Raw genomic sequence first — 260,843 nt, 5'->3', positions numbered from 1 at the left:
GCAGCAATACTTTTCTAGTATCCTCAATTTTTCTTATGGGTTACTTTTTATTAATGGATTTATTAATTAAAACCTGAAAAATTCTACAAGTCTCAGCAGATGGGCAAATTAAATTTTACATGGACAGAAAACTTTCCCGGTGCTGTGGGGACATTACAGGCTGGCAAGAGGTGAACCCTCATTGAAGACGACATTTCATTCATGGGTGACATTTCCAGTGCTATTTTCTTGGAAAAGAGGTGCCTGTCAGGGAATGGTCTAAAACAGAAGATTGGGAAATGCATTCTCAGGCAGATCAGCTCCTCTCTGAAGAGGGAGAGACACAGAAACCGAGCAAATTATGCAAGAGTTACCTAGCTACAAGATAATGGAAAGAAAAACAGAAGGGAGGGAACAGCCAGCAAGGATGTCATAAGAGAGTGTGGGGGACCCTCCCTCCCCACAAACTAGGAGGTCCGTCCGTATTAGAGAACAAATAATGCAGTGAGACTATACATTATAAACTGCTTGTTAATTATGGTTATGAACATCTTGTTTGGACTGGCTCAAATATTTGCCCCATCCTCCCAACAAATGCAATTTTCTCTGAGATCCTCTCCTACCTTCCTAAGTGGAGATGGTCACTTCTGAGCAGTAAGCACAAATAGCAGCATGGCAGCTTCCCTTCCTGAACTTTTCTGGAATATCCAGAGAGACAACTTTCTGTGCATCTTGAACAAGGCATGGTCTAGGCATGAAGAGAAAACTGAGCAGAGAGGAAAAACACCCTTCAGTATTCACTGGCCCCACTTAGAACAAGTTGCTTTGCTTTCACTGAGCAAGGCTTTTCTTATATCCTTGAGGTTTCTGGCAATAGGTGAACGCTCCTTGAAGAGGGCATTTCATTCATAGGGTTACATTACCTGTGCTATTTTCTAGAAAAAGATATGGTGGGACTCACCATGAATGCCTCCAGTGTTCTCTTGTGTACCAATAATGTTATGTTTGCCTCAATCAATATCCGTGATCAGTGGGGCAGGGCACTTTAAAGAATGGCAAAAAGTAATATCTAAATTTATCTGGCAGGGGGGGACGGACCAAGGATAACATATAAACTGTTGGTAGACTCCAAATTAAGAGGTGGTTTCTCCCTGCCAGACTCAAAGTTATGTTATGAAGCATCCTGCCTATGCTGGCTTTGGGAATGGATACTGTTAAAGAAATACAGATATATTAGACTTAGAAGGTCGTGATAACAGGTACGGGTGGCATGCATATTTATGGTATGGAGAAACGAAAGTACATAAGGGATTCCTGAACTACTTGATAAGAAAATCAATCTACGAGGTTTGGGAGAGATATAAAAATTTACTAGAGCAGAGGCCACCATGGTGTCTCTCCCCTCTAGAAGCAATATCGGTTAAAAAATTAATATGAGGGGTGATTGGGCAATTTATAAAGAATTGCTAAGTGGAAGATAAATTAAAACTGTAAAAGTTTGAAGACATTAGAGAGCTATTAACAGATTGGTTACAGTATCATCCATTAAATGATGCCTTCAAAAAAAAAAAGGTTTTGATACATAGATGTCAAGGCTTGAAAAAGATTTATTGGAAAATAATGTGAAATTGCATTCAAAAACGTACAAATTACTCTTAGAATGGTTTGCTAAAGATGAAGAAGTTAAATCAGTAATGATTCACTGGGCAGTTCTCATCAGAAGAAAAGTTATGGAAAGAGGATTCAAAGTTTACAGCTTGCTGTTCGTTGAAAGAAAATTACATGAAAATGATGTACCGTTGGTATCGGACACCCATTAAACTTGCAAAAAATTATAGAACCATCTCAAATCTGTGCTGGAAATGTAAAAGGAAAGAGGGTACTTTTTATCATACGTGGTGGTCATGTGGGGTGGTAAAAGCCTTGATCACTGCAGATGGTGACAGCAGTCACAAAATTAAAAGACGTCTGCTTCTTGGGAGGAAAGCAATAACAAACCTAGACAGCATCTTAAAAAGCAGAGACATCACCTTGCCGACAAAGGTCCGTATAGTTAAAGCTATGGTTTTCCCAGTAGTGATGTATGGAGGTGAGAGCTGGACCATAAAGAAGGCTGATCGCCGAAGAATTGATGCTTTTGAATTATGGTGCTGGAGGAGACTCTTGAGAGTCCCATGGACTGCAAGAATAGCAAACCTCGCCATTCTGAAGGAAATCATCCCTGAGTGCTCACTGGAAGAACAGATCCTGAAGCTGAGGCTCCAATACTTTGGCCACCTCATGAGAAGAGAAGACTTCCTGGAAAAGACCCTGATGTTGGGAAAGATTGAGGGCACTAGGAGAAGGGGACGGCAGAGGACGAGATGGTTGGACAGTGTTCTTCAAGCTACGAACATGAGTTTGACCAAACTGTGGGAGGCAGTGCAAGACAGGAGTGCCTGGCGTGCCATGGTCCATGGGGTCATGAAGAGTCGGACACGGCTAAACAACTAAACAACAACAACAAAAAGCTTTATGGGAAATGATATACAATGAGTTAAAGAAAATGTTTAAGAAAACTTCTGTTAAAAATCCAGAGGCCTTTTTGTTAGTTATAACAGGTTAGGAACTACCAAAATAAAATAAAATATTGTTTATATATGCAACGATGGCAGCAAGAATGCTTCTGGCCCAGATAAGGAAAGAAGGAGAAGGAGAACCGACGACGAGAAGAGTGGCAGACAAAGCGGATGGAATATGCAGAAATAGCAAGACTGACGGGAAAGATCACAAAGCAGGAAGACAGTTGGAATAATTGACAGGAATACAATGACACTTGAAAAGGAAAATGAACTTTGGTTACCATGATTATATAACAGATGGATAACGGTAAAAGATGCAGGAAAAAAACCTTTAGAAATGGAACCTAAGGAGTTAGGCAAGCAGGTCTGAATATTCAAAATAACCTCTTTTTATTTTTTTATTTTTGAAATGGCTAGGTTTATTGTGTACAATCTTATGTTAAATTAATTTTAAAAAATTTAAAATATAAATGAATGCCTCCAGGGTTCTTTCAGAATGGCAATGGCGCCCAACTGACAGATGACGGAACAGAGTTTTGACGAGTTCCAACTGAAAAAAAAAAGAGCTGGCCATTACTAACATCTTGTTTTCACTGGCTCAAATATTTGCCCCACCCTCCCATCGAAGGACATTTTCTCTGAGATCCTCTCCTACCTTCCTGAGGGGAGATGGTCCCTTCTGAGCAGGGAGCGCAATCATAGCAGCAGGGCGGCTTCCCTTCCTGAACTTTTCTGGAATATCCTGGGAGACAGCTTTCTGTGCATCTTGAACGAGGCACCGTCTAGGCATGAAGAGAAAATTGAGCACTAAGGAGAAAATGATAGGTGCATTTATGCCTTGGGACAGAGATAATAGAATTTTCGAAGGATCCTGGAGAAGAGATATTTGTTTCTGATAACCTCAGGTGACCCCCGACCCTATTTTGAGGCAGTTTAATTTTTGTTTGTTTCTTGCAGAGATGCATGGCAGAGAAACCTTTTTCAGTGCTGCTTCTTCCCCACTCCCATTGCCTTGACATTGATATCTCACAGTTAGGAACAAACAGGAGCACGGCATAAACACCAGGCATCCCCAAACTGTGGCCCTCCAGATGTTTTGGCCTACAACTCCCATGATCCCTAGCTAACAGGACCAGTGGTCAGGGATGGTGGGAATTGTAGTCCAAAACATCTGGAGGGCCGAAGTTTGGGGATGCCTGGCATAAACCGTAATATGAACAGCAATAAAAATCCTCCATCTGTTGCCATGATATCTGCCAACAGAGACATTGGTGTTGCTTCCAAAGATTGCAACTACAGCAGAATTTCGTTTGCTTGTGTGCCATTTCTCTATGTCCAAACAGATGTGCAATACCTTACTATACTCCAGCCTTACCCAACCTGGTGCCCCTCAGATATCTTTGCACAATGCTGGCTGGGGTGCATGGGAGTTGTAGTCCACAATATTTAGAGGGCACCAAGTTGGGGAAATGTGTTCTGCTCTGCTTTGGAAATTCTATTTACTTTGAAATTTTATACATGTTTACTCAAGAGCAGGATCCATTAAACTCAGTGGAACTTAGCTTCAGGAAAGCGTCGATAAGATTGCAGTCAAAGCCTCATACGTACTATTCAAGATGTTATTAGAGCATAGCAGATGTCATAGTTAATAAAATGACAGATCCAAATTTTCCTACATTCTTGAATAACTTGGGCCATACAATTGCTTCTGGGTTAATGGTGAACTTCAGATTTGAGGACCTTAGTCTCTCTATTCTCCCAATTTTCACTCTATCATGAGAGTTATTAGGAAACAGCACCCAATTCTCAATATCGAAGTCAACGGCCAGTGCCCCATTCTCATCCAAGTACTGCCCATCATCTGAAGTATTAGAGTAGAATTGGACTTCTTTCAAGAAATGATGAAGCTAGAATGACAGAGGAAAATCCAGCAGTGAGTAAGCAGGGCTGAATTATGCAACATGGTTTCATGTTCTCCCTGCATCCTAATCTTCTCTTCTCTGAATAATAACCAGCATTATTTCATATATTAGGAAAGGTTGATTTGGAGGGATAGATCAATCGGTAGCCAATAAGATTCTTAATCTGAGGGTAATGAGTTTGAGTTCTATGTTGGGCAAAATATTCCTGCATTACAGGGGGTTGGACTAGATGACCCTCATGGTACCTCCCAACTCCACAATTTTATGATTCTAAGATGTTTGGGGAAATATGTAAAACATGATGAGCTTGGCTTTATTAAAGGAAGAACACTAAGTTCTATGAAGGATGAAGTAATTTTTCTGCAGCACGATGAAACTGTAAAGAAAGCTATTGAGTGGCACACTAAGAATCAAATAATATACAGATATATAAGAAATATAGGAATATAATATCATAGTTATAAAAACACATACGCTCCACAAACAAGTAACAACACTCCCCCAACCCCAAACACATTTAAAAGGGGTATAGGTGTATATGCTAATGTTGGTATTAAAGGGTTAAGTTATACTAGACGCTCTGAACACTGAGCAGCTGAGCATCATGGACCATCCGGGAATGTTAGACAATCTGTATAAATAGTCAGTTCCTTACATGTGCTCGCTCTCTTAGTAGCGGTTTTTCTCTTGGTTGCAGTTTGCAGTAGAAATCATGCCTCAAGCTTGTGCGCTGAGGCAAAGTTTTGTTTAAGTTTTCTTGCCCAGAGATGAAGGATGTCTGCCTTATCTCCAGGCTATGTTTTTTGTAAATAAAGTCTTTTGAGTTTGCAACGTGCTCCAGAGTTCCTGACTGATCCTTACCCTTTTGCCGTTGCACACACGCTCTGCTGAAAAGGAAGATTTATGTCCGGAAGCACGACTGGACTAATGAAATTGTTTACTTAAACATAAACTAATTACAGTTTATGTACAGTTACTCAGACAAGGGCCAGGTTGAAGAGGAACAGTTTTACATGGCACCTAAAGGTGAATAGTGAAGATGTCAGCCAAACTTGCCTGAGGAGAACATTCCACGAATGGGGAGCCACTGCAGAGAAGGCCCGCTCTTGTGTTGGCACCCTCTGGAGCTATTGAGGAGGAGGACCTCAGGGTCCGGGTAGATTTATATGGAGAGTGGTGGTCCTTGAGGTATTGTGGTCCTCAACCGTTTAAGGCTTTATAGGTCAAAGCTAGGACTTTGAATTGGGTCTTGTAACTAATTGGCAGCAAATGTCGCTGGACCAGGATCGATGGAATATGCTCAAAAGTGTGCGCAACATGACTGCTGAATTCTGAATCTTCTGAAGTTTCTGAACTGTCTACAGAGGCAGCCCTATGTATAATGCAGATGTGTGGTTTTCATTGGAAGATAAAAGCTTGCAAGAGTATTCCTGTCTAATGATAGTCTAATGCGGCAATGTCTAGTCCTACTGTGTTTATTACATTTTGTAAAAAGTCATCCCCAATATTCGTATTAGATTTAGATTCTACATGTTTAGACCTTTTGTGAATTCCCAAACTATACAGTGTAGGAGGCTGCTAAGAAGTAGGTAACTGTTGAATCACAGCATTGATTCTATGAGCTCCACATCCTTCTCTATGATTTGCTGCCATTGAAGTCAGTTTGTAAATTGTTTCCTGCAAATTATTGGAGGATACTTCTGTCTGCAGGAATATAGCCTGAATCCGTGGGCTAGACCTGCCGTACAGTGATGGGCCAATTCTGTTGTGCTCCACCTGTAACTCGTGCAGAATTCCCTTCCCCTGTGAACCTATATGGGAGAAACTCTGATGGATTTCTACCAGCAGGTGAAAACAATGTCAACAGCCAGTCAGTGGTCTGACTTGGTGCAAGACAATTTCTGATGACCATATCTTGGTGATTCAAGGGGGGGGGCACAAAACAAATTGCAGTTTGCAAAATGAAAACGACATACCTGCCATGGCTGTAGCTTTTGAAGTTCCAAACTGCCTCCACCCACAATCGACATCTTCTTTGACCTGGATGAATATGCAGCATTTAAAGCTTGAGCCACAGTTTGGATACTCAAGTAATTCACATAGCTGTCTTGGGACAGGATTCTTTCAATCTCTTCCTGGGGCAGCATCTTCACATTTTCCTTCTCTCTGCATTTTGTCATACCCCTCACAGACAAGGCATGCTTTGAATATGAACAATCAAATGCTTCTTCGGAATACCGTTGACTAGTCAAGGACATTGGCTCATAGTAGTCCTTTTTCATACTTTTTTTGGTCTTCATTACAAAGGACAAAGAGCCATGGGTATACTTAAGGCAGTCAATATCACGTAACAAAATTTTGTTCTGAAGAAGTGTGGTTATCCAGACTTTGCCCCCAGTTTGTATCCTTTCCAGTAAGGACTGTACCTCTATGATTATATAAAGCCCATTTTGAGAGTCTGCAAAGTAAACAAATACATTGACTTGCCTCCACAGGGCAGGTGCTTCATGGGGTATCCATAGCCAAGTTTCTCGTAGTACTCTTTGTGTGAAGGCAACACAGATTTCCCTTTTGATCATCAGGGGTGTCAAGGTGCTCAGGAACTTTTCTCCATTGTCATTGTCTGGAGCAAAGAGGCCGACCCACGTCCACCTGAAATGCAGGAGGAGTTGGACCATCCCCTGGTACTGCGTTTCTTGGTTTGGGGCCATTTGGTAGACAAAAGGGGACTGGAATTTATCAGAAAGAACAAAGCCATAACTGAGCTGGTGAGGAAAAGGAAAGAGATTGATGGCTTGTGTTTCAGTATTAAGATTGGATGCTTATATATGAAATATGACAATAGATTTAGTGGAAACCTCAATGGTTTTTTTAGAAATAAAGCAATATTATTTTAAGCGGTAAATTTCCATATCCCCATAACATAATAGACCGAAAAAGGGAACCTTACAAAAGAAACTATGTAAATCTGAACAAATAAATTTGGCATCAAGAAAGGGGGTAAAAAGGAAGCCCTCTTTTACTTGGTAAAACGTACACTGCCTGGACTATAGAATCATAGAGTTGGAGGAGACCACAAGGGCCATCCAGTCCAACCCCCTGCCAAGCAGGAAACACCATCAAAGCATTCCTGACATATGCCTGTCAAGCCTCTGCTTAAAGACCTCCAAATAAATAAATATAAATACAGGAGAAGCGAAGGTAAATGAAAGCTGAGGTTAAAGAATGAGTCAAAAAGTGAAAGACGGGGGGGGGGGACCCTGGAGGAACAGTTAAAATGAAACTGTATATCAAAGCAGGCTCAGCTTGACCTACATTAGGGAAAACACAAACTGTAATAAAGGTAAATAAAAAAATTCCTTCAGTAGCACCTTAAAGACCAACTAAGTTTATATTTTGGTATGAGCTTTCGTGTGCATGCACACTTCTTCAGATAACTTCTAAGTGTGCATGCACACGAAAGCTCATACCAAAATATAAACTTAGTTGGTCTTTAAGGTGCTACTGAAGGAATTTTTTTATTTTGCTTCGACTCAGACCAACACGGCTACCTACCTGTAACTGTAATAAAGGTGTGAAGCGAGGGGTAAAGAACTGAGTGGGAAAGTTCGTCCCAGAGACTCACTCCTTTGTCTTTCAAGACAGACAGATGCCAAGAACAACAACTAGCTGGCTAATGTGGCCAGGTGTGTTTCACTTGGACCCATTGATTACCTGTGGGACCTTGTAGATGCCCAACATGCTTGCAATGTGTGTGGAGATGTCAACTTCACTCTTTTCAAGAACAGCCAGCAGCCTTTTCGGTTTCCCACAGCTGTAGTTTGGAATATTGATTTTCCCACCTGCAAGCAGGTCTGTCATGCACTCAGAAGTCAGTCTCCCCTTAGAATAGGTATCATAGATGCTGTAGCCCAGGGTGATGTTGGGTAAGAGCCTGGGGTTGTGATTAATATCCCGAACAGCAAGGGAGAAGGAAATAATGTGTGAGTTCTTCTTATCCACCCAGCTGCGAAAAAAGTGTGTCACACAGTTATTCAGTGAAATGAAAGCCACATATTATTATTTTTTGTATTAATCAAAGCAACTAGGAAAAGAGGCAAGGAAGAAGAGCAAAGTGAGACAGAGGTCTACCTGTACCTGTGTCAGCAGTATTTTTTGCAAGGAGGGAGGATGGAGGGAAGACCAGAACACAAATCAGCCTCATTTCTTTCACCCCTCAGGCCTACATTGCAAGTGACTAAGGACAGCAGACATTTACAATTTGCAGTTGCATAGAATTTGTTGTGCATGAAGAAAATAATTGTGTTCACATTTTATTTACTACAGAAAACCTGCAACTCAAACACACTCCACAACACTTCCTGCCCTTTAGAAAACATGCTTTGGCAGTACATGTCAAAACTACTACTAATTACTTAAAATACATTATTAATTGCTTTGAAACGTATGATTGTGTCGCTGCCCAGCCTAGAAATAGGGTTGTCAAATTTGCAGATGACACAACCGTGATCGGGCTCATCTCTGATAAGGAGGGTGAAACTGAGTATAGAGATGAGGTGGAGCGGCTGACAGAGTGGTGCAGAGTCAACAACTTGCTCATAAACACAAAGAAAACTAAGGAGCTTGTGGTGGACTTTAGGAGACAGAAGAACGAGGTCCAGCCACTTTTGATTGACGGAATTTGTGTGGAGAGGGTAACAACGTTTAGATTTCTAGGCATTGAGTTACAGGAGGATCTGTCCTGGAGTGTTAATACAAGGGGGCTTGTGAAGAAGGCGCAGCAGAGACTGTATTTTTTTGAGAATTTTAAGGAAAAACCATCTTCCACAAAAGCTGCTGCTTGCCTTCTATCACTGTGCCATACAGAGCGTGCTCACGTACGGTTTATGTGTGTGGTACAGAAGCTGTACTTCCCAGGACAGAGCAGGGCTGTGTAGAATTATTAAAACAGCAGAGAGCATTATTGGCTGCTCACTCTCCACCTTAGAACAAATCTATACCACCAGGTGCCATAGAAAAGCACTAGATATATCAAGAGATCCAACGCACCCTGGTCACCATTTCTTTGAGCTCCTGCCATCGGGACGGAGATACAGAACAATGCAGGCAAGAACGAGCCATCTCAGGAACAGTTTCTTCTCTAGAGCGATTTTGGCCTTAAATGGAAAGCCTGGACTTTGAAGTCATCCTATTTTACTTGTTATTTTGTATTATATTTGCTGTTTTTAATTAGGTTTTGTAATTTTGTATTATGCGGAATGCTTTATCTGAGTGGATGTAGCAACCGAGTAATTTCGTTGTTCCCGCAAGGGGACAATGACAATAAAGATATCTTATCTGAAACATGGTTTCCTTCCAACAGAACAGACACAAAGAACTCTTTGAATAAATTAATGAAAAGAAATGGAAATGTTCAAGGGTATCAGAAAACAGGTGTATCATGGGAAACGGAGATTGGGTAGGAAGCAGAAATACATCAAACTTACGACTCAAGTCTGCTGAGAGGGGTGCTGGAAAAGGTGAAAGGATATTGAATATTAAAGTATCTCGGTGATGTGACTCCGCTAATGAGGTAGTCTGCTAGCTGGTAAAAATTTGAAGCCAATATTTGCTCCTTAATTGGATTCAGGGGGCATTTTGTCCTCCGCTGCATCCCATTGGTTGCTAGAGGCAGCAATAGAAGCAGTGTTATCATTCTGGTTCTACCTGGTACACTTTCCTTATAGCTGTTCCACCAAACACTAGCTGCTGGTTTTAATAAGTCCCAAATTGATTCTTGCAAATCAGAGATTGCAGTGAATTGACAAATACAGGGAGGTGTCCAGCTCTGGTCTCAGAGCTATAGGGTGATGGTTCAGAGGTGGAGCATCAAGAAGGTGATAGGGTTCAATGTCTGCTCCCTGTTCCAGGCAAGGTTGAGGACCTCCCCTTCTTGGAATGCCAGTCAGTCTAAATTTCTGATCTAGAAGGCAGCATCACACAAATGTACCTTCTCACTTCACCTGCTCTGTGTCTTGGCCCCCAGGATTTTGTGGCACAATATATATTTTATACATCCAACCTTTCAGGCACAGTGGAATAAAAAAGCGTCCTGCTGCCCTTCATTGTGATATTTACCTTATTGGTCCCAAAGGTAATAATCAATGATCAATTACTGTATCTACTCTGGAATTGCCAATAAAAATAGATCACTGTGATCCTGAGTATTGTAAAGGGAAGAAAGATCTCCCCTGATACTTTATAGGAGCAGGTGCAGAGCAGGAGAAAACATGTTTACTGATTAGGGTGCCACGGATCATTAAGGGTAAATGTGATGTTGGCAGAACCTGATTGACATGAAAAGAGCTCTGAAGTTGGATCAGGCCAATGGCCCACAAAGTCCAGCATCCTGTTCTCACAACCAAGTGACCCAAAGCGAAGCCCACAAGCTGGAGTTGGGAGCAGAACTTTCCCTACATGCTATTTTCCTACAGAGGAGGAATTGCAAGAGGAGGTCAACCAGGATGATCAAGGGTGTAGAAGTTGAGCCTTATGAGGAAGGGTTGAAGGAGATGTGAATGTCTAGCCTGGGAGAGAGGATACTGAGAGGAGATATGATAGTCATCTTCAAAGATCTGAAGGGCTATCACATGGAGGATGGAGCAAGCTTGTTTTCTCCTGGAACCAATGGCTTCAAGTTGCAGGAAAGCAGATTCCCACTAGACAGATGGGGGGGTTGGACTAGATGACCCTTGGATCGCTTCCAACTCAAAGATTCTATGAAATAGGCCTAAACAATGAATTCCAAAAACCAACAAAAGTACTGAATCTCTCAGTAAAAGACCCAGAGAAAGTGCATTGCAGCAACCCAATCTTGAATTCAAGTGTTTACTCATTTGAGTAAGTCCAATGATTGTCATGGCAGCCATTAAGTTCCAACTGGCCCCAATGGAAAGTTCTGCATGGCTATGGTCCTCTACACCATCGGCATCCCCTATAAGTCTCTCCAGCCCAACAAATACATTCCAAGAACTAGAGAAATGTTTGTAAAGGAAATAAATGCTTCTATGGACAATTGCAGCAACATTCAGCCCTTTGAAGCCCCAGAGAAGCTTTTATCCGGTATCCCAATGAGTTTGGTGAGGCTGACCCAGCTTACACACCCAAGTTGTTGTGGTTTGTATACTGTCTTTCATCCAAAGATCTCAGGGCAGCGCACAACATAAAAATCCCAGAGGGGAGTTCAAAATCAGGTGCACCGAGTTCGACCCAACATTATGGGTGCCCACTGCGCACTGGTGACGTCACATGTGCTTGTGATTTAACTCATCGTCTCCTCAAGCAGGAGGGTCCGACATCTCCAATGTTGGACCATCCTAATCTGCCCACCACATTCTTCCTCCTTTGTGCTGAGGTCATGGGTTTGTGGGAAATGCCATGTCTTATTTTTGTGTATCTGGCCTAGTAACCTGGGCCTGGATCCATTTCACATTCCTTGGAAAAATGACCACCTATTGTAAATACGGTATTTATACACTAAACACCCTGGTCCTTTAAAGGGAGGAGAGAGCCATTATCTCTCCCCTTCTCTTATTGGTGTTTGTCTCTGCATTAAGTTGCTTGTTTTGCTGCTGACCACTAGGTGCCATTTCCTCATTCTGTGCACTGTGTGTCTCTTTTGGACCCCATCCTTTAACACCTGTGTTGCTGGATAAAGCGGGTGGGCCAAGCAAGCAATAATGGCAGCTGCTACCGGTAGTTAAGATTAAATTCTCAACTCTGCCCCTATTGGCACTTTTAGACTCTCAGGGTCTCATTTGCTTTCAACTAGAAGCCCAAGCTTCTAGCTCAACCAGAGCACAGTGCAAAATGATGGCTATGGGGAGGGGCATCAAAAGGGGCATCAGATGAGCCCTGCACATGTGTTAGGATGAATGAGGCTAATGTAGTCCAGCATCTTGTTCTCACAGCAGCCAGAGATACCCCAAGGAAGCCTGTGATTTCTGCAGCACTCTCCCAATGCGTAATTCAGAACGAAGGCCAAGGATTCCTCTGAGCACAGGCTCACATCAGGAATTTATTTTTGGCACCAGAATTTGGGATGATACTGCAGTCACACAATATTACACTCTTAATCCCCCTCAATTTCTCTTCACTGAAGCAACCGGAGGATTTTAATTTAGGCTCACCCCTCCGATGGTGTGAGGATAATCAAACTGAGATGTCTGACTGCAGGTAGCAAACGTACAGATTCTAGACAGGTGATGGGCTTGTCAGTTATTAAGACCATACAGGAAGACACCAAGAATAATGTCATAAAAGGAGATTTTACTTCAAGAATTAGTGTCCGTAATACAGGGAAGAAATCTGAAGGAAACACCACAAGAGATCAACATAAACTGACACAGGCAAAGCCACAAAGGCATTTCCAGAGAGACAGATTCTGCCCGGGTGCAGCTATTTCTGAAGAGCAGACAATAACTTGACTTAAAAACTCTTGGTTCTATACTTTCAAATTGCCTTCATCAAGCACTGTTTGTGTTTCTGTTGGCATAGAAACGAGAAAATGCCTACATGAGGCCATTATCACATGCATCTTGATATTCTATAGATGACACAAAACTTTAGCTAAGTTCTCTTTATGTCCGAGACTGACAACTTTACTTTTCCTGAGACCACTCATCTCCTTTCTGACAATCTAAAATCAATATCCATGGCAAGTCAAAAACAAAAACTTCAGTCATGTCCTTCCATGTTCTTAGTTTTCTCCTGGCCTTGCATTTTTGACCCTCATCAAGAGTCATCTGCCCAAACTAGCTGCCTTCTCATAAACTATTTGTAAATGTGTATCAACTTTTTTATATACTGGCTGAGACCCTACCTGCCCGCAGAGTGTCTCCCCAGAGTGGTGCATGCCCAGGTTATCTCCCGCTTTGGCTACTACAATGTGCTTTACGTGAGGCTACCCTTGGAAACTGCAACTAATCCACATTGTACCAGCCAAACTGATGACTGGGAGTGGCCACCGAGACCTTATAACATTGGTCCTAAAGGATCTTCACTGGCTCCCAGTACGTTTCTGACCATGAATCAAAGTGTTGGTGCTGACCTTGAAAGCCCTAAACAGCCTTGACCTGAAGGAGTGTCTCCACCCCCATCGCAACACCTGGAACACCCTCCCCCTCGGATGTCAAGCAGATAAAGAACTAAATAACTTTTAGAAGACATCTGATAGCAACTTTGGGGGAGTTTCATGTTTTATAATGTTTCTATATGTACTGTAAGCTAGAGAAATAAATATTTTATTAGTAGTAGTAGTAGTAGTAGCACCAGTAGTAGCAGTATCATTCTTAAGCAGCTTATGAAATCCAGCTATGGGTAACACGCAGTTTAACTCCAGTTGAGATTCTGGCTGGGACTTCCACCTGTACAATTTTATGATATCCCTAGAGCTAAGGATCAAATGTCATGTTTAGTTTTTTCTTGTCAGGTGCTCCCTCATGTTCAACTCAGGCCTCAATATAATAATGTAGCATTTGGGAATGAAGATGCAGCCCAGAAGCCCAGCACTGGAGGCCAAGATAGAGAAGACCTGCACGGCTACCATGTATTTCCCCTTGGTGCTCAGGTAGGTGGGCACAAAGGACACCCAAACACTGCAGAAGACCAGCATGCTGAAGGTGATCAGCTTGGCTTCATTGAAGGCCCCAGGCAATTTCCTGGCCAGGAAAGCCACCGTGAAGCAGATGGCAGACAGGAAGCCCATGTAGCCAAGGGAACTGTAAAACAAGGCAACAGAGCCTTCGTTGCATTGGACAATGATCTCTCCAAGCTGGGAGCTCAGGTCAAAGTCTGGGAAAGGAGGAGAGATCCCCAGCCAGATGGTGCAGATGAAAACTTGCATACTGGAGCAGGAAATGACAATGGAGTGGGCCAAACTCTTCCCCAGCCATCTCCTCACCCTGTTCCCTGGCTTAGTAGCCAGGAAGGCCAGCACCACAGTGATGGTTTTTGCCAAGACAGAAGAGACAGCAACTGAGAAGATGATGCAGAAGGCTGTTTGTCGGAGAAGGCAGGTCACTTTCCTAGGCCTCCCAATGAAGAGGAAGGAGGACAAAAAGGAGAGCAGTAGAGAGATGAGGAGGATGTAGGAGAGGTCCCTGTTGTTGGCTTTGACTATTGGAGTTTCTTTGTATTTAAGGAAGATTCCTAACACAAAGCCTGTGGTTAAGGATAAGGAGAGAGCAAGAGAAGCCAGGAGGATCCCCAAACATTCTTCATAGGACAGGAAGGTCAATAACTTGGGGACACATTGATGTCTATCCTCATTTGGATGGTGATCGTCTGGACATTTGGTGCATTCATCAGCATCTGCAGAGAGGAAAACACACTTCAGTATCCGAACATCAGTCACACACCTAAAATTTGCTGACATCACTATTGCATTTGGTGATAAACATTTTGGCAACAGCACCCAGCTGCTGTTTTTCACCTCGAAAAGTTAAGATCCAGTGCAAAGGCCATAAAAAATTATGAACCCCTGGATTAGACAACTGCAGGTTAAAATAGGTTGACTCAGTATCAAGGCAGCTTCTTGTCATGTTTGAATATTGAGAAGCAGATGTGTTAAGCCCCACCTTTATTTATAATATATCGAAGCTAGAATAATAATTTCTAAAATTATTGTCTCCCTGCTTATTTAACTTATATGCAGAATTCATCATGCGAAAGGCTGGACTAGATGAATCCCAAGCAGGAATTAAGATTGCCGGAAGAAATATCAACAACCTCAGATATGCAGATGACACAACCTTGACGGCAGAAAGTGAGGAGGAATTAAAGAATATTTTAATGAGGGTGAAAGAAGAGAGCGCAAAATATGGTCTGAAGCTCAACATCAAAAAAACCAAGATCATGGCCACTGGTCCCATCATCTCCTGGCAAATAGAAGGGGAAGAAATGGAGGCAGTGAGGGATTTTACTTTCTTGGGCTCCTTGAACACTGCAAATGGTGACAGCAGTCACGAAATTAAAAGACGCCTGCTTCTTGGGAGAAAAGCAATGACAAACCTAGACAGCATCTTAAAAAGCAGAGATATCACCTTGCCGACAAAAGTCCGTATAGTTAAAGCTATGGTTTTCCCAGTAGTGATGTATGGAAGTGAGAGCTGGACCATAAAGAAGGCTGATCGCCGAAGAATTGATGCTTTTGAATTATGGTGCTGGAGGAGACTCTTGAGAGTCCCATGGACTGCAAGAAGATCAAACCTATCCATTCTGAAGGAAATCAGCCCTGAGTGCTCACTGGAAGGACAGATCGTGAAGCTGAGGCTCCAATACTTTGGCCACCTCATGAGAAGAGAAGACTCCCTGGAAAAGACCCTGATGTTGGGAAAGATTGAGGGCACTAGGAGGACGACAGAGGATGAGATGGTTGGACAGTGTTCTCGAAGCTACGAACATGAGTTTGACCAAACTGCGGGAGGCAGTGGAAGACAGGAGTGCCTGGCGTGCTCTGGTCCATGGAGTCATGAAGAGTCGGACACGACTAAACGACTAAACAACAAAATCACGTATTTCATTAGAATTCTATGATTCCTCCAAGCAACTCGGAGGAGTATAATTGTGTGGCACTGCCTCCATTCCTGAACTGCTAGGACCTCTCAAAAATCGTCAGGTGGTCTCTCTGGCCCTAGTGCTGACTGACTCTATGGCTGGACGACAACCCTCCTGAGACCACAGAGTTGGTGAACCCAATAAACCCTGGTTCTCTTGCCGACTTTCCCCTCACTCATCAAGATATTCCCCAGGACGAGATTACCTGACATGTACTCCCTGCAACATTGGAGGTGACCTTTGAATTCCTTTGAATATTAGTTGCTGGAGATCAAATGGGGAGTGTTCTTTCTATGCAGCAAGGCCTTTCTTATATCCTTGTGTTTTCTTTGGAGTTACTTTTTATGGATGGATGGATGGATTTGGACGACGTTCCACCTATCCATCAGTAAAACTGTACTGGTGATATAGTAGAAGGCGAAACCATAAGACAAAATTCTGTAGAGGTGCTACCATAATTAAATCCTAAAAAATTCTACAAGTCTCAGCAGACTTCCGGGTGCTGTGGGGATATTACAGGCTGGCAATAGGGGAACCCTCCTTGAAGATGGCATTTCATTCATGGGGTGGCATTTCCAGTGCTATTTTCTAGAAAAAGAGGTGCCTCTCAGGGAATGGTCTGGATCATAGGATTAGGGAATGCATTCTCAGGCAGATCAGCTCCTCTCTGAAGGGGGAGAGACACAGACAACGACGAGCAGATTATACAAGAGTTACCTAGCTATGAGATAATGGAAAGAGAAACAGAAGAGAGGGAACAGCCAGCAAGGGCGTAATCAGAGAATGTGGGGGACCCTCCCTCCCCAGATACTAGGTGGTTCATCTGTATTAGAGAACAAAGAATGCAGAGAGGAGGAGGAACTTCCCATTGGCGCCAGGATGTTGCTGGGGGTAGAAGGGGGAGAATTTAGAGTAGACAGCTGCTCTCCTTGTGGAGGAATGTGGATATTTGCTTCCAACCAGATGACTGAAAAAAGGAGTATAAATTATAAACTGCTCATTAATTATTGTCTGTGAAGTTACTAAAGGGAGGGAAGGATTGTCCATGCCTGACATTGCCAGAATTCACTGTGAATGACTCCATTGTTCTCTTAGAATGCCAATGGTGCCCACCTGATAGATGACAGAACTGGCCATTACTAACATCTTGTTTGCACTGGCTCAAATATTTGCCCCATCCTCCCATCAAAGGCCATTTTCTCTGAGATCCTCTCCTACCTTCCTGAGGGGAGATGGTCCCTTCTGAGCAGGGAGCGCAATCATAGCAGCAGGGCGGCTTCCCTTCCTGAACTTTTCTGGAATATCCAGGGAGACAGCTTTCTGTGCATCTTGAACGAGGCACCGTCTAGGCATGAAGAGAAAATTGAGCACTAAGGAGAAAGTGATAGGTGCATTTATGCCTTGGGACACAGATAATAGAATTTTGGAAGGGTACCAGAGAAGAGATATTTGCTTCTGAAAACATCAGGTGACCCCAGGCCCTATTTTGGGGCAGTTACATTTTTGGGTTTTTTTGTTTTTTGCAGAGCTGCATGGCAGAGAAACCTTTTTCAGTGCTTCTTCTTCCCCACCCCCACAATTGGAAACAAACAGGAGCATGGCATAAACCATAATATGAACAGCAATAAAAAATCCTCCATCTGTTGCCATGACATCTGCCAACAGAGACATTGGTGTTGCTTCCAAAGACTGCACCTAGCGCAGAATTTGGTGCGCAGTTTGCTTGTGTGCCATTTCTCTATGCCCAAACAGATGTGAAATACCTTACTATACTCCAGCCTTACCCAATCTAGTGCCCTTCAGATATATATGGACAATGCTGGCTGGGGTGCATGGGAGTTGTAGTCCACAATATTTAGAGGGCACTAAGTTGGGGAAATGTGTTCTACTCTGCTTTGGAAATTCTATTTACTTTGAAATAATATACATGTTTACTCAAGAGCAGGTTCCATTAAACTCAGTGGGACTTAGCTCCAGGGAAGTCATAGTTAATAAAATGACACATCCATTTTCCCCTACCTTCTTAAATAGTTTGGCCCATACAATTGCTTCTGGGTTAATGGTGAACTTCAGATTTGAGGACTTTTGTCTCTCTATTCTCCCAATTTTCACTCTATCATGAGAGTTATTAGGAAACAGCACCCAATTCACTATATCAAAGTCAACGGCCAGTGCTCCATTCTCATCCAAGTACTGCCCATCAGTTGAAGTATTAGAGTAGAACTGGACTTCTTTCAAGAAATGATGAAACTAGAATGACAGGGGAACATCTAGCAATGAGTAAGCAAAGCTGAATTATGCAACATGATTTCATGTTCTCCCTGCATCCTAATCTTCTCTGAATTGCTGTTGTTTAGTTGTGTCCAACTCTTCATGACCCCCATGGACCAGAGCACGCCAGGCACTCCTGTCTTCCACTGCCTCCCACAGTTTGGTCAGACTCATGTTCGTAGCTTCGAGAACACTGACCAACCATCTCGCCCTCTGTCGTCCCCTTCTCCTTGTGTCCTCAATCTTTCCCAACATAATAAATAATAATAATAATAATAATATATTATTATTATTATTATTATTATTATTATTATTATTATTTATACCCCGCCCATCTGGCTGGGTTTCCTCAGCCACCCTGGGCGGCTTCCAACAGAAAAATAAACACAGTAATCTATTAAACATTAAAAGTCTCCCTGAACAGGGCTGCCTTCAGATGTCTTCTAAAAGTCTGGTAGTTGTTTTCCTCTGGTAGTTGTTTTCCATCTGTTGGGAGGGTGTTCCACAGGGCAGACGCCACCACTGAGAAGGCCCTCTGCCTAGTTCCCTGTAACTTGGCTTCTCGCAACGAGGGAACCGCCAGAAAGCCCTCGGTGCTGGACCTCAGTGTCTGGGCAGAATGATGGAGGTGGAGACGCTCCTTCAGGTATACTGGACCGAGGCCATTTAGGGCTTTAAAGGTCAGCACCAACACTTTGAATTGTGCTCGGAAACGTACTGGGTCTTTTCCAGGGAATCTTCTCTTCTCATGAGGTGACCAAAGTATTGGAGCCTCAGCTTCACGATCTGTCCTTCCAGGGAGCACTCAGGGCTGATTTCCTTAAGAATGGATAGGTTTGATCTTCTTGCAGTCCATGGGACTCTCAAGTGTCTCCTCCAGCACCATAATTCAAAAGCATCAATCCTTTGGCAATAAGAACCACTTTATCTCTCACCTGGAATCATGTGAACGTGCTAGATTGTTACCCAACCTCAATCTGATTCAGCATTTTTGGGATGACCAAAATCTGCATTATTACACTTTAAGCTGTACTGTATAGTGAAGGTGTCAACCGAAATTCCCTGTGGATAACATTCCACGAATTGGAAGTCACTGCAGAGAGGACTTGCTCTTGCGTTACCACTCTCTGGAGCTCTTGAGGAGGTGGCACACAAAAACGGGTCTCAAACTATGACCTCTGGGTCTGGGTAGGTTTATATGGATAAAGGTGGTCCTTGAGGTATTGTGGTCCTCAACCATTTAAGGCTTTATAGGTCAAAGCCTATGAATTGGGTCTGGAAACTAATTGGCAGCCAGTGTGGTTGGACCAGGATCGGTGTAATATGCTCAAAGAGTGTTGTCCCAATGAACAACATGATGGTCAAAGTCTGCATCTTCGGAAGTTTCTGAACTGTCTTCAGAGGCAGCCCAATGTAAATGCAGGTGTGTGGTTTTAATTTAAAAATCTTGCAAGAGTATTGCTGTCTAATATGATAGTGTCTACTCCTAGTGTGTTTATTACAGTTTATTACAGTTTGTAAAATGTCATCCCCAATATTCATATTAGATCTAGAACATGCTTAGAACTTTCTGGATTTCCAAACTATGCAGTGTAGGAGGCTGCTAAGAAGTAGCTAACTGTTGAATCAGAGCATTGGTCCAATGAGCGCCACATCTCTCTCTATATTTTGCTGGCTTTGAAGTCAGTTTGTAAATTGTTTCCTGCATTGAATGATACTGCTGTTTGCAGGAATATAGCCTGAATCTGTGGGCTAGACCTGTCATACAGTGATGGGCCAATTCTGTTGTGCTCCATCTGTAACTCATGTAGAATTCCTTTCCCCTGGGAACCTGGATGGGAGAAACTCTGGTGGATTTCTGCCAGCAGCTGAAAACAATGTCAATGGCCAATCAGTCAATGTAGACAATACTAACCAGTGTTCTGACACAGTGCAAGACAGATTCAGGTGATCCTATCATGTTGATTCCAGAGCAGGGACAACAAATTCCAGTTTGCAAAAGGAAAAGGACATACCTGCCATGACTGTAGCTTTTGAAGTTCCAAGCTGCCTCCTCCACCCACAATCAACATCCTCTTTGACCTGGATGAATATGCAGCATTTAAAGCTTGAGCCACAGTTTGGATACTCAAGTAATTCACATAGCTGTCTTGGGACTGGATTCTTTCAATCTCTTCCTGGGGCAACATCTTCACATTATCCTTCTCTCTGCATTTTGTCATACCCCTCACAGACAAGGCATGCTTTGAATATGAACAGTCAAATGCTTCTTCTGAATACCGTTGACTAGTCAATGACATTGGCCCATAGTAGTCCTTCTTCATTCTTTTTTTGGTCTTCATGACAAAGGACAAAGAGCCATGAGCATATTGGAAGCAGTGAATATCACATAAAAACATTTTGTTCTGAGGAACTGTGGTTATCCAGACTTTCCCCCCAGCCTGTATCCTTTCCAGTAAGGTCTGTACCTCTATGATTATGTAAAGTCCACTTTGAGAGTCTGCAAAGTAAACAAAGACATTGACTTGTCTCCAGATGGCAGGTGCTTCATGGGGTATCCATAGCCAAGTTTCTCGTAGTACTCTTTGTGTGAAGGCAACACAGATTTCCCTTTTGATCATCAGGGGTGTCAAAGTACTCAGGAACTTTTCTCCATTGTCATTGTCCGGAGCAAAGAGGCCGACCCACGTCCACCTGAAATGCAGGAGGAGTTGGACCATCCCCTGGTACTGCGTTTCTTGGTTTGGGACCATCCGGTAGACAAAAGGGGACTGGACTTTATCAGAAAGAACAAAGCCATAACTGAGCTGGTGAGGAAAGGGAAAGAGAATGATGGCTTGTATTTCAGGATTAAGACTGGATACTTCTACCATATGTGAAGGATGCTGTCAGATTTAGTGCAAACCTCACCGGGATTTTTTGGAAGTAAAACAGTATTTTTTTAAAAAAAAAATAAGCAAGATTCTTTAAAAATAATAATCAAGAATGTAAAACACTATAACCAAACTTAAATGAAAATGCCTGCTGCAAGAAAAGAATTGTTTCCAGTAGATCCTAGAAAGACAGTAGGAAAGGGGCCTGTCTGTCCTCAACTGCAAGGGAGTTCCATAATCCTTCATACCCTCCAACATCTGGGAGAAGAAAAGGCTAAAGAGTGAACCCGCCACAAATCCTAAGTCAGCTGAGTGGTGCTTTCTTTGCCTCCTTCCAGCAACTCCTGCAGCCAAGCTTGTGCCAAGTGCATTGCTCTGCTTTCCTTTGGAGCACAGCAGTGAGGCTGAGAGGGAGGTCTTGTCATCTGGGCAGCCCAGGACTTCCGAATCCACTGCCTAGGCTTGTGCACTGTGGACGTCACTTTGATACGGTCAACACAGCGGTTTGACTTCATCCCAGATACTCACTCCATTATCTTTCAAGACAGACTCAGACTAATGTCAACAACATCCCTGGCTGCCAAGAAAAACAATTATGTGGCTAATGTTCCCAGGTGTGTTTCACTTGGACCCATTGATTACCTGTGGGACCTTGTAGATGCCCAACATGCTTGCAATGTGTGTGGAGATGTCAAGTTCACTCTTTTCAAGAACAGCTAGCAGCCTTTTCTGCTTCCCACAGCTGTAGTTTGGAATATTGATTTTCCCACCAGCAAGCAGGTCTGTCATGGAGTCAGAAGTCAGTCTTCCCTTAGAATAGGTATCATAGATGCTGTAGCCCAGGGTGATGTTGGGTAAGAGCCTGGGGTTGTGATTAATATCCCAAACAGCAAGGGAGAAGGAAATAACGTGTGAGTTCTTCTTATCCACCCAGCTGTGAAATAAGTGTGTCACACAGTCATCCTCTATTCAGTGAAAATGAACGTCGATTATTTTTTGTATTAATCAAAGCAACTAGGAAAAGGGGCCAGGAGGTAGAGCAAAGTGAGACAGAGGTCTACACGTACCTGACTCTGCAGACATTTTGCAACGGATGAGGATAGAGGGAAGCACAGTTGACTTTTACAATTTGCAGTTGCATAGATTTTGTTTTGTGCATGGGGAAAATAATTGTGTTCCCATTTTATTTACTACAGAACACCTGCAACACAAAAACACCCTAAAGTACTTCTTACCCTTTAGGAAAACAGGTTATGCTTTGGAGAGAAGTACATGTCAAAACGAGGGCGCAGGTGGTGCTGTGGTCTAAACCACTGAGCCAAGGGCTTGCCGATCAGAAGGTCGGCGGTTTGAATCCCCGTGATGGGGTGAGCTCAGTCCCTGCTCCTGCCAACCTAGCAGTTGGAAAGCATGTCAAGTGCAAGTCGATAAATAGGTACTGCTCCGGCGGGAAGGTAAACGGCGTTTTGGTGTGCTGCTCTGGTTCGCCAGAAGCGGCTTAGTCATGCTGGCCACATGACCTGGAAGCTGTCTGCGAACAAACGACGGCTCCCTTGGCCAGTAAACGAGATGAGTACTGCAATTCCAGAGTCGTTCGGGACTGGACCTAACAGTCCCTTTACCTTTACCTTTGCATGTCAAAACTACTACTAAAAATTAATTATAAAACGCTTTGAAAAATGGCTTTCCACCAAGTGAACAGACACAAAGAACTCTTTAAATAAATTAATGTAATGTAATGAACATTTTCAAAAAAAAAATAGGGGAAGTGAACAACTGGCTTCGCAAATGGTGCAAACAGGAACGGTTTGGATTCCTAGATCACGGTCTGCAGTTTCTTGAAGATGGACTTCTGGCAAGTGATGGACTGCACCTCACAAAAGTTGGGAGGAATGTTTTTGCCACAAAACTCAAAAACCTCATCAGGAGGGCTTTAAACTGACTTATGTGGGGGAGGGAGACAGTGGTCCTGAAGGTAGGAGTCTATCAAATGCTGAAGATGATCATCCAAATGTCAAGGACCAAATGGAGCAAGCAGCATGCAGACCTAGTGGTGGGACGAAAATATCCTTAAATAAGAGACATGGGGGAATGATCAACGGTCTTCAATGTCTGTATACTAATGCACAGAGCATGGGAAATAAACAAGATGAACTTGAGCTCTTGGTACAGCAAACTAAATATGACATAATAGGCATCACTGAAACCTGGTGGGATGAGTCTCATGACTGGAATGTAGTAATAGAGGGATACAATCTATTTAAGAGAAATAGACCAAACAGGAAAGGAGGAGGAGTAGCTTTATATGTTAGGGATATGTATACCTGTGAAGAGATCCAGGATTTAAAACTTCAAAGCCAAATTGAGAGTATCTGGGTCAAAATTAAGGGAGAGAAAAACAACAGTGATCTCATTGTGGGAGTTTACTATAGATCCCCAAGCCAAACTGAGGACACAGATGATGCCTTCCTGGAACAGATGGCCAAGCATTCCAAAGGAAGTGAGATCGTAGTAATGGGGGATTTCAACTATCCTGATATTTGTTGGATGTCAAACTCAGCCAAGAGCATAAGGTCGAACAGATTCCTCACTGGCCTTGCAGACAACTTCATTGTCCAGAAAGTGGGAGAAGCAACAAGAGGATCAGCCATTTTAGATCTGGTCCTAACCAATAGTGATGACTTGGTTAGTGGGGTAGAAGTGGCAGGATCATTAGGTGGGAGTGACCATGCTCTTCTGGAGTTTATTATCCAGCGGAAAGGAGCAACCAAGCATACTAAGGTCCAAATTCTAGACTTTAAGAAAGCCGACTTCAGAAAACTTAGGGAAACGCTGGGTGAAATCCCATGGACAGTAATACTAAAAGGGAAGGGAGTTCATGATGGTTGGGAGTTTGTTAAAAGGGAGATATTAAAAGCACAACTTCAGGCAATACCAATGAGACGGAAACATGGAAGGTGCCTAAAGAAGCCAGGCTGGCTATCTAAAGAACTTTTGACTGAGTTAAGATTTAAAAGGGATATGTACAAAAAATGGAAAAGGGGGGAAATCTCCAGAGAGGAATTCAAACATATAGCCAGCACGTGTAGAGACAAAGTCAGAAAAGCTAAAGCACAGAATGAACTCAGGCTCGCCAGAGAGGTTAAAAGCAACAAAAAGGGCTTTTATGGGTATGTCCGTAGCAAAAGGAAAAACAAGGAAACAGTGGGGTCACTCAGAGGAGAAGATGGTGAAATGCAAACAGGGGACAGAGAAAGGGCAGAACTCCTCAATGCCTTCTTTGCCTCAGTCTTCTCCAAGAAAGAAAACAACGCCCGACCTGAAGAATATGGAGCAGATGATTCAGCAGGGGAAACACAGCCCAGAATAAGTAAGGAGGTAGTACAAGAATACTTGGCTAGTTTAGATGTATTCAAGTCTCCAGGGCCAGATGAACTACATCCAAGAGTATTAAAAGAACTGGCAGAGGTGATTTCAGAACCACTGGCAATAATCTTTGAAAATTCCTGGAGAACAGGCGAAGTTCCAGCAGACTGGAGGAGGGCAAATGTTGTCCCTATTTTCAAAAAGGGGAAAAGAGAGGACCCAAACAATTACCGCCCAGTCAGCCTGACATCAATACCAGGAAAGATTCTAGAGCAGATCATTAAGCAAACAGTCTGTGAGCACCTAGAAAGAAACTCTGTGATCACTAAAAGTCAGCATGGGTTCCTGAAAAATAAGTCATGTCAGACTAATCTGATCTCATTTTTTGACAGAATTACAAGCCTGGTAGATGAAGGGAACGCTGTGGATGTAGCCTATCTTGATTTCAGCAAGGCCTTTGACAAGGTGCCCCATGATATTCTTGTAAAGAAGCTGGTAAAATGTGGGCTAGACAATGCTACCATTCAGTGGATTTGTAGCTGGATTACTGACCGAACCCAAAGGGTGCTCATCAATGGCTCCTCCTCATCCTGGAGAGTAGTGACTAGTGGGGTGCCACAGGGTTCTGTCTTGGGCCCAGTCTTGTTCAACATCTTTATCAATGACTTGGATGATGGGCTTGAGGGAATCCTGAGCAAGTTTGCAGATGACACCAAGTTGGGAGGGGTGGCTAACACCCCAGAGGACAGGATCACACTTCAGAATGACCTTAACAGATTAGACAACTGGGCCAAAGCAAACAAGATGAATTTTAACAAGGAGAAATGTAAAGTACTACACTTGGGCAAAAAAAATGAAAGGCACAGATACAGGATGGGAGACACCTGGCTTGAGAGCAGTACATGTGAAAAGGATCTAGGAGTTTTGGTTGACCACAAACTTGACATGAGTCAGCAGTGTGATGCAGCAGCTAAAAAAGCCAATGCAATTCTGGGCTGCATCAATAGGAGTATAGCATCTAGATCAAGGGAAGTAATAGTACCACTGTATTCTGCTCTGGTCAGACCTCACCTGGAGTATTGTGTCCAGTTCTGGGCACCACAGTTCAAGAAGGATACTGATAAGCTGGAACGTGTCCAGAAGAGGGCAACCAAAATGGTCAAAGGCCTGGAAACGATGCCTTATGAGGAACGGCTTAGGGAGCTGGGTATGTTTAGCCTGGAGAAGAGAAGGTTAAGGGGTGATATGATAACCATGTTCAAATATATAAAAGGATGTCATATAAAGGAGGGAGAAAGGTTGTTTTCTGCTGCTCCAGAGAAGCGGACACGGAGCAACGGATTCAAACTACAAGAAAGAAAATTCCACCTAAACATTAGGAAGAACTTCCTGACAGTAAGAGCTGTTCGGCAGTGGAATTTGCTGCCAAGGAGTGTGGTGGAGTCTCCTTCTTTGGAGGTCTTTAAGCAGAGGCTTGACAGCCATCTGTCAGGAATGCTTTGATGGTGTTTCCTGCTTGGCAGGGGGTTGGACTGGATGGCCCTTGTGGTCTCTTCCAACTCTATGATTCTATGATTCTATGATTCTAAGTTTATTAGAAAACAAGTGCATCATGGGAAATGGAAAGTAGGTTGGAAGCAGAACAACATCAATGCATCATTACTTACGTCTCAAGTCTGCTGGCAGGGGTTCTGGAAAAGGTGAAAGGAGATTGGTCATGAAAGAATATTGGATATATGACTCCACTAATGAGATAGTCTGCTCGCCAGTAAAAATTTGCAGCCAACACTTGTTCCTTGATTGGATTCAGTGGGCATTTTGCCCTCAGCTGCATCCCGTTGGTTGCAAGAGGCAGGAACACAAGCAGTGTTATCATGCTGGATCTACACCTTGTAGCTGTTCTACCCAATACTAGCTGCTGTTCATAATATGCCGCAAATTCTTGCAAATCAGAGATTGCAGTGAAGGTGTCTCAGAGCTGAAGGGTGATGGTTCAGAGGTGGAGCATCTATTTTGAACCAGGAAGGTGAGAGGGCGCAATGTCTGCTCCCTGTTCCAGGCAAGGCTGAGGACCTCCCCTTTCCTGGAAAGACAGTCAGTCAAGATTTCTGATCTAGAAGGCAGCATCACACAGATGTACCGGTAGTTTCCCACTTCAGCTGCTCTGTGTCTTGCCCCCAGGAATTTGTGGCACAATATATATTTTATACATCCAACCATTCAGGCACAGTGGAATAAAAAACTTCCTTCTGCCCTTAATTGTGATATTTACCTTATCGGTCCCAAAGGCAATATTCAAGGGGAGGGGCTACTTGGACTCAGAAATGAATAAAAATAGATCACTGTGGTTCTGATGATTGTTAAGGGAAGGAAGTTCTCCCCTGAAACTTTATAGGAGCAGGTGCAGAGCAGGAGAAAACATGTTTACTCAATAGGCTGCCACGGATCATTAAGGGTAAAGGTGATGTTGGCAAAACATGGTTGGCATCAGAAGAGCCTTGAGGTTGGATCAGGCCAAGGGCCCACAAAGTTCAGCATCCTATTCTCACAATGGCCAGCCAGGGGACCCAAAGGGAAGCCCACAAGCTGGTGATGAGAGTTGAACTTTTCCTTCATGCTATTTTCCTACCTCCAACAGAGGAACGAAGCATATCAATTGACTCAATTGCAAGAGGAGGTCAACTTTGTGTTTCTGATCCAGTAACCTGGACTTGGATCCATTTCACATTCCTTGGAAAAATTACCACCTATTGCAAATATTCATACGCTAACCACCCTGGTCCTTTAAAGGGAGGAGTGAGACACTATCTCTCCCCTTCCCTTATTGTTGTTTGGCTCTGCATTAAGCTGCTTGTTTTGCTGCTGACCACTAGGTGCCATTTCTCCATCTGTACATTGGGCGTCCCTTTTGGACTCCATCCATCAACAACTGTGCTCAGGGACGTACAAAGTGGGGACGGAGGGGGTGGGCCGCCCCGGCTGCCACACTGGGGGTGGGGGTGACAAGATGGCCCCTGCCTCCCCCCCCCAGCTGTAGAGAGGCCGAGGGCACGCGAGAGAGCGGCAGCCCGTATGGAGTGCGCACACGCAGGATGGAAACCGGGTGTGCCAAGCAAGCAAAAATGGCAGCTGCTAGTTAAGATGAAACTTAACCAGAGCACAGTGCAAAATGATGACTATGGGGAGGGGCATCAAAAGGGGCATCAGATGAGCCCTGCACATGTGTTAGGATAATTGAGGCTAATGTAGTCCACCATCTTGAATTATGGTGCTGGGGGAGACTCTTGAGAGTCCAATGGACTTCAAGAGGATCAAACCTATCCATTCTGAAGGAAATCAGCCCTGAGTGCTCACTGGAAGGACAGATCCTGAAGCTGAGGCTCCAATACTTTGGCCACCTCATGAGAAGAGAAGACTCCCTGGAAAAGACCCTGATGTTGGGAAAGATGGAGGGCACTAGGAGAAGGGGACGACAGAGGACGAGATGCCTAGACAGTGTTCTCGAAGCTACGAACATGAGTTTGACCAAACTGCGGGAGGCAGTGGAAGACAGGGGTGCCTGGCGTGCTATGGCGTGCTATGGTCCATGGGGTCACGAAGAGTCGGACACGACTAAACGACTAAACAACAACAAGACCTTTCATTGCCTACAGACAGCCACCCAATCTTAAACAACTCCTCACCCACAATAATACAACCACCAGACTTAACATGGACACTGGTACCAGAGCCTGCAATAAACCCAGATGCCAACTTTGCTGCCACATACACCCAGACAATACCATTACTGGCCCCAACAACATTCAACATACCATCTCAGGACTATTTAATTGCTCATCCTCTAACATTGTGTATGCCATCAAATGCCAACAGTGCCCTTCAGCTCTCTATATTGGACAAACAGGCCAAACCCTACGCCAAAGGATAAATGGACATAAATCTGACATCAGGAACCAGAAGACAGAAAAACCAGTAGGAGAACACTTCAATCTCCCAGGACATTCTATACAAGATCTCAAAGTAGCTGTCTTACTACAAAAGAATTTCAGAAATAGACTGGAAAGAGAAGTTGCTGAATTGCAACTTATCACCAAGCTCAAAACCATGGAGGGACCTGGTTTGAACAGAGATATCGGGTTCTTATCTCATTATACATGATAAGCGATCTTCAGCCATCTCCACCCTTGCTTTTTCATGCAAAACCATTTGCAGTCGTTTCCGGTCATCAACAGCTATCAGTCAGTCAATCACCCATTTCCACCACCCTTCTGAGTGATCCCCCCTCCCCATCCCCACCCCTCCCCACCCCTTCTCTACATAAGTGCCTGGAAACTTCCATTTCACTGTATCTGAAGAAGTGTGCATGCACACGAAAGCTCATACCAAAATAAAAACTTAGTTGGTCTTTAAGGTGCTACTGAAGGAATTTTTTTATTTTACTTCGATCCAGACCAACACGGCTACCTACCTGTAAACAACAACAGTCCACCATCTTGTTCTCACAGCAGCCAAATAGATACTCCAAGGAAGCCTGTGATTTCTGCAGCACTCTCCCAATTCGTAATTCAGAACGAAGGCCAAGGATTCCTCAGAGCACAGACTCACATCAGGAATTTATTTTTGGCACCAGAATTTGGGATTATACTGCAGTCACACAAAATTACACTCTTAATCCCCCTCAATTTCTCTTCACTGAAGCAACCGGAGGATTTTAATTTAGGCTCACCCCTCTGATGGTGTGAGGATAATCACACTGAGATGTCTGGCTGCAGGCAGCAAACGTACAGATTCTAGACAGGTGATGGGCTTGTCAGTTATTAAGACCATACAGGAAGACACCAAGAATAATGTCATAAAAGGAGATAGGTGCAGCTATTATTTCTGAAGAGCAGAAAATCGCTTGACTTAAAAACAATTGGTTCTATACTTTCAAATTGCCCTTATCAAGCAGTTTATGATATTGCTGGCATAGAAATGAGAAAATGCCTACATGAGGCCATTATCACATGCATCCTGATATTCTATAGATGACACAAAACTTTAGCCAAGTTCTCTTTATGTCCGAGTCTGACAACTTTAATTTTCCTGAGAGCACTCATCTCCTATCAGACTATCTAAAACCAAAGTCCATGTCCTTTCCAAAACTAAAACTTCAGTCATGTTGTTCCATTGTATGTTTTCTCCTAGCATTGCACAATGTACCAGTCAGTGACCACCGATGTACCAGTCACCAATGTACCAGTCAGTGACTCGGTGGGAGTGACCACCGAGACCTTATAACATTGGTCCTAAAGGTAAGTATTTCATTTTCCTGTTTTCCCACTGAACTTGGGTTTAGGATTGTTCTCCGGGTGACTACTTGCCTGGCACTCAGGTGCCAGGATGCCAGCGATTATCACCCAGGCAGTACATGGTCTCAGGATCAAGGGATTAGGGCTGCCTCTAGACGTATCCCAAGCTTCTCCTCTTGTAGGCTTTCCCCTTCTAATTGGAACAACGTTGGAATATGTGTACATCTGCCAATGGAGTGACTTTATATGAATTTCTAAATGTTTTCCCATGGAGTCAGTGCAAAGATACATTTATCAGTGAACTGTTACATTTGGGAATGTGTAGCAGAGACTCTCTGTCTTTGCCTCATTGTGTGTGTGTGGGGGGGGGGGGTCTCTCAACCCCCTTCCAATTTCCACTAACACAGTGGATTTATAAATAAAACCATAAATAAAACATGCTCTATTTACAAGCATGATATTTAAATAGCTACCTTTCTACCAGCAAAGGGGGGGGGGGGGTCGGAAAAAGGCTGAGGGACACTGGGCTCCATGAGGGGGGCGGGAATCCCTTCCCACTACACTTATAGGAATCTGCGGAGGGGATAATATCCTGCCCCTCCCCCCAACCCCTTGGGTCAATGAACTCGCTTCCTAGAGAGTCAGGAAGTGACGCAGGAGGGCTGGGGGGGGCTAGAGGCAATGTTGGAGAGGGTGGGGTCTCCATGGACATCCCCGGAAGAGAAGGAGACCTGCAAAGGAGAAGGAAAAAAGGTGCAACATTGGGGGGCTGTGATTTGGGGAGCAGGGAGAGAGAAGAATTTGCTTTCCCTCCCCCTGAATCTACAAACAGGGCAGCAGGAAAAAGGGGAGGACGGGGGGCATGAAAGCAAGGAAGGTCTCCCCCCCCTTTCCCTCTGGGAACCAGGAGAGGCAATCTGCAAGCGGCTGCAAGGGGTGTCTCCTTTCCCCCCAGAAAAGCTTTGCATTGCAGGATGAAGCCCAGAACCCTGATCTGCCGCCCCCTGCCTCAGTCGGGATCATGAAAGCATAGGAGCCAAATCAGAGCGACCCGAGGGGTCTTCCCCCCACCCCATAAGATATTTGAAAGGGCTGCCCCCAGTATTTGATTCAAGTTGGCATCCCTGCATGGGGGGAGAGGGGAATATATGGAGGGGGGAGGGAGTCTGCCTTGGTGCAGGGGAAACTGCCTTACCGGGGGGGGGGGTTGCTGTGTGGCTTTTTTTATCCCCAGAGCTGAAGAACAGAGTCCTCTGGATTGGGAGAGAGGGAGGAGATTTCGAAATGGGGTGGGGGGTGAGAGATGGACAATATCAAAGGAAATCGGCCTCCGGAGTTTCCTTAGTAAGAAATAGGCTGATATGAGAAGGAAGGGGGAGCCCCCCCAGCTCCCCTTTAAGAAATCCTAGTCTGGCAAGCTGAGGTTGCTTTGTTGGGTTTCCCAAATTTTGGGGTGCAGTTGGGGAGGTATTTTTGTCCCAATGCTGGAGGGAAGAGGCGCATTTCCAATTTCCTGAAGCATGAAAAAGTCCCTCGTCAGTTTCCCTCCTGCTTGGGAAGGGAAATGGGCCCATGGATGGCAGGATTTGAAACTGATCAATGTCTCAGGAGCCTTTTAAAAAGCTTCAAGGCAGAGACTGGAGGAATTAAATACATGCCCCCTCCCCAGCTGGACTTGGGGGAAAGGGGGGGGTGAGTTTTTCATAGAATCATAGAATCATAGAGTTGGAAGAGACCACAAGGGCCATCCAGTCCAACCCCCTGCCAAGCAGGAAACACCATCAAAGCATTCCTGACAGATGGCTGTCAAGCCTCTGCTTAAAGACCTCCAAAGAAGGAGACTCCACCACACTCCTTGGCAGCAAATTCCACTGCCGAACAGCTCTTACTGTCAGGAAGTTCTTCCTAATGTTTAGGTGGAATTTTCTTTCTTGTAGTTTGAATCCGTTGCTCCGTGTCCGCTTCTCTGGAGCCGCAGAAAACAACCTTTCTCCCTCCTTTATATGACATCCTTTTATATATTTGAACATGGTTATCATATCACCCCTTAACCTTCTCTTCTCCAGGCTAAACATACCCAGCTCCCTAAGCCGTTCCTCATAAGGCATCGTTTCCAGGCCTTTGACCATTTTGGTTGCCCTCTTCTGGACACGTTCCAGCTTATCAGTATCCTTCTTGAACTGTGGTGCCCAGAACTGGACACAATACTCCAGGTGAGGTCTGACCAGAGCAGAATACAGTGGTACTATTACTTCCCTTGATCTAGATGCTATACTCCTATTGATGCAGCCCAGAATTGCATTGGCTTTTTTAGCTGCTGCATCACACTGCTGACTCATGTCAAGTTTGTGGTCAACCAAAACTCCTAGATCCTTTTCACATGTACTGCTCTCAAGCCAGGTGTCTCCCATCCTGTATTTGTGCCTTTCATTTTTTTTGCCCAAGTGTAGTACTTTACATTTCTCCTTGTTAAAATTCATCTTGTTTGCTTTGGCCCAGTTGTCTAATCTGTTAAGGTCATTCTGAAGTGTGATCCTGTCCTCTGGGGTGTTAGCCACCCCTCCCAACTTGGTGTCATCTGCAAACTTGCTCAGGATTCCCTCAAGCCCATCATCCAAGTCATTGATAAAGATGTTGAACAAGACTGGGCCCAAGACAGAACCCTGTGGCACCCCACTAGTCACTACTCTCCAGGATGAGGAGGAGCCATTGATGAGCACCCTTTGGGTTCGGTCAGTAATCCAGCTACAAATCCACTGAATGGTAGCATTGTCTAGCCCACATTTTACCAGCTTCTTTACAAGAATATCATGGGGCACCTTGTCAAAGGCCTTGCTGAAATCAAGATAGGCTACATCCACAGCGTTCCCTTCATCTACCAGGCTTGTAATTCTGTCAAAAAATGAGATCAGATTAGTCTGACATGACTTATTTTTCAGGAACCCATGCTGACTTTTAGTGATCACAGAGTTTCTTTCTAGGTGCTCACAGACTGTTTGCTTAATGATCTGCTCTAGAATCTTTCCTAGTATTGATGTCAGGCTGACTGGGCGGTAATTGTTTGGGTCCTCTCTTTTCCCCTTTTTGAAAATAGGGACAACATTTGCCCTCCTCCAGTCTGCTGGAACTTCGCCTGTTCTCCAGGAATTTTCAAAGATTATTGCCAGTGGTTCTGAAATCACCTCTGCCAGTTCTTTTAATACTCTTGGATGTAGTTCATCTGGCCCTGGAGACTTGAATACATCTAAACTAGCCAAGTATTCTTGTACTACCTCCTTACTTATTCTGGGCTGTGTTTCCCCTGCTGAATCATCTGCTCCATATTCTTCAGGTCGGGCGTTGTTTTCTTTCTTGGAGAAGACTGAGGCAAAGAAGGCATTGAGGAGTTCTGCCCTTTCTCTGTCCCCTGTTTGCATTTCACCATCTTCTCCTCTGAGTGACCCCACTGTTTCCTTGTTTTTCCTTTTGCTACGGACATACCCATAAAAGCCCTTTTTGTTGCTTTTAACCTCTCTGGCGAGCCTGAGTTCATTCTGTGCTTTAGCTTTTCTGACTTTGTCTCTACACGTGCTGGCTATATGTTTGAATTCCTCTCTGGAGATTTCCCCCCTTTTCCATTTTTTGTACATATCCCTTTTAAATCTTAACTCAGTCAAAAGTTCTTTAGATAGCCAGCCTGGCTTCTTTAGGCACCTTCCATGTTTCCGTCTCATTGGTATTGCCTGAAGTTGTGCTTTTAATATCTCCCTTTTAACAAACTCCCAACCATCATGAACTCCCTTCCCTTTTAGTATTACTGTCCATGGGATTTCACCCAGCGTTTCCCTAAGTTTTCTGAAGTCGGCTTTCTTAAAGTCTAGAATTTGGACCTTAGTATGCTTGGTTGCTCCTTTCCGCTGGATAATAAACTCCAGAAGAGCATGGTCACTCCCACCTAATGATCCTGCCACTTCTACCCCACTAACCAAGTCATCACTATTGGTTAGGACCAGATCTAAAATGGCTGATCCTCTTGTTGCTTCTCCCACTTTCTGGACAATGAAGTTGTCTGCAAGGCCAGTGAGGAATCTGTTCGACCTTATGCTCTTGGCTGAGTTTGACATCCAACAAATATCAGGATAGTTGAAATCCCCCATTACTACGATCTCACTTCCTTTGGAATGCTTGGCCATCTGTTCCAGGAAGGCATCATCTGTGTCCTCAGTTTGGCTTGGGGATCTATAGTAAACTCCCACAATGAGATCACTGTTGTTTTTCTCTCCCTTAATTTTGACCCAGATACTCTCAATTTGGCTTTGAAGTTTTAAATCCTGGATCTCTTCACAGGTATACATATCCCTAACATATAAAGCTACTCCTCCTCCTTTCCTGTTTGGTCTATTTCTCTTAAATAGATTGTATCCCTCTATTACTACATTCCAGTCATGAGACTCATCCCACCAGGTTTCAGTGATGCCTATTATGTCATATTTAGTTTGCTGTACCAAGAGCTCAAGTTCATCTTGTTTATTTCCCATGCTCTGTGCATTAGTATACAGACATTGAAGACCGTTGATCATTCCCCCATGTCTCTTATTTAAGGATATTTTCGTCCCACCACTAGGTCTGCATGCTGCTTGCTCCATTTGGTCCTTGACATTCGGATGATCATCTTCAGCATTTGATAGACTCCTACCTTCAGGACCACTGTCTCCCTCCCCCACATAAGTCAGTTTAAAGCCCTCCTGATGATGTTTTTGAGTTTCGTGGCAAAAACATTCCTCCCAATGTTTTTTGATGCTGTTTCTTTCCAAAAAGAGGCTTCTCCAGGTGTCCTCTTGGGACTTTGTAAGAAAAGAGAATCAAAGCTCCCATGGGTGGGAGATCTGGCCTGTCTTGCAGGATTGGCCCAGCGCAGAGGTGCTAAAGGACTTTTTCTGCCCATTCTGCCACCCTCACTCTTGCCTGGCCTCATCAAACATTCAGGTTGCCAGGAGGCCATTATAATACTGTAGGTGATCTAAAGCCCACCACCCCGGCAATGCTCACACAAGAACCTTGTAAGGTAGGCCAGGTTTAGAACCAGTGTTATGGGCAAGGCCAGAGGACAGAGTTGAAGGAGCTATGGAGCTAACACTGTGCTTTGTCCAGGAGCTGCCTGCCTTCCAGGGATTTTTTCCAGCTGCACAAAAGCCCCCCAGGAGGCAGCTTAGGAAGCGTTGGAAAGAGGGTGTGGCACTGGGGAAATTCATGAGGGCCAGAGAGAGAGAGAGAGAAAGGACCTGAGGGCCAATTTAGCCCCTGGGTCTGAGATTCCCCACTCTGCAGTTTGGGTGCTGGGCTTACACCAGGGAGACCCAGTCTCTCATCCCCATGCTCAGGAGGGATGCCCTGTGGCCAATTTGGACCCCCTGGTTATTTCTCCCCCTGTCCTTCCTCACAGTGTAGGGAAGATAAAAGGGTACACACACACAGGTTCCTAAGAGGAAGGACTAGGGGGCCATAAGCCACTGAACTTCATATCTCTGTCCCCTAAACTACAATCCATGTTAGCACATAGAGTGCTCTAAATATTTCCATCTGCTCCGCTTGGATGGAGCTTCTGCAACCTGGTGTCCTCCAGATGTTGCTTTTCTTCCAATGGCATATTCTGCCCATAATTTAGAAGTTTCCCTTATTTTCTTTACTCTAAATGTATCAAAAGGTCAGAAACTGGTTTCCTGGATGGCTGTTCGGGGGAAAGAAAAAGGAGGTCTGCAGAGGTACTGACCGTAATGCTTTCTGCGAAGCTTCATTAAGAGTTTGGGATTTGATCCTAGAACTTTAGTATATTCCTTTAGAATATACTGACACACACACACACAGTTGCATACGCAAATACTTACTCCAAGATTCAATGCTTTCTGTTTCTGTTGTGAAAATCTCAAGTATTCCAGAGCTTTCCAGTTTTGAGCAATGAGTTTCTGAGCAATGAGTTTAAAACACAGATGAGTTCCTGATATCTCCAATCAGCAATTTAATCAATGAAAATGGTTAACAATCCCAAATTTGGGGTACATGGTGCATTTTTTCCCACTTACTATTTCATATATTTTTCATAATATGTGTTTGGATTTTGCATTTGTAATTAGAATTTATGAGTATTAATTTATTAGTATTGGTATTTGTAATTTGTAAAAGGTATGCTATCTGATTAAATGCCTCCCATCCTAAATAAATCCGCCTTTCTATTAACCGCTCTCAGACCTGTTGGTATAGGGTGGCATATAAATCCAATCTATTGCTATCTTTATCATTATCATTTATCCATTGTTTTCCTTAAAGAGCTGTTCCCTGCTTTGAAGTGCATCGTGGCAACAGCTAAGAGAGTCCCAGAAGTGGCCCAGTTTACGCCTCCTCCTCCTCTGTCCTTTCCACTGGCAACACAATGGCCTCCGAGACACCCTCTGAATGGTCTCTCCTTAAAGATGGTGTGGAAAGAGGAGCCAGGCAGCTTCCTCAGGTAGGGAAAGAGCAACGGGAGGAGGGAAGAGGCACAGATGGGACAACCCAGCTTCCCTCTGTGTTGAGCGAGGATGATGGGGATCTAAGAGAAGCTCTGTTTTATTCTTCCTCTTCTTCTTCCAGGCCCTCTTGACCTTTGAAGAGGTGGCTGTGTTTTTTACGGAGGAGGAGTGGACTCTGTTAGATCCAGGCCAAAGAGCTCTGCACAAGGAAGTCATGGAGGAGAATTATGAGATGGTTGCCTCTTTAGGTAAGGGCACATTTTTCTTTCTCTTGGCTGTTAGATGTTGAAGTTGTGAATCTGCTGTTTGAGCCATTTATTCATGCCGTGTCTTCTTCTTTGGCGACCTCTCATAGCCGAGTAAGATTGTCTTCCATTAACACGTTCTTAACAGTGTGTCCATAAGTGACTAAGAGTTAATCACAGTGAGGGTTTGCCAAATGTGCTTTCCTCTTAGCTTGTTTCTCCCTTTCGTCCAGAGTTTGTGCTTCTTCAAAGTCCATGACGCCTTTGGTAAAGGTTATTTTCCAGTTGGAGCGTTCACTGGCCAGTGTTTCCCAATTTTCTGTGCTTATACTGCATTTTTTAAAAAAATTGCCTTGAGACCGTCTTGAAACCTGTTTTGTTGTCCACTGGTATTTCAATTTCCATTCTTAAGTTGGCAATAGAATAGTTCCTTTGGAAGACAATAATCAGGCATCTGAACAACATGACCATTCCAACGAAGCTGATGTTGAAAATTATAGTTTATAGCAACACTTGCCAGGGACTTCCCTTCCCAGAGTGACTGTATAAACTCCAGGGAAGAAGGGGGCAGGCTAAGGAGGGTAGAGGCTTGAATCCTGCTCACATTGAGAGTTATGGAAGTCTCTCCCATCCTGGAATGCAGGCTATAAATTCCCAAGACAGCACAGGGCAGACAGAACCTGTTTCAGAGGAGCTCCCGCTGTTAGATTCGGCTCAAGAGTAGGAGGAGGGGCTGGTTGTCCCCGAATCTCCTCGGAGTAGGCTGAAGAGTAGACGTGGAACGCCAGCCTAACAGGACGTGGGTCAACTGGTGGAGGATATCATACTGGCGTCAACAATGTCATCCAGTGGGTTCAACTGTCTCATCGGGAGAGGTCTGAGCTGGGACGGCTCTGACTGAAACTACTGTGTAAATACTCAGTAAATCTAAGAGTAATAAACCTGCCTGCTTGCCGCTTCTTGGTATGAGAGGAGCATGGTAAATCCTGACAGCACTGTACTTTTGTCAGTAGGTAACTCTTCATAAGCGGATATTGTGGTATGAATTCCCCCCCAAAAAAACCTATGTAAAATCTACAAAGAGGTTTCCTGGTCGACGTCATTTACAGTATTACCTTTTAATAGGCCATCACATACTTTGCTGTCTCTGCTTCAAAAGATCATTATTTTGGATACTTTTACAGTCACATATGACATAAACAACACTTATGTTTTACCTATTTCACATAGCAAAGACTCTGGTACCCAAGTCTGAGCTCATCTCCTCGCTTGGAACAGAAAAACACAGGGATGTTGTTCTGGACCAATTGAGAGGTACATACTTCCGCTTTGCTGTGAGACTGTACCTTTGTGTGTTTCCTTTCAGTGTGTAGGAATATAAAAAGAGCCCTTTTGGATGAGAACGAGGGCCCATCTTTTCCAGCATCTTGGTGCAGTGTTAGGTAATGTGTACATTTGGTTGGAATGTATCTGCAAGATATTGCAGATCAGGGAGGAAGGAGAAAACTCAATACAGACGCAAAGCATTTTCACTTCGGGGGGAGATGGAGAATGGGCCATAGATGCCTCACCTCTACATAGAAGGCTTTTCTTGGTGCTCAGTGCTACATGGGAGTTGAAGGTAGAACAGAATACTAAGGGTTCTTCAGGTTATTTTCAGATTTCATTTCCTGAAACTGTAGTACGTAGGAGAGGGAGGGATGCTGGAAATGTTAAGATAAGAGAAGGTGCTGATTGGTCTTGCTGTGTGTTAAGCTCTCTTGTTCTCTTCCTTGAATACCTAACAATATTTTATTATCCCCCTCTTTAAACCAGGTGATGGAGAAGGCAATCAGAATATTGAAGGGCCATCTGCAAAGTACTTCCGTGTGAGTGAACACCTTAGAACACGTCTACAAACTAACACAGGAGAGAAACCCTTTAAATGCATGGAGTGCGGAAAGAGCTTCAGTAAAAATGGAAACCTTGCTGTACATAAACAAATTCACACAGGGAACAAACCATTTAGATGTATGGAGTGTGGAAAGAGCTTCAGACAATGTTCACACCTTACTATACATCTACGAACTCACACAGGGGAGAAACCTTTTAAATGTATGGAGTGCGGAAAGAGCTTCAGTGAGAGTGGAAAACTTACTATACACCAACGAATTCACACAGGGGAGAAACCCTTTAAATGTATGGATTGTGGAAAGACCTTCACCGAGAGTGGAGGGCTTAGAAATCATCAACGGACTCACACAGGGGAGAAACCATATAAATGTTTGGAGTGTGGAAAGAGCTTCATTCGTAGTGGGAAACTCACTCTACACCAACAAAGTCACACCGGGGAGAAACCATTTAAATGTATTTGTGGGAAGGGTTTCTGTCATAGTGGAGCTCTGGCAACGCATCAACGAACTCATACAGGGGAGAAACCATTTAAATGTATTGAGTGTGGAAAGAACTTCAGTGAAGCTTCAAAACTGACCATACATCTACGAACTCACACAGGGGAGAAACCCTTTAAATGTTTAGAGTGTGGACAGAGTTTCAGTCACAATGGAACACTTACTAGACACCAACGAACTCACACAGGTGAGAAACCATATAAATGTACTGTTTGTGGAAAGTGCTTCACTTCCAGTGGAAGCCTTACTCTGCATCAACGAACTCATACAGGGGAGAAACCATATAAATGTTTGGAGTGTGGAAAGAGCTTCATTTGTAGTGGGAGACTCACTGTGCACCAACAAAGTCACACTGGGAAGAAACCATTTAAATGTATTTGTGGGAAGGGTTTCAGTCAGAGTGGATCTCTTGCAACACATCAACGAACTCATACAGGAGAGAAACCATTTAAATGTATGGATTGTGGGAAGGGTTTCAGTGATAGTAGAACTCTTAGAAGACACCAAAGATCTCACACTGGAGAAACCCTTTAAATGTATGTAGTGCGGAAAGAGCTTCAGTCAAAATGGAAGACTTACCATACACCAACGAATTCACACAGGGAAAACCATTTAGATCAGGCATGTCAAACATGCGGCCCTCCAGATGTTTTGGACTACAATTCCCATCATCCCTGACCACTGGTCCTGCTAGCTAGGGATCATGGGAGTTGTAGGCCAAAACATCTGGAGGGCCGCATGTTTGACATGCCTGATTTAGATGTATGGAGTGTGGAAAGAGCGTCAGTCAATGTTCACACCTTATTAGACATCAACAAATTCACACAGGGGAGAAACTGTTCAAATGTATGGTGTGTGGAAAAACTTTTTGTGAAAGTGATTCACTGAGGAACCATCAATGGACTCACAGAGGCGGGAAACCATTTAAATGTATTGTGCGTGGGAAGAGCTTCAGTAAAAATAGGAGACTTGCTGTACATCAACAAATTCATACAGGGGAGAAACCATTTAGATCAGGAGTGTCCAAACTTTTTTCAAAGAGGGCCAGATTTGATGAACATGTGTGAGGGCCGACCAAAGTTGTTTTTTTAGGATTGAAGTTGTTGAGCTTTTGGCGGGTTTTTTCCCCATGGTTGTTGAGGTTTTTTAGGATTTCAACCCAAAGTTGTTGAGCTCTTGAGCTTTTTTTAGGATTGAAGTTGTTGACCTTTTTAGGATTTTACCCCAGGAAATAAACTTCCACGCGGGCTGGAATAAACCGACCGGCGGGCCGGATTAGGCCCCCGAAACGGACTTCGGATATGCCTGATTTAGATGTATGCTGTGTGGAAAGAGCTTCAGTCAGAGTACAAGCCTTACTACACATCAACGAACTCATACAGGGGAGAAACCATTTAAATGTATAGAGTGTGGAAAGGGCTTCAATGGAAATGGAACTCTTAGAAGACATCAAAGATCTCTCAGAGAAGCTGTTTAAATGGAAGGAGTGTGGAAAGTGTTGTTGGGATTCTGGAGTTATTATTTAACTCCTATGGACTCTCACAGGGAAGAAGCCATTTACAGTGGTACCTCGACTTACGAACAACTCGACATACGAAGTTTTCAAGTTACGAAGGGGGAAAACGGGTGCATGCTTACGAATTTCTTCAACATGCGATCGGGCCCTCACCACCGCTCCTCTGCCAGCCTTTTGCCGGCCCCGTGCTCGCCGCTGCCGCAGCGAGGCCAACCTGCTGGCCTCGTGGGATTGGGCCCTCGCCGCCTCCGCTGCTCCTGCCACTGCGAGGCCTTCTGCCGGCCTCACACGGGATCGAGCCCTCGGTGCCTCTGCTGCTGCTGCTGCTGCCGCTGCTGCCGCTGCTAGTCCCGCCTTCTGCCGGCCTCGCGCGCGATCAGGCCCTCGCCGCCGCCACTGCTGCTGCCGCCACTTAAAGTCCCGCCTTCTGCCAGCCTCGCGCGGGATCGGGCCTCCGCTGCTACCGCCACGCTCCCTACTCTGTAGTCTGGGTCTTTTTCCTAGGATCCGGAATGAATTACTGTTATCCGTTCCCAATGCATTCCTATGGGAAACCACGATTCGACTTAAGAATTTTTCTACATACGAATGTGCATTTTTTATGTTAATTTCCTATAGTTCTCTATCATTTCACTCAGAAAAGTTGACCTTTCATACTGAAATCCTTTCTTTTTATCATTCTTAAATGTTTCATTTAACTGAAAATCTGTTACTTTCACTCTATACGTAGCCCATTCCGTGTCCATATTTATTCCCCCTCCCTGATATTGCCTTTAACGGGGAGAGCCACCATGGTGTTCTTTGTTCCAATAATCCTTTATACTGTATTCTTGCCTTTTCATACCATAAGTATGCATGTCAGCCGAATATTGCCATGCCCTTCCACAGCTAATAAATCTGAATTTTTTAATTTTATCAATTCCTGAATCCAGAAAATGCATGAGGCTTCATAATATAATTTCAGGTCCGGCAGTGAGAAGCCTCCTCTCTCTTTGATGTCTGTTAATAATTTGTCTTTTATTCTTGGCTTCTTGCCCTGCCGTATAAATTTTAAAATATCCTTTTGCTAATCATTGAGACATGCCATATTACTTATTACCGGGATTGATTGGAATAAAAAACAACATTTTGGGCAGTACCTTCATCTTAATCACTGGTATTCTTCCTAACAAAGAAAAGTTCATTCCGTTCCAGATATCCAATTTCATTTTTATTTATTTCCAGGTTTTTTCATATATAGTATACAGTATATTAATATTCCTTGGTTAACCAAATTCCTAAATATTTCACTTGGTTGTGAATATTTATACCTATTTCTTGTTGAATTTTTTCTTTAATATGTTTCAGGATATGTTTAACTAATAATTTCATCTTGTTTTTATTGTGTTTGAAACCAGCAACTTGTTCTAACTTACGTATAACCTGTTTGAGTGACTCCAAGGGTCTTCTAGTCCAACTCCCTTTTAAAAGAACACATAAAACCCATTTTTATAATTGCAATAAAGGAACAATGAAAACACAGAAAGACTGGAAAGTAATCCTTAAACTATCCTACATTGTTTATAGTCTGTAAATTCATTGTTTTACAACACCTTCTCATTCATGGCTACATTAACGGCAAAGTGAATAAAATCCCTGGTGGCAGCCGGAATAAAGGAGATGCTGGGGGAACAACCAATATGGGGAGGGAAGATTTCCCTGGGGAGGGAGGAATCTTTTCTGCCCACATAACTGGCCCATCTTTCAGAAATCCGTAGAAAGAGCAGGAAGTATAGGAGGCTGAAAGCAGAGTTCATTTGGAGCTTCTCCTTCCTCTGCCAGCATTGAGCATTTGCCCAAGACATAAAGAAGCCACAGCAGGTCCTGGAAGCTGCCCACAGTTGGACTTCACTGCCAAAGCAACTCCATAGTCACCTTTGTCTGGACTTAACTGTCCAGGGGTCCTTTATCTTTTTACACATGCAAATATTTCAATGGGTTTTACACATGCAACTCTCCCAGGCAAATTTTGTTGTGTTGTGAGTTGCTTTGGAATGCCTAACAATAAATGAATTAGAAAAGAATCTTAGTGTCAGGTGTAACTTCAGCATGAACACAGCAGAGTTTGTGCAGGTTTTTCCAGAAGCTTCTGGCGGTAACTTAAATGACTAGACGTCTGGACGCAGAGTAAACTATATACGGGATTTATTAAAATAAAAGAAATCCAGAGTTTCTATGTACAACTTTAGAACTCGAAAACCAAAGTAAAATAAATCCTTTCCTCTCTGTCTCTCTCTCTCTCACACAACCGATACAGCACCTCTCCTCCTACACTGACCACACCACGTACTGTGCTAGCTTTCTCTGATAACAGGTCTCAGTGCTGATCTCAACCAATGAGAGCGCAGTTACTATGGTAGAAGTAGACTTGGCTTTCTGCCCAGTGTTAATTGCTTGTCCTAGAGTTGATTGTGTGAAGAAGCAATCTGATGGTTTCTCATGCTACTAATTTAGCAAAACCCGAACAAAGAATTCATTATTCAGCCCCCTACCCCTGCAACTTTTTGCACCGTTAATTATATGCAGTCATTAATAGGCCCATCCCCTGCCCCACTGCATCTGGAAGCACTCCCAGCCAGTGTAGACCAACCATACTAGATGAATCACTCAGCCTGCTTCCGCTTCCTGTGTCTGCATGCACTCAGAGGCCCAAGATAGGCTGAGGAGTTATGTTTGAGAAAGATTTGGCTGCAGCAGCAGACGACATCACATGGTTTAATTCAGCATTATTGCACAAAACTGACAACGCAGAGAGGTGCCGTTTTGTTTGTTTTTTTGTTTTTAGTTAAGAGGAAATGCTCTTGATACAGACTTTCAAGCCAGACACCATATATAATAATGCGTCCTAATATGGACCCTTGCTGTCCTGCAAAACCCATCTTCACCAGGCATCTACACCTCTCCTCTGTGTAGCAGGATTCGAACTCACTGGAAGTCTATTCATTATGGGTGACCTGTTATTATTATGGAGGTGGTGGACTCTCATTCGCTGGAGGTTTCTGAACATAGTTTGGAAGGCCCACCTGTCACGGATTCTTTAGTAGATATTCCTGCATTGCAGGGGGTGGACTAGATGACCCTGGGTGTCCCTTCCAGCTCTATGATTCTATGGTCCTTTTATTAAATCCAAGATGCCGGCTCTGATCGAAATTTGTTGCCCAAGCTCAGCTCCGCCAGTGATGGGACACATGTTCTGAGCATCACCGCAGTTGGTTCCTTTCATGGAAACTGGTATTTACAGTATTCCTTTAATTCAGCAATTTAGTTAATGTGGGAACAGCTGAAGTTTCTAAGAAGTGTTGTCTAGGGTTGGTCAAAGAAGGTGTTTTGACACTGGAACGGACCACCTCGGAAGGTGGTGGACTCTCCTCTCTTGGACAATGGCTTGATGACCATCTGTAGCAAATTCCTTGGCAAGGGGCTGGACTAGATGATTTCTGGGGTCCCTTCCAACTCTAAACCTCTGCTTGCCTAATTAGTTCATCTGTAGTTCTCTGGGAGGTTCAAGAACATAAATTATAGGGAGCCATGTGCTTTTCTCCCAAAATGAAGCAAGGGGTTGGGCTCAGGACTCGCAGGATCCTACCCCGTGTTGATGATCTGGTGCCGTTTAAGCTGGATGCTCTGATAGACGGGATCCTGACCCGTGTGGATGATCTGGTGCCTCTTCAACTGGATGCTCTGATTGAAGCACACCCCGCACTGGGAGCACTTGTACGGCTTCTCTCCCGTGTGGATTCTCTGATGTTTGATAAGGTTGGAGCACTGGCTGAAGCTCCTCCCGCACTCGGAGCAGCCGAAGGGCTTCTCCCCCGTGTGGATCCTCAGGTGCACTTTGAGGCTCCTGCTGTGGCTGAAGCTCTTGGGGCACACCGAGCACTTGTAGGGCTTCTCGCCTGTGTGGATTATCTGATGTGAGCTGAGGCTCCTGCCGTGGCTGAAGGTCTTCCCACACTGCAGGCACTTGTAGGGCTTCTCCCCCGTGTGGATCTTCTGGTGGGAGCTAAGGTAGGAGCTGTGGCTGAACTGCTTCCCGCACTCGGCACACCGGTAGGTTTCCTCCACCATGTGGGTCCTCTGGTGTTTGAGGAGGTGGACCTGGTGGTTGAAGCTCTTTCCGCACTCGGAGCATTTCAAGGGCTTCTCTCTGCTGTGGACGTACCGGCGTTTCCCTTCAGGACATTCCTCCAGGATCGGAATCTCATCCGCCTCTCCCCCTTCAAACACAAAGGCTTTGTTCCCCCACTTCTGCTTCTCTTCTGCCGCCTTTCTCTGCCCTTTGCCCTCTCTGCGATCCTCTTGCCCTTTACCTGAGGGAACCAAAACCAGAAATTCAATCAGGGAAGAGAGCTGATGCTTAACACTGTTTAGATCAACAGAGCAGAACATACCATATATACTGGAGTATAAGCCGACCCGAATATAAGCCGAGGCACCTAATTTTACCTCAAAAAAACCTGGGAAAACTTATTGACTCAAGTATAAGCTGAGGGTGGGAAATGCAGCAGTTACTGGTAAATTTATTTATTATTACGGTCGAGGACCAGCTCTTAGAAGTAAAATAAAATAAAAATAAAATGAATCCCTTTGAAAGAACAGTTTCCGGGAGTGTAACGTATATAAGACGCTTTGAACAAGATTTAAAAGAAAATTATTAATTATATAACAATGCTAAAAATTTAACCCTTAAAATAGTGGCTGCAGAAAGCTGAGCCTAGCTCGCTCAGGGTGCCATTGAGGAAAAATTCAGACGGGCTAGGAAGAAAGTCTGTGTCTGCATATTTGGGCACAGAATCTGGCAACCACCCTGGTTATCTTCAGGTCTTTGCCTAGCAAGAGCAGGTTGTATAATTGCTTTTCCAGGAGGCTTGCTAAGCTCACCAGTATGGGATCCAGGATCTCCCTTCGAGCTTCTTCATATAGGGGGCATCTGAAGAACAGATGCTCAGGGCTTCCTATTTCCCCTAATGGGCATACGCAGAGTTTTTGGGCGTATGGGATTTTTTTGTAAAGCCCCTCCAGCACAGGCGTGGGCAATGCCGTGCTTCTGGCAAGTGTAAAAGCCCTTCTTGTGTTTTTTGACAGGAGAAAGGAGAGGTAAGGTGCCGGGGGTTACTGGTAAATTTCAAAAATAAAAATAAATACCAATAAAATTACATTAATTGAGGCATCCGTAGGTTAAATGTTTTTGAATATTTATTTCAAAGATAAACAGTAAACAAAAACCTTAGCTCAATCAGCAACCAAGCTAAATCACAAGAGTTAAAATCTTTCAAAACTGGATTCCTCCTCCTCCTCATCCATATCACTGAACAGAGCTTCAGGTGTAGCTGGTGTGAGGTTATCAGCATAGACATTCTTATCACCGCCGAGTTTGCAGTCATCACCATCACTGCTTTTGTTCTCATACAAAGCGGTGTCTTCACTGCCGTCCATAGCATTACTAATGCCACATTTCTGGAAGGTGTGTTGCACCATGCCCTCTGGAATCTCTTCCCATGCATCACGAACCCACTTGGCTATCAATTCTATGTCGGGCTTCATCAGACTTCCAACTTTTGTCAGTCGGGCTTGACCAGACGACCTCCATTCATGCCACATCTTTCGCACACGGTCTGTGAAAGGTTTATTTAAACACGCATCCAGGGGCTGCAATACAGATGTAAGCCCACCTGGAATAACGGCCAAAGTAACTTGAGAAGACTTTGCCGATTTTATTACGTCATCGCATGTGTGGGCTCTGAACATGTCCCAAACTAGCAAGGATGGTTTTTTCTTTAAGGCTGCTCCTGGTCGTCCGTTCCAAATTTCTTCCAGCCATTTTTTTGTTCCGTCTTCATCCATCCAGCCTTTAACATGTGCGCGCACTGTAACTCGTGGTGGGAATTTGACCTTTTTAGGCAAGGTCTTTCTTTTAAAAATAACGACAGGCCGCAGCTTAGTTCCATTAGCCAAACATGACAGAACGACTGTGAAGTGGTTTTCTTCATTTCCTGTGGTTCTGAGTAAAATAGTTTTGTCTCCCAAACTTGCCACAGTTCTGTCGCTTGGAAGATCAAAGGTCATAAGTGTTTCATCCATATTCCCAATATCTCCCAGGTCATAGTTATGGATCCTTCTTTGTTTCATGATGACTGAATGGAATGACATCACTTTTTCATCAAGGTCTTTTGGCAACTTCTGGGACATCTTTGTTCTTTGCCGCAAACATAGGGCAAACCTATTCATGAAGCGGGTACACCATCCTGCAGACGCAACAAAATTTTCAATGCCTGGTGCTTTTAATTTGTCATCTTTAGCCATCTGAAGGGCACGGGAGCGAATTCCCATGCGTGTTACGCAGTAACCATTTTGACGACACTCCATAACCCATTTATACAATTCAGTCTCTAGAGCCCCATATGAAGTTGTCAAACCACGTTGAGCTTTTTTTGCCTTCGGAATCTTTTCCAAGTCAGCTTTCGTTTTCCGCCACTCCCTCACTTGCTTTTCGTCAACGCAAAATTCCCTACTTGCAATACTGTTATTGCTCTCTTCTGCTCTCGACACAACCTTAAGTTTGAAACCAGCTTCGTATGACCTGCGTTTTTGTTTTGGTCCAGGATTAGAAGTACTGGTACTGGGATCCATTTCTAACAGGACAAAAAAAAAAAGACAGTGCGTGTGTATATTATGAGCCCTAACACAGGCTGCTCTATGCAAGCATCATCAACAATGGGTCCAGATAAGGGCTACTAAGAAAATAAAAAATAAAATATAGCAGACTGAGTACCGTAAATAAACGTAACCCCTGCTAACTCTATTCCAGAGCTGTTTAGACATGCATCATCTTGCTACACAATAATTCAGTTTTACTAGTAAATAGGAGGTTAAACTAACCCCTTCCAGCCTTGGAAGGAGTGTGGGGAACGTGTGTGTGTGACACGCCTACACCATAGCTGTCAAGTTCTCCCTTTTTTAAAAAGGAAATTCCCTTACGCTGAATAGAATGAATCATAGAATCGTAGAGTTGGAAGATACCACAAGGGCCATCCAGTCCAACCCCCTGCCAAGCAGGAAACACCATCAAAGCATTCTTGACATATGCCTGTCAAGCCTCTGCATAAAGACCTCCAAAGAAGGAGACTCCACCACACTCCTTGGCAGCAAATTCCACTGCCGAACAGCTCTTACTGTCAGGAAGTTCTTCCTAATGTTTAGGTGAAATATTCTTTCTTGTAGTTTGAATCCATTGCTCCGTGTCCGCTTCTCTGGAGCAGCAGAAAACAACCTTTCTCCCTCCTCTATATGACATCCTTTTATATATTTGAACATGGCTATCATATCACCCCTTAACCTTCTCTTCTCCAGGCTAAACATACCCAGTTCCCTAAGCTGTTCCTCATAAGGCATCGTTTCCAGGCCTTTGACCATTTTGGTTGCCCTCTTCTGGACACGTTCCAGCTTGTCAGTATCCTTCTTGAACTGCGGAATAGGCTTCCTCGCGAGAAAAGGGAAAACTTGACAGCTATTTGACAGCTATAAACTGATCCATTCCTCTCTGCTTCTCCCCCCTGCTACCTCGCACAGAGCCGGCATAGGACGGGGATTATGAGAGGTGCAGCGCTTCTCCGAACCCCCAGTCCTGTGCCTTTCTCTGCTGCCGCACGCCTCACCCAAGTATAAGCCGAGGGCGGCTTTTTCAGCACATTTTTTGTGCTGAAAAAGTCGGCTTATACTCGAGAATATACGGTAAATGGGGGCTTGAAACTTGATCAGTGAATGAACTGGATCAATGAACATGGCAAAGAAAGAGACTCACCCAGAGAGACCTGATCCCCAGTGTTCTCCACGGATCCCCTGTGCAGAGACGCCTGGCCTGGTTCTGGAAAAGTCCTCTTCTCCTCCATGAAATGAACAGACATCTCCTCAAAGGGTGCCGGACCCTGATTTAAAAAGGGAGAAAGAAAGAAATTCAGAAGATAATGCAATTGCCTACAAACAGATAGCAAAGGTGGAGGGCGGCTGAACTTTCTCCTGCAGGATCTGTGGTTTCAAAGAAAGACAATGCTAAATAAATAAAGACAAGCCAGGCCTAGAGAGGTGTGAGGAGACCGAGGTGAGAGGGTGTCCTCGCCCCCCTCCCCCCCCAAATCCCGCCCCATACCTACCTGTCCTGGTAACACAGGAGCCACTTCCAGCCGGCTGCAAAGAGAAGGCGTCAGAGGAGGAACCCCCAGCGCCGTCTCCCCATCTCTGAGAACGGTTGCGCTTTCTACAAGGAAGACATTAAAACGTTAGAGCCTAAGGATGGCACCCTGATCTCACAGCAAGCGACCCTGCCTGAAACCAGGGAGAGACGCTGCCAGTCAGTGCAGACACTATTGAACTAGAATGAACTAAGTCAGGATAAGACAGCTTCTGTTTTTTTCTATTTGGAAAGGCTCAGTGGGAGAGCATCTGTTTGCATGTGGGAGGCCCAAGGTCTGGTCTCTGGCTGTGGCAAAGTTCCCTAAAAGCACCAAGAGCTGCTGCCAGTCAGAGTAGACAGTTCTGACCAGGGGGAACTGGGTAGGAGGCAGCTTTGAGCGTTCGAAAGAACCGTCTCCCATCCTATGAAAATCAAGGGGAGCATTCGTACCAGTTCATGTGAGTCAGGAACAACTGGGGGGGGTGCCTATAGGGTGGTCCTTACCCAGGGAGGGGGGTCCTCCGTCCCCTTCCTGCTTGATCCACCTGAAAAGCAGTCTCTGCGCAGCCTCTGGCGGATGCTCCTTGGCCCCTGGGAAATCTGTGGCCCCTTTGGCTAGCAACCCCTGCAGCTGAAAAGGGCAACAAGCCCAGGAAGAGAGAAGGGGCAGGGGAGGGAAGAGATTTGGAAAGGGGGGATTCATTTAGTTATTTATGATAAATACATATCTACCACCACTATTGATCAGAGCAGGTTACATGAATTGCACGTCAAACCGTAACGAAAATGCTGAAATCAGCTAACTAGAGTAGAAGTCTGCATTCCTAGCTTGCCTTCCCAGGCCTGGTGGAATAGAGGATTTTCAAGCAAATGTTTTAAGAGTTGAAATGGGAAGCAGCCTGCTGAATCTCCAGTGGCAGAGTGTTCCACAGGCACTCATCCTGTGACACTAAAGGCTCGTGTTTTTGTTGTTTTCAAATGAGCCTCGCCAACTGGAAGGACGGCTAGTGATGCTGCTGCAGATGTTGTCAGAGGTTCCCTGGACCTAAGTTTGGGCTTTGTAAATTAACACAGGGAACCTGAACCTGCCTTGGTAGTAGATGGGCAGCCAGCACACACAGAATGGTGGCGTTGGAAGGGACCTCGAGGGCCATGTAGTCTCCCCTGCAATGCAGGAATCTCAACAAATGCTTCCCCATCCAATCTGAAACCATGCCGGACCCTGCTTAGCTTTTCAAATGTACTAGCAGATTTCTTGAGGCGCCACTGAGGATTTTATTATTATTAAAAGGAATGACACACACTCTCTTTCAAATATGAAAAAAGTTAAGTATGACATTCAGGCAGGGTGAGGAGAAAAGACTTATTATTGATTATCAATTGCAATTCATATTTGTTCTTATTATATGAAAACCACCCTGAGATCTTTTGATGAAGGGTGGTATAAATAATAAATATTATATTTATATACTTTTCAAATTTATACATTTCATTAGTTTTACAATCCATTTAACATTTCAAAATTTGACTTCCTTCCACCTCTTTCCACGGTTCCCTAAATTTATTTTTAAATATTCATCTGCATATCCAAATTCATTTAACTTGTCCATTTAATTATCTACTGTAAATATATACTCTTATATAACTGCAGGTTATTGCAATAATCCTGCTAATGTTTTTATCTGTTTACAGTTTATCTGTAAATACTCAATAAACCATTTCCATTCTTTTATGAAAAAGTTTGTTATCTTGATTTTTTATTCTTCCGGCAAATTTAGCCATTTCTGCATATCCCATAAGTTTTTGTATCCATTCTTCCTTTTCTGGGACTTCTGCTTCTTTCCATTTTGGGGCAAGTAACATTCTTGTTGCTGTAGTTGCATGCATAAAAAAAATTCTGTACAATTTAGGTACCGTACTTCTGTCCCTATAATTCTCAAAAGAAAAACTTCTGTAGTTTTTTTAAAGAAAAGTTATTTTGAACATCCTTTTAAATTCATTATATATCATTTCCCCTTCCAACCACAAGCCTCACCTGCTTGTCTTCCTGCTTCCTGTCCTCTGCCTGGCTCAGGAGGAAGCCTTCTGCCAGGGCCACCGCCTGGGAACTGGTCTCGGCTCCACACTCCCTGACCCAGCTCTCCATCTCCGGAGGGAGGACAGCCAGGAACTGCTCCAGGATCACCAAGTCCAGGATCTGACTCTTGGTGTGCCTTTCTGGCTTCAGCCACTGATAGCACAGTGAGCGGAGCTGGCCGCAGATCTCTCTCGGACCCTCAGCTTCCTGGTAGCACAACTCGCGGAAGCACTTCTGCGGCAGGTCCCCCCAGATGGCCTCACCGTTCCCAATCTGGATGATGCGGGGACCTTCTCCCTCCTCAGGCCCAGCTGAGTCTAGCTCCTCCATCCTGGAGCTCCCCAGCAGCTCGGTCTCCAACACAGAACCTCCACCACCGCCTTCTTTATGGAGGGTAGGAGCGTGTGATTTTGGGGCAGGGTGAGGAAGAGATTAGGGTCTTACAAAGGTCCCCCCTCTGGGCAATTAGCATACATCCCCCCAAAACTGGAAGATGCCTTGATAGTAGCAGTGGAGGAAACTGGGTAAACACTGAGGTCTGCAGCCTGCAAGGAAAGGCAGGTGAGGTTTAGGGCACGGAAAGACACCAGGGGGAAGCGGATAAGTTGGGACTTCCTTCTCCTAGGAGGCAGAGACCCAAATCTGGACCGAGAAAAGGGGATGGAGGAGCTCTAGCTAGGGATCAACTCAAGCTCCTTCTGCCCGCTGACCAGAAAATTCATGTCTGTTCCACCCCAACCCCAACCCCCACAAAAAGAGCCCACTCTGAGATTCCTTTTCCTCTCGCTTTCCAGTCTTACAAGGGCAAACTCCTATTATGCAAAGGTGGGCTGCAGAACTTCTAACAAAATTTTGCTTTAAAAAAAGAAATAATTGTGGTGGTTCCCTCGTAAGTGAGGTTCATGGACCATAGAATCACAAAGTTGGAAGGGACCAAGTTGAACTTTCTGCAATGCAGGAATCTTTTGGCTAAGGCGGGGCTCGAACCCACAACCCTGAGAGCCTCGTGCTCTACCAACTCAGGACTCATCCCAGGACTCATCCCAGGACTCAGATAAAATTCAGCCGGTAGGATTGCACACGGTGAATCGTAGGGACGCGGGTGGTGCTGTGGTCTAAACCACTGAGCCTCCTGGGCTTGCCAATCAGAAGGTCGGCGGCCCCAGCTCCTGCCAACCTAGCAGTTCAAAAGCACACCAGTGAAAGTACCTTTTTACACTGTGAATAAGGAGCAAATGTTCTGTTTGAATATATTACCTCAAGTTATTTGGATGTTTCCAAATGCACTGAACAAGTGATACAACAACAACAACAACAACAACAACAACAACAACAACAACAACAACAATTCCCCAGCCACTTCAGGTGGCTTCCAGCAAAATATAAAAACATGATAAGACATCAAACAATAAAAACTTCCTGATCCTGCTTCTTTGAGAGAAGCTGAAAAATTAGGATATCAACTTATTATTCTATATGAACTCAACTTATTCTATATCAACTGAATGACAGGAAACTAGGGCCTGCCCTGTAGAATGCCCTCCCGTCAGATGTCAAGGAAATAAACATCTATCTGACTTTTAGAAGACATATTCTGTTGGGAGCCACCCAGAGTGGCTGGGGCAACCCAGTCTGATGGGCGGCATATAGATGATATAATCATCATCATTATTATTAAATTATTATGGAAGCCGCCTGAGGGGAGAGATGCTCTTGGGCTCCAATTCTTCTTTGCAGGCTTGGCCACCGTAAGGACACAGTGCTGAGATTCCTGCCTTGCAGAGGGGGGTTGGACTAGATGACTCTCAGGGTCCCTTTGCTGGACTAGATGGGCCCTTGGCCTAATGAAACTACAGGGCTCTTCACGTGATCTGTGTGTGCACGCAGACACACGTGTGTGAGTGAATGAGAGGGGGGGGAGGGGTGGGAGAGAGCGAGAGCGCGCACCTTCAGGGAGAAACCCCTGTCTCTTCTATGCAACGAGGATGAATCAGCTGCAACCCCCCACACACACACACACCTGACTCGCAGCTTCCCTGCCTGCTCTCTCTCCAACCCCACCCTCAATCCCACGGGTATTGCATTGCATTGCATTGGACACACACGAACACACACACCCTATCCCTAAAGCTTGCGGAACCCCAAGGCGCTTTGCACTCACCCGACTCCTTGCAGGGCGAGGGCGGCGCGCGATGGCAGAGGGGGCGGGCCAGCTGTTCCGCTTAAGCCACGCCCCCTTTCCCAAGGGAAGAGGTTGGGCGGAGGGGAAGGGGGGGTCAGTATCCAGCATCCCCTTCTCTCTCTTTTTCACTCTAGCAGCTTGCACTCTCTGGATTTAACCCTTAAGGCAACTACGCGCGGGGGGGGAGGGGAGGGGGAGGGAGGGCAAGTCCGCTCCCCGCGCCCCCCAGGTTTGCAGAAAGCTCTTCTCTCCGTTAGCACGGCTAGTCTGCGGCAGCGCTCTACATGCCTAGAAAAGGAAACAAAATGCAAAGCCTTCGCTGCTCTTCCTTTCATGTACGCGGATGTACAGGTGAAACTCGGAAAATAATCGAAAAGTGCATTTATTTCAGTAATGCAACTTTTTTATTTTTATTTTTACAAACGCTTTCTTTTGGAAATTCCACAGTAATAAAACAAATAGTTACAATAATACAAAAATAAACATCGCTATTACATTTCATTAATTACATTCCATTTATAATGGACCCACCTAACGACAAATAATTACAATTACAACAAATAAAGGTTTGACATGTCTTGCTTTGCATGTCATGCATCTATCTCATATATTGGTTTCACCTTTTAAGTTGCATTACTGAAATAAATGCACTTTTCAACGATATTCTAATTTTCCGAGTTTCACCTGTATGTACCGTGCATGCAAGTGGGGGTGGGGGTGGGGTGTCCAGATAGGAAGTGCAGCAGCGAGCTCGGCAGAGGCTTTTCAAGTGGCGAGCGGTTCCCCTGGCCAAGACACGTCTGTTGGGAGAGTCTGAAAGCTAGTAAAACGAAGACCATCTGCCCCTATGGGGAAGGGCAAAGCACATTATCTAATCAAAGATAATGTGGGTTGCGGAAGGGATGTAGAAATCCTCCTGGTTTGGGTGGGTGCTGGGGATCTGCAAGACAGTGTGATTAGGGGGCGTGCATGAATGAATGCGTAATTCTGATTGGCTAATGGCCCCCCTATTTATTCCTGGCATCTTTTGAATTTGGTCACTCGTGCTGGTTTTGAATCTCCCTCCCACCCACTGCTTGTTTTAAGGTGTTAGCCTGACATTGCTTTGCCTTTCTAGGGGTTGCCTGTATTCAGGGGCCCAGTAGGAATTTTGCCATCTGGCTCATTGGCCTTGCCATTTGGTTTTTGCCTACTGCTAAGCAAATCGTCACAACTTGTTAGGTTGGCGGTTAGGCTTTTGGTTAATTAATTTGTTGGAGGAGGGGTGTGGCATCTACATGCCAACCCTCTTCTTAACATCGCTCCATATAGAAGTATTCCGTTAAAGGAATCCTAGGGCTTTGTCTCTCGTCCTTACATCCCCGCCAAATGGCGGGGCTGGGGGGGCCTCTTTAGGGAACACTCATGGACAAGAGGGGGGAATGTCTGGGCACAGCTACCTCCTCTCCCATTGGGTGTTTACTTGACTTCCCTTTACGCGTGGGGAAGTCGGAGCTGGTCCTGTCCAAATTGGACAGATGGTGATGGTCCTGACCCAAGTGGTCAGATGGAAATGGTCCTGCCCCTACGGGCAGATGAAAATTGGTCCTGTCCCAAAGCGGGGGACAGATGGTTTAACCAAAAGCCTAAGCCAACACTCAACTAAATAATTGTAATTAAATAAAGTTGTCGCCAAAATAATGCCAAAAACCCAAACCAAAATTAAGTGTCCTGGTGTGAGTTATTTTGGGGGATTTCGGGCATCCTCGTCACGCAAATAACATTTGCTTTATAGGGGGTTGGACTGGATGACCATCCCATAGCCACAATTCCGCATAATAATCCCAGGCCGCAGGGTTGGCCTAACAAAACACACTGATCCCAAGTCCTTTTTAAAAGCACATTCTTTCCTTCAAAGAATCTTGAGAACTGTAGTTTACCCACCACAAAGCTACAGTTCCCAGCAGCCTTCACAAACTACCGTGGTCAGGATTCATTTTCTTAAGGAGGGAGAAATAATATTTAAATGTGCAACCGGACACACACAACAACCGACAGTGTCCGCCTCCGCCTCCACCACCACAAGCCTCCTGTATTACTTGGCAGCCTGTGTGGATTTTCTCCTTGCAATGTGGTAAAATTTGGTCGAAATCCACTCAGGAAATCCACTCAGGCTGCCAAGTGATACAGGAGGCTTGGGCGGTGGGCGGACAGAGATGGTTGTGTGGGGGTCGGGTTTAAGCCTGTGCAATATATCAGCACGTTGCTTGAAACCGATATTTAGAGAAAATCGTGATAACCTTATATAAAAAGCCTTATATAACCTTATATATAACCTTATATATAACCTTATATATAAACCTTATATAACCTTATATATAAACCTGTATATAAAAAGACCTGGCAATTTATCGTGCATCAAGGCCGGTATTGAAAAAGCTGTGCGAAGGCTATGCTTCCTGCTGGGAAGCCCTTGCTAACTCCGCCTAAGCTCCTCCCTGCGAATCCGAAGCGCTGGCTTCTGGCTGAAAGGATGGAGGAACCACGTGCACCGTTTCCTCCGCCTCCAGCAGCTGCAGCAGGTCGAGAGAGAGAGAGAGAGAGAGAGAGGTCGAGAGAGAGAGCTGGCAAAATTAAAAATCGGAATCTCTCTGCAGCAAATCCGGTAGGTTGCTTGCTTGAGAAGGCTGGTCAGCAGGGCTGGCTCCTTACAAGTCGTGGCTTCCGGAACCCATTTCCTCTCCCCTAAAAACATGAACAAACAAAGCCCCCCCGTTTGAACCTCTTCCTCTCCCCCCCACCATCTCTCTGTGTGTTTGTCCCCCTGTCTCTCTCTCTCTCTCCCCCCCCCCCCCCCGGGTTTTGCTTCTGCGAAGGAAGCCGCTCTCGGCCTCACCGGTTTTATTATTAACTAAGCTGACAGCAGCGTTCTCACCGTCCCTGCTGCTGGATTGTTTTTCATAGTTAAAAGGAGAGAGAGACTCGGCTCCCCCCCCCACCTGTCTCTCTCCCCTCCCACCCATTAGGCTTCCCATTTTCTCCTCTAGTCCCACTCCCTACCCTAGAACTCTTCTCAATTATCCCCACAACCATTTCGATTTCTCTTCCATTGGTTCCTGCCAACCTAGCAGTTCAAAAGCGCGCAAGTGCAAGCAAATAAATAGTTGCTGCTGATGCGGGAAGGTAAACAGTGTTTCCATGTGCTCTGGCTTCCGTCATGGTGTCCTGTTGCGCCAGAAGCGGTTTAGTCCTGCTGGCCACATAACCCAGAAAGCTGTCTGCGGAGAAATGCCGTCTTCCTCGGCCTGATAAGCGAGCTGAGCGCCGTAACCCCATAGTCGCCTTTGACTGGACGTGACCGTCCAGGGTTCCTTTACCTTTAACCTTTCGCATTTGTTGTACAGACAATAATATAATAATATAATATTAATAACAACATGGTGTTTCCGTGTGCTGCTCTGGTTCGCCAGAAGCGGCTTTGTCATGCTGGCCACATGACCTGGAAGCTGTATGCCGGCTCCCTCGGCCAATAATGCAAGATGAGCGCCACAACCCCAGGGTCGGTCACGACTGGACCTAATGGTCAGGGGTCCCTTTACCTTTATAGTTGAAGCATTCTGTGCCCCTCTTTTAAATTGGAACCAGTGAAGGCAGTGAAGTTGAGGTTGAATTCCGACAAGACAGAAGTAGGCTACTGTTCTTGGGGGGACAGGAGGTGGGCAGGTGTGGAGGAATCCCTGGCCCTGAATGGGGTACCTGTGTCCCTGAAGGAGCAGGTGCGCAGCCTGGGAGTCATTTTGGACTCACAGCTGTCCATGGAGGTGCAGGTCAATTCTGTGTCTAGGGCAGCTGTCTACCAGCTCCATCTGGTGCGCAGGCTGAGACCCTACCTGCCTGCAGACTGTTTCACCAGAGTGTTGGATGCCGTGGTTATCTCCCGCTTGGGGGACTACTGCAATGTGCTCTATGTGGGGCTACCTTTGAAGGTGACTCAGACTCTACAATTAATCCAGAATGTGGCAGCTGGACTGGTGACTGGGAGTGGCCGCAGAGACTATACAACACACGTCCTAAAGGATCTTCACAGTGTTGGTGATGACGTTTAAAGCCCTAAACAGCCTCAGTCCAGTATATCTGAAGGAGCGTCTCCACCCCCACCATTCAACCCAAACACTGAGGTCTACCTCCGAGGGCCTTCTGCTGGTTCCCTCACTGCGAGATGTGAAGTTACAGGGAACCAGGTATTCTCGGTAGTGGTGCCCGCCCTGTGGAACACCCTCCCATCAAATGCCAAGGAAATAAAGAACTACATAACTTTTAGAAGACATCTGAAGGCAGCCCTGTTTAGGGAAGTTCTTGATGTTTGATATTTTACTATGTTTCATATTTGCTGGAAGCAGCCCAAAGTGGCTGGGGAAACCCAGCCAGATGGGCAGGGTATAAATATTATTATTATTATTATTATTATTATTATTATTATTATTATTATTATTATTCTATCATTGAGTAAATTTTCATAAAATTAAATGCATCAAACTTAAGAGTTTTATTGTTGCTCAATGTTCCCCTAGATTATTTGTCTTCAGCATGCCTCGCCATCACCGTGCTGTATATATCCCCGAATACCACCATTTGGTAGAGAAAAGAAAAACCAAGAGCGCTGTCTGGATGCATTTTGGATTGCCCGCTGATGAGAACGGCCGTGTTTTGACTGACAATGGCGCCATTTGCAAAATATGTTTGCATTCGGTATCAGCAAAAGGCGGGAACACCTCCAATCTAAGCAGCCACCTCAAGTTTCACCACCCTCTGAAATTTAGGGAGTTGTCCGCACCCGTGGCGGTACCTTCCTCATCAAGAGGCATTTCCATTTCTTCACGTACTGCTGCTAATTCTGACAATCCTCCAGCTGTAATGCCGTCAACAGCTAGAGCTGCTGAGCCAGCAAGAACTGATAGGGAAAGTCCTAGAGGACAGCAAAAAACAGCATTGGATTCTCAGCTGCTCCCTTCCAAGACCTCAAGGACTTGCACTCAGGCAATCGCGCAGTTTCTGGCTACGTGCATGCAGCCGTACAACACTGTAGAGCACCCCAAATTTGTCCAGATGGTGAACACTCTAAACCCGAGGTATCGGTTGCCTGATAGGAAATACTTCACAGCCACGGGAGTTCCAAAACTGTACAGTGACACTGTGGAGAAAATGAAGAGAGAAATACAGCGGATAAATGAGAGTGAACTGGTCATCACTACGGACAGTTGGACGTCAGTGGCAGGCACTCCCTTTGTGGCTGTGACGATACATTTCATTTCCGATGAGTGGAAGTTGACAAGCGCTTGCTTGGCCTGTAAGCATTTCTTGGAGGACCACACCGCAGATCACCTTTGTGAAATGCTCACAGACACCTTTTCGGAGTGGGACATTGATGTGAAGAACATATTTTGCAGCACGACGGACAACGGCTCAAATATTCTAAAAGCAGTCAGGCAGCTTGGTTTCGAGCACATTTCCTGCTTTGCCCACAATATAAGTATCGGGGTTAACCGAGCTTTGAGCCTGACACCGTTGAAAAGGGCAATTGGGAAACTGAAGGGTCTGCAAAATAGCATTTGCTGCAGCTGGAGGATGAGGAGAGACCTCGCCAGAGCTCAAGAGCTACTTCAGATGGACCAAGTCAGTTTGCCAAGCGCTTGCCCCACAAGATGGTGGAGTACGCTTCAGCTGTGCCAAAGGTTTCTCGAAAACCAAGTTCCACTCTGCAAGGTACTTACGGAGCATCCATCTAAAAGACTTTTGATGTTGGAAGGGGGCGACGTCTCAGCCGTCCAGGACTTTGTGTCTGCAACTACTCTGCTAGAGGACATCACCACGACTCTAAGTGGAAGCAATTATGTCGCGGCGTCAACCATTCTGCCTCTTTATAGGCAAATTAATAAAAGCCTCCAGCCTGATGAGGGAGACAGTGTGCTGCTGAAGGACATTAAACGTGCAATTTTAGGCGCACTGTCGGAAAAGTACGATAGCGCTCCCACGGCAACCACTTTAGGCCTGGCCTCGTTGTGCGACCCAAGGTTTCGCCTGTGTTTCTTGGAGGCTCCAGAGGCTGTCAGACAGGAGGCCGTAAAGAAGATGACAGACTTCCACGAGCGTCTGTGTTCTGCTTCTACGGAGCCCAATACTTGCCCTGCTCCACCCAAAAAGAAAAGGGGGCTGGCAAAAATTTTTGATTTGGAGGAGGAAGAAGAGGACCTAGCAGTGGCAGATGATGAATCGAAAGCAGAAAAAGAGCTAAAGGAGTATATGGCTATGCCAAGAGTGGACATTGATGGATGCCCTCTGACGTGGTGGAAAGCACACGAGGCTTCCTTCCCAATGTTGAAGGTGCTGGCAAAGAAGTTTTTGGCTATCCCAGGGACGAGTGTGCCATCCGAAAGTGTGTTCAGCACGGCTGGCAATGTTTTTCAAAGACAAAGGTCATCTCTATTGCCAGAGAATGCTGAAATACAAATTTTCCTTGAAAAAAACATAGATTTCATGTAATAATTTTTTGTTCTGTAAAATTTTATCCATCCTTTCTAGTTTGGCCTGGTTTATTAAAAAATGCACATTTTCCTTGCAAATATATATATTTTGTTTAATTTTTTTTTGTTCTGTGAAATGTTATCAATTCTTTCTAGTTTGGCCCAGTTTGTAAAAGAAACGAAAATTTTGCTATCTATATAGATATATAAATAGATAAATATTTTTTCTGTAAAATTTTAATCATTCTTTCTGGTTTGGCCTGGTTTTAAAAAATGCACATTTTTGGCAATAAAAATATTGTTTAACAAACTTTTGTTCTGTTAAAATTTATCCCTTCTCTTCTTTCTATTTTGGCCTACCGTAGTTTAGAAAAGAAAATTAACATTTATCACCAAATTTATCACCAAATTTATCACATTTTGATAGCTATGCTGCTGGTTATTTCTACAGCTTTAATTTTAGAGATGCTAATTCAAACATTACTGGTATGGTAGTACCATAACACAACAGTTGTAACAATATTTTAAAGGTTAGCAAAAATTTATCAGTTTTAAAATTAGACCTGGAAGTAGTAGCAGTTGCCAGTTCATTCCCATTTTCAGCTCCAGCCTTATTTCAGATATCGTGATACAGTCATACCTTGGTTTCTGAACGCCTTAGTTGTTTAACAAATGAAAATGATGTCTGGATGGTATCTGACTAGTAAAATTAGCAAAAATGTACAAAAATATAGAAAGTAAGTGTTGGAAATGTAAAACAGCAGAATGGACATTTTTCCATATGTGGTGAGATTGTAAAATTGTAAAGAAATATTGGGAAATGATTTATAATGAAATAAAGATGTTTAAAATAGCTTTTGTTTAAAAACCGTAAGATTTCTTACTAGGTATTATAGGAGTGGACATACCAGGACTACAAAAGGACTTATTTATGTATGCAACTATGGCCGCACGAATATTGCTAGCACAACATTGGAAAGGTGTCCTAGCCAAAGAAGATTGGCAAGTCAAACTAATGGAATAGGATTAAGTGGCAAAATTGACAATGAAACTAAGAGGAAGAGAGGACAATGAATTGAAGGAAGATTGGAAGGACTTTATTGCATAAATACAGAAGCAATGCACACAGGTTAATACATTAGCAGGATTCTAGAACTAATTGTAATATTATGACTGGACAATAAGTAATTTCAATTCTTTTTTTAAATTTGCAATGAACATGTGGTATGATGATAAATAATGAACCAGGGAAGGGAGTAGGGGGAAGTCATTTTTTCTGTTTAGTTATGAATTTGTATTGTGGTTTTTTAATTTTTGTTATTTTTGGAAAATTAATAAAATATTATAAAAAAGAAAAGTTATTGTAAAACAATGACTTTATACAATATAAACAATGTAGGATAGACTTTCCAGTCTTTCTGTGTTTTCATTGTTCCTTTGTTGCAATTATAAAAATGAGATTTATGCTGTTGTTCTTATAACAAGGAGTTGGACTAGAAGACCCTCGGAGTCCCTTTCAACTCTACAGTTCTAGGATTCCAGAACCAATCCTTCTTCCTAAACACCACTGTCGTGCTCCACTTTTCCCAACTCTCCATTCCCAATTCTCTCTGCCAAAGACCAAATATCAATGGACTCTCAGCACATGTTCCCTCTCAATGAGCCCTCGAGAGTCACATTCTGCACATGCCTAACAGTACATTGTATCTTTCATTATACTTACTATTATGAGACATTACCCTCGTTGCTTTAATACATATATGTACAACATTCCATACAAACACCAGAACACCAAATATTCTCCATGCATTTACAATTGATATTTCCCTATATGAGTTTGCTGATATGAGGGACAAAGTGAACTCTGGGGGGAAAACATGGTACACTCCATACATAGAATCATAGAATTACAGAGTTGGAAGAGACCATGAGGGCCATCCAGTCCAACCCCCTGCCAAGCAGGAAACACCGTCAAAGCATTCTTGACATATGCCTGTCAAGCCTCTGCTTAAAGACCTCCAAAGAAGGAGACTCCACCACACTCCTTGGTAGCAAATTCCACTGCAATTGATATTTCCCTATTTGAGTTTGCTGATATGAGGGACAAAGTGAACTCGGGGGGGGGGGGACATGGTACACTCCATACATCTAAATAGGTGCTTATTAAGAACTCCATTATAATTGAAACAATTTCCACACTCCTTCCATTTAAACAGTTCTCTGTGAGCTTCTGATGTTTTCTAACACTCCATACATGATTATTACTATTTATTTCATTTCTATACTGCTTTATATTTTTAAAAAGCCATTTACAGCATATTAAAATATCAATAAAACAATCCAGAATGAAACATTTGTGAAAAAAAGACAAATATAAAGTCAAAGCAACATAATTAACAGGAAACTAAAATATTATGAAGGTCAACTACAGAATACATATATAACAAAAAATTAACACAAAATAAAAATATTAAAATATTTAAAAAAAATTCCTGTGAAGTCAAATATAAAATACACATTTAAAACAGCATAATTAACAAGAGAGTAAAATAGTATGATAAGTATGATAACATTTAAATGATTTCTCCCCTGTGAGTTCGTTGATGTCTAGTTAGGTTTCCACCCTGACTGAAGCTCTTTCCACACTCCATACATTTAAAGGGTTTCTCCCCTGTGTGAGTTCGTTTATGTTTTGTAAGAACTCCTCTCTCACTGAAGCCCTTCCCACACTCCATACATTTAAATGGCTTCTCCTGTGTATGAGTTTGGTGATGTGTTGCAAAAGCTCCACTCTGACTGAAACACTTCCCAGAAATACATTTAAATAGTTTCTCCTCTCTGTGAGTATGTTGATGTCTAGTAAGGTTTGCACTCTGACTGAAGCTCTTTCCGCACTCCATACATTTAAAGGGTTTCTCCCCTGTGTGAGATCGTTGATGTTTTGTAAGAACTCCTCTCTCACTGAAACCCTTCCCACAATCCATACATTTAAAAGGTTTCTCTCCTGTGTGAGTTCGTAGATGTTGACGAAGGCATGAACACTGACTGAAGGTCTTTCCGCACTCCATGCATTTAAAAGGTTTCTCCCCTGTGTGAGTCTGTTGATGTCTAGTAAGTGTTCCCTTTTGACTGAAGCTCTTTCCACACTCCATACATTTAAAGGGTTTCTCCCCTGTGTGAGTCCTTTGATGTCCAGTAAGTATTCCATTGTGACTGAAACTCTCTCCACACTCCATGCATTTAAAGGGTTTCTCACCTGTGTGAGTTCGTAGATGAACAGTAAGTGTTCCATTGTGACTGAATCCCTTCCCACACTCCATACATTTAAATGGTTTCTCCCGTGTATGGGTTTGCTGATGTGTTGAAAAAGCTCCACTCTGACTGAAACACTTCCCATAAATACATTTAAATAGTTTCTCCCTGGTGTGTACTCGTTGATGTACAGTAAGACTTCCATTTACACTGAAGCTCTTTCCACACTCCAAACATTTATATGGTTTCTCCCCTGTGTGAGTCCGTTGATGTATAGTAAGTTTTCCATTTTCACTGAAGCTCTTTCCACACTCCATACATTTAAAAGGTTTATCCCCTGTGTGAGTTCGTAGATGTATAGTAAGGTGTGAACATTGTCTGAAGCTCTTTCCACACTCCAAACATTTATATGGTTTCTCCCCGGTGTGAGTCCGTTGATGATTTCGAAGAACTCCAAACGTGGTGAAACATTTTCCACAATCCATACATTTAAAGGGTTTCTCCCCGGTGTGAGTTCGTAGATGCCCTCTAAGAATTCTACTATCACTGAAACCCATTCCACAATCCATACATTTAAAGGGTTTCTCCCCGGTGTGACTTCGTAGATGTATAGCAAGGTTTCTATTTTGACTGAAGCTCTTTCCACACTCCATACATTTAAAGATCTTCTCCCCTGTGTGAGTCCGTTGATGTCCAGTAAGTCTTCCATTTTGACTGAAGCTCTTTCCACAGTCCATACATTTAAAAGGTTTCTCCCCTGTGTGAGTTCGTAGATGTATAGTAAGGTGTGAACATTGTCTGAAGCTCTTTCCACACTCCAAACATTTATATGGTTTCTCCCCAGTGTGAGTTCGTTGGTGTATAGTAAGTTTTCTATTTTCACTGAAGCTCTTTCCGCAGTACATACATCTAAATGGTTTCTTCCCTGTGTGAATTTGTTTATGTAAAGTAAAGGTTCCATTTTTACTGAACCTCTTTCCACACTCCATACATTTATATGGTTCTTCCCCTTCGTGAGTTAGGTGATGATTTCTAAGGCTGCAACTGTAAGTGAAACTTTTTCCACACTCCATACAATTAAATAGTTTCTTCTCTGTGTGAATTTGTTGATGTACGGTAAGGTTTCCATTTTTACTGAAGCTTTTTCCGCACTGCATACATTTAAAAGGTTTCTCTCCTGTGTTAGTTTGATGTGTGCTAAGGTGTTCACTCACACTGAAGTACTTTGCAGATGTCCCTTCAATATTCTGACTGCCTCCTCCATCACCTGTTTTAAAGTGGGGAGGAAAGAAAATATTGTTAGGTTTTGATGGAAGAGAACAAGAAAAATTAACACACAGCAAGACCAATCAGCACCTCCAGTCCTCCCTCTGCTATTTACTACATTTTTAGGAAAGGAAAGGAAATCTGAAAATAGGCTCAAGAACCCTTAGTATCCAGTTCTACCTTCAACTCCCATGTAACACTGAGCACCAAGAGAAACCTTCTATGCTGAGGTGAGGCATCTATGGCCCTCCAGATGTGGTTGGACTCTAAGTACCATCAACCCAAGCAAAGATATCCAATGACCAGGGATGATGGGAGTTGTAGTGCAGCAACATCTGGAGAGACACACTTTCTCCATCTCATCCCCCCCCCCAGTGAAAATGTCATGCCTCTGTATTCATTTTTCTCCTTCCTCCCTGCTCTGTAATATCTTGCTGATACATTCTAACCAGCTGTACACATCACCTAAACCTGCACCAGGATGCTGGAAAAGATGGGCCCTCATTCTGATCCAAAAGGGTGCTTTTTATATTCCTACACACTGAAAGGAGTCATAAAAGGTACAGTCTCAAAATGGAAGTATGTACCTCTCAATTTGTTTAGGATAACATCCCTGTATTTTTCTGTTCCAAGCGAGGAGATGAACTCAGACTTGAGAATCAGAGTCTCTGCTATGAGGAATAAGTAAAACAGAAGTGCTGTTTATGTCATATGTGACTGTATAAAAATATTCAAAATCTTGGGAAACAAAGACAGCAAAGTATCTGCTGGCCCATTAAAAGCTAATAAATGACGTCAACCAGGAAACTTCATGCCACCATTATTACCTTGTGAGTCTCTCTGTAGATTTTACATAGGTTTTGTTGGGATATTCCAGTCCACCTTAAGGGCAGACATGTGAGATTGTTACATGTCACATGTCTGTTTCCGTTCCAGCAGTCTGCTGGGAACTTCTGTTATGTATAGCTTTTGCTTTTGTGACTCTGTCTGAGGATACGAAAGAGAGAAGACATGTTTTTCTTTGTCCTGATTTATGCTCAATAAACCTGCTTGCAATTATGCTTTCACAAGCCTCTCGTCGCCACTTCTGTTGCGTAGTACGCTCTGCTAATATCGTGTGTCCACACTTCTGAAGCCTCGGTCGCTGGCTACGTTTGCTCCAGAGATCGGGGGATCATCCAGCATGTCGGCTGGGAGGCCATGAGCCAGCTGGGGGCTAGCCAGCTGGCCTCTCTACCCCCTCAGGATGCAGACAGGTTTTAGGGGGGAATTCATACCACAATATCTGCTTATGAAGAGTTACCTACTGACAAAAGTACAGTGCTGCTATGAACTACAATCTTCAACATCAACTTCATTGGATTGGTCATGTTGTTCGGATGCCTGATTATTGTCTTCAAAAGCAACTACTCTATTCCTTTACCAAAGGCATAATGGACATTGAAGAAGCACAAATGCAGGACAAAAGAGAGAAACCATCCCAGAAATCTAACGTAGAAGGATGTGTAGATCCAAAATTGGACTCCAGTCACTTACGAATGCACTGTTAAGACCGTATTCATGGAATACATAGAATGGTTAGCCAAGAAGAAGACACGGCGTGAATAAAACAGCAGATTCACAACTTCAACGTCTAACAGCCAAGAGAAAGAAAAATGTGCTCTTACCTAGAGAGGCCACCATCTCATAATTCTCCTCCATGACTTCCTTGTGCAGAGCTCTTTGGCTTGGATCCAGCAGAGCCCACTCCTCCTCCGTGAAAAACACAGCCACCTCCTCAAAGGTCAAGAGGGCCTGGAAGAAGAAGAAAACAAAGCTTCTCTTAGATCCCCATTATCCCCACTCATACACAGGGAAGCTGGGTTGTCCCATCTGTGCCTCTTCCCTCCTCCCTCCTCCCGTTACTCTTTCCCTACCTGAGGAAGCTGCCTGGCTCCTCTTTCCACTCCATCTTCAAGAAGAGACTGTTCAGAGGGTGTCCCGGAGGCCATTGCGTTGATGGTGGAAAGGACAGAGGAAGAGGAGGCGTGAACTGGGCCACTTCTGGGACTCTCTCAGCTGTTGCCACGAGGCACTTCAAATCAGGGAACAGCTCTTTAAGGAGAACAATGGATAAATTATAATTATAAAGATGATAATAAATTGGATTTATATGCCACCCTATACCAATAGGTCTGAGAGCGGTTCATAGAAAGGCGGATTTATTTATGATGGGAGACATTTAATCAGATAGCATACCTTTTACAAATTACAAATACCAATACTAATAAATTAATACTCATAAAATTATTATTAAAAATGCAAAATCCAAACACATATTATGAAAAATATATGAAGTAGTTAGTGGGAAAAATGCACCATGTAGCGGAAATTTGGGATTGTTAACCATTTTCATTGATTAAAATGCTGATTGGAGATATCAGGAACTCATCCTCTGTGTTTTAATAGCTGCTCAGAAAATCATTGCTCAAAACTGGAAAGCTCTGGAACACTTGAGATTTTCACAACAGAAACAGAAAATATTGAATCTTGGAGTAAGTATTTGCGTATGCAACTGTGTGTGTGTGTGTGTGTGTGTATAGTCTAAAGAAAAGCAAGCAGGAGCCAGCTCTCCTGTGGGTCCCTTCTAGGAAGTGCAAGGCAGGGAACTGGAAGAATGTAATCCTTTCTATAGGAACTATATAATACTATAAGCTGCCTCAGTCTTAAAGGGGACATTCAGCTTTGGTTTGTAAAGTTCTAGGATCAAATCCCAAACTCTTATGAAGCTTCGCAGAAAGCATTAAGGCCAATACCTCTGCAGACCTCACTTTTCCTTTCCTCCGAACAGCCCTCCAGGAAACCAGTTTCTGACCTTTTGATACATTTAGAATAAAGAAAATAAGGGAAACTCGTAAATTATGGGCATAATTTGCTGTCAGAATAAAACCAACATCTGGAGGGCACCAGGTTGCAGAAGCTCCATCCTAGTAGAGCACATGGAAATATTTAGAGCACTCTATGCGCTAACATGGATTGTAGTTTAGGGGACAGAAATATGAAGTTCAGTGGCTTATGGCCCCCTAGTCCTTCCTCTTTGGAACCTGTGTGTGTGTTTGTGTGTGTCCCCTTTTATTTTCCCTACACTGTGAGGAAGGACAGGAGGAGAAATAATGAGGGGGTCCAACCGGCCACAGGGCATCCCTCCTGAGCATGGGGATGAGAGACTGGGTCTCCCTGGTGTAAGCCCAGCACCCAGACTGCAGGGTGGGGAACCTCAGACCCAGGGGCTAAATTGGCCCTCATATCCTCTCTCTCTGGCCCTCAGGAATTTCCCCAGCGCCACACCCTTTCCAACACTTCCTAGCTGCCTCCTGGGGGGCTTTTGTGTGGCTGGAAAAAATCCCTGGAAGGCAGGCAGCTCCTGGACAAAGCTCAGAGTCAGCTCCATAGCTCCACCAACTCTGGCCTCTGGCCTTGCCCTTCAATGGAAAGTGGCCCCTGGAAGGCTGCTCAGGAGCAAATGTGGCCCTCAGGCTGGGTAATGGTCTCCACCGCTTATCCAAATAGTAAACTGGCTGTCATCCTGGCCCACCTTGCAGGGTTCTTGTGTGAGCATTGCCCAGGTGGTGGGCTTTAGATCATCTACAGTATTATAAGGGCCTCCTGGCAACCTGGATGGGGATGAGGCCAGGCAGGAGTGAGGCTGGCAGAACTGGCAGAAAAAGTCCCTCAGCACCTCTGCGCTGGGCCAATCCTGCAAGACAGGCCAGATCTCCCACTCCTGGGTCCTTTGATTCTGCTTTCCTACAAAGTCCCAAGAGGATATCTGGAGAAGCCTCTTTCTGGAAATAAACAGCATCAAAAACTCACCCCCCACTCTTTCCCCCAAGTCCAGCTGGGGAGGGGGCATTTCTTTAATTCCTCCAGTCTTTCCCTTGAAGCTTTTTAAAGGTCTCCTGAGACCTTGATCAGTTTCAAATCCTGCCATCCATGGGCCCATTTCCCTTGCCAAGCAGGAGGAAAACTGATGAGGTGCTTTTTCATGCTTCAGGAAATGGAAAATGCGCCTCTTCCCTCCAGTTTTGGGTCACAAGAGCAGCACAGCAAACCCTCCCCAACTGCATCCCCCCAACATGGGAAACCCAACAAGGCTCTTTCCTTTCTGCCAAAGCAACCTCAGCCTGCCAGAGTAGGATTTCTGAAAGGGGAGCTGGGGGGGGGCTCCCCCTTCCTTATCACACCAGCCTCTTCCTTGACATTCCCCATCTCTCACCCCCACCCAACTCGAAATCTCCCCCCTCTCTCCCAATCCAGAGGCGACTCTGTTCTCCAGCTGCTTCCCCTGCAGCAAAGCAGACTCTTCCACCCTCCATATCTCCCCCCCCCCAATACAGGGATGCCAACTTTAATAAAATATTGGGGGCAGCTCTTCCAAATATCTTATGGCGGGGGGGGGGGACGGGGACAAGACCCCTCGGGCCCCTCTGATTTGGCTCCTATGCTTTCATGATCCCGACTGAGGCAGGGGCTGGATGATCAGGGTTCTGGGCTTCATCCTGCAATGCAAAGCTTTTCTGGGGGGAAAGGAGACACCCCTTGCAGCTGCTTGCAGATTGCCTCTCCTGGTTCCCAGAGGGAAAGGGGGAGACCTTCCTTGCTTTCATGCCCCCCATCTTCCCCTCCTTCCTACTGCCGTTTGTAGATTCAGGGGGAGGGAAAGCAAATTCTTCTCTCTCCCTGCACCCCCCCCCCCAATGTTGCACCTTTTTTCCTTCTCCTTTGCAGGTCTCCTTCTCTTCCGGGGATGTGCATGGAGACCCCACCCCTCCAACCTTGCCTCTACCCCCCCAGCCCTCCTGCGTCACTTCCTGCCTCTCTAGGAAGAGAGTTCATTGACCCAGGGGGAGGGGGAGGCGCAGTATATTACCCCCCTCCCAATCCCTGGAAGCAGAGACCTAGAAATGTAGTGGGAAGGGATTCCCCCCCCCTTCATGGAGCCCAGTGTCCCTCAGCCTTTTCCGACCCCCCACCCTTCCTACTGGTAGAAAGGGAGCTATTTGAATGTTTTGCTTCTAAATAGAGCATGTTTTATTTATAGTTTTATTTATCATAGAATCATAGAGTTGGAAGAGACCACAAGGGCCATCCAGTCCAACCCCCTGCCAAGCAGGAAACACCATCAAAGCATTCTTGGCATATGCCTGTCAAGCCTCTGCTTAAAGACCTCCACTAAAGACCTCTGCTTAAATCCACTGAGTTCACAGAAATGGGAAGAGCCCTCTCCACCCCACCCCCCACCCCCACTATGAAGCAAAGAGTCTCTGCCAGCCAGATCAGAGAGAGAACTTTTGCTGCAGATATGAATAATTCACAGTGGTCTCCTCCCCACAGCAGAGAGCCAAAGGGGGGGGAGATGGGGGGCTCTGGGTGCAATGATAAAGAGGGGAGGGGGTGTGAAGTTGCATAACATTCAACCACCAGCAGGGACGGGAGAAAAGGAAAGGATTTGGTTGGGAGGGGGGGTGAGATGAAGACATGGAAAGTTTCCCCTCCCCACACCTTCCCTCTGGGGATCTGCAGTGTTGGGCAGGTTGATCCAGGGAATCCAACTGCAAGGGGGGGTGTCTCCCCCTCCTCTGAACACAGTTTTGCATTTCAAGATCCTCTTTGAGGCGAAGAAATCAACCCAGCCTCACGTTGGGGACTTGGGAGGCCTATCAAAACGTCTTGATCACAAGTCAAGGTGCTGCAGTGGCTCCTGTGTTGCAGCTGGGAGAGCTGTGTTCAGATGCCGTCACTGGGAGACCTTGGGGCAGTCCCTGCATCTCAGGCCAGCCTACCTCGCAGGATGGTTGTTGAGAGGATGGAAATGGAGGTGGAGAACCATACAGAACGCCTCACACTCCACCTGTGTCTAATCAAAGACATCTCACACTCCAATCCTCAATCTCACATCACGGCCATGTTGCCTCGCTCAATACCCTCAATTGGAACCCAACTACCAATTTGCTTGGCTAGACATTTCCAATCATTATATCCCCACCCACAAATACCACCGTGATGATGATGGCATTAAAATACCCTATTCTTCTTCATTCAAGGGAGACCAGAAGGTGTCAAAGGTGTCTTTTTTGGTGATGTCTTTGATTAGACACAGGTCATCATTCTGTGATATTATGGTAGTTGTATGACAAAGCTGTATTGGAAAAAAATGATTTATGTTTTTTAAAGGTCTCAAATACAATGCTTTGCATGCAGAAGGTCCCGGGTGAAATCCTCGGCAGGCAAAGAGACGCTGTTGGCATCCGTCTGTCTCGGGAGGTGATGGAGGAGGGAAACTTTGGGGGTGACGTCCAACTGTGGGCAGCTTCCAGGACCTGCTGTGGCTACTTTATGTCATAGGCAAATGCTCAATGCTGGCAGAGGGAGGAGAAGCTCCAAATGAACTCTGCTTTCGGCCTCCTACTTCTTGCTCTTTCTATGGATTTCTGAAAGATGGGCCAATTACCTGGGCAGAGAGATTCCTCCCTCCCCAGGGAAATGGTTCACCTGAAACCACTGGCCATGCCCACATTTCCCTGTGCCACCTTCCCTCCCCATGTTGGTTCTTCCCCTCAGCATCTCCTTTATTCCGCCAGCCACCAGGGATTTTATCCACTTTGCCGTTAATGGAGCCATGAATTTTAAAGCAATGAATAAAAGGATGTCATATGGAAGAGGGTGAAAGGTTGTTTTCTGCTGCTCCATAGAAGCAGACACGGAGCAATGCATTCAAGCTACAAGAAAGAAGATTCCACCTAAACATTAGGAAGAACTTCCTGACAGTAAGAGCTGTTCGACAGTGGAATTTGCTGCCAAGGAGTGTGGTGGAGTCTCCTTCTTTGGAGGTCTTTAAGCAGAGGCTTGACAGGCATATGTCAAGAAGGCTTTGATGGTGTTTCCTGCTTGGCAGGGGGTTCGACTGGATGGCCCTTGTGGTCTCTTCCAACTCTATGATTCTATGATTCTATATATAAATATAAACAACTTAGGATAGTTTAAGGATTACTTTCCGATCTTTCTGTGTTTTCATTGTTCCTTTATTGCAATTATAAAATTATGTGTTATTTTAAAAGGTAGTTGGACTAGAAGACCCTTGGAGTCACTCGAACAGGTTATACGTAAGATACAAGAGTCTGAACAAGTAGCTGGTTTGAAACTCAATAAAAACAAGACAAAACTATTAGTTTAAAATATCCTGAAACATGACAAAGAAAAAAATTCAACAAGAAATAGGTATTAATATTAACAACATAGTGAAATATTTAGGGATTTGGTTAACACCAAGGAATATTAATATATATAAAGATAATTATGAAAAAACCTGGAAAGAAATACAGTGGTACCTTGGTTTAAGAACAGCTTAGTTTATGAACAACTTTTAAGTTTAAGAACGCTGCAAACCCAGATGTTTTGGTTTGTGAACTTTTCCTTGGAAGCAAAACATGTTCCACTTTCTGTTGGGTGTGTTCCATTTGTAAATTGAATTCCCCGCTGCTATGGGAAAGCACACCTTGGTTTAAGAACGGTCCGCGGTGTACTTAAACTGAAGCGTTCATAAACTGAAGCGAACTTTCCCATTGAAAGTAATGGAAAGTGGAACGCCCGTTCCAGATGGGTCCGCGGCGTTCGTAAATTGAAAATTTGTAAACTGAGGTGTTCATAAACCGAGATTCCACTGTAGATAAATAGGTACCGCTCCAAGCAGGAAGGTAAACAGTGTTTCCGTGCGCTGCTCTCATTCGCCAGAAGCGGCTTTGTCATGCTGGCCACATGACCTGGAAGCTGTACGCCAGCTCCCTCGGCCAATAATGCGAGATGAGCGCCGCAACCCTAGAGTCGGTCACGACTGGACCTAAAGGTCAGTGGTCCCTTTACCTTTACCTTTAATTGTAATATTATGAATGGACAATAAGTAATTTTAATTCTTTTTAAAATTTACAATGGACATGTTGTATGATGATAAATAATGAACCAGGGAAGGGACTAGGGGGAAAGTCATTTTTCTGTGTTTGGTATGAATTTGTATTGTGGTTGTTTTATTTTTGTCATTTTGGGGGAATTAATATTATAAAAAAGAAAAGCTATTGTAAAACAATGACTTTCCAGTCTTTCTGTGTTTTCATTGTTCCTTTATTGCAACACCAAGAATAACGCGTTGCGTCATCCACTATCGTTAAGGAGAATGGACCAATTACTCACTCTATCACTCTCGGGATATGACACTCTGTGAGTTTAAATCTTTTTGCAAACATTGCAATCCAGACACTTATCACAATTCTTTAGCTTGCACCCATCAGCTAGCATAGGCATTTTCAAAATACTTTTCCATCCAGCATGTCCCATTTTCCTATGCAGTAAATGCACAGTTATCATGCACAGCTTTGTTGCTTAACACAGGCTGAGATTCACTGACTGCTGCTGTAATTGGAGAGCCTGCTTTAAGCCAAAACAAACCTCCCTCTGACTCAGCAGGGACAAAGTGAACTCGGGGGGGGGGGACTGTTCGGGTTTTGCTAAATTGGTAGCATGAGAAACCATCAGATTTCTTCTTCACACTATTATCTCTGGGACAAGCAATTAACACTGGGCAGAAAGCCAAGGTCTGCCTCAGCCATAGCAACTGCTCTCTCATTGGTTGAAGATTAGCACTGGGTCCTGTTATCAGAGAAAGCTAGAACAGTATGTGGTGTGGTGAGTGTAGGAGGAGAAATACTGTAACAGTTGTGAGAAAGAGACAGAGAGGAAAGGATTCATTTTACTTTGTTTTTGAGTTCTAAAGTTGTACATAGAAACTCTGGATTTCTTTTATTTAATAAATCCTGTAAATAGTTATTCTGCGTCCAGATGTCTAGTCATTACTACCGCCAGAAGCTTCCAGATTGCGCAACACTCTGCTACGTTCAGGCTGAAGTCACACCTGACACTTTAATATTCTAAGACTATAAAAATGTGATTTATGCTGCTGTTCTTATAACAAGGAGTTGGACTAAAAGACCTTGGATGCCCTTTCAACTCCACAGTTCTAGGATTCCAGAGCCAATCCTGCTTCCTAAACACCACTGTCGTGCTCCACTTTTCACAACTTTCCATTCCCAATTCTCTCTGCCAAAGACCAAGTATCAACGGACTCTCAGAACATGTTCACTCTCAATGAGCCCTTCGAGAGTCACATTCTGCACATCCCTAACAGTACATTGTATCTTTCATTATACTTACTATTATAAGACATTACCTTCATTGCTTTAATACAGGGGTCCCCAGACTTACCGGCGTTTGGGCCGGTTCCCACCGCGCCGATCGCGCGGCGGGCCGGAGGACGGGGGAACGCGCCTGTGCGGGCTGGCGGGCGGGGGAGTGCGCGCCCGTGCACATGCGCACGGGTGCTTACTGGCGCGGCAGCGCGCTTCCAGGGTGGAAAAAGCGCCGAAAATCCATTGTGCGCATGCGTATGGGCCTCCCCCGACCCGGAAGTGCACCAGAAATGACCTCTTCCGGGTCGGGAGAGGCCCATACGCATGCGCACAAAGGATTTTCGGCGCTTTTTTCCCAACCCGGAAGAGTGCTGCCGCGCTGCGTGCCGTAAGGGCGGGCGGCGGGGGTCATCGCGGGCCGGATTGGCAGGCCAATTGGGCCGCATCCGGCCCCCGGGCCGTAGTCTGGGGACCCCTGCTTTAATACATATATGTACAACATTCCATACAAACACCAGAGCATCAAATATACATTTTACATATACATTTACAATTGATATTTCCCTATCTTTGCTGATATGAGGGACAAAGTGAACTCTGGGGGGAAAACATGGTACACTCCATACATCTGAATGGGTTGTCCCCTGTAACAGTATGATAGGTGCTTTTTAAGAACTCCATTATAATTGAAATACTTTCCCAACTTCTTCCATTAAAACAGCTACTTCTCTGTGAGCTTGCTGATGTTTTGTAACACTCCATACATTTTTATTAATTATTATTATTTATTTCATTTCTCTACTGCTTTATATTTTAAGAAAAATCTCAAAGCCGTTTACAGCATATTAAAACATCAATAAAACAATCCAGAATCCAACATTTCTGAAAAAAGACAAATATAAAGTATACAGTCAAAGCAACATAATTAACAGGAAACTAAAATATTATCTTAAAGATTTCTAATGGAGATTAACTACAGAATACATACATAACACAAAGTTAACAAAAATTAATAATCTTAAAACATTTTTAAAAACATTCCTAAGTGACGTCAAATATAAAATACACATTTAAAACAGCATAATTAACAAGAGAATAAAATATTATCATGAGTATGATAATATTTAAATGGTTTTTGCCCTGTGAGTTTGTTGGTGATTTCTTAGATCTCTACTCTCAATGAAACCCTTCCCACACTCCATACATCTAAATGGTTTCTCACCTGTGTGAATTCGTTGATGTCTAGTAAGTGTTCCATTTTGACAGAAGCTCTTTCCACACTCCATACATCTAAATGGTTTCTCACCTGTGTGAATTCGTTGATGTCTAGTAAGCTTTCCATTTTGACTGAAGCTCTTTCCACACTCCACACATTTAAAGGGTTTCTCCCCTGTGTGAGTCCGTTGATGTATATTAAGTGTTCCATTTTGACGGAAGCTCTTTCCGCACACCATGCATTTAAAGGGTTTCTCCTCTGTGTGAGTCCGTTGATGTACAGTAAGGTGTGAACACCGTCTGAAGCTCTTTCCACACTCCAAACATTTATATGGTTTCTCCCCTGTGTGAGTCCGTTGATGTATAGTAAGTTTTCCCTTTTGACTGAAGCTCTTTCCACACTCCAAACATTTATATGGTTTCTCCCCTGTGTGAGTCCGTTGATGTCTAGTAAGTTTTCCATTTTCCCTGAAGCTCTTTCCACACTCCATACATTTAAAAGGTTTCTCTTCTGTGTGAGTTCGTAGATGTCTTCTAAGAATTCTACTATCACTAAAACCCTTTCCACAATCCATACATGTATAGGGCTTTTCCCCTTTGTGCATTAGCTGGTGATTTCTAAGGCTGAAAGTATAAGCAAAACTTTTTTCGCACTCCATGCATTTAAAGGGTTTCTCCCCGGTGTGAGTTCGTTGATGTATAGTAAGTTTTCCATTTTCACTGAAGCTCTTTCCACACTCCAAACATTTAAAGGGTTTCTCCCCTGTGTGAATCCGTTGATGTTTAGTAAGGATTGCACTGCGACTGAAGCTCTTTCCGCACTCCATACATTTAAAAGGTTTATCCCCTGTGTTAGTTTGTAGATGTGTGCTAAGGTGTTCACTCACACTGAAGTACTTTGCAGATGGCCCTTCAATATTCTGATTGCCTCCTCCATCACCTGGTTTAAAGTTGGGGGAAAGAGAATATTGTTAGGTATTGAAGGAAGAGAACAAGAGAAATTAACACACAGCAAGACTAAATCAGCACCTTCTCTTCTTTTAGCACCTCCAGTATTCATCCCTCTCCCATGTACTACATTTTTAGGAAAGGAAAGGAAATCTGCAAATAGGCTCAAGAACCCTTAGTATCCAGTTCTACCTTCAACTTCCATGTAACCCTGAGCACCAAGAGAACCTTCTATGCTGAGGTGAAACATCTATGGTCCTTCAGATAGCAAAGATGTCCAATGACCAGGGATGATGGGAGTTGTAGTGTAGCAACATCTGGAGAGACACACTTTCTCCATCGCTCCCCCCCCCTGAAAATGCTACGCCTCTGTATTAATTTTTCTCCTTCCTCCCTGATTTGTGATACATTCCAATCAACTGTTCACATCACCTAAACCTGCACCAGGATGCTGGAAAAGATGGGCTCTCGTTCTGATCCAAAAGGACACTTTTTATATTCCTACACATAGAAAGGAGTCATAAAAGGTACAGTCTCAGAGCAAAGTGGAAGCATGCACCTCTTAATTGGTCCAGGACAACATCCCTGTATTTTTCCATTCCAAGTGAGGAGATAGTCTCTGTTATGTGGAATAAGTAAAACAGAAGTGGTTTATGTCATATGTGACTGTAAAAATATTCAAAATATTCAAAATATATTAATCTTGTGAAACAAAGACAGTAAAGTATCTGGTGGCCCATTAAAAGCTTATAAATGACGTCAACCAGGAAACCTCATTCCACCATTATTCACCTGTGATTCTCATTGTAGATTTTCTCTATGTAGGTTTTTGGGGGTACTTCATACCACAATATCAGCTTCTGAAGAGTTAAAAAGGTAAAGGGACCCTTGACCATTAGGTCCAGTCGTGACCGACTCTGGAGTTGCGGCACTCTTCACGTGTTATTGGCCAAGGGAGCCGGCATACAGCTTCCAGGTCATGTGGCCAGCATGACAAAGCCGCGTCTGGCCAACCAGAGCAGCACACGGAAACGCCGTTTACCTTCCCACTTGGGGTGGTACCTATTTATCTACTTGCACTTTGATGTGCTTTCTGAAGAGTTACCTACGGACAAAAGTATAGTGCTGCTATAAACTACAACCTGAAGAAGCACAAACTCAGGATGAAAGGGACAAACCAGCCCAGAAGGTATGTCTCCAATGTAGAAGGATGTGTAGATCCAAAATTGGACTCCGCAGTCACTTACGAATGTACCGTTAAGACCGTGTTCATGGAAGACATAGAAGGGTTAGCCAAAAAAGAAGACATGGCATGAATGATGGCTCAAACAGCAGATTCACACCTCCAACATCTAACAGCCAAGAGGAATAAAAATATGCCCTTACCTAGAGAGGCCACCATCTCATAATTCTCCTCCATGACTTCCTTGTGCAGAGCTCTTTGGCCTGGATCCAGCAGAGCCCACTCCTCCTCCGTGAAAAACACAGCCACCTCCTCAAAGGTCAAGAGGGCCTGGAAGAAGAAGAAGAAAACAGAGCTTCTCCTTAGATATCCATCATCCCCACTCAACACAGAGGGAAGCTGGTTTGTCCCATCTGTGCCTCTTCCCTCCTACCTGCTCCCGTTGCTCCTTCGCTACCTGAGGAAGCTGGCTGGCCCCTCTTTTCATTCCATCTTTAAGAAGAGACTGTTCAGAGGTTGTCTCGGAGGCCATTGCGTTGCCAGTGGAAAGGACAGAGGAGGAGGAGGTGTAAACTGGGCCACTTCTGGGCCTCTCTTAGATGTTGCCACGATGCACGTCAATGCAGGGAGCAGCTCTTTAAGGAGAACAATGCAGAAATTATATTATTATTATCATTATTATTGATTGAATTTATATACTGCCCTATACCTGGAGGTCTGAGAGCGGCTCATAGAAAGGCAGATTTATTTAGAGTAGGAGACATTTACAAAGATTTTACAAGTTAGAAATACCGAGTAAGAAGGTAGTAGAAGAATACTTGGCTAGTTTAGATGTATTCAAGTCTCCAGGGCCAGATGAACTACATCCAAGAGTATTAAAAGAACTGGCAGAGGTGATTTCAGTGATTTCAGAACCACTGGCAATAATCTTTGAAAATTCCTGGAGAACAGGCGAAGTTCCAGCAGACTGGAGGAGGGCAAATGTTGTCCCTATTTTCAAAAAGGGGAAAAGAGAGGACCCAAACAATTACCGCCCAGTCAGCCTGACATCAATACCAGGAAAGATTCTAGCACAGATCATTAAACAAACTGTCTAAGAGCACCTAGAAAGGAATGCTGTGATCACTAAAACTCAGCATGGGTTTCTGAAAAATAGGTCATGTCAGACTAATCTGATCTCATTTTTTGACAGAATTACAAGCCTGGTAGATGAAGGGAATGTTGTGGATATAGCCTACCTTGATTTCAGCAAGGCCTTTGACAAGGTGCCCCATGATATTCTTGTAAAGAAGCTGGTAGAATGTGGGCTAGACAATGCTACCATTCAGTGGATTTGTAACTGGTTGACTGACCGAACCCAAAGGGTGCTCATCAAAGGCTCCTCTTCATCCTGGAGAGTAGTGACTAGTGAGGTGCCACAGGGTTCTGTCATGGGCCCAGTCTTATTCAACATCTTTATCAATGACTTGGATGATGGGCTTGAGGGCATCCTGAGCAAGTTTGCAGATGACACCAAATTGGGAGGGGTGGCTAATACGCCCAGAGGACAGGATCACACTTCAAAATGACCTTAACAGATTAGACAACTGGGCCAAAACAAACAAGATGAATTTTAACAGGGAGAAATGTAAAGTACTATACTTGGGCAAAAAAAATGAAAGGCACAAATACAGGATGGGAGACACCTGGCTTGAGAGCAGTACATGTGAAAAGGATCTAGGAGTCTTGGTAGACCACAAACTTGACATGAGTCAACAGTGTGATGCAGCAGCTAGAAAAGCCAATGCAATTCTGGGCTGCATCAATAGGAGTATAGCATCTAGATCTAGGGAAGTAATAGTACCACTGTATTCTGCTCTGGTCAGACCTCACCTGGAGTACTGTGTCCAGTTCTGGGCACCACAGTTCAAGAAGGATACTGACAAGCTGGAATGTGTCCAGAAGAGGGCAACCAAAATGGTCAAAGGCCTGGAAACGATGCCTTATGAGGAACGGCTTAGGGAGCTGGGTATGTTAGGCTGGAGAAGAGGAGGTTAAGGGGTGATATGATAGCCATGTTCAAATATATAAAAGGATGTCATATAGAGGAGGGTGAAAGGTTGTTTTCTGCTGCTCCAGAGAAGCGGACACGGAGCAATGGATTCAAACTACAAGAAAGAAGATTCCACCTAAACATTAGGAAGAACTTCCTGACAGTAAGAGCTGTTCGGCAGTGAAATTTGCTACCAAGGAGTGTGGTGGAGTCTCCTTCTTTGGAGGTCTATAAGCAGAGGCTTGACAGCCATCTGTCAGGAATGCTTTGATGGTGTTTCCTGCTTGGCAGGGGGTTGGACTGGATGGCCCTTGTGGTCTCTTCCAACTCTATGATTCTATGACACCATCTGGTCTCCCTTGAATGAACAAGAACAGGATACTTTAATGCCGCTGCCGCCATCATCATCATCATCATCATCATCATCACCATCATCATCACAGAGGTATTTGTGGTGGGGATATAATGATTGGAAACGTCTGGCCAAGCAAATTGGTAGTTGGGTTCCAATTGAGGGTACAGTATTGGGCGAGGCAACATGATCGTGATGTGAGATTGAGGATAGGAGTGATCATTCTGTGATATTATGGCAGTGGACAAAGCTGTATTGGAAAAAATGATTTATGTTTTTTAAAGGTCTCAAATACAATGCTTTGCATGCAGAAGAAGGTCCCGGGTAAAATCCTCAGCAGGCAAAGAGACCCTGTTGGCATCCGTCTGTCTCGGGAGGCGATGGAGGGGGGCACCTTTGGGGGTGAAATCCAACTGTGTGCAGCTTCCAGGACCTGCTGTGGCAGCTTCATGTCATGGGCAAACGCTCAATGCTGGCAGAGGGAGGAGCAGCTCCAGATGAACTCTGCTTTCAGCCTCCTATACTTCCTGCTCTTTCTACGGATTTCTGAAAGATGGGCCAATCACATGGGCAGAGAGATTCCTCTCTCCCCAGGGAAATCTTCCCTCCCCATGTCGGTTGCTCCCCTAAGCACCTCCTTTATTCCGGCTGCCACCAGGGAGTTTATACACTTTGTCGTTAATGTAGCCATGAATGAGGTGTTGTAAAACAATGAATTTACAGACTATAAACAATGTAGGATAGCTTAAGGATTACTTTCCAGTCTTTCTGTGTTTTCATTGTTCCTTTATTGCAATTATAAAAATGTGTTTTATGTGTTTTATGTGTTCTTTTAAAATGGAGTTGGACTAGAAGACCCTTGGAGTCACTCAAACAGGTTATACGTAAGTTTGAACAAGTTGCTTTTTTCAAACACAATAAAAACAAGATGAAATTATTAGTTAAACATATCCTGAAACATATTAAAGAAAAAATTCAACAAGAAATAGGTATAGATATTCACAACCAAGTGAAATATTTAGGGATTTGGTTAACACCAAGGAATATTAATATACTGTATATATGAAAAAACCTGGAAATAAATAAAAATGAAATTGGAAATCTGGAACAGAATGAACTTTTCTTTGTTGGGAAGAATATCAGTTATTAAGATGAAGGTACTGCCCAAAATGTTGTTTTTATTCCAATCATTCCCGGTAATAAGTAATATGGCATGTCTCAATGATTGGCAAAATGATATTTTAAAATTTATATGGCAGGGCAAGAAGCCAAGAATATAAGACAAATTATTAACAGACATCAAAGAGGGAGGAGGCTTCTCACTGCCGGACCTGAAATTATATTATGAAGCCTCATGCATTTTCTGAATTTAGGAATTGATAAAATTAAAAAATACAGATTTATTAGATGTGGAAGGGCATGGCAATAGATTCGGTTGGCATGCATACTTATGGTATGAAAAGGCAAGAATACAGTATAAAGGATTATTGGAACAAAGAACACCATGGTGGCTCTCCCCGTTAAAGGCAATATCAGGGAGGGGGAATAAATATGGACACGGAATGGGCTACGTATAGAGAGAAAGTAACAGATTTTCAGTTAAATGAAACATTTAAGAATGATAAAAAGAAAGGATTTCAGTATGAAAGGTCAACTTTTCAGAGAGAAATAATAGAAAACTATAGGAAATTAACATCAAAAATGCACATTCGTATGTAGAAAAATTCTTAAGTCGAATCGTGGTTTCCCATAGGAATGCATTGGGAACGGACTAATTCATTCCGGATCCTAGGAAAAAGACACAGACGACAGAGTAGGGAGTGCGGCGGCAGCAGTGGAGGTGGCGAGGGCCGACCTCACCTGGAGTACTGTGTCCAGTACTGGGCACCACAGTTCAAGAAGGATACTGACAAGCTGGAGCGTGTCCAGAAGAGGGCAACCAAAATGGTCAAAGGCCTGGAAACGATGCCTTATGAGGAACGGCTGGGTATGTTTAGCCAGGAGAAGAGAAGGTTAAGGGGTGATATGATAGCCATGTTCAAATATATAAAAGGATGTGAACTGGTCCTCGACTGTAAAAATAAATAAATAAATAAATAAATAAATAAATAAGGATGTCATATAGAAGAGGGTGAAAGGTTGTTTTCTGCTCCTCCAGAGAAGTGGACACGGAGCAATGGATTCCAGCTACAAGAAAGAAGATTCCGACCTAAACATTAGGAAAAACTTCCTGAGAGTAAGAGCTGTTCAGCAGTGGAATTTGCTACCAAGGAGTGTGGTGGAGTCTCCTTCTTTGGAGGTCTTTAGGCAGAGGCTTGACAGGCATATGTCAGGAATGCTTTGATGGTGTTTCCTGCTTGGCAGGGGGTTGGACTGGATGGCCCTTGTGGTCTCTAACAACTCTATGATTCTATGATACTAATAAACTAATATAAATTCTAATTACAAATGCAAAATCCACATATTATCCACATATATGAGAAATATATGAAATAGTTAGTGAAAATATGTACCATGCACCCCAAATTTGGAATTGTTAACAATTTTGATAGATTAAAATTCTGATTTGAGATATTAAGAACTCACTCCCTAGAAAAGACCCTGATGTTGGGAAAGATGGAGGGCACTAGGAGAAGGGGACGACAGAGGACGAGATGGTTGGACAGTGTTCTCGAAGCTACGAACATGAGTTTGACCAAACTGCGGGAGGCAGTGCAAGACAGGAGTGCCTGGCGTGCTCTGGTCGATTTTCCCTTGACATTGTCCATGTCTCACCCCCCCCCACTCGAAATCTCCTCCCTCTCTCCCAATCCAGAGACGACTCTGTTCTCCAGCTCTGGGGATTAAAAAGCCACACAGCACCTCCCCCCCCCCATGTAAGGCATTTTCCCCTGCACCAAGGCAGACTCCCTCCCACCCTCCATATTGGGGGCAGCTCTTCCATATATACCGTGTTTCTCATATTATAAGACATGTCTTATATTTATTTTTTCCTCAAAAAAACACACTATGGCTTATTTTCAAGGGATGTCTTATTTTTTTCCTCCTCCTTCTGCCGTGGCCGGCATTGCTGCTACGCCTATCACTATGTCTTATTTTCGGGGTATGGCTTTTATTCCTTGAATGCTTAAAAATCCTGCTATGGCTTATTTTATGGGTATGTCTTAAAATATGAGAAACAGGGTATTGTGGGGGGGGGAGAATACCCTTCGGGCCCCTCTGATTTGGCTCCTATGCTTTCATGATCCCGACTGAGGCAGGGGGTGGCAGATCGGGGTTCTGGGGTTCATCCTGAAATGCAAACCTTGTTGGGGGGAGAGGAGCACCCCCCCCCGTTGCAGCCGCTTGCAAATTGCCTCTCCTGGTTCCCTGAGGGAAAGGGGGAGACGGAGACCTTCCTTGCTTTCATGCCCCCCCTCCATCCTCCCCTCCTTCCTGCTTCCTTTTTTGTAGATTCAGGTGGAGGGAAAGCAAATTCTTCTCTCTCCCGCCCCCCCCCAAATGTTGCACCTTTTTTCCTCCTCCTTTGTTTGCAGGCCTCCTTCTCTTCAGGGGATGTGCATGGAGACCCCACCCTCTCCAACATTGCCTCTAACGCCCCCCCGCCCTTCTCCATCATTTCCTGCCTCTCTAGGAAGAGAGTTCATTGACCCAGGGGGAGGGGGAGGGGGCAGGAGATTACCCCCTCCCAATCCCTGCAAGCCGATTCCTATAAATGTAGTGGGAAGGGATTTCCACCCCCCTCATGGAGCCCAGGGTTCCTCAGCCTTTTTCAGACCCACCCCCTTCTTCTGGTACTAGAAAGGTAGCTATTAAAATATTTTGCTTGTAAGTAGAGCAGGGGTTCCCAACAAAATTTTCTCAAGGACCCCTCATCGAGCCGCTATTGTGACAAGGACCGCCATTAATTCCTAATCCTAAAATTAAAAAGTGAGAGCCAAATTAAGAGTCTTTTTATATTTTATATTTATACGTTTTTTTACAATTCTTCCTCTTCATCTGTAGGCCTTTGTCGTTTTAACGAACCACTTTTTAACCAACGGTCCATTTTTAACTACGTGAACTGTAGCTTCCGTGAAAAACAACGCTTTGTTTACAAACACTACTGTTTTGCAAAGAGGCAGCGCGCGCCAGGGAGGAGGGAGGGGAATGGAGAAGACAGGGTACCTGCGCAGTAGCGCACAAATGAAGCCGACGCGCGCAAAGCATCTTGGGGAGGTGAGCGTTAGTAGAATGCGCGCGCTGCCTCTTTGCAAAACAGTAGTGTTTGTAAAGCACCACCTAACAGCATACAGCAGAACTACTGCCTCTATCTAATTCTAGTTTTGCGCTAGTCTCTGCTCATGCAGGAAGCGGCCAAAACAAAAAATCTGTTATCATACGAAATATATTTAATATATTTGTTATTCTAATAGCATCTTGCGGACCCCTCTGGCATAGCTCGCGGACCCCTGGGGGTCCCCGGACCACCTGTTGGGAACCACTGAAGTAGAGCATGTTTTATTTATAGTTTTATTTATAAACCCACTGAGTTACCAGAAATGGGAATACCTCTCCCCATTTTTACTGTTTACAGGTAGGTAGCCGTGTTGGTCTGGATCGAAGTAAAATAAAAAAATTCCTTCAGTAGCACCTTAAAGACCAACTAAATTTTTATTTTGGTATGAGCTTTCGGGTATCTGAAGAAGTGTGCATGCACACGAAAGCTCATACCAAAATAAAAACTTAGTTGGTCTTTAAGGTGCTACTGAAGGAATTTTTTTCCATTTTTACTGTGTTACTGGAAATTGGATAGGGACCCAGGTGGCGCTGTGGTTAAACCACTGAGCCTAGGGCTTGCTGATCAGAAGGTCGGCGGTTCGAATCCCTGTGACGGGGTGAGCTCCCGTTGCTTGGTCCCAGCTCCTGCCAACCTAGCAGTTCGAAAGCACGTCAAAATGCAAGTAGATAAATAGGAACCGCTACAGTGGGAAGGTAAACAGCGTTTCCATGTGCTGCTCTGGTTTGCCAGAAGCGGCTTTGTCATGCTGGCCACATGACCTGGAAGCTATACGCCGGCTCCCTCGGCCAATAATGCGAGATGAGCGCGCAACCCCAGAGTCGGTCACAACTGGACTTAATGGTCAGAGGTCCCTTTACCTTTACCTTACTGGAAATTGGAAGGGGGTTGAGAGACACGCCCCCCCATACACACAATGAGGCAAAGGCAGAGAGTCTCCGCTACACATTCCCAAATGTAACAGTTCACTGATAAATGAATCTTTGCACTGACTCCATGCGATCCCACCCCCCACCCCCCGCATGGAGCCCAGTGTCCCTCAGCCTTTTTTTCCGACCAACCCCCCCCCCCCTTGCTGGTAGAAAGGTAGCTATTTAAATATTTTGCTTGTAAATAAAATGTTTTATTTATAGTTTTATTTATAAATCCACTGTATTACTGGAAATTGGAAGGGGGTTGAGAGACCTCCCCCCTCCCCCATACACACAATGAGGCAAAGATAGAGAGTCTCAGCTACACATTCCCAAATGTAACAGTTCACTGATAAATGTATCTATGTACTGGCTCCATGGGAAAACCTTTAGAAATTCATATAAAGTCACTCCAGTGACGCATTTACACCATTCCAACGTTGTTCCAATTAGAAGGAAAAGGCCTACAAGAGGAGAAGCTTGGGATATGGCTAGAGGCAGCCCTAATCCCTGGATCCTGAGACCATGTACTGTCTGGGTGATAATCGCCGGCATCCTGGCACCTGAGTGCCAGACAAGTAGTCACCCCGAGAACAATCCTAAACCCAAGTTCAGTGGGGAAACAGGGAAATGTAAATACTTACATTGGTTTCACCTAAAAAGATGGGAGGTGGAGGTCAGGTGAGTGAGGCGGGGCAAGCCTGGTGCTCAGTTTCTGCCAGAAGACCCCTCCCAATTTATGACACAGTTATGACAAATTGGAAGGGGGTTGGAAGATCTCCCCCCCCCACACACACACACACAATGAGGCAAAGACAGAGAGTCTCCGCTGCACATTCCCAAATGTAACAGTTCACTGATGAATGTATCTTTGCACTGACTCCATGGGAAAACCTTTAGAAATTCATAAAATATCACTCCAGTGACGGATTTACTGTACACCATCCCATCACCTCCTGGCAAATAGAAGGGGAAGAAATGGAGGCAGTGAGAGATTTTACTTTCCTGGGCTCCTTGATCACTGCAGATGGTGACAGCAGTCACAAAATTAAAAGACGCCTGCTTCTTGGGAGAAAAGCAATGACAAACCTAGACAGCATCTTAAAAAGCAGAGACATCACCTTGCCAACAAAGGTCCGTATAGTTAAAGCTATGGTTTCCCCAGTAGTCCTCCTAGTCCAGCCCAGACAAGAGATGAAGCTCTCAGAAGAGGAAGCCATTGCAGAGAAGAACCGAACTTGGCTGTTCTGTGCTGAGGGTCTCCTGCCTTTCTGAAAAGGTTTCCTGGGAACTGCCATGGCCAGAGGAAGAGACAGGCCTGCAGGGCCCTGGGGAGCAACCAGAGCCTGTCCCAGTTTCTTTCCCCAAAGCCTTGGAGGAACCTTGGGGTGCAGAATGAGGAACCCCAAATGGAGCTGAGACTCCGGGCAAATAGGGAAAGGAACATGATATGTCATTGTCCAGATGAGCCGAGGAATCGCCTCCAAGATCCAGGGATTGATCCACCCTGGCGGCCCTGGCTACGTCCTCGGAGGTCCCTTCAGAAGAAGGGGTCCCAGGTCTCCATGGGGGAAATTGTCCTTGAGGCCTGTGTTAGAGGCCAAGGCTTTCGCCTTTCAGGCTCCGACAACCTTCTGCGTGGTGTTTATGTGAGCTGTAGAGATGGGATCACATGCAGACATTCCCAAGTTTAATAAGGACCCCTTGAAAAAGATGGGCTCTGCTGTTGTGCCCCCCCAACCATAAGAAAAAATTCTCTTTTAAAATGTATTGCTGGTTCATTTTTTGAATGTTTTAAAGAGTTGTTTCAACCAATAATGATATTCAGTCTCATTATAAATCACTTTCAAATTTATTTATTTTTAAATCCTGTCATGTATATGTAGTATAAATTCAAAAAGAGGTTCCCAGACTGGAGGTTATCCACATAGAAACCCAAAAGAAAAGGAGGACGTCTCCAAGTGGAAATATAGGCCTTTATTGAAATACAAAGTGCCTGCAAAGAACCAGGCAAACTTCCAAATTGCACCTCATTCCTTTTTTAAAAATTAAAACATTTTATTAACATATAGAACACATACATTTACATTTACACAGTACATATACACAATATTTTATTTTTATAACATAAAGCATACCTACATTACTCTATATTATACCTACCTATACTTACCAACACACCTACACTCCACCCCACACAAACACCCACAAAGTGACTTGACTTCCAGCCGTTCTTGTTACACTACTTTATTTTTCCAATTGGCTTAAACACATTTCGTTATTTCTTTGATCTCTTCTTCTATCTTAACTTTACACTCCTTTCACTCTAATCATTTTCTGGATTCACTCAATACCTGTCAAAAGTCCTACTTTTCCCACATAGCTTATGATGTATTCCTTAAAGATAGCCCACTACTTATTCACTTTTTCAACTTGTTGTAAATATTTTCCCAGAATCCCACTATCTCTTTGCACTCCCACCACATGTGTAGAAAGGTTCCTGCCCCGTTGTTGCATCTCCAACAAACATCACTACAGTTTTTATACATTTTTGCCAGTCTAACTGGGGTCAGGTACTATCTGTATTGCATTTTCATTACATTCTCTCTTAAATTGTAGCATGCCGTAAATTTAATATCCCTTTTCCACAGCCGTTCCCAGTGGCTCATCATAATACTTTCCCCTAAATCCTGGGCCCACTTTACCATTGTGTCTTCACTTGCTCCTCCTTTAACTCCCATTCTAGGAGCAAATCATATAGTCTGGAAGTATGTTTACTTTTAGGTTGGATTCAGTACTCATCCAATATTGGAAATTTCTTTCTCAAATCCTTTTTATCTTTTGCCAATCTCTGATTAATTTGAAAGTATTGCAGCCAATCGTTCAAATATTTCTTAACTTCCTTATATTCATTCAGTTTATTATTTTCCTCTTCCAGTAATACCTTATATGTTGCCCAGTTGTTGTTTATATTCTTTCTCTTTACGGTAATGATTTCTAATGGTGAGGTCCACCAGGGTGTTTTGGGTTCTAGGATCCCTTTATATTTCATCCATATTTTATACAATGATTTCCTTATAATATGGTCCATAAAACCCTTGTGGACTCTCTCCATCTATTAGGTATGCATGCCATCCAAATCGAGTGCCTACTCCCTCCAGATCTAACACACCAGTGTCCTTTAACTTAATCCACTCCCTTAACCAGGTCAGACCTGCTGCAGCATGATATAATTCCAGTTCAGGTAGGTCAAATCCGCCTCTCTTTCTCCGATCAATAAGTAATTTATATTTTATTCTAGTTTTTTTTTAATGGAATAGCAAATTGCACATCATTCCTATTCACCAATCAAAGGACCACAGCAATCTTAAATCGTTGCAACCCAATGTAATCATCCTGAACTAACCAAAATCATTTGGCTCTTCAGATAAGCCCTCATCATAATATCATGTGATGACATTTTTTGTCATGTCATGTGATGTGTCATGTGATGACATTTTTTGGTGTCTTTCTTTATTAAGACTTTGGCTAATATTCCTATTCACTAAATGTCTTCCAATGTCCTCTTTCATCCGTCTACAAAACAGTTCAAGGTGAATCACAATCATGCCTAGCTGATTCTCTTTTCTTAATTCTTTTCAGGGTTCTGGAACAGACATTTGCTACATACAGTACCTAAAAGCAGCTTGTTCTGTTCCGTCAAAAGAAGGCAGGCACAGGCCTTTTCAATTAAGCTACGCTTCAGGCTTAAAAGAAATTGGAATCATCCAAGTGCAGTTTTATGAAATTGTTATTTTCTACAACGTATACATGTTATGAAAGGGCTGCCACATGCAGGATGGAGCAAGGTGTTCAGGATGGAGCAATGGCTTCAAGTTACAAGAAAGGAGATTCCAACTAAACCTTAGGAAATACTTCAGAATAATATTTATTCTTTTTATAACATACAAATAACATTTCTAACAAATAATAAATTCACATAATGCTACAAACTAATACAGAATCAAACTAAACAATAAAGAGAAACAAAAAACAAAAATACATAAAAATATTTCTGTATAAACCTTATTTTCATTCACTTCTTCAAATGACTTTCTTTGTTCCCTTCTTTCTGAATTTCATTATAATACAACTTTAGCAGTTTATTCTTCATCTTCTATAACCAAAACTTAATTTAATTATTCCTTACTTTATTAACCAATTTCTAAATTCTATACTAATACTACTTCAAATCTTATTTTAGCGCATGTAAACTATATATCTTCACAAAGGAAATAATTTTTTAATCTTACAATATTTTTTCAAATAAATTTTAATCCCCCCCCCCAATCTTCTTCCACCGTCTCTTCCTTCTGGTCACAAGACTTTTAGAAGACATCTGAAGGCAGCCCTGTTCAGGGAGGCTTTTAATGTTTAATAGATTATTGTGTTTTATTCTTCTGTTGGAAGCCGCCCAGAGTGGCTGGGGAGACCCGGCCAGATGGGCGGGGTATAAATATATTATTATTATTATTATTATTATTATTATTATTATTATTATTATTATTATTGTAGTCTCCCAGTAATTTGGGCAAGTTGCATAAAATCTAACATCTTCATTTGCCAATCATCTATCGTAGGTATCTCTGATGTCTTCCAATTCTTGGTGAGTAATATTCTAGCAGCTGTTGTGGCATACAAAAAGAATATAATGCCTTTCTTGGGGATTTCTCCCCCTACTATTCCAAGTAAAAAGGCTTCTGGTTTTTTTAAAAAAATAAAGGTGTTTTTCAACACTCTTTTCATTTCATTATAAATCTTTTTCCAGAAGTCTTTTCCTTTGGGGCATGTCCACCACATGTGGTAAAAGGTCCCTTCTTTCTCTTTACATTTCAAACCTCAGGAAATACTTTAGGACAGGAAGAGTTCTTCCAGAGTGGAACAGACTCCCTTGGAAGGTGTTGGACTCTCCTTCCTTGGGGGAGGAGCCTGCCTTTCTATGTGTTGACAAATAATATGATATATGATACAAATGTGATAAAGGCTATTTTTAGTTATTCTCCCGCCCTTTCTCTTTTCTATACAAATGTGTTTTGTAAGGGTTGTTTAATAATGTTTGCGTCATTACCGGTATTTTCTTTTTTTGCTTTTCTGTCTATATGAATTCTTTGATGGGAAGTGAGACTGTACCTGTGACTGAAGCTCTTTCCACATTCCAAGCACTGATGGGGTTTCTCCCCTGTATGAATTTTTTTATGCGTCCTGAGATGGGCGCTTTGACTGAAGTTTTTCCCACATTCACAGCACTGATATGGTTTCTGACCTGTATGAGTTCTTTGATGGATCATGAGATAGGAACTCTGACCAAAGCTCTTTCCACACTTGTGGCATTTAAAAGGTTTCTCCCCTGTATGAATTCTTTGATGCAAAGTGAGAGTGGAACTGTGACGAAAGCTTTTTCCACACTCATGGCATTGAAAAGGTTTCTCCCCTGTATGAATTCTTTGATGGGAAGTGAGCTTGGGCCCCTCCCGGAAGCTCTTTCCACATTCTAAACACTGATAGGGTTTCTCCCCTGTATGAATTCTTTGATGGGTAGTGAGATTATGCCTGAGACTGAAGCTCTTTCCACATTCCAAGCACTGGTAGGGTTTCATTCCTGTATGAATTCTTTGGTGCGCAGTGTAACTCTGCCTGAGACTAAAGCTCTTCCCACATTTTAAGCATTGATATGGCTTCTCCCCTGTATGAATTCTTTGATGGGAAGTGAGATGGACCCCCTGGCTGAAGCTCTTTCCACATTCAAAGCACTGATAGGGTTTCTCCCCCGTATGAACTTTTTGATGCAAATCTAGACTCTGCCTATAACGGAAGCTCTTTCCACATTCCAGGCATGGATACGGTTTCTCCCCTGTATGACTTCTGTTATGGGAAGTGAGCTGCAACCTCTTACTGAAGCTCTTTCCACATTCTAAGCACTGATATGGTTTCTCCCCTGTATGGACTCTTTGATGGGAAGTGAGATCACCTCTCCGACGAAAGCTCTTTCCACATTCCAAGCACTGATAGGGTTTCTCCCCTGTATGAATTCTGTTATGGTAAGTGAGCTGCACCCTCTTACTGAAGCTCTTTCCACATTCTAAGCACTGATAGGGTTTCTCCCCTGTGTGAATTATTTGATGGGAAGTGAGATGTGCACGTTGACTAAAGCACTTTCCACATTCCAAGCACTGATAGGGTTTCTCCCCGGTATGAATTCGTTGATGCAAAATGAGACCCTGCCTTTGACCGAAGCTCTTCCCACACTCCAAGCACTGATAGGATTTCTCCTGTGTATGAACTCTATGATGCGTAGTTAGATTGGAACTGCAACCGAAGCTCTTTCCGCATTCTAAGCACTGATAGGGTTTCTCCCCTGTATGAATTCCTTGATGGGAAGTGAGACTGGCACTGTGACGAAAGCTCTTTCCACACTCAAGGCATTGAAAAGGTTTCTCCCCTGTATGAATTCTTTGATGGGAGGCGAGACCATCCTTCCGAATGAAGCTCTTTCCACATTTCAAGCACCTATAGGGTTTCTCCCCTGTATGAATTTTTTGATGGGAAGCGAGACTCTGCTTGTGACTGAAGCTCTTTCCACATTTCAAGCACGGATAGGGTTTCTCCTTTGTATGAATTCTTTGATGGGAAGTGAGACCATCCTTCCGATTGAAGCTCTTTTCACACTTCAAGCACTGATAGGGTTTCTCTGCTGTATGAATTCTTTGATGGGAAGTGAGATGTTCCTTCCGACTGAAGTTCTTTCCACATTCCAAGCACCGATAGGGTTTCTCCCCAGTATGAATTCTTTGATGGCAAGTGAGATTCTGACGGTGACTGAATCTCTTCCCACATTCTCTGCACTGATACGATTTCTCTCCGCTGCTAGTTCTTTCATGTGAAGAGATTCTATCCCTCCGAATGAAGCTCTTTCCTTGATGTGAGGTGTAGTGGTAGCTCTGACAGATGTTCTCTCCACATTCTGAATATTTATATGACTTCTCCACTATGTGCATTCTGTTCTGGTCCCCCTTGTTCTTCCCTTCCAATTCATCACCACCTGCAATTAAGAGAGAAGTTAATTAGAGCCTCAGAAAGAACATAGTTAATGAATGCTTGTGATAGAGGAAGAACTGAAGAGAGTTAGATGTGAGGCCTTACAATAGTTTTCACCGCCTTTGTTGGCTGGTATTAACTGACATATTGCTTGGCTTTTATCGGGGATAGATTTTGTTTGGCTCAATCCTGGAATCCACTCCATCTCCAATTTCCCTTAAAGCTCTGAGGCTGACATTTAAGAAGGCCTGGGCAGTTCAAACAACCTGGTCATTGCTTTAAAAGGCATGACTAGACACAAAAAATTTGCAGAGAAAACAGTGGATATCCCTTCATTCAGGGTTCATGGTGGGGATGTTAGAATCCTTATGTGGGGGAGGGAGAGAGTGGTCCTGAAGGTAGGAGTCTACCAAGTGCTGAAGATGATTATCCAAATGTCAAGGACCAAATGGAGCAAACAGCACATAGACCTAGTGGTGGGAGGAAAATATCCTTAAAAAAGAGACATGGGGGAATGATCAACGGTCTTCAATGTCTGTATACTAATGCACAGAGCATGGGAAATAAACAAGATGAACTTGAGCTCTTGGTACAGCAAACTAAATACGACATAATAGGCATCACTGAAACCTGGTGGGATGAGTCTCATGATTGGAATGTAGTAATAGAGGGATGAAATCTATTTCAGAGAAATAGACCAAACAGGAAAGGAGGAGGAGTAGCGTTATATGTCAGGGATGTGTATACCTGTGAAGAGATCCAGGATTTAAAACTTCAAAGCCAAATTGAGAGTATCTGGGTCAAAATTAAGGGAGAGAAAAGTAACAGTGATAGTAACTCAGCCAAGAGCATAAGGTCGAACAGATTCCTCACTGGCCTTGCAGACAATTTCATTGTCCAGAAAGTGGGAGAAGCAACAAGAGGATCAGCCATTTTATATCTGGTCCTAACCAATAGTGATGACCTGGCTAGTGGGGTAGAAGTGGCAGGATCATTAGGTGGGAGTGATCATGCTCTTCTGGTGCATGATCACTCCCACCTGCTGCCCAGGACTCTTCCTGCTGTGAGTGCCCACAGGCCCTGTCCCTACCTCTCTCCACCTGGTTTAGGGCGGGGCCTGGAAGGCCTCATAAAGGACTGCTGCCGCTGCTCTGCTGCTGGTGCTGCCCAGGACTCTCTCCTGCTGTGAGTGCCCACAGGCCCTGTCCCTGCCTCCTTCCACCTGGTCTAGGGCGGGGCCTGGAAGGCCTCATAAAGGACTGCTGCCGCTGCTCTGCTGCTGGTGCTGCCCAGGACTCTCTCCTGCTGTGAGTGCCCACAGGCCCTGTCCCTGCCTCCTTCCACCTGGTCTAGGGCGGGGCCTGGAAGGCCTCATAAAGGACTGCTGCCGCTGCTCTGCTGCTGGTGCTGCCCAGGACTCTCTCCTGCTGTGAGTGCCCACAGGCCCTGTCCCTGCCTCCTTCCACCTGGTCTAGGGCGGGGCCTGGAAGGCCTCATAAAGGACTGCTGCCGCTGCTCTGCTGCTGGTGCTGCCCAGGACTCTCTCCTGCTGTGAGTGCCCACAGGCCCTGCCCCTGCCTCCTTCCACCTGGTCTAGGGCGGGGCCTGGAAGGCCTCATAAAGGACTGCTGCCGCTGCTCTGCTGCTGGTGCTGCCCAGGACTCTCTCCTGCTGTGAGTGCCCACAGGCCCTGTCCCTGCCTCCTCCCACCTGGTCTAGGGCGGGGCCTGGAAGGCCTCATAAAGGACTGCTGCCGCTGCTCTGCTGCTGGTGCTGCCCAGGACTCTCTCCTGCTGTGAGTGCCCACAGGCCCTGTCCCTACCTCTCTCCACCTGGTTTAGGGCGGGGCCTGGAAGGCCTCATAAAGGACTGCTGCCGCTGCTCTGCTGCTGGTGCTGCCCAGGACTCTCTCCTGCTGTGAGTGCCCACAGGCCCTGTCCCTGCCTCCTTCCACCTGGTCTAGGGCGGGGCCTGGAAGGCCTCATAAAGGACTGCTGCCGCTGCTCTGCTGCTGGTGCTGCCCAGGACTCTCTCCTGCTGTGAGTGCCCACAGGCCCTGTCCCTACCTCTCTCCACCTGGTTTAGGGCGGGGCCTGGAAGGCCTCATAAAGGACTGCTGCCGCCGCTCTGCTGCTGGTGCTGCCCAGGGGAACTTGAAACAGCACAGAGTTCTTTTTAAAATGCTTTTTAAAGATTTTTTAATGTTTTTATCTTCTTTGGGGTGGTAGGTGGGAGGGATTTTTAGTTGGGTGTGGGAATCTGTTAAATTTTAGTGTATTTGTAATTTTTATTGTTTTTGGTTTTATTGTTTTATTGTGTTTGGGGTGGTAGGTGGGAGGGATTTTTAGTTGGGTGTGGGAATCTGTTAAATTTTAGTGTATTTGTAATTTTTATTGTTTTTGGTTTTATTGTTTTATTGTCTTTTTTGTGTTTTTCTTTTGTTGAGTTCTTTGCTGTTTTTTACAGAGGTTTTATTTTGTTTTTAAGGGGAGGGGTCAGGGCTGCCCGGGAGGGGGTCCCAGCAAGCAAAATGGCTGGGGCAGATTCCACAGGGGTGTGTGCACTGGAACAACCGATCTCAGTGGTCACGGGTAGGAGGAGGAGTTACGCTAAGACCAGACCATGTCATTACCGAGGAGGCAGACTTAGTCGTTGTCTGAGGACTATCCCTGCCTCCAGGTCTGGTCCTGACCGGACGGATATTGGAATAGGCAAGGGATACCCACATGACCTGAAGGTGCTGCTGTGCAATGCCAGGTCGATGATGAATAAGACCACCGCCATTCACGACCTGATTGTGGATGGAGGATTTGACCTGGCATGTGTGACAGAGACCTGGTTGGAGGAAGCCGATGGGCCCGTTCTTGGCGCTGCTTGCCCACCAGGTTTCTCTTATGCACAGCAACCCAGGCCATCTGGGCGGGGAGGGGGGGTTGCAGTGATTTTTAGGAAGTCATTAGTTTGCACCAGGCGTCCTATTGGGAAGACCCAGTTTTCTGAGTGCATGTTCTGGAAGTTGGGCAATAGAGGCAGTACAGGATTCCTTTTGGTGTACCGACCTCCCCGCTGCACCAAGGATTCCCTGCCCGAGCTGCTTCAGGTCGTGTCGGATGTGCTCCTGGAGACACCTAGCTTGGTTGTCTTAGGGGATTTTAACATCCATGCCGACACGACCTTACAAGGAGCCGCTCGGGACTTCGTGGAAAGCATGGCCACCATGGGGCTGTCCCTGAATAAGTCTGGCCCAACTCATAGCCGCGGACATGCCTTGGACTTGGTGTTTACCTCTATGGATGTTGGTGATCTGACATTAAGTAAAAGCGAAACAAAAGAAGTGCCATGGTCAGATCACTTTCTGGTGCAACTGGACTTCTCCGCAACCCTTTCCCTCTGCAGGGAGGTGGGACCGATTCGGATGGTCCGCCCCCGCTACTTAATGGATCCAATTGGCTTCCAAAGAGTGGTAGGGGATGTTTTATCCCATGTCGATGGCCTTTCAGCTGATTCCCTGGTGGCCCGCTGGAATGCGGAGTTAACCAGCGCTATTGACTGTCTGGCTCCGAAGCGCCCTCTCAGATTGCATGGAGCCCGGACAGCCCCGTGGTTTTCCCCGGCGCTTAGGGCAATGAAACAGTCGTTGAGACGGCTAGAGCGCCGGTGGCGGAAAACTCATTTTGAATCAGACCGGACACGGGCTAGAGCTCAACTTCGAGCCTACCAAGTGGCAATGGCGACGGCGAAGAGGACCTTCTTCACCGTCTCCATCGCATCTGCAGAAAACAGCAGCAGGAGACTCTTCCAGGTGGTTCGCAATTTAGCGGAACCACCTGCTCCATCCGGGCCCAGTACGGGCCACATGATCTCCTGCAATGATTTTGCAAAGTTTTTTGCAGATAAAGTCGCTCAGATTCGGGAAGAGGTAGACTCCACCGTGGGAGCAGGGCCGGGGCGGGGGAGTGCTAGAGTCCTGTCTAGTCAAGTTTTGTGGGATCAATTTCAATCCGTTACCTCCGAGGATGTGGACAGGCTGCTTAGACGAATGAAACCAACCACCTGTCTCCTTGATCCTTGCCCATCCTGGCTTATAAAAGCTAGCCAGGAAGGGCTGGGCGATGGGCTTCGCGGGTTGGTAAATGCTTCTCTCCATGAGGGAGCCTTCCCAGACCCGCTGAAAGAGGCGGTTATTAAACCGCTTCTTAAAAAACCATCTTTAGATCCGGCCAATATGGCCAACTATCGCCCAGTCTCAAATCTTCCATTCTTGGGCAAGGTGATTGAGCGAGTGGTTGCGGAACAACTCCAGGCACGCCTGGAAGAAGCGGACCATTTGGATCCCTTCCAGTCAGGATTCAGGCCTCATCATGGGACTGAAACTGCCTTGGTCGCACTGGTCGATGATCTCCGGCGGGCTAGGGACAAAGGTAAGAGCTGTTTCCTTGTTCTGCTGGATCTCTCAGCGGCTTTTGACACCATCGACCATAACATCCTTCTGGACCGTCTAGAGGGCTTGGGAGCTGGGGGCACTGTCATGCAGTGGTTCCGCTCCTTCCTCCTGGGCCGTGTTCAGAAAGTGGTGGTGGGGGATGAGTGTTCAGACCCCTGGGCGCTCACTTGTGGGGTGCCTCAGGGTTCTGTCCTCTCCCCCATGCTTTTTAACATCTATATGCAGCCACTGGGAGAGATCATCAGGGGGTTTGGGCTGGGTGTCCATCAGTATGCTGATGATACCCAGCTCTACCTCTTTTAAATCAGAACCAGTGAAGGCGGTGAAGGTCCTGTGTGAGTGCTTGGAGGCGGTTGGAGGATGGATGGCGGCTAACAGATTGAGATTGAATCCTGACAAGACAGAAGTACTGTTTGTGGGGGACAGGAGGCGGGCGGGTGTGGAGGACTCCCTGGTCCTGAATGGGGTAACTGTGCCCCTGAAAGACCAGGTGCGCAGCCTGGGAGTCATTTTAGACTCACAGCTGTCCATGGAGGCACAGGTCAACTCCGTGTCCAGGGCAGCTGTTTATCAGCTCCATCTGGTACGCAGGCTGAGTCCCTACCTGCCCACTGACTGTCTCTCCAGAGTGGTGCATGCTCTAGTTATCTCTCGCTTGGACTACTGCAATGCGCTCTACGTGGGGCTACCTTTGAAGGTGACCCGGAAACTACAACTAATCCAGAATGCGGCAGCTAGACTGGTGACTGGGAGCGGCCGCCGAGATCACATAACACCGGTCCTAAAAGACCTACATTGGCTCACAGTACGTTTCCAAGCACAATTCAAAGTGTTGGTGTTGACCTTTAAAGCCCTAAACGGCCTCGGTCCGGTATACCTGAAGGAGCGTCTCCACCCCCATTGTTCTGCCCGGACACTGAGGTCCAGCTCCGAGGGCCTTCTGGCGGTTCCCTCATTACGAGAAGCCAAGTTACAGGGAACCAGGCAGAGGGCCTTCTCGGTAGTGGCACCCACCCTGTGGAATGCCCTCCCACTAGAGGTCAAAGAGAACAACAATTACCAGACCTTTAGAAGGCATCTCAAGGCAGCCCTGTTTAGGGAAGCTTTTAATGTTTGATGGATTTCTGTATTTTAGAATTTCTGTTTTTTTGGAAGCCGCCCAGAGTGGCTGGGGGAACCCGGCCAGATGGGCGGGGTATAAATAATAAATTATTATTATTATTATTATTATTATTATTATTCAGTGGAAAGGAGCAACCAAGCATACTAAGACTCAAATCCTAGACTTTAAGAAAGCCGACTTCAGAAAACTTAGGGAAATGCTGGGTGAGATCCCATGGACAGAAATACTAAAAGGGAAGGGAGTTCATGATGATTGGGAGTTTGTCAAAAGGGAGATATTGAAAGCACAACTTCAGGCAATACCAATGAGACGGAAACATGGAAGGTGCCTAAAGAAGCCAGGGTGGCTATCTAAAGAACTTTTAACTGAGTTAAGATTTAAAAGGGATATGTACAAAAAATGGAAAAAGGGGGAAATCACCAGAGAGGAATCCAAACATATAGCCAGCACGTGTAGAGACAAAGTCAGAAAAGCTAAAGCACAGAATGAACTCAGGCTCGCCAGAGAGGTTAAAAGCAACAAAAAGGGCTTTTATGGGTATGTCCGTAGCAAAAGGAAGAACAAGGAAACAGTGGGCTTCCGGTTGACCACGCCATCTTGCTCAGATGGGGGTCCGCTCAGCGGAGCGGACCTCGGCGCTTCAGAGGTGGAGGGAATCGTTCCAGCGAAGCGAAACCTCCTTAAAAGCCCCAAATCGAGCTTTTTGGGGACGGATTTTGCCTGGCGGCGCCAAAAGCGGGCTCTCTCCTCCCCGGATCGGCTTTGTTTAAGCCCCCGAGAGCGAGGAGGTGAACCGCGGCGGACAGGCTGACACTGCTGCTCTGAGAGCGCGAAGCTGCGAGTCTGGGAAGTGGAGGTGGCCAATTCTTCCAAGAACATTCAGCAAATGAATAGACTGTGAGTAATTTGGATTCTTTGGAATGTAAATTAAGGCAACAATTTGGACCTGGGAGAGAGGGGAAAAGAGGAAGCCACCCCCCCCTACGGTAACATAAGAGACAGTAAACAGAAACCCGAAGCCGTAAACAGAAGATTTTAACTTAAAAGGATTCCTCAAAGGCATCAAAGAGAATCTCCCCTAAATGCAGGGTAAAAGGGGAGAGAGACTGTGGTTGTGAATGCCCTGCAGAAAGAGGTTAAGACTAAGAAAGACCTTTCTTTTCCTCGGGAGCCGGCAGCCCAGACAACCCAGTGAGCTGATCAGGATTTATAGTTAAATTTTATTTCTATCTTTATCTCTGGACTTTTTGGAAATTCTTTTTTGGTCTATATGCTTTTGAAATGTGAGTTCGAACTTTATTTTTAAGAATGCAGCCAGCTTGTTAAAATGGAGTCGAGAAAATAGACTGCGATCATATTCCACCCCATGTGACAAGTTTTGACCTTGACAGGACTGAACTATGTCAACAAAAAGGTACCCGCCTGAGTTTCAGCGGACTGTTTTGACCTTAATGTGGGAAGCAAGAATAGAACTATGTCAAGAGGAGACACAACGGCAAGAGTTACAGCAACAATTCCAGATGGTGATGGCAGAATATGATTTCTTAGAAGATGAAGCTTTTGAAACTGAAGAAGACGAATGTGAGAATGACAATGATGGTGATTGTGATTTGGAAGGAAAAGATGAAGATGAGGACTGTGATGATTTAACACAAAATGAAGCCCACCACGAAAAAAATGATGATTTTACTCTACAAAAAGTTGGATGGAGTGCCTCCCCTTCGAGAGGGGCACGATTGGATTTACTGGAACTCCAGAATGACCACAGGGAAGAAGGAAAAATTAAGCAGAGAAGAGAAGAAGCTCAGGGGTCTGATATGGAGGCCTGGATGGCAAAAGACTGTAAACAGGGGGTGGGGTGAAGGGAAAGTGAAGTTGTGATTGTAAGGATGGGTTAATAGGATTATAACTGGACTGCTGACTATGGAACTTGCTGGATTGGTGGGGTGGAGCCGGTACTCGGGGGGGTGTAAGGTTAGTTTGGGAATAGTTATAGGTTTAAAAAGTGAATTGATTCTGGAAAAAGGTGAAAATATGGAGGCCTATAGAGGGGGTAAAAATTAGGCACGGGAAGAAAAAATGGGAGTTTGATTTTTCAGTGATTGGACATTAGGCGAAAATGATAATAGTTAGTTTAAAAGTGGTATAAGATATAAAGGTGTATGTTATAAAATATGAACTATGAAACTGTTGAAGATGATAAATAAGGGAGAAAAACCGGGGAAGGGGGGAGGGTGGGGAAGCCCACAAAATATGGTTTAACAATTATGAATTTAACAATTATGATGAATTTTTGTTGTTGTTGTTTTTGTCTTTTTTTCTTTTTGTCTTTTTTTTCTTCTCTTTTTTCTCTTTTTCTCTTTTTGTATTTTCTTTTTTTTTGGTATGACAATAGATGGTTGGATGGATGAACTCCTGCGTACTGCCCTGGTTCACTGGAGCTCCCTGGTGGCAGGGGGGGGGCTTCGGGGGCAGGGGAGGGGGAGGAGGACAGAAACCCAATCATAAAATGGACCACTTCTGACTGTTCACCTGCGTGGGATACTTCTGTGGCAGGGGAGGACCCATGGAGGGGGGTGGGAAGAAGGTGGAAAAGGTGTTTATGTATGTACCATCTTTTGTAATTTGTAAAATCAATAAAAATTATGTTTTAAAAAAAAAAAGAACAAGGAAACAGTGGGGTCACTTAGAGGAGAAGATGAAATACGAACAGGGGACAGAGAAAGGGCAGAACTCCTCAATGCCTTCTTTGCCTCAGTCTTCTCCAAAAAAGAAAACAATGCCCGACCTGAAGAATATGGAGCAGATGACCCAGCAGGGGAAACACAGCCCAGAATAAGTAAGGAGGTAGTACAAGAATACTTGGCTAGTTTAGATGTATTCAAGTCTCCAGGGCCAGATGAATTACATCCAAGAGTATTAAAAGAACTGGCAGAGGTGATTTCAGAACTACTGGCAATAATCTTTGAAAATTCCTGGAGAACAGGCGAAGTTCCAGCAGACTGGAGGAGGGCAAATATTGCCCCTATTTTCAAAAAGGGGGAAAGAGAGAACCCAAACAATTACCGCCCAGTCAGCCTGACATCAATACCTGGAAAGATTCTAGAGCAGATCATTAAGCAAACGGTCTGTGAGCACCTAGAAAGAAACGCTGTGATCACTAAAAGTCAGCATGGGTTTCTGAAAAATAAGTCATGTCAGACTAATCTGATCTCATTTTTTGACAGAATTACAAGCCTGGTAGATAAAGGAAATGCTGTGGATATAGCCTATCTTGATTTCAGCAAGGCCTTTGAAGCAACTGTTTAAATGGAAGGAGTGTGGAAAGTATTTCAAATTATAATGGAGTTCTTCTAGTCCACCTCCCAGGTATAAGAACAGCAGCATAAACCACATTTTTATAGTTTCAATAAGGAACAATGAAAACACAGAAAGATCGGAAAGTAATCCTTAAACTATCCTACGTTGTTTATATTTTATACATTCATTGCTTTATAATTCATGGCTTCATTAATGGCAAAGGGGATAAAATCCCTGGTGGCAGCTTGAATAAAGGAGGTGCTAAGGGGAAGAACCAACATGGGGAGGGAAGGTGGCTCAGGGAAATGTGGGCATTGCCAGTGGTTTCAGGAGAGCCATTAACGGTCTGTGAGCACCTAGAAAGGAACGCTGTGATCACTAAAAGTCAGCATGGGTTTCTGAAAAATAGGGTATGTCAGACTAATCTGATCTCATTTTTTGACAGAATTACAAGCCTGGTAGATGAAGGGAATGCTGTGGATGTAGCCTATCTTGATTTCAGCAAGGCCTTTGACAAGGTGCCCCATGATATTGTAAAGAAGCTGGTAAAATGTGGGCTAGACAATGCTACCATTCAATGGATTTATAATTGGCTTACTGACCGAACCCAAAGGGTGCTCATCAATGGCTCCTGCTCATCCTGGAGAGTAGTGACTAGTGGGGTGCCACAGGGTTCTGTCTTGGGCCCAGTCTTATTCAACATCTTTATCAATGACTTGGATGATGGGCTTGAGGACATCCTGGGCAGGTTTGCAGATGACACCAAATTGGGAGGGGTGGCTAATACCCCAGAGGACAGGATCACACTTCAAAATGACCTTAACAGATTAGACAACTGGGCCAAAGCAAACAAGATTAATTTTAACAAGGAGAAATGTAAAGTACTACACTTGGGCAAAAAAAAATGAGAGGCACAAATACAGGATGGGAGACACCTGGCTTGAGAGCAGTACATGTGAAAAGGATCTAGGAGTCCTGGTAGACCACAAACTTGACATGAGTCAGCAGTGTGATGCAGCAGCTAAAAAAGCCAATGCAATTCTTGGCTGCATCAATAGGAGTATAGCATCTAGATCTAGGGAAGTAATAGTACCACTGTATTCTGCTCTGGTCAGACCTCACTCTATGATTCTGTTGGGTTAGGGTTGCTGTTGGTCTCCATCCAAATAGTGGAGGTTCATCACATAGATGTATGTATGGGATTTCAAAACCTAAGTTACTTGCTTAATTTCAAAACTGATATTATGATCTAAACAGGAAGCATTACCAAGAGGGTCCATGATGCCACGATTCTCCTCCTTGACTTCCTTATGCAGAGTTCTCTGGTCAAGATCCAGCAAATCGTCTGTGAATCAAGCAGCAACATCTTCACCTCCACACTCCCCATCAGCAGTTATCTCAATCTGATTGGTCTAAATTTTAATTTATACGTAAATCACTTTCTTCACTTTGAACCTCCCTCCCATGTTCAAGAGTAGAGTAACTCTGTATTGTTTCATTGGTGACAGAAGAGGAAAAGTGACTATAACTCACACTTAATCTAAACACAATGGCCACAAGAACTCCTGACTAGGCATTTATTTGACTATGCGATGTTGAATGTTCTCTGTTCTCTCCTGTTTATCTGCCTGTCTGCCTCCCCCGTCACCCCCAAACTGAGCAAGCTCCAATACCTCTACTGCTCCATCCACCCATGTCCCCATCTTCACTCCCCTGAAACTCACCAGATCTCTTAGAGGTCCCTGGGAGGGAACGCTCAGAGGTTGTGGGGAAGGATGCAGGAGACAACCTGACCAGGTCAACAGTCCATCTTCCCCCTTCCATCCTTACTAGCTTTGCAGGATCCGTCTCTTCCATCCTTCCTGAGAAGCCAAAACAAGCTGCAGGGTCCTGGGAGAGAGGAAGAAGCAAAGGGAGCCTCAGAGGCCCTGCAGGGATTCTCTTGCCCTAGATATTCTCCTGCCCCTGGAGAAGCACACATGGGGCAGCCCCTTCCCAAGAGAGGCCCCATTTCTAAACATCTCCAGTGATTCCAATTTCTTCTGTATGCTCCTTGCCCCACTTCGTAAGCCTGGCATGGTCTGCACAGTAGTGGCCCATTGAACTCAGTGGGTATAATTGACAGAACTTGGTGCAAAAACCAGTCACCATCCTGTCCCCAAGCCTGAAAAATGCAACCCCAGAGCATGGGCAGAAAATAGCAGAGTAGCTATTACATGTAGGTGCTCCCATGCTACCCTGTTTCTCCTAAAATAAGACATACCCATAAAATGAGCCATAACAGGATTTCTAAGCATTTCTGCAATATAAGCCATACCCCGAAAATAAGACATAATGATAGGCGCAGTTCTGGAGGGCCCCAAGGAAGAGGCAAGGCTGGACACGTAATAAAAAATAAGACATCCCCTGAAAATAAGCCAATGTGGGGTTGTTTTTTTAAAGGAAAAATAAATATAAGACGGTGTCTTATTTTCGGATAAACACGGTAGGTGCTTTGTATGGAGAGCCCTGTTGACGCTCTTTGAGCTCTCTCATTACAAGCCAGGAAGGTGTTGTGGCCATATTTGCCTCTGTCTGGGGTTGCATGGGGACCAAATCTGTATGTGGAAGCAGAGGAGCTGGTGATGCCACATTTTTTGAAATATGAGACTGATACACCCCCCCTCCTCAGATATCGCGTGTGCTTATACACCATCTCCTTCTTTGAAGCCTCCTTCTTTGGAGGTCTTTAAGGAGAGGCTTGACAGCCCTCTGTAAGGAATGCTTTGATGGTATATATATATATATATATTATTTTGAAGTTCATGATTTTAACATAATTATCTTGAAATATATCAGGGTTGTTGTTGTTTATGCTGTTAACCATACTCCAATATATTTCATTTTACTCTTTATCCACTCACTCTCTGTAATTCATTTTTTGACTGCACATCCATGTTTTTCACTCACACCTTAGTTTCCCCCCACTTATTCCAAAATCTGCAGCATTTCCAAGCAGCCTTATTGCTTCTAATACACTACTAAGAGGTTCCCCTAAAGATAACACCACATCATCTGTAGAGGCCTTCAGTTTGGCATTTTGTTGCCCCGCCCTTAACTCCTTTTATATCTGGAGTTTTCCTTATTCTTCTTGATAATACATAAAAGTGGTGAAAGAGGACATGTCCCCTTCTGTATCTTACATTTTTCTAAGAGACTATTCACCATCATGCTTGCCATGTGTTCTGTATAGATTGTCATATTTCCCTCCAATCCCTGGCTCCTGTGGGAGGGAGCTCCAGTTTTACCTACACACTGTGAAAGGTAATGTAAATAAAGCATTCCGCAGTTGAGACAAGACTGGTGTTTCTCCTTTGGGAAGGGAGGGGCGACCGGGTGACTCCAAAGGGCATGGGCTTGTTTTCGAATAGCAGCAGCTGCAGAGAAACTCCAGGATGCAGAACATCCTTGAAAGCTCACTCTGGGATCAGAGTGAGAGAAAAGTTTGCAGACCTGCCACCCAGAGCCAGGCATCCCATAACTCGGCCCTCCAGATGTTTTGGGACTACAACTCCCATCATCCCTGACCACTGGTCCTGGTAGCTGGGGATGATGGGAGTTGTAGTCCCAAAACACCAGGAGGGCCGAGTTTGGGGGTGCCTGCCCAGAGCCCTCTCCTTCTCCTCCTTGGATTGCCTGATCCCCCTAAAGACAAGGCCTTGGGGTCCTTAAAGCGGCTTTCCATCCTCTCCTCTCAAGGAATGCAGCTCAGTTCCTTTAAACCCTGGCAAGCCGAGTGCAGCCAGCCCAGCCCTCTCGCTCTCTCCTTTTTCCCAGCCCAGGAGGAGCCCCAGGCGTTGCACCTGCCCAGAGAGGCTTCCCTTGAGGCTCTGGGCTGGAGACCTGAGCAGATCTGGAGGGGGATCTGCCAGGAGCAAATCAAAGAATCATAGAGTTGGAAGAGACCACAAGGGCCATCCAGTCCAACCCCCTGCCAAGCAGGAAACACCATCAAAGCATTCTTGACATATGCCTGTCAAGCCTCTGCTTCAAGACCTCCAAAGAAGGAGACTCCACCACACTCCTTGGTAGCAAATTCCACTGCCGAACAGCTCTTACTGTCAGGAAGTTCTTCCTAATGTTTAGGTGGAATCTTCTTTCTTGTAGTTTGACGGCCTGGCAGGGGCTCCTCCATTGAAAGGGGGATTCTGGGCATGCCCTTCCCCCCCAGACCCCTCCCTCCTTCCCCCAAAGAGGGAAGATGCAAAGGAAGAACAGAGCGGCAGACCTCCTGGAAACTCGCCCCCTCCCTGGCTTGGCAGAGAGGAATTGGGGGGGCAGGACCCTCTGCTCCCAAACTTGGGGATCTCCCCCTGCCATTCAGAAGCAGAACACACACACCCTGCAGCCCTGGGACCCCCCTTCTCCCACGGGCACCCCAGGGGGGAAGAGAGAGGAGACTCACCGGATTCTTCCCAGGAGGGAAACCGAGGCAGCACGAGGAGGAGACAAGAGACAAGAGATGCCGGAAGAGACCGAGCACGGAGGGAGGGGGTTCTGCTCTGGAGGACCTGCTCCGTCTCTCTACTTCCTGTCCTCTCTAGGACTCCAGTTCTGTTCGATTTAACCCTTCGCAAGTTGTGCACAGCCGGCTGTCTGTCTGTCTGTCCTCCTTCCCTCCCAGAATCCGGGTTACAACCATAGCTGCCAAGTTTTCGCTTTTCTCGCGAGGAAGCCTATTCAGCATAAGGGAAAATCCCTGTAAAAAAGGGATAACTTGGCAGCTATGGTTACAACACAATTGATATGTCTGTTCTTAACATGAAACTGTTCTTAACCCGAGGTATGCTTTTGCTAATGGGGCCTCCCGCTGCATGTGCTCACATCCCGGGGCAAAGTTTGCTTCCAGGAGCACCTACTTCTGGGTTAGCGGAGCTTGTTATGCGAAGCATTCGCAAGGTGTTACTCTGGTACATAATGAACTGAACTGAAGCACTATCCACACTCCTTCCATTTAAATGGTTTCTTCTCTGTGAGTTTCTTGGTGTTTTGTAAGTGCTCCACTCTCATGGAAGCACTCCAAACATTGAAAGTTTCTCCCATGTGAGTTCATAGATGTACATTAAACCTTTAGTGAAGCTCTTTCCACACACCATATCTTTAAACATATTTTGTTAGGTCTCAAATTCAATGCTTTGTGTTACGAAAGACCTTATTTATTCTACCTCTCACTTATTAAAAGAACTAACAGAGATGGTATGGGGTAAACCGAACCTCCCCCCTATTGCTCCCCTTAGCCTTTTGGAGTCCATTTTGTTTATTGCAAAGCAATAAGGTTACAGTCGAATCTTTTCGGAATACTGCAACCCCGCCCAAAGGTCGGGCAGGAATTTATAACATTTCAGACAAAGGATTTTGATTTAACCAATCACATAAAGCATTACATCATTTAATATTTTAATATTCATCATTGTCTCATTTCATATTTAATACGTATGTCATTACCTAATCTAATACGCATGCGCAATAACCATTGCTAACTAGGCCAAGGATTGCTAGCTAGGCCTCTGATTCTCAATAAGATGTTACATTTGTGAGATAGTATGCGTGTTGGGAACCTGTGTTACGTGTTCTATGTAACAATTTGTGTTCTAGCTTATAAATTATTTCTTTGTAATTTGTGTGTTAGCTGACCTTCTGTTCTTGTAAAAGAACGGCATCTTGCTAGATCATCAGTTTCTTAAAGCAACAAGTTCCCATAATTCACTATTATAAGCATATTCTAGAATTTATAGGGATTTACATTATCACCTTAATTGGGGCCCTTTGGGCCCCTGCTACACGGGAATCAGCATGTTTTTACACTTTAACACTGGAAATGTTACTTCTCAAGAACGTAATGGTTGCTTTAAGGTATTCCTGTTGGACAAGCTTAGTTTCAACGGCAATAACCTTGTTACTCCTGTATTAGATAACCTAACAACTACCTAACCTAAACCTACTCTCCTAGATCTTCTTTTCAACCACCCTCACACTTCAGCTCCCCCAGCACCCTCTCAACTGACAAAACGGCTCTCCCTTCTTTTAAACATTCAACCATTCCCCTCCCCTCCTGGAATGTCAGTCAGACATAGAGTCTGAGTTAACCCTTGATGGGTCGGGTTGATAAAAGCTATAACAAACAGCGTAAAAAAGTCACTTTGCATGCAGAATGTGGTCCCAGGTAAAATGCTCAGCAGACCAAGACACCCTGTGGCACCCTGTGGCGATGGAGGAGGGGGTCTTTGGGGGGTGAAGTCCAACTGTGGGCAGCTTGCAGCACCTGCTGTGGCTGCTTCATGTCATGGGCAAATGCTCAATGCTGGCAGAGGGAGGAGCAGCTCCAGATGAACTCTGCTTTTGGCCTCCTATACTTCCTGCTCTTTCTACAGATTTCTGAAAGATGGGCTAATTACTGGGGCACAGGGATTCCTCTGTCCTCAGGGAAATCATAGAATCATAGAGTTGGAAGAGACCACAAGGGCCATCCAGTCCAACCCCCTGCCAAACAAAAAATACCATCAAAGCATTCTTGACATATGCCTGTCAAGCCTCTGCTTAAAGACCTCCAAAGAAGGAGACTCCACCACACTTCTTGGCAGCAAATTCCACTGCCGAACAGCTCTTACTGTCAGGAAGTTCTTCCTAATGTTTAGGTGGAATCTTCTTTCTTGTAGCTTGAATCCATTGCTCCGTGTCCGCTTCTCTGGAGCAGCAGGAAAAAACCTTTCTCCCTCCTCTATATGACATCCTTTTATATATTTGAACATAGCTATCATATCACCCCTTAACCTTCTCTTCTCCAGGCTAAACATACCCAGCTCCCTAAGCCGTTCCTCAAAAGGCATCGTTTCCAGGCCTTTGACCATTTTGGTTGCCCTCCTCTGGACACGTTCCAGCTTGTCAGTATCCTTCTTGAACTGTGGTGCCAAGAACTGGACACAGTACTCCAGGTAAGGTCTGACCAGAGCAGAATACAGTGGTACTATTACTTCCCTAGATCTAGATGCTATACTCCTATTGATGCAGCCCAGAATTGCATTGGCTTTTCTAGCTGCTGCATCACACTGTTGACTCATGTCAAGTTTGTGGTCTACTAGGACTCCTAGATCCTTTTCACATGTACTGCTCTCAAGCCAGGTGTCACCCATCCTGTATTTGTGCCTTTCATTTTATTTGCCCAAGTGTAGTACGGTACATTTCTCCTTGTTAAAATTCATCTTGTTTGCTTTGGCCCAGTTGTCTAATCTGTTAAGGTCATTTTCAAGTGTGATCCTGTCCTCTGGGGTATTAGCCACCACTCCCAATTTGGTGTCATCTGCAAACTTGCTCAGGATGCCCTCAAGCCCATCATCCAAGTCATTGATAAAGATGTTGAATAAGACTGGGCCCAAGACAGAACCCTGTGGCACCCCACTAGTCACTTCTCTCCAGGATGAAGAGGAGCCATTGATGAGCACCCTTTGGGTTCGGTCAGTCAGCCAGTTACAAATCCACTGAATGGTAGCATTGTCTAGCCCACTTCTTTACAAGAATATCATGGGGCACCTTGCCAAAGGCCTTGCTGAAATCAAGATAGGCTACATCCACAGCGTTCCCTTCATCTACCAGGCTTGTAATTCTGTCAAAAAATGAGATCAGATTAGTCTGACATGACTTATTTTTCAGAAACCCATGCTGACTTTTAGTGATCACAGCGTTCCTTTCTAGGTGCTCACAGACCGTTAATGGCTCTCCTGAAACCACTGGCAATGCCCACATTTCTCTGTGCCACCTTCCCTCCCCATGTTGGTTCTTCCCCTCAGCACCTCCTTTATTCAAGCTGCCACCAGGTATTTTATGCCCTTTGCCGTTAATGAAGCCATGAATCATAAAGCAATGAATGTATAAAATATAAACAACGTAGGATAGTTTAAGTATTACTTTCCGATCTTTCTGTGTTTTCATTGTTCCTTATTGAAACTATAAAAATGTGGTTTATGCTGCTGTTCTTATACCTGGGAGGTGGACTAGACAGAAGAACTCAATTATAATTTGAAATACTTTCCACACTCCTTCCATTTAAACAGTTGCTTCTCTGTGAGCTTGCTGATGTTTTCTAACACTCCATACATGATGATGATGATTATTATTATTACTAATTATTATTTATTTCATTTCTATACTGCTTTATATTTTAAGAAAAATCTCAAGGCTGTTTACAGAATATTAAAACATCTATAAAACAATCCAGAATCAAACATTTCTGAAAAAAGATCAATATAAAGTATACAGTCAAAGCAACATAATTAACAGGAAACTAAAATATTATCTTAAAGATTTCTAATGGAGGCCAACTACAGAATACATATATAACAAGTTAACAAAAAATAATAATCTTAAAACATTTTTAAAACATTCCTAAGTGAAGTCAAATATAAAATACACATTTAAAACGGCATAATTAACAAGAGAATAAAATATTATCATATTATAATATTTAAATGGTTTTTGCCGTGTGAGTTCGTTGGTGATTTCTTAGAGCTCTACTCTCAATGAAACCCTTCCCACACTCCATACATCTAAATGGTTTCTCGCCTGTGTGAATTCGTTGATGTCTAGTAAGTGTTCCATTTTGACGGAAGCGCTTTCCGCACACCATACATTTAAAGGGTTTCTCCTCTGTGTGAATTCGTTGATGTATAGTAAGTGCTCCATTTTGACGGAAGCTCTTTCCACACTCCACACATTTAAATGGTTTCTCACCTGTGTGAATTCGTTGATGTATAGTAAGTGCTCCATTTTGACGGAAGCACTTTCCGCACACCACGCATTTAAAGGGTTTCTCCCCTGTGTGAGTCTGTTGATGTATAGTAAGTGTTCCATTTTGACGGAAGCTCTTTCCGCACACCACACATTCAAAGGGTTTCGCCTCTGTGTGAGTCCGTTGATGTACAGTAAGGTGTGAACACCGTCTGAAGCTCTTTCCACACTCCAAACATTTATATGGTTTCTCCCCTGTGTGAATCCGTTGATGTATAGTAAGTTTTCCATTTTGACTGAAGCTCTTTCCACACTCCAAACATTTATATGGTTTCTCCCCTGTGTGAGTCCGTTGATGTCTAGTAAGTTTTGCCTTTTCCCTGAAGCTCTTTCCACACTCCATACATTTAAAAGGTTTCTCTCCTGTGTGAGTTCGTAGATGTCTTCTAAGAATTTTACTATCACCAAAACCCTTTCCACAATCCATACATTTATAGGGTTTTTCCCGTTTGTGCGTTAGCTGGTGATTTCTAAGGCTGAAAGTATAAGCAAAACTTTTTCCGCACTCCATGCATTTAAAGGGTTTCTCCCTGGTGTGAATTCGTTGATGTATAGTAAGTCCTCCATTTTCACTGAAGCTCTTTCCACACTCCATACATTTAAAAGGTTTCTCTCCTGTGTGAGTTCGTAGATGTCTTCTAAGAATTTTACTCAAACCAAAACCCTTTCCACACTCCATGCATTTAAAGGGTTTCTCCCCGGTGTGAGTTTGTTGATGTATAGTAAGGATTGCACTGCGACTGAAGCTCTTTCCACACTCCATACATTTAAAAGGTTTATCCCCTGTGTGAATCCGTTGATGTCTAGTAAGGATTGCACTGCGACTGAAGCTCTTTCCGCACTTCATACATTTAAAAGGTTTATCCCCTGTGTTAGTTTGTAGATGTGTGCTAAGGTGTTCACTCACACTGAAGTACTTTGCAGATGGCCCTTCAATATTTTGATTGCCTCCTCCATCACCTGGTTTAAAGTTGGGGGAAAGAGAATATTGTTAGGTATTGAAGGAAGAGAACAAGAGAAATTAACACACAGCAAGACTAAATCACCACTTCCTCTTCTTTTAACACCTCCAGTATTCAGCCCTCTCCTATGTACTACATTTTTAGGAAAGGAAAGGAAATCTGCAAATAGGCTCAAGAACCCTTAGTATCCAGTTCTACCTTCAACTCCCATGTAACATTGCGCACCAAGAGAAACCTTCTACGCTGAGGTGAAGCATCTATGGCCCTTCAGATGTGGTTGGACTCTAAGTACCATCAACCCAAGCAAAGATGGCCAATGACCAGACTTAATATAGCATTTCATCCCTCCAAACCTAACCTCCTCACTCCCCACACTCCCTATCCACCTTCTCCAACCGACTCCTCTCCTCCCAACTGACTCCCCCTAACCGTTATTCCTCTTTTGTTTTCAAACACAGTCTAGTTCCGCCTCCTGGAGAACTGCCCATCATTGGAGGGATAGTTTAACCCCCAATGCACCGGAATCCTCAGCAAGCACTAATCCACCACACTGTCCCCAAAATGAATAATATCAGTTAAAAAACAAAATAAGGAAGGGGAGTGGCCAACATAGAGATTTGTTAGAGGAGAAAGAGGGGAAATTGAAACTTAAGGACTTTGAGAGAATATTAAGAGAATATGAGTATGATTGGTTGCAATATCGACAGCTAAACGAGGTGTTTAAACAAGACAATAAAAAGGGGTTTAGCTACACGGTTTCTAGATTCCAAAAAGAGATTGTAGATGAAAACACTAAAAAAGATGTAAAATATATTATTAGAAAGGGAGGCCAAAGAAGAATAAGTAAAATATGTAATGATTAAGTGGGCACAAGACATAGGACATAATATACAAATGGAGGACTGGGAAAAATTATGGAGAGTTGTAGTAATGGATAATCCAATAACGAGGTGGGAGATAAGGCTGAGTTCCCCAAAGGCCAACCCTGGGCGGAGCTCGGGAGCCTGTATTTATTGACAGCAACTTTGACAGCTAATGATTAACTTGTAATGCAGCTTCCAACCAATTACAAAGTATAACCTCATGCATAGTAATGTTCAGGTACATGTCACTTCCTGCCAACACCCCAAAATTTCCACCGTGAAGGAAGTGGTGAACTGCACATCCCACACATCATGTACCTGTCACATGCCCTGCTCTTTAAACACCCCCCTCCTCTCAATCTTGTGACACTCAGTACTTTTCCAAGGCTCTACTTGCTTCCATTGTTTCTCCCTAACCCAAGTTTGACCCATCCTGGTCTTCTCCTGTCAAGCCTGCTTCAGCCAGATCTATCCCAATCTTTCCAGATCCACCAAGACTCACCCAGTACAACTGACCTATGCCTTTACCCCCTGACCTGTCATTGTACTGGCTTGCCAGTATTACACTTCCTAATCCTGAGGGCCGGTGGGTGTGCCATGCCATTTTCTAAATCAACCCCACAGAGAGTGAATTTGAAATTTACTGATTGTACTTTGTTAAAAGAGAATGATATGAAAATGATGTACCGATGGTATATTACACCTATGAAAACGGTTAAAATGTATAGAACAGGCTCTAATAAGTATTAGAAAAGAAAAGAAAAGGAAGGTACTGTACTTTGTTTCATTCGTGGTGGAATTGTAAAATAATTAAAGGATTTGGGGAAACGATATCTAACGAAATGAAAAAGATGTTTAAGATTATTTTTGTTAACAGCCCAGAAGCCTTTTTGCTAGGTATCCTGGGTCAGGATCTGCCAAAAGTGAAACTAAAACTTTTGCTGTATGCGACAACGGCAGCAAGGATTCTATTAGCGCAAGGATGGAAAAGTGATAAAATACCAACTAAAGAAGAAAAACTTTTGGAATATGCTGGAATGGCAAAATTAACTGAAAGACTTCGAAATAAGGACAACAAAATATTTAAAGAAGACTGGGAACCATTCAGGCCTTATCTACAGAAACAAGGCAAGGAATTGGACTCATTAGCAGGTTTTGAGTAAACACTTACAATTAACAAAAATGTTGATAAGTTAATAATGGAATACAGTGGTACAGAAGCTTTGGGTTACAGAAGCTTCGGGTTACAGACTCTGCGAACCCAGAAATAATAGCTCAGGTTAAGAACTTTGCTTCAGGATGAGAACAGAAATTGCACAGTGGCGGCAGGGCAGCAGTGGGAGGCCCCATTAGCTAAAACGGTACCTCAGGTTAAGAACAGTTTCAGGTTAAGAACGGACCTCCAGAACGAATTCAGTTCTTAATCCAAGGTACCACTGTAATATGAACTTAAATCATACCAACAACTGGGAAGGTAAACAAGTAAAACTGAGAAAGTAAAATAAGCAGGAAATGATAACTGGAAAACAAACCAGAAGACCGAGTTGAGGGAAGTCCGGCGGGGGCGGGGGGCGGAGGCATGTCTTTTCTTTCAAATTGTAAAATTTAATAAAAATTATTTTTTAAAAAATAGAATTGAACTTATTTGACACATGGTTAAGACCATGTTCATGGAAGACAATGTTACACGGCTACGAGGGGTCGCCAAAGAAGAAGACACAGCATGAATTAATGGCTCAAACATCAGATTCACACCTCCAACATCTAACAGCCTAGAGGAATAAGAATGTTTCCTTACCTAGAGAGGCCACCATCTCATAATTCTCACCCATGACTTCCTTGTGCAAAGCTCTTTGGCCTGGATCCAGCAGAGCCCACTCCTCCTCCGTAAAAAACACGGCCACCTCCTCAAAGGTCACCAGACCCTGGAAAAAGACGAGGAAGAAGAAAACCGAGTTTCTCTTAGATCTCCATCATCCCCACTCAACACAGAGAAAAGCTGGGTTGTCCCATCTGTGCCTCTTCCCACCTCCCTGCTCCCGTTGCTCTTTTGCTACCTGAGGAAGCTGCCTGGCCCCTCTTTCCATTCCATCTTTAAGAACAGACCGTTCAGAGGGTGTCTTGGAGGCCATTGCGTTGCCAGTGGAAAGGACCGAGGAAGAGGAGGCGTATACTGGGCCACTTCTGGGACTCTTTTAGCTGTTGCCACGATGCACTTCAATGCAGGGAGCAGCTCTTTAAGAAGAACAATGCATAAATTATTATTATTATTATTATTATTAGATTTAGAATTTATATACCGCACTATATCCGGAGGTCTCAGGGCAGTTCTCAGAAAGATGGATTTAATTAGGGTGGGAGACATTTACACAGATACGGTAGTTCATACCTTTTACAGATTACAAATACTAATACTAATAAATTAATACTCATAAATTCTAATTACAAAGGCAGGGAACTGGAAGGATGTAATCCTTTCTACAGGAACTTTATAATAATATAAGCTGCCTGAGATTTTAGGGGACATTCTGCTTCAGTTCTAGGATCAAATACCAAACTCTTAATGAAGCTTCGCAGAAAGCATTAAGGCCAGTACCTCTAGAGACCTCACTGTTCCTTTCCCCCAAACAGCCATCCAGGAAACCAGTTTCTGACCTTTTGATACATTCAGAATAAAGAAAATAAGGCAAACTTATGGGCAGAATTTGCAGTTGGAAGACGACCAACATCTGGAGGGCGCCAGGTTGCAGAAGCTCCATCCAAGCGAAGCAGATGGAAATATTTAGAGCACTCTATGCGCCAACATCGATTGTAGTTTAGGGGACACAAATACGAAGTTCAGTGGCTTATGGCCCCCTAGTCCTTCCTCTTAGGAACCTGTGTGTGTGTTTGTGTATGTACACTTTTATATTCCCTACACTGTGAGGAAGGACAGGAGGAGAAATAATCAGGGGGTCCAAACTGGCTACAGGGCATCCTTCCTGAGCATGGGGGTGTGAGATTGGGTCTCCCTGGTGTAAGTCCAGCACCCAAACTGCAGGATGGGGAACCTCAGACCCAGAGGCTAAATTGGCCCTCAAGTCCTCTCTCTCTTTCTCTCTCTGGCCCTCAGGAATTTCCCCAGCGCCACACCCTCTTTCCAACACTTCCCAGCTGCCTCATGGGGGGCTTTTGTGTGGCTGGAAAAAAACCCTGGAAGGCAGGAAGCTCCTGGACAAAGCTCAGAGTCAGCTCCATAGCTGCACCAACTCTGTCCTCTGGCCCATTTCATTAATGGAAAGTGGCCCCTGGAAGGCTGCTCAGGAGCAAATGTGGCCCTCAGGCTGGGTAATGGTCTCCACCCCTGTTCCAAACACGGAACATGCTGTCATCCTGGCCCACCTTGCAGGGTTCTTGTGTGAGCATTGCCCAGGTGGTGGGCTTTAGATCACCTACAGTATTATAAGACCCTCCTGGCTACCTGGATGGGGACAAGGCCAGGCAGGAGTGAGGCTGGCAGAACCGGCAGAAAAGGTCCCTCAGCACCTCTGCGCTGGGCCAATTGTGTAAGACAGGCCAGATCTCCCACCCTGGGTCCTTTAATTCTCCTTTCCTACAAAGTCCCAAGAGGACACCTGGAGAGGCCTCTTTTTGGAAAGCAACAGCATCAAAAACTCATCCCCCCCCCTCTTTCCCCCAAGTCCAGCTGGGGAGGGGGCATGTATTTAATTCCTCCAGGCTTTGCCTTGAAGGTTTTTAAAGGGCTCCTGAGACCTTGATCAGTTTCAAATCCTGCCATCCATGGGCCCATTTCCCTTCCCAAGCAGGAGAGAAACTGATGAGGGGCTTTTTCATGCTTCAGGAAATGGAAAGGTTTTAGGGCACAAAAGCAGCACAGCAAACCCTCCCCAACTGCACCCCTAACATGGGAAACCCAAGAGGCTCTTTCCTTTGTGCCAAAGCAACCTCAGCCTGCCAGACTAGGATTTCTGAAAGGGGAGCTGGGGGGGGGGCTTGTTATAAGCAAAAAATCTGCCCTTATTCCCTTATGGTGGTACACAGGAGCCCTTATTGGGTTCTCCATCGGTAGGATAATATAACCGAGGCCAACCAGAGAATTTTGAGAAGCAAAGCCTTTATTTTTGCATTTGCAACAAGGGTCCTTCCCCTCACACAGGAGAACCCCAAACAAAGGTGTCCTGCCCTTAAAGAGAAATTTGAAATTGGTTTCAGCCCACCCCCCAGAAGCATCACCCATACGTCACAGAAGGGGTGTAGCCCAAGACCGCCCTCCCTAAATTCATCATAGATACATCATGAAAGGGGAGGTCTGGTGGCAGTAATCTGAGCATCCTGGACCCTGCCCCCAAAACCTAATCAAGTAAAAAAAAAAAGAGAGAGATTTACATTTCCCTGTTTCCCAGGCAAGTTAATCACACCCTTTTGTCTGGCACTCAGGTTTCAGGATGCCAGCTTTAATTCCTGAGACAATGAGAAGGTTTTCCCCATCCCCACCCCTTCTTCCTTGCAGATGAACCCCTGGTCAGAGAGAGAGTCAAAATGGTGTCAGTCAGGCCTGTCTTCCTGTGCTGCTTCAGACATGTGCCTGTACATTCATGTACATGTTTATGAACAATTATTTTATATATATATAAACCTTAAAATTCTTACAACAGCCTCCCCCTTCCTTCTCACATCAGCCTCTTCCTTAACATTCTCCATCTCTCACCCCCCACCCAATTCGAAATCTCCTCCCTCTCTCCCAATCCAGAGGCGACTCTGTTCTCCAGCTGCTTCCACTTCCTCTCCCCCTGTTTGCCCTCCCGATCTCCGCCCCACGGAGGAAGGGGCTTCAGCAGCAGATTTCGGAGGGGGGCAGATCAGGGTCCTGGAGGAGCTCACCCCTCCCCTGCCGCAGGAGGCAGAGCCTGGGGGGAGCCATGGGGGCAGCAGTGAGAAGGGAGATGGAGGCTGTTAAAGAGAGAGGAGCATCACTAGGTGGAATGGGGCTGCCACCCCTTTGAACGGAGAAGGACTGACTTCTGAGTCAACATGCACAGGGTGGGGCTGCAAATCCCTTTCTAGTTAGGGTGCACTGGGGGGGGGAAGAGACCCTTTTGTAGTTTATCTGAAGTGTCTTGCCCCCCCCCGTCCCCACCATGTGAGCCTGGCTTGATCTCTGCGCTTCAAAAAGTTGGGAGAGGAGGAGCCCACTTTGCAACAGGAAGGGCAGCATCCAGCCTCTCCCCCCCCCACTGATTCCCACAGGGAAAGGGCAGAGCCCCTCTCTGCTTCCCTTTCCTAACCCCCACCCTCCCACCTCGGGAAAGCAAATCCTTCTCCACCCCCCACCCCCAAATAAACCCCAAGTATGCGGCACCTCTTTCTCCTCTTCTCCAAGTCGGCTTCTCTTCTGGGAATGAGGATGGAGACCCCTCCCCTCCAAATTGCTCCCCCCCCCAAAAAAAACTTCCTGCCTTTCTAGGAAGCGGGGCTCATTGACCCAGAGGGAGGGGGGAGGGGCAGGAGATTCCCTCCCCCCTCCCTGCAAACACAAATGCCCTTCCCTGCCGGCAAGCTCTATATTCCCGTTTATTTATTCAGAAATTCATGGGTTCGATTCTTGCGAGCGGCGATTAAAGACGACACCGCCCCTCCTATAACTGAAAAGCCTCCTCCTGGGAAAATAAAAACACAATTACAGACACACATACATACATACATACATACATACATACATACATATATACACACCCATCACAACTTCTCGGGATCATATTATTTAGTTACAGCATTTAATATGGTTATAGCTCTTGGATAGAAACTGTTTTTTAATCTATTCGTTCTTGATTAAATTGTTCTGTATCTCTTGCCCGAAGGCAATGGTGCAAATAGACTACGGTATATCCTGGATGAGATGAATCCTGTAAAATATTATTTGCTTTTTTAAGGCAACGGGAGTTGTATAGTTCTTCCAGAGATGGGAAAGGATGGCCATAATCTTTTGGGCTGTGGTTATGACCATCTGGAGCACTTTCCAATCTAAAGAATAAATGTCCTTTCTTTTCACAGCAGCTAAGACTACAGTCATTGCCCATGATGGAAGAAAACCTCTAAAATAACAATATTGGATTAATAACATCTGGAGCCTCACATACCATCGGTGTCTAATCAAAGGTATCTCCAAAAAAGATACCTTTGACACATCTGGTCTACCTTTTTCTCCCTTGATTGAAGAACAGGATATTTTAATGCCATCATCATCATCATCACGGAGGTATTTGTGGAGGGCATATAATGATTGGGTTCCTATTGAGGGTATTGTGGGAGCCAACATGACTGTGATGTGAGATTGAGGATCATTCTGTGATATTATGGCAGTAGACAAAGCTGTATTTTAAAAAATGTTTTTTTTAAAGGTCTCGAATTCAATGCTTTCCATGCAGAAGGTCCTGGCTGAAATCCTCGGCAGGCAAAGAGACCCCTGTTGGCATCTGTCTCGGGAGGTGATGGAGGGGGCCTTTGGGGGTGACGTCCAACTGTGGGCAGCTTGCAGCTCCTGCTGTGGCTGCTTCATGTCATGGGCAAACGCTCAATGCTGGCAGAGGGAGGAGCAGCTCCAGATGAACTCTGCTTTCAGCCTCCTATACTGCCTGCTCTTTCTACATATTTCTGAAAGATGGGCCAATCACGTGGGCAGAGAGATTCTTCTCTCCGCAGGGAAATGGCTCTCCTGAAACTACTGGCAATGCCCACATTTCCCTGTGCCACCTTCCCTCCCCATGTTAGTTCTTGCCCCCAGCACCTCCATTATTCCAGCGGCCACCAGGGATTTTGTACATTTTGCAGTTTAGTGTCAGGGGCTGGTGTGAATCGGAGGATTGGGGAATGCAATCACAGGAAGATCAGCTTCTAACAGAAGAGGAGAGGAAAGATCCCACCCCCACCCCCCTTCCAGAGTTTCATGAAGCAGAGAGACAGGCAGATTCAGAGGCTGCACAGTTGAGACAGGAGCTACCAAGCTTTGAGATAGTAGCTAGGAAACAGTAAGGAGGGAGGCACCTAACCAATACACCAACCAGAGTGGGGGGGGAACTCCCTCCCTCCCCAAACTCTCTGAGATATGTGCCTGTCTGTCAGGAGTATGGGCAGGAGTCAGGCTCTGGGGCCTGTAGTGCTTTGCAGGACTGGGGCATGCCTCAACTTGTGCTGGAGAAGCAAGGCGTGGCCACACAGGTGAAGTCCTCAGCTTGTGCTGGAGAGGCAAGGAGTAATCACCCAGGTGTGGCCACTTGAGATCTCACTGCACCTGGTGGCAGGAGCTGGGAGGGATAAAAGCCCAGTATTTCCCTTCACTTCTTGGCCACAGCAACGCTATCCCTGCCTGGTTGCATCTGGCCTCCTGTTCCTTGGACCCTTGCCTTGTTGCTGCCGTGCTTCTTGGACCCCTGCCTCGCCTTCGCCTTGCTCCTGCCCCGTGGACCTTCGCCTTGCCTCTCGTTCCTGGATCCTTCGCCTTGCTCCTTGGACCCTTGCTTCGCCTTCGCCTTGCTCTTGCCCCGTGGACCTTCGCCTTGCTTCTTGTTCCTGGACCCTCGCTTTGCCTTCGCCCTGCTTCGTGCCCCGTGGACCTTCGCCTCTGCCTTCGACCCTGCTTCTTCACCACCATCTTGCCTCTGGTGCTGACGCCCACCGACCGGACCGTGACAGTGTCAGAGGAAAAAAGGAGAATTAGGGACGCCCTGTTGGAAGTGGGTAAGAACTGCTATCCTTGCAAGGAGTTGCTTGTTGGTGCTAGCAACATGATAAGGTAATAATAATAACCAACTGCTCATTAATTCTCATCAGTGAGCAACCAAAAGGGAGGGGGGAACTCCCGGACATGACATGTAACCATGATAAAATAAAAAACAACGTAGGATGGTTTAGAATAGAATAGAATAATAATTTATTGGCCAAGAACTAACATACAGTACTTGGAATTTTGTTTCGGCTAATTTTGTTTAAGGATTACTTTGTGCACATAAGGCTATGCATTTCAGCCTTTCTGTGTTTTCATTGTTCCTTTATTGCAATTAAAAAAATGAAATTTATGCTGTTGTTCTTATAACAAGGAGTTGGACTAGAAGACCCTCGCAGTCCCTTTCAACTCTACAGTTACAGGATTCCAGAGCACATCCTGCTTCCTAAACACCACTGTCGTACTCTACTTTTCACAACTCTGCATTCCCAATTCTCTCTGCAAAGACCAAATATCAATGGACTCTCAGCACATGTTCACTCACAATGAGCACTCCAGAGCCACATTCCGCACATCCCTTACAATACATTGTATATTTCATTATACTTACATTTATGAGACATTACCTTCATTGTCTTAATACACATATGTACAACTTTCCATACAAACACCAGAACATCAAACACACTCCATGCATTTACAAATGATTTTTCCCTATATGAGTTTGTTGATAGGAGCGACGAAGTGAACTCTGTGGAAAAAAACTTGGAACACTCCATACATGTAAATGGGTTGTTCCCTGTGAGAGTCCATAGGTGTTAATTAATAACTCAATTATAATTGAAACACTTTCCACACTTTTTCCATTTAAACAGTTGCTTCTCTGTGAGATCGTTGATGTCTTGTAAGAGTTCCACTTTCACTGAAGCACCTCCCACAATCCATACACTTATATGGTTTCTCCCCCGTGTGAATTCGTTGGTGTATGGTAAGTCTTCCATTTTGACTGAAGCTCTTTCCGCACTCCATACATTTAAAGGGTTTCTCCCCTGTGTGAGATCGTTGATGTGTTGCAAGAGCTCCTCTCTCAATGAAACCCTTCCCACAATCCATACATTTAAATGGTTTCTCCCCTGTATGAGTTTGCAGGTGTCTTGTAAGTTTTCCACCTTCACTGAAGCCCTTCCCACAATCCTTACATTTAAATGGTTTCTCCCCGGTATGACTTTGTCGGTGGACTATGAGTTTCCTACTACAAATGAAGGACTCTCCACACTCCAAACAATTATATGGCTTCTCCCCTGTGTGAGTCCGTCGATGTACAGTAAGTTTCCCCCCTTGACTGAAACCCTTCCCACACTCCAAACATTTATATGGTTTCTCCCCTGTGTGAGTTCGCTGATGTTTTGTAAGTGACCCACTTTCAGTGTAGCTCTTTCCACACTCCATACATTTATATGGTTTCTCCCCTGTGTGAGTTCGTTGATGTTTTGAAAGAGCTCCACTCTCAATGAAACCCGTCCCGCATTCCATACATTTATATGGTTTCTCCCCTGTGTGAGTTCTCCGATGTATAGTAATGTGTGAATACTGATTGAAGCTCTTCCCACACTCCATACATCTAAATGGTTTCTCCCCAGTGTGAATACGTTGATGTACAGTAAGCTTTCCCCTATCCCTGAAGCTCTTCCCACACTCCATACATTTAAATGGTTTCTCCCCCGTGTGAGTTCGTTGATGTCGAGCAAGACTTCCATTTTCACTGAAGCTGCTTCCGCACTCCATACATTGAAATGGTTTCTCCCCTGTGTGAGTTCGTTGATGTCTTGTAAGAGCTCCACTATCAATGAAGCCCTTCCCACAATCCATACATTTATATGGCTTCTCCCCTGTGTGAATTCGTTGATGTGCGGTAAGATTTCTATTTTGACTGAAGGTCTTTCCACACTCCATACATTTAAAGGGTTTCTCCCGTGTGTTAGTTTGTAGTTCACTCACACTGAAGTACTTTACAGATGGCCCCTCAAAATTATGATTGCCTTCTTCATCACCTGGTTTAAAGGGGGGGGGGGGGGAGAAAATATTGTTAGGTATTCAAGGAAGAGAACAAGAGAACTTAGCACACAGAAATACCAGCCAGCACCTCCTCTTATTTTAGCACCTCTAGCATTCTTCCCTCTCCTATGTACATTTTTAGGAAAGGAAAGGAAATCTGAAAATAGTCTGAAGAACCCTTAGTATCCAGTTCTACCTTCAACTCCCATGTAACACTGAGCACCAAGAGAAACCTTCTATGCTGAGGTGAGGCATCTATGGCCCTCCAGATGTGGTTGGACTCTAAGTACCATCAACCCAAGCAAAGATGGCCAATGACCAGGGATGATGAGTGTTGTAGTGCAGCAACATCTGGAGATACACACTTTCTCCATCGCTCCCCCCCCCCGAAAATGCTACTCCTCTTTATTAATTTTTCTCCTTCCTCCCTGATTTGTGATACATTCCAACCAACTGTACACATCACCTAAACCTCCACCAGGATGCTGGAAAAGATGGGCCCTCGTTCTGATCCAAAAGGGCTCTTTTTATATCCCTACACACTGAAAGGAAACACACAAGGTACAGCCTCACAGCAAAGTGGAAGTATGTACCTCTCAATTGGTCCAGGACAACACCCCTGTATTTTTCTGTTCCAGGCGAGGAGATGAGCTCAGACTTGAGTATCAGAGTCTCTGCTATGTGAAATAAGTAACACAGAAGTGCTGTTTATATCGTATGTGACTGTAAAAATATTAATCTTGTGAAACAAAGACAGTAAAATATCTGGTGGCCCATTTAAAGCTAATAAATGACGTCGACCAGGAAAGCTCATGTCACCATTATTATGTTGTGAGTCTCTTTTTAGATTTTACATAGTTTTTTGGGGGGAAATTCAAACAACAATATCAGCTTGTTAAGACTTACCTACTGACAAAAGTACAGCATTGCTATAAACAACAATCTTCAAGGTCTCAAGGCAAATCTAAAAATATGCATTATTTGGGAACTGGGAAACACTGGCCTGCAAGTGCTCCAATAGAAGAATAGCCTTTACCAAAGGTGTAATGGACTTTGAAAAAGCACAAACTCAGGACGAAAGGGAGAAGTTAAGCAAACCCTCACTGTGATTAACTCCTGCCTGACAAGCTGGAACGTGTCCAGAAGAGGGCAACCAAAATGGTCAAAGGCCTGGAAACAATGCCTGATGAGGAACGGCTTAGGGAGCTGGGTATATTTAGCCTGGAGAAGAGAAGGTTAAGGGGTGATATGATAGCCATGTTCAAATATATAAAAGGATGTCATATAGAGGAGGGAGAAAGGTTGTTTTCTGCTGCTCCAGAGAAGCGGATACGGAGCAATTGATTCAAACTACAGGAAAGAAGATTCCACCTAAACATTAGGAAGAACTTCCTGACAGTAAGAGCTGTTCGGCAGTGGAATTTGCTGCCAAGGAGTGTGGTGGAGTCTCCTTCTTTGGAGGTCTTTCAGGGGAGGCTTGACAGCCATCTGTCAGGAATGCTTTGATGGTGTTTCCTGCTTGGCAGGGGGTTGGACTGGATGGCCCTCGTGGTCTCTTCCAACTCTATGATTATATGATTCTAAGACACGGCATGAATAAATGGCTCAAACAGCAGATTAACACCTCCAATGTCTAACAGTCAAGAGGAATAAAAATGTGCCCTTACCTAAAGAAGCCACCATTTCATAATTCTCCTCCATGACTTCCTTGTGCAGAGCTCTTTGGCCTGGATCCAGCAGAGCCCACTCCTCCTCTGCGAAAAACACAGCCACCTCCTCAAAGGTCAAGAGGGCCTGGAAGAAGAAGAAAACAGAGCTTCTCTTAGATCCCCATCATCCCCACTCAACACACAGGGAAGCTGGGTTGTCCCATCTGTGCCTCTTCCCTCCTACCGCCTCCCATTGCTCTTTCGCTACCTGAGGAAGCTGCCTGGCTCCTCTTTCCATTCCATCTTTAAGAAGAGACCATTCAGAGGTTGTCTCAGAGGCCATTGCGTTGACAGTGGAAAGGACAGAGGAGGAGGAGGCGTAAACTGGGCCACTTCTGGGAGATCTCTCAGGTGTTGCTGCGATGCACTTCAATGCAGGGAGCAGCTCTTTAAGGAGAAAAATGCAGAAATTATTACTATTATTACAGATTGAATTTATATACCGCCCTATATCCGGAGGTTTGAGAGCAGTTCATAGAAAGGCGGATTTATTTAGAGTGGGAGACATTTACACAGAGAGCATACGTTTTACAAATACTGTACAAATACCAATTATAATAAATTAATACTCCCAAATTCTAATTACAAAAGCTCTGGAACACTTGAGATTATCACAACAGAAACAGAAACTATATAATATTATGTATATATAAATCTTTATAGTACCAACAATCCCATATTGGCAGAATTGGAATGATATGTGTAAAAGAAAAAACAAATGAAGTATTTAAGGGGGGGGGGGAAGAAGACATAGTAACAAAAACCTGTGGAAAAAACAAGGATATAAGAAATCAGGTATAATGAAAAGGATTGGAAGTATAACATGTTTATTTATACTCAGACCAACACGGCTACCTACCTGTAACTATGTTTAATTTGGATGTAACGTTTTGGAAGTGTTTTAGTTTCTTTTCTTTTCTCTCCCCCCCTTTATTCTTATGTGTATGAGTTAAAATGTGAATTCTTTTAAAATATATTTTTGTACCTTTGTGTACTTTTAAATAATTTTCATTAAAGAATATATTTTTTTAAAAAGAAACAGAAACTATTGACTTTTGGTGTATTTGTTGTGTATCTGTCTCTCTCTCTCCCCTCCTGCCCAGACTGGCTACCTGACCCAGAAGGCTGGGGGGGGGGGGGCAGCGTTCCAGGCTCAGTGTGCAGAAATACATAAGGATGGGTTAGGAGGGGCTGGGTCAAAGATTGGGGTGGGAGCTTCACCTCAGTGCATAGGTGCCAACTCCCTGGGTGCCCGAGGACCCACCCAATTCCCCATGAAGGGGCCGGGCACCCACAAATTTTGGTGCCAGGGCAATGCCCCCTGCATGGTACCATCAGCCGTGGGGACCCATGGTCGTGGGGTGAAACTGGCACACTGGTTCAGTGTCCCAGTCAAGTTGCATGGGGTGGGGAGCGCCCTTCGTCTCAGAAAGCAAAATGTATTTCCCTCTCCCCACCCCCACCAGGAGGCTGGTTGATCTCTCCGCTTCCAAGAGGATACTGCAATGCAAACCTCATTTGGGGAAGAGAACCATCACCACCCCTTTTGCAGCAGATTGCAGATTACCTTTCCTGGGTTTTTTTTTGGGGGGGGGTGAGAGAGACCATCCTTGCTTTAATGCTCCCCTCACATTTCCCCGCCCCCTCCTACCCTCCCTCCCGCCCTGTTTTTAGATTCACGGGGAGGAAAAGCAAATTCGTCTCCCTCCCTGCACCCCAAATCTCCCCCACGAAATGTTGCACCTTTTCCCTCCTCCTTTGCAAGCCTCCTTCTCTTCCGGGGATGTGCATGGAGACCCCACCCCTCAAACATTGCCTCTAACCCCCCCGCCTTCCTGCGTCACTTCCTGCCTCTCTAGGAAGCGAGTTCATTGATCCAGGGGGAGGGGTCCTCCCTGCAAGCCGAGTCATAGGAATGTAGTGGGAAGGGAACCCCCCCTTCAAGGGTCATGGAGCCCGGTGTCCTTTAGCCTTTTCCTGAACATGGCCCCCTCCCGATCTTGTTTCCTTCCTGTGCCCCCCCGCCCCTCCTGCCGGTAGAAAGGTAGCTATTTAAATGTTTTACTTGTAAATAGAACACATTCTGGGAATCCTAAGGTCTTACATATATAAGATAAATGTTCATAAATATACAAGGCAAACACACATGGATAAGTATGTCCACCTAAACATTAGGAAGAACTTCCTGATAGTAAGAGCTGTTCGTCAGTGGAATTTGCTACCAAGGAGTGTGGTGGAGTCTCCTTCTTTGGAGGTCTTTAAGCAGAGGCTTGACAGGCATATGTCAAGAATGCTTTGATTGTGTTTCCTGCTTGGCAGGGGGTTGGACTGGATGGCCCTTGTGGTCTCTTCCAACTCTACGATTCTAGTATAGTGTCTGAAACAGTACGGGAGAACAATCCTGAAGCTGTTTTGACTCTCCCAAATTGACATCAAATATTTCTTTGCAAGGAGGAAGGAAATGGGAAAAGCTTTCCAGTTTGTCTTTGGACTGCAGGGGCTTACACCTCCCTTTGCAAAAAACGGTCTGGCAAGTACAGTATCTGTTAAGCTGAGCAAACTATCAATATATGTAAGAGATTCAGGAACTAGAGTATTTACCATCACAAAAGAATGGCCAGGCTGCCCAGGTTGAGCCTTTAAAGCCCTAAACGGCCTCAGCCAAGTATACCTGAAGGAGCTTCTCCACCCCATCATTCAGCCCAGACACTAAGGTCCAGTGCCGAGGGCCTTCTGGCGGTTCCTTCCCTGCAAGAAGTGAGGTTGCAGGGAACCAGGCAGAGGGCCTTCTCGGTGTTGGCACCCGCCCTGTGGAACGCCCTCCCATCAGATGTCAAGGCAATAAACAACTATCTTACTTTTAAGAGACATCTGAAGGCAGCCCTGTTTAGGGAAGTTTTTAATGTTTAATGCTGTATTTTGTTTTTAATATTCGGTTGGGAGCCACCCAGAGTGGCTGGAGAAACCTGGCCAGATGGGCGGGGAATAAATAAGTTGTTGTTGTTGTTGTTGGGCGGGGAATAAATAAGTTGTTGTTGTTGTTGACAAATGCAGGTGGTTCTTTTAATGAGATTCAGAAGCAATACAAACACAAGTGAGTGAGAAGATTAAAGATTTTATTCTAAACAGCAAGCATTATATACATTACCAAGCAAGCACTCCGATCTGCCACTGGGAAGCCCTCAAGAAGTGGCAAAGTGACCTCCCCAGGTGGTCTCAGGTTGCACAAGCTTCTGGCTATGAGTCCGTACACGAGCGTCCTCAAAACCATCTGATTTATTGATAGCTAGCCAGTATGGATTGCCCAACTGCCTATGGCAGATATATTCTCTGGCTAGCCCCCTCCATACCCTGCATTATCACTTCTTCCTTCAACCAGATTATACATTAAAGCAGGGGTCAGCAACTTTTTTCAGTCCCTCAGACCATGTGGTGGGCCGGACTATATTTTGAACAAATATATGAACGAATTCCTATGCCCCACAAATAACCCAGAGATGCATTTTAAATAAAAGGACACATTCTACTCATGAAAAATCACCAGGCAGGCCCCACAAATAACCCAGAGATGCATTTTAAATAAAAGGACACATTCTACTCATGTAAAAACACGCTGATTCCCAGGCCGTCCATGGGCTGGATTTAGAAGGCGATTGGGCCACATCTGGCCCCCGGGCCTTAGGTCGCCTACCCCTGCAATAAAGGCTGCTCTCAGCCATCAAAGAACTTTAAGAAGAGATAGAGAAGGGAAGTAAACAGAGGCAGGAAGAGATGGCCAAGTTAGATCACTTATCTCCTCAAAGTACAAATATATTCCAGAAAAGGTTGCCCATTCATCCCCCTCTTTGGGGGCCGGGAATGGGACCCTAAGAGTCACCTAGTCCAACCGTCCTGCAATGCAGGAATCACAGCTAAATAATCCCTGGCACATGGTCACACAACCCCAGTTTAAAAACATCCTTTCCACATTGAACCAATGGATTCAAATTACCAGACTGCAGGGTGGATTTGATTTAAAGATTCTTTTGTCCCAAAGCATTTTATTTTAAAAATCCAATTTAAATTTTTTAAAAATCTGATTTTGATTTTTTAAAAATCATTGATTTTTATCCACCCTGCCAGAAAGGAGATTCCAACTAAACATTAGGAATAACTTTCTGATGGCAAGAATCATTCAACAGGGGAACAAGCTCCCTTGGCTGCCCTTCATTCAAGGTTTTTAAATGAAAGTTGGATGGCCATCTGCCAGGGAATCTTTAGCTGTGATTCTTGCATTGCAGAGGGTTGGACTATATGGCCCTTGGGGGTCCCTTCCAATCCTTCAATAACTGCAATCATGATAATAATAATTGCTTTCAACTCCTTGGGCCCATGGAAACAGCAGATCCAGGCGGGATGCCACAGAATATGGGGACAAGTTTAAGGCTGCCCCAGGCGAAACCGGCAGTCAAGAATTCTTCCTGCCATGTAGGGGAGTTTGGGGCACAGGCTTTTCTGCAGAGGGACCCCCTCCGCCCCTTGTCTTCTGTGCCGCCCCCTCCCCCAGCTTCCAATGGCTCAGCCACTGGCGGATTCCCAACCCTCCTAGAAATTTCAAGGGAAAACAAGAATATAAACGGTGCACATTGCCTGCAGGCACAGTGGCATCCACATTTGCACCAGGGAAGGGTGGCGTGTGTGGTTTCTCCCTCCTGTGGATGCCTTCATGCTTATAAAGGCTTCCTCTGTTTCTGAAGCTCTCTCCACATCCCATGCATTTATACGGCTTCTCTCCCGTGTGGGTTCTTTTGTGAGCAGTGAGAACCTCAAGCCAACGGAAGCTCTTCCCGCACTCCACACACGGATATGGTTTCTCCCCTGTGTGGATTCTCTGATGGGAGAGAAGTCTCGAGTGGCCCCGGAAGCTCTTTCCGCACTCGACGCACTGAAACGGCTTCTCCCCCGAGTGAACGCTTTTGTGAAAAGCGAGGCTCGCGCTGTCGTTGAAGGCCTCTCCGCACTTCCGACACTTATAGGACTTCTCCGCTATGTGCGTTCTCTGATGTTGACAAAGGTTTCCTTTGGTCCGGAAGCTCTTTCCGCACTCCTCACAAGGGTACGGCTTCTCCCCTGTGTGGATCCTCTGGTGTAAAGTCAGGCTTGACCTTTCGGCAAATGTCTTTCCACACTCGGCACATTTATGTGGCTTCTCTCCTGTGTGAGTCCTTCTGTGGTAGGCGAGGCTTGGTCTCTCACGGAAGCTCTTTCCACATTCCACACACGCATACGGTTTCTCTCCGGTGTGAGTTCTCTGATGAGCGGTAAGGCCAGAGCTCATCCTGAAGCTCTTCCCACACTCCACACATTTGAACGGCTTCTCCCCTGAGTGGATTCTTTTATGGAAAGTAAGGCTCGTGCTGTCACTGAAGTCCTTCCCGCATTCTGCACATATATATGGCTTCTCTCCTGTGTGGATTCTCTGATGTTTACAAAGGTTTCCTTTATTGCTGAAGCTCTTCCCACAGTCGGTGCATTTATACGGCTTCTCCCCCGTGTGGATTCTCTGATGTTTACAAAGGTTTCCTTTTGTGCTGAAGCTCTTCCCGCAGTCCGCACATTTATATGGCTCCCCCATGTGAGTTCTGTAGTGCGACGTCAGCTTCGAACTCACTCTGAAGCACTTTCCACACTCGGCGCACTGATAGGGCTTTTCCCCCGTGTGAGTTCGGTAGTGTATCGTCAGGCTACCACTCTGAGTAAAACTCTTTCCACACTCCATACACTTATATGGTTTCTCTCCTGTGTGAAGGAGCATGTGTTTTTTAAGGTTCCCGCTATTGCTAAAGCCTTTTCCGCACTCCTTACATGTATACGGTTTTTCCCCTGTGTGGGTTCTGAAGTGTTTATTTAAGTCCGATTTAAACTTGAATATTTTCCCACACGCCGGGCACATTCTCCTCCTCTTTCCTTTACAATCTCCTTGGGGTGTGTGGAGTTTGTGGGCATCTGCACCCTGAAAAGCAACGGATGTCTTCCTCCAAGTCTTCCTCTGGTTTTCCTTGTGACCTTTGCTTTCAAAGGTCTCTCCTTTTACTTCGGGCTTGATGGCTTCTGATGGTGCTACAGAATCCTCATTCTCCTGCCCACCTGTTTGGAGAGGGGCAGAAATCCTGTTAGTAGTGCAAGGCAGGAACTAAGGGTCTCAAAATGAATCAAAAGCAATTGGCTGCTTCCCTTATTTCAACATCCCTATCCTGACCCGCCGAATTCAGTAGCCAACAAGACACAGAGGCTGCAGAGCCATTGGCTAAGGAGCCAGACCAGGTAGCTGACTCTGAAGCAGGTGAGGAGAGGGTGGCGGCACCAAAACAGAGATTGGTGGGTTGGAGATCCCTGGATCAGAGCCCACAACACGAGAGCCATAATTGGACAACCCTGTAATGTCCACTTTTGCTAGCAGCCCCAGGCTTGAAATAGTGAGATGCTGGAAGAATTCGGAGGGTACTTCTTTGACAAATGGGTACCATAAAGCACCATACGGTCGCATCTTACGTGAATTGCACAATTTCAACCCCACATGGTTGGGGAAAGGCTGGTTGAAATTGTGCAAGTTAAACCCAAGCAATGTGCAGTGATTAAAAGTTCATCTTTGTACTGTGTCTTTGCTAGACCAGGAAATTCTCCATGATTCTTCCCTTTGTTGAAAGCTTGCTTATTTTCTTAAATTTATACACTGCTTGATTGTTTGGGGGGGGGACCCTCAAAGCAGTTTACAAAGAGAAAGCAGAAATACACTAGGTCAACCGAATCACTGCTATCTATCTATATGCTTGCTGACACTCTCAAAGAACTCTAACAGGATTGTGAGACAGGCCTTTCCCTTGCAGAAGCCATGCTGGTTCTGCTTCCGCAAGGCTTGTTTTTCTACGTGCTTCGCTCTTCTATCTTTAACAATGATTTCCACAACTAAGCAGCTACCTGATGATGTCTCCTCTGCCACCTCTTTTTTAGGGACCTGGATAATTTCATCTTCTCCTTCTTCCCAACAGGAAATGAAGTCTGGCTCTTCCAGGGGGAGAAAAAGACATGGTTGGTATGGAAATATATCCATATGTACTTTAATTTTATTTGATGTAATTGACAAAAGTGAAAGCCTGCATTACAAGTTTTGTTTTGCTTGTGTTCACTATTGTGGAAAACCAGCACAATACATTTTTTTAAAATGACATGTTTTGTTACTTTTGAGCACAAAGTATTCAGAAATCCCATATTAGAGAGTGGGGTGAGAGAACAGCAGAACATCTGGGGAGGGAATAAAGCCCTGTCCAATCCCTGTGACCAGAGCCATGTTGAGTTATAGAATAATAGAATTACAGTTGCACCTTGATTCTCGAACAGAATGCGTTCTGGGAGTCCAATCGACTCCCGGAACCGTTCGAAAAGCAAGGTGCGGCTTCCAATTGGTTGCAGGAGCGTCCTGCAGCCAATCAGAAGCCACGCCGGATGTTCGACTTCTGAAAATCATTCAGAAACAGGAACACTCACTTCCAGGTTTTGATCATTCAGGAGCCAACTTGTTCAGGAGCCAAGGCATTTGAAATCCTAGGTGCAACTGTATAGAATTGGAAGGAACTTAAAGGACCGTCTAATTCAACCCCCTGCAGTGCAGGAATCATGTTGCAATTCTCTTCCCTTAGAAATGAAGTAAACCCTAACAGCATTAAGTCCCCCCCCCCGACTTCCCAAATTAGCCTATTCTATTTCTGTGGTGCTTACGTCTTGCTGCAATTTATACCGTTTGTATGATCAGTATTAAGCTTTCTGGTGGAAAGTCAAGTGTGGCACTCATCTTTAACCCAATAATAATAATAATAATAATAAGCTGCAAGGTGAATCCTGGGTGCTGGATCAGTCCAGTGGCCCACCTAGTCCAGCATCCTGTTCTCACAGTGGCCAACCAGATGCCCCAATGGGAAATCTGCCAGCAGGATTCGAACACAAGAACAACTCCCCCCTCCTGTGGCTCCCAGCAACTGGGATTCAGAAGAATCACTTTCTTTTACATGTCAGGAATCTCCCAACATTCAGCTTCATGGGATCTCCACCAGTTCTAGTGTTATGGGAGAGGGAGGGAAAATGTTCCCCTATACACTTTCTCCATGCCTTGAATAATTTTGCAAACTTCTACCATTTTGCCCCTCATTCGCCTTTTTAGCTTGGAGTCCCAAACTCTGCAACCTTCCTTCCTAGGGGAGCTGCTCCACCCCTTGATCGTTTTGGCTGACCCTTCTCTGACCCTTTTCCAACTCTACAAATATCCTTTTTGAGGTCAGGTGACCAGAACTGGGCACAATGCTCCCAGTACAGCTGTACCATGGCATTGTGCTACTGCCAGTTTTTTTTTGGTTGCTTTCCTAACTATCCCTAACATTGAATCTGCCTTTCTCCCTGGCCTGCTGTCAAATTGAAGCACCCAGGCTGGAGATCATAGAATTGTAGAGTTGGAAGGGCCCCTGAGGGTCATCTAGTCTAACCCACTGCAATGCAGGAATATGCAGCTGTCCCGTACGGGGATCGAACCTGCAACCTTGGCATTATCAGCACTGAGCTCTAGCCAACTGAGCTATGATTAGGTGCCAAGTGAAAAAGAGTAATAAGGGCAAAATCATCACGATCATTGGGAATAGAAGATAAATTAGTCAGTTCCACAAAGGGCCCAACGACACAGCTAAGGACTAACCTGCTAATGTCCCTTCCTCCTCTTCTTTGAGGTCTTGGAAGAGCAGATATTCTCCTTTTCCCCAATTGGAACCGAGCTCTGACTCTTTCAAGGAAAACAGGGAAGGCTGTTACTTTTGACTACTGAACTCTTCAGGTCTCCTCCAGGCCACAGTTATTAGAAAGCCAAGCCAGACATTTAACTTTGGGGAAACAGCTGGAAGGGGAGGTTCAACCAGCAGGCCAGCTCTCCTCTTTATAACAAGAGCTGGGCTGGATCAAACCCAAGTCCCACCTACCTATTGCTTCCGAATACCTATGGGCTGCGGAATATTGAACACAGCCATCTTCGCTCTCGATCACATGTAACCTGGGGACCGTTTGCATCCAAAATTCAGTATGGGCATTGTAACGGATTGACACGGTTTTGAAATATTTATTCCTATGTGGCTGGAAAAAGAGTTAATCCACCTCTAGCCTGACTGACATAGCATTCTGGTGGGGGCGGGACTGTTCCCAGTTTAAAAGGAGGGAGCAGCGATTTTGTCAGTGGAGGAGAGGGAGAGGGAGTGGGTAGGTGAAGAAGAAAGTTGAGAGGCCAGGATAGTGGGCATCTAGATGAGGTTCAGGAAGGCTCGATGTTAAATGTTTGACAGAGATTATCTACAACCGAAACGTAGCTTATAAACACAGGAAACGTTAAACAAACAACTATGTTCTAAGGTTAATAAAATTCTTCTCTTTTGTGCCAAGAAGTATCGCCATTATTTTTCCAGCAAGGTATCGGGACTCACAGAAGTGGTAAATGTGCTCTGGTCCATGGGGTCATGAAGAGTCTAAACGACTAAACGACTAAACGACTAAACAACAACAATAAAGGGGTTTATTTGGAGGTGGTGGGAGAAGAGGGTGTGTGGCTTCACCTCTGGATTCCAGTGTCACATTTTAGTAATAGAGGGGGGAACATTCGCCGCAGGCATGATTTTCAATTACCTTCATATCGTACGAATTTGTCAGTGCCCAGTTATCACAGACAATAGACCAAAGCTAGATTAAACGTTTTCCCTTCTGAAGTATACCCTATCACAGAGGTTTTCAACCTTTTTGAGCCCATGGCTCCCTTGGACATTCTTTCTGCGGCACCCCTGTGGGGCTCAGGAGGTCAGTTGTGCCACCCCTTGCCTGCAGAGCTGGCAGCCCCTTACCCCTTTTCAAACACCCTCCGTTGTTCACTCAGCCTCCTCTCCTCTCCTCTCCTTGGGAGTTCTCCAGGCAGCCTCTGCTGCCACCCCTGGTCTCTGGGCTGCCCCCTTTGCCCCACCCCAAAGAGAGGTGCCTCCTCACACTGCTCCACAGGGGCCTGGGACTTGCTGGTCTGTTCCCAACAGCAAGGGCTGGCCAACCGACTGGCTGGGCTCCCTTGCCTGCCTGCCTGCTTGCTTACTCCAAAGCCACCTTAGTTGCTGGCACCCAGCACCCCCTGGCCAGCCCCAGAGGCACCATTCGCCCAGGGAGCCGGGACTGCTGCCACAAACAGCTGTGCAAGCCTTGGGAGGTTTGGGAGGGCATCCTTGGGAGGGCATCCGAGGAGGGAGGGAAGGAAAGAGGGACAGAGGCCAGGGTTGCCCACGACCCTCCCAGGGCATCATTCAAGGCACCCTAGGGTGCCAGGGCACACTGGTTGAAAACCACTGCAAAATAGACTTTGTTTATGTCTTCAGGCTGTCAACTGTATGAAACAAATTTTACTACACTGTGGGCTTTATAAACAAGCCAGGAGCCAATTAATTAAACCTTGGTGAATTCATCTGGTAAGTCTGATACCTTTTATCTCAAATATCTCATTGGAAGGTAAATGATATAACCCTGGCTGTGGCAAAATTCCTCTTGGGGGTAATAAGAATTTGAAATCGACATGCTCTGGATAAAACACAATGACTGCCCAGCAATGTTTTTCCTCTATCTCTGCTGTATTTTGCTTTCAAAATTGATTTTGAGGGTCTCTGGACTGTAATAAAGAATGTGTGAATACCAGTTGTTGAAAATCGCAGGAAAGGGCCAGTGCGTTTTTCTGCTTGGGCTTGTGGCTTTCCTACAGGCATCTATTATTATTATTATTATTATTATTATTATTATTATTATTATTATTTAGCAGGGCTCTTATTTTCTTATCCAGCACACATGGCCCAGACACCCATTTTCATCACAGCATCACTGCAGTGCAGGTTTAAGTGGCAAAAATAGTAGATTCACACCTATGATACCTATCAATCAAGAAGGTATTCTTACCGAGAGAGGCCACCGCCTTGTGATTCTCCTCCATGACTTCCCTGTGCAGAGCTCTCTGGCCCGGATCCAGCAGTGCCCACTCCACCTCCGTGAAACACACAGCCACCTCCTCAAAGGTCACTGGATCCTGGGAGGAAAGAACACGCTCTCTACTCAGGAGGTAATCTCTCTCACAGATACCATTGCTCCCAGTTTGAAAGGGGAAAGGGTAACAAGGTGAGGTGCTGGCTGGCTTTATTTACTCATCTATTTATTTGCAGCATTCAAGAGTTTGTACGGGAGAATCTGTGATGCAGCAGCAAAAAAGGCTAATGCAATGCTAGGCTGACTCAACGGAAGTATAGTGCCCAGATGAAGGGGTACAGAGGGTGGCAACACAAGAACAGGGCCTTCTCTGTAGTGGCTCCCCGTTTGTGGGATGCTCTCCCTAGGGAGTTTTGCCAGGCACCATCAAGAAGGCTGATGGCCAAAGAATTGATGCTTTTGAGTTATGGTGCTGGAGGAGACTCTTGAGAGTCCCATGGACTGCAAGAAGATCAAACCTATCCATTCTGAAGGAAATCAGCCCTGAGTGCTCACTGGAAGGACAGATCGTGAAGCTGAGGCTCCAATACTTTGGCCACCTCATGAGAAGAGAAGACTCCCTGGAAAAGACCCTGATGTTGGGAGAGATTGAGGGCACAAGGATAAGGGGACGACAGAGGACGAGATGGTTGGACAGTGTTCTCAAAGCTACGAACATGAGTTTGAGCAAACTGCGGGAGGCAGTGCAAGACAGGAGTGCAAGACAGCTATGGTCCATGGGGCCACGAAGAGTCGGACACGACTAAACAACAACAAACCATCCAGGGGTCCTTTACCTTTTGAATATCCTATAGTGTTATTGTGCGTGGGGGTGTGTGTGTGATCTATTGTGGGGGAGGGGAATTCATCCTGCCATGCAAACCCTGCAGGTATTGGGGGTATGAGGGCACTAGGAGAAGGGGACGACAGAGGACGAGATGGTTGGACAGTGTTCTCGAAGCTACGAACATGAATCTGACCAAACTGTGGGAAGCAGTGGAAGATAGGAGTGCCTGGCGTGCTCTGGTCCATGGGGTCACGAAGAGTCGGACACGACTAAACGACAACAACAATTATTATCCTGCTCTGGAGGGTAGAACTTGAACCCATGGCTTCAAGCTATAAACTATGAGAAAGGAGATTCTGACTGAACCTCAGGAAGAACTTTCTGATGGTAAGAGCCGTCCAACAGCGGCTACCTTTGAAGGTGGGGGGGCTCCCCTTGACTGGTAGCTTTTAAAGCAGAGTTTGGGTGGCCACCTGTCAGGGATGCTTTGGCTGAGATCCCTGCATTGCCGTGGGTTGGACTAGATGACCCCTGGTGCCCCTTCCACTACAATCCTATGATTCTCTGAACGAGGAAGGTCTGCAGAACCTCTTTGTGTGTGGCCTTGAGAACCTGCAATGTGCCAAAAGAGGAAAAGGAGGATTCTTCCGGACCTTCCGACTTCCTCCACAGTAGAGCGAGGTACCCAGGCTGCCCCCCTGTGTCTCTTCCCTCCTCCATCCCAGTTCTCCTTCCCTTACCTGAGGCGGCTGCACCGGAGGGTCTCCTCCCGCTTCATCCCAAGGACCAGTAGAAGGTCCCACAGGTGCCATGCTGCTGCCTGTGAGGAAGGCAGAGGAGGGAGACTCTCAGCGCTGCCCTGTAATAAAAGATTTGGAAAAGCTTCAGAAAAGGGACACCCAAATCACAGAATGGTAGAGTTGGAAAGGGACCCCATGAGTCATCTAGTCCAACCCCCTGCAAAGAATAATTGCAACAAATTTTTTGGGGGGGGTGGGTGGGTGGGTTATGTTTAGGAAGATCCCTGCAATCAAACTAATGCAATTTGGGGGCATTGGGGTGATAATTCCATCCTTTCCTTCATTGGGGGGGGGCGGACATGGCGAGAGAGCACCCTCCCTCTCTCCCCCTCCCAGAAAGGCTGCTTTCTCTACACCAAGCCCCGCACCCACTCCCAGCTCCGTTTTGGGTGGGGGTGGGGCTTCGAACAGGATCGTGCAATAGAAATCCTGCAAGGGGTGTTTCTCCCTAAACCTTGGGGGGCGGGGTTCCTCATCTGCACACAGACCTATGGATCTTTCTCTCCCCGCCGCCCCCCCAACCCAATGCATTTTTCTTGACGGTGGGGTCTGCAAAAAGGCTCTTGGGATGCAAAATCCACGCAGCTGTTGGGGGAGCGATTCTGAAGCCGGGTTGCATGCAGTACATCAGAGACCCCTCCCTCCTTCTATAGGGTTCCGGGGGGGGAACTCCCCCTTCCCCCTCCCTGCACCCAAATCAAATCCCTGCCCTTCCCTCTTGCACAGCTTTGCACCTCTTTCTTAGTCCGCGGTTCTCTCCGCATTTCAGCCTCCCTCCTCCTCTCCGAGGGAGTTTGATCAAGCCTATTTTCCCCTCCCTGCCTTTCACTATTGTCTGTCTGTCTCCCTCCCCACCCCTTCCAACACCTCTCTTTCCCTCCCGCCACTTTTATTACAACATCCTGCCTCTCTAGGAAGCAGAGTCCAGTTCTTTCCACAGCTGGAGGGTTGAGTGACAGGTGAGCTCTCTGTTGCGCTTTGCTCTCTTAATACATTGCAAACTGCAGACTATCAATTAATCCAGAGGTCCCCAAACTAAGGCCCGGGGGCCGGATGCGGCCCAATCGCCTTCTAAATCCGGCCCATGGACGGTCCGGGAATCAGCATGTTTTTACATGAATAGAATGTGTCCTTTTATTTAAAAACTAGAGCTTCAGCCAAAGCTCGAGCCTGAGCTCCCATCAAAAAGTTCACACGGAGGAGAAGCCACATCAGTGCGTGGAGTGTGGGAAAAACTTCAGCCAGAGGAAGAATCTCACCAGGCACCAGACTATATTTTGAAAAAATATATATGAATGAATTTCTATGCCCCACAAATAACCCAGAGATGCATTTTAAATAAAAGGACACATTCTACTCATGTAAAAACACGCTGATTCCCGGACCGTCCGCGGGCTGGATTGAGAAGGCGATTGGGCCGCATCCAGCCCCCGGGCCTTAGTTTGGGGACCCCTGTAGTAGATGGTTCTTGGGGGTCCCTTCCAACTCTACAATTCTATAATCATAGGATCAGAGAATTGTAGATTTGGAAGGGAATCTTTCACCCAACATAGTACAGGTCATACCTCGGTTTAAGTACGCTTCGGTTTGAGTACTTTCAGTTTAAGTACTCCGCGGACCCATCTGGAACGGATTAATCCACTTTCCATTACTTTCAATGGGAAGGTTCGCTTCAGGTTAAGTACGCTTCAGGTTAAGTACAGACTTCTGGAACCAATTGTGTACTTAAACTGAGGTACCACTGTACTTAGGGTTGAAATATGTTGGAATTTCCAGACGTATCCGGAATACTGAAGTCGGAAGAAGTGTCTGGGCAGAAATATTTTTTTTTAAAAAAAAATCATGGGAAATCTGGCCATATGACAACCCAGTGGCTTTAAAACATAGCTTTGCGAATTTGCCAAGCAAACTTTTCTGTCTGGATTATCAGTGTTTGAAATATGGCAACCCTATCCACACAGATAGGGTGTGTGGATTGTTGCTGTTTAGTCGTTTAGTCGTGTCCAACTCTTCGTGACCCTGTCTTCCACTGCCTCCCGGAGTCTGACCAAACTGCGGGAGGTAGTGGAAGACAGGAGTGCCTGGTGTGCTCTGGTCCATGGGGTCACAAAGACTAAACAACTAAACAACAACAATCCACACAGAACCCTCAGATTGAGAGTGCTCTACTGACTGAGCTATGATGTTGGCAACGGGAGCTCACCCCGTCACAGGGATTCGAACCACCGACCTTCTAATCAGCAAGCCCTGTGCAAGTAGATAAATAGGTACCACTGCAGCGGGAAGGTAAACAGTATTTCCATGTGCTCTGGTTTCCATTGCAGTGTTCTGTTGCACCAGAAGTGGTTTAGTCATGCTGGCCACATGACCTGGAAAGCTGTCTGTGGACAAACGCCAGAGCCCTTGGCCTGAAAGTTGAGATGAGCACCACACCCCATAGTCACCTTTGACTGGACTTAACTGCCCAGGGGTCCTTCACCTTTTACCTTTATGATCTTGGGTGCCAAATCCCTGGGGCCTTGGGTGCCCCAGCACCCACAAAATTCCCCATGAAGGGGAGTTTCTCGCAAAGCATCTTCTTGCTTGGGGCATGCAAAATCTGTGCATAGAAGGAATGAACGCTTTTGGAAAACAGGGTCTTCTCCTTGCCCCCCAATTCAGACATCTTTGCCTCGAGAAAGACATTGGAAGCAGAGCAAGGAGATGACTTCGGGTCCTGTCAGAGGTACGAGAGCAAGACTCGGCCAGTCCTGAAGCGGGAAGAGGCCCTGGTGCCACTGAGTTTGCGAGGAGCTGAGGATTGTGGGAAGGAACCGTGCAGAAGATCTTGGGCATGCAGAAGATCCTGGGAGACTCCGTAGTCTGCCGGCAGTGGCTGAAGCCAGAAAGGCTCACCAAGGCTCAGATCCTGGACCTGGTGGTCCTGGAGCAGTTCCTGGCTGTCCTCCCCCTGGAGATGGAGAGCTGGGTCAGGGAATGCGGAGGCGAGACCAGTTTTATTTCTGTCTCACTGTGCAGTCCTTGAAATCTCCATGGTTCTAAACACCTCATTTGCCCCCAGGATGCATCTTTCTTGCGGTGGGTTCATCTGAGATCAGGTGCTCCCTGAAAGTTATTTTATGCAAAAACTACTGCACACTAAGTGTGGGTGCCTAATCCTCCCCTTGTCACCCAACTGCCTCTCAGTTGTATTTAATGGATTTTTAATATTTTGATCTTAGTATTTCTAGTGACTCTAGTTACAGGTAGGTAGCCATGTTGGTCTGCCGTAGTTGAAACAAAATAAAAAAATTCCTTCCAGTAGCACCTTAGAGACCAACTAAGTTTGTCATTGGTATGAGCTTTCGTGTGTATCTGAAGAAGTGTGCATGCACACGAAAGCTCATACCAATGACAAACTTCGTTGGTCTCTAAGGTGCTACTGGAAGGTTTTTTTTAAATTTTGTTTCTTCTCACACACCTTAGCCCAAAACTCCTGGTTTTAGGAATGGGAACCATGCACTATTTCTGTTAGGAAAATTCTGCAGTTCCTCGGATCCACAACCCACCTGAGTAACGACAGGGAATACAAGACCTGCTATAAGCTAAACAGGTTTAATGGCACATCGCCTCGAGAGGGAGAAGAGAAAGCAGTAGTTTTGACCAAATTTGTGGGTTTTTTGATAAGAAAAATAGAAACATAAGCAGAGAATTAAGGCACAAGTAAGTTGACCAGTGACTTTTCACAAGTGGTCAGGACTTAGCAAGACACAAAACATACAGTACATTAATGCCTAGGATATATTATTACACATCCAAAGTAAATAAATACCAGCCCTGCTCTCACTTGTGAAAGGAGGCTGATCTCCATCAAAGCCCATCAGCATCAACTTATTTCTAAATTGATACTGACAGAAGGGCTTCCCGCCACCCCAACTTTTTTACTGAGGAAGGAAAGAGGAAAGTATCTTTCCACAGTAGGGCTTGAGAGGCGCTGAGCAACAAAAAGGTTATGTTGCCACCAGCACCCGTAATTCAAAATATATGGAGTGGAAGGAAGTCTAACAAAGTTCTGGCTTTCTCATGACTAGTTCATGACTAGGGATGATTTCTCCCTAAATCTCACAAATCGTATTCTTGTGCAAATTCCCTGAGGGGGCGCAACACTGGTGCGCCACCCGAATCCACATCAATGCTCCAAGACATGATGGACAAGTCTTCCTCTCTGTGAATTCGCTGGTGCCTCTTCAGTGTACACTTATCAAAAAATCTCTTTTCGCACTCCACGCACTGATGCGGTTTTTCTCCCGAGTGGATCTTCTGGTGCCTGGTGAGATTCTTCCTCTGGCTGAAGTTTTTCCCACACTCCACGCACTGATACAGCTTCTCCTCCGTGTGAACTTTTTGATGGGAGCTCAGGCTCGAGCTTTGGCTGAAGCTCTTTCCGCACTCCAAGCACCGATACGGCTTTTCGCCGGTGTGGATTCTCTGGTGTATGAGAAGGTGGTGCTTATCGTAAAAGCTCTTGCTGCACTCCGGGCAGCTGTGGGGTTTCTCTCCCGTATGGGTCCTCTGATGAGAAGCAAGGTTCGTATGGTGCCTGAAATCTTTCCCGCACTCCAGGCAGCTGTAGGGTTTCTCCCCGGTGTGCATTCTTTGGTGTATAAGAAGGTGTGATTTGTCGTAAAATCTCTTGCTACATTCGGCGCAGTTATAGGGCCTCTCCCCGGCGTGGATTCTCTGATGTGAAGTAAGATTGGAACTTCGATGAAAACTCTTTCCGCAGACGGAGCATTCATACGGTTTCTCCCCCGTGTGGATTCCTTCGTGGGAAGTAAGTTGCGACCGTCGAATGAAGCTCTTGCCACATGCCAAACATTTGTGTGGCTTATCCCTCGAGTGAATCAACTGGTGGAGATTGAAGACGGATTTATCGCAAAAGCTCCGACTGCATATCGAGCAGTTATATGGTTTCTCCCCGGTGTGTTTTCTCAGGTGGGAAGTGAGGTTCGTGCTCCTGTTGAAACTCTTCCCACACTCCAAACACTGATAAGGCCTTTCCCCTGTGTGGATTCTCTGATGGGAAGTGAAGTTTGCGCTCTCCCTGAAACTCTTCCCGCAGTCCAGGCATTTATAGGGTTTCTCTCCCGTGTGGATTCTCTGATGGGAAGTAAGGTTTGAGCTCCTGTTAAAGCTCTTCCCGCACTCCAGGCATTTGTAGGGCTTCTCTCCCGTGTGGGTTCTCCTGTGAGCAGTAAGGTCCGATTTCTGGCTGAAGATTTTCCCACACACCAGGCAGACGTTCCTTTCCTTTCCTTTTGGTTGAACTAGGATTTCGCAGAAGTCACCCTCCAGCCAGGATGTCTTCTTCCCCATCTCTGTTGGGTTTCCCTCCTGCTTTCTTGGTTCCTCTTTATTTCCGATGTTCTCTTCCATCTCTGGAAACTTGTTCCTCTCCAATGATGGCAACAGGCATGGTCCATCATCTTTCTGACTGTCCCACCCATCACCTGCTGGAATAGAGACAGAGATCTGGTAACAGCAGGGAAAGCCGCCTTTAATCAATGCCCACCCAGTTCAATGCTATGCTGGTTGGAGCTGATGGGAGTTGTAGTCCAACAAAAACTGGAGGGTACCAGGCTGGCTGGTGAAGGCCAAGTTATAGCTTAGCCATCTTTCCAGAATTTTAGTTATTTTTGCTCAAGTGTAAGATGAGCACAGCTGGATCAGGCCTATGGACCATCTAATCCAGCATCCTGTTCTCTCACAGTGGCCAGCCAGATGCCTGTAGGAAACCAGAGAGCAGGATCTGATCATTCTCCTGGTTCCACCCCCCCCCCTCCAAGCAACTGGTCTTCAAAAGCACTTCTGCCTCCAATGGCAGAACAGAGCCATCATGGCTGACTCCACTGCATGCCCATATGTTCCGGTGTTACGAAAGAGGGAGAAAACCTTTCCTCTATTGGCCCAGTAAACCTGAAGGAGCCTCTCCACCCCCATCATTCAGCCTGAGGTCCAGCTCCAAGGCCTTCTGGCAGTTCCCTCACTGTGAGAGGTGAGGTTACAGGGAACCAGGCAGAGGGCCTTCTCGGGGGTGGCACCCTCCCACCAGATGTCAAGGAACTAAACAACTACCTGACTTTTAGAAGACATCTGAAGGCAGCTCTGTTTAGGGAAGTCTTTAATGTTTTATTATGGTTTTTATATGTGGCGAAAGCAGCCCAGAGTGGCTGGGGAAACCTAGCCAGATGGGTGGGGTATAAATAATAAAATTAGTATTATGATTATTATCCACTTTCCCTATGGCATGCATAATCTTATAAACCTCTATCATGTTTCTTCTTGGTCACCTTTTCTCTAAATTAAAAAAATCCCGAATGCTGCCACTTTTACATTCAGAATCAGGATCTTAAGAGCTGGAAGAGATCTCTGAGGGTCTGATCTAGTCCAACCCCCTGCAATGCAGGAAACTCAGCTAAAGCATCCATGACAGATGGCCACCCAACCTCTGCTTAGAAACTGCCAAGGAAGGAGAGTCCGCTCCACCCCATTGACCAATTTGGTCACCCCTTTTCAGAACCTCACTTTCTCGACTCAGAGCAGAGAAGGGAGTCCTACCAAGAGAGGCCACACTCCTGGAGTTCTCCAGCATGACTTCCCTGTGGAGGGCTTTCTGCCCGGCCCCCAGCAGCGCCCACTCTTCGTTGGTGAAATAGACAGCCACTTCCTCGAAGGTCACCACGGCTGGATCCTGAAAGGAGGAAGAGGAAACATCTGCTGTAAAAAGCCCAGGAAGTGTGTCCAGGTCCTCGACTCACAAGAACCCCCCGAGAAGACGTTGGCAATGGAGCAAGTGAGCTCTTCCCAGCAAGGTCCAGAACTCTGGATGATGAAACAGGCAAGAGCTCACGGCTTCTGTCTAAAGAGGGGCCAAAAGCTCTATTAACTTTGGCCAACTCGAGGTTTGTTATTGTTTGAGGGCAATCTAAGAGGAGCCTTCTGGATCAGGCCAACGGCCCATCTAGTCCTGGGGCCCACCAGAAGAGTGAACGATGGGGATGGAGACGCTCCTTCAGGTCTACTGGGCCAAAGCCATTTAGGGCTTTCAAGGTCAGCACCAACACTTTGAATTGTGCTCAGAAACGTACTGGGAGCCAATGTAAGTCTTTCGGGACCGATGCTATATGGTCTCGGTGGCAGCTCCCAGTCACCAGTCTAGCTGCCACATTCTGGATTAGTTGTAGTTTCCGAGTCACCTTCAAAGGTAGCCCCACGTAGAGCGCATTACAGTAGTCCAAGCGGGAGATAACTAGAGCATACACCACTCTGGCGAGACAGTCCACACGCAGGTAGGGTCTCAGCCTGCGTACCAGGTGGAGCTTATAGACAGCTGCCCTGGACACAGAATTAACCTGCGCCTCCATGGACAGCTGTGAGTCCAAAATGACTCCCAGGCTGCGCACCTGGTTCTTCAGGGGCACAGTTACCCCATTCAGGACCAGGGAGTCCTCCACACCTGCCTGCCTCCTGTCCCCCACAAACAGTACTTCTGTCTTGTCAGGATTCAACCTCAATCCGTTAGCCACCATCCATCCTCCAACCGCCTCCAGGCACTCACACAGGACCTTCACTGCCTGGGTATCATCCGCATACTGATGAACACCCAGCCCAAACCCCCTGATGATCTCTCCCAGTGGCTGTATGTAGATGTTAAAAAGCATGGGGGAGAGGACAGAACCCTGAGGCACCCCACATGTGAGAGCCCAGGGGTCCAAACACTCATCCCCCACCACCACTTTCTGAACACGGCCCAGGAGGAAGGAGCGGAACCACTGCATAACAGTGCCCCCAGCTCCCAGCCCCTCTAGACGGTCCAGAAGGATGTTATGGTCGATGGTGTCAAAAGCCACTGAGAGATCCAGCAGAACTAGGAAACAGCTCTCACCTTTTTTCCATAGCCCGCCAGAGATCATCAACCAGTGCGACCAAGGCAGTTTCAGTCCCATGATGAGGCCTGAATCCCAACTGTCTGCGGGCAGGTAGTCTCAACAGCCCCCTCTATTTACAGCCCCATGGAGATGGAGCTCAGCCCCTCCAATCTTGAGGGGGTCGAGGAGACTGGCGGTAAGTCATATGGGGCCACAGGCCTGGTGGGTTGTCGCCCCGGGCCATGAAGCATCAGGAGAGGCCACACAGACCAGGGCAGCCTGGGAGATAAATGTCTCATTGGGAGAAGGCCCACCCGGCTTCCTCCCGACGCAACAATTGTCACACATGCAACATGCATGCTGCTGTTGCAGCAGACATTTAAGATTTTCGCTGCCCCACGCTGTGTACCTCATGCAGCCTTATGCCAACATAAGCTAGAGACAGTTGCTTGGACGAGTTTTCTCTTATGCTGGCTAAACATTTGCTTTTCAGCAATCAAAGACACTTTACTTAGCGAAGTTCTGTCAGACTCCTTCCCTTCCCCAGGACTACAACTGTTTTGTACAAAGATATGGCAACTTGGGGACGCGGGTGGCGCTGTGGGTTTAACAACAGAGCCTAGGGCTTGCTGATCAGAAGTTCGGCGGTTCGAATCCCCACAACGGAGTGAGCTCCCGTTGCTCGGTCCCAGCTCCTGCCAACCTAGCAGTTCGAAAGCAAGTCAAAGTGCAAGTAGATAAATAGGTACCACTCCGGCAGGAAGGTAAATGTGCTGCTCTGGTTCACCAGAAGCGGCTTTGTTATGCTGGCCACATGACCTGGAAGCTGTACGCCAGCTCCCTTGGCCAATAATGCGAGATGAGCGCTGCAACCCCAGAGTCGGTCACGGAAACGCCTTTTACCTTCCCGCTTTCAAACTGCTAGGTTGGCAGGAGCTGGGACCGAGCAACGGGAGCTCACCCCGTCGCAGGGATTCGAACCACCGACCTTCTGATCAGCTCACCCCGTCGCAGGGATTCGAACCACCGACCTTCTGATCAGCAAGCCCTAGGCTCTGTGGTTTAGACCACAGCGCCACCCACATCTTGAACGTTTGTAAGTGATGCCAATAAAGGTTTTGATGCTGCTGTTGCCTCTTTGGGGCACCTGGTTAGCCACTGTCTAGGACTTGTTCTCCTCGTGTGGCCCTCTCCCTACCTGAGCAGGCAGTCCAGCAGCCGCTTCCGACCCACCGCAAAGAGGTGTTTTAAAGAGCCTCAGTGACGTCACCTCGTTCTCTGTGAGATGGGGAAGGGAAGAAAAATTGAAATTGTTGTGAAGCACCCTGAAATCTACAGGTGAAAGGTAGTATGCAAATTTAATAATTTTTAAAAATTGTGCATGAATGAACTCTGCATAAGGCTGGACACAATACAAATATAAATATAAAATGATTATTTATTATTTATATCCTGCCCAACTGGATTTTAATTCCTGCGTCGCAGGGGGTTGGACTAGATGACCCTCAGGGTCCCTTCCAGCTCTATTACCTCTCTGCACAAACACACAGTGGGGTGGGGGTGGGGGGGTCAGTCAGCGAAGCATATAAACAGCTCATTACGTCCCAGGCGCCCAAGGAGAGAACTGGTGGTTTTGGAGCAGTTCCTATAGGAATTTCTTCTGGGAACGTAGAATCATAGAATCATAGAGTTGGAAGAGATCCCTTGATCTAGATGCTATAGTCCTATTGATGCAGCCCAAAATTGCATTGGCTTTTTTAGCTGCTGCATCACACTGTTGACTCATGTCAAGTTTGTGGTCTACCAGGACTCCTAGATCCTTTTCACATGTACTGCTCTCAAGCCAGGTGTCTCCCATCCTGTATTTGTGCCTTTCATTTTTTTTGCCCAAGTGTAGTACTTTACATTTCTCCTTGTTAAAATTCATCTTATTTGCTTTGGCCCAGTTGTCTAATCTGTTAAGGTCATTCTGAAGTGTGATCCTGTCCTCTGGGGTATTAGCCACCCCTCCCAATTTTGTGTCATCTGCAAACTTGCTCAGGATGCCCTGAAGAATCTATAATTCTACGTGAAGAATCGTAGAATTATAGAGCTGGAAGGGCCCCAAACAGTCATCTAGTCCAACCCCCTTGCAATGCAGGAACCACAACTTCACACAATTCCAGCAACTTAGGAAGGAAGAAATCCTCTCTTACCCAGTGAAACACCCCGACTTCGAATCTCCTGGGCGACGCCAATGGAGAACAGTTTCTGACAGGGACTGGATGGGGCGTTCTCCAACTCTGAGGAACCAGCAGCGACCCCCAGGAGTGGGCCTTGCACCTGAAACAGAAGCAATGATCCCATGGAGGGAACAGGTGAAGAGGAACAATCCATGCGGGGGGTGGGGGGCGTCAAGAAAAGAACCGAAAATGAAAACGACCAGTATCACAATGCCATCATACAATTATGATGTGATTCCATTCGGAATTCTGTGGATAGTTCTGGTTGGCTCGCCTAGGAAAGGATAATGTTGAGTTGGAAGAGGTTCAGAAAAGGATCAAGGTGATGGGGCACCCCCCCCCCATGGGGAAAGGTGGCAGATTCTGGAGTTTTTCAGTTTAGCAACTAGGCAAGTAAGGGGCAACATGGTAGAAGTTTATAAAATTATGCAATGGCATAGAGGAAATGGGAAGGGAACATTTATTTCTCCCTCTCTCTTAACACTAGAAGTCGTGGACACCCCAGGAAGGTGAATGTTGGAAGATTCAGGACAGATAAAATGAAGACCTTTGTCATGCAGTATGTAGCTAAACTACGAGGTTGAATCCTGACAATACAGAAGCACTGTTTTGGGGGGACAGGGGGCGGGCGGGGTTGGCGGACTCCCTGGTCCTGAATGGGATAACTGTGCCCCTGAAGGACCAGGTGCGCAGCCTGGGAGTCATTTTGGACTCACAGCTGTCCATGGAGGCACAGGTCAATTCTGGGTCCAGGGCAGCTATCTATCAGCTCCACCTGGTACGCAGGCTGAGACCCTACCTGCCTGCAGATTGTCTTGCCAGAGTGGTGCATGCTCTGGTTATCTCCCGCTTGGACTACTGCAATGCGCTCTACGTGGGGCTACCTTTGAAGGTGACCCGGAAACTACAACTAACCCAGAATGCGGCAGCTAGACTAGTGACTGGGAGTGGCCGCCGAGACCACATAACACCAGTCCTACATTGGCTCCCAGTACGTTTCCAAGCACAATTCAAAGTGTTGGTGCTGACCTTTAAAGCCCTAAATGGCCCTCAGTCCAGTATACCTGAAGGAGCGTCTCCACCCCCATCGTTCTGCCTGGACACTGAGATCCAGCGCCGAGGGCCTTCTGGCGGTTCCCTCACTGCAAGAAGCAAAGCTACAGGGAACCAGACAGAGGGCCTTCTCAGTAGTGGCACCCGCCCTGTGGAACACCCTCCCATCGGAGGTCAAGGAGATAAACAACTACCTGACATTAAATAGATAAACAACTACCTGACATAGAAAACACCCAAAGGCAGCCCTGTTTAGGGAAGTTTTTAATCTGTTATATTTTAATGTATTTTGTTATTTGTTGGAAGCCGCCCAGAGTGGCCGAGGAAACCCAGCCAGATGGGCGGGGTATAAATAAAAAATTAATAATAATAATAATAATAATAATATGAAGCAGCATCTCCACCCCCATTGTTCTGCCCGGACGCTGAAGTCCAGCTCCAAGGGCCTTCTGGTGGTTCCCTCCCTGGGAGAAGTGAGGTTACAGGGAACCAGGGGGTTCAACTAGGTGGCCCTTGGGGTTCCCTTCCAACTCTACAAGTCTATGATTCTGTGATAAATACATGTAAACTCACGCGTGACAAATCTGGCAACTCACAGATAGATCAATTTGCCTAGAGACATCGTGAAATCTCTCTCTTCGGACAAATCCCAGAATGGGCTGCTAGCAGTTGGGTGTGTCGGAATATAATATTCTTGCATGCATTTTCCAACTTGAATGGAAATACTCTCTCTCACCTGCTTCTCCTCTTCCTGCTTCTTCCCCTCCTCCTGGCTCAGGAGGAAGCCTTCTGCCAGAGCCACCGCCTGGGAGCTGGTCTCGGCTCCGCACTCCCTGACCCAGCTCTCCATCTCCGGGGGGAGGACAGCTAGGAACTGCTCCAGGACCACCAGGTCCAGGATCTGAGCCTTGGTGAGCCTTTCTGGCTTCAGCCACTGGCGGCAAAGGTTGTGGAGTTGGCTGAAGACCTCGCGGGGCCCCTCAGCCTCCTGGTAGCAAAATTCCCTGAACCGCTGGCGCCAAAGGTTTGAGCTGGTATCCGCCTCATCCAGGATCTTCTGCACAGTCCCTTCCCAGCTTCTCCCACTGCATCCAGACTGCATGGGGTGGGGGTCTTTTTCTGCTTGCTCCCCTGCCCAGCTGGGCACTTCCATGGTGGAACTGAAGGAAGAGGCAATGTCTCAGTCCCACAAGGGCGTTTCCTGCTACCAATCTGAGCTTCTCCTGCAGGAAAGAAAGCAAACCCCCCCCCCCAAAATCAGGGGAGGCCACTGGCCAGGAGGAGTCGATATCCCGCTTTATCACTACCTGAAGGAGTCTCAAAGCGGCTAACATTCTCCTTTCCCTTCCTCCCCCGCAACAAGCACTCTGTGAGGTGAGTGAGGCTGAGAGACTTCAGAGAAGTGGGATTAGCCCAAGGTCACCCAGCAGCTGCATGTGGAGGAGCGGAGACGCGAACCCGGTTCCCCAGATTACGAGTCTACCGCTCTTAACCACTACACCACACTGGCTCCCACACTGGCCAGGTGACTTTGCACTGCTCCCTTCCCTTAGAAGCATTTACCTATTGCTTTCTTCTCACCAGGAACCCAGGTGGCACTGTGGGTTAAACCACAGAGTCTAGGGCTTGCTGATCAGAAGGTTGGCGGTTCGAATCCCTGCAACGGGGTGAGCTCCCGTTGCTTGGTCCCAGCTCCTGCCCACCTAGCAGTTCGAAAGCACATCAAAGTGCAAGTAGATAAATAGGGACCGCTCCGGCGGGAAGGTAAACAGCATTTCTGTGTGCTGCTCTGATTCGCCAGAAGCGGCTTAGCCATGCTGGCCACATGACCTGGAAGCTGTCTGCAGACAAACGCTGGCTCCCTCGGCCTATAGAGCAAGATGAGCGCCGCAACCCCAGAGTCGGACACGACTAGACCTCATGGTCAGGGGCCCCTTTACCTTTACCTTCTTCTCACAGGTGTGTTCTCCTCAGTGTATACGTATATTTAAAAAATATTCATCCATATGAGGAGGCCTTTGTAACTCGGAAGCTGACACAGTGCGCTAAGAAGCCTCAATGAGTGCAATAACTGTATTTTCCCCTTTGCTCTGCGTGTGATTCCTGCTACCGACTTAGGGACAGAGGAAGCTGCCTTCTACTGAGTCAGACCATTGCACCATCTGGCTCAGTAATGCCTACACTGGCTGGCAGCAACAGCTCTTCAGGGTTCCAGGGGATATTCCCAGCCTTGACTGGGGACCGAACCTGGACTGGAACCTTCTCCTGCATGCAAAGCAAGGTGTTATAGACACTGAGTTGCAACTTGGCACAACAGGGCTTGCCATCAACCCTTTTTGGCCACAGATGCCGGGAGAAAGAGAACTCTGATCTGTGTCTCTTCGGTCCCGTTAATGCGGCAGTTTGACCTTCACCCCCAGGGGCGCACTCAAGACAGATGGGTGCTTGAACATTTCCGAGCACAATTCAAAGCGATGGTGCTGATCTTTAAAGTCCTAACAGCCTCAGCTCAGTATAGCTGAAGGGGCGTCTCCACCCTCATTGTTCAGCCCGACACTGAGATCCAGCACCAAGGGCCTTCTGGTGATTACCCTCACTGCGAGAAGTGAGGTTACAGGGAACCAGGCAGAGGGCCTTCTTGGTGGTGGTGCCCACCCTGTGGAACGCCCTCCCGCCAGATGTCAAGGAAATAAACAACTATCTGACTTTTTGAAGACATCTGAAGGCAGCCCTGTTTAGGGAAGTTTTTAATGTTTCATGTTTTATCATTTTTTTAAAATATTCTGTTGGGAGCTGCCCAGAGTGGCTGGGGAAACCTGGCCAGATTGGTGGGGTATGAATAATAAATTACTATTATTATTATTATTATTATTATTATTATTATTATTATTATTATTTCATCATTCTAAGGTCCCAGGGTGGGTTACAACTTTAAAGCACAATATTGAGAACAGTTTTAAAGCCAGTTCCCTGAGGTCAGAACAGACCAGGCTGTGTCAAAACACACAGGGTCAGGAACTCTGTGCATTCCCAGAAGAGCCACAGAATGATGGGGGATTGCCTTCCCTAGGAAAACAGCACCTGGAGAGTGGAGTTTGGATGATGCTGGGGTCCTCCTGCCCTCTGCCTCTCCACACTCCCTTCCCCTTGCTCTCCGGGAGCATCAAGAGCCTTTCAGGGGCTTCTGTGGACCAGATGAACCTTTCTGAATGCAAAACCCCAGAACCACAAAATAAAAATATATTTAAATACCAGTTGCAGGGGGGACGGACTGCTAGCTCCTGACCAGGACAGTCCTCCCGCCTCCCCACAACTGGCAGCAGCTCTCCCACTGCCCGGCACATAGCTGGGCCCTTGCTCAGAGTCTTGCCCCCCTCCCCAAACTTTTAGCAGGAGGGGAATCCTGGCTCGCCCCTACCCCAACTGCATGCATGCAATTGCATGCATGCACTCCCCCCGTCACATCTCCTTACCTCTCTCTCTGCAAAAACCTCCTCTCTCCACCATCCCAAAACTGGAGGAGGAAGTGCCCCCCCACCCGCAGACAGGGGCCTCTCTAGGAATGCAAAACTAGCCAGTCTCTCTCTCTCTCTCTCTCTCTCTCTCTCTCTCTCTCTCTCTCTCTCTCTCTCTCCCCCCCCCCCCAATTTTTTTTAAAGGACTCGTCGTGGGGATTGGAGAGGTTTCGGGGAAGGTGGGGCTTTGCATTGCATTGCAACGCTGCCTTTCCCTGCCCGCAACAACCCTCCCTCTTCAAGACAGGCTGTCTGCTCCACACAGGGCTGTTGTTTTCGCCTTTACGCACCGTTATGTTCCCGGGAGCTGCGCAGAAGGGGAATGTGGGTGCAAATGGCAAATGGCCTTCAATGCTCCTGTGCTTGGATCATAGAATCGTAGAGTTGGAAGAGACCACGAGGGCCATCCAGTCCAACCCCCTGCCAAGCAGGAAACACCACCAAAGCATTCCTGACAGATGGCTGTCAAGCCTCTGCTTAAAGACCTCCAAAGAAGGAGACTCCACCACACTCCTTGGTAGCAAATTCCACTGCTGAACAGCTCATACTGTCAGGAAGTTCTTCCTAATGTTTAGGTGGAATCTTCTTTCTTGAAGTTTGAATCCATTGCTCCGTGTCTGCTTCTCTGGAGCAGCAGAAAACAACCTTTCCCCCTCTTCTATATGACACCCTTTTATATATTTGAACATGGCTATCATATCACCCCTTAACCTTATCTTCTCCAGGCTAAACATACCCAGCTCCCTAAGCCGTTCCTCATAAGGCATCGTTTCCAAGCCTTTGACCATTTTGGTTGCCCTCCTCTGGACACGTTCCACTTTGTCAGTCTCCTTCTTGAACTGTGGAGCCCAGAACTGGACACAGTACTCCAGGTGAGGTCTGACCAGAGCAGAATACAGTGGTACTATTACTTCCCTTGATCTAGATGCTATACTCCTATTGATGCAGCCCAAAATTGCATTGGCTTTTTTGCATTGGAGTGTTGTTCCATTTGGGAACATGGACTCCCACCCACCCCCCCAAAATCCAGAAGGGGTCACAGAAAAACAAGCAAGATTTCTGGGTTGCCAGAGCCATGACTTCTCATGGAGGGGAAGAAGCCCCTAACTCACTGAGGGTTTGAGACCCATCGGCTACCCTCACCTGGTTTAGCTGGCCCACTTCCCAAGATGTGGCTGCTTCTGACCATCTCCAGGAGCCGCATGTGCGAGCCATAGGAGCCAACTTCCGGCGGCCCCCCAGTGAAATATTTGAGGGGGCCAGCCCTCCCCCCAAGCTGATGGGCTTTGCTATTCAAATGGTGTGCACCATGGCATGTGATCAATTATGTGGGGGGGGGATTCACGTGGGTCCCCCCCCATATACTTTATTCAAGTTGGCATCCCCGGTGAGAGCTGAGTGCTTGGTGGGGACCAGAGGAGCATAATGTGTGCCTTGGCCATCAGATGTCAAGGAAATAAATAAATAAGTCTGACTTTTAGAAGACATCTGAAGGCGGCCATTTGGAGGGAAGTTTTTAATGTGTGATCCTTTATTATGCTTTTGTTGGAAGCCACCCAGTCTGTTGAGGTGGGTACAAATTTGATCATCACCATCATATTTTGAGTGCCCTTTTGTGAAGCTTTTCCAACTCTTTTCTGCCCCATGGAAGGCGAAGTCAACTAGTTTCATGTCTCATCCACCCACACCCAATAACAATACAGTAAAATAATAATAATAATTTCTACTGCGCCCATCTGGCTGGGTTTCCTAAGGTAAAGGTAAAGGACCCCTGACAGTTAAGTCCAGTCACGAACGACTCTGGGGTCTTAAGCATGCCTGGCGCCCAGGCGCGACGGATCCCTCCGGCGCTCCCCCCGCCCCGTTTCCCGGCGTAGCGGGCGGGCGCAGCTTGGCTGCCGCCTGGAGGGCCGGCACCCTGCACCATCCAGCCTGTCCGCCCCCGGTTGCAACCCCCCTGCGCGCGGCAGAGGCAGCCCCAGGCCTGCGCGCCTCCAGAGAGCGGCCTGAACAGCTGAGAGGCGCGCCTAGGGCTGCATCCGCCATGCCTGGGGCGGCCTCCGCCGCACCTCTCAGCAGGCGCAGCGGCGCCCTTGGTGGCCTGGTGCCCCGTGCCACCGGACCCGGGCCTAGAGACGGCCCTGTGGCCGTGGGAGCTGACGTTTGTCCATAGACAGTTTTTCCGGGTCATGTGTCCAGCATGACTAAGCCACTTCTGGCGAAACCAGAGCAGCACATGGAAATTCTGTTTACCTTCCTGCCGGAGTGGTACCTATTTATCTACAGTGGTGCCTCGCTTAACGAATGCCCTGCTTAACGAAATTTCCGCTTAACGAAAGGATTTTTTGAGCGGAGGTTGCCTCGCTAGATGAATTCGTTTTACGAAAAATTCGTCTAGCGAATCGCGGTTTCCCATAGGAATGCACTGAAATTCAATTAATGCGTTCCTATGGGCAAAAAAAAAAATCAAAATTTTTTCAATGCATTCCTATGGGATTCACTAGATGAATTTTTCATTATAAGAAAAGACCCATGGAACGAATTAAATTTGTCTAGCGAGGCACCACTGTACATGCACTTTGACGTGCTTTTGAACTGCTAGGTTGGCAGGAGCTGGGACTGAGCAACGGGAGCTCACCCCGTCGCGGGCATTCGAACTGCTGACTTTCCGATCGGCAAGCCCTAGGCTCAGTAGTTTAACGGCTCCCAACAGAATATTAAAAACACGATAAAGCATCAAACATTAAAAACTTCCCTAAACAGGACTGCCTTCAGATGTCTTCTGAAAGTTGCTTATCTCCTTGACATCTGATGGGAGGGCGTTCCACAGGGCAAGCGCTACTGAGAAGGTCCTCTGGTTCCCTGTAACTTCTGCTTCTTGCAGTGAGGGAGCTGGACCTCAGTGTCCGGGCTGAGCGACAGGGGTGGAGATGCTCCTTCAGGTGTACTGGGCCAATCCTGTTTAGGGCTTTAAAGGTCAGCACCAACACTTTTAATTGTGCTCAGAAACGTACTGGGAGCCAATGTAGGTCTTTCAGGACCGGTGTTATATGGTCTCGGTGGCTGCTCCCAGTCCCCAGTCTAGCTGCCGCATTCTGGATTAGTTGTACCGTAGTTTCCAAGTCACCTTCAAAGGTAGAGCGCCTTGCAGTAGTCCAAACATGTCTCTCCCTTATCAGTCTCTACAGCCACAGCAAGTGCTATGACCTTTGAATAGCTCGACTTCATTTCCAAAGGCACACTCCATTGCCTCCCAAGACAGACGGATGCCGACCAGTAATAAACATGTTAGTCCTTGTATTGCCACAAGACTCTTTGTTGTTTAAAGATGTATGAAGGTGATCAAACCCGCGGTGAGGGATATCTATCGGGCCAAGGCTTTGTTACCAAAGTCGCTTTAAAAATGCAGACAGAGCCCAGAGAGGAATTACGATTAACACTGTACTGAGTCAAACTTTGCAAAAAGAGCATATAATTTGAGGAGAAAGGAACAAGGGAAGTTTTGTCTTTTTTAGGTCAGGCCTCGTACGTAGGAGGAAGACATTCAACTAAACACAGAGAGGGAAAACTGCCTCAGACTTTGCAGCCAGTGTCTCTGACTTGATAGAAGATACAGCAGAATTGTAGCTAGGGTCAGAAAATGAATGTCATTCTTGATATCTGTTTCCCAAAGTGTTCATAATTAATAAATGCATATGACTCATACAAAAATAATAATAACTACACAACCAATCAGAAAATGTGTTACCTCAGTGAAGATCATGCAATACTATCTGGTCTCTAAGCAGCAGCACCCCTCTTAGCTAATGTACTAACATTAGCAGAATTAACCCTTACGTGGCAAACTGTATGATCCCTGCTGCTGCACTGTCAATACCCCCGACCATTGGGCATGCTGTGACTGGGGTGGGGAGGGGAGATGTACTTCAGCAACGTCTTTTAGGGGTGGGTGGGTGGGACAAAGTTAAATTACAGTGAGCAAAGCAAACACAACATTGCTAACAAAATATTTGTAAAATATCCATCAGTCGCCAAGACAAATTACAGCCACCACAAATACTGCTCTACTTTACATGAGGAGGAGAGAGGAGAATTAGGAGGTCAGAAATCTATGGCAGAGCACATGTTTTGCGAACATAATCGTAGAGTTTGGGGTGTCGGGGTGGGGGCTTCGTAAGCCGTCTAAATCCAACCCCCTTGCTTGAGGCAAGACATCTTGAGCCAGGGCACCCCCCAAAATATTGGGTGAACTGGACGTCGCTGTCAGGCCTCAGGTCCAATCTTCCATGTCCCAGAAAGCAGGGCTGGGAAATTATCCAGAGCCATTTCCAAAGGAGACTTTGGAGGTGTGACCCATGTTCCTACGCTCACAAAGGGGCACCGTTGCAGACACCAGCCCCATAGTCTTTGGCCCCCCTGGCCTGATGACTCCATTGATTTCCAACTCAATCTATGTATGTGGAGAAATCAGCCTTAAATCTCTTAGCCACCAACAGGTCTGCCCTTCTAGAAGTTGCCTACTCTGTTTCTAATAATACCCCTTTCTGTGTTAGTAAGACCTCCATCTCTTAAGTGTGGCAGCACCTACCCTCGCCCCAGAGTGACCAGGGAAACCCAGCCAGATGGGCAGGGTATAAATGAGACAATTATTATTATTCTTATTATTACTCTTTTTTGTGCCTGCTAAAAATGTTTCTGTTTAGGCAAGTTTATAAAGTTGATGCGGGTTTTAATCTGTTTTTTGGTCTATTGCTATTTTAACTTTTTGAAAGCTTGGAATTATAGTTGTTAATTTTTCTTAAGTGGTAATTTTAATGTTTTATCTTCTTTTTAAAACAACAACAACAACAACACACAACTCCTAGGCTTTTCACAAAGCAGTGTATAAATTGTACAAAAGATTAAAAATAAAATAAAATAAGAAAGCTACATGTCTAAGCTACATGTCCTCATCACAACCACGTGGAAGCGATTCCTGCAACTTGACCAGGGTGGGGTTGGTGAAGAAGCTGTTTCATCTTTGTTGGCCTTGAGCTGACCATCCAACCAGTTTCACTGGCGGTGTGCCCAGATCTTCGTGTGTGTGTGGTGTTTTTTTTTTTTGGAGAGTGAGGAATTCTCTCCATCCACAGTTAATAAATTCATAGAATCATAGTTCTTCTGTAGAGTTGGCAGGGGACCGAATGGTCATCTGTTCCAATCCCCTGCAATTCATAACATTCCATCCTGTTCTGGGGCAACCCAGTCCAATGGGTGGGGTACAAATAATAAAGTTGTTGTTGTTGTTCCTCCAAGCAGGAACCACTGTCGTGCCATGACAATGTCACATGAAAGCATTCATAGCATTGTAGAAAACGAGTTCCGATACCATAGCTAGAAAACAGATAATGGCTGAAAGATACATTTCTCCCTCTCTTTCTTAGAATATTTGCTAGGAGGACATATTTAACTGATAAAATGGACTGGGGGGAAAGCATAACAAAACAAAAGTCATTCAGTTTTTTCTACATTTTCACCAAGATTAGGTTTCTCCCCTTTATGGATTCTCTTAAAACCAGAGAGGCTCCACTCTGCTTGTAAATACGTTGCCTCCGTATGAGTCACTGGAGAGGAAAGTCATCCTCATATGCCTTCCACATCCCAAAGATGTCTCTATCCTTCTCAGGATGCCCTCCCTTTGTGCACTCTCTGATGTCTAATAAGGTTTATCTTCTGGCTGAAACACTTCCCGCACTTTGGGCATTCATAGGGTTTCTCCCCCGTGTGGATTCTCTGGTGGTAAGTGAAGTTGGTGAGTTGGCTGAAGCTCTTCCCGCACTCGGCGCATTTGTATGGCTTCTCTCCAGTGTGGATTCTCTGATGGGCACTAAGGCTCGAGCCGTCACTGAACCTCTTCCCGCACTCTGAGCATCGATATGGTTTCTCCCCTGTATGTACCCTCTGATGCCTCACAAGGTTTATCTTCTGACTGAAGGTCTTTTCGCACTCAGAGCACTCGTATGGTTTCTCCCCTGTGTGGATTCTCCGATGTTCGTTAAGGTTTGAGCAATGGCTGAAGCTTTTCCCGCACTCGGGGCATTGGTATGGTTTCCCTCTAGAGTGAAGTCTCTGGTGGTAAGCAAAGCTGGTGGTCTGGCTGAAGCTCTTCCCACACTCGGAGCATTTGTACGGCTTCTCCCCTGTGTGGATTCTCTGATGATCACTAAGTCTTGAGCTGTGGCTGAAGCTCTTTCCACACTCGGGGCATTTATAGGGTTTCTCTTTCGCGTGCGCTCTTTGATGCCTGGTGAGATTTATCTTCTGACGGAAGCTATTCCCGCATTCTGAGCATGTGTACGGTTTCTCCCCCGTGTGGATTCTCTGATGTATTTTCAGGGTTGTGCTCTGACTGAAGCTCTTCCCACACGCTGAGCACTCATGGGGTTTATCCCTTGTGTGCACTCTCTGATGTCGCGTAAGGTTCATCTTCTGGCTGAAGCTCTTCCCGCACTCAGAGCATTTAAACGGCTTCTCTCCCGTGTGGATCCGTTGGTGCCGTGTTAGGTTTGTGCTCCGGTTGAAGCTCTTCCCACACTCTGAGCATATCAAGAGCGTCTCCTCTTCATGGATCATCTGATCTGTGCTAAAGATAGATGGCTTTGAACACAGAGTCTTTCCTTTTTCTCTTTTGTGATATACTTGTGGGAGTGGGATTTCTTGGGAACAGACAGAATTCACCTTCCCTGGCTGTTCTGATCCAGCTTTCCTTCTCCCTTGCCTTTGCTGCCCACCATCTGCAGGAATAAAGAAAGATAATCAGAGATAATCAGAGACTCAGATTGTCAGGCAGCTATTGTGCAATTTACACCACAGCTGTCTTTTTGTAAGGTGTTTCAGATTTTGTGTTTTGTGCCTCAAGATCATGGGTAGGCAAACTAAGACCCGGGGGCCGGATCTGGCCCAATCGCCTTCTAAATCCAGCCCGCAGACGGTCCGTAAATCAGTGTGTTTTTAAATGAGTAGAATGTGTGCTTTTATTTAAAATGCATCTCTGGGTTATTTGTGGGGCATAGAAATTTGTTCATTATTTTTTTTCAAAATATAGTCCAGCCCCCCACAAGGTGTGAGGGACAGTGGACCGGCCCCCTGCTGAAAACGTTTGCTCACCCCTGCTCAAGATACTCCTGACGAGGTGATTAATAATAAATAATAATGAAAAACTGCAAGGAAAGCGCCAAAACTGTCATGACTAATTTCTTTCAGGGCAGAAACTGGAACGTGATAGAAAGTGCTGGAAGATTCTGGAAGCTTCCAGGTTAATTCCTGATACAAATATTGTTTTGACTATGTCAAGGTCACGCTGAGCCAGTAGAGATAAATTCCTGCGCTCAGCAAGCTTCTCTCTCTCTCTCTCTCTCTCTCTCTCTCTGCTTGTACATTGCATATAACAAAGGTGGGTTTTTTCCCTCTCAGTAAAGTTTTTCCTTTTACTGTGGATCTTCTTAATCTGTGTGGTTCTTTTTGTTTACTGCAAGACACCTTGCAGCTCTTCCAGATTGAGAGAGGAGGATGCAACGAGTCCTCGCTGTTAAAAAACAGTTTAAAACAACTCACAGAAATTAGGTGGGTCCTAAAAACACACACCTCTAGTGTCAAAAACCAGGGCAAAGAGGCCTTCTCTGGGAGTTGTATAATGAAGGTGCCCAACACACCTCTGTGCGCAAGAAGTCCCACAGCTTAGGGAGCCACACCACCTTCAAGTGTGGAGGAACTACCAAGTGGGTCCCCACTGGTGGTCTCAGCACCCGAGAGGGTCTTTAGAGAAGCAGGTGGTCTCTCCCGTATTTGCAACCTGAACTGTGCAGGGGTCAGCAAACTTTTTCAGCAGGGGGCCGGTCCACTGTTCCTCAGACCTTGTGGGGGGCCGGACTTTATTTTGGGAAAAAATATGATTGAATTCCTATGCCCCACAAATAACCCAGAGATGCATTTTAAATAAAAGGACACACTCTACTCGTGTAAAAACACCAGGCAGGCCCCACAAATAACCCAGAGATGCATTTTAAATAAAAGGACACATTCTACTCATGTGAAAACATGCTGATTCCCGGACTGTCTGCGGGCCGGATTTAGAAGGCGATTGGGCCGCATCCGGTCCCCGGGCCTTAGTTTGGAGACCCTGGTTTAGGGCTTATAAACACTAACACGAGGACCTTGAAATAGACCCAGAAATGAACTGGTCACGAATACAGCTGTTTTAAAAGAGGGGTTATATGAGATCAGCAGGTAAGGAAAATGATAAAGGACCCCTGGACGGTTGAGTCCAGTCAAAGGCGACTATGGGATTGCAGCGCTCATCTCGCTTCAGGCCAAGGGAGCTGGCGTTTGTCCACAGACAGCTTTCCGGGTCATGTGGCCAGCATGACTAAACTGCTTCTGGCGCAACAGGACACTGTGACGGAAACCAGAGAGCACGGGAACGCCGTTTACCTTCCCGCCACAGTGGTACCTATTTATCTACTTGCACTGCCGTGCTTTTGAACTGCTAGGTTGGCAGGAGCTGGGACAGAGCAATGGGAGCTCACTCCATCGTGTGGATTTGAACCGACCTTCTGATCAGGAAGCCCAATAGGCTCATTGGTTATCTGCAGGTAACCCCAAACAGTAATCTGGCTGCTGTATTTGGGGCCAAGTGAAGTCTATGAGTCATCTTCAAGAGCAGCCCTCTGTAAATCACATTGCACTAATCCAGTACGTTTCCGAGGACAATTCAAAGGGTTGGTCCTGACCTTTAAAGCCCTAAACGGTTTCAGTCCTGTATACCTGAAGGAGCGTCTCCACCCCCACCGTTCAGCCCGGACACTGAGATCCAGCACCGAGGGCCTTCTGGCAGTTCCCTCATTGCGAGAAGTGAGGTTACAGGGAACCAGGCAGAGGGCCTTCTCGGTAGTGGCACCCGCCCTGTGGAACGTCCTCCCAGCAGATGTCAAGGCAATAAGTAACTATTTTACTTTTAGAAGACAACTGAAGGCGGCCCTGTTTAGGGATGTTTTTAATGTTTGATGCTGTACTGTTTTTAATACTGTATTCTGCTCTGGTCAGACCTCACCTGGAGTACTGTGTCCAGTTCTGGGCACCGCAGTTCAAGAAGGATACTGATAAGCTGGAACGTGTCCAGAAGAGGGCAACCAAAATGGTCAAAGGCCTGGAAACGATGCCTTATGAGGAACGGCTTAGGGAGCTGGGTATGTTTAGCCTGGAGAAGAGAAGGTTAAGGGGTGATATGATAGCCATGTTTAAATATATAAAAGGATGTCATATAGAGGAGGGAGAAAGGTTGTTTTCTGCTGCTCCAGAGAAGCGGACACGGAGCAACGGATTCAAACTACAAGAAAGAAGATTCCACCTAAACATTAGGAAAAACTTCCTGACAGTAAGAGCTGTTCGGCAGTGGAATTTGCTGCCAAGGAGTGTGGTGGAGTCTTCTTCTTTGGAGGTCTTTAAGCAGAGGCTTGACAGCCATCTGTCAGGAATGCTTTGATGGTGTTTCCTGCTTGGCAGGGGGTTGGACTGGATGGCCCTAGTGGTCTCTTCCAACTCTATGATTCTATTATTCTAATATTCGGTTGGAAGCCGCCCAGAGTGGCTGGGGAAACCCAGCCATATGGGCGGGGTATAAATAATATATTATTATTATTATTATTATTATTATTATTATTATTATTAGGAAGTAACCAAGCGCATGGGGTACTGTGGTCAGTTGCATAAGTATCTTAATTTAAAATAAAAATAGAGGATGCTGCTGTCGTTCTGCTCAAACAGTGCAATGAATGAAGCAAGAAAAGAGTTGCTGAAATTCCTCTTTTCTGTGTCTGTCTGCCAGGGGAGAGCAGTGAGCCTTACACAGAGAGTAATTCTCCTCCATGACTTCCCTGTGCAGAGCTCTCTGGGCCGGATCCAGCAGAGCCCATTCCTCCTCCGTGAAATGCACAGCCACCTCCTCAAAGGTCATAGGGCCCTGAAATACAAAGGAAACAGGTTGTCCTACTGGATAGTGCAAGAATTCAAGGGGCGGGGGAAGAGACAGTAAAAAGTGGAGAAGAGGTTCCTCAAACAGTGCCTCAAACAGTGGGGTAGGAGAGCTGAAAATAATGCCAAACTATTTCACTATTTCACAGGGGGGACGCAGGTGGCGCTGTGGGTTAAACCACAGAGCCTAGAGCTTGCCGATCAGAAGGTCGGCGGTTCGAATCCCCACGACGGGGTGAGCTCCCGTTGCTCGGTCCCAGCTCCTGCCAACCTAGCAGTTCAAAAGCACCTCAAAAGTGCATGTAGATAAATAGGTACCGCTACAGCGGGACGGTAAACGACGTTTTCGTGTGCTGCTCTGGTTCGCCAGAAGCGGCTTAGTCATGCTGGCCACATGATCTGGAAGCTGTACGCCGGCGCCCTCGGCCAGTAAAGCGAGATGAGCGCCGCAACTCCAGAGTCGGTCACGACTGGACCTAATGGTCAGGGGTCCCTTTACCTTTTACCTATTTCACATCTAGCAACCAATGTGCCCTTTTGGTTTCTGATGGGTAAGATACCCCTGACTGTTAGGTCCAGTCGTGGACGACTCTGGGGTTGTGGCGCTCCTCTCGCTCTATAGGCCAGGGGAGCTGGCATTTGTCCGCAGACAGCTTCCGGGTCGTGTGGCCAGCATGACAAAGCTGCTTCTGGCGAACCAGAGCAGCACACAGAAACGCCATTTACCTTCCTGCTGGAGCGATACCTTGATACTTTGATGTGCTTTAGAAATGCTAGGTCTGCAGGAGCTGGGACAGAGCAACGGGAGCTCACCCCATCGCGGGGATTCGAACTACCGACCTTCTGATCGGCAAGCCCTAGGCTCAGTGGTTTAGACCACAGCGCCACCCGCTGTGTAGATGAGTCTAAAAAGCTCGGGACAAAAGTTTTCATGGCTCTTCAGCGGCTACGGTGGCTCATTGTCCAGAAGTAATGTATTCAGCGTTAACTCTGGGAGAGTCTACTCGATTCTGACCCAACTTAGCCTCCGAGCATATACCGTGCTGATGCTATGCGCAGTACCTGGGAACGGAACCTCGGCGCAAGTGGGGCGGTCGCCTGTAAATGGAATGAAACAAACAAATCTCTGCAATGATTACCTGATCCGGTGGAGAGTGTACCACTTCCATTTCCACTTGGGCAGGAAGAGAAGGAAGTCCTTTTGCCATCCCAACACCTGGGGAAGAGAAAGGATGTGAAAATGTGGCGCATGTCTTTTTCTTCTAGAAAATACATAAATAAATCCATAAATTTGGCACGTCAGTTTGTGGGCTGGAATAAAATCTGTCTCCACGCTTGCTTTGTGCCTAGTTCAAGATGGCTGCTTTAGATTTCAGGCCTTGCGCCTCCAGGCCTCTGGAATGAGGAGCTAGCCAAAGTCATAGAATCATAGAGTTGGAAGAGGGCTATCCAGTCCAACCCCCTGCCAAGCAGGAAACACCATCAAAGCATTCCTGACATATGCCTGTCAAGCCTCTGCTTAAAGACCTCAAAAGAAGGAGACTCCACCACACTCCTTGGCAGCAAGTTCCACTGCCGAACAGCTCTTACTGTCAGGAAGTTCTTCCTAATGTTTAGGTGGAATCTTCTTTCTTGTAGCTTGAATCCATTGCTCTGTGTCCGCAAGTCAGCCCCCCCAGCATCATGGGGCTGGATCCAAAATGCTGATCCTACTTAGAGGAAGGAAATTAACGCATCCGAGTTGAGCCACATTTGCAATATACGTTGAGAGCGGCATTACACCGCTTTAAACAGCTTCCCGCAAAGGGTTCTGGGAACTGTAGCTGAAGGGTGCTGTGAGTTGTTAGGACGCCCTCACGGCACTACAATTCCCGAAGTTCCCTGTGTAGACGCATGGAATGTTAAACCACTCTGGGAATCGTAGCTCCGTGAGGGGAAGGGGGAATCTCCGAACCAATCTTAGCACCGTAGTGAACTACAGTTCCCATAATTCTTTGAGGGAAGCCATGACTGTGCAAAGTGGTATCGTAGCACTTTAGGTTGGGTCCATGAACTTCAATGGGTCAACTCTGAGTAGGATTAGCACCCAATACAAGTCCATGATGTTGAGGTTCTGCATCCCGAAGAGTATTTTGTTGTGGTTTAAGAAGAGTTTACCTCCATCCATGGTTCTTACATTCCAGGTTCCTATGCAATATTTTTCTTTACAGCATCGGACTTTCCTTTCGCTTCCAGGCATATCCGCAACTGAGCGACCTTTCGGCTTTGAGTGCCTGGCGTGCTATGGTCCATGGGGTCACGAAGAGTTGGACACGACTAAACGACTAAACAACAAGAAGGGTTTCCCTGAGGAGTGACCCTCCTGGTCATTTATGGACATTAACTGTAATCCTGTAAGAACAGTTTTAATTGCTCTCAATAGTTTTTGTGTACTTAATTTTACCTTGTACATGGCTCTGATGGCCTCAGGCTGGGAAGCAGCTTATTAACTTTTAAAATAAAATATGTGAGCCCAAAGTCCCCAAAAAATAAGAGCCGGGGCAGGGGGGCGGGGGCGGGGCTGATTTCGATCCATGAAATGAAATGCTACATTATTAAAAAAACACTTTTATTCATTTTTAATTTATGAGATTTATATAACTGCCATCCACCAAAAAACTATTTTTCAAAATTACTGTTTATCAAATTTGTATTAACACACTTCATTTGTAGATATCGGGGGGAGGGGGGTTGCAGCATTTTAAAAAAGGGACAAAAACACAAAATAGAGAGAGCATACAGTAATAGAATCGTAGGGATGGAAGGGACCACAAGGGTCATCTAGCCGTGCAGCCACCTCACCTAACTCCCTCCCCAATCCCACCCCTCTGGCCAACTTTAAATATGTTCCCTTGATTCTTACCTGGAAAGAAAGTCCCTCCATCAACCTTCTGCTGGGTCCCCCCTAACACTGACCTCAGGCCAGTGTCCGATTGGGTTTCTTCTACCCCAGAGAAATCTGTCATGGCTGCTATGGCCAAAGTCCCGTCCACCTGAAAAGGAACCCCAGGCAGAGAAGATGCAGGTGAGGAGCTTTGCTTCTAAGCCTCCTACCTTGGGACCCAGGTGGCGCTGTGGGCTAAACCACTGAGCCTAGGGCTTGCTGATCAGAAGGTCGGCGGTTCGAATCCCTGCGACGGGGTGAGCTCTCGTTGCTTGGTCCCTGCTCCTGCCAACCTAGCAGTTCGAAAGCACATCAAAATGCAAGTAGATAAATAGGAACCGCTATAGCGGGAAGGTAAATGGCGTTTCCATGTGCTGCTCTGGTTTGCCAGAAGCGGCTTTGTCATGTTGGCCACATGACCTGGAAGCTATATGCCGGCTCCCTCGGCCAATAATGCGAGATGAGCGCGCAACCCCAGAGTTGGTCACGACTGGACCTAATGGTCAGGGGTCCCTTTACCTCCTACCTTGAACCCACAGAGATGTCTAAATCTTTGTGGTTGTCTGTCCGTATCTGAGCCCAATTCCAAGTGCTGGCTTGGGACCTATAAAGGGCCGGGACCCCAATATCTCCTGGAATGCCCCCCCTATACCAGACCCTTCGATCCATCTGCCATTGGCAACTACCAAGATTTAACCCTCTCACCTGCTTCTCCTCTCCCTGCTTCTTCCCCTCTGCCTGGCTCAGGAGGAAGCCTTCTGCCAGGGCCACTGCCTGGGAACTGGTCTCTGCTCCGCACTCCCTGACCCAGCTCTCCATCTCCGGGGGGAGGACAGCCAGGAACTGTTCCAGGACCACTAGGTCCAGCATCTGGGCCTTCGTGTGCCTTTCCGGCTTCAGCCACAGACGGTAAAAGTGATGGAGGCGGCTGCAGATCTCTCTGGGACCCTCGGCTTCCCGGTAGCAAAACTCATTGAAGTGTTGAGCATCTAGGTGGGCATTTCTTCCACCTAGGGTCTTCTGCCCTGTTTTCTCCCATAATGCCCCGCTGCTTCCAGCCTGGGTGGCCCGAGGGTCCTTTCCTGCTGCTTCGTTGCCCGGGGAGATTCCTGGCACCTCCATTTTCTCTCTGTGCTCAGAAAGATCCCTCAAATACCTTCATGCACAAAAGGTTCTTTTCATTCCCAAGGCCAGGAGGATGCAAGGGGGTTAATGGCTGGCTTTACAAGGCGGTCTGTTCCAAACAGATTTCTCTGGGAAATACTTCACAGACGAAAGGAGTGCGTTTCTACCTGAAAGGGGGGGGGGGACAAGGAAATCACATATAATATAATATAATATAGTATAATAATATTAAGATTGCCGGAAGAAATATCAACAACCTCAGATCTGCTGATGACACAACCTTGATGGCAGAAAGTGAGGATGAATTAAAGAACCTTTTAATGAGGGTGAAAGAGGAGAGCGCAAAATGTGGTCTGAAGCTCAACATCAAAAAAACCAAGATCATGGCCACTGGTCCCATCACCTCCTGGCAAATAGAAGGGGAAGAAATGGAGACAGTGAGAGATTTTACTTTCTTGGGCTCCTTGATCACTGCAGATGGTGACAGCAGTCACGAAATTAAAAGACGCCTGCTTCTTGGGAGAAAAGCAATGACAAACCTAGACAGCATCTTAAAAAGCAGAGACATCACCTTGCCGACAAAGGTCCGTATAGTTAAAGCTATGGTTTCCCCAGTAGTGATGTATGGAAGTGAGAGCTGGACCATAAAGAAGGCTGATCGCCGAAGAATTGATGCTTTTGAATTGTGTTGCTGGAGGAGACTCTTGAGAGTCCCATGGACTGCAAGAAGATCAAACCTATCCATTCTGAAGGAAATCAGCCCCGAGTGCTCACTGGAAGGACAGATCGTGAAGCTGAGGCTCCAATATTTTGGCCACCTCATGAGAAGAGAAGACTCCCTGGAAAAGACCCTCATGTTGGGAAAGATGGAGGGCACAAGGAGAAGGGGACGACAGAGGACGAGATGGTTGGACAGTGTTCTCGAAGCTACGAACATGAGTTTGACCAAACTGCGGGAGGCAGTGCAAGAAAGGAGTGCCTGGCGTGCTATGGTCCATGGGGTCACGAAGAGTCGGACACGACTAAACAACTAAACAACAACAAAAATACAGTAATAATAACTTAGTCTCGAAAGCATGCACATAAAAGCTCATACCAATGACAAACTTAGTTGGTCTCTAAGGTGCTACTGGAAGGGGGGGGGGTATTTTCTTTCGACTACGGCAGACCAACACGGCTACCTACCTGTAACTAGAATATTTATTTACTTATTTATACCACGCCCATCTTGCTGGGTTTCCCCAGTCACTCTGTGTGGCCCGCAACAGAATATTAAAAATGGAATAAAACATCAAGCATTAAAAACTTCCCTAAACAGGGCTGCCTTCAGATGTCCTCTAAAAGTCAGATAGTTGTTTATTTCCTTGACATCTGATGGGAAGGCGTTCCACAGGGCGGGAGCCACCACCGAGAAGGCTCTCTGCCTGTGTCCTCCTCAGTCAGAAATATTCCCTTCGTCGTTGTTGTCTGATGTAGCTGTTAATAGCTAAAATTTGACCAGAATGGCAAGAAATGAACACAAGAGGATTCCTGAGCCGGATCAGACCAAAGGGGCTCTAATTTAGTCCAGCAGTCTATTTTCACAGAGTCCAACCAAAGGGAAGATCTTAGGCAGGATTCGAGCACCAAACCTGAAAGAACTAAATGGGGAATCAGGAGAGGTTGGACTGAAGGTAGCTAAGGCTAAAGTAATGGTTGAAGAAGAGAATGATATATACAATTAGAGAAAAAAAAGAAACAGAGCAAGTCAAAGGATACGTCAATTTAGGACAAAGAACAGGGAAGAGAAAATCAACCAGAGGAATAATAAAACAAGTTTGCAAAAACTCAGATCATGACGAAAAGAAAAACCCCCACTTCATTAGACTTGAAAGCTGAAGTGTCCAATGCATGCATATAATCTATTTATCATTCGTTAATTTATTTCAGCAGCAAGGCCCACATGGGTACAGGAAGCAAACAGCAGAGAACCATGGAGAGAACTGGAAGAGGCGTCTATCCGAAGACGGATGTGTGATGCAGAAGAGGAAAGACTATTTCTTTAAGATGTCCAGCCTGATGAGGAGCCCTGCGTAACTCAAAAGCTCTGCAGAGTCCAAGGAGGGCATTGTTTCCCTGGATTTGGTTCCACCGGTCTGCCAGAGTGCAGGCCTGCCGTCACCCTATAGCTAGCAACCCATTTATCCTGGGACGGCACACAGGGAGCTCGAGCTCCCTTATGTACTCAGCCCAGAGCACCAAGGTGCCTTGAACTCAGAATTGCCCACACTGACTGGCAGCAGCAGCTTTCCTGGGTTTCAGACTCGGGGCTCCCCCCACCCCAGCCCTACCTAGAAAGGTCACCAGGGATTGAACCTGGGAACCTTCTGCACGCCAAGCAGGCGATCTCCCCTACTTCAGCCAGGGCCCCCTTTCTTATGACGCCAGCGCTGCAGAGGGTTAGACTGGATGACCCGCGAGGTCCCTTCCAACGCAGCAAGTCTATGATCCTAATTGCACCGCGAGGACCAAACGGCTCAACGACGATCTCCCATCTCTGCTGCTTCAGCTCCAAAAGGGGGCATCTCTCCTCGCCTCTTCTATCGAAAAAGTCCCAGTCTGCGTTTTGCAGCCGCGGTGGACCTTAGCTTGGCATGGGGGGTGGCAGCAGGCAGAGAAAGAGGGGGGGCGGACTTCTGCATGCAAGACTCCTGGGATGCACCCCTCCCCTCCAGACCCCCCTACCACCTCCACCCCACACTCACCCGGGAGCGCAAACCCTCCTCACCTTCCCAAACAATGCCTGGGAGCGGAGGGGGTGCGAGCTGGAAGTGATCTGATGCAGGGGGAGATCACTCTAGGGGGGTCTTTAACCCCGCACCCCCAAAGGCGCAAGGGAATGAAGAGAAGGAGAGCCCCTCTGCGCCCCCAGCTGCAAAGTCCTCTTGCAAGCGCGGCTGTTTTCCGGGCTTTTGCAAAGGGATACCGGGGGTGGGTGGCTGGGTGGGGGGCGATGAGGAGGGAGGCCCTCTCTGTGTGGGTCCGCGGCGAGGAAGGGGTTAAAGCGAGCGAGGCTGGGTTCCTGGAGCGGCGTGCAAGGAGGAGGGGGGGTGGCACCACCGGAGGAAGGGAGGAGGAGCACAGAGCATCAAACGAGCCGCCTGGGATCTCCCCCCCCCTCCCCCGCAAAATAATCAGGGCGCTATTGCAGTAGGCAGCTGCTGACTCACTTTGCGGGCACGGAAGGGTTAACCCGAGCCCTGAGCTCAAGTTTCCCATGTGGGCGGGGCTTAGCAGCTTCCCTCCCTCTTCTCGCTGCCTTGTAGGAAGGAGGAGGCGAGGAAGCAGAACCAGGGAATGAAATCTCTCCAAAGGGAGATATTCTCCTGCCAAGTTCCTTTCTAAGTCCTTTTTCCTTGTTCGCGACAGCTCCTGAAACTCTTGTGAGTAGAAATATAATCTCCGCTTCAATCAATCACTCAATCAATCGATTGTTTGTGGGGGGGGGAATATGATCCAACAGCCCCTGCTGTCTCTTCCTCCAAGGGGGGGCACAGGGGGGGGCGCAAATGCAACTGAGGTTGGGGAGAGTTAACCTAAGTGGCTGCACAACCACCTCCTCAAAGGTCACCAGGCCCTGAAAGACAAAGAAAACAGGGTTGTCCTGGCGGAGAATGTAAGAATAATAATTTTTGAAGAGGGGTGGTGGAGGGAGGTTCTCTTGCAGGACCTGGAACTTCCTCCTTGACATGCAAAGCCTTTGAAGTGAGCAATTGGGAGGCAGCAATAATTCAGATTACCAGTTGCTGGAAATCACAGGAGGGGAGAGGACTCTTGTGCTCAGATCCCGCTTTCAAGATCCCCACAGGAATCTTGTTGTCCACTGGCCTGATCCATCGTATACTCAGTATACGAGTCCAGAAACTGAGATCTCGCGCCGAGGGTCTTTCTATGATTCTATTAAGCGGAGGCTTGACAGCCATCTGTCAGGAATGCTTTGATGGTGTTTCCTGCTTGGCAGGGGGTTGGACTGGATGACCCTTGTGGTCTCTTCCAACTCTATGATTCTATTCTATGGTAGTTCCCTCACTTCGAGAAGTGAGGTTGTAGGGGACCAGGCAGAGGGCCTTCTCTGTGGTGGCACCCACTCTGTGGAACGCCCTCCCACCAGATGTCAAGGAAAAAAACAACTATCTGATTTTTTAAAAGACATCTGAAGGCAGCGCTGTCTAGGGAAGTTTTTAAGGATTGATGTTTTATCGTTTTTAGTATTCCGTCGGGAGCTGCCCAGAGTGGCTGGGGAAATCCAGCCAGATGGATGGGGTATAAATAGTAAATTCTTCTTCTTCTTCTTCTTCTTCTTCTTCTTCTTCTTCTTCTTCTTCTTCTTCTTCTTCTTCTTCTTCTTCTTCTTCTTCGTCTCCCATGTCCAAGAAGTCCACTACACCACACTGCCTCCGCTGCTCCCCCATGTCTCTCGGCTGCTTATAAGTCTCTGCCGTCTTTTACAGGTCCCAGCCAGGGTCAACCCTTGCTCCTAGCAAAGCATCTTTCCCTTAGGTGTGAGCAAGAGGGGGGCTTGCAAACTTTGCCAGACATCGATTCCCTTCCCTCCAACGCCAATCAAATTCCGGCAGCCTTTGTTTTGGGAACAAAATTGTCCGTGGCGGAAGGCAATCCTTGGATTCCTTGGGGGAACTTTGGGAGATGGAAACGCCAGACTCAGCGGCTTCCTGGGGAGGAAAGGACCCCCATGTCACCCAGACTGGGAGTACTGGGGAGGTCTGGGAAAGGAACGTCCAGCAGATCCTGGGCGAGGGCAATGCCAGCTCAGACGTCCAGCGCCAACACTTCCGGGCGTTTTGCTACCAGGAGGCCGAGGGCCCCCGCGAGGTCTGCAGCCGCCTCCACCACCTTTACCGCCAGTGGCTGAAGCCAGAAAAGCACACCAAGGCCCAGATGCTGGACCTGGTGATCTTGGAGCAGTTCCTGACTATCCTCCCCCCGGAGATGGAGAGCTGGGTCAGGGAGTGCGGAGCAGAGACCAGTTCCCAGGCAGTGGCCCTGGCCGAAGGCTTCCTCCTGAGCCAGGTGGAAGAGAAGAGGCAGGAAGAAAAGGAGCAGGTGAGAGCGCTTTCTTTAAATCATTGGAGTTGGGAAGGAGCCAAATAGCAGGGTGGATAAAAATCAATGATAAAAAATCAGATTTTTTTATTTAAATCAGATTTTCAAATTAAAATCATTTTGGAGCAAAAATCTTTCTAAAGATAGTTTTCTATTTAAATTACATCATAGTCCAAAGGCTATTCATCAGGAAATAACGATTTTTTTTAAGTTTTGCATGTGTGCTAAAACTCAGTCTAAGTTTTTTTTAATTTTTTTTAACCACATCAGTTAACATGCCATAATGTTATTGTTTTAGTTAAATATAGTTTAATAGTTTAGTTAAATAAATTGTTTAAATTGTTATTAAGTGCAGCAGAAAAGTTGTCCAAATATAAACAGTTAACTTATTAAACATCACAATAATTTCATAATCATCTCTCTATGTATTTCTAATAGAATTAACCAAATAGGTAATTTTTGATATAACTGTAAAAACTATTCTGAAAATTTATTATTCCAAAAACGAAACCTTCACCTGGTTGTAAATATTAAGATTATACCAGCAAGAATGAGTCTTTTTGTAAAAAATAATAATGATTTAAATCAAGTCTTACTGACTAGTGATTTAAATCCATTTGATTTAAATCAAATCCACCCTGCCAAAGAGTCATCAGGCATAGGCAAACTCGGCCCTCCAGATGTTTTTGGCCTACAACTCCCATGATCCCTAGCTAACAGAACCAGTGGTCAGGGATGATGGGAATTGTGGTCCCAAAACATCTGGAGGGTTAAAATTGGGGATGCCTGATCTAATCCAACCCCCTGGAATTCTCCCCCCCCCCGCCCCATTAATCTGTTACAATAAAATAAAATAAAGTTTAATAACAGATGCCAAATGAAAAAAGGAGCAAATTTCCACACCAGAATCAAAATTTCCACACCAAAATCAAAGTACAGTATTACACTTTTTTATGCCGACAGTCCAGTGGAGTTTCCCCATCTGAAATCTCTTTCCCAGCTATTTTGGTATGAATTCATTGTAAGAGCTAAACTCCCCAAGGGGAGAATAGAATGTGCAAATGTTTGGTATGTCCCCCATGATGAAATCAGAGCTCCCCATTTTTATTTCAGATCCAGAGGCTGAAAAATGGGGGCCTTCCATTTTACGGGACAGAGAAGGTCCCGCCGGCCACCATGAGCAGGCAACTGTTCTGGAGAGCCGTTCCGGAGGGCAGTGGAATGGATGCTTCCCCTTCGCTGGGTGAGGAAGAATTGGGAGTGGGTTTTTGGTTTGATCACGGTCTCTTGGGTGTGTGTGTGTTATATGCCCAAACCGTCTTGCCTCCATGAGTAAATGGCAAATTCTGCTCTAGCTGAAGTTTATGAACTGTCTTCAGAACCATGTATAACGTAATCTAACCAATGAAATTGCCCGATTATAAAGAGTTAGCTTATTAAACCACACAATAATTTCATATCACTCTATGTATTTTTAATAGTATAAACAATTCAGTAATTTTTGATATAACTGTAAAAACTGCTCTGGAAATGTATTATTCCAAAAACAAAACCTTCTTCTGGTTGTAAATATTAATATTATACCAGGAAGAATGAGTGGGTTTTTTAAAAAAAAGATTTAAATCAAGTCTTGTCTTACTGATTAGTGATTTAAATCGTGATTTAAATTGATTTGGTTTAAATCAAATCCACCCTGATCCCCAAGTATACCCAGGCAGTTTGGGCTGCGACCCAGGGCAGGTGGCAGGAGAAGAATCCCTCCTTCTTCCTTTTCTTTTGCTCATAGGCAGCCAAACTCCTCTGCCAGATCACCCCAGCCTTTCCTTACTGTGTGACAAAGAAGAAAAGGTGTTCTTTCAGTTGCCTGGTCAGGTAGGAGATGGAAAAACCTGGGATCTGGGAAGTGGTGTTAGCTGGTACTTGAAAGGATCTGCTCCTTGATCCCTTTCCAAGGATCTCCACTTCCTTCAGAGAATTGCACAAGAGTCATATGATAAGACACGAAGAAGTAGTGTACATTACAAAAAGGGCTGGGGGGGGGGGAATTGTTAGTGTAGCTAACCAGACCTTAAACTAATATGGTATTTATACAAATGAATCTTCAATCCAACCGTTAAAGGGAGCTGGATTTTAATTTTTTCCAGTTCATCAACACCAGCCTTTTTGTGGCAGTGAGAGCGAGGAGTCTGTTCATATTGCCCCTTTTTTAGATTCCATGTGTTGGGTATATCACTCAAAATGACATTTTCCTGTACAGTCATGTCGATTATCTCTATTACCTTCTGACAAATGTTTTTCAACGTAGGACATTGTAAAGGTAAAGTTACCCCTGACCATTATCTCATCTCGCTCTATAGGCCAAGGGAGCCGGCGTTTGTCCGCAGACAGCTTCTGGGTCATGTGGCCAGCAGGACTAAGATGCTTCTGGCGAACCAGAGTAGTGTATGGAAAGACCGTTTACTTTCCCGCCGGAGCGGTACCTATTTATCTACTTGCACTTGATGTGCTTTTGACTTGGTAGGTGGGCAGAAGCTGGGACCGAACAATGGGAGCTCACCCCGTCAGGGCCGTCTTAAGCATGCCTGGCGCCCTGGCGCGACGGATCCCTCCGGCAGCCCCCCGCCCCGTTTACTGGTGCGACGGGCGGGCGCAGTGCGGCTGCCGCCTGCAGGGCCGGCACCCTGCGCCATCCAGCCTGGCCGCCCCCTGTTGCGATGCCCCTGTGCATGGCGGAGGCGGCCCCAGGCCCGCGTGCCTCTGGAGAGCGGCCTGAACAGCTGAGAGGCGCGCCTAGGGCTGCATCTGGGGCGGCCTCTGCTGCGCTTCTCAGCGGGCGCAGCGCCGCCCTTGGAAGCCTGGCGCCCTGGTGCCCCGTGCCACCGGACCCGGGCCTAGAGACGGCCCTGCACCCCGTGCGCGGGGATTCGAACTGCCGACCTTCTGATTGGCAAGCCCAAGGCTCTGTGGTTTAGACCACAGCGCCACCCGCGTCCCTTAGGACATTGTATAAACATATGTTTTAGAGAAGCTTAATCCCTGTCACATCTCCAGCAACTAGCTGTCTTAGATAGTCCTTTCATAAATGAGCAGACTGGAGTCGAGTAAGTTCTAAATATTATTATTTGCATGAGTCTTAATTCGAGGCCCAGAGACACCCTGGTTATAGAACTTACCGTGTGTTTCCCACAGTCACCCCACATTTTTCTCAGTTCTGTGTTCAGAGAGAAGTGCTCTCTCTCTCTCTCTCTCTCTCTCTGTGTGTGTGTGAAGGTGCAAACAAACCACTGAACAGGAATGTTATAAGAAAGAGAGGAGACCAAGAAGTCCTTGCTTCGAGAGAGATTTGAGTAAGAGTCACAGAGAGAGACTCAAGAGCAAACTGTTGGGCTTTAAGAACTGTTTAGAAGCTTAGAGATACCATCTCATTTTATACATGAAAGAAAGCACCAGGGTGGCGCTGTGGTGAACCACTGAGCCTCTTGGGCTTGCTGATTGGAAGGTCGGTGGTTCGAATCCCCGCAACGGGGTGAGCTCCCGTTGCTCTGTCTCAGCTCCTGCCAACCTAGGAGTTCGAAAACAGGAAGGAAGGTAAACGGCAGGAAGGTAAACGGCATTTCCATGCACTCTGGCACTTGTCACGGTCCTACCTGTGCCAGTAGCAGTTTGGTCATGCTGGCCACATGACCTGGAAAACTGTCTGTGGACGAATGCCAACTCCCTCGGCCTGAAAGCGAGATGAGCACTGCAACACCATAGTCGCCTTTGACTGGACTTAACCACCCGGGGGGCCTTTACTTTTACCTATATGAAACAAAATAAAAAAAAATCCTTCCAGTAGCACCTTAGAGACCAAATAAGTTTGTCATTGATATGAGCTTTCATACCAATGACAAACTTAGCTGGTCTCTAAGGTGCTACTGGAAGGAATTTTTTTATTTTGTTTTGACTACGTCAGAACAACACGGCTACCTACCTGTAATTTTACCTATACGTGAAACATGGAACATATATTACTACGTGTGTGGAGGCAACATTCAGTGAATACTTTTAAACCTCCATATTGGAGGTTGACCCTCAGTCATGGAAGCTTAAGTTGAGATTCCTGGACTAGAGGACCCCTTGGGGAGGTCCCATTCAACTCTACAATTCTATGAGGCCATGATTCTACGATGTGCTCTTATTGCTTCACTGGAGTTCTGCCCGCAGAAACCCAGCAACCCAACAGGTCATTGAGTCATGCAATGCCAGAATCACAGTTCTCTTTACGTCAGTCTTGAGGAGCAAATATTTTCTAACCCTTTTTTTCTCCCCAGGACCCACTGACTTTTGAGGAGGTGGCTGTGTTTTTCACGGAGGAGGAGTGGGCTCTGCTGGATCCAGGCCAAAGGGCCCTGCAGTGGGAGGTCACGGTGGAGAATTATGGGAACTTGGTCTCTCTGGGTAAGGACCCCCTCTTCCCTTGTTAAAAGAAACTGTGCAGTGCAGAGATGGTCAACAGTTGACAGGCTATCCCGGACCAGAAGCTCATAGAAAGTCTTCTGTAGCATCCTTTGGTGTTTGCTTGCCCTCTTCGTTACCAGAATTTGAGTTCCTTTTTGTTATCTTCATTTGGGCAAGACTTCAGTTTTTTGAAGGAAGCTTCTTTGACTGCTGACTAACCATATCAAGTGTCCTCTCGGGTTTCTGAGAGGGATACCCCCAGTCTAGGAACCTCTTTTTAAAATTTCTCCCAACAACAGCAAGTGGGAGGTGGAGCTGTCCTGAGACTGTAGCATATACAGAAGCCAACCTCAGATTTAGCAGGGCTTGGGGAGAAGGAAGGGGAGATGCTCGAAAACGATAGAATCGGAGAAGCAGGGAACTGGGCTCGATCCATAACGAGAATCTGCTTCCGCCTTGCAATTGAAATGCATTTTCTTTTTCTCCCTGCCCCAAAACAGGTAATGTGCAGAATAATGTTAATAATGGTGAGACATCTATAGCAACATCAGAGAATGAAGCATGGAAAGAGATGTTTGCCAGTCAACAAGCACCCCAAAAGTCAATGAATGGGGAAGAGAAATCCTCCACAACTCAGGTCATTGATGTCTGTGTACCCCTGAATTCACAAGATCACAAAGGAAACAGCAGGAATACATGTCCAGTACGTGGTAATATAAGTTACAGCATCCACACAGAGGAGAAAGCATATAAATGTTTAGAATGTGGAAAGAGCTTCAGTCGCGGTGGGGATCTAAATGTGCACCAAAGAACTCACACAGGGGAGAAACCATTTACATGCATGGAGTGTGGAAAGAGCTTCAGTCGACGTGACCATCTTACTTCGCATCAGAGAACCCACACAGGGGAGAAACCGTTTCAATGTACGGTGTGCGAAAAGCGTTTCAAACACGGTAAAAGCCTTACTGCACATCAAAGAACACACACATGGGATAAATCGTTTATATGCATTGAGTGTGGGAAAAGCTTCCATGAGAGTAGTGACCTTACTGAACACCAGAGAACCCACACAGGAGTGAAACCTTACAAATGTATGGAGTGTGGAAAGAGCTTTAGCCAGAGCGGAGGCCTTGCTGCACATCAAAGAACGCACATCTGGGCAAAACCGTTTAAATGCATGGAGTGTGGCAAGAGCTTCCATAGGAACTGTGACCTTACTGTGCATCAGAGAACCCACACAGGAGTGAAACCTCACAAGTGCGTGGAGTGTGGAAAGAGCTTTTGCCAGAGCGGAGGCCTTGCTGCACATCAAAGAACCCACACAGGGGAAAAACCCTTTAAATGTTTGGAGTGTGGAAAGAGCTTTAGTCGCAATTACCACCTTACTTTACACAAAAGAACCCACACCAAGGAGAAACCATATCAATGTACAGCGTGTGGAGAAAGCTTTAGTGGGAGTGATGGCCTGACTGCGCATCTGAGAACCCACGCTGTGGATAAACCCTCCAAGGGAATGTGAAAAAAGCTGTAGTGGGAGCAGTAAACTTACTTCATAAAAGAGAATTCTTTGCTGTGTGTGTGTTTTCCCCTTAAACTGGGGGTTAAATTGGATGCTGTGGCCTGTGGTGGCAGCTCCAGGTTTGAATCCAAAGGAAGTCAAAACTGAGTAGGAGAGGCAGGCCATTTTGACGCTCACGACCCAGCCAAGGCATGTGGCCCCAATCCACAGGTTTCGCCTCCTTCATCAAATCTATCTTTTCGGTGTGGTGACCTCACCTGATTTGAATGATTTGCCTAAAACCCTTTATGTGTTGATGCAAAAACAACAACTGGGGCTCACTTGAGATCAAGTCCCTTAACCCGAGTTCCTTAAAGCAGAGTTGACTATTAAGCCTTTGATTGTTTATTTGTCATGACAAATATTCAACCTCTCTCAAAAGCAAAGAAGGGAGAACCTCGTGACAAGGGGTGTTCTGCCTTTTAAAGGTTTACAGTTCCCGCGAAAGAGCGAGAAATCATGCCCCACAAACGCCAGTGATACATAGGTAATTAGGAGGGGTTTCAATATGTCAATCAGAACATTTGGGAATTGTGGGTCTTTTTTTATTTATTAAAAAAATTAATGATACTTTTCAGATATATACATTTCACTGAATAATTTTGACATTTTAAAACTTGACTTCCTTCTCCCTCTTTCTGCGGTTCCTTCAATTTATTTTTAATATCTTCTACATATCCAAATTCACTTAAGTTACTAATTTGTTTATCTTCTTTAAATATATACTCTTATGTAACTGCAGGTTATTACAATAACTCTGCCAGTGTTTTTATCTGTTTACAATTTATATGTAAATATTCAATAAACCATTTCTGCTCTTTTATAAAAAGTTTGTTATCTTGATTTCTTATTCTTCCGGTAAGTTTTGCCATCTCTGTTTATTCCATACGTTTTTGTGTCCATTCTTCCTTTGCTGGGGCCTCTTCTTCTTTCCATTTTTGGGCAAGTAACATTCTTGCCACTGTAGTTGCATACATGAATAAGTTTCTATACAATTTAGGTAGTTTTGTCCCTATAATTCCCAAGAGAAAGGCTTCCGGGTTGTTGTTTTTACAAATGTTATTTTGAACATCTTTTTCATTTCAGGGACTTGTGGGTGTTACACAGGCATCCCCAAACTTTGGCCCTCCAGATGTTTTGGACTACAATTCCCATCATCCCTGACCACTGGTCCTGTTAGCTAGGGATCATGGGAGTTGTAGGCCAAAACATCTGGAGGGCCGCAGTTTGGGGATGCCTGATCAAGATGAAGATGGGTAAAGGGATTGAATGGGACTCGTTTTCTACTCTGAACACTGGGAGTGTTCACTTGTCTGCTTACAGTCAGTGTAGATGGTACTGAGCTATGTGGAATGATGGCCTGACTCTGTACGAGGCAACTTCCTATGTTCCTGTGTGTGCCCTAGTAGGCTGTACTACTTTATGTGCTTAGAACAGCTTCCCAAAATAATTTATTATTTATATCCCGCCCATCTGGTTGGGTTTCCCCAGCCACTCTGGGCGGCTTCCAACAGAAATATTAAAATACACTAATTTCTTAAAGATTAAAACCTTTGAACCAAAGCTCACGATTTGAAAAAGAACTTTTACAAAACAAAGAAAAACACCTCTCTAAAATGTATAATTTGTTATTAGAGTGGGAAACAAAATATCAGCTTGTCAAAGCTTCTATGACACACTGGGCAATAGATAGAGGACATAATATAGATTTTAATTTATGGGGAAAACTTTGGAAGAACGATTTGAAGTTCACATCATGTGAGGTATAATCTTGATATCCACCGTGGAGTGTATTAATGGGTGATCTGTCCTGCACTCGTTGGCACTCGTCAAAGCTCTGGTAAGGAGCACATCACGGCGATCTTCAGCTTGGACAATTACATAGTCTAAGAGGTGCCAGTGGTTTGACCAAGGGTGCCTCCATGATGTTTTAAATTAAATTTTTTGTTGAAAGAGTGCATTGGTAATAACAAGGTTGTGCGCTGCACATATCGTCAAAAGAAAGATTCCAACGTGGCTGGTTCTTGAAGCTCTGCTTCACAAGAACGATGGGAAACGTTGCAGCTCTCTTGCGGCGATGGTAGTTCTACATTCGGGACGCTCATTATCTGTGTTATCCGACAAAGTCCATATATTCCATGTTCCAAAGTTCAATCGTCTTTTACGACTGCTGGGTGGTGACCTCACTGGGCGTGTTAATCCAGTCAGGTAAAAAGGGAGGCAGACTATGTTTAGGGCACCTTTTCTAGCCCCTCCCCTTTTGGCATGATTGTAGATCATGCCATGCTGGTGGCAGATATATTGTATTCTTCCACTTTGAACTGGCTGCTTGGGGCTTTTCATTGAAAGTTGCTGAGGTACTTTGCAACCTCTTTAAAAGCTCTAGTTACAGGTAGGTAGCTGTGTTGGTTTGACGTAGTCGAAACAAAATTAAAAAATTCCTTCCAGCAGCACCTTAAAGACCAACTAAGTTTTTATTTTGGTATGAGCTTTCGTGTGCATGCACACTTCTTCAGATACCTTCTTTAAAAGCTGACAGTCTAGCCGATGAGCCTAATACGGTAGCGGAGCTCACCCATGTTTGATTTGAGTTTCTTCATTGCAGAAGATTAAGAGTCTGGAACAGACCTTGGACCCTATCCAGAGAATGATGTTTGATACTTACACCATTCTAAGGTGTTTTTGTTAGCACCTGTCTCTCACATGGAGGCAATGAAAGAGTATTTTATCCCTATTTGCATTTTATCTTCACATGCACCCTGAGACCTGGGTCAAGCTGAGCGATGACAACATACCCAAGTCCACCCAGTAGATTTTACCTTGGTCTTCCAAACTTTAGCCTGGCACTCAAACCACTACGTCGCACTGGAAAAGCTGCATAATGTACACCAGGCACCCCCAAACTTCGGCCCTCCAGATTTTTGGACTACAATTCCCATCATCCCTGACCACTGGTCCTGTTAGCTAGGGATCATGGGAGTTGTAGGCCAAAACATCTGGAGGGCAACAGTTTGGGGATGCCTGATGTACACCAACGAATTGTATTAATCATGAAATTTAAAGTAATCATGAAATTGTATTAATCATGGATTTGTTATTATTCATTACTTTTGTTGTGTGATTATGGCAAAAGAATTATTATTACTGTGACTCGACAGCATAAATTATGATCAACTTAATACTTAAATGCTTGCACATAGAATATTTCAGGGCCATATCATTAGGCCAACGAGGCAGGTGCTTATTACACCGACCTCAGAGAGGCCCCAGCGCTGACCCTTATCCATAGAATCATAGAGCTGGAAGAGACGACAAGGGCCATCCAGTCCAACCCCCTGCCAAGCAGGAAACACCATCAAAGCATTCTTGACATATGCCTGTCAAGCCTCTGCTTAAAGACCTCCCAAGAAGGAGACTCCACCACACTCCTTGGTAGCAAATTCCACTGCCGAACAGCTCTTACTGTCAGGAAGTCCTTCCTAATGTTTAGGTGGAATCTTCTTTCTTGAAGTTTGAATCCATTGCTCCGTGTCCGCTTCTCTGGAGCAGCAGAAAACAACCTTTCACCCTCTTCTATATGACATCCTTTTATATATTTGAACATGGCTATCATATCACCCCTTAACCTTCTCTTCTCCAGCCCTCACAGATATCAGGGATTTGGAGGTGCCAATATCTGTAGTTGCCCATTCAAGGAAGAGGACCATTCATCTCTTCCTGTACCTGGAAAACTCACTGACAGCACCCAGACACTTACAGCAGCAGGGGGAGGGCCTCAGGAAATCTTCCATGGTTCAAGAAGAGGCAAAAAAAAAGGTTGATGGGCTTTGCCAGTCAAATGGCATGTTCATGCCTCTACATGTGATATACCTACCCCAAATATTTTGATAGATATTGCTAATATTGCAAGCCCTGTGTGCCAGAAGGTGAGGTAGAGAGGAGGTAAAAGTTAAGCTCCCCCAAAGCCTTTTCCCATCTTCATTGGCCCATTTTTACATCCAAACCTTCACCCATATTGCCCAGCACACACTAAAGCTATTTCCACACTCCATACATTTAAATCACGGGTGTCAAACACAAGGCCCGGGGGCCAAATCCGGCCCGCCAGACCTCGTCATGTGGCCCGCCGAGCGCCCCAGCCAGCGGGACCCAGCAGCGGGACCTTGCTGCTGAAGCGCCGCACCGACAAAGCGCCGACAAACAGCTGGGGCCGGGGGGGTAGAAAGGCGGCCGGAGCAGCGCCGCATGGAGTCCCGAGCCTCTGCAACGCAGCAGTGCTCTGTAGCACTTTGAATCCTCCTCCTGCCACGGCTCGGCGCCTGGAAATGGCTGCTGCTGAAGCACAGACAAAGCACCCAGCAGCGCCGCGTGGAGGAGGAGGAGGATTCAAAGTGCTACAGAGCACTGCTGCGTCCCAGAGGCTCGGGACTCTCCGCACGGCGCTGCCGGGCACCGACCCGGCAAGCCTCCTCCTCCTCCTCCTCCTGCCTCACCTCCTCCTCCTCCTGCTGCGGCTTAGCCTCACGAACGTGCAACTCTGAGGCTTTACGCACTTCTCCTAAAACGGACACCCGCTGCCTCATGCTGCACTGGAAATGCTTTTTGCCCCTGGGTCCCTTCGCGCTCTTTTCTGGCACTGAATCAAGGCGGCGACCCCCCCTTCCCTTTCTTTCTTCCTCTCTTTCGTTCTTATTCTTTCTTTCCCTCTCCTTCCTTCCTTCTTTATCTCTGTCTTCTCTCCCTCTTTCTTTTTCTTTCCTTCTTTATTCCTTCTTTCCTACTCTTCTTTCTCTCACCTCTTTCCTTCCTCTCTCCCTCCTGCTCCTTCCTTCCTTCCTTCCTTCTGTCCTTCCCATCTTTCTTCCTCTCCCTCATTCTTATTCTTTCTTTCCCTCTACTTCCTTCCTTATTTCTTCCTTTCCGTCTTCTCTCCCTCTTTCTTTTTCTTTCCTTCTTTATTCCCTTCCCTATTTCCTACTCTTCTTTCTCTCCCACTCCCTCTTTTCTTCCTCCCTCCCTCCCCTCCCCTCCCTCTCCTCAGAAACATAAGATGCTGCTTTATACTTCTGGCCCTTAAACCCTGGAACCAGGAGAGCAGCTCCAGTGAGTCAACCTCAGCCAGTCCCTTTGTTGAAGGGTGGTGGCTCACTGGCAGAACATCTGTCCTGCATGCAGAAGGACCCCAGCATCTCCAGGTACTAGTAGCTCTGCAAAGGTCCTGCATGAAACCCTAGCGAGCCTCCACCACCCAGTGCAGTTACCAAAAATCATTTTTCAATAAATTGTACAATAATTGTACATTTTAATATCTACTTGCCATGAGAGCCTGGAGTGCAGCGACTGAGGAAGGAGCAGAAGGGCTGCTGCCTCTTGGATTTGGGTAACTGTCCAGGCTTGTGTGGGTGTTTGTTTCTGGCTGTGACCTTGTTTGTTTCTGGCTGTGACCTTTCACCTAGAAGTGTGAGTCAGGAAGTCCAGGTGATTAGCTGTGGGCGGAGCTAGTCAGAGCCTGGAGTGCAGCGACTGAGGAAGGAGCAGAAGGGCTGCTGCCTCTTGGATTTGGGTAACTGTCCAGGCTTGTGTGGGTGTTTGTTTCTGGCTGTGACCTTGTTTGTTTCTGGCTGTGACCTTCCACCTAGAAGTGTGAGTCAGGAAGTCCAGGTGATTAGCTGTGGGCGGAGCTAGTCAGAGCCTGGAGTGCAGCGACTGAGGAAGGAGCAGAAGGGCTGCTGCCTCTTGGATTTGGGTAACTGTCCAGGCTTGTGTGGGTGTTTGTTTCTGGCTGTGACCTTGTTTGTTTCTGGCTGTGACCTTTCACCTAGAAGTGTGAGTCAGGAAGTCCAGGTGATTAGCTGTGGGCGGAGCTAGTCAGAGCCTGGAGTGCAGCGACTGAGGAAGGAGCAGAAGGGCTGCTGCCTCTTGGATTTGGGTAACTGTCCAGGCTTGTGTGGGTGTTTGTTTCTGGCTGTGACCTTGTTTGTTTCTGGCTGTGACCTTCCACCTAGAAGTGTGAGTCAGGAAGTCCAGGTGATTAGCTGTGGGCGGAGCTAGTCAGAGCCTGGAGTGCAGCGACTGAGGAAGGAGCAGAAGGTGAGCTGAGCTTGGGAGACACTCTGTAGGTTTTGTGGTTTTGTCTTTTGGGGCTGTGTGTGAGTAAGTTTGTGTGCTTATTTGTTTTCTTACTTGTTTGTGTGCTTGTGCTGGTTTTCTAGGGCTGCTGCCTCTTGGATTTGGGTAACTGTCCAGGCTTGTGTGGGTGTTTGTTTCTGGCTGTGACCTTGTTTGTTTCTGGCTGTGACCTTCCACCTAGAAGTGTGAGTCAGGAAGTCCAGGTGATTAGCTGTGGGCGGAGCTAGTCAGAGTCTGGAGTGCAGCGGCGCGCGCCTAGCGGCGCGCGCAGTTTGACCCATCTTTTTGACCTAGGGCAGCAACTCTCATACGTTTGTTAGGGGGGACCTAGGCCTCTTCCTCTTTCCCCCTTGACCTCAAGGTTTTCAAGATGGAGGTGGAGGGAACAACCATTGTCACCTGCAATTCTTGTGCAATGTTTGTTTTCTTGCCAAAGGATGTGGGTAGCTACACCTGCAACAATTGCAAGTTGGTTGCCCTACTAGAAAACAAGGTTGCCCTTCTGGAAGAGAAGGTGCAGCAGCTTCAGGGGCGTGTATCTACGCTCCAGAGAATTAAAGAGCTGGAGCTTTTCTTGGATGCAGCAGAGCACACTGTCTGCACCAAGGAGGAGACAGGGGATCTCCCGGAGGAGGAGGTCAGTTCCCCAACACAGCAGCCAGATGTATGGAGGAACGTGACTCATAGAAGTAGAAGGCCCAGGGATCGCTCTGAGTGCTTAGAATTACACAACCGTTTTGAAGTGCTCATGGAAGACGAGGAACAGACTCCACCTGAGGATCTCTCCCTCATCACAGTTGATGAGGAATATGAAGACGAGCAACCAAGTCAGTCCTCTGGAAATATGCAGGTAACCTTGGAAGGGACAGCACATAGAAGAATCCCAACCAAGCCTATGAAGAGGCGTATAGTGGTGATTGGGGATTCCCTACTGAGGGGTACAGAAGCAGTGATCTGTGGGCCTGACAAGATGTCTCGAGAGGTGTGCTGTCTACCTGGGGCCAAGATCAAAGATGTAACAGAACGGCTGCAAGGAATCATAAAACCCACCGACAAATACCCCTTCCTTTTGGTGCATGTGGGAACCAATGACACTGCAAGCCATAGCTTACAGAAGATCAAAAATGATTATGAGGCTCTGGGCAGGAAGTTGAAGCAATTAGATGCACAAATTGTCATCTCTTCTGTCCTCCCAGTTGAACGACATGGCCCAGGGAGAGAGGGAAAAATAGGGGAAGTGAACAACTGGCTTCGCAAATGGTGCAAACAGGAACGGTTTGGATTCCTAGATCACGGTCTGCAGTTTCTTGAAGATGGACTTCTGGCAAGTGATGGACTGCACCTCACAAAAGTTGGGAGGAATGTTTTTGCCACAAAACTCAAAAACCTCATCAGGAGGGCTTTAAACTGACTTATGTGGGGGAGGGAGACAGTGGTCCTGAAGGTAGGAGTCTATCAAATGCTGAAGATGATCATCCAAATGTCAAGGACCAAATGGAGCAAGCAGCATGCAGACCTAGTGGTGGGACGAAAATATCCTTAAATAAGAGACATGGGGGAATGATCAACGGTCTTCAATGTCTGTATACTAATGCACAGAGCATGGGAAATAAACAAGATGAACTTGAGCTCTTGGTACAGCAAACTAAATATGACATAATAGGCATCACTGAAACCTGGTGGGATGAGTCTCATGACTGGAATGTAGTAATAGAGGGATACAATCTATTTAAGAGAAATAGACCAAACAGGAAAGGAGGAGGAGTAGCTTTATATGTTAGGGATATGTATACCTGTGAAGAGATCCAGGATTTAAAACTTCAAAGCCAAATTGAGAGTATCTGGGTCAAAATTAAGGGAGAGAAAAACAACAGTGATCTCATTGTGGGAGTTTACTATAGATCCCCAAGCCAAACTGAGGACACAGATGATGCCTTCCTGGAACAGATGGCCAAGCATTCCAAAGGAAGTGAGATAGTAGTAATGGGGGATTTCAACTATCCTGATATTTGTTGGATGTCAAACTCAGCCAAGAGCATAAGGTCGAACAGATTCCTCACTGGCCTTGCAGACAACTTCATTGTCCAGAAAGTGGGAGAAGCAACAAGAGGATCAGCCATTTTAGATCTGGTCCTAACCAATAGTGATGACTTGGTTAGTGGGGTAGAAGTGGCAGGATCATTAGGTGGGAGTGACCATGCTCTTCTGGAGTTTATTATCCAGCGGAAAGGAGCAACCAAGCATACTAAGGTCCAAATTCTAGACTTTAAGAAAGCCAACTTCAGAAAACTTAGGGAAACGCTGGGTGAAATCCCATGGACAGTAATACTAAAAGGGAAGGGAGTTCATGATGGTTGGGGGTTTGTTAAAAGGGAGATATTAAAAGCGCAACTTCAGGCAATACCAATGAGACGGAAACATGGAAGGTGCCTAAAGAAGCCAGGCTGGCTATCTAAAGAACTTTTGACTGAGTTAAGATTTAAAAGGGATATGTACAAAAAATGGAAAAGGGGGGAAATCTCCAGAGAGGAATTCAAACATATAGCCAGCACGTGTAGAGACAAAGTCAGAAAAGCTAAAGCACAGAATGAACTCAGGCTCGCCAGAGAGGTTAAAAGCAACAAAAAGGGCTTTTATGGGTATGTCCGTAGCAAAAGGAAAAACAAGGAAACAGTGGGGTCACTCAGAGGAGAAGATGGTGAAATGCAAACAGGGGACAGAGAAAGGGCAGAACTCCTCAATGCCTTCTTTGCCTCAGTCTTCTCCAAGAAAGAAAACAACGCCCGACCTGAAGAATATGGAGCAGATGATTCAGCAGGGGAAACACAGCCCAGAATAAGTAAGGAGGTAGTACAAGAATACTTGGCTAGTTTAGATGTATTCAAGTCTCCAGGGCCAGATGAACTACATCCAAGAGTATTAAAAGAACTGGCAGAGGTGATTTCAGAACCACTGGCAATAATCTTTGAAAATTCCTGGAGAACAGGCGAAGTTCCAGCAGACTGGAGGAGGGCAAATGTTGTCCCTATTTTCAAAAAGGGGAAAAGAGAGGACCCAAACAATTACCGCCCAGTCAGCCTGACATCAATACCAGGAAAGATTCTAGAGCAGATCATTAAGCAAACAGTCTGTGAGCACCTAGAAAGAAACTCTGTGATCACTAAAAGTCAGCATGGGTTCCTGAAAAATAAGTCATGTCAGACTAATCTGATCTCATTTTTTGACAGAATTACAAGCCTGGTAGATGAAGGGAACGCTGTGGATGTAGCCTATCTTGATTTCAGCAAGGCCTTTGACAAGGTGCCCCATGATATTCTTGTAAATTTTTGTAGATTTTTCTACAAAATTCTTGTAGATTTTTCTAAGGGTTCCAGCATCAGCAAATGTCTTTCCACACTTGGTACTCCCCTGTGTGAGTTTGCTGGTGTGCAGTAAGGTGTCCTTTCTGGCTAAACGACTTTCCACATTCCATACATTTAAATGGTTTCTCCCCTGTGTGAATTCGTAGGTGTCTTGAAAGCTTTTCACCTACATTGAAGCACTTTCCGCATTCCATGCATTTAAATGGTTTTCCCCCTGTGTGAGTTCGTTGATGTCTTGCATGATTTCCACTACGAGTGAAAGTCTTCCCACACTCCCAACACTGAAATGGTTTCTCCCCTGTGTGAGTTCGCTGGTGTGTTGTAAGGTATTCCTTCCGGCTGAACGTCTTTCCACATTCCATGCATTCAAATGGCTGAAGATCATTAAGACTTCCACTCACACTGGAGCACTTTCCACACTCCATGCATTTAAACATTTTCTCCCCTGTGTGAGTTCGTTGATGTCTTGCAAAGCTTCCACTATCAGTGAAGTTCTTTCCACACTCCATACATTTAAAAGGCTTCTTTCCTGTGTGAGTTCGCTGGTGTGTGAAAGTCTTCCCACACTCCACACCATTAGTGAAAGTCTTCCCACACTCCATGCATTTAAACATTTTCTCCCCTGTGTGAGTTCGTTGATGTCTTGCAAAGGTTCCACTATCAGTGAAGTTCTTTCCACACTCCATACATTTATATGGTTTCTCTCCTGTGTGAGTTCGCTGGTGTGTTGTAAGGCATTCCTTCCAACTGAACGTCTTTCCACATTCCATGCATTCAAATGGTTTCTCTCCTGTGTGAGTTCGCTGGTGTTTTGTAAGGTATTCCTTCCGGCTGAATGTCTTTCCACATTCCACATTCCACATTCCATGCATTCAAATGGTTTCTCTTCTGTGTGAGTTGGCTGGTGTTTTGTAAGGTATTTCTTCCGACTGAATGTCTTTCCACATTCCATGCATTCAAATGGTTTCTCTCCTGTGTGAGTTCGCTGGTGTGTTGTAAGGTATTCCTTCCGACTGAACGTCTTTCCACATTCCATGCATTCAAATGGTTTCTCTCCTATGTGAGTTTGCTGGTGTGTTGTAAGGTGTCCACCATTAGTGAAAGTCTTCCCACACTCCATGCATTTAAACATTTTCTCCCCTGTGTGAGTTCGTTGATGTCTTGCAAAGGTTCCACTATCACTGAAGTTCTTTCCACACTCCATACATTTATATGGTTTCTCTCCTGTGTGAGTTCGCTGGTGTGTTGTAAGGCATTCCTTCCGACTGAACGTCTTTCCACATTCCATGCATTCAAATGGTTTCTCTCCTGTGTGAGTTCGCTGGTGTTTTGTAAGGTATTCCTTCCGGCTGAATGTCTTTCCACATTCCATGCATTCAAATGGTTTCTTTTCTGTGTGAGTTCGCTGGTGTTTTGTAAGATATTCCTTCCGGCTGAATGTCTTTCCACATTCCATGCATTCAAATGGTTTCTCTCCTGTGTGAGTTCGCTGGTGTGTTGCAAGGCATTCCTTCCGACTGAACGTCTTTCCACATTCCATGCATTCAAATGGTTTCTCCCCTGTGTGAGTTCGTTGGTGTTTTGCAAGGTTTCCACTATGACTGAACGTCTTTCCACATTCCATGCATTCAAATGGTTTCTCCCCTGTGTGAGTTCGTTGGTGTTTTGCAAGGTTTCCACTATGACTGAAGCACTTTCCGCACTCCATACATTGAAATGGCTTCTCCCCTGCGTGAATCCGTTGATGAACTTTAAGACTTCCATTCACTCTGAAGCAATTTCCACATTCCAAGCATTCAAAGGGCTTCTCCCTTGTGTGAATTCGTTGATGTATCCTAAGTGTTCCACTATCAGTGAAGCTTTCCCCACATTCCAAACATTTAAATAGTTTCTCCTCTGTGTGAGTTTGCTTATGAGAAGTAAACTTTGTCCTCTGGATGAAGGACTTTCCACACTCCATGCATTTAAATGGTTTCTTCAATGAAATTCCTGGCGGCTTCTTGGAATTCTGACTATTGTTTCCATCACCTGCTTGGGGAGGAAAGAAAATCCTGTTAGGCTTCCAAGGAAAAGGATTAAGTTTCACATATCTAGTGAAAATAGCACCTCTTATTTCAATATCCCTTACGTTCTCCTTTTTCCTTTTTATGTTCCATTTTTTAAGGAATTTAGGTATTTATTATTATACAAAAAATAAAAAATTGCTCAGTAGCACTTAAGAGACCAACTAAGTTTGTTCTTGCTATAAGCTTTTGTGTGCATGCACACTGCATCAGGTATCTGAAGAAGTGTGCATGCACACAAAAGCTTATACCAGGGGTCAACAAACTTTTTCAGCAGGGGGCCGGTCCACTGTCCCTCAGACCTTGTGGGGGGCCGGACTATATTCTTAAAAAAAATATGAACTCCTTTAGAGTCTCGAGAGGCTTGAAACCAGATGGGAGGGGGTGCAGGAATTGAGCGCGTCGCCAGGCGAGCCACGCTGGGAGCCTCCCCACACTTCCCAGGACTTTTTTCCACTCGGGCAGAGCGCCCGGACGGGGAAACCCCTCGGCGTTGGGAGCCCTGCTGGCCCCTTCCGCGCCGCCGGAATGTTGTGGGGCCGCATGGCCCGAAGCAGAACAGCGGTGGGTGACAGGCGGCGGCAGGAGCCGCGCCCCCGAAACGTTCTGGGGCCGCATGGTAGTCTTGGTAGACCACAAACTTGACATGAGTCAGCAGTGTGATGCAGCAGCTAAAAAAGCCAATGCAATTCTGGGCTGCATCAATAGGAGTATAGCATCTAGATCTAGGGAAGTAATAGTACCACTTTATTCTGCTCTGGTCAGACCTCACCTGGAGTACTGTGTCCAGTTCTGGGCATCACAGTTCAGGAAGGATACTGACAAGCTGGAACGTGTCCAGAAGAGGGCAACCAAAATGGTCAAAGGACTGGAAACGATGCCTTATGAGGAACGACTTAGGGAGCTGGGTATGTTTAGCCTGGAGAAGAGAAGGTTAAGGGGTGATATGATAGCCATGTTCAAATGTATGAAAGGATGTCATATGGAGGAGGGAGAAAGATTGTTTTCTGCTGCTCCAGAGAAGCGGACACGGAGCAATGGATTCAAACTTCAGGAAAGAAGATTCCACCTAAACATTAGGAAGAACTTCCTGACAGTAAGAGCTGTTCGGCAGTGGAATTTGCTGCCAAGGAGTGTGGTGGAGTCTCCTTCTTTGGAGGTCTTTAAGCAGAGGCTTGACAGGCATATGTCAAGAATGCTTTGATGGTGTTTCCTGCTTGGCAGGGGGTTGGACTGGATGGCCCTTGTGGTCTCTTCCAACTCTATGATTCTATGGCCCAAGGCAGAGTGGCGGCGGGAGGCAGCGGGAAGTAAAGGGCAGAGCCCGGCAAAAGAGCTCGAAACTTGCGCGTTGGTTCGCCCTGGTTCCCGCAGACCCCTTCCCGTCAGGAAAATGGCAGCGGCAACTGTGGCAGTGGTGGCGTTAACGGTGCCAGGAGGCGGTGGCGGGTGCAGTCCGAGGCAAGGCGCTGCTCCGCTCGCCGCCTGGCTCAGCTCATTGCTGCGGGCGGCTCGTGTGAGTGAGTTTCTCGTGTCTGGGTCGGCGCGCCTGAAAGGGAAGGAGGGGAGCCAAGGAGGGAGAAAGCAGGGCGGGAGAAAAGCCTTTCCTCTTTGCTAAGCCCCGCCGTCTCCGCCAGAACTCGGGCAGCGGGGGAAGCTCGCGGGAGGCAAGTCGTCTGGGTGGGGCGTGTGAACGCGACACTGCGGCGGAGCGGAGCGCTGTTGTATTGGTGCTGTTGGGTGTTGGCGGGGGATTCCAGGTCTCCCTGAGTTCTGCTCGCAGCCCCTCCCTGGTCTCTCTCCGGTAAAAAGAAGAATGGGTGGGGGTGAGCTAACGTACATGTCATGATGGTGGCGGGTGTATATGTGAATCGCTTTGCTGAAGAGTCCAAGGCGGAACAGAGACCAAGGAAGAGCAGGTCTCCCCCCCCCTCTGGCACTCCGCCCTTTGGGTCTTTAGGTTTAGCTCTGCACAGATAAATAATAAGGGTAAGTTCTGGCCCAGGCAAGAGGGGAAGTCGCTGCGTCTCTTTCCTCTCTGCTGGTGCTGGATAAAGCGCCCAAGACCTCGTGTTGTTGCCATTGTTTGGCTTTGGGTTTCCTGCCTTCATTTGTAGCGCTGCTTTCTTAAAGCAGTGTACAGTTCTTACTAGTCATAAGGAGGTACTTACAGTAGTAAAAAAAAAAAAGACACCCCCCCCCCTGGTGCTGGAGGAGACTATTGAGAGTCCCATGGACTGCAAGAAGATCAAACCTATCCATTCTAAAGGAAATCAGCCCTGAGTGCTCACTGGAAGGACAGATCGTGAAGCTGAGGCTCCAATACTTTGGCCACCTCATGAGAAGACTCCTGGAAAAGAACCTGATGTTGGGAAAGATTGAGGGCACTAGGAGAAGGGGACGACAGAGGACGAGATGGTTGGACAGTGTTCTTGAAGCTACGAACATGAGTTTGACCAAACTGCGGGAGGCAGTGCAAGACAGGAGTGCCTGGCGTGCTATGGTCCATGGGGTCACGAAGAGTCGGACACGACTAAACGACTAAACAACAACAAGGGAAGTGGGGGAATTGGAATCCTCTCCTTTTCAGAGATTTCCCTCGCTCAACTTGAAGGAGACTCTACTCCTCCCTCCTGAGCCCAGACACCCTCCTTGCCCCTGCTCACCCCTTGCCCTGCGCGCCGAATCTTTTCCTAGCGCCCCAACCTCTCCATCCGGAGGGGCCTTGCAAGATCAGCAGGAAGCGGGGAGACGGGATGGGTCTCTATCCTGGCCTCTTTCGGTTCCCTTAACCCAGGCATCCCCAAACTGCAGCCCTCCAGGTGTTTTGGCCTACAACTCCCATGATCCCTAGTTAACAGAACCAGTGGTCAGGGAAGATGGGAATTGTAGTCCAAAACATCTGGCGGGCCGAAGTTTGGGGGTGCCTGCCTTAACCCTTCCGTGGACTCCCTCGCTCCGTCTCTACCACCAAAAGGGACCCACACGGGGCACTCCGGACACGCTGCACGCCCCGAGGGATTCCTGCAAGGGCGAAACCCGGATGAAGCCCTGCTTGGGGATGGGGGCGCTGTGGTCACCCGCCCCCTTCCCTCTCGATGGGCATTGCATTTCAATTCCCGCAAAGGCGCCCAAAGGTGTGCGGAGCAGCTGAGCATCTCTTGGCCGTCCCGGACTAGTAACAATTTGTGTGTGAGAGGGCGCGCTTCAAAGGAGACGGTGCCATGCAAACCCTGCAGGTGCTGGGTCCCCACTTTGCAGCCGGATTGCCTGGCTCCGGGCCCGCGTCGATGGGTCCTAGGAAAAGGAGCGTTTGGGGGGAGAGGGTCTCTAATCATCCCCTCCCCCCACCCGCCAATAACCTCTTCCCTAACACGCCGCATCTTTACCTCTTTAGTTCTCTCCTGGCCATCCGCCTCCCTATTCCGATTTCATTTCCTGTAATAATATAATGGGGAGGTGGGAGTTGTCTACCGACGCCTCTCCTCCCCTTTCCAAAATGTTTCGCTTCTCAAGCAGCTGCTTTTGCCCCCTTGCCTGGAAACATCCGACACGTTTCGCGGCGACACTTCTGGTTCGTTTGCGAACGTGTGGGGGGAGGCGCCTACCGGTTTCAGCCCCTGCCTGCCTGCCTGTGTATGGAGCGGAACCGGATGCAACGTCACAAGAAAAGCAATTTGGGGGAGGGGTCATTTCCAGAACTGTGCACACACACACACGCAACCCAAGGGCACAGATGCGCACTGCACCCCAATCCTGTACACGACCCAAGTCAGGCTTTTCACCTGGAAACAAATTTCACCTGGAAACTTTCACCTGGTAACAAATTTCATGGCAATCATCTGGGCCTCCGTCTGAGAAAATGCACATCAAACTACAAAGCTAGGACACACTACTAATGCAAGCTGCTGGGATTATTTCTGCGTAAATACATTGTTTTGTTAAAAGCATTCAACAACCTGGCCCCTCTCAGCTCTGGCAAGCGGCGAACACGAAACGAATGGAGGCCCGGGAAAAGACAACCAATCAGAAGAGCCGGAATGAAGAGGCGAACCAATCAGGTGAGCCGGAAACTGGAAACCCATTGAAGAAGTTGCGGTTTCCTCATTCAGCTTTTTTTGTCGATCCGGGTTCCGCCTCCCGAGGCTCCCACTTCAGGCTGCCTGGTGGTTCGGGATTAAAAATGGGCCGGGGGAGTTGAGAGAAATTGCCTGGAGAGGAGGAGGAGAAAGAGGTGCAACATATTGATGGGTGGTTTGCTTTTGCTCTAACTGAATCTACAAACGGAGCAGCTGGGAGGGGAAGGGAGGAGGGAGGGAAATGAGGTTTCTTGCGGGAGGGGGATGAGGGAAAAGCAAGGAAGAGCCCCCCCCTTTCTCTCTGGGAAGCAGTATGGGGGGCTGATCCAGGCAATCCAGATGAAAAGTGGTGGAGGTGGGTCTTCTGCCCAGCAAAGTTTGCATTGCAAGAAGATTCTTTTTGAAGTGCGGAGATCAGAGCAGCCCAGCTTTTCATGCACTGCCTTGCTGCGCATGGGGGAGCGAGGCCCAAATTTAATGCCACCCCCCCCCCCGGGCCAAAGTGGAAGTCTGGTGGGTGCTATAGAAGCTGGTGTTTTTTTGAAAAGTTACCTTGGGTCAGTACTTTTTCCAGCTAAGGCTTAACTGCCTTTGCTAGTCCCCCCCCCCTGAAATTGCAGTAGTTCAGACTTTCAGTTTCTATTTGCAAGTGTTCCAGAGATTTCTAATTTTGATCAATGAGATGTTGGAACAGCCAATAAAGAAAATGTGATTAGTTCTTCATATCTCAGATTAGCATTATAGTCTTTAAAAATGGCTAACAATACCAAACTTCAGGTAGATAGGATGTTTAGTTTTCACTAAAATAAAAAAATTCCTTCAGTAGCACCTTAAAGACCAACTAAGTTTTTATTTTGGTATGAGCTTTCGTGTGCATGCACACTTCAGATGCATGCACACGAAAGCTCATACCAAAATAAAAACTTAGTTGGTCTTTAAGGTGCTACTGAAGGAATTTTTTTATTTTACTTCGACCCAGACCAACACGGCTACCTACCTGTAACTAGTTTTCACTAACAGTTTCATATATAGAGAGAATGAATATACAGTGGGACCTCGACTTACAAACTACTCAACAACCGAATTTTTCGACTTACGAGCAGAAAAAGTGGCCACACGCTAATGAATTTCTCGACATCCGAACAAAAACCACGGTGGTTTAGATGCGGGTTTTTTTCGACTTACAAATTTTTAGATGGGGTTTTTTAAACTTACAAATTTTTCCGATCCCCCCCCCCGAAAACTGCTTCTCCAATGGCGTTTTTGACGTACTAATTTTTCGACCTACGGATGTGCATTCGGAATGGATTAAATTCGTAAGTCGAGGTCCCACTGTATCTGTGTTTGGATTCTGCATTAGTACAGTGGCACCTGTACTGGTACCACTTTGGATTACAACTGTTTTGGTTTACAACCACATCAAACCCAGAAGTGTGTGCCCCTCTTTTTTGGATTGCAACCCATTTGGGGGGGGGCATTGGCGAAAGCACTCCTTGGGTTACAACCTGTGTTGGTTTACAACCGGACCTCCGGAACGGATTATGGTTGTAAACCAATATACCACTGTATTTGTGATTAGAATTTCAACTGGAGTTTATGGGCCTAGAGGCATATGCAGTAACTTTTGGGTTCATTAGAAAATGTGTAGGCAAGTCCAGATGTTGTCCAGCTTTACTATCTGTGTAAATGTCTCCCACCCTAAATAAATCCATTTTTCTCCATTGTTCTCATGAGAGAGCTGCTCCCTGCATTGACGTGCATCGTGGCAACAGCTGAGAGAGTCCTAGAAGTGGCCCAGTTTACTCCTCCCCCTCCGTCCTTTCCACTGGCAACGCAATGGCCTCTGAGACACCCTCTGAACAGTCTCTTCTTAAAGATGGAGTGGAAAGAGGAGCCAGGCACCTTCCTCAGGTAGCGAAAGAGCAACAGGAGGAGGGAAGAGGCACAGATGGGACAACCCAGCTTCCCTCTGTGTTGAGTGGGAATGATGGGGATCGAAGAGAAGCTCTGTTTTATTCTTTTTCTTCCAGGCCCTCTTGACCTTTGAGGAGGTAGCTGTGTTTTTCACGGAGGAGGAGTGGGCTCTGCTGGATCCAGGCCAAAGAGCTCTGCACAAGGAAGTCATGGAGGAGAATTATGAGATGGTGGCCTCTCTAGGTAAGAGCACATTTTTCTTTCTCTTGGCTGTTAGACGTTGAAGTTGTGAATCTGCTGTTTGAGCCATTTATTCATGTCATGTAGGAACAACATACCTCGTAAGAATAGCCTGCTCCCAGTGGCCCATCTCATCCAGTATCCTGTTGCCTGTGGGAAGCAGCAGGATTTGAGCATAGAAGCATCTCTCCCCACCTGTGGTTTCCAGAAACCACTATTCAGAAGCACTGCTGCCTCCGACTGTGGAAGTAGAGCAGAGCCATCTTGGGTAGTGGCTGTTGGTAGACCTCCATGAATTTAGACTTAGAGCATTAGAATCATAGAATCATAGAGTTGGAAGAGACCACTAGGGCCATCCAGTCCAACCCCCTGCCAAGCAGGAAACACCATCAAAGCATTTCTGACATATGGCTGTCAAGCCTCTGCTTAAAGACCTCCAAAGAAGGAGACTCTACCACACTCCTTGGTAGCAAATTCCACTGCCGAACAGCTCTTACTGTCAGGAAGTTCTTCCTAATGTTTAGGTAGAATCTTCTTTCTTGTAGTTTGAATCCATTGCTCCTTGTCCACTTCTCTGGAGCAGCAGAAAACAACCTTTCTCCCTCCTCTATATGACATCCTTTTATATATTTGAACATAGCTATCATACCACCCCTTAACCTTCTCTTCTCCTGGCTAAACATACTCAGCTCCCTAAGCCATTCCTCATAAGGTATCGTTTCCAGTCCTTTGACCATTTTGGTTGCCCTCTTCTGGACACGTTCCAGCTTGTCAGTATCCTTCTTGAACTGTGGTGCCCAGAACTGGACACAGTACTCCAGGTGAGGTCTGACCAGAACAGATTACAGTGGTACTATTACAGGCATTCCCAAACTGTGGCCCTCCAGATGTTTTGGCCTACAACTCCCATGATCCCTAGCTAAGAGGACCAGTGGTCAGGGATGATGGGAATTGTAGTCCAAAACATCTGGAGGGCTGAAGTTGGGGGGGGCATACTATTACTTCCCTTGATCTAGACGCTATACTCCTATTGATGCAGCCCAGAATTGCATTGGCTTTTTTAGCTGCTGTATCACACTGTTGACTCATGTCAAGTTGGTGGTCTACCAAGACTCCTTTTCACATGTACTGCTCTCAAGCCAGGTGTCTCCCATCCTGTACTTGTGCCTTTCATTTTTTTGTCCAAGTGTAGTACTTTACATTTCTCCCTGTTAAAATTGATCTTGTTTGCTTTGGCCCATTTGTCTAATCTCCTGCCAGAGGACAAAACACTGGAGAGCCCCAGACTCCTGCTGTCTTCCTTCCTATATTTTTTTCCCCTTGTTTGTTTGGAAGAGCAGGGTGCCCCGGCCTCCTTCCCCTCCTGCAGAGCTTGCATGTCTGCCTAACTCAGAGCTAAGAAGTTCATCAGCCGAGCCTTCCTCTGGCACACGGCAAATTGTTGTCAGGAGCCGGAATTGGGAGGAGGACAGCAGTAAAACACCCGGTGTCAATGAAGTTAACCCTTTATTCAAAGAACCCCAAACAGTGCAGGCCTAGTGGTCACACTTCCCAGTAGGTCTTGCCCCAATGAAGCAGTTGCGAGGGCTGAGGTTTCCTGCCTTCCCACTGCTCTCTAAGGCCCTTCTCCTGGTTCCTTTCCCAGCAGCCTAAGGCTCCTTCTTCTTGTCTCTCTTTGCCCCACCCTCTTCATCCCTCTGTGTGTTCTGGGAGCCCAACGGGAAGGGGAGCTGGTCAAAGAAGGAGGGGGAGCTTCCCTGGCTTCTTATCCAGCTTGTCTCTACTCTGCTTCTTGACACCCCCCTCTGCTTCTGCTTCCAAGGCTGAACTGCTCTCTGCCACAGCCTCTTCCTGCTCACCAAACCCTCCTCTGCTCCTCCTGCTCCCAGTCTGCTCCCTCTTTTCCTTCTGACAGCCCCTTGTCATCCCACCACCAACCTCCTGGCTCTGAGCCTTCTTCCCCTGGGGGTTCCCCCCATCCCATGCCTCTCACTATTCATCTGCATCCAGCCAGTCCATGACGATTGTCAAGGCTCTCTCTTGTTAGGTGATTGATAGGGGTCCTTCTTTTACTCTTCAGATAAAGATTTTTGCAGATTTGCTTTCTGAAGCAACATCCGTATATTCACCGAACACATGTTGTTACAGTGGGGACCATGCGGCCCTCTCCTTCTCATTCCGTGCATCTTTATAGGATCTGAATACATACAGTGGAACCTCGAGATACGTTGCCTTCAGTTGGGCAGGGAGAGGAGGAGGAGGGGACGTACTTTAAAATTGTAAAATCAGAGAAGCAGAGAACTGGGCTTGATCCCTGTTTCTGCCTTGCAATTTGAACAATATTTTCTTTTTCTCCTTCCCTCAAAACAGGTGATTGGCAGAGGAGTGAGAATTATGGTGAGCTATCCGTGGTGTCATTAGAAAATGTGGAGAGCGAAACAGCGAAAGAGATATTTGTAAATCAACCATCGCCCCCGAAGCATGTAGGAAACACGTTGAAAAATGGGGAAAGGACACCTTCCACTACTCAGGACATTGGTGTTCATGTACCCCTGAATTCACAGGAGGAATGCACAGGAAGCAGCAATGGGGAGTGCGGACAGAGGTTCAGTCATACTGGAAGGCTTAGTTTACATCAGAGAACCCAAACAGGGGGGAAAGCGTTTCAATGCATGGAGTGTGGAAAGAGCTTAAGTAGTGCTGGTAACCTTGTCAAGCATAAAAAAATCCACGCGGGGGAGAGACCCTTTAAATGCATTGAGTGTGGAAAGAGCTTCAGCCAGAGTGGAAACCTTATGGCACATCAAAGAATCCACAGTGGGGAGAAACCATTTAAATGCATGGAGTGCGGAAAGTGTTTCAGTCTCAACCACCATCTTACTTTACATCAAAGAACCCACACTGGGGAGAAACCTTACAAATGTATGGAGTGTGGAAAGAGCTATTGGCAGAGTGGACACCTTGCTGCACATGAAAGAATGCATACGTGGGCAGAACAGTTTAAATGCATGGAGTGCGGCAAGAGTTTTCTCAGAAAATTTGACCTTACTGTGCATCAGAGAACCCACACAGGAGTGAAACCTTACAAATGTATGGAGTGTGGAAATAGCTTTTGCCAGAGCGGACACCTTGCTGCACATGAAAGAATGCACACGTGGGCCCAACAGTTTAAATGCATGGAGTGCGGCAAGAGTTTTCTCAGAAAATTTGACCTTACTGTGCATCAGAGAACCCACACTGGGGAGAAACCTTACAAATGTATGGAGTGTGGAAAGAGCTTTTGCCAGAGAGGACACCTTGCTGCACATCGAAGAATCCACACAGGGGAGAAACCCTTTAAATGTTTGGAGTGTGGGAAGAACTTTCACAGGAACTGTGACCTGACTGCACATCAGAGAACCCACACAGGAGTGAAACCGTACAAATGTATGGAGTGTGGAAAGAGCTTTAGCCAGAGTGGAAACCTTACTGCACATCGAAGAACCCACACAGAAAAACCTACCTTTTAAATGTTTGGAGTGTGGAAATAGCTTTAGTTGCAATTACCACCTTACTTTACACAAAAGAACCCACACCAAGGAGAAACCATATCAATGTACAGCGTGTGGAGAAAGCTTTAGTGGGAGTGATGGCCTGACTCTGCATCTGGGAACCCACACTGTGGATAAACCCTCCAAGGGAATGTGAAAAAAGCTGTAGTGGGAGCAGTAAACTTACTTCATACAAGAGAATTCTTTGCTGTGTGTGTGTGTGTGTGTGTGTGTGTGTGTTCCCGTGTTCCCCTTAAATTGGGGGTTAAATTGGATGCTGTGGCCTGTGGTTGCAGCTTCAGGTTTGAATCCAAAGGAAGTCAAAACTGAGTAGGAGAGGCAGACCATTTTGACGCTCACGACCCAGCCAAGGCATGTGGCCCCAATCCACAGGTTTCGCCGCCTCCTTCATCAAATCCTTTCGGTCTGGTGACCTGACCTGATTTGAATGATTTGCCTAAAATCTTTTGTGTGTTGATGCTCCAAAAATATGGGGCTCATTTTAGAGCAAGTCTCTTAGCCTGAGATCCTTTGCAAGAAGCTAAGTTCCCCTGTCAGAGTGAAAAATAAAAAGGAAGGCAACCAAAATCCAAGGCAAAGTGGACTATTAAACCTTTGATTGTTTATTTGTCGTGACAAATATTCAGCCTCTGCAAAAGCAAAGAAAGGAGAACCTTGTGACAAAGGGTGTTCCACCTTTTAACGGTTTACAGTTCCCGCGAAATAGCAAGAATCCCACCGCACAAACATCAGTGATACGTAGCTAAACGTCAAAGATGCACCACGGAATTAGGAGGGGTTGCAATATGTCAATCAGAACATTTGGGAATTGCGGGTCTTGCACCTTTCCAGGCAGAATTTACATGAAGCGTTGTTATTGCAAGCTACTTTGGGATGGCAACAAGAGCAGCACATGTTCTATTCACCAGACAGATCACATGCAGATATTTGCCATTACATCTCATCCATTGCCTCCATCCAGATCCATTCAGTGGGAGAAATCTTGTCCCTGGCTTCTTCCCCCTACATGACTCTGTGCTTTGGGGATTATGATGGGAGAGTGACTTCCCATAATGCAAGAGAGTGCGTGTGATTCTAGAAGTCTGTTACAAAGAATAAATCATTTACGGAGCATTTAACACAGTGTGTCATTCATCTATACACAATTTCCCTAGTAAAACAAGCTTAATTATTTGTTACCGCTTTATATTGCAAGTATTGTCCCTAACAAAATGAATTTCAACAGGGGCAGATCATGTAAGGTTTTGTGCAAATATAGGATGGGGGACACCTGGCTTCCTGGCAGTACATGTGAAAAGGGCCTAGGGGTCTTGGGTGGACCACAATCTTAACATGAATCAACATTGTGATGCAGCAGCAGAAAAAGAAAATGCTATTCTGGGCTGCATCAACAGAAGTCTAGTGTCCAGATTAGGGGACATAGCTCTGCCCCCCCCCCCGGGTCTTGGAACCTGACTAGCACCAGGTTCTAAGGTCCCGCAAGGTATCAGACAGCATCAGTCACAATCCCTGAAAAATGGTCTGAAGGCCCCTTGGTATCCACTTCCACCTTGAACTCCCAAGTGACACTGAGCCCCAAGAGGAACCTTCTCTGCCGAGATGGAGCACCTCTGGCCCTCCAGATGTGGTTGGACTCAAAGTACCATCAGCGCAAGCAAGGATGGCCGATGGTCAGGGATGATGACGATGATTTACTGAATGCATATACTGCCGTATACTCTGAGGTCTCGGGGCGTTTCACAGAATAAAATCAAAATATAAAACCACAAAATACATACAGGGTAATTAAAATAAAAACAACAACCCAATACCCACCCCCCACCCCCAAAACCCCACCACATTTTAAAAGGGCCATTTCCTCCTTTCTTATGATCTTTAACATCTTCCTGATGCATTCGTCTTTCTCGGCTTCTCTCTATTTTTTTATTGTTATCTGGGTTACTTGTCATTTATTAATCCCCCTTTTCCTCCGAGGAGGTAGGTTAGGGGAGAGGAGAGGCAAGGTCCCCCAGGGAGCTTCAGGGAAGAAAGGGACAGAGGATGTTGGTGGTCTGAGGGGTGAATGGAAGCATCCCTGGGGGTAGGATGCTTCCCTGGGTGGTAGGAGGGGTGGGGGGGGGAGAAAAAGAGGGAGACATGTGACCTTTTTCTGAGATGCCTCCATCTGGGGTCTGGCAGGGGAATTTCTGAAGGGGCTGCCTTGGCTTCTCCGTTGACCTAGAGAAGGATTCCTGGAAGCTGAATCCCCTTCTGCCCATTTTGCAGAAGCTGCTGCTGCATCGGAGCTCCAGACAATATCTGTGATCTTCCTTATTCCAAGTCAGGCCATTGGTCCACCAGGAGAGGAGAGGAGGGGTGCAAGTGACGGAGTCCGTGTCAAGATAAAAAGGTGGTGTAGATAAATATAAGAATAATAACAAGAATCCTAAGATTGCTTTAGGAGGCTTCTAGTCAAAGCAACTGGAGCTTCTTGTGAAGCCCTTGAATGAGCCCAGCCTGAGAAGAATGAGTGTCTTGGCCAGGGCCGTCTGAAGGCCGTCTGAAGATGCCTCTGCCCCCCCCCCCCAATTTCCCAGAGTTGTCGACCTTTTTTTAGGGAGCTGACACCATGCTTACACATTATCTCTAACAAGCCCTTAGAACAAAATAAAATGAAAAGGCAGAAGAAAATCTAATGAAGTCCTCAATTCCAAAGCAAGACTCATTCTAGACTCTGCAATTCTTCAAAATCATCCTCATGATTCAAATCACCACATATCAAAAAGTTAAAGCAATTACCAGTTTGTTGTTCTTTAAATAAATTAATAAAGACACAGACAAGGAAGTTTCTGGCCCATTTGCATTTAAGTACAAAGCTGAAGCCTTCAAATATTGTGGGGTGTGTGGGGTGGGGGTGGGTGGGTATAAAGCAGTGACATCCCGAACCTAAAAAGGACCCAAAACTTGGGTCACAAAGGCTGCAGCCCTAACTGCACTTACCTGAGAGTAAGCCCTGCTGAATCTAATAGGACCTTACTTCTGAGTAGACAGTAGGACTGCAGCAAGAAACACAGTTGGGAATTAGGGCCTTCTGTTTTAAATCTCAACCAGAGGAAAATGTTATATTGGAGATTAGGGAGAAAGGAATATGAATGGATTGGGGGAAGGCGGATGACGAGAGACCAAAAACCACAGGTAGCAAGACAAGGCACACTTTCTGGGGAGCAAGCAACACACAGAGTTGCTTGGGGCGAGGACTGCAGAGGGACCATAGTTGGGTTGTGCATGTGTGTTTTTCAGAAAAACGTAGAATTGGAAAGGACACTGCGGGTCATCTAGCCCAACCCCAGCAATGTTTTTTGGCTTGCATTGATCTTAAAAACCTTCAGTGCCATTTTTTTAGTTGGATAGGCAATTAAAATATTCTTTTCTAGCGAGAGCCGCGCAGAGCATGTAAGTGGCTCTCCCTTTACAGTGAGCTGTTGGAATGTTGATTGTTATATGAATAAATAAATGTACTGTATTGGCCTGCTGCAGAGAAGACGTCAAAATGGGCCCCGGGCAGGTGTCTCTAAGGAGAGTCTTCCACTGCCAAAAAGGCCTTCTCACTCATAGGCACCCTCTGTGCTTCAGCCACAGCAGACATGTGAACCAGGGTCTCCACTGATGGTTTCAAGGCCCAGGTAGGTACATATGAGCAAAGGTATTCCATTAGGTACTGAGCTTCAAACTGCATACACAGTTTTTCTACAGCAAGCCACTAAATTGGTACTTTGTGGGCAGCAGAAATAGAAACTTCAAAGACGCTTCTGGCCGTGTCACTATAAAAAAAGCTGATGGCACATAAAAAGATTACTTTCCTGCATCCATTTCACATCCAAACCTATGTGGTGGCACTGTGAAAAGGTAAAGCGTTATTGGGAGAATATATACAACGAAATAAAAAAGATTCTAAGATGCAACAACAGGTGCAAGAATAACCTTAGCTCAGGTTTGGAAACAAGACCAAATTCCAACAATAGATGACTGGCATAAGAAGATGGTGGAATACATGGGGATAGCTAGATTAACATCAAAAATAAGACAGCAAGACAATGAAACGTGTTGAGAGAGAACGGGGAACATTTGTGAAATATATGGACAGGATGGTAGAAACATAAACCATCAGAATGAACATAACCTCATAATTAAAGTTTAAACTTCTTTATTGGTAATACAAATTCAATGTATAACAAAACAATTAGACAAATTTATGGAGCATGTGAGTTGGAATGACATAAGCATGAAAATAGAATTTTGCATGATTGTGAAGATAACAATAACAGTGGATCTATGATTTCAAGCATAAAGAAAGTTAAACTGCTCAAGTCTAAAGCAAGACTTTAAAAAGGCGAATGAAGGCAGGGTGGAAGTCATATTTTAATATTTGTATCAATATTAGTCCTATGTTCATTGCTCTTTCTTTTCTTTTTTTTCTCTTCTCTTTCCCCCTTTTTGGAATTTCTTTTTTATCATTTTTTTTGAATTTTGGGAATTTTTGCTTTATGTATAAACAAAGCTAAAGAAAATGTGATGTATGTGAAATGTAATTTTGATATTGGTTATTGGATATGTAAATTAAAGATTATTATATAAAAAAGAAAGAAAGAAAGACAAAAGTCAGAGTTGTGTGTGTGAGCTAGAAGCTAGGAGGAGGAAGCAGGCTGGGCAGCTGAGAGACAGAGCCATGCCTGATTTCTGCTGGGATCCAAGGCTGTGGCTATGGGAAAAGCATGACCCTATTGGGGTATTAATGCTATGAGTTCCTTCAGCATAGGCTCAGGTTGTATATATGAGAAAATAAACCATATATCATAAAAACATTTCACATCCAACCTGTTCCTTGTAACCATGATCTCTGCTACATGTTCCAAAGCAGTGGCAGTCCTGCTACCACAGAATAATAGTGCAGGGTGGGGAGGGAGGGGGAAGAGAGAGAAGGAAGGAAGGAAGGAAGGAAGGAAGGAAGGAAGGAAGGAAGGAAGGGAGAGGAAGCCTGCTTTTGCGAGAGGCGGCGACGGGATGAGTGCCCCGAAAGGAGCGCTTTCGGGGCGCTGATCCTGTCACCACCTCTCGCAGGGGCGGCAGTGTCTCCCTTCTCCCCGGCTCACTGTGGGGCAGGGGGAGGGAAAGCGGTCCAGACGGACCCCTCCCTCGCCGCTCGCCCCAAAGCAGTGGGGCTAGGCAGGAGCTAAGTGTCTCCTGCGCAGCCCCGCTGCTCCAAAACAAGCCGCGAGGGAGAGAAATGGAGCCCTCCTTCAAGGCTTCAAGACCGCTCCTCAGGAGACAGTCCTGTCCAGCTTCGCTGCTTCAAAGCCTTGAAGGAGGGCTCCGTTTCCCTCCCTCGCGGCTTCCTTTGAAGGAACTTCCTGATTCTGAGCCCTACCTCGCGGTTCACCCCAAAGCAGCAGGGCTGAGCGCGAGTTCGGCATCCTTGCCCCCTATTCGCGCCCCCCCATCCCCACCAGGCAGGCCCCTACCTCCACTTGGCAATGTTGGGCCTTGTTGCTGCAAAAGGCCTGTTTTTCAGTTGGTTGCTGTGGAATTTTGTGATGTCATCTGGTGGCACGGCTTTGGAGGCAGCAGTGGGCGATCTGCCTTTCTATTGGATGCTGCTGGAGTCTTCGGAGCTTTTGCTGGTGACGTCTAATTTGTGTGCCACTTTTTTGTGTTTAATCATTATTTTAGGTGTGAAAGATGTGTTTTGGGGAAAGAAATTATGCCAGATCGCTCCCTTATGGGCAAGGTATGCTTTGTCCTAATTTGATGCAATTCGGTCCTACAGTTATGGTGAAAGGCTCTCGCCAACAAACACTCACCTTGAACATTTATATCTATAGATATAGATATCTGGCGGTCAGAAATTATAAGCAATACCCTTGATTTGAAGTGATGCAGGACACTTCAAACAATGGCAAAAAGATATTACAGTACTAGATTTATCTGGCAAGGGAAGAAGCCAAGAATAAAACATAAATTGCTGATAGATTCTAAAGACAGAGGCGGATTTTCCCTGCCAAATTTAGGATTATATTATGATGGTCATGACCAGGCACCCCCAAACTGTGGCCCTCCAGATGTTTTGGCCTACAACTCCCATGATCCCTAGCTAACAGGACCAGTGGTCAGGGATGATGGGAATTGTAGTCCAAAACATCTGGAGGGCCGAAGTTTGGGGGTGCCTGGTCATGACAATAGATACGGTTTGGTTCGCATGCATATTTGTGGTATGAGAAGGTTAAAGTACATAGAGCTTTCTTAAATCATGCTGTAAGAAAATCAGTGTATGAAGTATTGGGGGGGGGGACTTAATAGCATGTTATACGTTGAAAGAAAACTTTATGAAAATGATGTATCATTGGTATTTAACTCCCAGTAAATCAGGAACAATATATAAAAAAGGGTCCAATGTATGTTGGAAATGTAAGGAAAAGAAGGCACCTTTTATCATATGTGGTGGACATGTAAGGTAGTAAAAGAATTTTGGGAAATGATATATAGTGAATCAAAAAATGTTTTAAATAACTTTTTCTAAAAACCCTGAAGCCTTTCTTTTAGGAATCCTAGGTGCCGAAATTTCAAAGAAAAAAAAAGCACCTATGTATGCTACCACAGTTGCACGAATGTTATTGGCCCAGAGATGGAAAGAAAATGAAGTCCCGACCAGAGAAGAATGGCAGATTAAATTGATGGATTATGCTGAAGTAGCAAAAATGACCAGAAGAATTAGAAATCAGGAAGACTAAACTTTAATAAGGAATGGGGGAAATTTACAAGCTATATTAAAAACCATTGTAAAAAGCTAAAATCGTTACTAGGATTGGAATAAACTTGTAGTTTAATGGTGCACTTTGGACATAATAGAGATGTAAAAGATTTAGATTATTATAAAAGACGCAGGAGGAAATTATTTACAACAAAGGGGAGGAGGGAAGCCCAGGAAATTCCTTTGAATCTTGACTTTATGTTGTATGCTGGATATCTGATTTTAAATTTTTATTTTGAAAAACCACACACACACACACACACACACACAGAGAGAGAGAGAGAGAGAGAGAGAGAGAGAGAGAGAGAGAGAGAGAGAGAGAGACTTTCCACACCGTACAATATATTGGTTTTTCCATTGTGTGAGTTTGTTGATGTATTCTAAGGGTTTCATTGTAACTATAACTCTTTCCACACTCAATACATTGGAATGGTCTTTACTTTGTATGAATCTGTTGATGTATTCGAAGATTATCTCTACGACGGAAGGTCTTTCCACACTGTATACATTGATATGGTTTTTCTCTTGTGTGAATTTGTTGATGTCTTTTAAGGGCATGAGTAAAAGAAAAGCTCTTTCCACACTCCATACATTTAAATGGTTCCTCATATGGGTTTCCTCCTGTATGTGTTTGATGATGCGAAGTAAGTTGAGAACCGTAACGGAAACTCATTCCACACTCCATACATTTATATGGTTTTTCTCCCGTGTGTGTTCGATGATGCGAAGTAAGTTGTGGGCCGCTACTGAAACTCCTTCCACATTCCATACATTCGTATGGTTTTTCTCCTGTGTGTGTTTGATGATGCGAAGTAAGTTCTGAGCCGCGCCTGAAACTCCTTCCACATTCCATACATTTATATGGTTTTTCTCCCGTGTGAATTTGTTGATGTCTTCTCATATGAGCTATTTTACGGAAGCTCTTTCCACACTCCATACATTTATATGGTCTTTCTCCTGTGTGGATTCGTTGATGGGTTGTAAGGGTGGAATTTAAGGAAAAGCTCTTTCCACAAACCAAACATTTATATGGTCTTTCTCCTGTGTGTGTGTATTGATGTGTCCTGAGGGATACATTCTGAAGGAAGCTCTTTCCACACTCCATACATTTATATTGTTTCCTCTCTGTGTGAATTACCATATGTTTTCTGAGGGCAGCCCTATTAGTGAAGCTCTTTCCACACTCCATACATTCAAATGGTTTTTCCATTGAGTGAGTAGATAGGTGTCTTTTAAGGCCATTTTTAAAACTAAAGCTCTTTCCACACTCCATGCATTCAAATGGTCTTTCTCCTGTGTGTGTTTGTTGATGTACCTTAAGGGATACATTATGGATGTAGCTCTTTCCACACTCCATACATTTATATTGTCTCCCCACTTTGTGATTTACCATATGTCTTCTGAGGTATCCCCTATCAGCGAAGCTCTTTCCACACTCCGTACATTCAAATGGTTTTTCCTTTGAGTGAGTAGATAGATGTCTTTTAAGTCGACTATAAACACTAAATCTCTTTCCACATTCCATGCATTTAAAGGGTTTCTCCCCTCTGTGAGCTGCTACATGTCTTCTGAGGTATCCCCTATCAGCGAAGCTCTTTCCACACTCCATACATTTAAAAGGTTTTTCCCCTGTGTGAATTCGCTGGTGTGTCTTTAGGCTTTTACGTTCACAGTAGCTCTTTCCACACTCCATACATTTAAAAGGTTTTTTCCCTGTGTGAATATGCTGGTGTGTCTTAAGGCTTTTACGTTTACAGTAGCTCTTTCCACACTCCATACATTTGAATGGTTTTTCTCCAATGTGAGATTGATGGTGTGTTCTAAGCATTTGTAGTTGATTTCCAAGCTCTCCAGGATCCATGAAGCTCCTTGCACATTCCAACGCTTTTGTTGTTATTACTGGTGAAATTGCAGGTGGTCCTGCTGAGTTCTGTCTGTCATCTCCTCCACCTGCTGCAAAGGGAGTGGAAAGAAAATCCTTTCAGAGTTTCAAGGAACAGAAGAAAGAAACTTAAACATACACAAAGCCCAATCCACACTTTATCTTACTTTAACATCTGCTAGATTTCAGTTTGACCTTCCAAACTAAATTGGGAAGTTACAAAGGTTTGTTATCCTTTGATGCTGAAAGATTGTATATTGTCTTGTAAATTATTCACTACATTGTATAACCCACCCTGTGATCTTATGATGGGAAGTAAAGAAAATTCAATAAATTATTGTCATTATCTAGAAAGAACAACATTTGTCACTATCAATGAATCATGCAGTACAAAAACCATGTAAAACCTAAATTCTTCTTCCTGTCAAGAACCTCCTGCCTTTTCTCTCCTCTCCTACTTTTCCTATTCCCAGGGAGGTTCCCCACTTCCAACATCCATCCATTCATCCATGTCCTCTTCTCCCCTCCCCTCAAACTCACCAGATGTCTCGGAGGTCCCTGGGAGAAAACACTCAGAGGTTTCCCCTTCCATCCTTGATAGGACTGCAGGATCAGCCTCTTGAATCCTTCATGAGCAGCCCAGTGCCTAAACAAGATGGAGATTCCTGGGAGAAAGAAACAAAGGGAGCCTCAGAGCCCTCGCAGGGATTTTCCTTCTCCCACCCGCAGCTTCCTTGGTAGAAGAGGGGTACCTTCCTCCTGAACGCCACCTTGCAAGGAATGTGGAGACATGCCTGAAAGAGGATCTTCTTCACAGCATTATAAAAAAAACCTTTCCTTTCCTGTCCTACAATTTCCCTGAACCCCATAGAGGAAGGGGCTGTAGCTTACTTGGACAGAGCACCTGCCTACACGCAGAAGCTCCGAGGTACAATCACCAAAGGGCCTGGCTCAATATAACACAGCTTTGTTCAATTGGAAATGCTGCTGAAGAATTTATAACAATTTACTGCCAAACATTCTCCTCTTCCCAGTTTTGAAGTCTTCCCTCCTTCACCTCCCTGCCACCCCCTTCCTTCCTTCCTTCCTTCCTTCCTTCCTTCCTTCCTTCCTTCCTTCCTTCCTTCCTTCCTTCCTTCCTTCCTTCCTAAATCTACCCTGCTATGGAGCCTGATCAGAGTCTGCGTCCCCTCTGAACTCCCCAGAGATTATTTATTTATTGAATTTATATGCTGCCCTATACCTGGAGGTCTCAGGGCATATCACAGAACAAAATCAGAATATAAAACCACAAAATAGATAATCAAAATAAGAACAACAACCCAATAACCCCTGCAAAAAACACAAAAAAAAAACAACAACCCAGATTTTAAAAGGGCGTAGGATGTCAATCAAATCAACTAAAGGCCTGGTTAAAAAGGAAAGTTTTTGCCTGGCGGCTAAAGCCGTATAATGACGGTGCCAGGCGAACTTCCCTGGGGAGAACATGAGGAGTAGCAACTAAGGTTACATACGGGAATGTTCTTTGCGTAGCAGTTGGTTTCAGTTTTGCTGGGAAGAGAAGCAATGTCCGCTGTCTCTCCCGGTGCTGTTTATTTTCGCTGTAAATAAAGCTTTTTAGTTTAGTATTAAGAAGCTGTACTTCGTGAGTTTTATTCAGAGCTACTCCCGAGAGGCTCCACAAGTTTTTCGTTGCGCAAGCCAGAGGAGAAGGAACTTTGTGATTTATTGCCGAGAACGCGCTGAGCTGGAAGCGTGCCGGACCTGGTGAGAAACCCCGAATGAGCCATAAAACACTCATTGGGGCAATAAAAACTTCAGAGAGCATTCCACAGACGGGGAGCCACTGTGGAGAAAGCCCGTTCCCATCTTGCCACCCTCCAGCCCTCTTGAGGAGGAGGCACACAAAGGAGGGCCTCAGATGATGATCTCAGGGTCTGGGTAGGTTCATATTGAGAGAGGCGGTCTTTGGGATATTGCGGCTCCAGAAGGACAACATGGTTGGTGATATCAAAAGCCGCTAAGAGGTCAAGAAGAATTAACAAGGACATGTTTCCCTTGTCTCTCTCTCAACAGACGTCATCATACAGGGAGACCAAAGCAGTTTCTGTACCAAAACAGGGCCTAAAACCAAATTGAAATGGATCCAGAAAATCAGTTTCTTCCCAAAGCACCTTGATCTGATCTGGTTTACTTCTTAGCATGGGGGGGGGGCAACTTGAATAAAATATTGGGAGGGCCCAGGCAATCACTGCCTGGCATAATTGATCATATGATGTGGTGCACACACTGTATTTGAATGGCAATGCCCATTAAACTTCATATTTTACTGGCACAGCCTGATCAGACCCTAGGAGTTGGCTCTTGTGGTTCTCAGTAGAACCACAAAGGGCTGGGCTGCAGATTCTTCTACAACTACTGAGAAGTGTTGCTGTGCTGACTATTCCTGGCTCCCTGGAGCAGTCCTTGTTTCTGCTAATGAAGAGAAATAGGACTCCCCCCCAACACATTTTGGGAAAGGAGCACAACAAGGTTGTATATTGTCTCCCTGCTTATTTAACTTATATGCAGAATTCATCATGCGAAAGGCTGGACTAGCTGAATCCCAAGCCGGAGGATTGCCGGAAGAAATATCAACAACCTCAGATATGCAGATGACACAACCTTGATGGCAGAAAGTGAGGAGGAATTAAAGAACCTTTTAATGAGGGTGAAAGAGGAGAGCGCAAAATATGGTCTGAAGCTCAACATCAAAAAAACCAAGATCGTGGCCACTGGTCCCATCACCTCCTGGCAAATAGAAGGGGAAGAAATGGAGGCAGTGAGAGATTTTACTTTCTTGGGCTCCTTGATCACTGCAGATGGTGACAGCAGTCACGAAATTAAAAGACACCTGCTTCTTGGGAGAAAAGCAATGACAAACCTAGACAACATCTAAGCAGAGACATTACCTTGCCAACACAGGTCCGTATAGTTAAAGCTATGGTTTTCCCAGTAGTGATGTATGGAAGTGAGAGCTGGACCATAAAGAAGGCTGATCGCCGAAGAATTGATGCTTTTGAATTATGGTGCTGGAGGAGACTCTTGAGAGTCCCATGGACTGCAAGAAGATCAAACCTATCCATTCTTAAGGAAACCAGCCCTGAGTGCTCCCTGGAAGGACAGATCATGAAGCTGAGGCTCCAATACTTTGGCCACCTCATGAGAAGAGAAGAATCCCTGGAAAAGACCCTGATGTTGGGAGAGATGGAGGGCACAAGGAGAAGGGGACGACAGAGGACGAGATGGTTGGACAGTGTTCTCAAAGCCACCAACATGAGTCTGACCAAACTGCGGGAGGCAGTGGAAGACAGGAGTGCCTGGCATGCTCTGGTCCATGGGGTCACGAAGAGTCGGACACGACTAAACAACAACAAACCATCCAGGGGTCCTTTACCTTTTGAATATCCTATAGTGTTATTGTGCGTGGGTGGGTGTGTGATCTCTTGTGGGGGAGGGGATTCATCCTGCCATGCAAGCCCTGCAGGTATTGGGTCCCCACTTCGCAGCTGGATTGCATAGATCCGGGGCCCAGTAAGGTCGGTTTTTTGGCGTGGGGAGATATGGAGGGCTCTTTGTCCTTTTCTCCCCCCCTCCCCATTCCACCCCCTCCCTTCCCCATCGCTGCATTTTTACCTCTTTCTCCTCTCGCCTTCCGAAGTCTTTTCCTGAAATGGAAAGAGCAGGGTGGGAGGAGTTAATCCAGCGATACCCCCCCTTTCTAAAGCTCCCCCCCCCACCTGCCCAGAAACGTCAGACCCATAGAGCTATGGTGGGGAAGAGCAGCCCCTCCCTGTGCTCAGATGGGAACCTGCACTGAGGATTTCCCCAGGACTTGCATGGGAGTCGCCTGGGTCGAGTGCGGGTGGGGGGTGCCCCCATCTCCTTTAGGATTGAGGGGGGGCAGTTCATCCCTATTCAGTTCTTCCTATACTGGATGCTCAGGGATCCTGCACCTCAGCCCACGAGGCCCCTTTTCTGCAAGGCGGTTCTTTGGCCGCTGCTTCCCTGCCTCTGGTTTATAGAAAGAGCTGCAAACTCTGCACATGCCCAGAGTACACTGTATTAAATCCCACCACGCCGTTATCCGTTCTAGTTTGCTAAAAGCTTTCATTTGAGGCAGCTGAAACTGGCAGTGTATGGAGGATTTTAAAAAGAAAAATGTCTGCGGACAAAGGTCCAGGGGTCCTTTGGTGGGCATCGCATTTCAGTTCCTGCAAGAAACATGTTGGGGGGGGGGAGACTTCCAAGCAAACCCTGCAGGTCCCCAACTTCGCAGCCGGATCGCATGTACGATCCTGCCGATGGGTCCCAGGAAAGGCCCCTTTTGGGGGGGGGTTGTTCTCTTCGCGCTTTCCCTCCCGATCCCCCCCCTCACCTCTCTCACTTCACGCGGCATTTTTACCTATTTGGTCTTTCTGCCCATCCGCTTCTCCTTGCTCGCTATTCCGATTTCCGAATGCAAAGCCCCCCCCCTCTCCCGCCCCCCAGCTACTAGGGTCTTCGGAGCAGCGCCTCCCTCCGTCGGATGGATGGGAAGCGGAGGTGACGCCACAAGAAAGAGGGATATTTCGGGTGGGCAGTTCTCAAAAAAGCATCCAAAGGCCAGCGCCTCTCTGCGGTGGCAGCAGGGGACACGAAATGAATGGAGGCGTTGGCCGAACCGGCTTGAGGATCGGGATTGCAATTGACGTGGAGAGAACTTTCCCCCCTCTTCACGTAGCCAAGAACGAGGCAGGCGTTGGAATAACGGAAACTTCCATGCAAATCCTTGAGACTCCTCTGGGAAAATATAATAATAATAATAATAATAATCATCATCATCATCATCTGGTATCTGATGAAGTGTGCATGCACACGAAAGCTCATACCAAAATAAAAAATTAGTTGGTCTTTAAGGTGCTACTGAAGGAATTTTTTTATTTTGTTTCGACTCAGACCAACACGGCTACCTACCTGTAACAACAACAACAACAACAACAACAACAATTTATTTATTTATACCCCGCCCATCTGGCCGGGTTCCCCCAGCCACTCTGGGCAGCTTCCAACAAAATATTAAAATACAGAAATCCATCAAACATTAAAAGCTTCCCTAAACAGGGCTGCCTTGAGTTGCCTTGTAAAGGTCTTGTAATTATTTTTCTTTTTGACATCTGGTGGGAGGGCGTTCCACAGGGCGGGTGCCACTACCAAGAAGGCCCTCTGCCTGGTTCCCTGTAACTTGGCTTCTTGTAGCGAGGGAACCGCGAGAAGGCCCTCGGCGCTGGACCTCAGTGTCCAGGCAGAACGATGGGGGTGGAGACGCTCCTTCAGGTATACTGGACCGAGGCCGTTTAGGGCTTTAAAGGTCAGCACCAATACTGACCTAGAACAATTTGCACAGCTCTACAGTGGGGAATCAAGGATCAAACCTATCCATTCTGAAGGAAATCAGCCCTAAGTGCTCACTGGAAGGACAGATTGTGAAGCTGAGGCTCCAATACTTTGGCCACCTCATGAGAAGAGAAGACTCCCTGGAAAAGACCCTGATGTTGGGAAAGATGGAGGGCTCAAGGAGAAGGGGACGACAGAGGACGAGATGGTTGGACAGTGGCTACCAACATGAGTTTGACCAAACTGCGGGAGGCGGTGGAAGACAGGAGTGCCTGGTGTGCTCTGGTCCATGGGGTCATGATGAGTTGGACACGACTAAACGACTAAACAACAACAACGGGGAATAGACTGTTTAGTCTAGATTACAAGTAGGTAGCCGTGTTGGTCTGACGTAGTCGAAACAAAAATTTTTTTTTCTTCTTTCAGTAGCACCTTAGAAACCAACTAAGTTTGTCATTTCAATGACAAACTTAGTTGGTCTCTAAGGTGCTGCTGGAAGAATTTTTTTATTTATTTTGTTTAGTTTAGATTAGGAATCCTTTCTGGGCACTATCCTCCTCATCCCTTTTCACAAACGACTAGCCCAGAACATAGCTGTCAAGTTTTCCCATTTCTCGTGAGGAACCCTATTCAGCATAAGGGAATTTCCCTTAAAAAAGGGGAGAACTTGACAGCTATGGTCTAGACTTCCTGCAAGCATAGAAATGTTGCTTACTTGCAGGAAACCCGTGTCCTTCAATGCAGCATGAAATGCAGACAGAGGTAGATTTGCATCTCAGAGGAAAAATGTGGAAGATATCCTGAAGTGTCTCTCCCTGTGTGTCCTTGCCTTGCAAACTGAGGAGTGGTGGGGAGGGAGGGGGAGAGGAGGGAGGAGAAAGGGACCCACAGAGCTTTCCTCCTCCCACCTGCAGAGAAGAGGAATCACAGCCAATCGGAGCCAACCTACGATTTTGTGGTTCTTGACCCCTTAATTGCTGGCAATTCTGGAACAGCTTCATTTGCCAGCATCATTCCACAAACAATATGGAATATGTTAAAATAATAATAATAATAATAATAATAATAATAATAATAATAATAATAATGTAGTAGCAGCTGTAGCAGTAGCTGTTGTTGTTGTTTAGTCGTTTAGTCGTGTCCGACTCTTTGTGACCCCATGGACCATAGCTGCTGCTGTTAACAACTCTTTAATAGCAGAAACAAGGTTTGGTCCTGGGAACCAGGACTAAGGGTCACAACAACTCTTCTGGGTAGGTCTTGCGCATATGAGGAAGTTGCAGAAGCTGTGGAGGAATCTTGTTATGTACTGAGCTGAATCCTATAACAATATGATCCAGAATGCAGCAGTCTGATTGGTTCGCAGGAGCCATCCAATCCAGCTCCAGGTGGAAGTAAGTCAGCAACCTGATTGGCCTGCAGGAGCAGCCAATCAGGCTCCTGGGTGAAGCGAGTCAGCAACCTGATTGGCCTGCAGGAGCAGCCAATCAGGCTGCTGGCAGAAGTGAATCCACAACCTGATTGGCCTACAGGGGCAGCCCTGAAGTAGCCAATCACGCAAGTCCCATTGTGTAAATAATGTATATAATAATGTTTAAGGAAGCTTTTAATGTTTGATGGATTTCTGTATTTTAGTATCTTGTTGGAAGCCGCCCAGAGTGGCTGGGGGAACCCAGTCAGATGGGCGGGGTATAAATATTATTATTATTATTATTATTATTATTATTATTATTATTACTACTGTACTACTACTATTATTATTATTAGCAGACATTTTGGCGGACAAAGCAATTCTTCTCTTCTTCTTCTGTTGCTACTACAAGCCGAATAAAGAGCATGAAATTCACTCTCGGCTTCGAGTATATTTCAAATCTTCAACCCAGTCCTTTGCAGTTTTACTGAGAACTAAGCCCTGCAGGGACCCAGGTGGCGCTGTGGGTTAAACCACAGAGTCTAGGGCTTGCTGATCAGAAGGTCGGCGGTTCGAATCCCTGCAACGGGGTGATCTTTACCTTTACCTATACCTTTACAGTTAGGAGTTGGTCAGAGAAAGGAGGCATGGAAGTCATTGGTTGGAATGAATCTATTTCTCATAGAATCATACCGTAGAATCATAGAGTTGGAAGAGACCACAAGGGCCATCCAGTCCAACCCCCTGCCAAGCAGGAAACACCATCAAAGCATTCTTGACATATGGCTGTCAAGCCTCTGCTTAGACCTCCAAAGAAAGAGACTCCACCACACTCCTTGGTAGCAAATTCCACTGCCGAACAGCTCTTACTGTCAGGAAGTTCTTCCTAATGTTTAGGTGGAATTTTCTTTCTTGAAGTTTGAATCCATTGCTCCATGTCTGCTTCTCTGGAGCAGCAGAAAGCAATCTTTCTCCCTCCTCCATATGACATCCTTCCATCTATTTGAACATGGCTATCATATCACCCCTTAACCTTCTCTTCTCCAGGCTAAACATACCCAGCTCCCTAAGCCATTCCTCATAAGGCATCCTTTCCAGGCCTTTGTCCATTTTGGTTGCCCTCTTCTGGACACGTTCCAGCTTGTCAGTATCCTTCTTGAACTGTGGTGCCCAGAACTGGACACAGTACTCCAGGTGAGGTCTGACCAGAGCAGAATACAGTGGTACTATTACTTCCCTAGATCTAGATGCTATACTCCTATTGATGCAGCCCAGAATTGCATTGGCTTTTTTAGCTGCTGCATCACACTGCTGACTCATGTCAAGTTTGTGGTCTACCAAGACTCCTAGATCCTTTTCACATGTACTGCTCTCAAGCCAGGTGTCACCCATCCTGTATTCGTGCCTTTCAATTTTTTTGCCCATTTTCTTTGTCCTTATGTATATTGTTGTTGTTTAGTTGTTTAGTCGTTTAGTCGTGTCTGACTCTTCGTGACCCCATGGACCATAGCACCCCTTATGTATATATTATTATTATTATTATTATTATTATTCCTTTTGGAGCCTTTTGAGAAATAGGGATTCTTTCTAAATCCCTAATAAAAGCTGTAGTTCCAGTCCAGATTTTGGTGGGGAATTAAAAAATATCTGTAGTGCTAAGAATTAAATGCAATGTTTAGTGTTTTGTCGTCAGATGCTCCTTCATGTTCAGATCTGGCCTCAGTATAATAATGTAGCACTTGGGCATGAAGATGCAGCCCAGAAGCCCAGCACTGGAGGCCAAGATGGAGAAGACCTGAACGGCTACCATGTATTTCCCCTTGGTGCTCAGGTAGGTGGGAACAAAGGACACCCAAACACTGCAGAAGACCAGCATGCTGAAGGTGATCAGCTTGGCTTCATTAAAAGCCCCAGGCAATTTCCTGGCTAGGAAAGCCCCTGTGAAGCAGATGGCAGCCAGGAAGCCCATGTAGCCGAGAGCAGTGTAAAACATGGCAACAGAGCCTTCATTGCATTGCAAGATGATCTCTCCAGCTAGGGAGCTCATGTCAGAGTCCGGGAATGGGGGAGAAAGTCCTAGCCAGGTGATGCAGATGACAACTTGGACAGTGGAACAGGAAATGACAATGGAGTTGGCCAGAGTCTTCCCCAGCCATTTCCTCAGCCTGTTCCCTGGCTTGGTGGCCAAGAAGGCCAACACCACCGTGATGGTTTTTGCCAACACAGAAGAGATGGCAGATGAGAAGATGATGCTGAAGACCATTTGTCGGAGAAGACAGGTGACTTTCCTTGGCCGGCCGATGAAGAGGAAAGAGGACAGAAAGCAGAGCAGGAGGGAGAAGAGGAGAATGTAGGAGAGGTCCCGGTTGTTGGCTTTGACTATGGGAGTTTCCTTGTATTTAATAAATATTCCAAACACAAGGCCAGTGGTTAAGGATAAGAAGAGGGCAAAGGAAGATAGGAGGCTCCCCAAACATTCTGCATAGGATAGGAAAGTGAATATTTTGGGGACACATTGATCTTGCTCCTTGTTTGGATGCTGATCTTCTGGACATTTGGTGCATTCCTTGGCATCTGCATAGAGAAAGAGACTTCAATATCCTTATAGCATTAATACACCTACAGCAGTCGGAATGTTGTCACAATTGTGGGGAATGTCTGCAATCTGGGAGAGATCAGGAAAGAACACTGTATTGTTGGGAAGGAGAGAGGTGCAGTGGTTAAGGATAAGAAAAGGGCAAAGGAAGTTGTGAGTATTCCCAAATGCTCTTTATAGGCTAGGAAGGGAATAACCTGCGGCTGGGAATCCCCATGACGTGGGCGGCATCCCTCCGGCTCCAAGCCGGGTCACTGGGGGTCCCGGATGCTGGTCCACAACACACACACCCCAGGGAAAGGGGACGGATATATGAAAACCACAAATAAACAAAACACAGTATAACAGCATCAACATTCAGCAGAGTGGAGAGAAACATTGATAACAGCATGGCCATCATTAAAACTACCAGGGCATGGTATAAGCTGAAATAATAACATTTTAAATGTAAAAAAATCTCAGAACCAAGCACAGTGCACCTGCATTCTAGAGAGCAGGTCATTAAACCAGACAATGCACTGAACTGGTTGAGCAGCTAAAGATTTAATATAAAAAAATCCTTTCAGTAGCACCTTAAAAAGGTAAAGGGACCCCTGACCATTAGGTCCAGTCGTGACCGACTCTGGGGCTGCGCGCTCATATCGCATTATTGGCCGAGGGAGCCGGCGTATAGCTTCCAGGTCATGTGGCCAGCATGACAAAGCCGCTTCTGGCGAACCAGAGTAGCACATGGAAACGCCATTTACCTTCCCGCTGTAGCGGTTCCTATTTATCTACTTGCATTTTGACGTGCTTTCGAACTGCTAGGTTGGCAGGAGCTGGGACCAAGCAACGGGAGCTCACCCCGTCACAGGGATTCAAACCAACTAAGTTTGTCATAGGTATGAGCTTTTGTGTGCATGCACACTTCTTCAGATACACTGAAACAGAAGTCACCAGACCCTTATGTATAGTCAGAGGGTGGGGAGGTGTATTACTCAGAAGGGTGGTGGGAATGGGTGATTGGCTGATGCCAGCTTTGCTGCCACATACAGCAGGACAACACCATCACTGGCCCCAACAACATCAGACATACCATCTCAGGACTACAGTATTTAATTGCTCATCTTCTAACATTGTGTATGCCATCAAATGCCAACGGTGCCCTTCAGCTCTCTATATTGGACACACAGGCCAAACCCTACGCCAAAGGATATATGGACATAAATCTGACATCAGGAATCACAAGACAGAGAAACCAGGAGGAGAACACTTCAATCTCCCAGGACATTCTGTACAAGATCTCAAAGTAGCTGTTTTATTACAGAAAAATTTCAGAAACAGATTGGAAAGAGAAGTTGCTGAATTGCAACTCATTACCAAGCTTAAAACCATGAAGCCACCTGGAATGAACAAAGACATAGGATTCTTATCTCATTATACATGATAAAGCTTTCTTTAGCACCTCAGCCCTTGCTTTTTCCTGCAAGACCAATTGCAGTCGTTAACAGTCATCAACAGGTTTACCACTCCTATCAGCCAATCACCCATTCCCACCACCCTTCTGAGTAATACCCCTCCCCACCCTCTGACTATATATAAGGGTCTGGTGACTTCTGTTTCAGTGTATCTGAAGAAGTGTGCATGCACACGAAAGCTCATACCTATGACAAACTTAGTTGGTCTCTAAGGTGCTACTGGAAGGATTTTTTTTTAAAAAAAATTTGTTTGACTGTGCCAGACCAACACGGCTACCTACCTGAAACCAGCTAAAGATTTGTTCGCCTGATGCTGGAATGACATCACAGCTAGCTGCAGCTGAGGCTCCCTGGCAAGGCCATCCCATTCACTGCCATGGTATTTCCCCCCTCCCCCTTTAACGTCAGGCTTACAGGGTTTTTTGTTCGTTTTGTGTTTCGCAAACAGAACAAATGGAATACCTTCCTGAGTAGAGATGGTCCCTTCTGCACATGGAGTGCAAGCATAGCAACAAACCGGCTTTCCTTCCTGAGTCTCTTTGGCATATCCAACGTGACAGCTCTCGGTGCACCTGGAACGAGGCACGGTCTGTCCAGAAAGAGATGGAGCATCAAAGAAAAAGAATTAGGAGTATTTGCGCTTGGTGGTATACATTCAGAGATTTGAGCTTCAGACACTGCGAAAACCTTGCTGGGCAATGTCTTTCTCTTCTTCTTTTTTTAAAAAATAAATTTTTATTGTTTTCTCAAACACAAAATTACAATATACAGAAAAGAAAAACGATCGCCAATAAAACAATTCCTCTATTACATTTCTATTACTGTTTACTATATACATTCTATTGTTCTGCCGAACACAACTTCCTCCTTTTACCACTTCGGTTTTCTAAGTTATCATCATATATATCACGCTTTCTTCATCCATATCTCTTTCATCTTCTTAATTACATTACCATATTTTGAATACAGTGGAACCTCGGTTTATGACACCTCGGTTTACGAATTTTCGGTTTACGAATGCCACGGACCTATCTGGAACGGATTAATTCACTTTCCATTACTTTCAATGGGAAAGTTCGCTTCAGTTTATGAACAGACTTCTGGAACCAACTGTGTTCATAAACCGAGGTACCACTGTATATCTATATTGTTTCTGTTGTAGGTTTTATGTCAATCCTGTTAGCGTCTTTATAGTCTTACAGTACTCCTTTAGGTATTCCACAAACTTACTCCAATCTTTTTGGAACTTCTGGTCCTTTTGTTCCCTTATCCTTCCTGTCATTCTAGCTAACTCTGAGTACTCCATCCTTTTAACCCTTCACTCCTCGAGTGTTGGAATTTCTGTTGTTTTCCATCTTTGGGCAATGTCTTTCTCAGGCAACAAAATGTTCTGGGTCAGCCATGACAGAACCTGCCCTTAATCCCCCCAAACAGGGCAGGTTGGGGAAGTTAAACACTCATTGGCTGGTGCTGCTATGGGAAGGTTCCTTTCTACACTGCAGCCCTGGAGAACCTGGAGAACCTGCCAGCCCTTTAGATCTTGCTGGGCTACAGCTCCCATTTATCCCAGGCCATGACTGTACTGGCAAGGGCCGTTGAGCGTTTGAGTCCTACAACATCTGGTTCCTCATCCCTGCTGTATGTGTTTACATTGCGTCCCAGCATGCTCAAATTATTTGAGCTTGGCACATGTCACAGACAATAAAAAGTCGCACATCCCCCCCAACCTTCTTAAAACTCCCGGGCCATGAAATAGCATCTGGGTTAATGGTGAATTTTAGGTCTGAGGATGTGCATCCCTCCACACTTCCAATCTTCACTCTGCCACGAGACTTATTGGGAAACTGCACCCAATTGATGATGTCAAAGCTGGCTGGCAGCTCCCGACCCTCATCCAAACATTGCCCATCAGTGGAGATATTCGCCACCTGGACTTCTCTTAAGAAAGAGTGAAGCTGAAATGACAGAAGAAACAGCAGCATGTGTGGTAGGTAAGACGAATTCACATAGAACAATGCTATCGACAGATACTAGCCATGGTTAGCTAGCTAGCTAGAAGCTTTATTTGCATTAGCCACTAGCGTAGCAGTAAGATGAAATATACTGGAAATAGAGCTAAATAGTTAGCTTTAGCCACAGATAAAACATGTGAGCCAATAGGCTTTCTTTTGATTTAAAGCAGGCATCCCCAAACTTCGTCCCTCCAGATGTTTTGGACTACAATTCCCATCTTCCCCAACCACTGGTCCTGTTAGCTAGGGATCATGGGAGTTGTAGGCCAAAACATCTGGAGGGCCGCAGTTTGGGGATGCCCGATTTAAAGAAAAAGGAAAACCTGAGGAATGTTAGAAAGTTTATCACATAATGGATCTTACTCTAATTGCCCCTGCTAAAAATATTATTTTTACAATTATACTAAAATTAAACTAATCCCCAGCCCCATCTAAACGTTTATCCTACCCCCAACAGAACAAAAACAAAAATTTTAAATGCCACAAATTAAAAACTATTTTAAAACATTTAAAAGCATTTTTGACATTTGCCCCGACCCCAGAGTTTGTTTCATTGAGTCTGGGCTCCTTCAGGACTCGCAGCAGGGCAATGTCCCTCTGGCCTCCCAGGAGTCTAAAGCAGAGCTGCTCTCTAGGCCAGGTGGGAAAAGGCCTTGCAGGGAGCGGCCTTCAGCCCTCACAGCAGGATGCTTCATATTGGGACTAGCGCACAACTCACCTGGACTCCTATATATTTCTATTAGAAGTAACCCTCACTGAATTCAGTAAGCTTATTCCCCTGTAGTACTGCATATAGTACTGTAGCCATAGTGGCTGATCATGGTTGCTGCTGTTCTCTGCTATCACAGCTTAGCAACCTTCTTCTCTTCAGCATTTTAAGGCTGGCTATGCAGAGACATCACCTTGTCAACAAAGGTCCATATAGTTAAAGCTATGGTTTCCCCAGTAGTGATGTCTGGAAGTGAGAGCTAGACCATAAAGAAGGCTGATCGCCAAAGAATTGATGCTTTTGAATTATGGTGCTGGAGGAGACTCTTGAGAGTCCCATGGGCTGCAAGAAGATCAAACCTATCCATTCTGAAGGAAATCAGCCCTGAGTGCTCACTGGAAGGACAGATCGTGAAGCTGAGGCTCCAATACTTTGGCCACCTCATGAGAAGAGAAGACTCCCTGGAAAAGACCCTGATGTTGGGAAAGATTGAGGGCACAAGGAGAAGGGGACGACAGAGGACGAGATGGTTGGACAGTGTTCTCGAAGCTACGAACATGAGTTTGAGCAAACTGCGGGAGGCAGTGGAAGACAGGAGTGCCTGGAGAATGGATTATAGTAGTCATATTTCATCCTTACGGGGGTCTTCATTACAAAGGACAAGGAACCACAGAGGTAACGGAAATCAACAAACGAGTACAGGTTGATGTCCCAAAAAGTGGTTGTGATCCAGAGCTTTGTCCCAGCATGTATTGTTTCAAGTCGGGTTTGCAAAATTGCAATCAGATCAAATTCGTGTTGAGAGTCTGCATAGTAAACAAGTACGCTAACTTGTCTCCACACGTCACGTGATTCTCTTTTGAGTAACTCGCCGTACGGCGTCGTCTTGAGGACTCTCTTTGAAATGGCAACACAGATTCCATTGTGGATCAGCAGAGGTTTCAAGGCGCTCATGAACCTCTCTCCATTGTCAGTGTCTGGAGCGACGAGACCAACCCATGTCCACTGGAAGTGCAGGAGCAGTTGGACAATCCCCAAGCACTGCGCCTCTTCTTTTGGGACCATCCGGTAGACAAAAGGGAACCGAGTTTTATAATGAAGAAGAAAGCCGTAACTGACCTAGTGAAATAAAAAAGTTCCTTCAGTAGCACCTTAAAGACCTACTAAGTTTTTATTTTGGTATGAGCTTTCGTGTGCATGCATATTTCATCAGATACACTGAAACAGAAGCCACCAGACCCTTATGTATATTCAGAGGGTGGGGGGTGGGAGTGATGGGAATGGGTGATGGGCTGATAGGAGTGGTAAACCTGTTGATGACTGTTAATGACTGCAATTGGTCTTGCGGGGGGGGAGCAAGGGCTGAGGTGCTAAGGAAAGCTTGATCATGTATAATGAGATAAGAATCCTATGTCTTTGTTCATTCCAGGTGGCTCCATGGTTTTAAGCTTGCTAATGAGTTGCAATTCAGCAACTTCTCTTTCCAGTCTGTTTCTGAAAATTTTCTGTAATAAAACAGCTACTTTGACCTAGTGAAGAACGGGAAAAAAGATGGATGATATGTTTCCAGGACAATGATCAAATACTTGCTAACCTGGAGTTACTAACATGTATCAACAGCCTCCAAGGGGACTCTGTGAGGTGCTTGTCAGTGAGTGCCAGTCTACTCAAGATGCTGTGCCCAGCATTAAAACAACCACATCCCCAACACAGTGCTTTACTTTCCCCCATAGGACTGAATGGTGATCTTTAATCAAAAGCAAGTGGTGAATGGAGATGCTTCAGTCAGGGTTGTTTAGCAGCACAGTCTTACATATATCTAGGAGAAAGAAAGAGGCAAGGATAGCCTTCACACCTTCATACTCCACACAGGTGTTGAGTGGTGCCTAACCTGGGGGAGGGGGGCACGACGTCACACATGCATGATGCCCAGAGAAGCAGACACGGAGCAATGGATTCAAACTACAAGAAAGAAGATTCCACCTAAACATTAGGAAGAACTTCCTGACAGTAAGAGCTGTTCGGCAGTGGAATTTGCTACCAAGGAGTGTGGTGGAGTCTCCTTCTTTGGAGGTCTTTAAGCGGAGGCTCGACAGCCATCTGTCGGCTTAGGGAGCTGGGTATGTTTAGCCTGGAGAAGAGAAGGTTACGGGGTGATATGATAGCCATGTTCAAATATATGAAAGGATGTCATATGGAGGAGGGAGAAAGATTGTTTTCTGCTGCTCCAGAGAAGCGGACACGGAGCAATGGATTCAAACTACAAGAAAGAAGATTCCACCTAAACATTAGGAAGAACTTCCTGACAGTAAGAGCTGTTCGGCAGTGGAATTTGCTACCAAGGGGTGTGGTGGAGTCTCCTTCTTTGGAGGTCTTTAAGCGGAGGCTTGATAGGCATATGTCAGGAATGCTTTGATGGTGTTTCCTGCTTGGCAGGGGGTTGGACTGGATGGCCCTTGTGGTCTCTTCCAACTCTATGATTCTATGATTCTGTGTCACATGTGTGGCTCACGATGTGTATGCCCAGTCCAACCAGGCCAACTCAACCTGCCACCCCCCACCCATTGCCCAGCACCCGCTGCCTTACTTTCATTTGCAGCTGCCACCACAAGGCTGAGACCACCTTGGTGCGGTCGCCTCCTGCCCCTCCTCCACGTGGTCCACCGAGGCACCTGAGCACATTTTGAGATTGCCAGCGCTCCTTCCTGGAAGGCGCCCTGCTGACCCCCAAAGGGACACGCTGGACCAAGACACCGTGCCCTGCCATGTCTCTGACAGTGATTGTCAGCATGAAGGCCCCCTCAACATTGTGGGGGCTGGAGGCCCTGCCAAAAGATATTGAGGAGACACCTCAGCCCCCTGGAGCTGCCACAGCTGCTTGAGAGGGTGAAGCAGCTCCTCTATGAAGAAAGGGACCTTTTAGTTTGGAGAAGAGGCAAAGAAAAGGAGAGACACATAAATGTTGGAATATTCAGGACAGATCAAAGAAGGTACTTCTTCACAGAGTGCATAGTTTAACTTGGATGGTTTTAAAAGGCAATGTTCTGCCTCCACTGCTCAAGGCACTGTGCACTGAATATCAGTTGCGGTGAGTCACAAGTCTGGAGAGTGTTGTTGAGTGTCAAGTTATAACAACAACAACAACAACAACAACAACAACAACAACAACAACAACAACAACAACTTATTATTTATACCCCGCCTGTCTGGCTGGGTTTCCCCAGCCACTCTGGGCGGCTTCCAACTGAATATTAAAAACAGTACAGCATCAAACATTAAAAACTTCCCTAAACAGGGCCGCCTTCAGTTGTCTTCTAAATGTAAAATAGTTGTTTATTGCCTTGACATCTGCTGGGAGGGTGTTCCACAGGGCGCGTGCCACTACCGAGAAGGCCCTCTGTCTGGTTTCCTGTAACCTCACTTCTCGCAATGAGGGAAGTGGCAGAAGGTCCTCGGTGCTGGACCTCAGTGTCCGGGCTGAATGATGGGGGTGGAGACGCTCCTTCAGGTATACAGGACCGAGGCCGTTTAGGGCTTTAAAGGTCAATACCAACACTTTGAATTGTGCTCGGAAACGTACTGGGAGCCAATGTAGGTCTTACAGGACTGGTGTTATGTAGTCTCGGCGGCCACTCCCAGTCACTAGTCTAGCTGCCGCATTCTTGATTAATTGCAGTTTACGGGTCACCTTCAAAGGTAGCCCCACATAGAGCACATTGCAGTAGTCCAAGCGGGAGATAACCAGAGCATGCACCACTTTGGCGAGACGGTCTGCGGGCAGGTAGGGTATCAGCCTGCGTACCAGATGGAGCTGGTAGACAGCCGCCCTGGACACAGAATTGACCTGCACCTCCATGGACAGCTGTGAGTCCAAAATGACTCCCAGGCTGCGCACCTGGTCCTTCAGGGGCACAGTTACCCCATTCAGGACCAGGGAGTCCTCCACACCTGCCCGCCTCCTATCTCCCACAAACAGTAATTCTGTCTTGTCAGGATTCAACCTCAATCGGTTAGCCGCCAAGTTCTGCTTGTGAGCTTCCCATTGGGACATTGGGTTGGCAAATGTGAGAGTAGGATGCTGAATTAGATTGGCCTGATCCAGCCAATTCTTAAATGTTGTTAATTACCAAATAATGGCAATGTAATAGACAGATTCAGGGGAGCTGTTACAGGTAAAGTTTCCTTCGGAAAAATGGAAGTCTTGCTCCAAATAGGAGAACAAAAAGGAACATAAACTTTGGCAAAATAAATTTTGCAAGTCACCAAAGGATCTGCAGAATTATACACAGTTGTTTTTTCTCCCAATCCATCATACCTGTGGGATTTTGTAGATGCCCGACATGGTTGAAATCTGGCTGAAGATGTCAGAATTAGCATGTTCAAGAACTGCCAACAGGTTGTTCCGTTTTCCGCAATTGTAGTTTGGAATATTGATTTCCCCACCAGCCAGCAGGTCTAGCATGACATCGGAAGTGATTCTGCTATCACAATAGTTCTCATAGATGTTGTAGCCCAGGGTGATGTTGGGCAAAATCCTAGAATCCTGATTGATCTTCTGAATGGTGAAGAAGAAGGACAACATATGCCAGTACCTTCTGAATTCAAACCTGCAATACAAATATTTATAGTTCACCCTGAGATCAAAATGACACTTAATTCAGGCAATATTTCCAATTACAAAACAGCAAATAAAAAAAACATCATCAACAACAGTCGATTTAATTCATGTTGGACTTTGGTATATACCTGTATATTGCTGCACAGTGCTGAAGTAAGTAGTTTGGCAAGACTGCTGGTTGAAATAAAAAAAAGGAACATTATGAGTGTATGCTTGCCTGCAGCCATCATGATGAAAGGTCCAAAATGAAGATTCAACACTGGCTGGAGAAGGAAGAAGGAAGGAAAACCTGAGAGAAAGTAATCTTCATGGAGTTACTTAAGAAGGTATTGGCGAGGGAAGAATTAGATTGTCTTTCTGCCTACAAACCCCCAATGGTTTAGGTAACTTACTGGGCTGCATTGTACCTTTGCTCTCAACAATTTTAAAACACAAGTAAGAACTACCACTAGGATTAACAGTTTCTAAACAGTTCAGATAATATCCAAGTTGAAACCTGGCTGTGAAATCAAACCAATGCGGATGGCTGTGGGACCTCAGAGGACAGGGTTTTTCACAATGCAGAGATAATCCTTTGCGCAGTGGATTTTATCCTACTTTCTATAGAAAAGCTGCAACTCAGTGCTCACTCAGGAACATCTGCTCCCCTTCTATTAAGAAGCTTTGTGGGAGGAGAAAGAGGAAGTCTAAACTGTGGTTATATACAGTATGATCTTGAAATACGTGGGAATATACAAGTTTTTTTCTTTTCTTTATGTTTGTTCCTTTATGTCGGGAGTGCATGTATTTTCTCGTGTTTATGTGATGAAATATAAAGGATAACAAACTAGGTGGAGTGATATAATATAGTAATATTTATTTTTTGTATTATAAGGTAGTACTCTACATTGTGTTAGGTAAAGAACATTGCATTGAAAAGCAACACTATGTAATGACAAACAAATAACTTTTGAAAGTAGAATCATAGAATCATAGAGTTGGAAGAGACCACAAGGGCCATCCAGTCCAAGCCCCTGCCAAGCAGGAAACACCATCAAAGCATTCTTGACATATGCCTGTCAAGCCTCTGCTTAAAGACCTCCAAAGAAGGAGACTCCACCACACTCCTTGGTAGCAAATTCCACTGCCGAACAGCTCTTACTGTCAGGAAGTTCTTCCTAATGTTTAGGTGGAATCTTCTTTCTTGAAGTTTGAATCCATTGCTCCATGTCCGCTTCTCTGGAGCAGCAGAAAACAACCTTTCCCCCTCCTCTATATGACATCCTTTTATTTATTTGAACATGGCTATCATATCACCCCTCAAAAGTATTTCCTTTTGATTATTAGTTTACTATGTAATATTATAAAATCTTTAAATAATAATAATAATAATAATAATATCAAGCAGCGTATAGTTTCTTACTCAGAAATCCTCGTTAAGGGGGGCCCGGAGAAAATGTATGGTTTAATTACAGCACCTTTTGGACATATGATGCCCCCGATGAGGTAGTCTCCTGGCCTGTAATAATTCCATGGGTCGCTTTGATCCCTGATCAAATTCAATGGGCATTTTGCCTTCAGCATCCCACAAACTGCCTGGGGTATTGGCAGCAGGAGCAGCAGCAGGAGAAGCAATGTTATTCTGAGTCTGCCTGCAACAGTTGCCTCCCTTCTGACAGCAATAATTTTACTCATACAGATCGAGTCCTGCTATTGAAAAGTACCAGTAGTAAACCTTGCCCACTTGTCCCTACCGGCTCCAAATACCAGTGGTAAAGGGTATATTTCTGAAACCATTCCTCCTTCAGGCTTAGTGCAATAACTTGCCTCATTGCTCTTAATTATGGTGTTTTCAGTCATTGGGGAAATCCCAGGAGTTTTGGTAAGAAGAATGGTGTGAATCACTGTAATTTTAATAACTATAAGATAGAAGAATCACCCAGCCCTCTGGTCCATCTGCTTGGGTGAAGGGAAATGTTCAGAACTGGAGAAAAACATGTTTTTTGGAACTCACTTGGGGCAAAGAGGGAGGGCAGGTGGCCTTGACAAGCTTTCCACGAGAAACATCTTTGGAATTGCTAGGACGAAAATTTCCTCCCCCCTTCCTCTATACCAGGCATCCCCAAACTTTGGCCCTCCAGATGTTTTGGACTACAATTCCCATCTTCCCTGACCACGGGTCCTGTTAGCTAGGGATCATGGGAGTTGTAGGCCAAAACATCTGGAGGGCCGCAGTTTGGGGATGCCTGCTCTATACAAAGAATGTAAAGCAGTTGTCACACTGCAATTCATTTTGTGGCTGCCAATCGATGGCCAGGTGAATGAGTAAGCAGAGCAGGTGCCCAGGCAAGCTGTTTGAAGGAGTATGGCGGGTCCTTAATTTACATCAGAGAATCCATACAGGGGAGAAGCCATACAGTGTGGGAAGAGCATTACCTAATGATGTCACCAGTGCTTTTTTCAAGAAAAAGAGGGGCTGGAACTCACCATGAAGTTTTCCTGAAAGACATACATTGGCTCCCAGTACATTTCCAAGCACAATTCAGAGTGTTGGTGCGGACCTTTAAAACCCTAAATGGCCTCGGCTCAGTATACCTGAAGTATACCACCCCCATCATTTTGCCCGGACACTGAGGTCCAGCTCCAAGGGCCTTCTGGTGGTTCCCTCACTGTGAGAAGTGAGGTTACAGGGAACGAGGTAGAGGGTCCTCTCGGTGGTGGCACCCACCCTGTGGAATGCCCTCCCATCAGATGTCAAGGAAATAAATAGCTACCTGACTTTCAGAAGACAACTGAAGGCAGCACTGTTTAGGGACATTTTTAATGTTTGATGTTTTATCGTGTTTTTAATATTCTGTTGGGAGCCGCCCAGAGTGGCTGGGGAAACCCAGCCAGATGGGTGGGGCATAAATAAATTATTATTATTATTATTATTATTATTATTATTATTATTATACCGGAACTGCGCTCTGGCTGGATAAAAGGCACTGGAGAAAAACCATACAAATGCTCACAATGTGGAATGTGTTTCAGTCACAGCTCTAGCCTTAGAGAACATCCAAAAGTCCACACAAGAATGAAACCATATACATTGTTATAGGTTTTGGGTGCCAGATTCTGTGACTGCAAGGCACCCATCGTTTCTAAACATTAAACATTCTAAACATTGAGTGCCAGATGTTGTGTGTAGCAGTGTAAAAATGCAGGTTAAATCAGTTTTTCCTGACTAGAAAACCCCCTGTGGAAAAGAACCATCATCTAGAACAAAAGAAGACAATGGGGAATTATCAAAAAAAGTTACTCTGTGCCAGACAGCAGAGGAGTGTGAGGCTGTTCCGCTCATGACGGGCTGATGAGCAGAGCAACAGGCTGGGCTTAGGATTTCAGTCTGTTTTGTGGCCTTGGAGGGGGCAGGGATTGACTGTGACAGGCTATAACAACAAAGAAAGAGGCAGCATGGATGATTTCTATGTTCATAGACTCGAGCCTGCTGTGCCTATAGGAGGAGGAAGGCACGCCCTTGGAGCATAATGCTGGAGCCTTGCCTCCACAATAGACTCGGGTTGTAGATATGTGTAAATAAACCATATTTCATAAAGACGCCACAGTCTCCACTGAGCCTCATTTGCAAAAGGAAACACAGACCCTGAATAAAGCAAAGCTGAAATCCCTGGAATTTTGCACCTCTGTTGGAGACTGGAGCGGCATGTAACAATAGACTCTGGGTGTGGAAGGAGTTTTATTTGGAAACTAAACCTTACAAGCCACCAAAGATCCCAAGCAGGACAGAAGCTATATAGATGTTTGGAATTTAGAAAGAGATTGAGGTCAAGTCTTACTCTACACAAAAGAAGCCAGAGATTAACTTTAAGGTAACATGCTCCCAAGCTGTGGATACCTTTGTATGTCAATATATTATACCAGTAGCAATTATCTCAGTAGTGGTGCAATATTGTAGCATTGATCTGCCAGAATTTGTACAAGTTGCAGATTCTGGGTCAGCCTCGAGGGCAGCCCCACATTTTTGCAGCTTTAATTGGTTTTTAAATCCCTACTAGAAGTCATAGTTCCAGTCTATTTTGTGCACAAATCTTCCGCGTTCCCACTGCTACCTACCAAATGCCATGTTTGGTTTTTTGGTTGTCAGGTACTCCTTCATGTTCAGATGCGGTTTCAGTAAAATAATGTAGCACTTGGGAATGAAGATGCAGCCCAGGAGCCCAGCACTGGAGGCCAAGATGGAGAAGACCTGCACGGCTACCATGTATTTCCCCTTGGTGCTCAGGTAGGTGGGCACAAAGGACACCCAAACACTGCAGAAGACCAGCATGCTGAAGGTGATCAGCTTGGCTTCATTGAAGGCCCCAGGCAGATTCCTGGCTAAGAAAGCCACTGTGAAACAGGTGGCAGCCAGGAAGCCCATGTAGCCAAGTGCGCAATAATACATGGCAACAGACCCTTCATTGCACTTCAGGATGATCTCTCCAGGCTGGGAGTGCATGTCTGAGTCGGGGAATGGTGTAGAGGTTCCCAGCCAGATGGTGCAGATGGCAACTTGGACACAGGAACAAGATATGACAATGGAGTTGGCCAGACTCTTCCCCAGCCATCTCCTCACTGTGTTCCCTGGCTTAGTGGCCAGGAAGGCCAATACTACAGTGATGGTTTTTGCCAAGATGGAAGAAACAGCAATAGAGAAGATGATACTGAAGACTGTTTGTCGCAGAAGGCAGGTTGCTTTCCTTGGCTGGCCAATGAACAGGAAAGAGGACAAAAAGGAGAGCAGGAGGGAGATAAGGAGGATGTAGGAGAGATCCCGGTTGTTGGCTTTGACTATTGGAGTTTCCTTGTATTTAATGAATATTCCGAAGACAAGGACAGTGGTTAAGGATAAGAAGAGGGCAAAGGAAGTTAGGAGGCTCCCCAAATATTCTTCATAGGATAGGAAAGTGATTCCTTTGGGGACACATTGATCTTGCTCCTTGTTTGGATGCTGATCTTCTGGACATTTGGTGCATTCCTTGGCATCTGCACCGGGAGAGAGTTTTCGGTACCTTACATCAGTAACACACCTACAGCAGTTGGAATGTTGTAACAATTGTGGGGAAGGGGAGGCATATGGGAGACATCAGGAAAGAACACTGTGTTGGGAAGGAGAGATGCATACTTCCCTGGTACAGAAGTCTCAATCCATTGCTCCCCCCCCCCAAAAATGAAACTTGTGGAGCAAGGCTAGAAAAGTTCTCCCTGTGAGATCAGCCCACTGCATCAGAATTAGCCCAACAGGTCACTCAGTTTGGTGAAGCTGTTTTTTTCAGTTGTGTGACGGGTAACAATAGAGCTTCAAGGGAATGGTTGGGTGGTTCATCAAGGCAGAATTCAACTGCCCATCAGGTGATGGGGGGTGCAGGTATGTAAAGGTAAAGGTAAAGGTAAAGGACCTCTGGATGGTTGTCCAATCAAATTTGACTATGGGGAGCCAGCGTTTGTCAGCAGACACCTATTCTGGGTCATGTGGTCAGAATGACTAAACCACATTTGGCGCAACGGGACACGTGATGGAAGCCAGAGTGCACAAAAAATGCCGTTTACCTACTCATGCTTGTATGATTTTGAACTGCTAGGTTAGCAGGTGCTGGGACAGAGCAACGGGAACTCCCTGTTGCGTGGATTTGAACTGCTCACCTTACGATTGGCAAGCCCAAGAGGCTTGGTGGTTTAGTATGTGTTGGTCAAGTGTGTGGGGGGGGAGCTATTTCCAACCAGCGGAAACTATTTGTGCCTCCCAGTGCTGCTCTTTGGACCTGCTAAAACCAGAGACACATTCTACCTTCCTGAGTGGAGATTGTTCCTTCTGAGCAAGGAGCGCAATCATAGCAGCAGGGCGGCTTCCCTTCCTGAATCTTCTTGGCACATCCAGGGAGACAGCTCTGTGTGCATCTTGAACGAGGCACGGTCTAGTTAGAAAGAGAAGAAGCAACATCGCGGGGAAATTGTTAGGGATCTTTGGAAAAGGAATATAGAGTCTTGGAAAGGTCCTGGAAAAGGTATATTTGCTTCTAATGGCTCAACATGACCTGGGCCCAATTCAGGGTGAAATGGTTGGTTGGTTGGTTTGAAGAGCAGCATGGCAGAAAATACCCTTCTGTGTTTCTTCTTCTTCCCCTTAAGATTGATATTCCACGGGGACATTCAGCCACCCTGAGCTGAACTGTTTTCATGCCGCCCTCTTGAGCTATCAAAGAGATGCAAAGACCTTAGCATACTCTGGTGCCCATCAGATATTTTTGTCCTAGAGGGCAAAATACCTGGAGGGCATCATGTTGGAGAAGGTTCTACTGTGCTTTGAAAAGTTTCCCATTCCACTGTGGAAACTTAAACATGCTTCATCAATCAAGAGTGATTAAGCTCCATTAAGCTCAATGGGACTTAGGTCCAGGGAAGTATCTACAAAATATTAAAAATACAATAAAACATTCAAAACTAGGGCTGCCTTCAAATGTCTTCTTCATATCACTATTCAACAATGTACTAGAGGTTAGCTGATGTCATAGGTAATAAAATCATGCATATAATTTCCCCATACCTTGTTAAAGAATAAGGGCCACACTATAGCTTCTGGGCTAATGGTGAATTTCAGTTTTGAGAATGCCTCTTTCTCTATTTTCCCAACTTCCACTCTGGCATGAGAGTTATTAGGAAACAGCACCCAATTCACGATATTGAAGTCAATGGCCAGTGCCCCATTCTCATCCAAGTATTGCTCCTCAGCTGAAGCATTAGAGTAGAACTGGACTTCTTTCAAAAAACGATGAAGCTAGAATGAGAGAAGAAACATCAGAATCCTGAGAGCATGCAACCACATTTGATATTCAATCCCTGATTATTCTGAATCCTAATATCTGAATAAGAACCAGTACATTTCTCATCTGGACTCATTAGGAAAGTTGATTAAGATTTTGGGGAAGCATGTGAAGAACGATGACGATGTAGTTATTAGAGGTCTAAGTTCTATACTGATGGAGTCATCTTCTACTTCTGGATCCTCTTTTGCTCTAGCAAGCAGTCCTAAAAGAACCTATATAAAGATGGTTATCCAGTGGTATTGGTCACCCTGGAAGTCATAAATTATAAGGAAGTTGGAGATGGGATTAATGGGAAGAGAAATTAGAAAGGAGGACCAAAAACTGTTCATGTATGCCACTACGGCAGCCAGAGTGATATTAGCCGAAAGGTGGAAAACATCAGAAATTCCAACTGTGGATTACTGGAGAGAGAAAATGATGGAATATTCAGAATTGGCAAGGTTGACAGGAAGAATAAGGGATCAGAAAGAGCAAAGGTTTCAGGAAGAGTGGGGTAAATTTGGAGATTATCTAAAGGAATTTTGTAAAAATGTTAAAACACTAGTAGGATTAACTTAAAAAAATACAACATAAGAAACATCTAGCCCTGTCAATATGTATGTTTAGAGTAGAAAACCAAGAGAGAAGAACGAGGAAGTCAAGTTCGGAAGAACAAGTATGTATGTTTGGAATTGATAAGAGGAGGACAAGAATCATAGAATCATAGAATCATAGAGTTGGAAGAGACCACAAGGGCCATCCAGACCAACCCCCTGCCAAGCAGGAAACACCATCAAAGCATTCCTGACAGATGGCTGTCAAGCCTCTGCTTAAAGACCTCCAAAGAAGGAGACTCCACCACACTCCTTGGCAGCAAATTCCACTGCCGAACAGCTCTTACTGTCAGGAAGTTCTTCCTAATGTTTAGGTGGAATTTTCTTTCTTGTAGTTTGAATCCGTTGCTCCGTGTCCGCTTCTCTGGAGTTAAGAGTTAAGAGATGTAAATAAGAAACGACACACTGTAATTTATGTGAAATATTTTTATTTGTAACATGTTTATTTGATTGAAAAATCAATAAAAATGATTTTTTTTAAAAAAGGAGATGGAGTGTGACTCCATGGAGGGCTGAGAAAGATTCCTTTCCAAAAACTCTGGAGAACCACTACCAGTCGGTCACTGTAGACAAGATCAATGATCTGACTCAGTGTATGGCAGCTTCCTAGGTTTCTGCTCCTAGTCAGCGTAAACAATACTGAACTAGATGGAGCATTCCTCTGATTGGTATAAGGTACCTTCCTATGTTCCTATCATGATGATTCCGGAGCTGTGATAATGAACTGCCAGTTTGAAAAGGACATACCTGCCATGGCTGTAGACTTTGATGTTCCAGCCTGCCTCCTCCTCCTCCCAATGACATGTACTGTGATCTGGATGAATAAGCTGCATTCAAGGCCTGAGCCACCGCTAGGATACTGAAGTAGTTAACATAGCTGTCTTGGGATAGGACACTATCAATTTCTTTCTGAGGTAGTACAGTCAGATTCTCCATCTCCCTGCATCTTGTCCAACCTCTCACAGACAAGGCATGTTTTGAATATCCACATTCAAATTCTTCATGCCAAAGCTGCAAAATAGCAGGGAATATTGGTTCGGAGTAGTCCTTTTTTGTCCTTTTTTTAGTCTTCATTACAAAGGACAAAGAACCATGGACATACCGGAAGAATTCCCTCTCATAGAACAAGATTGTGTTCTCAAGAGCTGTGGCTATCCAGACTTTACCCCCACATTGTATCCTTTCAAGTAAGGATTGTACCTCAATGATTACATGAAGTTCATATTGAGCGTCCGTATAGAAAACAAATACATTAACTTGTATCCACATAACAGGAGCTTCATGAGGTAACCACAGCCAAGTTTTTCGTAGTACTCTTTTTGTGAAGGCAACACAGATTTCCCTTTTGATCATCAGACGTGTCAAGATACTCAGGAATCTTTCTCCATTGTCATTGTCTGGAGCAAAGAGGCCAACCCATGTCCACCTGAAATGCAGGAGGAGTTGGATAATTCCCAGGTACTGAGTTTCTAGGTTTGGAGCCATTTGGTAGACAAAAGGGGACTGGGCTTTATCATGAAGAACAAAACCATAACTGAGCTGTTGAGGGGGGAAAAAACAAATTTGTTTTTCAGGACAAAGATTGGATACTTATTCCCTTATATACATGTAATATTTATTAAATTGTTAGTAGCAGAAACAGCAAACATCGTATTTCCAGAATAGGAGCTGTTAACGCCATAGTAGTAACACACACAATAACTGATTTGGTGAATATAACATGCAAAATCAAAGAAGAATATGACAAACCTATCAGACCACAGATAATATGTACTAAATCTGTGCAGATAAACTTTTCAGCAGCGGCTGAGAGCGTTAGTCTTTCAAAAAGTCTTTAAGTAGAAATCACTTCTCAACGAGCAGAACTCCAAATGACTTCCACTAAAGAACACAGAGACAAATCCACATTACCATTCCATAAATTGTGTTTGAGTGTGTGTCAGCCACCCGCAACAATGATAACACTATTGGCAGCACAGTGACAAAAACCTGAAAATATACTCCCACCTATCGAGCTTGGAGAGTGACACCCCACATCCTAGCCTAGAAATCGCCAACCCAGAAGAGTCAGTCACATCAAGCCAGCTTGTTTGTCATGTGTTTTGCTGTCCATCTTTTTGTTTTTAACTCCCCACCTCACCCAGAAGTTGAGTGTCCACCAGGTTTTCTGCTGTAAATCAGTGAGGGGTAGGGCCTCTTCCAGCGACAGCCCCATAGCTCACCCCCTTGCAAATTAGGCTTCAGTCAATACTCAGTGGTGGAGCAGGTTTTTCACATGGAGAAGATCTCAGGGTCAATTTACAAAAATATATCTATATGGCTTTTCACTTCATGGAAAGCAATGTTTCAAAGTGGTGTCTGATGTAAGGTAAGCAATAAAGCCAGTTACATTATCCTAAAGCATCATTTGTTTTTCTATGGCATGTCAAGTGTTTCTGAGTGTGCTTGACCTGAACCCAGTTCTTACCTGTGGGATCTTGTAGATGCCCAACATGCTTGCAATGTGTGTGGAGATGCTGGATTCACTCCCTTCAAGAAATGCCAGCAGTTTTCCCCGTCTTCCACAGCTGTAGTTGGGAATGTTGATTTCCCCACCAGCAAGGAGGTCTGTCAGGGCATCAGAAGTTGTTCTTCCATCAAAATAGGTATCATAGATGCTGTAGCCCAGGGTGATGTTGGGTAAGAGCCTGTGGTTACGATTGATATCCTGAGTAGCAAGCAAGTAGGAAAGAATTTGCCAGTCCCTTCCATCCATTTGACTGGAAAAAGTGTGACACATAGTTACCCACAATTCAGTAAAAATGAAAGTTACATTCTTTTTTATTTTTGTATAATTCAAAGCAAATACGAAATGAGGCCAGTCAGTAGGGGGAAGCGGGACATAGGTGTAGCAGTAATCTTTGGAAAGGAGGAAGATGGAGGTCCATATTCTGGTAACCTCTTTGGCCATCTGACCAGTTCCAGTGGTTAACAGCTGACTTTGCATCTGAGGAGATGACATTGCATCTCCATGGATTGTATATCTCACCAAAAAATAGTCTCAACATAGTATATAACAAAACAACAACAACAACAACCACTGTTTTATTATTTGCACTCTGCCCACCTGCCCATCTGACTGGGTTGCCCCAGCAGCCACGACCGAGAAGGCCTTCTGCCTGGTTCCCTGTAACTTCACTTCTCACAGTGAGGGAACCTCCAGAGAGCCCTCAGAGCTAGATCTCTGTGTCTGGGCTGAATTATGGGGGTGGAGACAGATGTACTAGGATGAGGCCATTTAGAGCGTCAAAGGTCAGCACCAACACTTTGAATTGTGCTTGGAAACGTACTAGGAGCCAATGTAGGTATTTCAAGACTGGTGTTAATGTGGTCTTGGCAGCTGCTCCCAGTCACTGCTGCATTCTGGATTAGTTGGAGTTTCCAAGTCACCTTCAAAGGTAGCCCCATGTAGTAGTCTGAGCGGGAGATAAGACAGCCTGGCAAGATAGTCTGTGGGCAGGTGGGAGCATGGAAGGAACAGCCCCTTACAGCAGCCAAGAAACTTAGGGATGGAGGGCACCAAAGTCAAGCTGTGGGAGCCAAATGGATTCCACAGACTGCATTATACCTGCCTAAGCTGGAGGAGACTCTTGAGAGTCCCATGGACTGCAAGAAGATCAAACCTATCCATTCTTAAGGAAATCAGCCCTGAGTGCTCACTGGAAGGACAGGTCGTGAAGCTGAGGCTCCAATACTTTGGCCACCTCATGAGAACAGAAGAATCCTTGGAAAAGACCTTGATGTTGGGAAAGATGGAGGGCACTAGGAGAAGGGGACGACAGAGGACGAGATGGTTGGACAGTGTTCTCGAAGCTACGAACATGAGTTTGAGCAAACTGCGGGAGGCAGTGCAAGACAGGAGTGCCTGGCGTGCTATGGTCCATGGGGTCACGAAGAGTCAGACATGACTAAACGACTAAACAACAACAAGCATAGCAGACATTTAAAGTTTGCAGCTGTATAGATTATGGAGTTCCTGTTGAAAATTGTAATCTCCATCTATCATTGCAGCCAGCTATGAAGGAAGAGCCAGCCTTACACTGCAGAAAGAGAGTTGTTTTATTCACTTTTCTCTGTGAGAGAACCAATCTCTCCTCTGTCTCCAGGCAAGGGCATTGTGTCAAACCTGCAATTTTCATGCCAAAGGACATAGTATGAGCATTCAACCTTTCCAAATGTTCCACGAGAGACAGTGAGAGAATGAATTTCATTTTGGTTACTGAAGATCGGCAGCAGTTCAAACACACCTCACAGGTTTTTCTATCTTATAGAAAACAAGTATCAGGAGTGGGTAGGAAGCATCAATACACCATTACTTACAAGTGAATCGCACTTAAGGGAGTGTTGGAAAAGGTGAAGGGACTTTGTTCTCCAATTAATCTCAGCGATATTACTCCACTAATGAGGTGGTGTCCTGAGCTGTAAAAATTCGCAGCAGAATTTTTATCCCGGATCAAATTCAGTGGACATTTTGTCCTCTGCTGCATCACATAGGTTGCAAGAGGCAGCAACAGAAGCAGTGTTATCATTCTGACGAACCTCAAAATCCCCGCAAGACAGAGGTTGCAGTTGCTAGACAAAGACTATTCTGGCTTCAGAGTGAGAGGTGAATAGCCGCAGCTCAGTGGTAGAGTGTGTGTTTTGCACCCAGATTGGGCTAAGCTGAATCTCTGCTAATTGTTCAAGGTAGGGCTGAAAATGCGCCTAGCTGGAGAGCTGCTGCCAAACTGTTGACAGTTCTGTGTTAGAAGGCCACTTCCTTTGTTCTGATTAAGCTGCACACAGTATTCTCTCAGCCATTCGCCTGCCCTACATCTTGGCCCCAAGGACTCTGTGGCACACAATATATTTTATACATCAAACTTTTCAGTCACAGCGGAATAAATAACCTCCCAGTGCCCAGTGATGTTTAGATTGTTGTTCCCAAAGGCAATATTGAAATAGGGTCTGAGGGCATCCCTTGGACGCTGGAAAGAATTAGACTAGATCCTTGTGGTTCTGATAATTGTAAAGGGAAGAAAGGTCTCCTCTGAAACTTTATGGGAGCAGGTGCAGAGCAGGAGGGAAAACATGTTGACTCAGTCTTCTTCCTTGTAAGATTGTCTTCCATGAACACGGTCTCAACAGTGAGTCCATAAGTGTCTGTCACAGTCAATTCTGAATCCACATGTCCTTCCAAAGTGGGGGCATTGGTTTCCAGGTGGGGGTTGGTCACGGTGAAGGTTTGCCAAACATGCCTTCTTCTTAGTATGTTTCTCCCTTTCGTCCTGAGTTTGAGTGTCTTCAAAGTCCATGACATCTTTGGTAAAGACTGTTCTCCAATTGGAACGGTCGCAGGCCAGTGTTTCCCAATTGTCAGTGTTTATTTTTTAAAAAAGATTTGCCTTAAGAGAGTCTTTATTTTTAGAATTGTTAAACCTCTTTTATTGAACACCATCATTACACTTTCCATTCTTAAGTTGGGTATAGAGTACTTGCTTTGGAAGACGATGATAAGACATTTGAACAACATGACCAGTCCAACGAAGTTGTTGTTAAAGAATCATTGCTTCAACATTTCTTACAGTACACTGGCATTTGTTCTCCTGTCTTCCCAAGTGATAAAAATGAGCAGGGAGGGAACAGCTGGCTGGGCCAGGGAGGCGATCAATGCCTCTTTAGGAAAGGGGTTGGTCCCTGCCTGTTTTGTATGATGACCTCTGTTGAGAAGGAGACAAGGGAAACATGTCCCTGTTAATTCTGTTCGATACCATCGACCATGGTATCCTTCTGGAGCGACTCTCCAAACTAGGGGTGGGTGGCAGCGCTTTGTGGTGGTTCAAGTTCTACTTGGATAGTTGTTTCCAGAGAGTGTTTCTTAGGAAATGCTTTTCAGCATTTTGACGTATAAAGCCTTAAATGGCTAGGACCGCAATACCCCAAGGACTGCCTCTTTCCATATGAACCTACCCGGACCCTGAGATCATCTTCTGAGGCCCTTTTTGTGTGCCTCCTCTTCAAGAGGTCTGAATGGTGTCAAGAGGAGAACAGGTGTTCTCTGCAGTGGCTCCCCATCTGTGGAATGCTCTCCCCAGTGAGACTCACCAGGCACCTTCATTATACACCTTTAGGTGCCAGGCAAAAACGTGCCTTTTTAACCAGGCCTTTGCTTGATTTGATTGACAACCTATGCCCTTTTGAAATGTGGGGTTTTTGGGGGGGGCGGGTTATTGGTTTGTTGTTTTTATTCTGATTATACATTTTGTTGCTTTAGATTTCAATATTTCAATTATATTTATATAATTTATATAAGTTATACAACAACAACAACAAGAACAAGAACAAGAACAACAATTTATTATTTATACCCCGCCCATCTGGCCAGGTTCCCCCAGCCACTGTGGGCGGCTTCCAACAAAATATTAAAATACAGAAATCCATCAAACATTAAAAGCTTCCCTAAACAAGGCTGCCTTGAGATGCCTTCTGAAGGTCTGGTAATTGTTGTTCTCTTTGACATCTGGTGGGAGGGCATTCCACAGGGCAGGAAGGCCCTCTGCCTGGTTCCCTGTAACTTGGCTTCTTGTAGCGAGGGAACCGCCAGAAGGCTCTCAGCGCTAGACCTCAGTGTCCAGGCAGAACGATGGGGGTGGAGACGCTCCTTCAGGTATACTGGACCGAGGCTGTTTAGGGCTTTAAAGGTCAACACCAACACTTTGAATTGTGCTCGGAAATGTACTGGGAGCCAATGTAGGTCTTTCAGGACCGGTGTTATGTGGTCTCGGCGGTTGCTCCCAGTCACCAGTCTAGCTGCCACATTCTGGGTTAGTTGTAGTTTCCGAGTCACCTTCAAAGGAAGCCCCACATAGAGCGCATTGCAGTAGTCTAAGCAAGAGATAACTAGAGCATGCACCACTCTAGTGAGACAGTCCGCGGGCAGGTAGGGACTCAGCCTGCGTACCAGATGGAGCTGATAAACAGCTGCCATGGACACAGAATTGACCTGTGTCTCCATGGACAGCTGTGAGTCCAAAATGACTCCTAGGCTGCGCACCTGGTCCTTCAGGGGCACAGTTACCCCATTCAGGAACAGGGAATGCCCCACACCTGCCCGCCTCCTGTCCCCCACAAACAGTACTTCTGTCTTGTCGGGATTCAATCTCAATCTGTTAGCCGCCATCCATCCTCCAACCGCCTCCAGACACTCACACAGGACCTTCACCGCCTTCACTGGTTCTGATTTGAAAGAGAGGTAGAGCTGGGTATCATCTGCATACTGATGAACACCCAGCCCAAACCCCCTGATGATCTCTCCCAGCGGCTGCATGTAGATAGAATCATAGAATCATAGAATCATAGAGTTGGAAGAGACCACAAGGGCCATCCAGTCCAACCCCCTGCCAAGCAGGAAACACCATCAAAGCATTCCTGACAGATGGCTGTCAAGCCTCTGCTTAAAGACCTCCAAAGAAGGAGACTCCACCACACTCCTTGGCAGCAAATTCCACTGCCGAACAGCTCTTACTGTCAGGAAGTTCTTCCTAATGTTTAGGTGGAATTTTCTTTCTTGTTAAAAAGCATGGGGGAGAGGACAGAACCCTAATAATAATAATAATAATAATAATAATAATAATAATAATAATAATAATAATGTGTAATTTTTTCAGAGACACTGTTGATGGAAACTTTGAAGAAATTGGAAATTGCATTTATAAGTGGTCCATGTTTCACAAGCATACAGTAAGGTTAGTAAAATAAAAAAAATTCCTTCAGTAGCACCTTAAAGACCAACTAAGTTTATATTTTGGTATGAGCTTTCGTGTGCATGCACACTTCTTCAGATACCTGAAGAAGTGTGCATGCACACGAAAGCTCATACCAAAATATAAACTTAGTTGGTCTTTAAGGTGCTACTGAAGGAATTTTTTTATTTTGCTTCGACTCAGACCAACACGGCTACCTACCTGTAACTAGTAAGGTTAGTAGTACAATAGCTTTGCAAACAAGCATTTTGGTTTCCCTGTGAATATCCTGGTCCTCAAACACGCTGCACTTCAATTAGGAGAAAGCTGCACTCGCAGAGTTCAGGCAATGCTGGATTTCAGCATCAATGTCAGCCGTTGTGGAAAGATAACTGCCCAAGTAGGTGAATCATAGAATCATAGAGTTGGAAGAGACCACAAGGGCCATCCAGTCCAAGCCCCTGCCAAGCAGGAAACACCATCAAAGCATTCTTGACATATGCCTGTCAAACCTCTGCTTAAAGACCTCCAAACAAGGAGACTCCACCACACTCCTTGGTAGCAAATTCCACTGCTGAACAGCTCTTACTGTCAGGAAGTTCTTCCTAATGTTTAAGTGATCAACACTTTCCAACGTTACACCATTGAGTTGTTTTGTGCTTGTTGGTGCAGCACTTTGTTTTTTTGGATGTTGAGTGAGGTCATCCTCTGAATGTGCACACAATACGTTGTCATCAGCATACTGAAGCTCTATAACAGAAGTTACAGTATGGTGTATGGAAGTGGGATGTGGGACGACCCCTGCCGCCCGCCGCCTGCTCTCGCGGCGCGCAGCGCAACAGCGCTCTTCCGGGTTGGGGAAAAAGCGTCAAAAATCCTTTCTGCGCATGCGTATGGGCCTCTCCCGACCCAGAAGAAGTCATTTCTGGTGCACTTGGGAACCGGCCCAAACGCCGGTAAGTCTGGGGACCCCTGCTCTAGAGTAGCCACCAACGCGCCTGTGACAGCAACCTCCGAATCTTTCTGGCTACTTTGGAGTTGCTGCGATGAGTGCGGAGGAGACGGCACACTGGCGGCAGGAGGCCGAGAAGATGAAGCAGGAGTTGCAGACCCTGGCAGCGCAGGCTCAGCAGCAGCTGACCCTCGCCAAAGAGGAATCGCGCAAAACGCAGGAGGAGCTACAGAAAGCAGTGGAGCAGGTGAGAGCGAAAGACGAAACCGAGAGGCAGCTGCGAGTCCTGGTAGCAGATCTGCAAAACAAATTGGACGCGGAGAAGGCAGCGAGAGGTGGGGGGGGCGCCCCAACCACAAATACTACCAGTGCGGAGGGGGCAAGCCCTAGTAACCAAGTTTAACGGAGACCCCAAAGAGTACTTAGGATTTGAGACTGAAATTAACTACGCGCTGGAACTGCATGACGCAGACTTTCCGGATGATGCGCACAGAGTCTCTTATATCGTGGAACACTTGACGGGGGGCGCAAGAGAATGGGTCAGGCCGTTAATCGCATCAAAAAATCAATGCATGAAGAATGTAAAATTGTTCTTAGAAGCCTTAAAAGTAATGTATGCGAGCGACAGTGAGATGGAAGGGACTAAGGAGGAGCTTCACAATTTGACGCAGGGGAAAATGACGGTCCGAGAATACTGGGCGAAGTTTACCATGCTGGTGCACAAGCTTGGGTGGGATTTGCATAGTGACCCAGTGCAGTCTGCCTTCTACCTGGGTTTGCATGCAGACGTGAAGGATGAACTCTCGAGGGGGCCAAAGCCACAAAACATGGATCAATTGAGTAAAGCGGCATTAGCGGTGGGGGTGAGGCAAGAATCCCGGTGGAACGACAAACAGGCAACGCGCGCAGCTCGACCTTGGTTCCCACGCTCGCAGGAGAGGCAGCATCATCAGCCCCCACCCCAAGCCCCACCCCAAGCCCCACCCAGGGTTGTCCCAGAGCCGGAACCGATGCAAATTGATGGAGCGCGCGCGCGGGCTTTTCAAACCCCAGCGGCGCCAAAACGCAAGGAAGGAAGGGGCGGGAACTGCTTCCTCTGCAACTCCCCCAACCACCTCGTCAGAAGCTGCCCCCACCGCAGGGAATGGCAAGGGAGGGCGGGAACTGTCATGCCCTCCCCAACTGCGTCAGCGCAGCTGCAGGGAAACGAGACAGCCTGGCTGCAGGAGACAAGGGGCAGCGGCCAGGCACAATCACAGACCGACAGCCCCAACCCACCCACCCGTGCACAGAGGAGCAGCGCCAGCCCACCCACCCCCCAGAGCAGGGGTGGTTCTAGAAGTGACTCTGACGCTCCCAAATGGGTACCCACTAACGGTTTTGGGTCTAATCGACAGTGGTGCCTCTGCCAACTTTTTTCGAGGGAATTTGCAGACGCACACCAAATCCAACTTCTGCAGCTGGACTTTCCCCTGCACGTCTCCACCATTGACGGCAGGGAGTTGCTGGGAGGGGCCATCACCCACCAATCGGTTGCACGGATTGCCCTTGAGGGTTATATCAGATAGGGGGCGCCAATTTGTTTCCAGGTTCTGGCGCAGGCTCATGAACCTCCTTGCAAGTGGAGGTCAGCCTGTCCATGGCAAGACACCCGCAGACCAACAGGCAGGCGGAGCGGGCCAACGTGATTCTTCAGCAGTACCTGAGGTGTTATGTCAGCCAGCGACAAACAGACTGGGTAGATCGCCTACCGCTGGCGGAATTCGCCTACAACAATGCAGTGCACGTCTCCACAGGGGTGTCGCCCTTCAAGGCCAATTACGGGCGGGACCTCAGGTCGCTCCCGGGGAGGGAATGGGAGGAGGAGGAGGAGGGTCCCGCAGCTGAGGATTGGGCGGAGGAACTGGAGACGGTGCATCAGCAACTCAGAGAACACTTGGAAAGGGCCAAGGCAGCGTACAAGGAGGGGGCGGATCGCCATCGGAGACCAGGGGAGGTCATCAGGGTGGGTGACAAGGTGTGGCTGTCCTCAGAGGGGCTTCCCACCAGGGGGAGGTGCAAGAGGTTAGCACCCAGACATCTGGGACCCTTTACGGTCACGCAGCAAGTCAATCCGGTGGCTTTCAGGCTGGAGTTACCGGAATCCATGAGGGTACACCCAGTGTTCCACAGGTTGTTGCTGTCGCCCTATAAGGAAAGCACCAGGTTCACCGACAGCAACCAGCCCACAGAGGGTGGGGAGGAACGGGGAGGCACACAGCAACTCAATGAGGCCACGGAAATTCTGGATTCCAGGTGGGGGGAGAGAGGTCTGGAGTATCTCATAGCGTGGGAAGACACTCCGCCGCCCCAAAACGAATGGGTGCAGGCCACGGAGATACAGGAGGAATTCTTAGTGGAAGAGTTCCACGCTCTCTTCCCTCACAAGCCCAAGCCCTGGCAAAGGGACAGGGAAGGGGAGGGGGAGGAACCCGCAGGAGGGGAATCCGAGAGCAGCTCCCCATGGAGATGGGAAGCTAGTTTTGAGGAACCAGAAGAGGAAGTATGGTTCTACCAGGAGGCTGGAACGTCAGAGTCAGTAGAGGACTGGGGGGAGATTTTCACTCCCACCAGCTCTGACGCCACGGAATTTTTGGACTTTCCGTCCTCCCAGGGAGAAGGGGGGGATTCCCAGGATTGGGGGAAAATTTTCACCCCCACCAGCTCCGATGCCACGGACTTCATTGGTTTCCAGTCGTCCCCAGCTCTCTCTGAGCCATCAAGGAGGGGGGGAGGGGAGCCTGGAGGGGGGCTGGATGTGAGGGACAGAACTTACAGGCAGGTCCCTCCCATCTTAAGCAGCAGCTCATCCCCCAGCGGAAGCGCGAATGGGGAGGGAGAGATCTCCAGCGGAGATTCAGGAAGTGGTGACCGAGGCTCAGGCAAGGTAGCGGAGCCCGTGCCCAGTGTGGGAAGGGAAGTGGGAGGCCAAGGAAGGAGACCAGTCCCACCGACCCCGGAACTGAGAAGGAAACGACGGGGGCGGAGATTCAGTATGCCTAGACTGCTTTGCTGGAGGAAAATATGCGAATCTCCATTCGGAGGTTCTGACCCCTAACTGACAACATGTACATAGCATTGCTCTGCACTGTAAATAATTAGCACTAAATAAAAGCATGAAAAGACAACGCCTGGAGGAGTCGTTACTCTAGAGTAGCCACCAACGCGCCTGTGACATGAGAGCTGGACCATAAAGAAGGCTGATCGCCGAAGAATTGATGCTTTTGAATTATGGTGCTGGAGGAGACTCTTGAGAGTCCCATGGACTGCAAGAAGATCAAACCTATCCATTCTGAAGGAAATCAGCCCTGAGTGCTCCCTGGAAGGACAGATCGTGAAGCTGAGGCTCCAATACTTTGGCCACCTCATGAGAAGAGAAGAATCCTTGGAAAAGACCCTGATGTTGGGAAAGATGGAGGGCACTAGGAGAAGGGGACGACAGAGGATGAGATGGTTGGACAGTGTTCTCGAAGCTACGAACACGCGTTTGACTAAACTGCGGGAGGCAGTGCAAGACAGGAGTGCCTGGCGTGCTCTGGTCCATGGAGTCACGAAGAGTCGGACACGACTAAATGACTAAACAACAACAACAGTATGGTAATCTTACTCTTTCCATTCAGCCTACACATATTAAAGAGCTTTTCATCTGTTCGATATATGATTTCTACTCCTGGATTTGACTCAGTAGACTAACATGCACCAAAGAAGAAAGGCAGGTTTGGCTGAACTTCATTGAGAACAAAGTCAAGAAGTGTCCAGAAGCTGCGTCAAGCCAAAGGCCCATTATGGTATCCTCTTTTCACTGTGGCCAGCCAGATGCCCCCAAGGGAAGCCAATAAACAAGAGCTGAGTGCAGCAGCACCTTTTCCATCTGTCATTCCACCACCCCTGAAAAAATTTCTTCTGACTGTGGTTTCAGTCCACAGTCCTGTGAAATAATATTCCATATTATTCCATAATATTCCATAAATATATTTAGCTTATTGTTTTCAAGTGCTTCTTCGTGTTCAGATCTGGCCTCAGTATAATAATGTAGCACTTGGGAATGAAGATGCAGCCCAGAAGCCCAGCACTGGAAGTCAAGATGGAGAAGACCTGCACGGCTACCATGTATTTCCCCTTGGTGCTCAGGTAGGTGGGCACAAAGGACACCCAAACACTGCAGAAGACCAGCATGCTGAAGGCGATCAGCTTGGCTTCATTGAAGGACCCTGGAAGCTTTCTTGCTAGGAAAGCCACTGTGAAGCAGATGGCAGCCAGGAAGCCCATGTAGCCAAGGGCAACATAAAACATGGCCACAGACCCTTCATTGCATTGCAGGATGATCTGTCCAGGTTGGGAGTAAATGTCAGCTTCTGGAAAGGGTGGAGAAAATCCCAGCCAGATGGCACAAACAGCAACTTGTACACTGGAACAGGAAATGACAATGGAGTTGGACAAACTTTCTCCAAGCCATCTCCTCACCCTGTTCCCTGGCTTGGTGGCCAGGAAGGCCAGCACCACAGTGATGGTTTTTGCCAAGAGGGAAGAGACAGCAACTGAGAAGATGATGCTGAAGGCCGATTGTCGCAGAAGGCAGGTTATTGTTCTTGGTTGTCCGATGAAGAGGAAGGAGGTCAAAAATGAGAGAAGGAGGGAGATGATGAGGATGTTGGAGAGATCCCTGTTATTGGCTTTGACTATAGGAGTTTCCTTGTACTTAACAAAGATTCCAAACACAATGGCTGTGGTGAACGATAAGAAGAGGGCAAAGGAAGCCAGGAGGCTCCCCAGAGATTCTTCATAGGACAGGAAGGTGACTACTTTGGGAACACATTGATCTTGCTCCTTGTTTGGATGCTGATCTTCTGGACATGTGGTGCATTCTTTGGTATCTGCATAGAGGAAAATAGACATCCATATGCTAATATCAGAAGGAGCGTCTCCACCCCCATCGTTCTGCCCGGACACTGAGGTCCAGTACCGAGGGCCTTCTGACGGTTCCCTCGTTGCGAGAAGCCAAGTTGCAGGGAACCAGGCAGAGGGCCTTCTCGGTGGTCGCGCCTGCCCTGTGGAACGCCCTCCCATCAGATGTCAAAGAGAAAAACAGCTACCAGATTTTTAGAAGACATCTGAAGGCAGCCCTGTTCAGGGAGGCTTTTTAATGTTTAATAGATTATTTTATCCCATTTTTCTGTTGTAAGCCGCCCAGAGTGGCTGGGGAAACCCAGCCAGATGGGCGGGGTATAAATAAATAAATTATTATTATTATTATTATTATTATTATTATTATTATTATTATTATTAGCCTACAGGAGTGTGAATGCTGCTGCAATTGTGGGACAAGGGGGACATTGGGAAAGATCAGGAAGAACACTGTTTTATTGGGCAGGAGAGAGATAAAAGTTCTCGATCTATGGCTTCCTTCCCAAAAGAGGATCTTGTGAAGTATGTCTAGAGAATCTGAGTCTGTGAGATATTACGGAACCGCTTCTCTTAAGAGTAGACCAGGGAGGGGAACATTGGGCCACTGGGTCAGATTTGGCCCAGCTGGTTTCTCCATTTGGTGTAGCCATTTATGCCAATTGTGTGATGGGAAAGGCCGGGGGTTTAACAATTGGGAACTTATGCAAGGCAGGCTGCAATCTGCTCATCAGCTGGTGGGTGGTGTATGCATGTATTGGTTAAGAAGTAGAAAGCTGTTTCCATCCAGCAGAAACTGCCTTCACCTACCAGTGCTGCTCTTTGAACCTCCAAAAACTAGAGAGGCATTCCATCCATGTGTTGCCATTACAAGGATCATGTTCAGACTGGCTCAAATATTTGCCCCATTCTCCCATCAAAGGCCATTTCCTCTGAGATCCTCTCCTACCTTCCAGAGTAGAGATTGTCCCTTCTGAGCAGGGAGCACAATCGTAGCAGCACACTGGTTTTCCTTCCTGAACCTTCTTGGAATATCCAGGGCGACAGCTCTCTGTGCATCTTGACCGAGGCGTGTTCTGGGCATAAACAGAAGGAATATCAAGGGGAAAGTGATGTAACTGCAACGTAACTGAATAAACTACAATGCCAGGATGACAGTAACAGCAAACAGGAGCATGGAAACTACAATCATAAAGCACTTCTATGAAGAGAAGCAATAACACAAATCCTCACACAGCTGCCTTGGCATCTGCTCCTTTGTTGCACAGTTGTGAAATATGGACTAAATATGTCACTAAATGTGCTACCCTGAGGCCAGCTGTTTTCATGCTGTCCTCTTGATCTACTGAAGAGATGGGCGAAAAAAACAAAAACAAAAACAAAAAAACAAAAAAATTGTTGAGTAGCACCTTAGAGACCAACTACTGGTAAGTTTGTTCTGGGTATAAGCTTTCGTATGCATGCACAATTCTAAGTACTGAGTTTCTTCCTTTGAGACCATCTGGTAGATAAAAGGGGACTGGACTTTATCATGAAGAACAAAGCCATAACTGAGCTGTTAAAGAAAGGAAACTGGTGTTTCTCAGGACAAAGATTGGAGACCTCTGTGTGAATTGAATTGAATTAATATGATGACATATTTAATTAGCATAAGCCTCAATGCTTTTTGGAATCTTATGTATATGCAATTTATTTATCACCTAATGGCAATAGACTCTGAGCAGTTTAGAAAAATACAATAGAACAAACTTATGAATGCAAAAGTTTAAAAGCAAACTTCAATTAAAATGCATCCTGCAATACAATGAAGCCTTCAATAGGTCTGGGAGGTCAGTCCACAACTACACCCAGAGGGGTTTCTACATCATGCACAACTCCCCCAGATTGAAATCCTTTGAAAAATTAGAGTTGTGTGTTATCAGCATGGACTGCAGCATTAGAACTGTTTTCCAATGGTCCCTTTTGAATATGACCACTGCATCTCCAACACCTTTTTTCTGAACTTTTCCCAATTCTATAATACAGTGGTACCTCGACAACCGAACGACTCGACTTCCGAAGGTTTCAACTTCCGAAGTCGACAAGCCCGGAAGTCTTTTTGCCCCGCGTGCATGTTCTGCGCCTGCGCAGAAGCGGTGCGTGCGTTTGGCACTTGCGCGGAAGCGCGAAATCTGCAGAACATGCGCTTCGAGAACCGAAGACTTCGACTTACGAAGACGGCTGCGGAACAGATCGTCTTCATAAGTCGAGGTACCACTGTACACTGTTTGAGGTGTGTCAAAAACCAATGTACACAGCCTTCCAAAGGCAGTGGCCCCATAGGTTTGTATAACTATGTTATGAGATTGACAGTTTTATTTTTAATTCCTTTCCTGATGGTCTACTTAGCATAGAATTTGCTTTTACATGACTGCTGTGCACTGAGTCAACATCTTCACTGACCTGTCTACCAAGACACCATGGTCTCATTTCTGTCCAGTCAATGCCAGTTCAGAACCCAGGAGCAAACATGTGAAATTAAGGTTGTTTCCCCCCTCACCATGCATAAATTCACACTTGTTTATATTGAATTGCATTTGCCTTTTTATTTGGAGAAGTTCTTTTGAAGCTCTTCACAATCTGTTTTTGGTTTAACAATCTAGAACAATTTAGTATGGTCAGCAAACTTGGCCATCTCACTCTTCACTCCTAAATCCAGATCAGTCTTGATACCAATTCTTGAGGTACTCTGCATTAAACATCCCTCTGTTTGGAAAAATTCCATTCACCTTGTTGGTGGGTGGCAGTTGTGGTGCCATGCGGCTCATTGCTGATGTCATGCCATTTCAGTCTCCATTAGCCAGAGGTTGTTTGCTGGAGACAGATTCACAGATCCATTCTCTTCAGTAGCTTCAAACAAAGGGCACACACCCAGACATAGATGTCTCCCAGATTAACATAAGCATAGACCTCTAATTCTATCTCTTTCATGTGACTGAACCAGCAGACGTACAGTTCCATGATACAACCCCAATAATGATTAACCTAGCAAGCTCTTCTTCAGCTTCAGTGGAAATTTTTAACCATGCCTCGTGGTATACAATACAGGCATACTACAAATTTAGTTCTCATTTCAATGTACAGTCATACCTCAGTTTCCTTTTTTTTTTTTTTTTTTTTTTTTAAATTTTAAAATAGACTTTATTAGAAAATTTTAAAAGATGTACAGACACCAAAAAAAAATTTTTTAAAGTAACTTAATAACATAAAATAACTTGGCAACTTAAATACTATAGTATATCAAGTAATATAAATAACATAACTACATATTTAAGCCACCCAACGTAACTTAATCAACATAAGTAAACAAATCAAGGTTGGTCTAAATAAATTAAATCCATCAGACTACAAATAATATACAAAATCAACTTAGGCAAACCTATCATAATATAACATAACATAACATAGCATAACATAACATAACATAACATAACATAACATAATAATATAACATAACATAACATAACGAAAAGGGAAAGAAAAAAAAAGGAAAAGGAAAAAAGAAAAAAGAAAAAAAAAAAAGAAGGAAAATTAGCCCCAGCTTAGATCTTAACACATGGGCCTATCTCCATCAAATCCATTCATTTTAAATTAAAATTGGCTTCCAATCGCCAACATATCGCTTCTCTTGCTATTATTTCCCTCTTTAGTTTGCTTTCCCTCTTGTTAAATCCAACTAAGTTTTTCCTACATGTTTTCTCTATTCCAGACAAATCACTAGCTCTGTTTTGATATTTTCTTTTTTGAAAAACTCTTCTACGTATCTCCATTCTGTTATTATTCTCTGTTTTGGTATATTCCTAATTGCCGCCGTCATTCTTGCTAAGTTCATAAACTCTACTACTTTAATTTGCCACTCTTGGATTGTTGGCGTTTCTGTTCCTTTCCATTTCTGAGCTAGTACTAATCTCGCCGCGGCACACGCATATAAGAAAATATTAATTCTATCTTTAGGTATACTTTCTGGGATTAAACTTAATAGAAAATATTCAGGTTTCTTTTCAAACGTAATTTTTATCATTTTCTTCATTTTTTCATATATCTCACTCCAGAATTTATATATTTTCTTACATTCCCACCAACAGTGAAAATACGTACCAGTTTTTTCCTGGCACTTCCAGCATTCTTTTGTTTCTGTCTTATAGATTTTAGCTAGCCTTTCTGGCGTCAGGTGCCATCTATATACGAGCTTCATCATATTTTCTTTAATTCCTGAACACGCTGTAAATCTCATTGTCGATCTCCACAATTTATCCCATTGCACTTTATAGATTGGTCTTCCTACATCCTGAGCCCATTTTATCATTACAGATTTTATCTCCTCATCTTTTAATTCCCACTCTAATAAAAATTTATACATCTTAGACAGTGGTTTAGCCGTATTATCAATCAAAATTTCCTGTAATTTAGATTTGCCCTCATTGAATCCTATTTCTTTATGTTTTTTAAATAAGCTTTGTATTTGTAAATAATGTAGCCAACTTGTACAATGATGTTTAATTTCTTCATATGGCTTTAATATAAGTTGATCCCCTTCTTTTACTGTTAATTCCTGGTAGGTTGGCCATTTTCTATTTTTACCTCGGCCACTCATCGTTGTCATTTCTAATGGTGACGCCCACCAGGGCGTCTTTGCTTCTAATAGGTTTTTATATTCCTCCCAGATTTTAAATACCGATTTTTTAATTATATGATCTATAAAACTTTTATCTTTTCCTTTGTTTTCTTGCAATAGGTACGCGTGCCATCCTTTATTATTCCTAAACCCTTCCAATTCCAAGAGTTCACAATTTTCTAGTACTATCCATTCCCTCATCCAGCAAAAACATGCGGAGGCATAATATAGTCTGAGATCCGGGACCCCCCAGCCACCTCTCTCCTTGCTGTCTGTTAATAATTTATATTGTATTCTCGCTTTTTTCCCTAGCCAGATGAACTTGCTTAGGTCTTTTCTCCACGAATCAAAAATTTCTTTCTTTCCTATGATAGGTAACATTTGAAACAAAAACAGGATCTTCGGCAACACTGACATTTTGATCAGTTTCCATCCACTTCAGTTTGAGTAGTTTCGGTTTAAGTACTCAGCGGACCTGGAAGTGTTTATTTCCGGGTTCTGCAGCGCACGCATGTGCAGAAGTGATCTGTGTGCTTCGCGCACACGCATAAGTACTCTATCAGCGCGTCGCGCACGTGCGCTATCGGTGCTCAGATTAAGTACTTTTCGGGGAGCGAATGGGACCCCGGAACCAATTAAGTACTTAATCCAAGGTACCACTGTACATTAAACAATTATGTTTCATAGTTCCTGGAGCTGTAGTAGTAGTAGTAGTAGTAGTAATAATTATAATTATAATATTTATTTATTTATTTATTTATTTATTTCTACCCCGCCCATCTGGCTGGGTTTCCCCAGCCACTCTGGGCAACTTCCAACTGAATATTAAAAACAATACAGCATCAAACATTTAAAACTTCCCTAAACAGGGTTGCCTTCAGTTGTCCTTTAAAAGTAAAATAGTTGCTTAATAATAATTTCTTAATTATTTCTTAATTATTAATAAGAAGAGGTGGCGGTCGCATGGAACTGCGGATTTCTGGCAGGGCAAAATTTATGTAGCAATGTGCTACAGAGGCTGCAACTGGTTGGAGGGCAGGGAGCAATAAAATAAATTGCACTAAGCTAAGCAGGTGGCACTGTGGTCTAAACCACAGAGCCCAGGGCTTGCCGATCAGAAGGTTGGCGGTTCGAATCCCTGCGACGGGGTGAGCTCCCATTGTTCGGTCCCAACTCCTGCCCACCTAGCAGTTCAAAAGCACGTGAAAGTGCAAGTAGATAAATAGGTACCTGCTCCGGCGGGAAGGTAAACGGTGTTTCCGTGCACTGCTCTGGTTCACCAGAAGCAGCTTAGTCATGCTGGCCACATGACCCAGAAGCTGTCTGCAGACAAACACCAGCTCCCCCGGCTTGTAGAGTGAGGTGAGTGCACAACACCAGAGTCCAAACGGTCATGCATAACTTTACTTTACTTTAAGCATACCTTGCTTTTCTTATGAAATGGCAAATGTTGCTGGGTATGTTTGACTTGAACCCAGTTCTTACCTGTGGTATCTTGTAGATGCCCAACATGCTTGCAATGTGCATGGAGATGTCAGTTTCACCCCCTTCAATAGTAGCTAGAAGGCTTCCCCGACTTCCGCAGCTGTAGTTTGGAAGATTGATTTTCCCACCAGCAAGCAGGTCTGTTAGGGCATCAGAAGTTATTCTTCCATCAAAATAGGTATCATAGATGCTGTAGCCCAGGGTGATGTTGGGTAAGAGCCTGGGGTTACGATTGATCTCCTGAACGGTAAGTGAGAAGGAAAGAACGTGGCAGTTTCTCCCTTCCATCCAGCTGCAAAAAGGTGTGTCACATAGTCACCCACCATTCAGTGAAAATGAGTTGCGTACTTGTTTGTATAAATCAAGGCAAATGTGACAGGAGGCCAGTAAGTAGGACAATGTGGCGCTGAGGTGTAGCAGTAATAGTGTCTGCAGTATCTTTGCAAAGGAGGAGGATAGAGGCCCATGTTCTGGTAACCTCCTTGGTCATCTGACCAGTTCTGTGGCTACTAGCTGCCACTGTATCAAAAGATCACTCTAGGCATTATATATCTCACAAAAATTGGTCCCCCAATAATGGTCTGCATGTTTCTGGTGGGATTTGGGAAGAGCAACCTCTCACACCAGCCAAAAAGACTTACGGATGTTGAGCTCTGCTGAGCACTTCAGAAAATGTCCCCAGAGCCAATCTTAGTCCACAGGATACATTTCAGCTGCCTAAGGTTAGCATACCAAAAAAAGAGAGAGGCAACACGTCGACCAATTCCAACGGGCAAAATATATCTATGTTTATCTTTATAAACTATAACGACATGCGGGACAGTGATCCAAGGTAATCATACTGTTTCGGTTTGGTCTTCTTCAGTTTTTTAACTTAGTGTTTGTATACAATCTTGTTTGTATACAAGTTTGTAGACCACAAACCTGACATGAGTCAACAGTGTGATGCAGCAGTTTAAAAAGCCAATGCAATTCTGGGCTGCATCAATAGGAGTATAGCATCTAGATCAAGGGAAGTAATAGTACCACTGTATTCTGCTCTGGTCAGACCTCACCTGGAGTACTGTGTCCAGTTCTGGGCACCACAGTTCAAGAAGGATACTGACAAGCTGGAACGTGTCCAGAGGAGGGCAACCAAAATGGTCAAAGGCCTGGAAAAAATGCCTTATGAGGAACGGGTTAGGGAGCTGGGTATGTTTAGCCTGGAGAATAGAAGGTTAAGGGGTGATATGATAGCCATGTTCAAATATATAAAAGGATGGCATATAGAGGAGGGAGAAAGGTTGTTTTCTGCTGCTCCAGAGAAGCGGACATGGAGCAATGGATTCAAACTACAAGAAAGAAGATTCCACCTAAACATTAGGAAGAACTTCCTGACAATAAGAGCTGTTCGGCAGTGGAATTTGCTGCCAAGGAGTGTGGTGGAGTCTCCTTCTTTGGAGCTCTTTAAGCAGAGGCTTGACAGGCATATGTCAAGAATGCTTTGATGGTGTTTCCTGCTTGGCAGGGGGTTGGACTGGATGGCCCTTGTGGTCTCTTCTAACTCTATGATTCTATTATTCTATGAATCTGCGGAACAGGGGTCATACACATATGTAGTCTAAGGTTAGCAGGCAATTGCAGTTGCATTGGTTATGTTGTGCCTGGGGGAAAGAATTGTTCAGTTCCTGCTGAAGATAGTTTGCTCCAATTATCATTTCACAAATCTATAAAGGAACAGCCTGCCTGCCTTCTCCTGGCAAGGGTAGCGAGTCAAACCTGGGACTAGCTGCCACTGTATCAAAAGATCACTCTAAAAATTATGTATCTCGCAAAAATTGGTAGTGAGTCAAACCTAGGACACTAATTCTGTGGATAAACGTCTAGAAGATTATTGCAGATTGAGAGTAGGAAGCTTCCCATTATTCATGCCAAGGGCCATGGGTCTGAGCATTTGACTTTCCACAACATTTCATGAGAGACAATGAGACAGCTACGGAAAAGCTACAATTCAAACACACCTCACAGCTTTTCTAGCTTATAGAAAACAAGTTTAATTTAGAGAGCATGACTTATTTTTTTAATACTTAAATTATAGTGTAAAGCACATTGATACACTTCTTTTCACCAAGTAAAGTGACGTACAGAAAACTTTAATAAACAAATGGAACAAATAACAGGTCTCCATCCAATGGCATTATTGTTTAGACTGCCAGGAAAAATTCATCCTAGCTTCAGTCAGTTTCATCTCACAGGTTTAAGAGCAAAGGTGGGGTTTGCCAATAGACAGACGGATGCCAGCAATACTCCTACTCAGAGTTTCCACTTGAAATGGGGGAATTTGGAGAGCAGGTGGAAAGCAGAAATACATCAACACACCATTACTTACTTCTCAAAATTGCTTAATGGGGTGCTTGAAAAGCTCAAGGGAAGTTGATTTCCAATTAATCTTGAAGATATGATTCCACTAATGAGGTGGTCTCCTTCCTGGTAATAATTAACAGCTAGATTTCTCTCTTTGATCAGATTCAGTGGACATTTTGCCCTCTGCTGCATCCCATGGGTTGCAAGAGGCAACAAAAGAAGCAGCGTTATAATAACAATAATCATTTTGGGTCTGCCTGCGACTCTTTCCTTGTGACTGTTCCTGTCCACACAAGCAGCTAATTAGAAGAAACCCCAAATATTTGCCAGACAGAGGCTTCAGCAATTTGACAAATACAAGGGGTGTTCAGCTCTGCCCAAAATAGGATTGAAGGGAAGGGCCATATCTCAGTGATGGAGCATATTTTCCCCACCCAGAAGGTGTCAGGTGTCAATCTCTGCTACCTGATACAGGTAGGGCTGAGGATGTCCTCTACCTGGAGAGATGCTACCAATGAGTAGATGGTCCTGAGCTAGAAGGCAGCTTCCTATTTTCTGATTAGGTTTTATACTCCCTCTTCTTCTGCAGCCCTTAATTATGAAGTTGACATTATTGTTCCCCAAGGCAATATCTGACAGGGTATGAAACTATCTCTTGGACTCTGCAGAGAATAAGAATAAATCACTGTGGTTGTGATAAATGCAAGGGGAATAAATATCTCCTCTGAATCCTTTATGGGAGCAGCTGCACAGAAGAAGAAGAAGAAGAAGAAGAAGAAGAAGAAGAAGAAGAAGAAGAGGAAGAAGAAGAAGAGGAAGAAACATGGTTCATGGATTGGCTGATCTTTATTGAGAGCCAGTGTGGTGTAGTGGTTAAGAGCATAGCTGCCAAGTTATCCCTTTTTAAAAGGGATTTTCCCTTATGCTGAATAGGCTTCCTCGCGAGAAAAGGGAAAACTTGGCAGCTATGGTTAAGAGCGGTAGTCTTGTAATCTGGTGAACTGGGTTCACGTCTCTGCTCCTCCACATGCAGCTGCTGGGTGACCTTGGGCTAGTCACACTTCTTTGAAGTCTCTCAGCCCCACTCACCTCACAGGGTGTCTGTTGTGGGGGAGAAAGGGAAAGGAGGATGTTAGCCGCTATCAAATCCAATATCTTCTTCTTCTTCTTTACTGATGCTAGATCAGGTCAAATTTATAAAACACTTTACTGTAAATAGACCCTCCAAGTGGTTTATAAAAAGTAACAAACATGTAATAAATTTTCAATAAAAGACAATGTTGAAAGCAGTTTTTTTAATATTCAAAATCTTGTAAAATAAACAATGAAGCTAAAGATAGATAAAAGCACATGCTAACTTCTACATATCTGAACCCTGAATAAAAATTGTTTCCCCAGGGACAAAAAAGAGAGAGACTCCAGTAAAGATTTCAATAGGCAGCAAGTGGCAAATTAAATTATTATCAGCACAGAAGGAGTATTATGTGGCACCAGCAACAGCGCCAGTTCTGCAAACTGAATCAGTTGAGTGGACATATACAAGTAAGGCAATTCCACAAGTCAACTGGTGCCAAGCTCCAGTTTTTTGTAACACCTTGCATTTGGTGCAGTAACAAACCAGCAACCACTAAAGGGCTGGATCATCATCATCAACGGACCTCCGACTGGAGAAGATGGCGCAGTCAACCGGAAGTTCAGAGCAGCTCCCTTTCCTGTGAGAAACCTCTTTATTTTAAAATTAAATACCACAGTTCAACCATATTCTGAGACAATGCTGCTTCATTAACGATGATTAAGGGTTATGAAAGGTTGATGATGCATTACCATTATTTCACAATAGTTCATTTCCATTTCCCAAAAATGTGGAACATAGGGGGGACAGGATAGAATATATGAGATGTTAAAATAAGAGCAGGTGCTAATATTCCTTTCTTCTCGTAGAAAACAAATCGGATTTCCTCCCCACTTCGCCCTCCAAACCAGACTGTGGGGCCATGTTCAATGTGAATAACGAAGAAGCCATTTAAATACATGGAGTGTGGAAAGAGAAAGGAGAAACAATTTGAAAGTATGGAGTGTGGGAAGAGCTTCAGTCACAGTGGAACAATTAGAGTTCACACCTTAGACACCTTAGAATTCATCAACAGAGTCACACAGGAGAGAAACCATTTAAATGCATAGAATGTGGAAAGAGCTTCAGTCACAGTTGGCACCTTAGAATTCATAAACGGATTCACACAGGAGAGAAACCATTTAAATGCATGGAGTGTGGAAAGAGCTTCACTGCTAGTGGAAACCTTAGAACACATCAACGGACTCACATGGGGGAGAAGCCATTTAAATGCATGGAGTGTGGAAAGAGCTTCAGTCACAGTGGAACACTTAGAAACCATCAACGGAGTCACATAGGAGAGAAACAATTGAAATGCATGTAGTGCGGAAAGACAGCATCAACCTAGACAGCATCTTAAAAGCAGAGACATCACCTTGCCTACAAAGGTCCGTATAGTTAAAGCTATGGTTTTCCCAATAGTGATGTATGGAAGTGAGAGCTGGACCATAAAGAAGGCTGATCGCCGGAGAATTGATGCTTTTGAATTATGGTGCTGGAGGAGACTCTTGAGAGTCCCATGGACTGCAAGAAGATCAAACCTATCCATTCTTAAGGAAATCAGCCCTGAGTGCTCACTGGAAGGACAGATCGTGAAGCTGAGGCTCCAATACTTTGGCCACCTCATAAGAAGAGAAGAATCCTTGGTAAAGACCCTGATGTTGGGAAAGATGGAGGGCACTAGGAGAAGGGGACGACAGAGGACGAGATGGTTGGACAGTGTTCTCGAAGCTACGAACATGAGTTTGACTAAACTGCGGGAGGCAGTGCAAGACAGGAGTGCCTGGTGTGCTATGGTCCATGGGGTCACAAAGAATCGGACACGACTAAACGACTAAACAACAACAACAGTGCGGAAAGAGCTTCACTGACAGTGGAAAGCTTAGAATTCATCAACAAACTCATACAGGGGAGAAGCCATATAAGTGCTAGGGAAGTCTATAGAGGTTCAGTTGTAGTGGAAGTCTTAGAAACCATCAAAAGACTCTGAGGGGTAAGAGTTGTAAGGCTGGAAACTCTACAAGCCATCAATTAACTCAAATAAGAGAAATGGTTTAAATAGAAGTAGTGTGGGATCTGTTTTGGTTATTATGGAATGCTTTTCCAAAACATCTACTGACTTCCATGGGGTGGAACCATTTAGAGCAGGGGTGTCAAACTCAAATTCATCGGGGGCCGCATCAGCAGTTTGGTCACCCTCAAAGGGCCAGTTGTATCTGTAGGACTATGTGTCCACTCTTTATTATCATAAATTATTGTAACTGCATTCAATTATTACTGTTTTTTGTAATAATGTAAGTAATAACTAGCTCTGAAAGCAGAAACATAGTCAGAATAATGGCAAGTAGATATTCAAATGTACAATTATTGTACAATTTATTGAAAAAAATTTTTTGGTAACAGACAGTACCAAAAGGCTCCCAACAGAATAGTGGGATCCCCAAAAGCACAGTGCCAGGAAACACAAGGTTAGGGTGGGGGAGGTGTTTCTTTTTTTAGAAAGTGACACACTTCCACTTTCTACACTTCACATATAGTTTGCAAAAACACCAGGCTGTGCATAAAGCGCCACAATGCACTTTCCACCCAGGTGTTCAGAAGGGGCCCCTTATTGCCAAATTCCTTCTCATCCATGTATCAGGCAAGGCCTGGCTGCCTTGCGTCGTGTTACATTGGCAGAAACACCCACTCCTGGAAAAGGCCCCCATTCACTGCGCTTTCTCCCTGTGGGGAAATCCCTAATCCACTTCCCACATAAGGAAGGGAGCTGAGGAACGCAACTGGGCTTGTTTGTCCCCTTGCGAGCCAGCCAAAGCAACACGGGTCGAGGTTGTGGCGCAGCGTCGCCGAACACAGTGACTGACAGGGTTTTTGCCCTTGCTGCTTATAAAGGCAACAGGGTGGGAAGCTTTCTTCTGTGGGGAGGAGGCGTGTGCGAGCACTCACCAAGATCCAGGGCCTGATTGTACTTCTCCAGGGCGGCCGCAAGCTCCTGCCTCTCCTTCGGGCCCGCCAGCGGGTCTTCTCCCTCCGGAGCTGCCCCGCCGCTCCCACCAGGACCCCGCCACGGCGGCAGGCGCAGCTCTTTGTCACGGAGGCTGAATGTGAAGCTCTCTGCCAGTTCGCACAACTCCTCGGGCCTCAGGCGGGCCAGCCTGGCGGCGGCGCTGTGGACATCCAGAGCCTCGGCCATGCGCCCCGCGCAGGCCAGCGCATCCCCTTGCCGGAGGCAAAGGCCCCGTTCGGGCTACGCCAGCTCGGCCAGCTGCGAGCTCAGGATCTCCGCCGCCACGGCGAACTGCCCACCTCGGAAAGCCGCGCAGGGGCCGCCTCCTCCTCCTCCTCCTCCCGCCGATGGGGCCTGGTGGTGGTGGGCACGCTGCTGCGCCTGGTGCCCGAGCGCAGCCCCCAGCTCCATTTTTGCCGGGTTGGCTGACTGGGTGGGTGTGGTGGCGGCGGCAAGCGCTCCTGCTATGGCTTCATCGTCGAGCTCAGCGCCTCCGTGAGGAGCAGGAAAGCGGGGAGGCAGCCCCTCGCTGCCGCCTCGCCTCGCCCAACCTGCCTCGCTCAAGGAGCCTGGTGGCCACCAGGGCTCAAACAGACGCAGTTATGAAAGGGCTGCGCGGGGGGGGGGAGGCGCGCCGCCAGCTCAGTCTGGCGGCCGGCGGTGGCTACACGGGCCACATGACGAGGGTTGGCGGGCCGGATTTGGCCCGCGGGCCTTGTGTCTGACACCCGTGATTTAGAGTGTAGAACGTGTTTCTCTGAGTTGACACTTTTTTATTTCAAATCAACAACAGGAAATCAATCTTAAATGCATGCAGCGTATGTGAGTTTCTGTTGTTTGTATGTAACATTGTCTAGACATGTATTTAAAGTAATGAAGAGGACATTTCACAATAGTAAGCATAATATAATAATTAATGTATTGTTAGATAGGGAGGGGGAGTGTGTGAGTCTGGAGTGTTGCTTCTGAATGAGGATGGACTCAGAGTGAGCTGGTTTTGGTGTTTGGTGGAGGGAAGTGGAAATGTTTGTATCTGGGAATGGAGAGTTGCACAAACTGGAGCTGAGATTGGGGGTGTTGATTTGCCAGCAGAGTTAGATTAATATTATAGGAACAGCAGCATCACTCCCACTGTTATAATTGCAATAATGGAACCATGAAGACACAGAAAAACTGAAAGCACCTACTTATATGCCGACGGTCATCTTGAAAACCTCACCTTTTCTTTTGATTTATAGATATATTGTGTATAGATATATTTGGTGACAGGAGAAATAAAAGGGGTTATTAGTGGCCTAAGCAGGAAAGGTTCTGTTCCTAGCTGCACGTCTTGCATGAGGAGGGAAGGGGGCACAGGGAAGAAGGGGCCGTACCAGAGCACCTCAAAGCAATGTGCTGGGGGGGGGGGGTTGGGACAGTGGTTCAAGTGTGTGTAGAATGCTGTCCCCAAAATGACACAGGGGAGAAACAATATGTTTGAGTATAATGTGGAAAGAGGTTCAGGCAGGTCCCAAACCGAGAGTGCTAAGGGTCAACCTCCTCCAAATCCACCAGCTGCCCCAAGGCAGGAGTCCCCTCTGGGCCCAGAGGGTGGAAATCCTCCCTCCACCTTTGAAACTGGACATGATCTGACAGAGTCCTCCTTATATACAGGCTGTGCTCATGTTTTATGGCCAGACAGGCTTAGCTTGGCCACTCTGCATCAAAGGGTAAAAGCCAGGCCATACATCTCAGGCTTTTTCTGAGCGGTGCATAGATAACACATCAAAGACTGTTTATTAGACATAGAACATTGGAATGCAGAGCCAGATTTCCCTATCAGATCACTATCTCCTCAAAATACAAAAATCTTCCGCAATTAATCTATACAGTGTATTTCGATTCCCTTCCTTAAACATCCCCAGTGTGGGATTTGCATTTTTCTGAGCCTCTGTACACGGGGTCAACATCTTCCCTGAGTTACCTAACATGACCCCAAGGTCTCGCTCCTGGTCCCTTACCTCCTATCCTCAGCCTCTATGTGAAATTAATTTTTTTGGCCCAGCATCATGCATCTGTTTAATCTTACTGACAATGAACTCCAAGTAGAGATGTGAAGGCCCGGAAACCCCACCCCACCCCCGGAAAAATTCAGGGAAAAAACATTCCCCCCTGTTTTTTTCCTTAAGCCTTGTTTGTTTGTTTGTTTGTTTGTTTGTTTTTTGAAAAATTGGAAAAATAAAAAATAGATTATGGAATGTTTTATTTTAACATGATGAATAAAATATTTTAAATAAGGGGTTCAAATATTTTATGAATCATTTTTTAAAAATATGTAAGGTATCAGATTATTCTGATTTCTGTGAGGACAAGCAAGTCCTAGGTTACAAACTGAACTCTCCAATGCAAGAACAAGATACATTTCTTCCTTTATGAGGTGCTGTTGTCACCAGAAAAGAAAAAGGTTTCAGTTTTGTTTTTCATTCATGTGGAATGCATTGGTTCTGTTCTTCTTCACTAGGCCTCAAAGCACTGGAAGAAAATATAGGGCCTTCAAGTGTATGTGCTGTTGTGGCAATCAGAGAAGTGTTATGAAGGAAAATAGAAATGAAAATATTTTAAACATTAAATGCTGTAAGACAGTCTTTAAAAAATGAAATAAACTAATTTAAGCATATAGTAGTAGCTAAAGTGGTTAACAGACCACACACATCAGTGTGAGGAAGTACAGAAGGTCTCATGGGCAAAACATGGGAGGTGGAGAAAGCATGTTGCATAGCAAAAAGTGATGAATGACAAGTTAAATTTCAGTTTATATTTTTAATATGCTACTTGTGATAATTTTATGCCCATTAAAATTGTCCATAGTTATATTTTATGTTTCTAAAGTAACAGAATGACTTTCAATCTGGAAAAGACAAAAGAACTGCTAATGTAGCTTTTTTCCCCAATTTTTCCGAAAATCCCCCCCCCCCCGGTTTTTCACGGGTTTTTTCCGAGCTTCAAAATTTCCAAAAGTTTTACATCTCTAACTGGAACCCTGGCAGAAGGAATGGGCAGTGCCAGAGAGACCTCGATGCAATGGGGAGGTGGCCTAAGTGTGTGTTCAATGCTTCACTGTAAGCTCATATCAAATTATCCCCAAGATAACACACATAGGGGAGAAACCCTATGGATGTCTATAGTGTGCGTTTGGCAGGTCAACTTTCTACAAATCCACAAGCTGCCTGGAGGCCGACAGGAAGCTTCCTTTGAACGTCATCGGGGCACATGGACCTGGTGTGGCCACTTCTCAGGGCTCTTTTCAGGAAAGGTTGAACCCATCATATACAAGTGAGGCCTGGTATGCTCTCAAAGGGGTGGGGAAGGGAGGGAGAGGCACAAAGTCTCTGCCTCCTCCACATCCCCAGGGGTTTAGCTTTTATCTGGACTGCACCACTTCAGCCTGCAAGGAAGACCCTGTTTTCTGGGACACATTGGTTACACCACTTGGGGAAGCAAACCAAGTCAGTCAGGACCCTCCTCCCTTGGGAAAAGGGGTGCACTGGAGAGCAGTCCATCCTGTGAGCTGCCTCCCCTGCAGTCTGAGGCGGGTCAGATCCTGCCCAGCCATAGATCCACCACTTGGGAAAATGAGGACTGAAAATTTGGGTGCAACTTGCGCTATTAGTTTCCCCCTGATATTTCCTGTAACAGGAATAGCAGCTCTGCTGGGGCACCTCCTTGCATAACAAAAATGAATTTCAACAGGGAGAAATGTCAGGTCCTGCACTTAGGCAGGAAGAACCACCTGCACAAAGAGAGGATGGGGGACACCTGGCTTACTAGCAGGACATGTGAAAAGGACTGGCTTAACATGAGCCCACAGGGTGATGCAGCAACAAGAAAATATAACTCTATTCCATTATTATTATTATTATTAATCAAATTTATATACTGCCCTATACCTTGAGGTCTCAGAGCGGTTCACAGAATAAAATCAAAATATAAAACCACAAAATATACAAGCAAAAAAACAACAACAACCCAATACCCCTCCATTAAAAAAACATTTTAAAAGGGCACAGGATGTCAATCAAATCAACCAAAGACCTAGTTAAATGGTTATATGGTCTCAGCGGCTACTCCCAATCACCAGTCTAGCTGCCACAGGCTGTAGAAACCAATGGCTTCAAGTTGCAAGGAAGGAGATTCTGACTAAACATTTGGAAAGCCTCTCTGACAGCAAGAGCTGTTTGGCAGGGGAACAGACTCCCATGAGAGGTGGTGGGCTCTC

The 260,843-nt window shown here is 45.6% G+C and overlaps 14 protein-coding genes and 1 long non-coding RNA gene across 32 annotated transcripts in view; 4 read left to right on the top strand and 11 right to left on the bottom strand.

Moving 5' to 3' along the window:
- The window catches only part of LOC148687220 (vomeronasal type-2 receptor 26-like), an 11,115-nt gene extending 958 nt beyond the window's left edge, over positions 1-10,157 (bottom strand). Inside the window, exons 1-5 of the mRNA XM_088662566.1 lie at positions 9,949-10,157; positions 8,177-8,468; positions 6,439-7,227; positions 4,217-4,447; positions 3,196-3,322 (exon numbers count right to left, since the gene is read on the bottom strand). Of these exons, the coding sequence (XP_088518692.1) occupies positions 3,196-3,322; positions 4,217-4,447; positions 6,439-7,227; positions 8,177-8,468; positions 9,949-10,157 (1,648 nt within the window). The remainder of the gene's footprint in view (positions 1-3,195; positions 3,323-4,216; positions 4,448-6,438; positions 7,228-8,176; positions 8,469-9,948) is intronic.
- A 3,551-nt stretch (positions 10,158-13,708) lies between these two features.
- LOC132591785 (vomeronasal type-2 receptor 26-like) lies at positions 13,709-21,135 on the bottom strand. The gene is made up of 3 exons (XM_088664118.1): positions 20,344-21,135; positions 17,276-17,402; positions 13,709-14,812 (listed from the first exon to the last, which is right to left on the bottom strand). Exons 1-3 carry the CDS (start codon positions 21,079-21,081, stop codon positions 13,914-13,916), a joined length of 1,764 nt encoding a protein of 587 aa, XP_088520244.1. The 5' UTR covers positions 21,082-21,135; the 3' UTR covers positions 13,709-13,913.
- A 9,366-nt stretch (positions 21,136-30,501) lies between these two features.
- Positions 30,502-42,019, top strand: LOC118081304 (uncharacterized). The gene is made up of 5 exons (XM_088664121.1): positions 30,502-30,611; positions 36,162-36,339; positions 36,465-36,591; positions 37,819-37,902; positions 38,404-42,019. The coding sequence occupies exons 2-5, from the start codon at positions 36,265-36,267 to the stop codon at positions 39,510-39,512; spliced, it is 1,395 nt and encodes a 464-aa protein (XP_088520247.1). The 5' UTR covers positions 30,502-30,611; positions 36,162-36,264; the 3' UTR covers positions 39,513-42,019.
- Positions 42,020-55,426: 13,407 nt separating this feature from the next.
- Positions 55,427-60,868, top strand: LOC118081204 (E3 SUMO-protein ligase ZBED1-like). The gene is made up of 2 exons (XM_035107517.3): positions 55,427-55,606; positions 57,513-60,868. Exon 2 carries the CDS (start codon positions 57,529-57,531, stop codon positions 59,479-59,481), a length of 1,953 nt encoding a protein of 650 aa, XP_034963408.2. The 5' UTR covers positions 55,427-55,606; positions 57,513-57,528; the 3' UTR covers positions 59,482-60,868.
- On the bottom strand, positions 60,538-135,705 carry LOC132591243 (uncharacterized). Of its 14 annotated transcripts, XM_088663815.1 has the most exons (8): positions 135,556-135,705; positions 134,762-134,880; positions 133,172-133,298; positions 122,394-122,572; positions 122,144-122,270; positions 121,070-121,153; positions 119,302-120,472; positions 108,203-109,742 (listed from the first exon to the last, which is right to left on the bottom strand). In XM_088663815.1, the coding sequence occupies exons 2-8, from the start codon at positions 134,831-134,833 to the stop codon at positions 108,554-108,556; spliced, it is 2,949 nt and encodes a 982-aa protein (XP_088519941.1). In that variant the 5' UTR covers positions 134,834-134,880; positions 135,556-135,705; the 3' UTR covers positions 108,203-108,553. The 14 variants fall into 14 exon arrangements, with proteins under 14 accessions (XP_060124860.2, XP_088519930.1, XP_088519929.1 ...); XM_060268877.2 differs by lacking the exons at positions 108,203-109,742; positions 119,302-120,472; positions 121,070-121,153; ... (3 more) ...; positions 134,762-134,880; positions 135,556-135,705 and adding exons at positions 60,538-63,981; positions 64,568-64,651; positions 65,648-65,774; ... (1 more) ...; positions 66,776-66,834; positions 68,726-68,810; XM_088663804.1 differs by lacking the exons at positions 108,203-109,742; positions 119,302-120,472; positions 121,070-121,153; ... (3 more) ...; positions 134,762-134,880; positions 135,556-135,705 and adding exons at positions 60,538-63,981; positions 64,568-64,648; positions 65,648-65,774; ... (1 more) ...; positions 66,776-66,834; positions 68,726-68,810.
- On the bottom strand, positions 88,871-104,587 carry LOC148687219 (uncharacterized). The gene is made up of 4 exons (XM_088663948.1): positions 104,501-104,587; positions 101,781-101,946; positions 101,324-101,401; positions 88,871-91,193 (listed from the first exon to the last, which is right to left on the bottom strand). Exons 2-4 carry the CDS (start codon positions 101,911-101,913, stop codon positions 89,173-89,175), a joined length of 2,232 nt encoding a protein of 743 aa, XP_088520074.1. The 5' UTR covers positions 101,914-101,946; positions 104,501-104,587; the 3' UTR covers positions 88,871-89,172.
- Positions 109,487-189,755, bottom strand: LOC132591242 (uncharacterized). The gene is given in 4 exon segments (XM_088663883.1): positions 109,487-109,509; positions 184,162-185,029; positions 185,032-186,197; positions 189,619-189,755. Coding segments are annotated over 2 exon segments (1,944 nt in total). The 5' UTR covers positions 186,127-186,197; positions 189,619-189,755; the 3' UTR covers positions 109,487-109,509; positions 184,162-184,180.
- On the top strand, positions 134,279-138,027 carry LOC148687218 (uncharacterized). The gene is made up of 2 exons (XR_015948573.1): positions 134,279-134,408; positions 137,483-138,027. It is a non-coding gene; the product is annotated as an uncharacterized LOC148687218 (long non-coding RNA).
- LOC118081503 (uncharacterized) lies at positions 138,397-149,618 on the bottom strand. Of its 3 annotated transcripts, none has more exons than XM_088663832.1 (6): positions 149,477-149,618; positions 146,740-147,163; positions 144,924-145,050; positions 143,927-144,006; positions 141,419-141,551; positions 138,397-140,310 (listed from the first exon to the last, which is right to left on the bottom strand). In XM_088663832.1, exons 2-6 carry the CDS (start codon positions 147,154-147,156, stop codon positions 138,923-138,925), a joined length of 2,145 nt encoding a protein of 714 aa, XP_088519958.1. In that variant the 5' UTR covers positions 147,157-147,163; positions 149,477-149,618; the 3' UTR covers positions 138,397-138,922. The 3 variants fall into 3 exon arrangements, with proteins under 3 accessions (XP_088519958.1, XP_060124632.2, XP_088519957.1); XM_060268649.2 differs by having other exon boundaries at positions 138,397-140,313; positions 149,477-149,613; XM_088663831.1 differs by having other exon boundaries at positions 138,397-140,313; positions 146,740-147,226; positions 149,477-149,566.
- On the bottom strand, positions 152,942-189,733 carry LOC148687217 (uncharacterized). Its single transcript, XM_088663901.1, has 6 exons — positions 189,619-189,733; positions 163,155-163,741; positions 162,429-162,558; positions 160,666-160,742; positions 159,401-159,515; positions 152,942-156,291 (listed from the first exon to the last, which is right to left on the bottom strand). Exons 2-6 carry the CDS (start codon positions 163,569-163,571, stop codon positions 155,180-155,182), a joined length of 1,851 nt encoding a protein of 616 aa, XP_088520027.1. The 5' UTR covers positions 163,572-163,741; positions 189,619-189,733; the 3' UTR covers positions 152,942-155,179.
- Positions 167,136-197,131, top strand: LOC118081505 (uncharacterized). Its single transcript, XM_088662565.1, is given in 10 exon segments — positions 167,136-168,677; positions 169,791-169,920; positions 170,464-170,549; positions 172,991-173,117; positions 173,618-174,632; positions 187,604-187,745; positions 192,085-192,219; positions 192,339-192,465; positions 194,833-195,962; positions 195,964-197,131. Coding segments are annotated over 10 exon segments (3,495 nt in total). The 5' UTR covers positions 167,136-168,260; the 3' UTR covers positions 196,150-197,131.
- A 3,323-nt stretch (positions 197,132-200,454) lies between these two features.
- On the bottom strand, positions 200,455-209,295 carry LOC118081262 (uncharacterized). 3 transcript variants are annotated; one of them, XM_035107662.3, is made up of 5 exons: positions 209,124-209,248; positions 208,355-208,386; positions 206,194-206,280; positions 205,220-205,344; positions 200,455-204,750 (listed from the first exon to the last, which is right to left on the bottom strand). In XM_035107662.3, exons 4-5 carry the CDS (start codon positions 205,269-205,271, stop codon positions 203,234-203,236), a joined length of 1,569 nt encoding a protein of 522 aa, XP_034963553.3. In that variant the 5' UTR covers positions 205,272-205,344; positions 206,194-206,280; positions 208,355-208,386; positions 209,124-209,248; the 3' UTR covers positions 200,455-203,233. The 3 variants fall into 3 exon arrangements, with proteins under 3 accessions (XP_034963553.3, XP_034963556.3, XP_088520176.1); XM_035107665.3 differs by lacking the exon at positions 206,194-206,280 and having other exon boundaries at positions 209,124-209,295; XM_088664050.1 differs by lacking the exon at positions 206,194-206,280 and having other exon boundaries at positions 200,455-204,747; positions 209,124-209,199.
- Positions 209,296-213,180: 3,885 nt separating this feature from the next.
- Positions 213,181-224,571, bottom strand: LOC132591786 (vomeronasal type-2 receptor 26-like). Its single transcript, XM_088662564.1, has 6 exons — positions 224,300-224,571; positions 222,595-222,886; positions 219,111-219,398; positions 217,286-217,513; positions 216,021-216,147; positions 213,181-214,079 (listed from the first exon to the last, which is right to left on the bottom strand). Exons 1-6 carry the CDS (start codon positions 224,569-224,571, stop codon positions 213,181-213,183), a joined length of 2,106 nt encoding a protein of 701 aa, XP_088518690.1.
- Positions 224,572-226,984: 2,413 nt separating this feature from the next.
- LOC132591787 (vomeronasal type-2 receptor 26-like) lies at positions 226,985-234,903 on the bottom strand. The gene is made up of 6 exons (XM_088662562.1): positions 234,695-234,903; positions 232,803-233,094; positions 231,083-231,874; positions 229,463-229,693; positions 228,707-228,833; positions 226,985-227,904 (listed from the first exon to the last, which is right to left on the bottom strand). The coding sequence occupies exons 1-6, from the start codon at positions 234,901-234,903 to the stop codon at positions 226,985-226,987; spliced, it is 2,571 nt and encodes an 856-aa protein (XP_088518688.1).
- Positions 234,904-243,061: 8,158 nt separating this feature from the next.
- Positions 243,062-256,774, bottom strand: LOC148687216 (vomeronasal type-2 receptor 26-like). Its single transcript, XM_088662561.1, has 5 exons — positions 256,528-256,774; positions 253,157-253,215; positions 250,128-250,367; positions 244,938-245,064; positions 243,062-243,960 (listed from the first exon to the last, which is right to left on the bottom strand). The coding sequence occupies exons 1-5, from the start codon at positions 256,772-256,774 to the stop codon at positions 243,062-243,064; spliced, it is 1,572 nt and encodes a 523-aa protein (XP_088518687.1).
- Between the last annotated feature and the right edge of the window lie 4,069 nt (positions 256,775-260,843).

This window comes from Zootoca vivipara, chromosome 2, assembly GCF_965207765.1.
Source record: "Zootoca vivipara chromosome 2, rZooViv2.hap1.1, whole genome shotgun sequence".
Taxonomy (NCBI): Eukaryota; Metazoa; Chordata; class Lepidosauria; order Squamata; family Lacertidae; genus Zootoca; species Zootoca vivipara.
Note: the sequence above shows the minus strand (reverse complement) of the source record. Positions and strands in the feature narration are given on the sequence as shown.

Coding starts and splice junctions, on each gene's coding strand:
- LOC132591785 (XM_088664118.1), bottom strand. CDS start 21,081: ATGGTCCCAAACCAAGAAACGCAGTACCAGGGGATGGTCCAACTCCTC. Junction 17,403..20,343: donor AAAAGCTACAGTCATGGCAG/GTATGTCCTTTT, acceptor CTTCATGCCTAG/ACGGTGCCTCGTTCAAGATG. Junction 14,813..17,275: donor GACCATCTCCCCTCAGGAAG/GTAGGAGAGGAT, acceptor TCCTCTCTGCAG/ATGCTGATGAATGCACCAAA.
- LOC118081204 (XM_035107517.3), top strand. CDS start 57,529: ATGCCTCGCCATCACCGTGCTGTATATATCCCCGAATACCACCATTTG.
- LOC118081262 (XM_035107665.3), bottom strand. CDS start 205,271: ATGGAAGGGGAAACCTCTGAGTGTTTTCTCCCAGGGACCTCCGAGACA. Junction 204,751..205,219: donor AGGGACCTCCGAGACATCTG/GTGAGTTTGAGG, acceptor CTCCCTTTGCAG/CAGGTGGAGGAGATGACAGA.
- LOC148687219 (XM_088663948.1), bottom strand. CDS start 101,913: ATGGAAGAGACGGATCCTGCAAAGCTAGTAAGGATGGAAGGGGGAAGA. Junction 101,402..101,780: donor AGGGACCTCTAAGAGATCTG/GTGAGTTTCAGG, acceptor CTTGATTCACAG/ACGATTTGCTGGATCTTGAC. Junction 91,194..101,323: donor TGGCATCATGGACCCTCTTG/GTAATGCTTCCT, acceptor TCTTAATTGCAG/GTGGTGATGAATTGGAAGGG.
- LOC132591243 (XM_088663815.1), bottom strand. CDS start 134,833: ATGGCACCTGTGGGACCTTCTACTGGTCCTTGGGATGAAGCGGGAGGA. Junction 122,573..133,171: donor CAAGGCGGTGGCCTCTCTCG/GTAAGAATACCT, acceptor TTCTCCTTAAAG/AGCTGCTCCCTGCATTGAAG. Junction 121,154..122,143: donor TGAAATGGTGGCTTCTTTAG/GTAAGGGCACAT, acceptor TATTTCACATAG/CAGAGACTCTGATACTCAAG.
- LOC132591786 (XM_088662564.1), bottom strand. CDS start 224,571: ATGAGTAAAATTATTGCTGTCAGAAGGGAGGCAACTGTTGCAGGCAGA. Junction 222,887..224,299: donor CCCTTAACGAGGATTTCTGA/GTAAGAAACTAT, acceptor TTTGTATTGCAG/GTTTGAATTCAGAAGGTACT. Junction 219,399..222,594: donor GCATCTACAAAATCCCACAG/GTATGATGGATT, acceptor TTATTTCACTAG/GTCAGTTACGGCTTTCTTCT.
- LOC148687217 (XM_088663901.1), bottom strand. CDS start 163,571: ATGGAGGTGCCAGGAATCTCCCCGGGCAACGAAGCAGCAGGAAAGGAC. Junction 162,559..163,154: donor AGCAGGGAGAGGAGAAGCAG/GTGAGAGGGTTA, acceptor GTTCCTTTTCAG/GTGGACGGGACTTTGGCCAT. Junction 160,743..162,428: donor TGGAGGGACTTTCTTTCCAG/GTAAGAATCAAG, acceptor TCTCTTCCCCAG/GTGTTGGGATGGCAAAAGGA.
- LOC148687216 (XM_088662561.1), bottom strand. CDS start 256,774: ATGGCCGAGGCTCTGGATGTCCACAGCGCCGCCGCCAGGCTGGCCCGC. Junction 250,368..253,156: donor TTGCATTTATCACAACCACA/GTGATTTATTCT, acceptor CTTACCGTTCAG/GAGATCAATCGTAACCCCAG. Junction 243,961..244,937: donor GACAATCTCTACTCTGGAAG/GTAGGAGAGGAT, acceptor TCCTCTATGCAG/ATACCAAAGAATGCACCACA.
- LOC118081503 (XM_060268649.2), bottom strand. CDS start 147,156: ATGGAAGTGCCCAGCTGGGCAGGGGAGCAAGCAGAAAAAGACCCCCAC. Junction 144,007..144,923: donor AAGTCGGGGTGTTTCACTGG/GTAAGAGAGGAT, acceptor CCCATCTCACAG/AGAACGAGGTGACGTCACTG. Junction 140,314..141,418: donor CAGGAGTGTGGCCTCTCTTG/GTAGGACTCCCT, acceptor TCTCTATTCCAG/CAGGTGATGGGTGGGACAGT.
- LOC118081304 (XM_088664121.1), top strand. CDS start 36,265: ATGGCCTCCGAGACACCCTCTGAATGGTCTCTCCTTAAAGATGGTGTG. Junction 36,340..36,464: donor GAGCCAGGCAGCTTCCTCAG/GTAGGGAAAGAG, acceptor TTCTTCTTCCAG/GCCCTCTTGACCTTTGAAGA. Junction 36,592..37,818: donor TGAGATGGTTGCCTCTTTAG/GTAAGGGCACAT, acceptor TATTTCACATAG/CAAAGACTCTGGTACCCAAG.
- LOC132591787 (XM_088662562.1), bottom strand. CDS start 234,903: ATGATAACACTGCTTCTGTTGCTGCCTCTTGCAACCTATGTGATGCAG. Junction 231,875..232,802: donor GCATCTACAAGATCCCACAG/GTAAGAACTGGG, acceptor CCCCCTCAACAG/CTCAGTTATGGTTTTGTTCT. Junction 228,834..229,462: donor GGCCCTTATTCTTTAACAAG/GTATGGGGAAAT, acceptor CTTTCTAACTAG/ACCGTGCCTCGTTCAAGATG.